The 288,358-nt window shown below is 45.8% G+C and overlaps 1 protein-coding gene across 1 annotated transcript; it reads left to right on the top strand.

The window, feature by feature from the left end:
- Positions 1–123,368: 123,368 nt before the first annotated feature.
- LOC144769996 (butyrophilin subfamily 1 member A1-like) lies at positions 123,369–280,172 on the top strand. The gene is made up of 5 exons (XM_078654192.1): positions 123,369–123,487; positions 138,910–139,005; positions 224,430–224,561; positions 226,027–226,170; positions 279,676–280,172. Exons 1-5 carry the CDS (start codon positions 123,406–123,408, stop codon positions 280,170–280,172), a joined length of 951 nt encoding a protein of 316 aa, XP_078510318.1. The 5' UTR covers positions 123,369–123,405.
- The last annotated feature ends 8,186 nt before the right edge of the window (positions 280,173–288,358 follow it).

Genomic DNA, 288,358 nt, shown 5'->3' with positions numbered 1-288,358 from the left:
CCCCACCTGTCAGATCACCCGGAAAAGTTGACAGCAGCTGAAGTGAGAGTCATATCAGTTTTGAACATTTCATCAAGATTCGTCAAACGGCGCCAAAGTTATTGACAAATCTCCTAACTATAACTACCTGCTGGCGATATATATTAGTTATAGTTATATATATATTCACTGGAAAAAAAGGGTTACAGGGATGTTACAGTTAGGCTCAGATTTCAAAACCAGTGACATTTTGCAGTTATAGTTAGCTAACTATAACTTACGTCCCCACAATGCACTGCTTATGACCTCACATATTACATCGCTTATGACATGGTCAGTGACATCATTGATGACATCACTGAGAGTGGCCTGGAAGAGGCTCCCTCCTTTTCTTAAGAAAAAGAAAACCCTGGTGATGTGGTGGTTCCTGGGATGCGGGTGTTCCACGCTGCCCCAAGTCAATTTACTTATAGCCTCAGGGAGGTGGTGCTCCCAGGGGCTTGGGTTGGTCCAATCACTCCAGTGTTATTAAAAATAAGTCCCAAGGAGGTGGTGGTTCCCGGTACATAATTAAGCCCAAGGAGGGGGGCAGTGCACCCCCCTCTTTTAAAAAAAAATCCTGCATTCCCCTGGGACCTGGTCCACCGTGGGGCAATATTTGTGAAACAGCATTAAAGATATAGGCAAGGCAAAAACGTTTTTCCTGTGGAAACATGGTCCTGACTATAAGTCTAACTCTAACTATATATATAGTGCACCACTTCCATAGTACTGTGGGAGCATGAGAACTCTTTGCTTCTGAACATTTATATATATAATCTCTCAAAGTGCAAATGAAAAGTGACCAAGGAATGGACAAAGCACTGGGAAGAGCCCTCTGGACAGGAAGGCAAAGTTGGAGCCTCTGTGGCACTTCCTTCCTGTTAAAAGAAAAAAGAAAAAAATATGTTTGTGCTAAAAAACTACCTTATCAATCTGATCCGGTAGAAAACTTACTCAAAAATGGCATCTCAATTTGATTTTGCTGCTTTTCGAGTAGAAAATCTACTTTAAAAGCAGACCTTTGAAAGCAACCAATTGTAACCATCAGCGTCTGAAAATGGCACTTACAGGCTTCCTAAGGACTGGAAATCTTGCTAGGTGATGCCAGTTCTCGCTTGGTGTGGCCAGCTTGCTTGCTGGAGCCCCGCTCTGTTCCCCTTGTAATTGTGTTACTCACACAGGAGCAAAGGTCTGCCAAGCAGAGATTCGTGGAATGTGGCCAGAACTCCATCTACAAGAGAAATGTGGAGGGGACAAAATTCTGCTAATTAATGGACTTAAGTTTCCACCCTCTCCTATTCACCGGTCAATGTCCCAGAGGCAACAGATCATATAGGAATTTACAATGTCTTTAGTGCTTTAAGAATGTTTTGTACATCGTCTGAGTAGTTATAACAAATTAACTGAAAAAAATGGATCAGTTCTGGAAAAGGATTTCATTTAGATGTTAAGAAAGAGTGTGGGATGATGGAGCTTAGAGGGACTCCTGCTTCTAACGGTGGGGTTCCGATAACAAATGAAGAGTATGGACGAAGTTTGCTCTATTTCATAGTTAGGATGTGATCCAAGTAAGAGTGGTACCGTTTATGCCTGCTTTCTTGAGCTTTAGGATTAGTGTGTAACAAGTGACTGTGTCAAAGGCCGCTGAAAGGTCCAAGAGAAATAGGGCAGCGACCCCATTCTGGTCTATTTTGTTTGTAAGGTCATCCCAGATGGAGATTAGGGCTGATCCACTGCATGTTATTGCACAATATCCTGTTTGGAAATCAGAAAATAGGGAGTTTTAATCAATAAATTGGGTAATCTGGCCAAAAGTTGCCCTTTCTATACGTTTGCCTAGGAGTCATCTTCTATTGGTCTGTGGACATAAGTTGAGATTTACACTTTTTGTAGTACTTTAGTAGTATTTTTGTAATACTGCAAAGTGCATGGTGTGAATAGGGCCCAGTGTGTGTACTTTAACTCAAGAAGTAGCCATAGTTGAGTGACGACCAAACAGTTCATCCTTGAAGCATTTCCTCCTAGTGAAGTGCCTGTGTGTATCTTTTTTGTAGGTACCATATGGAACAGTTATGAAGCTGGGCAACAAGACAACAGTGACAGACGTTATTCTTGCGGGATTCACTGGCGGGACCGGGCTGCGGATTTCCCTCTTCATCATTCTTCTATTAGTCTACACAGCCACAATGGTGGGAAATGTTATGATGATAGTCTTGGTATGTCTGGACCGACGCCTGCACTCACCCATGTACTTTTTTATCTGTAACCTCGCCCTGGCGGAAACTGCAAACAGCTCAAATATGATGCCTCTAATGTTAGTGCAGGTGTTTGCAGTGCATAAATCAATTTCACTGTCATTTTGTTTTGTACAGTCCTTTTTTTATGCCTACCTTGCCACCAATGTATTCTTCTTCCTGCCCATTATGTCCTATGATCGTTACGTGGCCATATGCAATCCTCTGCATTACACCACCATCATGAGTCGCAAGTTCTGCATTCAGCTTGTCATCGGCTCATGGCTGGGTTCTCTAACTGTTGTCCTCTACCCCACTATCTTAATAACCATGCTGCCCTACTGTGGTCCAAATATCATAGACCATTTCTTTTGTGATGGACAGGCTGCTATGAAACTAGCCTGCGGTGACACTGTGCACCTAAGTAACATAACTCTAATCTCAGGGCTTCTCCTCCTGCTCAGCTCATTGGGGTTGACATGTCTGTCCTACATCTTCATTATTTCCAGTATTCTCAAAATCCCTTCAAGAGATGGACGGCAGAAGACCTTCTCCACCTGCAGCTCTCATCTGATCATGGTCACCATCATCTACGGAAGTGCCATCTTTGTTGAAGTGAGCCCCATGCTGCATCCTTCTGCTGGGCTCTACAAAACAGTCAACTTGTTCAGTAGCTTTTTCTCTCAATTGATGAATCCTTTTGTCTATACTTACAGAAACACAGTATTTAAGGAGGTGATAAAGAATCAAGTGTGTGGAGACGTGCGTTAACCTTAAAGTGCACATCCATTTGTAAAGCAGCTTGTAATCTACACACACAAAACCAGCTTCCTGCACTTTAGAGAAACACCAAGGTCATCAGCTCTGTGTAAAGGCTGTGCTTGTGAATATTTTGATGTGGTGTTCTTAATAGGCTGATATCCATTCCTCCAGGGTGGGATTGATAACTCCCAAAGGACACTGTGAGATTCTGCAAAAATGAAAATGGTTCCAAAGCAATGAACAATTAAGGCACATTCTTAGACAACCACCAACTGTGCATCTTTCAGGGGAGGGACAGCTTCAGAGAAAGAAATCTGAGAAAAGAGAAGCCATGAAGTCCAGTTTTCAGAAGGGATGAGCAAACTTTCAAAGGACAAATAAGGAAGCACATCAAACTCTGCAAATTTATATCTGAAGTTTAATATCTCAGTATGTGAATATACCTTCTACATACATCTTTGTGTAGCCTGCTAATAATATGTTTAGATCTGGGAAGGAGCCCTTTGGCCTTTCTTGCTTGTGAGACCAATAAACGAAGTGTCATTAGGTTGGGTAAACATTGAAGTGTAAAGAAGAGAGAAAGTGTTTGTCAAATGTGATGCATGTAGGACTAAGCTTTTCATGAGCCTTACTGAGGTAGGTCAACCTCAAAAGAGGTCCTGCCCCATGTACAGATTAATTACTCACCATATAATCTCATTCCTATCTTAGCATATTTGCAGGAACATGCTTACGGTAGTGTTTTAAGACTGTGCTGACCCAGTCTTGGCTGAGAAACAGGTCCTGAGCCTGTGGCACTCCATCACAACAGAGGAGACCAATGCTACCAGGTAGTCTATCTAGTCTGGGCCCCCACCCCATTAGACCTGCACATCCTCGACAACTTGACCAAAGGGCTTACCCCGTCAGTTGCCAGAAGACTGTAAACGATCCAAAATGGAGCAGTCATATTTATCATCAATATCTCATTAAAGACACACATCACATCACACCCGAGGGAGCTCTGCTGGCTCTTGATACACATGTGCACACAAATAAAACTTCTCACCCACACTTTCAAAGCACTCCATCACACAGGCCCAGACTACTTGTACATGTCCCATGCATACAGAGGCACAAAACTGGCGGTTGACCCGTCTCTTACATCATTTATATGTATGGAATAATCGCCCACTAGACATCAGGATACCCTCGTGGGTGACGGCGGGGTTTATCAATACTTACAACATAATATTAAAATCACACAGTCCCTCATACAAGATCGGAAAAAAAATATATATATCCAGAAAAACAAGATCTGGAGACCCGGGGCTGGGCTTTGCGGCAGTCCTGGTCGGGCTCTGGCTGGCCTGAACAAACACCAACAATCCCCATAGTCTAGAGATTACGAAGACACTCTGGGATGGCATTACCAGCGTGCTGACCAAGGTTTTTCCTGCTGTTTCGGGGAGATATGGAAGGATTTTCTTAATCAATCTAAGTTTGTGAAACGCTGTCGAGACCACTTGATTGGCATGGGAAACAAAATTCAGACCATCATCAAACATAATTCCTAAGTTCCTAACCTTGGTGACCGGATTGGGCAGAGTACCCAGTAGTGGTGGCCACCAAGAGCTAGACCATGAAGGAGACAGCTTTCCGAAAATAATGACCTCCGTTTTTTCGAAGTTTAATTTTAGGCAATTGATGCCCATCCAGTTGCTGATGGCCAGCATGCCTTCGTGGAAGCTTGTGGCAATCTTCTCCCCGTCATTATTTATTGCAAGCACCAACTGGGTGTCATCCGCGTAGGACGTAAGGCCCATCCCATGAGCTTTTATAACTCTAGCTAGGTCCGACACATAGATATTAAAAAGTGTCTGACTTAGGGATGAGCCTTGGGGAACTCCACAGGGCAGAGTCAGTTGGGCAGATTGAAAGGAACCTAGGGTTACAGCCTGAGTCCTATTGGAAAGAAAGGAGGTGAGCAGTTATTTTGCCCTGTCTTGGGCATCACCATGGAAAATGGCGATATCCACACAATCTCTGGTATTTTTATTGCCTCGGCGATGAGCGTTGTTGATAACGCGCTAACCAGGCGATAAATTCCAGAGATAGCCAGCGATAAATATGCAAGCGCTAAGTGCGATTTGCGATATTTATCGCCGTCCCTTGTTAATACGCCCCTAAATATGTGGTATGGTACATGTGATCACATTGTTCTCTATGTGCTCGAACAAATGTAATCCCTTACCTCCCCCTCCCACAGCGGCAACCCAAACTTACTGAAGTCGTTATACCCACCCCATGAACAGGAGCATCAGCAAACAACAGCCTAAGTAGAGAACTCAACACGTCCTCCCCAATCATGAATGATCAATACAGGTGCTTCCAGCAGTAAGCTAGAAGGGAGAGAAAGGGAAAGGCACAAAGGAAGAGTGGGTGAAGGAACTTAACCCAATAGAAGGGTAATAAAAATAGAAGAGAGGGTTCACCTTCTGAGGCAACACCAGAGAGCACTGCAACCCACTCCCCCCCACATGGTGATGGGAGTAGAGAGAGGGTGGGTTCTGGGAAGAGTGATATGCTCAATAAGCTACACGAGTAAGAGCAGAAAAGCAATAACAATGATTAAATCCTACACATCACCAAGAGTATTTTTCTGGTCCTGGTACCACAGTGTCAGTACCGCTTGTACGGCTCACAGGGATGCTCACGACCAGTCCCACGGGAGTTCATTTACCCGATCTCTGACATCGATGATGGTAAGCAGTCACCCTGACCACCCCTCTCCCGACTGGCCAGGTTTCTTTTAGTGCATTTGATAAAATCCTCAACCTGCTGAGGATTGGTGAAGAAGTGCTGTTTCCCCTGATGGGTAACTCAGGGGAGTGCCGGATACATCTTTGCATAGTCAATTTGCACCTGTTGAAGCTTCTTTTTCACCGGTAAAAATTTCCTCCTGGCCTCTTGAACTGCCATAATAAAATCAGGGTATAATGCAAAAGCGTGCCCTTCAAATGTGATTTGCTGTTTCGCCCTAGCCAGTCACAGGGCTGTATCGTGGTCTCAAAAATTGATGCTGGGCCTGGAAGTATTTCCTGGGATGGTCTTGGCCCCAACGATCGATGTGCTGCATCTTTACTCATTGACCGTCCAATTCCAAGTGAGTTTGGCCTGCGGCTTGGCCGCCAAGCGATCAGGCACCCGACCATGCAATTTCCCCGTCCTCCTCCTTCTGCCGTCTCTCGTCAGCTACTCAGGGCGCCGGTCCAGTTCCACTTTGTGGCACCAGTGCGGATCAAAGGCTTTGCATCCCTTGTGGGCCAGGCCATATGCAGTCAATCAATCAATCATTCAAGAAATGTATATAGCGCGCTACTCACCCGGAGGGTCTCAAGGCGCTGGGGGTGGGGGTCCGCTACTGCTCGAACAGCAAGGCCTTGAGTTGCTTCCTGAAGGAGAGGTGGTTTTGGGTCTGACGGAGGTGGATGGGGAGGGAGTTCCATGTCTTGGCTGCCAGGTAGGAGAAGGATCTTCCTCCCATGGTGGCTCTTCGGATGCGTGGAATGGCAGCGAGGGCGTGGCTGGTCGAACGAAGCTGGCGGGTGGGAGTGTAGAAGGTCAGGCAGTTGTTGAGGTACCTGGGGCCCAGGTCGTGAAGGGCCTTGTGTGCGTGGGTGAGGAGTCGGAACGTAATTCTCTTGTTGACGGGGAGCCAGTGCAGGTCTCTCAGGTGTCCGGAGATGTGGCTGTGACGGGGGATGTCCAGGATGAGTCGTGCGGAGGTGTTCTGGATGTGTTGGAGTCTTTTCTGAAGTTTGGCTGTGGTTCTGGCGTAGAGGGAGTTGCCATAGTCCAGTCGGCTGGTGACGAGTGCCTGGGTGACCGTCTTCCTGGTTTCGGTGGGGATCCATCGGAAGATCTTCCGGAGCATGCGTAGGATGTTGAAGCACGAGGACGAGACGGCGTTGACTTGTCTGGTCATCGAGAGGGAGGAGTCCAGGATGAAGCCCAGGTTGCGTGCGTGGTCCGTTGGTTTGGGTGCGCTGCCCAGGGCAGGGGGCCACCAGGAGTCGTCCCAGGCGGAGGAGGCAGTCAAGATCGCGTCTCCAATCCTCACCGCTGAGAGCTGCCACCATCCTAGCACACTCCTCACCTGCACGGCAATGTGAGGGTGGCTTGCGTTGGTGTCAGCCCGGCTGTGGTGTTACTCGTAGAGGCTCCACTCAGCCTCTTGGGTTCATGGGCCCCTGGAAGGCCACGCCTTCCCAGCTCTGAGCTAGATGACTGCCAGCCTTTCTTGCAAATATTTTGTGGGGAGATTTCTCCAAAGATGCATCTGTGTTTCAGTGTGAAAGCAGATTCCGTACCTGCTGCTCCAATCAGTCACAGCCCATTTATGAGCAGCATTGTGCCTCACATTACTGTCGCCATCTTGCGTGCACGCCCTCCAGTGCCCCCCTTGCTTCAAGTATCCTTAAACAAAAGTTCTCCTGGGAGCTCCTTCTTTTGCACATTCTGGCACACTTCCCCTGTTCCATGACTAGAGCCTTTCCAAGGGCAATGAAGTCTTTTAACCCTTGTCCCGCCAGCTGAGATGTGGTGGTGCCCCCCCATAGGGAGGTTCAAATAATTACCTGGGCTCTCATTGGCCTGGTGCTTTCCTGCCAAACTTGGTGTGATTTACCGAGCCTGGGGTGGGAGGGAGTAAGCCTCCCACCTTGTTATTTGGCAGCCAGAACTGGATTATACAGATGCCTGGCGATGCTACCGTGCTGATCCACTTTGTATAACATAACACGTCATTGCATCTCATAATTTTCGGTTGTGCTTTCTCCCCAAGTTACAGTGATATATCACAGCGAATATTGCTCAGCAGTGTCACAAGAGAGGGTCCACCCTGTGATCAGGAGCAACATTTTATGTGCAATGTTCTTCCTTGTGTGACCTTCTCTGAAAACTGGGACCCACAGTTGATTGGGTAAAAGGTGTCAGACGCCAAGACAGATGCTCAGAAAGTGGGACTGTCACATAAAGCTTGTGACATCTGGTTACCAAGACTAAGGTACATCTAGCCTCATCTTTTCTGAGCTTCTGAGTCAACTGAGGAGGGTGCGACAGACGAATCTGCTTGTGTTTGCTCAAGGTCACACTGGCTGTATGTAGAGCCCCTCACCTATCACTGCCACACACACTCGTGGAGTGGTGTGGCTCACTGGTTAGAGGCAGCAGACCTGGAATCAGAGAACGGCCCGGGACCAGGGATCAATTCCCGACGCGGCAGGGTCTTGGACCAGGGTCAACGGACTCGATAATTCTCACCTCGGTGCCTACTCTAACTAGGGATCACACTCGGCAACTCTGGGCATTAGCTTGCCTCATCTCCACAACGGCCCCCCACATACGCCGAGGATGCCTGGTTTCACCTTGGAGATACCCAGTAGGGACCATCTCACAGGGAAAGCCAGGACGGGTTCCCCAGCGGTCTACAGCGCAGAGATACTCCTTCGGGAGTCGATTCTAGCGCTTTAGAAACCCACAATCAATCAATCTCATCCAAGAGTGAAAAGAGAGTGAAAACAGTGTTTATGACTGTGTATCCTGGCAGTAGGAAGGTACAGTTATAACATAGTGGCAGAACTATATATTTGCATACAGCCCATTGTCCTGCCAAGGGGGTGGAGTCAATTACTCTGTCCCCCTGATAGAGAGACCTCCTGCCTAATTTATAAATGGCCACCAAGGTGGCAGTCATTTATAAAGCATTGGCAAGAACTGCTGCCTGGCTGTTCATGGCAATGCATATTGCTGTTTCATGCAGGGCTGCACTAGACAGTTCTTTTTTATTTTACAGAAAAAATTCCCAAAACTCAATTTTCTTTATCAAAATAAAAAAAAATTCTACAAATGCTGTGGGAGTTATCTCCCATGACAGGGAAGGGAGGGGGGAATATTTACATTTTACTATCCCTCACCCCCGGGGTTTGCCTGGCAGTGACGGACAGTAAAGAAATGTCTACATGTCCGCCCATCCTGATTGGGCAGACAGACATACAGCCATTTCTCCCACAACCCTTACTCTGTCGGAGTGGTTTGTCTATGGCGGTGAGGGAGTAGTCACTGCTGTAGCCAAGCCTATGATCCGGGCTAATTCAGACGGGCAGACCATTGTGTTGGCGGTGTTCATACTCTGTCACTGTAGCAATAGACTATACACAGCGCCAACATATAAATCCACCCCATACTCCTCCTACAGCCCAATGGAGTAAGGGCCTTAGGAGGTTTGGCCATTCAACCACCCCTCGATTTAGAGTGGGTGGTCGAGTAACCAATTGTTACCGTGGCTTCCAACCGTGAAAAACCTAGCAGCTGAATAACCGGGCTTTTTAGTACCCAGAGGTGCCAGGGGCACGCCCAAAGTCTTCGGGTTCACCTGTCTTAGAATACAGAGACACAAGATACTTCTTGGTGGCGTCAAAGATTGAATTTATTGGCTGCAACCAGAAACAGAGGTCCACGAAGTACAACAACGCGTATATTCGTAGGAGACTGCTCAAATTTGTAAAAACGAGTCATCCCTCTTATGCCAAAAAACCACATTCTGGACAAACACCCATTATTTACAATTTGTCTAATCATAGGCATTATCACAGAAGGTATCGCATAACGGCAAACCCACTTTTCGGTTGTCCGGCCCACCATCAATTATACAGAAAAGCCCAACATTCCTTCTTACATAAGACGGACAATACCCATAATAAAAGGACCACAACCCATGTCATAAAAGAGGCCATAAAGGAAGAAACAGAAACAGATACAGAGCAAGATAACGGATGTGTGTGTATATCAAACTTTACAATGTCCTGTGCTCTGATCCTTAATCTTGATCACCTATAGGGCAAGGAACTGGTTTAGCAAGGTCAGCTTCAGGCAACGAGGTCAGTTCACTTGGTTCATCCAAAAGTCAGAACGAACTCGAGCCGACGTGTACGTGTACCAAGGACTCGTTCGGCCGCAGTCGACGGCCTATGTGAGGGCAACCAAAAAATGGCTGCCATGCACAAAATGGAACCCATGGTCCGGAACAAAATCTCCACATACATAGTGAATCTGTAGGTCTAACATGACGAGATCACTCGTACTTGCCAAACTCACGAGTTACGGTTTGCTACTATCAAATTCGTAACGAAACCATGCTATTTATAAAACGGGTTCAGAATTCACGGAACCACAGTCCCTCCTTTTGCCCTTACATAGGCAATCACTCAGTCTGCGTCTGAATCGATGTCAATATTCATCAGATCATCAAGATGCTGCTGGAGCATCATCCTATTACTCAGTATTTCTCTCGAGACAGGTCCTCTCACACACGTAGTAGCACAAAGGCCACATATGGCAGGACCACACTGTACCCAGAGACAGCACGAGAAAAGAATCGCTAAAACCATCCCGATGATCATCAGAATCTTCCATCCCCAAGTTGATACCAGCCCCCAGAACCATCCAGTCAACGACCAATCTCCTTTATCCACATGTATAGACTCGGAGATCTTATGTAACCTAGAAATGGCCTGGTATACTGTAGGGGCATTATCTGGTATGAAAACGCAGCAACTCGATTGAATCAATTTACATACCCCACCTCGGTCTGCAAGTATGACATCTAAAACCATTCGATTCTGTAATGTCATAAGGCGATCCGCTTGAAGCTCAGCGGTCAAATTACTAAGGGCGCCGGCAGTTTAATTTATGGTGGACTCAACCACTCTCGTCAATTGCCGTATGTTTCTACTATTTGCCATAGGTCCCCAAAACGGTAAGAAACCCTTGAGAAAGTCTCCTACTTCTTGTCCCGTGGTATCTTCCTGATTGAAGACACCCCTAACAACTCTCGTTCTGTGGTAATCTACAGCAGCAGTATACGTAGGAGGTAACAAATATGCAGCATAACAGGTTCCCGAAAAATCAGGAGGCAACCATGTGTATGCTCTATCATAGCAAACAAAATGCGTGCCCTTAGCTGCTAAAAACGGTGGGGAAGTTTGGGACACAAAGACATACGTCTGAGTACAAACACTCTTCCCTAACTGAGCTCTCGGATTCTTGCCTTTACCTTGCAGACAAAAATGACCACGATGGGGTATGATCCAAATCGGAGGTGACCTTTTTCGTCTCTGCTTTTCATTCAGACTAACACTATATCCAGTCACGTTCCATCCGATATAAGCTAATGCCTCATCTTAGGAATAGTCTCATATGTATCGATATCTCTGATCATATCTGTTATTCCCTTCACCAAGGCACTATTACTCGAGTTATCTTTCATGGAACGCAGGGGATAGACTTCGTTGGCATAAATAAACATCGTCTGAAATGCCCATACAGACCCATTGTAACTGAATGGCAGAACCAAATAGGGAATACCTCTATCCGTAGTATGTGGCATAAGACCACACGCCCAACAATTAGTGGTGTTCACTACCAACTGGTGTTGATGCAGAAGTTGTACAAAGGAATTATTAATAAACTCTGACCTTCTAATCAGTTCATGTTCAGGTACAGTGTGGAACGAATGCAAAGAAATAGTAGTAGGGAAAGACATAGGTTGGGAGGTGGGTGCAAATGTCAATTGGGTAGGATAAACAATCCCACCCATCAGAGACAACATCATGCTAAAAAACACTATAAGACACGTTATTAAAAAACATTTGCCACGAATCAATTTACACAATTCTGTCTTAAAGTTCATTTTTGCAACAGCTCTCTCAATCTCAAAAAAACTCCATCCTCTAACCGTGCTGTTCGCGGCAGTTGGTTTTCTCCACTCAGGTGTGCGTCTGTAAGTCTAGGGAACGCCCTAGAACAAACCAGAACCATCGACCTTGCATCTACACGGTTTGCCACTCCAAGTCTTGATACCGCTACCCTACAGCTGAACCCGGATGGTGGTTCGAAAAAGGAGGAAAAAAGAAAAAAAACAGCTTCTTGGATGAGAGAGTGCAGGAAGGGCAGAAAGAGATTTTTTTTTTATCAGTCCATTGTTTCTTGGTCGCAAATTATAACGGCCTTTACCAGGCACCGTCTGATCTCTGAACAAGAACTCAGGCTCAGTGGTGTCCAATCTCAAAGGCAGAGGCACAGCTGCTTGCAAGATATCGTTGTCCTCTCGCTCAAACCTGGTCCCTACCAAATCTGCGTCGCTAAATGGCATACATTTTGGCACTCTTTCTGTTTCTGAATCACCAATACCCTCACGGATCCACTGGTCGTACAGTAGAGGTAAAGGTACCTTCTTACAGTGTACGCCGTGGATCCAATTTTTCTTGCCGTGGACTCTTGCTGCTGTTCGTGTCGATAAAAGTACTTGGTATGGGCCTGTCCAATGGGGCTGCATGTTCTTGGTCCACTGGAAATTGCGCACTAATATCCAGTCTCCAGGATTGATGGTGTGATCTGGATTTTCAGATGCTTGTGGGAGGTTATCATGAACCTGTTGATGTAAAACGCATAATTTAGCTGTCAGATCATACAAGTAATCAACCAACACAGGATATTCGATGTCGCTGAACTTCGTTGGTCTCTTCACTCCCCACACATTTGCCAGGCGACCAAACACAATTTCGTATGGACTAAGTCCTATTCGGGAATGCACTGTAGTTCTAGTTGACAAAAGTGCCAACGGCAACGCATCGGGCCATTGGAGACCAGAACTTGCCTGGATCTTGGCTAACTTAAGCTTCAGAGTACCATTATAGCACTCGACTAAACCAGCTGATTGGGGGTGATTCGCAGCATGAAATTTCTGCCTTATGCCCAAACCCTCACACACTCTCTTCATGATCTGGCCCACAAACTCACTTCCATTATCACTTCACACCATTCTTGGCAAACCAAACCTAGGGAAAAATTTGTTGAGCAGAACTTTAGCTGTGGATACAGCAGTGTTATCTTCAAGTGCGGTAAGCGGGGCTTGGAAAGGGACGTAGCATGCGTTTTGGACTCAGTCAGTATGCATGTTTTGTATAATACTTAGACATTTTTATTCTTTGTTTTCTTACAGCCTCATATACTATTGAGGTGATTTTGTAGGTAAGACAGTATTGTAAGTCACGAGGCTTTGTATGTTGTGACTAGAGTATCTATTCAACTCTCACACAATTTTATATTGTTTTGTTTTTTCAGTACGTTGGTGTTACAACACACCTTAAAGATATATTGCGACCCAGAATTGGGCCACCATAACTTGATTGAAATGGTTTGACCAAGATGTGTGCGGTATGCAATTTCACCTTATGACGTATTAAGCAAGTTTTGTTCGTACTTACACTTAAGTACTGCGTTGTTACTAGGATGTTATGATACACTGGGCATCTATGTTTGTTCTTTTGATGGTTTGATACTAGTTTACTAATGAACTGTATTCACTAGCAATTTTGTATTATTAGATGGATGTTTTCTCATGAGTGTAGATGATATAATACCTTTGTGATTACCTTGCTCCTTTTAACATGGTTGTCTCATCATTGTCACTTTTCTCTTTATACAGGTAGTTTACTATGCTCTATTTATTATCTCCTTACTCGAATGTGGAAAATATTTAACTAAGTACTGGTGAATGTCTGCTTGTGCAGCTGACTCTCCGCTGTATAGACATTGACATTATGGACTCATACTGGATATTGTTTTATTTAAGTCATATTTTATATTGTGTTACAGAGTCCCGCTTGATTTCTTTCATTTTGCCATTTATTGTGGTTTTTCATTTATGTGGGACCCATATGGATAACATCATTGTGGTTATATACTAGGTAAGATTCCTTAATATTATCTGAGGCCCCGCATTACATTGGCCAGTGATCTCTCGAGTGGCTACGTCACCCTACTGAATTTAATTATTTATGTTTATTCTTCGTTGCTTAAATACATTATTCTTATTTTATAGAACCCATGGTGTGGAACCCTATCAGATACTCATCCAGTTATATCTTTGCGATCCACCCATTCGGGCAAGTTGGACTGTTGTTGTTTCTCTGGTGAGACTTTTTGTTATCAATACAGTATACCCTTGGTTTCTAGTTCACCATCTCTTGATTGAATAGAATCATCTGACCTCTATTAAATCTAACCAGGATTAGACAGTTTAATTTCATTTGTTGCAATTTTACCTTCTATGATAATTTTATAGGATAATATCCGTTGACGCTAATATGCCCAAGAGTGACTTACTAATAGTCTAAACATTCTTTTTTATATATATACTTTCTTTCACCATTTGATTCAGGAGCCTCAAGTGTACAATATCATCTACATGATTTGATGATACATGCGCCGCATTTGTCAACCTCATTAGGTCAGTTGTTCTCTAGACATATTATTCTTTGTGGTGGCTATCGCTATCCTATACTTCTAGCTTTAGTTTCACTTTGGGTGTTGTATATATTCACATCTTTTGTGTTTTTACATTTTTGTTTCACTTTTTAGTCACTTGTTCATTCTGGCTCTTCTCTCTCTAATTTCTTCAATTCTCCATTAGACCACGGTATATATCTCTTTTTTTTTGTTTTCCTTTACTTGGTACATTCATTCTGCCTTTCTGGTGTTTCACTGTATAATTATCACCATGTGATTACTTATACTTGTGTTTGTTTAGGCCCTTCTATTTTCTTTTCTTTTTTGTAATTACTTAATTTTTACAATTTTGTAATTTCATGCATATATCTTCTTATCATGTTTTTACAGCCTTGAAAAAGTCCTAGTACTAATTCATAGTACGGACGAAACACGTGTCGGCTGTCGTTTTATCATTTGGAAAATCACTTTTAAGGATCAATAAAGAAAAAGATGACACAAAATATTAACTTTATTCATCTGTTTGTCCTGTCCTACACGAGAAGTTGCTGACTTTATTTGGATTCATTGTTCTTTTGACTATAAACCATATTAGTCTTGTATGCATTTACATTGTAGGATTGTGCTCTCCAGACCATTTTTGTCTAGATGTACATTTGTCAATCCTTTCGGCTTGACGAGTTTGTTCTTTCCTGGTAGTGGGGGATACTGGTCCATGTAGGATTCCGTCTTTGATATTTAGAAAGATCCTATTGCTTAAGAACAACTTGCTTTGTGTGGCAGCTCGGCTTCATTCATAGCGCTGCGTGGGTAGCGCGCTGAGATATTTTAAACTTCCCTTTCTGACTATTTAATTTTTTATTATTTTGCTTACCCCTTGGTCTTAATTGTGTTTGCTGGCCCCTTACCTGCATTTAAAAAGATACTTGCACCGCTGCTTTGGCGGGTCCGGTTCTGGGGGCGCAGTTTCGGTTACCGAGGTCGGGCGCCATCTTGGGAGGGGCTATTGACGCTCTTCGGGCACCATCTTGTGTGTCCTTGTGGTGGCGGCTCACACGTGGGGGCCCTATTTAAACCTGCACTTTACCGCGCAGCGGTTTCGCGCAGCGGGCGTGCCTTCGCTGTGCCTGAGTCGTGCCAGAGTCCTGCCCGTCTGCGCCCGTCAGCGTCTCGGAGGCGGCCGGGGCGAGACGGCAGGACTATCTTCGTCGTTACCGCTGCTCTAGCAAGTATGCTCTCCTATTCCTCGGAGGACCTCCTTTCCCTACGTGGCGTTTGTGGCTCTTGTCACCACGTTTTTCCGGGTGGTCGGGCTCTCAGGAAGGGATGTACGGAGTGCGGTTGGCGTCTTCCAGCTCTGCGGGGTCCCTCGTCGGACATTCCTCCGCTCCACTACCACTGTCTTCTTCTCAATACCAGATCATTGAGTTGTCACTCCCTCAACATTTGGAATCTCTTGAGGGAATCGAACACATCTTGCTTATTCCTCACTGAGACCTGGTTGGGGGAAGGCTCTGCCCCGGATTTGGCTAACGCCTTACCTCCTAATTATAATATCTTTAGGAGGGACAGAGTGACTGGCAGAGGAGGAGGTGTGGCTTTGGTCGTGGACAATCGCTTCCTCTGCACGACCTTTCCTGTAAAAAATATTCAGGGCTGTGAGTCCCTAGGTTTTACCCTTCACTTTTCTCCCTCTCAAGCCTGTACTGGGATTCTTCTCTATAGAACGCCGGGACCTCTTGGGTCTTTTTTTGATGACCTGCAAGCGGCACTTTCTGTGCCGTGCCTCAGATCAGAGCAGTGTATCCTACTAGGTGATCTTAATTTGCACATGGACAACAATTTAGACCCAGAGGTTCTAAAACTTGTCGATATTACGGCTCCGTTAGGGCTGGTACCTTTTGTTCAGGGGCCGACTCATAACAAAGGTCACACTTTGGACCAGGTCTTTTCTACAAGACCACTAAATGTGTCTCCTCCGCAGCCTGTCCTGTGTCCGACCATTTTTTAATTAACTTTGCGCTGCTCTCTACTGCTACATCTCGGATGAGGCCTCTAAAAGACACCGTGAGGACCTCTCGGCCTTTTCATTTGATCTCTGCTGACATGTTATCTGAAGCCCTCCTCAGTTTCCCCTGCCAACTTTCTGGCAATCTAGAAGAGAATCTTGCTCTCTTCCAGATTTGGTTTACGGCCAGATTGGAGGTGCTGGCTCCCGAGAAGAGGACTAAATCCACTGAGAGACGTAGCTCCGCCCCATGGTTTACTCCGCATCTGAAGGCCTTACGTCAGGAGTGTAAGAAGGCGGAAAGGGCCTGGCGATGAGCCTATGATCCAGCCGAGAGATTGCAATATAGAGTGGTGACAAGATCATACCACTGGCAAATCTGGGTGGGGAAAAAGGTGTATTTAGAGCGCAGAATAGATGAGGCCGACAACGCTAGTACAGAGATTTTTAGAATCGTAAAGGATTTTATTTCTCCTTCCCTAAACACTCCCTCTCACACGCACTCAGAGGCTTGGATAAAGCGAGTTCTTTGTTGATAAAATTAAATCCATTCAGGATTCCTTCCCTCCTACCTGCCCCTTGTTGGACGTTAGCTGTCTGTCGTCCTTGCCTCCTCTGGATGGCAATGGTCCTTTTCTTTGTGAATTCCTTCCTATGTCCCTCACTACTTCTTTTGACCTCCTGTCCCGACTGAAGTCTGGCTCGCCGCTGGACCCTTGTCCGGCGAAGTGTCTGGGGAGAGTGGTGTCAGTTCTTAACACCTTACTGAACCCACTTCTTAATTCCTCTTTGTCCACTGGTGTGGTCCCTCAGGTCTGGAAATGCGCTTTGATCCTACCGTTGATCAAAAAGCCAAACCTTGACCCTCTCATTCATGCAAACTACAGGCCGATCTCTCTCCTCCCGGCGCTGGCGAAAGTAACCGAGAAGCATGTACACCGGTCGATCTCCAATTTTATCGAGGAGAACGACCTTCTTCACATGTCTCAATCTGGCTTCCGTGCTAATTTTAGCCGGAGACTGCCCTTCTCGAGGTTACCGACGTCATCAGGGAGGTTTTAGATTCTGGAGGTAAGGCCATGTTGGTTATGCTTGATTTGTCGGTGGCGTTCGACACCGTGCCCCACGAAGGCCTCCTTTTAAGACTCTGGGAAATTGGCCTACGGGGGACGGTGCTGAGCTGGTTTAAATCTTTTCTGACCGGCCGCCGGCAAATGATCTGGGGGCCTCCTTATTCTGCTGATATGTGGCCGCTAGAGGTGGGGGTGCCCCAAGGTTCCATTCTCAGCCCCATGCTGTTTAACATCTTTATGGTCCCTCTGGCGGTGGTTGCGGAATCCTTTGGCGCCCAGATCATATCCTATGCTTACGATACCCAGCTTCTGTTCACATGTGACAGAGGTGGGGCTTTCGACGGCATACGGATTAGGGACTGTCTCGATGCTGTCTTCGAGTGGTTCCGGTGTCAGGGTCTTAAATGCAACTCCGATAAATCGGAGTTGCTTTTTTTTGGCTGTACTCCCGATCCTAGCTGGAAGGCCTGGTGGCCACAGGATATGTTTCCCCTGGACAATGCCTCTGTCAAGGCGAAAAACCTTGGAATTCTGATTGACTGTGACCTATCCTTTAGGCCCCATATCATCGGGCTTTCAGGGAAATGCTTTGGCATTCTCAGGATGCTTAGGAAATTTCTTCCTTTGCTGTCACTTCACCACAAAAAACCCATCGTGCAGGCTCTAATAGGGTCGCGTTTGGATTATGCGAACGCCCTCTATTTGGGTCTACCCAAATATCTTTTGACCCGCCTGCAAGTGGTGCAGAATTCTGCGGCTCGAGCCATTTTTGGACTCCCGAGACGGGCCAATGCCGCTGAGTTACTCAAAGCTTTGCATTGGTTGCCCATCTCTAAGAGAATCCTATTTAAAAGCCTAACCTTGGTTTTTAAAGCCCTTCACGGTATTGGCCCTAAGTACATTGGGAAACGCTTCTCTTTTTACCTGCCTAGCAGGGCTCTGCGATCTGCTTCTTTGGCTAAAGTTGCTGTGCCTGCCATCAAGCGTTCCAGAACTGGAGGCCGGGCTTTCCGGAATCTGGCTTTGCGGGGCTGGAATGAGCTACCTTTGGTTTTACAAAGGGCAAACAACCTTCTTGCTTTTAGGAAGGAATTAAAAACTTGGCTCTTTTCTGATTAGGGGTTTCTTTGGTTTTTCTTCAGTTTTAGTTGTTGTGTTGCCACTCTGTATCAAGTTCTTTTTGCCAAAGCGCCGGGATGCTCTTCGGAGTAGCCGTGCGCTATAGAAGAAAATAAATAACATAACATAACATAACATTGACTGTCCAGCATTGTCTATCTTTTCACTAGTAATAGTGCAAGTGCGGTTTTTTCCAAGTCTTTAGAAACACCACTACCGATCTCTGTATGCATTATCCTTTAGGGGATAAGCCTCTACCCATCTTGAAAAGGCACAGACAACCACCAGGACGTATTTCAGATTGTTACATCTCTCAATGGGGATAAAATCCAATTGCAAAACCTCGAACGGATACGCCGGAGGCGTGAAGTGACCGGCTGGAGTTGGGGTTCCCTTGCCAGGATTATGCATCAGACAAACCATGCAGTTCTTGACCAGATTCTCTGCACACTTAGGAATTCCACCATTCTTCCCACTGGAGCCAACAACTTACAAATCCCTTTCGCACTAATGTGAGCCATTCCGTGTGCCATCGTAACCACTGCAAGCACATACGCATCAGGCAACAACCATCGCTTGTGTTCCGACAATTCAATCCAACAGCCAGTCAAATCCAACATTCCCGCACTCTCTCTCCACACACTCAATTCTTTCTCAGTAGCTTCAGCATGAATCAATTTCACACTCTCTATTGTGACTTCACACATTCCTCTATCCGGAACCCATCTCGCTGGACCTGCAACATACATTCGACTCGTCACATCTTTCGCCGTTTCTCTCGCTACTTCATCCGCAAACGCATTACCACGACTAACGTCATCTGTAACTTTCTTATGTGCACTGCATTTCACAATCGCACCTTGCGTCGGCAACGTAAGTGACTCAAGAAGTTCATTCACCAACAGTCCATGCTGAATCTTCGTACCATGGGAAGTAAGGAATCCACGTTCCTTCCACAATCACCTAAAGCTATGGGTGACACCAAACGCATATTGACTATCGGTATACACAGTCACTCTTCTTCCTTTTGACAACACACACACTCTTGTCAGTGCAATCAATTCTGCTGCTTGAGCTGAATTCTGTGGAATACGTGACGCTTCAACGATCGTGTGCAAAGTCGTAACGGCATACGCTGCAGTCGTATCGCCCTTCGGAAGCTTAAAGCATGAACCATCTATCCATAAGGTACCATCAGAATTCAAAAGAGGACTATCTTTCATGTCAATTCTACCCTTCGTCTCTTCCTCTGTCCTGAGAAAGCAATCATGCTGCTCTTGAACATCTGTCTCTACAGAAATCGGCAACAACGTGGCTGGATTCAACGTGTTGCATCGCTTTTTGTGCACATGACTCGCCAAAAGTGTCAACTCATAACCTGACAACCACGCACTAGTCAAATGCTGAGTCTTCGTTCTGTTCAATAAAGTATCCACTGCATGTGGAACCATCACAACCAACGTATTGTCCATCACCAAACCAGCAGACTGTAGAATAGAAACAGCATCTGCCGCTGTAGCTCTCAATCAACTCGGCAATACTTTAGCTACCGGATCCAAAGTTGACGAGAAATACGCACATGGACGCTGCTTGTCACCAAACTGTTGCGTCAAAACTGACAATGCACAACCCTCTCTCTCGTGAACATAGAGTGTAAAAGGCTTACTGTAGTCGGGAGTACCCAACACTGGAGCAGAACACAATGCATCACGTAATCCAGAAAAACTTTTCTGACATTCGTCAGACCAAGGAAGAGGATTCAGAGTATCCTTAAGAGTAAGTGCCAACAGAGGTTTCACAAGTAATGAAAAATTCGGAATCCACTGCCTACAGTACGAGGTAATACCCAAGAAAGCACACACTTCTCTCACTGTGGATGGCACAGTCATTTGCGCAATCGCTTGAATTCGTTCTGGGGTCAACCTTCTTCCCTCCTTCGACAAGAGATGAACTAAGTAGGTCACTTCTTGTCGACAATACTGCAACTTTGAAGGTGACACTTTATGGTGAAGGTCAGACAAATGTCGCAACAAAGAAAGAGTAGCTTCTTTACAAGTTTCCTCATCATCAGCAGCAACTAACAGATCGTCCACATACTGATTAAGGGCAACACCAGCAGGCAAGACAATCGCATCAAGCTGTGTTTTCAAAGCCTGACTATAGATGGAGGGACTTTCGCAATAACCTTGGGGAGCGCGCTTAAACCGGAAGCTTCGGCCTCCTAAAGAGAAGCCAAAAATATCTCTACTTTCCTTGGCAATTGGAATACTGAAGAAAGCATTCTTCAGATCTATAACCGAAAACCAGGCAGCTGAAGCAGGATTCATAGTCAGCAAAGCAGTAATGTCTGGAACAACAGGAAACTGTGGCACGACAATCTTATTGACCTCTCGAAGGTCGATCACAAACCTGTAAACAGGCGGCTGAGAAGAGTCAGTACGCTTCAGAACAGGCAAAATAGGACTATTACACACATTACCTCTCGTTTCTTCAATCACATCTTTCTCAACCAAATCATAGATGATCGCTAAAAGCATTCTTTCACCATCGCTAGAAATCCTATATTGGGGAATATGTGGCAATTTAACATTCGCTTTAAGCGTTAAAACATAAGGTGGAATCTCCAAAATACCAACGTCATTAGGACCAGTAGCCCAAAGAGTATCATGGAGAGAACGTAATTCCGGTGGAAGCCGATCTTTAGACAAATACATCGGAGAGATCACTTTCTTAACCAATGTAAGCTGCACTCCCGAAGAAGAACAATGCAATGTCGCATTCAACCTTTTCAACAAATCCAAACCCAACAAATTCTCACCACAACCTGTCGTTAAAATAAGGGGTGCTTCCAATTCACAAGGCCCGATAGAAAGAGACAAAGGACTAGAAACTGGATTACGAACTGGGGTGCCAGAGAATCCTACCGAAACATTAGTTAAGCCAGACAAAGGTGCGCCAGGGAGTTTAGAGTGCATGATAGAACTCTTCGCTGCACCAGTATCCAAAAGAAAAGGCTCTACTACACCCGATGTGACTACTGCAACATAAGGTCCACTCTGGTCTACTGGAACTGACATTACTCCCTCCCTTTGTCCTCGGCTATCCTAGCAATCATTATAACCAGTACTCTCGCTCTCAACATAATAATCATCAGCCTAATATTGAGCAGATCTGCCAGTCAGAACATTCTGCTGATCAAAATAATTCATAGACTTCTGTGGGGGAAAGGAACGCTCGTTCTGAGGACACGCGCCACGCCCTCTACCCCTCGATACTTGCTGGAAACCACCACGACCTCTCGGACCTGACATACCACTCGCACGTTGTCGTAAAACAGGACAATCACTCTTGAAATGCCCATCCTCCCTATAATATGCACACTGATTCGGACCTAACGGCGGCCTTGGAGGAAAATACTCAGGCTTCTGTGATATCCTCTGAAACTGTGGCTGTTGCTGAAACTGCAAACGTTGCTGTGACTCTTGTTGAGTCGGGCGAGGCGGATACGCCTGCTGCAACAGAACCTTTGTATTTAAATCGTTAGTCTTTTTCTCGACTCTATCTTTCTCATCCTTGTCCCTATTCTCGTAATACTGTGCAGTCGCCAATATCTGGGCCGATGAAGAAACAGCCCATGAACTCTCAGAATCTTTCAACTTATTACAAAGCTCGGATAGCAAATTATAGACAAACTTGTCCACAAACAACCTCTGACCACCTTCCGTACTCATATCCTGACCACTATGATCTATAAATGTCTCCTCAAACCTAGTGAAGAAATCAGATACACTTTCATCTTTCTTTTGCTTACATGAGGCTAATTTATCCCAATTCACTCGTAAAGCCAGCATCATTGTCTTCATAAGATTGATAATCCTGCCAGGTAAATCTGCAACTAAAGGCTCAGGCTTAGCTCCACCAACCTGTCTACCATCCGCAGCAGTGATATTCACCCATATATCACCTAACTCTGGCGCATGATCCTCATGACGAATCTTTGCCCACAAAGGTTGAGGAACCACGTTACCCAACAACATGCCTATGTCAGCTAAATTCATGATGCATGCGTCAACTGTCTGGGACATCTCCTTGTAATATCCAGCCGGATTCTTACGGGGATCAGGTAAAGACTGTTTAAGAGCCAAAACCTCAACTCTCCTCCACGGAACATGTACCCATACTCTTTGAAAATGTGCTGGTATAGCTGGGGGAATATTATTCAAACCAGCAGCTACCGCATCGCGCCATACTGGAGGAACTTCTCTCATCGGATACTGTCTCACTTTCCTCCTAACAGAAGGATCAGACTCAAACAGTGGCTGAGAAGGAAGCCCGCTCCTAAACGCTAGTATTGTCGCAACTGCTTTTTCAACGCCGGGACCCACTATCGTCCCTTTTGCAAACTCGGACTGTACATTAAGTAACTTCAATGGGACCTGACCCGATTCATTATCTTCCCATTCCTCACAGAGGAAAGTACACATAACATCAAAAACATACCTTTGCTTTGGTGCCTCCCACTGCTGGAAGACATCCATAACTGACTCTAGATCACATCTCAAGATATTCGAAACCCATCTACGAGCCAAAAGATCTAACACTGCCCGTTCTTCGGGACCAGGAAGCTGGCGCTACGTAATTGTTTACGTGCAGAAACGGGGGTCATACTCAATGACCAAAAGAAAGGAGACAAAAGACCAGTAACAGTATCAGTCATTCTTTGTCGAGCAGAAGGAGAAGCTGTCATAAGGACAGAAGACAAAGTATTTTGAGGTGATAGAAACGTAGCAGTAGTAGTAAGAGAAGTCGAAGGTACAGGAGAGTAAGACAAAGAAGTTTGAGGCAGAACTGATAGCAAAGTCGGCGGCCCCAGAGGAGGCTGCGCCGTAGGAGGAGAAACCAGCTGAGGAGGAGCAGGCGGCTAAGCAACAGCAGGAGGTTGTGGAGGTGCTGTAGCACTCGGCACATAAGGGGGTGGTAATCTCAACAAATGTGACATCAAAGGATCCTTTTCAGGGTCCTTTGTTGCACTTTGTAGAAGAGATGGCAAAGCTGGATAACAGTTATCGATGGCCATATTATGTTGCCTATGCAACTCCTCAATCGCTTGATCTTCTTCATCTTCTTTAAACTGCTTAGCAGCTTCCATTATCGATACACCCTTTTCTCTCTTATCTCTTTTAGCTTGTTTAATCTCTTTTTGTCAAACATTGCCGGCCGGGCTTTCTTCCTAAATAATACAGCTTCCAAATTATTTAAAATCTCGGTATTGAAACTACCATGTTGAGGCCATCGTAAGACACCATCTTTCCTAGTGTAGCGGACCCATACTTCATTAAACGTAATGGGACCCAGTCCATGTTTAGAATAGAGCTCATAAGTCGGAGTTCCAACCGGAGGTATCGGACATGAGTCCTCCAACCGGGAATACCTGTTATGACCACAACAAAATATCTTCCTAATTTTGCTAAGACCAGGCATCTTCGCTCACTAATCTAGCTTCAAACTTCAAGGGATTTATCACAAACGATAGTCTCGTAAATGTACGAGTCCCTCGGCTTTGGTAATTGCAAGAACCAAATCAAAGACCCAAAGAAACGCAAACCAAAGGACTGGGAGCGACCCACTTATACTTAGCTAAGGTATCAGTCACGCCACCAGAAGACCCGTCTATCGTCTCGCCGTACAAATCATCACAAGGGGGGGTGTCCAAGACAGGGCGACAGTCAGGGCAGCAGTCCTTCGTAGCCGTCAGGAAAAGCGGGAAGCCTTGCAGTAAAAACCTTCAGTCCACGTTCGACATACCGGGGTCGATGAAGTGGGGGCCCTCTTCCGGAATTTCCTCACAAAGCTCCTCGCAATCTTCGGGCTTGGACCGTTACCACTGAAGTCGCCCTGCGTTGGGCACCAACATGAAGAAACAGGCTTTTTAGTACCCAGCGGCGCCAGGGGCACGCCCAAAGTCTTCGGGTTCACCTGTCTTAGAATACAGAGACACAAGATACTTCTTGGTGGCGTCAAAGATCGAATTCATTGGCTGCAACCAGAAACAGAGGTCCACGAAGTACAACACCGCTTATATTTGTAGGAGACTGCTCAAATTTGTAAAAACGAGTCATCCCTTTTATGCCAAAAAAACACATTCTGGACAAACACCCATTATTTACAATTTGTCCAATCATAGGCATTATTACAGAAGGTATCGCATAACGGCAAACCCACTTTTCGGTTGTCCGGCCCACCATCAATTATACAGAATAGCCCAACATTCCTTCTTACATAAGTCGGACAATACCCATATTAAAAGGACCACAACCCATGTCATAAAAGAGGCCATAAAGGAAGAAACAGAAACAGATACAGAGCAAGATAAGGTATGTGTGTGTATATCAAACTTTACAATGTCCTGTGCTCTGATCCTTAATCTTGATCAGCTATTGGGCAAGGAACTGGTTTAGCAAGGTCAGCTTCAGGCAACGAGGTCTGTTCACTTGGTTCATCCAAAAGTCAGCACGAACTCGAGCCGACGTGTACGTGTACCAAGGACTCGTTCGGCCGCAGTCGACGACCTATGTGAGGGCAACCAAAAAATGGCTGCCATGCACAAAATGGAACCCATGGTCCGGAACGAAATCTCCAAATACATAGTGAATCTGTAGGTCTAACATGACGAGATCACTCGTAATTGCCGAACTCACTAGTTACGGTTTGCTACTATCAAATTCGTAACGAAACCATGCTATTTATAAAACGGGTTCAGAATTCACGGAACCACACAGCGAGGGGCAGAAAATACGTGTAATTACCCCAATTTATGGAAGAAAACTCCCATGGTGTGGGGCTCATTAGTTTTTCTTTGATCAAAAACAAAATCTTGATTTTACAATTTTGACAGATTGACGTCATGTTGACTGAGCTGTCCATCAATATTTTAACGGATTGACAGGGCTGAAAGGGGGCCCTGCAGCTGTTCCCGTTGCCGAGGGTTTCACCTAGTCTGGAGAAATCCTACTCTGGACAAATGAATAAATGAATGAAGTAATGAATGAATTTAATAACATGTGCGAATCACCCTCTATGGGGTATCTCAGCGCACTGACAGTAAAACAGATTAAAACTGAGTTAAAACAGAACAGTTTTTAGTGCCTTCCGAAATTTATTACAGTCAGGACAGGTTCTGACATGAAATGTCAGTTTGTTGCCAAGGGTAAGGGCCAAATAAGAAAAAGATCTTCCAACCCATCTAGACCGTCGGATACGGGGACTGACAGTGGTTCATTCTCGCTGGAGCGCTGGTTCCTAGCGGGGTGATATCGTTTGGACCTTTGCCAAAGATACTCGGGACCCCTGCCCAGCCGGCTTTATAGGGTCGGCAGCCTGTTCTTTACCGGCATCCAGTGAAGGGATTTTAGGAGGGGAGCAGAAACCGGTGTTGGTGGTTGATTACAAATTAACCGAGCTGCGCTGTTTTGCACGACCTGCAGTTTTGATAATAGAGACTTATTGGCAGCGGCCAGTAGCGTGTTTCCTTAATCCAGCCGACTTACGACGAGAGCCCGTACCAAGGTCTTCCTAGCAAAGAAGTGGAGAGATGGAAAAGCTTTCCGCAGCATGTAGAGACAAGTACCTGTTGTAGGTTGAGCTTGGTCTTTCATATTAAGTTCCTGATCTAACTTGATTCCCAGGTTTCTTACTACCTTGCTAAGGGTCAGACCCCTGCCTAACTCGGGTGGCCACCAATTTGGAGACCACAGGGGTTGGGCTTTCCCAAACAGTGTAATCTCAGTGTTGTTTTCCCTAGGTCCAGCTGTAAGAAATGATCCGATGTCCACTTGACAAATGCCTTCATGCCCACCAACACGTCACTCTGTCAAAGTCATTGCTAAAGGACAAGACCAGTTGAGTATCGTCCGCGTATGACAGGATCTCAAACCTGTATGCTCTGATAGCATTATCGAGGGATGCCACATAAAGGTTAAACAACGTGGGGCTCAGACATGGCCCTTGAGGGACCCCTTTATCAACACTCTATCATCCAGGAAATCCTGGAACCAAGCCAGATCAGTCATCCCTTCCATTCCAACACCTTGAAGGCTTGAAGTAGCTTAGCATGGGGCACAGAATCAAATGCTTAGGTCTAACAGCATGAACACAGTAGGCGTGCAAGCATCCTATTTATGCTAGCTGTACGAGTGTGGGATTTTGGTTAACAATGCCGGTGTGAGTGCTTAGTGGGAAAATTCAGTCGGAGATTAACTGTATATGTATTTTTTTAAGTAAATTGCGATTATTTAAATATATTTTGGGATTTGTGTGTGCATTGCTTCAGGGTTTCTTGCATGCGGCTGCATTTTTTTCAATTCAACTAACTTTGTTACAAAGGCAACACCGGCGCTTTAGCTTTAGACAGATTAAGCCATACAACTGGGACCGCGATTGCTTCACCAGCTTTTTTTCTTCTATGTACTTTTGTTACAATGGCGGCACCTGCTCTTTAGATTAAGATGTTTAAAGCTTGGCCACTCTACAGGAGAAAGAGGTGAGTTAGATGACTTCCAATGTTTGTCTGAGCAAAGACATTGGGCACATTGATTGATAAAGGACTTAACTTGATTATCTATGCCGGGCCACCAATAAGTTTGCTTAATTTTATTTACAGTAGCGGTGGTGCCTGGATGTCCCTCATGTGCCAAAGAGATTATGCAATCTCTGATGCCCCTAGGTGGAACAAACGTATCTTACCGTAATAAAATATCATTTGAAAAAGACAATTCGGAAGCAATTTGAGCAAAGTTTTTTCCCTTTATGGACACAATTCTGTCCATTGGCCAAACCTGTAATCAAGTATTTTTTAACATTTTGTAAGCAATCATCTTGTTCAAAATTTCGTAACCAATCCTCTTTTGTAATCTTAAAGTTTTGTACCACATCTTCAATGGTAAACACACAATTCAATGTCAGAACTAACTAATTCATGGACAGGAAGGGGAATACGTGACAAGCAATCTGCCCTTATGTTTTTCCCACCTGGAAGATATTTCATCTCAAAATTGAATTCTTGAAGTCTGGCTAACAGTCTAATTAGACGAGAAGATGCTTTGTTAGAAGAACTCTCACCAAGCATGTAGATCAGCGGATTGTGATCAGTAAACAACTGAAACTTTTTCCCCCAAATATACATACAAAACTTTTCAACAGACCAGGTACAAGCCAAAGCTTCGCGCTCAATGGTGCTGTAGTTAAGTTCAGCGGGAGTCAACGTGCGCGAGGCGAAAGCGATTGTACATTCTTCACCATTGATCATTTGGCTGAGAACAGCACCCAAACATTTAGAGCTTTCATCCACAGTTATTATGCTTTGAATTCCATGATTGAAAGGTTTAATTGCTGGAGCTGAAACAATCATATCTTTAATAGCATCAAAAGCACTTTGAGTCTTAGAAGACCACACAAATCTAGCATGTTTTTTCAAAAGGTTCCTTAGAGTTTGAACAACCAAAGCATAGCCTCCCACAAAACAAGCATAATACTCGCTCAATCCAAGGAACGCTCTTAAAGAATCTTTGTCTAATGGACAAGGAGCATTCTTAATGGCAACCAACAGAGAACTTTTAGGTTTAATTCCAACAGTGGATAAATTGTGACCCAAATAGTCAACATCTTCAGCTAAAAAATTAAATTTTTTTATGTTTACTGTGAGGCCATGAGTTTGCAATGTACTCAAAACTTTCTCAATTAAAATATAGTGTTCTAAGGATTCAGAGTGGACCAAGATGTCATCCTGGAAAGCTTGGATGCCAGGGCAATTATCAGAAGACCAAAAGGAAGTCTTTTGTACATGTATACACCAAATGGTGTAACAAACGTAGTAAAAGGTTGAGATTTTTTAGTCAAAGGGATTTGGTGATAGGCTGAACGTGAGGCTAGAGTAGAGAAAAATTTACTGCACCCAATGTTAGCCAACATATCGTGAATTTTGGGCAATGGATGTGCATATACTACTATATTATGATTTAGTACTCGTAAGTCTGCACACAAACAAATCTCACCAGATTGTTTGCTTGCGACTACTGCTGCTGAAACCTGTTCAGACGATTCTACAGGACAAATAATATCCTGAGCAACCAATTGTTCAATGTGTTTTTTAAGATCTTGCCTGACAGAAAGAGGTTCAGGACGTACTTTTTGAACTACAGGGAACGCCTTCTCTTTCAACTTTATAGTGTGTTCAAAATTTTTGACCAAACCAACTTCCTCGCTAAAAACATTTTTGTATTTGTCAAAAACTTTACCTAAAATAAGATCTTGTGTAATGTTATCTTAAATGGCTAAAACAGGTAAGTCACCTAATAACACAGGTTCAGGATGACCAGGTTTCGAAAGTATGCCTAAACTGGCCTGATCACACCAACCCAAAATATCTCTGCCGTTAAGTGCAACAAAGATTTTAGTGTGAATGACTCTGCCTTTAAAATCAATAGTGTCAGAGAAATTTATATGCATAATTATGTCGTAACCACCAAAGGCTTTGGGGTTAACATCTGTGGGAAGCTATTTGGTATAATGCCACAAGTTAAAGAATATTTCTTTATCTAAAATTGTGATTGGCGAACCGGAGTCTGCCATAACCTCCATATCAATTATGCCAATTAACACGTTACAAATGGGACCTTCCACTCTATTGTCGTCAAGGGAACTTATTTCAATAGATAAAGATGAAACATTAAGTGCATCATATAATCCATCCCCAGTGTAAACTAAATTAACTTTTGTTTTATTTTTAGGCAAACGACACATAGAAAAGAAATGGCCACTCCTCTTACAATTAGTACACCTTTTACCTTGTGCAAGACATTTAGGATTGTTGCCAACATGGAATCTGGAACCACACCTGTAACAGAAGATGTTAGGTTTACGTTCAAATGTTTTCTTTTCTTTACAACGTGAAGAAACAGCATTAACATTACATTCAAAGTCATTATCTTGAGAAATATTCAAAACCGTAGAAGTTGGTGTAGACTCAGCTAAAATTTTTGAAGAAACAACTGAACACTCAATGCTCTTGGCTATCACCATAACTTCATCTAAAGTGGGATTTTTGCAAGTCAAAATCTGCTCCTGAATCTTTTTATTATAGCAAGTGAATACTAATTGATCACGAAGAGCAGTGTCAATGTACGATCCAAATTCACACTTTAAAGCAAGAACACGCAATGTTGCCAAATGATCTTCAATAGACTCCTCTTGTGACTGTTTCCTTTTTTTTTTAAAAACATGATGTTCAACCATTACTGAAGGTTCATCTCTGTATTGTTTTCCTAAACGTGCTAAATCATCTGTGTCAACATTCCAACAATCATAAGAAGAAGGGTTTTGTACGACCGCCAAACTATCAAAAAGTTGTTGTCCAGCATCGCCCAAATGATTGAACAAAATTGCTCTTTTCCTAGAAGGTGAGTAGTCTTAGGCCTCAATTGCTTCTAAATAATTGGTAAAAACTCACAGCCATTTGTGCCACGGAGTTCAAAATTTGCAAACTACGTGACAAGAATTTTCAATTCTATTAAGGACAAGTAGGCGAGGATTATGCTATACTCAATTTCTTTACTGAAACACAGCAGCCAATCAGAATACAGTAAAGAAAAACGAAACTACATTACCCATAAACCCTGGGTAACCATAGAGTACACCAACAGTATATAAAGAGTCATAGAGGTAACCACTTCCTCTTTCTTTGTCCAAAATCAATTAGGAAGAACAACTGTAACTCCAGCAATCCATCAAGGACGTCCTCCAGAGAAATCCACATCCGGATGAAGAGGCGAAGGAACCTCCCAAAGCCACAGGAACAAAGGCAGACCAACAAGGAGGAGAAACTCGCAGCACACCTCATACACGGACAGAGCCGGAGGATCGTCACTTGGGATCAGAGCCTGAAAAGAGACACAGAGCCGTAATACACATTCCGTGTAAGCATGAGCATACAAAAGGGTGGGTAGAGAAAATAGAGCAATCACAACAGTTCAACATGAAGAAATCCATGAACATTGGTACAATAACAATATCTGATACAGAATAATTCATATACAATGGGTGGGATAATCCTCGCCTCCTTCTCCTTAATAGAATTGAAAATTCTTGTCACGTATGTTTGCAAATTTTGAATTCTATTTCAGGACAGGAGGCTCCGATTATGCTTGTTTAAAGCTGAGCCACCACTACAGAAGCAACATGAGCAATAGGTTTAAAATAAAACGTTTTGAAAACAGAAGCAGAGGACCAATCAGCGGCTTTCATAATATCGAACAAAGTAACTCTCAATGAGAAGGCTTTAGAGGCCATAGCTCCTCGGGCAGAATGAGCCCCAAACACAGACACATCTATGCCAGCTTCCGCCATGAGCCATCGTACCCACCTAGCCAACGTAGCTGGGGTAATGTGGTGAAAGGGCTTCTGCAATGCAATCAACAATTGGCCTTGCATATCTGAGCGAAAAGAAGAAGTACTTACTTCATAATCCTTGAGACACTGACCTACACAAAGATTAGGATGGGCAGGGAAAGACGGATAAGAAATAAACGTGGTATTGGTACGTCTAAAGAGACGGAATGTGACGCCCTCAGGAGTAAAACTGCGCCCAGCAAGATCCAAAGCACGCACATCAGATACCCGTTTGCAAGAAACTAGGCACAACAACATCGTCAGCTTGGCAGATAGTTGTTTGCGGGACAGCAAAGAATTAACAGGCCCAGCCTCCAGAAAACGTAGAACAGTAGGCACGTCCCATAGTGAAACGTACTTAGGACGAGGAGGGTTCGCAAGACGGATACCCTTGAGCAACTTAGCCACTAAAGGGTGCTCACCTGCTGGTTTACCGTCAACACGGAGGTGACCCGCAGAGATAGCTGAGCGGAAATTGTTCACTGTTCGATACGCCAAACCAGACGAAGCCAATGAGGCCAAGAAATTGACCATCACAGAAATATCAGCTGATGTGGGATCGACTTGCCGTTGAACACACCAGTCACTCCAACGTTTCCATGAGCCTCTGTAGCGCTTGTGGGTACCAGGAGACCAGGCGTCACTGGTGAATCTGGAAGCGTCCGCAGAAAGGCCTGGGACCGACCAGCGTTCCCTGAAATCCGCCACGCCAGAAGCAGGACAGAGCCTGACTGAATCAGGGGATGCGGATTCTGAAGAGGATCTAGCAGGAGATTCCACTTCAGGGGAAGAATGAACGGCACTGCAAAGGCCATCTCTATGAGGAGGAGGAGGAGGAATCGCTATCGTCCATAAAAAATCAATCCGCATCTCAACCAGCTCTGACGCCAACCTCGCCAACTCCGAACACCTTCACTTCCAGATCCACATCAACCCCAAGACCACACTCAGAGGCACCCTCCTCTACAGACCACCAGGACCCCGCGCTAAATTCATTGAAGACATCACAGACTTCATCACTCCACACGCGCTCCCCTCCAAAGAGTACATCCTTCTGGGAGACCTCAACTTTCACCTTGAAAAGAACAACGACCGCAACACCACCACCCTCTTGGACAACCTCGCCAACCTCGGACTTAAACAACTGGTCACTTCCCCCACCCACATCGCAGGTCACACACTCGACCCCATCTTCACCTCCAGCAATCATGTCTCCTTCAGCCACACTACAGATCTCCTCTGGACTGACCACAGCTGCGTTCACTTCTCCTACAACAAGCCAAAACCCACCAACCACCTCCAACCAACTCTGCAAAGAAACTGGAACAAAATCACCATCGACCAGATCTCCTCATCGCTCCTTCTAAACACCCCAGCCCACTCTTCTAACCCAAACCAAGCCGCCGCCAACTTCACCCTATGGTTATCCAACACCGCCGACAACTTAGCACCACTGAAAAAACGTCAAAGCAAACCTGGCAGCAAGAAGGCCTCATGGTTCAACGATGATCTTAAGAAGTCCAAGAAACTCTGCCGCTCCCTTGAAAAGGCCTGGAAAAAAGACCCAACCATTAGCACCAAGGACGCCTTCAAAAACGCCACCCGCACACACCACCAACTAATCCGAAAGGCCAAGAAAACAGCATTCAAGTATCGACTTGACAACAACGCCCACAACAGCAAGGAACTTTTCAACATCGTCAAGGAATTTACCAATCCCTCGGCCAACTCCAACGACATCACCCCCTCTCAAGCCCTCTGCGACTCTCTAGCCTCATTCTTCCACAACAAAATTGCAGACATCCACAACAGCTTCGACAACCAACCCGGAGACCAACCCACCCAACCATTTGCTGAACATTCGCCCCCCTTGAACACCCTTAACGACTGGAACCCAATCTCCACTGAGGACACCATCCGCCTGATGAACTCCATCCACTCAGGATCCCCCACAGACCCATGTCCTCACCACATCTTCAACAAAGCAGACTCCGTCATAGCACCGCACCTCCGAGACGTCATCAACTGCTCCTTCAACTCCGCCACCTTCCCGGAAAGCTGGAAACTCGCTGAACTCACCGCCCTTCTGAAAAAACCCACAGCGGACCCCACCGAACTCAAAAATTACCGCCCCATTTCGCTCCTTCCATTCCCGGCCAAAGTAATCGAGAAAGCTGTCAACAACCAGCTCGCCGCTTTCCTCGAAGCCAACAAATCCCTCGACTCCTCACAATCTGGCTTCCGAGCAAAACACAGCACTGAGACCGCCCTCATCGCAGCAACAGACGACATTCGAACTCTACTGGACAATGGAGACACAGTCGCCCTCATCCTCCTCGACCTCTCTGCAGCCTTCGACACAGTCTGCCACAGCACCCTTTTACAACGCCTCAGAAACATCGGAATACAAGGAAAAGCACTTGAATGGATCACCTCGTTCCTCACCGGAAGAACCCAGAGAGTCCGCCTTCCACCATTCAAGTCCGAGGCCACTGAAGTCATCTGTGGCGTACCACAAGGATCCTCACTCAGTCCCACCCTCTTCAACGTATACATGAGCCCCCTCGCGACCATCGCCCGCCAACACAACCTCAACATCATCTCTTACGCGGATGACACTCAACTGATCCTCTCTCTCACCAATGACCCCAGCACCGCCAAAACTAACCTACACGAAGGAATGAAAGAAGTCGCCGAATGGATGAAACACAGCCGTCTGAAACTGAACTCAGATAAAACAGAAGTCCTCATCTTAGGTACTTCCCCCTCTGCATGGGACGACTCTTGGTGGCCGGAAGCCCTTGGAAAAGCACCCATCCCGACAGACCACGCACGGAACCTAGGCGTTATCCTGGATTCTTCACTCTCAATGAACAGACAAGTCAGCGCCGTATCCTCATCCTGTTTCAACATTCTTCGCATGCTCAAAAAAACATTTCGCTGGATCCCCACCGAAACCAGAAAAACAGTCACCCATGCTCTGGTCACGAGCCGACTGGACTACGGAAACACCCTCTACGCAGGCACTACCGCTAAACTCCAGAAGAAACTCCAACGAATCCAAAACGCCTCAGCCAGGATCATATTAGACATCCCGCGCAACGAACACATCTCTGGTCACCTGAAAGACCTCCACTGGCTACCCGTCAATAAGAGGATCACTTTCCGACTGCTAACCCACGCACACAAATCACTCTACGACATCGGACCAGAATGCCTCAACTCACGACTATCCTTCTACACCCCCTCCCGCCAACTACGTTCTTCCAGCCAAGCCCTCGCCACTGTACCTCGCATCAACAAGACCACCATGGGAGGCAGATCCTTCTCATACCTGGCTGCTAAAACCTGGAACTCACTCCCCACTTACCTTCGCCTTACCCAGAACCACCTAGCATTCAGAAAGCAACTTAAAATGTGGATATTTGACAAGTAATCCTCCTCCCCTCCCTAAGCGCCTTGAGACCCTCTGGGTAGGTAGTGCGCTATATAAATTCTTTGACTTGACTTGACTTGACTTGACTTATGAGAACCGGGAACCACGGCTGAGCTCTCCACAGAGGAGCAATCAGAATCAACTCCGCTTGGAAGCGCTTTGTGTAAGCCAGGACCCTGGGAATCATCATGAATGGGGGAAAGGCATAACACAACGTTGTCGGCCATGGTTGGAGAAAAGCATCCATGGCTAGAGCCTCCGGATCTGGCCTCCAGCTGTAGAACAGTGGGAGCTGAGTGTTGAGGCGGGACGCAAAAAGATCTATCTGACAACGTCCCCAGGACCGGAGAGGATAACGGAACACATGAGGGTGAAGCCTCCAATCGCTGAAGTCCCTCAGATGCCTCGAGTTCCAATCCGCAATGAGATTGTTGCAACCAGGGAGAAACTCTGCAATAACTGTGATCTTTTGTTGCAGACAAAAGTGCCAAAATTCCTTGTCAATCTCCGCCAGTAACTGGGAGCGAGTTCCCCCTAGTTTGTTGATGTAACGGACTGCTGATACGTTGTCCATGCGGAGGAGTATACAGCAGTTTGACCGAAGGGGAGAGAGGCAACAAATCGCAAAGGAGCCCGCCAGGAGCTCCAGACAGTTGATATGAAGAGAGAGTTCTTGGGGAGACCAACGACCCCCCGTCGAGACGGGACCACACCTGGCCCCCCAGCCCCAACGACTGGCATCCAACTCGATCACTACCTCTGGCGTGGATCCGAATAGGGCTCGACCATTCCAAGCCTCCATGTGGTCCAACCACCATTGCATCTCCAACCTCGCATCCTCCGAGAGTGGAATTTGATCCGAGTAACTGAGCCCTCTTTGAAGATGGCGAATCTTGAGGCGCTGCAAAGCCCTGTAATGAAGCGGGCCGGGAAGATCGCCTGAAGAGACGAGGCCAAGAGACCGACAACTCGTGCTAACGATCTCAATGACACAGTCGGTCTCGCAATAACGGAAGTCAGTTCTCTCTTGATATACCGAATCTTTTGATTGGGCAAAAGAAGCTGACAGGTAAGAGAGTTGACCCTGAAACCCAGGAAATCTATCACCTGAGTCAGACTCAACACGGACTTCTGAACATTCACCAGAAAGCCGAGAGACTGTAAGAGCTCGATGGTCCATTCCAGATGAGACATTAGTTTGAGAGGACAATCCGCTAGAAGGAGGATGTCGTCCAAATATATGATCAACCGAACTCCTCGAGTGCGAAGATTTTCCACGACTGGCCGCAGCAATTTCGTGAAGCACCATGGTGCCGACGAGAGGCCGAACGGGAGAACTTGGTACTCGTACCAAGTCCCCTGCCAGTGGAACTGGAGGAAATGGCGATGGGGGCGGAAGATTGGAATGGACAAGTATGCGTCCTTATGGTCCAGACGGACCATCCAATCCTTCTCGCGCAGAAGATCTCGCAATAGATGGATTCCCTCCATCTTGAAGTGTCTGTAGACCACTCCCCCATTGAACTCCTTCAGATTGAGCTCTAATCTCAAACCCCCTCCCTTCTTCTCCACTAGGAAGATCGTGCTGACGAACCCCTGTGGATGACGCACGGTCTGAACAATTGCCCCTTTTAAGAGGAGCGACTGGAGCTCTTTGGTGATGAACACTTGATCTTTTTGGGAAAAACAAAGAGGAGAGGGTAGATGAGATTGACACTGGGGGTGATAAAACTCTATTTTGAACCCCCTGAACCGTCTCCAGCACCCATGCATCGCTGGAGATCGATTGCCAATTGGCGAGGAAAAAACGTATCCTGCCCCCCAGAACAACACTGCATGCAGGAATTAGGCTCGCCTGAAGTGGCGGAATCCTGATATCCTCCGGAGTTGCCACCGGAACGGCCTTTTCCGTATTGTCCGCAGCCTTTCCTTGAAGGGTAGAAATTTGATCTTTGGGAGTATCCAGAATCTTGATTGCCTCCCCTATGGGACTGATAGCCTCTCTGGGCTGTTGCTGACCACGGCCGAATGAGCGTCCCCTGTTTTGTCCGGCCTTGTTGAAAATCGGAGGCATAGCTCGTCGGAGTGTAGCCTGGGCCTTGTCTAGGCCACTGAAAGTATTCACAAACTGTGTCAGCTCCTTCAAAAAAGGCTGTCCAAAAAGCAAGCCCTGAGCCACTGGACCCGACTCTGAAGTCGAGAGCTCCGCTAATTTTGGGTCGAGTTTGAGGAGAAGTGAACGACGCCTCTCACTGGAGAGCGCACAATTTGTGTTTCCGAGCTGGCAAATCGCCCTTTGAGCCCACTCTATCAGCTCGTCTGGATCCACCATCGTTGATGATTCTTTGGCCCTGAAACCCAGATCTAATATCTTAGTCAGAGGGCCCAGCATATCCAAGACCTTGTCCTGACAGGAACGCCAGGAACGATCCAGACCCTTCTTAGGGTCCTTAGCAAATTTACGCAGGTAAGTGATCATGGTGGGGTCCACCTCAGGCGTGTCCGCCAAACCATCAGACAGATCCGGCCTAGGACACTCCGAACGGAGCCGGGCCCGGACCTCCTTCTCGAAAGGCTGTCTAATGTTCCGCTGCACATACTCTGCCACCGCAGGAGATGGGAGCCAAGCCGTAGAATTTGAGTGGACAATTTCAGTAGGGTCAAAGGTGAGGAGAGGCGGATGAGAGGGGGCATCAACAAAATGTTCCTTGCATTTCCTCTTTTTTGGAGGCGGAGGAATAGGATCAGAGGAGGATGAGGAATGCGGGTCGTCAGAATCGGCCTCGACGTTCGTAGATTTGGATTTTGCAGCAGCGAGAGACTTTGCTAGTCGCTGAAAATCTGAAGCATGGGGATTCTTAGGGGAAGAAGAAGACTTGCGCATGGTAGGAACCCAACCTTGTTGTTGCGCAAATGTCGTTAAATGCCTTTTAAGAGGAGTGATAGCACGAACCAGTGCCTTATTCATCGAGTGTTGAACACCCCTGTCAAGGGCCTCCACCAGATCCTGTTCAAGGGATTCTGAGGCTTCATCACCATAGTCATCGTCATCCTCATAATAAAATTCAGACATGATACCCAAGGGTACAAATTCAGCCCACAAGATGACAATAGACCAGTTTGCCAGAGGTAAAATTCTGGGGGAGTGACAAAAACCCCACAGCAAGCCTTGAAATGCAGAAAAAAAACGCCTGCAAAAAACAATTAGAAGGTGGAGGGAGGGCTTGCCGTCTCACAAAAGCACTCTAGGCAGAGCCTATGCAAAATTATCCTGCCTGAAGCCTTTCTGCAGCAACCGGTGTCAATTAGGGGTTAAGTTTGATGCTGTGGGCGTTAACGCCGCAATGGACGTCCTTCACAAAGCTCCGGCAACTCCCAGTCACACAGAGCGCCGGAAAACCTTGCCGCGCATGCGCGGATCCCGGCTGCCACAAACGGAAGGGAAGAGCTCGCGCAGGCAGCGTGAGCTCTCACAACCACGGACTCCCACTCCACAACACAAAGGTTCCGGGCACAAATTGCCCGGACCTCAAGGGAGGCAGAACACACACTCCCAGCCACGCGACACTGCCGCAAAGTGAACGAAGAGCAACGCGGCAAAGACACGAGCGCGTAACACAGTGTGGCAGAGGTCGCTAATAAAGCGCCAGACATATAACAAGAACAGTAAATGTAAGTAAAAGAATAAAGAACTTAACTGGTTGCGAAGCAGCAAAGAAAGAGGAAGTGGTTACCTCTATGACTCTTTATATACTGTTGGTGTACTCTATGGTTACCCAGGGTTTATGGGTAATGTAGTTTCGTTTTTCTTTACTGTATTCTGATTGGCTGCTGTGTTTCAGTAAAGAAATTGAGTATAGCATAATCGGAGCCTCCTGTCCTGAAATAGAATTGGTGGTTTACCAGGGATCTTGAAAAATGAAGGTGGAGCAACAATGCCATTATTAGAATCAGCTACGTTGAAGACAATAAAAAGAAAAAGTATATAAATCTTACTTATTTCTTTGCTGATCGAAATGATGAACATAGAATGGTGCAAGAAGCAAATCATCCAAAGAAAACGCTGTGAATCAAAGAGCTGAGGCAAATCGCCAACTTCGCACTGTTATAACACCTTGATTCCCATATAAAACAATGAATTTTAGCCCAACCACCTAAAATGGCCGCCAAGCGTGATGACGAGATTACGTGTTTGACGATCGTTCCTTAGCGATCAAAACACAACATCATTAATGATGGCAGACAATCGTGGTAGGAATGCGTGCGCACAGAATGAAGGCTGAAGTAAAACGATGCAAGGTGAGCGCGACCGTTGATTATGCTGGTAAGCCTCAAATCGCTGTAATCACAGACAAACAATGTTTTAAACACTCACGGATGCCGGAATTCTTGAGAATAAGAACTCGAGGAATTATCCAAAAAGCTTCAATATTTTCCGGGTCGGTGGGTCCTATCTTCCAAGTAGGTAAGAAAATATTGATGAGCAGCCGCAGTAAATAAGAAGTTGTCGCCAAATAATGTAGTGGGGATCTCTAGATAAGTAGACCAAAGTAAGAGAAATCCAGGAAGCTTTATAATAAAAATGAATTAAAAGTGTATTCATAGAAGTGGACCCACGACTGTTCTCTTCGTGGTGTAAGGAGAATCTGTCATCATGAACACCAAACGCTCTAGAATACAGTTTGTCATACAGAACATTGGATATCGACATTCCTTAAAGATACCTTACTACAAACTAATTAATATATAATAACTTACATACTACAAGGAACCAATTAAAAAGTGGGCAGAAGGCGGGCAGAGCTTCATGCCCATATCCTGAATTCAACAGGTCTCGAAGAGACAGCGCAAGTGCTGCCAAAACACGACCTAATAAGCATTTGCAATGCAAGAGGTCTCGCATTTGCGAGAGTATGAGGTAATGGCATTGTAAATGGCAATGCCTTTTATTTATTTCTTTTTAAAACCTGCTAGTGGTGCGTAAAAACGTACTTTGTACTGATAGGCGTTGCTTATGAGAAGTAAGGCTGGCAGTAACTGTGCCTCTTTTACTGGCAGTCTTGCTTCTCTGTAAACAAGGACAAGAAGCACTAAGTGCTAGCAGGTTTTAAAAATATATAAATAAAAGGCATTGCCATTTACAATGCCATTACCTCATACTCTCGCAAATGCAAGCTCTGATGCATTGCAAATGCTTGTTTTATTTACAAGAGAATTCACAAGAGAAACCTAACAAGAATAACAAATCGCACATCTGTATCCCACCAGGAAGAGGGGAGCCACCCAATCACAGAGGGGCGTTCAGCTGGGCTTGTCACGCGTATCCTTTAGGGGTTCATCTGGCACGAGGAGAAAAAAATAGATGTCTCTAGGAATGACACAAGCTGCACTCAAAGGCAAGCCCTTGGACAGGTCTAAGGTGAGAGAAAATGTCCACTGCCCCAGGCTCTGCTGGCAGTGTTCAGTGTGTCTGAAAACTGCTGACTACAGTTTAGCTCTGTGCCCATGTGTATGAAATAACACAAGTACAGCATCACGGTAACCATAGGAACAGTCAGCAACACTGATCAACATAGGAGCTTAAATAAAGTTTAGTAGTTTCTAATTGTACTGATGTGAACCGTCATAGCATGTATATTTGAGGGGAGAAAGCCACATGTAAAGAATAGAGAAAGTTGCTTGCACTCAGTGGTCAAACAGTTGGCTTCCTAGGCTAACAATGTTGTCGGGAAAATTTTGTGTGTGGGTTTTATTTCCTACTAATTTTGTGCTGCGTTGAACTTAGCTTGGTAAACGAACAGTTTTTTTCTCGCAAGTTTTCCGTATTACCTGCAAAAAACCGCAAAAGTTGCGAAGTTTTATTTAAGGTGGCCCTTTGCCTGCACGTAGGGACTGTTTGCAATGCTTTTTGGCCTGGGAGTAATTTGCTATTAACTTCCCTGGTGAGTATTGTGACATTCATAAAATCTCCACAAGGTATGCGACCAAACAAAACAGACGTTACACATAACATGATTTTATGGTACTTGATATAAACACATCCGGTGACAGTGTAACTCTTGTGAGAGGAAACTACTGTCAGAGCCACAGGTAGGCTCTGTGAACTGCATGAACGCCAGTACTCACGCACTGCGTGACATTCTACACGCCCCTAACTCTAAATCACCAGCATTATATGACATAGAATGAAAGGACTGAGTTCACAATCTTCTGTTTGAAATTGGCTGCAATGTTAAACAAGCAGAGGGAGGAGGAGGCAGCCGCAGCAATTGTCATCTATTTTTTTCTCCTCGTACCAGATGAACCCCTAAAGGATACGCGTGCAATTGTCTTGGCAGGGAGTGTGGAGTAACATCCTGAGCTGCCAACTTTGGAACTGGGTTCGAGTCTCGGCGTTGGCTCTCCCATGGTGAAACATGAATGATGGCGTGCCCATTTCAAAAGCACACATGCTACCTCCTCGGAAGTAATAAATAAAATGAAACATGAAACACGGTGCCTGTCAATGAAGCTGTGCTGCTAAAACAAAAATAAAGTTTATTTACCCACTGGTTGGAAAATGCAAGCGCGGGCACCGTGCAGATACATCAGCCCAGGGCTAGGGTATCCCTCCCTACCCCTCCGCTTCTTGGAAATAGATTCAGCTGCACTTTTATGGGTGGACAGGCATGACTCCTTCTTTTTTTACATGTCTGGACGGAGCATGCGCGAAGTTGTTAACAAAACCAATTGTGTCGTTGATGCTGGAAGTAGAGCTTTGTCCATCCGATCTCAAATCGATGATACTGTCCTGTAGCCATGCCGGTGAAAATACACGTCTACCGGTAAGCAGCTGTGGGTGGAACTGCAGCAGGATGTGGTGTGAAATGGAGCAAGATGGGGTGTGAAACACAGCACTGTGAGCGTTTACCTTCACGCTGGATCCGCCGATGTGAGTGTCCGCCTCCATGCTCTCTCCCTGGTTCTTCTTGCACAAGGGGGCCCGCAACTTGTATGTGGAGGTGGGCTTTACCGGAGCCCCTGGGGCCTGGCAGCATTCTGTAAGAAGCATTATGGGAGTAGTAGCAAATAAATATAAGGCCACAGCGATTGCTGCTTTTTACTCTTTGGGAGGTGTTGAATAACCAGCAGGAGGCGTGTAAATGCATGGCGCCAGCTATACACGTGCACATCCACTGTCTTGTAAGTGAATCTAACGCCGTAGTACGTATTCTCGGGCATGTTCACAATTCCAGTCCGTCCTGCTTGTGCCCATCTCCTGTCTCCCTTCCAAAGCAAGACAGTAACAAAAGATCTTGCTGGCGACAGCGCTATCGCGCTGCGGTCACGTGCTGCGGTCGCGTGCTGCAGTCACGCGCTGCGGTCGCCAGGTGAGACCTAAAATGGTACAGGAGTCAAAACTTCATCTGATGAAGGCCGGAAGTCCCAGGTAAATGTAATGAGGAAGAATGATTAGCGAAATCGGCTTCTGAGCAAGTGGCAGCGAGGCGTTATTTCCTGGGATAAGGATTAGGAGAGGCTACCCCCACCTTTAAGATGACCCCCCACACTGTGGCAAAGCAGCAAAGAGGAGGGTGAAGCAGGTTGCCCATCTGCTTGGAGTCGGTGGTTTTCAACTTACCAATGCTTACGCTCAGACTGGAATTTGGGTGCGGCAAGCGGGGAGACTCATAGGCAGCAGCTTTGGTGTTCATGGAGAGCCAATATCACAAACTACTTAGAGGGGGGTCTAAGGGCTAGTTTACCGACTCATACTAGATGCATGCCCCTGTCAAGAACATGAGTATACACAAAAAGGTATCTAGGAGTCTAAGAAAGTGAAATCAAATCACAAACACCCATTGACATGACAAAATAAGAGAAGGGTGGAGACTACATTCATCAGTCGCATCACGTGAAACAATAACAACACATGCACGTGAGGCACAAGCTCTAGGTGAAAATGTTCCCATCAGTTGTCTAACTGTACCGCCACTAGCACATCATTTGGGTTCTCCTTACCCAGGAGTCAGTGCCCTCACAGTCACACGAGACGTAATAGAGGACTGTGAGAATAAAGAGACCCTACAGTTATTGTCTATTAGGCGGACCTAGTATGATAAGACAACTGAAAAAAGCAGTGCAAAGAAGTGATAAGTGAGAATATAAAATCAGGTAAGACTGAGTAGAAAAAAGAAATTTTAATAGTTTCTCTCAGCTTCCTAACTCATGGAGAGCCCACAGCTGGAGGAAACATCTGCACATAGGTCATTACCAGGAGGTTCGACAGATGTCCTGCAGAAACAGGCTCCCACAATCAGGTTCAATGTCAAATTTCCTCTGCACCTGAACGAGTGACGAATAATAACAAATACATGTATATCCTAAAAGAGAGAATCTGTCAACAGCCTCCAACAGGTGGCTTCACAGTCAGTGAGGCATTACGGTGCAGAAACATATGCCCTGTAGAGCAAAATGGAACCAATGGAAAGGACTGCAAGATATATAGTGGATGGGAAGAGAGCAGCCAATTACCTTCCAATTCCAATTGTCTGACCTAGGAGGATATTTACAAAGAAGTGGTAGAGTGAGGTGTTAGCCGTCACAGGTTAATGCCGCACTACGCCACTTCGGAAATGCAAGGCTGCACCATATTTACAAGGATATGGTGCAGCCCTGCATTTCTCCCTGCACTGGCGCTATACTTAGCAGTGTAGCGCGAACGCAGGCACCCATGCACAATAGTGCAAGAGTGTCTGCGTGCAGGAGAAGATTGTTTATGTGCAGGAAGGTGTCTCTTCCTAAACATAAACAATCTTTAAATGCCGTTTTGTCACTTCTATGTGTGCTGCTTAATGCAGCACAGATGAAAGTTATAAAATGTTATTTTTTAAGGATTGTTTATGTGCAGGAAGGGTCACCGTCCTACACATAAACAATCCAAGGCAGCTCACATGGAAAAAGCAAAAACGAGGAGAAATAATGCATTTCTCCTTGTTTTGTCAAGTTAAGACCAGGTTTTCTCTGCTCTTAATTTTGGCGCTGCCTCCTATGTACGCCACCCTTGTAAATAGGGGCAGCGTCAAAATCAATGGGTTTTGCCATGGAAGCTCACCGCAACACCCATAGCCCTCCTCTTTCATGCTATTACTGCATGAAAGGGTGCCTTTTTTACAAGGTGACATTAATCCACTTTAAGTGGCTTAACTGATCCCCTATCGCCAAAGTAAAATCGCAAAAAGTGAAGTTCCTGTGGCGATAGGGGCTTGCACATCTGCCCCTGAGTTCCACTGTACTATTGGAGGATCAAATGGACAAGATCGAAAACTAAAGCAGAGCTAAAACTCTTTGAGTGACCTTTGGTGGGAGATGTCCAGACCACAGGGTGACACTTGGGGGGATATGTAAAAGGAGGTGGAGAAGAGAGACGTCAGCCTTCCTGGCTTAACGCCTCTCTCCTCGACTTCTGAAATGCAAGGCTGCAACATATTTACAAGAATGTGGTGCAGCCTTGCGTTTCCCTCGGTGATGGCGCTAAATTTACCAACTTAGCGCCAACGCAGGCACCCTTGCACCATAGAGCAAGGGTGTTTGCGAGCAGGAGAAGATTTTTTTATGTGTAGGAAGGTGACCCTTTCTGGACATAAACAATCCTAAAACGCCATTCAGTCACTTTCATGTGTGTTGCTTCATGCAACATACATGAAAGTGACAAAATTGATTTATTTTTAAAGATTGTTTATGCACAAGAAGTGTCACCTTCCTACATGTAAACACACCATGGCATTTGACTGTTTGCATGTGTGCTGCACAAGGCAGCCACATGGAAAAAGCAAAAACAAGGAGAAATAATGCATTTCTTCTCGTTTCGCCAACTTAAGAACAGGATTTTTTTGTCTCCTTGGGGGGCCTGTTGCGGGCCCCCATGGACTCCAGGGGGTGGGGGGTGCACCTGTGGTACCCCCTGCCTTTCAATGAACAATGTGGCAGGCACCGCCCGCCGCAATGTTAAAAATGCGGGACGCGCCTGTAAAGTGTGGCGGGTGCATCCTAATGGGATGTTTGGGACCGCCGCTAGCATTGCGGGCGGTCCCATTTCCCACTGGTATGCGCCATACCAATGGGGCCCTTAGTGTTCAGTAATACCTTTACAGGTTATTAATGAAGTGTTATACCAGATATATCTATAAAGCACTGCTACATGTAAGTTGTAGCAACAGACGCTCTGTGCTCACTACATGCGCCAATACCAAATTATATAAACAAAGCTATTTGCAAATATTCTAAGTAAGGGAGCTATTTTACTGAGGTAGATCGGGCGCTTTGTGACACTTTCCAACTGGTGTAGAGTTATCGGAACCCAATATGTCAGTGATTCACCCCCACCGAAGAGCCCCTGGCAGCCCCCGAAGAAACAAAGAGATACAGATGCTCAGGATGTGAAACAATTTGTAGGATTGCTGACATTTGGTAGATGTGCTTTTCCGAGTGAAACGCTCTACTTGCTACAATGATCATTTTCCGCATTAGAAACCTATTTTGTGAAAAGTACTTGGAAACATCTATTTGGAAAGTTTTTTTTACAATACTGCATAGGGGTTAAAAGGGCTGAAATGTATCCTATTGTATCCATTATTTTATTTATATTGTTTCTGCTACAGAAAGTATTCAATTTTTGTGTCAAATACTGGGACTGACCAACATTTCTCATAGCAGAGTTCATACAAACAACAGGTAATGTCTCGGTTGCCATGACAGACTGTAGCCCGGTGCTTAATTTGAGCCGGTGGCTTCCGGTGCTGTTGTAGTCAGTTGGTCAAAGACCTGATATAGCCTAATACTGTGTGGAAGGTGTCAAGAAACAGGCTCAGAAAACTGACCCAAAAACACTTGTTGGAATAGGACAGGTAATACGACTTAATCAGTAAAGGTCATGTCGCTTAATAGAAATGTTCCATTGCTATGCTAAACCAAAAAAACAAGCCCAACATCGGTGAGGAAACAAGCATGAGGATATGTTGGATTTCTTTGCCTAAAGCATTGAACCCTCAAGGAAGAATGACAATACCTAAGCAATGCCTTCAGTGTTTATTTCCCAATTATTTAGTGTTTAGGAATACACACACATTGTCGTCAATATAATAATACTAGATACTGGCAGAAAATACATCCTGAATGCTTGCAAAGCACTGACGCTGCCCACCTTCTGTTCTAGCCCATAACTGCCTCATTAGGTCCAAACAGGGTGACCCTTCCTACAACAACAACAAAAATGTCACTAGAAACTATTACTTCAAGCTATGCGCAAATGCCCGAGTGAGTGATGGAATAAGTTTGGTCTGACCCTATAGAATGGTTAGGTTATCTGCTTATACAACCCTTTAAAAAAGTTACCATAGTTCCCCTTTTGAAAAAACCTGGGTCGTGACCCCTTGACCCTACTTAACTATTGCCCCATATCTTTGCTTCTCTATTTGGCAAGGTACAGGAGCCCCATGTGGCAAAACAGTCTCAGTTCCTTGATCCCCACCAAGCGGGTTTTCGTTCCCCTCATTCAACTGAGGCAGTACATTTGACTGTATCATACGAGTTAAGAAAGGAAGCCGACAGGGGCACCCCTCAGGTCCTGGTGCTTTTGGATCTGTCCGCGGCATTTGACATGGTCGACCATGGAATTCTGGTGACGAGTGTCAGGGACGTGTGGTACTGAAAATTCTGGACCCGTGTTATAAACATGGTCGTATCATGACGATTTTGGTATCAGCAGACCGAGAATGATTAGAATACTATGCACAAGCATTTTCGTCATATTCGAGTGACGAAGTCACCCTGAAATCAGAGTTTCCGCCCTGAACCCTCGGGTTCCATTTTGTGAACGGCAGCCATTTTGTGATTGCCCTCACATAGGCAGATGACTAAGGCCAAAAACGAATCTGAAGGACACGTACACCTTTGCTGACTCCTCTGTGACCTGGGCAAGATGACTCCACTGCCTGAAGCCAAACCTCTCCGGCCAGTTCCTTTCCCAGTGGCCGATCGAGATAGCATCAAGGCACAGCATACCATAAACCTTTCATCGCACACAAACCCTGCCTAATTTTACACACACCTGTCTCTGTTTCTTTCTTTATGACTTGCTTTACGGGAGGAGGTGCCCGTTTTTATTGGGGGTCTACCGATATCTGATGAAAATACTGGGCCTTGCCAGACAATTGATTGTGGGCTGGACAAACTGAAATATGGGCTTGTCATCATGACTTTGCTTTTTATTTGTAGTGAAAATATGTGAATGGTCAACTGTAAAATAAGGAATGTTTGACTAAAGCATAATATTTTGTATAAAAGAGAAGGCTGGCTTTGTAAGATGGAGCAGTCTCCTGAGAATATACACCGTGTTGTACTTCTAGGATACCTGTTACTGGCTGCAGCCAATAAATACGATCTTTGACTTCACCTAGAAGACTCTGTGTTTCTGTAGTCTAAAACAGGAAGGACTCGAGGTCATAGGGTGTGTCCCTGGCACCGCTGGGTTCCGAAAAACCCAGTACTTCAGTTGGCGCCCACGTGGGGCGATTTCAGCGGTACCGGTCCAAGCCAGAGGTTCGTGAGGAGCTTCGTGTAAAAATTCTGGAGGAAGGCCGCCACTTCATCAGCCCCTGTATGTCGACGTGGTCCGAAAGTCTTTGCTGCGAGGTTCCCCGCTTCCCGACGGCTACAAAGGACTGCTGCCCTGACTATCGCCCTGTTTTGGACCCTTGATGATTGGTAGAGCGAAACGATAGACGAGTCTTCTGGTGACGACATCGATACCTCAGTTAAGTATGAGTGGAGCGTCTCCCAGTCCTTAGTTTGGTTCTTAGTTTGGGTATCCCCTTGGGATCTTTGATTTGGAACTTGCAAGTACCAAAGCCGAGGGACTCGTGTATTCACGAGACTATCGTATTCGATAATCCTTTGAAGTTTGAAGCTAGACTAGAGAGCGAAGATGCCTGGTCTTAGCAGACTTGGACATTTGTTTTGTCTTGGTTGTAAGAGGGATTCCCGATTGGAGGACTCGTGTCCGGTTCCTCTGATTGGAACTCCAACATATGAACTATATGTGAAACATGGCGTAGGCCCCATCACATATAATAAAGTATGGATCCGATACACCAGGAAGTATGGTGTTTTAAAATGGCCCCAATATGGTAGCTTTGACACAGAGATTTTAGATAATCTGGAGGTTAAACTCTTTAAGAAGAAAGCCCGGCCGGCGATGTTTGACTCTTTCCACCTATGGCGTAAGGAAGCCAAACAGAAGGAAATTAAATTAGCGAAGAAAAATAAGAGAGAAAGGGGTATTTCGATAATGCAAGCTGCTATGCAGTATAATGATAATGAAGAAGAACAGGCAAGTGAGCAGTTGCACAGGCAACGTGAAATGGCGATTGATAAATGCTATCCAGTTTTGCCGCCTCTTCAGCAAGATGCAGCAAAAGAACTTGAAAAGGATCCTTTAATGTCACACTTATTGAGTTCGCCACCCCCTTATGCGCAGAGTGCTACAGCACCTCCGCAACCTTTAGTTGTGCAACCTCCGGTCATTGTGCCTCAGGTTCTTCCACAGCCGCCAGCTGCTCTTCAGTTGGCTCCTATTCCTTTGGTGCAGCCTCCTCAAGGGCCGCCGACTTTGCTACCTGCTCCACCTGTACCTCCTACGACTTTGCCTACTGTATCGACTACCTTTTCTAATATTCCCTCTGAAACTGCCTCTGCGTCTGCATCTACGCCTGCCTTGCCTCACTCTGTTTTTTCTCCTGTTCTTTCGTCGGCTTCTCCTTCTGTTCGACAGAGAATGACTGACACTGTCGTTAACCTTCTATCTCCTTTCTTTGGGGCCGCAAGTATGACCCCTGTTTCAACGCGCAAACAGTTGCGTAGTCAATTGCCTGATTCTAGAGAGGGAGAGATATTGGATCATTTGGCACATAAATAGGTTACAGACCCCACAAGATATGAGCTGGAGTCTGTTATGGATGTCTTCCATCAATAGGAAGCATCGAAGCAGAGATATGTTTTTGAGAAAATATGTGTTTTTCTTTGTGAGGAATTGGAGGAAATTGATTTGGAATCCAATCCGCCTGAGTTGTGGCGTGTACGGTTCGAGTTTGCAAAAGGTACGATTAGGGTTCTGATGTTGAGAAAGCAGTTGGGACATTATTATCGTTTAGAAGTGAGGAAGGTATTTCTCGTCGTTGTTTGAGCCTGGTACCTCTGTTAAGAAGAAGGTAAGACAATATCCTATGAGAGAAGTTCCCCCAGTTTGGAGAGACAGGGACCCAAATGCTAACCCAGCTATTCTGCCACATTTTCAGCGTGTGTGGGTACATGTTCCATGGAAGCATGCTGAAGTTTTGGCTCTTAAGCAGACATTGCCTGAACCCCGTAAAAACCCTGCATGGTACTATAAGGAATGGTCACAGACTGCAGGCTCATGCATTATGAATTTAGCTGATATAGACATGTTGTTTGGAAATGTTGTCCCACAGCCTTTATGGGGAAAGATTTGTCATGCGGATCATGATCAGGAGTTAGGTGATACATGGGCTAATATTAGTGCTGCTGATGGCAGACAAGTTGGTGGTGCTAAACCCGAGCCCTTGATAGAAGAACTTCGTGGTAGAATCATTACTTACATGAAGACTGTAATGCCTGCGATGCGTGTAAATTGGGACAAATTGTCTGCGTCTAAGCAGAAGAAAGATGAAACAGAACAGTGTCTGATTTCTTCACCAGGTTTGAAGAGACGTTTATCGACCACAGTGGTCAAGACATGAGTACAGAAGGTGGTCAACGGTTGTTCGTTGACAAGTTTGTGCACAATTTGCTTCCCGAGTTGTGTAAGAAATTGAAGGATTCTGAAAGTTCTTGGGCCGTTTCCTCTTCAGCACAGATATTGGCTACTGCACAATACTACGAAAATAGGGATAAAGATTAAAAGGATAGAGCAGACAAGAAAACTAAAGAGTTAAAGACGAAGGTTCTTTTACAACAGGCGTATCCGCCACGTAGTGGTCAGAATAACTATCAGCAACCGCAACAGTATCAGAGAAACTCGCAAAGGTCCGAGTTTTCTCAACCACGTGTTCCTGTAGGTGCCAATCAGTGTTCCTATTGTAAAGAAGAGGATCATTTCAAGTATAGTTATCCTATTTTGTTACAGCGTACGAATGGTGTTTCCGGTGCAAGAGGTCGAGGTGTTCAACAAGCTCCTAGAGGTAGAGGACGTGGAAATTTCCCCCAGAATGCGCGTTCACTTCCGCCTCGAAATTCGATGAATAGTTTTGATCAGCAGAATAACGCGTCTGGTAGGACGACTCAGTACTATGCTGACGACTACTATGCGGAAGATGAGAATATGGAAGGTAATGATTGCTAGGCATGCCATAGACAAAGAGAGGGAGTTGTTTCAGTTCCAGTAGATCAGAGTGGACCTTACGTTGAGGTGATTACATAAGGTGTGTCAGAGCCTTTTCTGTTGGATACTGGTGCTACAAAGAGTTCTATTATGCACTCAAAACTCCCTGGCGTACCTTTGTCTGGCGAAATGAATGTTTCAGTAGGTTTTTCTGGCGCCCCGATTTCTAGTCCTATGTCCCTTTCTGTTGGACCTTGTGAATTGGAAGCACCCCTTATTCTGACGACAGGTTGCGGTGAGAACTTGTTGGGATTAGATCTGTTGAAAAGACTGTATGCGACATTGTATTGTTCTCCTATGGGAGTACAACTTACACTGGGCAAGAAAGTGGTTTTCCCAATGTATTTGTCGAAAGATAAACTTCCAACCGAATTGTCGTTTCTTCCCGATATTCTATGGGCTACTGGTCCCAATGATGTGGGTCTTTTGGAAATACCGCCATATGTTGTGACATTGAAAGCCAATGTTAAAATGCCACGCATTCCCCAATACATGATCTCTAGTGAAGGTGAAAAGGCGTTGCTAGCGATAATTTATGATCTGATTGAAAAAGATGTAATCGAAGAGACAGGAGGCAACGTTTGCAATAGTCCTGTTCTGCCTGTTTTGAATCGTACTGACCCTTCTCAGCCACCTGTCTACAGGTCTGTGATTGATCTTAGAGAGGTCAATAAGATAGTTGTGCCACAGTTTCCAGGTGTTCCTGATATTACTGCCCTATTGACTATGATTCCAGCTTCAGCCACTTGGGTCTCGGTGATTGACTTGAAGAATGATTTTTTCAGCATCCCGATAGCCGAGGAGAGTAGGGATATTTTCGGCTTCAGTTTAGGAGGCCGAAGCTTTCGCTTCAAGCGGGCTCCCCAAGGCTATTGCGAGAGTCCGTCAATATATAGTCAGGCTTTAAAAACACAGCTTGATACGATCGTTTTACCTGATGGCGCTACCCTTATTCAGTACGTCGATGATTTGCTAGTTGCTGCAGATACTGAGGAGATTTGTAAAGAAGCCACGTTGTCGTTGTTGCGTCATTTGTCTGATTTACATCATAAAGTGTCTCTTTCAAAACTGCAATATTGTCGACAAGAAGTGACCTACTTAGGTCATCTCTTATCGAAGGAGGGAAGGAAACTGACCCCAGAAAGAATTCAGGCAATTGCAAAATTGAGTGTGCCAAGGACACAGAGAGAAGTACGTGCTTTCTTGGGTATTACATCATATTGCAGACAATGGATACCGAATTTTTCTTTGTTAACCAAACGTTTGGTAGCATTGACTTGTAGAGATATACCGAATCCCCTTCCGTGGTCTGAAGATTGTCAGAAAAGTTTTTCAGAATTGCGTGATGCATTGTGTTTGGCTCCTGTGTTGGGTACCCCTGAATACAGCAAGCCCTTTACACTGTATGTCCATGAGAAAGAAGGTTGTGCATTATCAGTACTGACACAGTCTTTCGGAGACAAGCAGCGTCCATGCGCGTATTTTTCGTCGACTTTGGACCCGGTAGCTAAAGCGTTGCAGAGTTGCTTGAGAGCCACAGCGGCAGCAGCTGTTTCTATTCGGCAGTCTGCTGGTTTAGTGATGAATAATATGTTGATTGTGATGGTTCCACATGCAGTGGACACTTTGTTAAACAGGACCATGACACAGCACTTAACTAGTGCTCGATTGTCAGGTTACGAGTTGACACTTCTAGCAAGTCATATGCACATAAAGAGGTGCAATACGTTGAATCCAGCTACGTTGTTACCGATTGTAGCAGAGAGAGATGATGTTGAACAGCATGATTGTTTTCTCAGGACAGAAGAAGAAACGAAAGGGAGAGTAGACCTAAAAGATACTCCTCTTGTGAAGTGTGATGGTACCTTATGGGTGGATGGTTCATGCTTCAAGCTTCCGAATGGTGATACGACTGCGGCATATGCTGTCACGACTTTGCATACGATTGCTGAAACTGCACGTATTCCACATAATTCAGCTCAAGCAGCGGAGTTCATTGCACTTACGAGAGCGTGTGTGTTGTCGAAAGGAATGAAAGTGACCATATACACTGACAGCCAGTATGCGTTTGGTGTGGCTCACAGTTTTGGATGATTGTGGAAAGAAAGTGGGTTTCTGACTTCGCATGGAGCTAAGATACAGCATGGTCAGTTGGTGAATGAGCTTCTTGAGTCACTGACCTTGCCGGTACAAGTTGCGATTGTGAAATGCAGTGCACACAAAAAGGTTACTGATGATGTTGGTCGTGGAAATGCATTTGCTGACGAAGTCGCAAAAGAAACAGCAAAAGATGTGATGAATCGAATGTATGTTGCAGGCCCTGCAAGATGGGATGGTGACGTTGGAATGTGTGAAGATACGATAGAGAGTGTGAAGTCTATTCAAGCTGAAGCTACAGAAAAAGAGTTGAGTGTGTGGAGAGAAAGTATGGGTAAAATGGATGAAAATGGTTGTTGGATTGAATTATCAGAGCATCAGCGATGGTTGTTACCCGATGCGTATGTACTTGCAGTGGTTACGATGGCCCATGGAATGGCTCATATCAGTGTGAAAGGGATTTGTAAGTTGTTGGCTCCAGTATGGCAAAATGCTGGAATTCACAAGTGTGCAGAGAATGTGGTCAAGAATTGCATTGTGTGTCTGAAATACAATCCTGGTAGGGGAACCCCAACTCCAGCTGGTAATTTTGCGCCTCCAACGTACTAGTTCGAGGATTTGCAGCTAGATTTCATCCACATGGAGAGGTGCAACAATTTGAAATACGTACTCGTTGTTGTTTGTGCCTTTTCAAGATGGGTAGAAGCATATCCCCTTAAAGACAACACTGCCTTATCCACAGCTAAAGCCCTTGTCAAAGAATTTTTCCCTAGGTTCGGAATGCCGAGAATGGTCTGGAGTGATAATGGGAGTGAATTTGTGGGTCGAGTGATGAAGAAAGTATGTGAAGGGCTAGGTATCCAACAAAAATTCCACGCTGCAAATCACCCCTAATCAGCTGGCTATAATGGCACGCTAAAACTTAAATTGGCCAAGATTCAAGGGAGCTCTGGTCTTAAATGGCCTGACGCCCTGCCTTTAGCACCCCTATCAACAAGAATGACTGTGCATTCACGAGTGGGACTTAGTCCCTATGAAATCGTGTTCGGCCGCCCGGCCAACATATGGGGAGTGCCAAGGCCGACAAAATTCAGTGAGATTGAACACCCTGTACTGCTTGACTATTTGTATGAATTGACGGCTAAATTGCGTGTTTTACACCAACAGTTTCACGATACCCTGCCTCAGGTCTCTGAGGCTCCAGGACATCCTATCGATCCTGGATCTTGGGTGCTGGTCAAGAATTTCAAGCGAACAAAGAATGACCAGCCCCGTTGGACCGGCCCCCACCTAGTGCTTCTCTCAACAAGATCAGCCGTTTGAGTGGAAGGGAAAAAGAACTGGATCCACGGCGTACACTGCAAGAGGGTCCCTTTACCTCTGCCATACGACCGGTGGGTCCAGGAGGGTATCGCTGACTCTGAGACTGAGACTGTGCCTCGTTTTCTGCCTTTTAGTGATGCACATATAAAAGGAACAATTTCTGAATGTGAAAGTGGCAATCATCTACAAGAAGATGTGCCACCGTCAAATTGATTGGACACTACAGAACCTGAACTTTTGTTCCAGAACCAGACAATTTCCAGGAAAAGGCCGTTATAATTTGAGGCCGAGAACTATGGACTAATAAAAAATTATTTTTCTTTGCTATTTTTGAAAGTGCAGCTCTCTCATCTGAGAAACATTCTTATTTTTGTTTTTCGAACCACCATCCGGGTTCAGCTGTAGGGTTGTGGTTGCCCAAGTCTTTGGAGTGCAGCTGAAGACGTTAGGTCGACAGTTCTGGTTGGTCTAAGGGAGTTGCCTGGACTGACAGACGCATTCCTCAGCATAGAACACCCTACCACCGCGAGCAGCAATTAGAGAGGATGGAGTTTTTCGAGATGGAGAGACCTGCCAAACAGATGAATTTTAAAGCCAAAATGTGTATAATGATGACAAAGAAACATTTAGCGTAAGAGGAGAGGTGTGTTACCGTCTCGGCTGATCGGAGATCAGTCTAGTTGTCTGATTCTGCACCAGCTGCAGTTTCTTAACTAGATACTGAAATACAGTGAGCTGGCGTAGTCTATGTGGGAAATAACCAGGGCTAGGACAACCTGCACCAGTGCTTCCCAGGTAAGGGATCTCATGATGTTCCTTATCTTCCGCAGCTTGAAGAAACCAGTAGAATCTACCGCTCCAATCTGGGACTTCATAGACAGGTCACTGTTAATTGTGACCCGAGGCCCTTAGATGAAGAAGATGGAGCTGAGGGGAAAGCGGCACAGTTGGCCAAAAGTGTGAACTCCAGGGGTTCTGAGCACCGCCAGTCAAGATCAGTTCAGTTTTATCTGGATTTAACTTTAAATAGCTGGTGTTCATCCAGTTGCTGATGTACAACACGGTAGATTGAGAATCATAGACAGAGAGGCGTGTTCTCGATGGTGAATATAAGTTGCAGGTCATCTGCGTATTAATATGCTCACATTTCTTTCTATTAAAGACCGGATGAGAGGAAGTAAATATAGATTGAACAGGTGCGGGGACAATGATGATCCCTGTGGCACGGTTAGACTTCACCTAAGATGCAGTGAAGTGGGAGAGGCGAGCAGACTGGGACCGATCTTCCAAGAAGGAAGAGATCCAGCTAAGAGCCAAATCCTGAAGTCCTACGTCTGAAGTACTGGGTTTTTCGGAACCCAGCAGTGCCAGGGACACACCCTATGACCTCGAGTCCTTCCTGTTTTAGACTACAGAAACACAGAGTCTTCTAGGTGAAGTCAAAGATTGGATTTATTGGCTGCAGCCAGTAACAGGTATCCTAGAAGTACAACACTGTGTATATTCTCAGGAGACTGCTCCATCTTACAAAGCCAGCCTTCTCTTTTATACAAAATATTATGCTTTAGGCAATGTGTGGTGTGATGCAGAACACGCAGGAGGCAGGCAGAGAACAGCCAGGCACTTCTAAACCATCGCTTCACAAACGTCATGTGACCATTGCTCTGAAAACCGCAGGAACAAGAAACAGGCATTTGCAATGCAATAGGTCTCGCATTTGTGCGACTTAGATCTATTGGGATGGTAAATATGAAAGCGGGAGGGGTGTTGAAAGACAAACTGCGGTGCCTGTGTTGCAAACATAAAAGTGGGCGCCATGCTGAAACATAAAGCACAGCGCCCATCTATATAAAAAAATATGCGCATGGCAGCCCTCATGAAAGCGGGTGCCGTGCTTTAACATAAGAGTAGCGTTCGTGTACAAAGCAGTTATGTGTTCAGTGGTCCATGAAGTGGGCGCAGTGGTAAATGATTGGCAGGAAATAAAACAAGTAGTCCCTGAAGGAACACATAACCACCTACATCATAAGTAAATTGCAGTTGACCGGTGCTTCTCAGCATTAAACGGAAATGATGTATCGGGATCACCAACCAATAAGGAGCCAGGAAAAAAGAGCAATGCAAGAGTGAACCAATGGCAAACAGCAGGCGGGTTCCATTCCGTACAGTGATTGCATCAGGTCTTCCAGACAGCGCATGCGCGCTGCCTAGGCTTGACCTAAACAAGTAGCAAACAGAAGAGAAGATTTTGAAGCGTTTATGAAAATATGATGATTACACTTGTAAATGTTCAGGTGAAATAAACCATTAACAACTGTAATTTTATTTCAAATTAAAGAATGCTCATCAATAATCTTTGTTGCATTTATGCCTTAGAGAATGTTAAACATCATTGCTGTTGAGAAGTAGCAGCAATACTGACTTACTAAGTGAAGCTTAAGATCCTAGTCCGTCGTTTATTTCTACCAACATGGGGCGCATTGGGGAAAGGCATACCCTTTTTCATATCGTAAATTAAAATACATAAAAAGGCACATAGTCTTCATATTTCATCCACATGCTCGCACCACAAGTCATAATAGGAGTGGGTATAAAACATGAACACCTAAGAATATATCTATAGACCCCTGAAGTCATGTGTGACGTCTCGTGTCCGCCTCGGCTGGGAGCCCACAGCACTTCAGATGGATAGACTTTTAATCTCATAGTTATTATTGCAAAAAGAAAGCTAAGAGTCTCAGAACACAAACTTCCTCTTAGTAACAAGAGAGCATAAGGTAAAGGTAACTATAGTGATAAGTATAGCTATAGAATTGTGCTTTTTTGTGGAGTATAGAATTGCTCTTGTCATGTAGAGTGTGGACTTTGGACCACAGAGTGCTCCTGGCGTTTACATGTGTGTGTAGAATGTCAGAGCCAGATGTGCGCTGATGTGCTCATGCTTCCAGCTGTGAAGGCGGTGATGGGTGTTGCCAATAAAGAAGAATCCTTTTTAAACAGCATTGACTGCGAGGTAGCTACTACAGTGACCCATAGTGGCTGGTACTCACCTCAAGGCTCCCACCTCAGCATCATAGGCATGGCAGCATCATCAGCCCTGCCCTGGGGCCAGCAGCTGACCGGGCACCTCTGGCTGACCTCGAGACACTGAGGCCCCCACAGCAGGGGACAGGAGCTGCACACATGTGTAAATCAGTGGCTGGTACTCACCTCAAGGCTCCCACCTCAGCATCATAGGCATGGCAGCATCATCAGCCCTGCCCTGGGGCCAGCAGCTGACCGGGCACCTCTGGCTGACCTCGAGACACTGAGGCCCCCACAGCAGGGGACAGGAGCTGCACACATGTGTGAATCAGTGGCTGGTACTCACCTCAAGGCTCCCACCTCAGCATCATAGGCATGGCAGCATCATCAGCCCTGCCCTGGGGCCAGCAGCTGACCGGGCACCTCTGGCTGACCTCGAGACACTGAGGCCCCCACAGCAGGGGACAGGAGCTGCACACATGTGTGAATCAGTGGCTGGTACTCACCTCAAGGCTCCCACCTCAGCATCATGGGCACGGCAGCATCATCAGCCCTGCCCTGGGGCCAGCAGCTGACCGGGCACCTCTGGCTGACCTAGGGACACTGAGGCCCCCACAGCAGGGGACAGGAGCTGCACACATGTGTGAATCAGAGGCTGGTACTCACCTCAAGGCTCCCACCTCAGCATCATGAGCATGGCAGCATCATCGGACCTGCACTGGGGCCAGCAGCTGACCGGGCACCTCTGGCTGACCTAGAGACACTGAGGCCCCCACAGCAGGGGACAGGAGCTGCACACATGTGTGAATCAGAGGCTGGTACTCACCTCAAGGCTCCCACCTCAGCATCATGGACATGGCAGCATCATCAGCCCTGCCCTGGGGCCTGTGTCGGTTGACCTCGAATCTGGGGAACTGGGGTCGAGTCTCGGCAATGACGCTGAACATCCTGTGATTCTGGGTAATGACGAATGACGTAATCTCCCCGTGCCTAACAAAAAAAAGCATTTGCAATGCATCGGTGTCGCCTTTGGGACCTCATATGTATTTAGCTATGCAGCACATTAGCCCGGGTGCTGAAACATCTACTGTTCTTTAACATGGAGGGAAAGTAAGCACCACACTGCGTGACACGCCAGGTATGGGAACATATGGAGAGAAATATTGCCTTTCAGCTGGAAATAGTAAAGTCCAAAGCTCTGTTTTAATATAGTTCTTCCACAGTCTCATCATTTCAAAACTGAAGCATTTTTAATATTATATACAACGAATTCATAGTTGTCGCTTATGTTATGCAACTAACAATCATTGACAAAACCACTGCTCCTGGCTTGTTGCAGGTGTAATGTTAGTTATTGTATTATATAACTGGGTACAATGACAGGAGCAGCAATATACCAATAGTCGGGCGGCCCACTATGCCAAACACAGATATTTAGCGTAGGCGTTTTTCAACCACGACATTATTTACATCGGCCGCGCCCCTTTGAGAGAACCCCTAGTTTTTTATACCACTAAAAGCCCTGTTTGTAGGATTCTTGTAGGAATACCTAAAAGAGAGTAATATGATGACACACGTACTAGGGCAAAAATAGTAGGACAATACAGTGTTCTGCATCCTATAGGGAGGCCCTAAGCGACCTTCCATTAAGCATTGTATCCTATAGCCGATTAGGATAAACAGATCCTATACAATGTTGCCTTACCCCAAGACAATTCCGTTGATTGTTTAATCGGGGGACTTTGAGAAACATCTGCCTGTGTGGATTTCTCCCATAGGAAAGTCATTAGTAGAAAGTATTGCTCCACGAATCCCTCAGTTGTCCAAGCTAACATTTGTTTCCTGTGTGAACGATGGCGCGTGCAGCTAAGCCACAGTTGTGCCTGCAAGTCCGCTCAGACAACCTTCAGTGGAGAGGCGGGATCCGCCATTATACGACTGGAGGGGATGTATGACATTACAACGCATGCTTTTACCACGCATGCCTTTACAACGCGGTATTTACAACGCATGCCTTTACAACGCATAGCGCTTTGGGGTGCTGGATAGTGAATAGTTTAATTTACTATTCCAACTCCAGTCCCCGTGGATAGTAGGGAAGGTGTTGGATAGTAAATTAAATCTATTCCCTATCCTAGAGCGCCCCCCAGCGCAATGCGTTGTAATGGTTTGCGTTGTAAATACTGCGTTGTAAAGGCACTACGTTGTAAAAGTTGCGTTGTAAAGGGTGTTCACCACTGGATGTAATGATCGTAGCGAGCGGGGCTGAAATATTATTGATTTGACCCTATGTGACCGTGACAGCGTTAACACTAACTCAAATTCAATTAGGCAACGCTTGCTAACAAGGTATGGTGCTCTCCAAAGGGCACAGCGGTCCACAATCTCGGGATGGCAGCACCGCGGTGGAGGCCTCAGCGTTACACACAGCATGCAGACATGGCGGCGGGGGCCATGGGGGGTGCAGAGGCAGTGGGAATGTAGTTCTTTTTTTTTTTCTTTTTTTTTTTTTTTTTTTTTCTTTTTTTTTTTTTTATTTATCCTCATTTGTGCGCAAAGCTCCAATTTATCAAAACCGAGAGAAAAAAAATCCACCACAGAGCGAATAGTCAAGAGGTCATGTATTGTGCCAACTCAGCCATAAAGCTGGTGAGGGATTTGTCTATCGGGGGGTACGGCCGGTTCCCTTTTGGCACAACATACAGCGACCATAGACCCGCTTGGGATATTACCTCAGTTGATAGTGCCCGAGTCATCGAGACCGCCTTGAAATGTAGACATCAGTCTTGACAGCCAAGGTAGGCAATGCTCACATTAATCATCGGACCTGGGGAAAAAAAAAAAAAAAAAAAAAAAACCCAGGTAAAGGACTTAACTAACCAAGCATTGCCCATCGTGGCTTCGTCGGAACCACCTTTTTACTTTGCATAGGGCATATTATTCCCCCCATAGGTTAACGAAATTCTCATTAACTGGCCCAGTTTCATGTCCTAGATGTGGGCTAGCTGCTGCCACCGATACGCATATGTTCTTGGAATGTCCAAGTTTATCAGAATATTGGGAAGCCATTAAAAACAAGTTGTCACATTCTGTGGGCGAAAACATCACAATAGACCTCGAGCTTGTGATATTTGGTTTAAGAAACAAAACTCATGATGCATCAACAAGATTAATATTTTACTCTATCCTTGCAGCACGTAGGGAGATATGCAGGCACTGGAAAGATGCGCTACCACCTACAGTGCATGAATGGCGAACATCCCTCCTCCAAATTTCTAAACTTGATTTAGCTAGGGTAGGAAACCCAAACACTAGAGCATACTGGGAATGTAGTTCTTGTTATCAATCACAACAGCAGCAGTTTCCTGAGACGATCTGAAGCAATATACCATTAAACGGACGTATTTCTCTCTTTTACTTTGTCAGGGGCAAAAACTGCTATTTAAAAATCAGACATGCACAAATCAAATATAAATAAAAAAGATTGTAAATTCTGCTTAACCACTGACTAAAGAAGAGGTGACAAGACTATTGCGGAAGGAACAGGCAGAGGGTAAAATGAGGATAACATAAGAGAGGAAAAGAGCGAGAGGGGGAGAGTGGCTATTAAAATGAGAGTGGGGGGGAGTCGGCAGTGCTCACGAACCAAGATGTCCGCCGCGCCTTGAACTCCGTCCTCAACTGCTTCGCCAACGATTGTCTTCCGTAGACGGGGGCTTTGCTGCTGCTTCGTTTTTGCCCCCAGGTGTTCCATGGTGGTTGCGGCAGCATTTGGCTGAATTTCAAATAAATGTAAACAAGCTGTTTCACCTCCTCCTACCAAAGCCAAAGCTACAGACTCCCAAGATGATTCCTTGGCAAAAATTTGGCAGGAAATTGAAGCTATTCATACTAATACTGACACTATTTCTTTAGATATCAAAAATATTCAGAGAGATATGGCTTCCCTATCAATGAGAGTTGCAGATAATGAGATTAAAATGTGTGATAATACTACAGCCATTACATCTATGGATCCACTTCTTCCTCCCGTTGCCTCTCTCCAAGGTTCCTTACTTGATTTGGAAAATAGAAATCAACAGTACAACTTACGCATATTTAATGTTCCAAAAGGAGTTGAGGGTCAGAGTTGTCGTCTTTTCTTGCAAAACCTTCTCCATAAACTATTAAATATTACATTTCCAGAGCGCTTTGAGATTGATAAAGCTCACAGAATACCTTCTATTCGTAAACATCATCAAGTCAAACCACGACAAATCATCTTTAAAGTTCTGAGGTATCATCAACTTCTTCTTATACGAAAGGCTGTCTGAGAGACCCTTCTCTCCTAATTGAAGGAAATAAAGTCTTTATTCATCAGGACTTTTCAAAGGAGACTTTTCAAATACAACACTAATTGCGACCTCGTTTGCGAGAAGCTGGATACAAATATGGACTTTTTGACCCTGCGGTTACGCACATCTGGAAAAACAACATCTCCAAGTCTTTCTCAGCTACTGCAGATTTAATCAGATTCTTGGATCAGCATCATCCTATTGTCATGGACTCTCAGCCTTCCAGTTCCTCAGGCTGATAACAATAATATTTTTCTAACCCTAACTGTAGGTCGTTATTTTCTCTCTATGCAGGTGCATATGAATGGTGTTTTGTTCTAGTTCGTACCTACGTCTCCAATGTTCTATGGTATGAGGTCTTGCTGACTGACCTCGCTATATGTTGTCTGTTTTGTTTTGACTTTTGTAAATGGGCTCCTGTCTCTCTCTTATTCTCTTCTGTTACTTCTAGGACAATATATATAGGCCACAAAAGTTAGTTGCTGCTTCATTAAATATGAAGGGTCCCAGTCACCAAGTTAAATGACGTAAAATGTTAGAATAGCTCCACAAGTCTAAAGTAGATATCTGTTTTGTACAAGAAACTCATGTTAATGACAAAATATTGCATACTGTGTTTAAAAGTTGGGTAGGGCTTATAGTTCCCTCTCCTGCTGCAAAACATAAAAATTGTGTAGCTATATTTTTCTCACAGAGCGCTCGTGCACAAATGTTATCACATCATCATGACGCAGATGGTAGATTTGTTTATGCTCTAGTTCAAATTGACAAACTCACTTTAAATTTGGTCAATATTTATGCTCCTAGTACTGATGACCCTGCCTTTTAGTCTTATGTCTCTGCTGAAGTACTCAGAATTGGTAATATGTTCCTTATAATGGGTGGTGATTTTAATCTAATCAGAGATCCTTTGTATGACTAGTCTTCTGTTTTTACATTCCAGCCTAGCAAAGCGTTCTTTGCTTTGAAATCTTTCCTTTCTGTTATGTAATTGTGTGATTTGTGGAGATTGGAATATCATACAGATGAAGATTTTACGTTTTATTGAAATGCTCACTCTTCTTTTTCTAGAGTTGATTACTTATTGTCCTCACGTAATTTATGTCACATGATTAGTGAATTGATTATACACCCTATTACGGTTTCGGACCATGCTTTAATTTCATTTTCTTTATGTATTTTTGATCCCCAAACTCATAATAAAAGATGGAGAATGAATTCAGAAATAGTTCTTAATCCCTCCTGTGCTCATGATGAGATCAGTTCGTCATGAGCTACGGCGCTCCTGTGCTCATGACGAACCGAGCTCGTCATGACCGCGCCCGTTCAATGGAACGCTCGCATGCTCGGCTGATTCCCCTGCTGTGCTGAGCGTTCCATTGAAACAGGCACGGTCATGAAGAGCTCAGCTCGTCATGAGCACAGGAGCGCCGTAGCTCATGACAAGCTGAGCTCGTCATGAGCACTGGGGCGCTGTGCGTGCCCCCGCCCCCCAGCACAGCGGGTGAAACAGCCCCGCACTAAAGGGGTTAACCCAACCAATTCTAAAAAAATGGCCTTAGCAATTACTGACTATTTTTTTAATACTAAGTCACGTGACACTTCGAATATTATACATTGAGATGCTTTTAAAGCTTACATCCGTGGAGTTTCAATTTCTATTATGGCGCACAAAAATAAATCTTTTTATTCCCATCTCACCAAATTAGAGACACAGATTGCATCCGTGGAACAACTTTTAATTGCATCTAGAGATCCACAATATAAATCCCAACTTCATAAATAACACTACAAATATAATTGTATGCTTAGTAAAAGAGCAGGTTTACTTATTTCAAAAGAAAATCTAATTTTCATTTTAATTCCAACAAATCTGGTCACCTGCTAGCTAATTATCTACGCCTCAAGCAAGACAGAATTCAAATTCCAGCCATCAAAATGAATAATGGTCACTCCTTCAGGGCTCCGAGCGCCAGGTGAGGGACAGGGACTCCATTTCCCAGGAGTCCCTGTGTTGCCATCACCTGCACCTGGACGCTCTCCCTGCTTGCCCCGCCCCCAACCACCTCATCACCTCATTAGGAACGTCTGACCCCCGCTACGCGGGACGCGTGCGGGACGCCCGGGGCTAAGCCCGGGCAAAGGGCGGGCCCTCTGTGGCCCTCAGAGGCCTGAGGAGCCTGGCCTGTGCCACCACCCCTGCCCGTTTTTTCCCTGCCTAAGAGATCAATGGACACATAAACTGTAAGTCGTCCAAATATCCATTTACAAGACATTGGGTTGCTAGCTGAAATTAATTGTTAAACATTTTATGCATGGGCTTTTCTTTACTGTTCTGATTATTGAGGTTATCTAGAAATTAGTGTGGGGTAGTACCATGAATTGTCGTGAAACCAGAAGCATGGCAGTTGCAGGTGCAAAAAAATTAACTGGGACTCTAGATGATTTTATTGTTCGCACCCACGCACTGATTGATGAGGGGATAATATTAATGGACAGGAGGGTGTCGCAAGATCTGGCTACGGCCAGGAGATCTTCATTAGGCCTAATTGCTCAGGCCCGTACGCCCAACCCCGAGACTCGTTCTAATACCCTTGCACTGGTACTTAACCCTGGGGACACTGGTGAATCTGATGTCCCAAATTCACAACAGGATCGGGAAGCCACTCCGAACTTGAACATTATTATAGACAGTGACCCAGACAGGACTGAGTCAGTTAATCCTTCCCGGGCTAGTGATATACATCAAAAGGGTCTAAAAGAAGGGGCAATTCCCAAACAAAAGGTAAAAAAATCTACCTCCGCTAAAGGGAAGAGAGCACAAACTGCCCATAACCATCATAATTCCACCCTAGACCCACAAACTGCAAATAACAACGTGGCAGCTTGTGTAATTGATACCGGGGGGTACACTTGACAAATACCGGCCTGCCCTTAAGTCTTCCAGATGACACCATCATAGATAAAAGTCTGGAGGAAATCATGGAATTAAGTGGAGAAGTCACCAACTCAGTTAAACACAGTCAGGATGGGTGTGGGTCAAGTACGTCTAATAACAACAACATTTTGAACATATTAAAATCTTTACTTGAACCCATAGAGGTTAGACTGCGCTGTTTAGAAACTATCCTGAAGAACATCCACAAGGATATCAGTGCCCCTAGCCTTATTATGAACCCCAAAACATCCCACCCCACCAACACAGCCACTAAGTCATCATCGGCTGGTAAAAGTGTTACTGTGGTCAATAAAAATGTCTCTAACAATATTAGTAATACTCCCAACTCGGGAGGTACTAAAGCTAAGGCCATCGAGTCAAAACAATCTGAGAACTCAACCAAATCCAAGCCACCTCCCCAGGTCAAATCAAATGATCCTACCCCACCGACCCCAAACCCTGACCTGATACCCAGAGCTAAAGCAGCGGCTCGAAGAAACATTAGCCTTCCCCCAGATGCCTGTCCCTACGTAGTGATCCTGACTGGGGTCAGTGAAATTTCATCTTCTGAAACTGAATCCCATCAGGCCTTAAAAAATAAAGTGTGCCATTGGCTTTCTAAAAATTATCCCTTACCGCCTAACATGCCAAGTAACATCTTAATGGTGGAAAGAACCCCATGGGTGGGAGGGAACAGAAAAAACCTACAAGGGGACTGTGTGGTGGTCACCTTTGAGAATACACAGGTGGTAGATTTTATATGTAGAGGGCCCCCCAGTTATCAAGCTAGCACTGTTACCGCCAGGCCTCTCTCTTATTTCTACCTACCTGGGAACCAAACAGAGAACAGATGGAGCTGGTTAAGGGGACCACAGGAGCCAAAAGTAACTCAGAGGCAAAACCCCCCATGGGAGGCACACCCCACAGGCTGGGAGGAAGGTGGTTACGAGGGTTGGAACCAGGTTAAGAGAAGAAGAGGAAGACCGCTTTATGGGGGATTTGCGGCAGGGCCCTATAACAGTCACCCATCCTATTATCAACAGCCTGTTCATGGATATGATAACCCTTTTAATTTCCCCACTGCTAATCGTTATGATTGCCTGTCAACCTTGGATGGGGTCGACTGACAAATACAGGTCTCTCCAGGCACACAAAGGCCTAGAAACAACCCCACCATCTCCTTGCAAATGGATAAGAGGATTTTGGACGGGCAGATGTTAAACCCAATCCCCATTCATGGTAAGGGTGCGGAAGGTGGGGTGTCACTGAAATCAAAAACAGATGGGTTTTGGCGGGGTAAGGACATTACTATGGCAACCTGGAACATTGCGGGACTCAAAAATAAAGTGGATGAGCCAATCTGGCGGGATTTAATAGGATCCATGGACCTAATAGCTATGCAGGAGACCTGGGACACCGAAAACTTATTGACCATGGACGGGTTTACTACCTTTTCTATACCAGCAGTTGGATCAACGAGGGGGCGCGCCAGAGGGGGTTTGGTAACCCTGATCTCCGCCAAAATCCCAGGGACATATACGCAGGTAGCTACTGGCTGCCCTTATTGTGTTGCTGTTTTAATTTCCTATAGGAGTTATCACAATGTCTTGGTTGTAAATTTTTATAACTCTTTTGACAGGGACAGTCCAGTCAGTAATTTGATGATGTTAAGTGCTTTTCTGGCTAATTTTAAAGAGTCTGCAGAGCATGACTGCACCATTTTGTTGATGGGAGATTTTAACATCCACGGATGTCAGGATAAATGCCCCCCCAATGTGTTATTTGGTACCCCGGATGAAGAAAGTACCCACTTCGAACATTCGGAGCAGGGTATTTTCTTGGAAATAATGTTGGCTGAACATGGGTTTATCTTGCCAAAGGGGTGTGATGGGGACACCCCTACTTTCATAGGCCACGGCAGCGGCTCCGTGATTGACTATATATTCCTCAGCAGTACAAATGGAGTTCAAATTAGCAGCTACTTAGTTTTAAGGTCCCATTTTAGTGATCATAACCCTGTGGTTTTAAAAGCCAAGAATATATTTGTTATTAAGGATAGCTGTAAAAACGTGGTAGATAAACATGACATGCGGTTGACAGACCAAGCACGCAGAATCAAATGGTGCAGGGTAATCCCAGAAGAGTTCTTCTGTAACCTGTGTCATAGTAGCAGGGATGAGTTGATGTTGTGCATGGATGATCGGGCTGGGGATGGCGAAGTAATGGAGGCGTATAAAAAGGTTTGCCTTGATATTTTCTCCAACCTGACTGGTCATGGTAAAGGCAGAACACAAGGGAAGGAAGGTTGGTTCGACAAAAATTGTTCAGCGGCTAACCGCAAACTTAAGGCTGCCCTTAATTCCGACCCAGTTGATAGACGGCTCGTAGCTATCCTCAGGAGAGAATACAAGAATGCAATTGAAAAAAGACGGCGTGAAATTAGAGAGGACGCTTGGGCTGATCTGACTTCCTTAGATGTGTTAAAAAGTAGCGCCAAGTTCTGGGCGGTGATAAACCAACCCTACTTCTCGGATTCCAGTAATAGTGAACTGGACTGTGGAATCCAAGAAGAGCGATGGCACACGCACTTTAGTTCTGTTTACGAAGAAGAGACCCTGGTGGTAGAAGGTATGACCGCCTTCCTCCGTTCACCTTATATTTTAACTGTGAACGAGGAGGAGGTGGCAGTGGCCATCGGTATTATGACCAGCAATAAAGCTCCTGGGCCAGATGGCGTCCCCTGTGATCTTTTTAAAGTTGATATCTTATTTTGGTCCAAAGTTTTAGCTAATGTTTTTAACAGAGTTTCTAAGACAGGCATTCCTGAGTCGTGGACACAGTCGGTAATTGTTCCCATTTATAAAAAAGGGGACCGGGGGGACCCCGGCAATTACCGACCCATATCCCTTATTGATTCTGCAGTCAAGGTCTTAGGGAGGGTGGTCTTAGGTAAACTGACTACTTGGTTAGAGGAAACTAATACACTTTCCCCTTTACAGTATGGTTTCCGAAAGGGACGCAGTACTATCGACCAAAGCCTAAACTTACAGTTGCTCATCGGGAAATACACCTTAGCTAAGCAAGGGTCACTGTTTATTGCTTTTATGGATCTGTCCTCGGCTTCCGACCGGGTAAACAGATCCAAACTGTGGGGTCAGCTCCTCAACATCGGAATAGACCCTAACATAGTATATTTCCTAGCAGACCTCCATAGGGACCTTACTGCAACGGTCCGTTACGATAGAAAGGGGAACTGCACGGAAAAAATTAGTATCATTAACGGTGTGAGACAGGGGTGCATCCTTGCTCCCCTGCTCTTCACACTATATATTAATGACCTAAGTAAAGCTTTGGGTGTAGTTTGCAAGGATATCCCGAGGGCTGGGAAATATTTACTGCCTGCCCTATTGTACGCGGATGACGCTGCCCTCCTAGCTAGAACTGCAGTAGGCTCCAATGCCTACTGAACTCTTTTTATGTTTTTATGGATAATCTTGATCTAAGCGTTAACTTTGGCAAGTCCCATGTTATGGTAGTAGGTCACAAAGCAAAGTCCAAAGTGATGTCATTATTCTGTAACAAACACAAGTTGTCACGAGTTTCTAGATTTCCCTATCTAGGGGTGGTCTTCGATGAAGGCTCCACGTGGCATCCCCAACTGGTGGAGAAAAAAACATCCTTGGCACGTTCAATTTCGGCAGTGCTAAGTTTCTCCCGCAAATTAGGGGTGAAGCCCATTGAGGCAGTACTAAAAGTGTACGTTTCTAAATGTACTGCCATCACCATGTACGGGGCCGACCTGTGGGGCTTTAAGCAGGTCTCATCGCTTCAGGTCACAGAGGACAATTTTTTAAAAACACTTCTTTCCCTCCCAAAATCCACCGCAAACTATATAGTCCATCAGGAGTGTGGCATGGGTTACCTGGAGGATAAAATTGCCATGGCCCCCTTACTAAAATGGTTGGCAGTCTGGTTAAATCCAGAGCTTGAGGTAAACCATGAAATTTTAAGGGATTGTCTACTGTTGGACCATTGGGAAAAGATCCCCTGGTTGAAGTACGTGCAACAAATGTGTGAAAAACTGGGACGGCCCGAATTGTTCGATAAACCCTTAAACTTGGTGAAAGGGGATTTGAAATGGGTCAAAAACACTTTCTTGCTGAACAGAGGAATGGACAGAGAGGGCAGGGAGCTGCTTAAACCCTCTGTTAGGACCCATCAGCTGATCGTTTCACCTGACCCCGAACCGGAACTGTATCTAAAAGTTGTGAATAATGCCAACCATAGGTATTTGCTAACGAGGTTCCGACTGAACAAAATTCATCTTTTAATTTCCGGCCGTCCTGTTTGGACCAGGAGCATGGACTTAGTTCTATGCAAATGTGATGGCTGCTCAATTATGGACACGGCTCACTTTCTGTTCTTTTGTGATCATTTCAAGGGTATTAGATAAAAATTCATTATACCTTTGTTAAAAGGAAAAGGCTTTAGGCAAGTGAAGCCAGCTTTGTTGTACCTCCAACTGTTGACAGAAATATGGGTCATCCATAATGTGGCAACATTTTTAACTATAGCAGTGAGACTTGGCAAAAAGATCGCTTGGTCTTAGAGGACTTTTTATAAACATCAACTACTGTATGTATCCCTTAATTAGGTTATCTTTGTTTAGGTTGCTGATTTTAAATTCTTGCCACCATGTACTGTATATTTCTGGGGTTATCCCCGGTTTTGTATGTAAGTTATATTTTATTACTTACCACCCAGCCTTGTGGCCAGTGGACTTTTAAATGCTTGTACACTTTTATGGTTTTTGTGATTTAAACCGAATAAAGTATCTTTTGAACTTTGAATAATGGTACATTGGTGACACATGTTGCAGATATACTGAAAGATTTCCTTTCCTTCTACTCTTCTTTATATCACAAACCTCTCTCTCGCCCCTCACAATAATGTTATCCATGATTTTCCTAATTCTTTTCTATTACCTCAGATTTCTGATACTGATAGATCAACCGTAGATAATCATATTGCCGATAAAGAAATGTTTGCAGCATTTAATGTATTAAATTCCCAAAAAACTCCTTGCCTGGATGGAATTCAGGCTGAATTCTATAACTGTTATCAGGACTAATCCCCTGTTTTACTTTCCATTTCTACAGAATTTCAGCGTACTTCCATGATGGGGGGATATTTTAATGAAGCCACTGTAAATGTTCTGCCCAAGCCTAATAAAGATCATACTTTAGTTTAAAATTTTCATCCCATTTCATTAATCAATCAGGACTGTAAAATATATGTAAACATTTTAGCAAATAGATTATCACCCTTACTATCCAATATTATACATCCTGACCAACCTGGCTTCATGAAAGGTAGACTATCCGATCTTAGGGGCCGATTACGATGGTGGGAAGTCCGCCACCGCTGGCCGGCGGTGAGGACCACCAGTCCGGCGTGGCGTACTTACCACCATCACCCTTAAAATTCCCACCGCCAAATTAGGATGGTGGTGGGAAGGGGAAAGGTACCTCGGCGAACGGAAAGACCGTCCGCCGTGGTCCAGCAAGGCGGGACTTTTCCGACCGCCTTGTGGGACCAGGTACAACGCAGGCACTGCTGAGGGCATTATCATGCCTGTATTTTGCGGCAGAGTTCCCACCGCAAAAAGACAGGTGGAAAATGCCAATGGGGTGGGGAATGGGGTGCCGCAGGTGGGGGGTACTCATCTGCATGTACAAGGTGGCAGGCACCGCCTATTTTTCAATTGTTGTATTACTCATCAGTTTTTATCAGACATATGGAATAATATTACCTGGAACCTTAGGATCCAAACAACTCTATATTTTTATGTTCTAATCTTCAAATCCTCTCTTTTTAAATATATATTATCCCCTATGGATTGCAAATTGTTTGATTTTCTTATTTGTACTACAATCAAATCTATTACCTGTAATTGGAAAAATGCTACATTACTCCCAGTTAATGCATGGTGGGATTGGATTCCTTTCCTTAGACGTGGGCAATGCTTTTTTCCACACTTTCCTAATGTTTCCTCTCCTTCTAGGTCTAATATGTGGTCCAGTCTAGAGTCCTATATCGTTGCTTGTTCAGCAATTTAAAATACTTATTTCAATTCATATTAATCATCTTTGTTTACTGTAGCTCTTTTTTTTATATTATCATTTATATCTATTATGTATTTCTTAATGCTGCTATAGTTATTCTATTTCATTATTAATGGTTGTTTTTTATTTCTATATTGTAATATGTTCCTATACTCTACTGTTTGGTATTATTCTTTGTATTGTGTTTAATATTTATGAAAAATTCATTCAATAAAACATTTTGAACACAAAAAATGAGAGCGGAAGGGTTTCTCATCTTGAAGTACCCTTAAACCAATTTGTAAAAAGAAAAAATGAATAAAGGCACATAAAACTTGTGGTTGACAGATAACATGACTGTGAAGAGTATCAAAGTAGCGGGGCAAATAGCAAGCATGAGGTATGAATTCTATGGGTCTCATGACAATACAGCGTGCAGGTGACACCTATTAGACACGTCTGTTTATCACACATTTATGAGGAATTCTTTGAAGGGCGCCCAGGTGCCAACCCGCAGTTGAAACAAACAGAAGCCTCTTTATCATCAGAGCAAACCAAGCAGGTGAGAAGAGGCCCTTTCGAAGTTTCCAGTGGTTTTGATTCAATTCCCGCCCTTTATTTTCGCTGGTATTATTTGACGCGTTGAACAAATGGGCTTCTCATTACCACACTCTATACGCATTCTTGGAATTAAGTACGCCCCACTGCATAGCTGCACATTTGAAGAACTCACTGTTGCCCAAGGAGCCGGAGACAAAGCACTGACTGACTTGAAACAATGGCTGCACGGCGGCCCTGTCCAGCTTGAGAGTGCCGGGCTTGAATTTTAGGGCATGAGGGCAGCGGTGTAACCGGGCACGCTTAATATTGAAAGCTGTCCCTCTGCATTTGTTAGCTATAACGGGACAGACAACAGTGCACCACGAGTGGTGTGTGCGAGCGCTGGAAACCAAACACCCTCATATCCACATCACTTCCTGTTTTTCCTCGTGCAAGACTTTTGGCACGCATGCGTACATGTAAGGCATTGCGCGCATGTTAATGTACACTACTTTAAAAACAAGCATTTGCAATGCAATATAACTTGCATTTACTCAAGACAAATTGCATTTGAAACTGGAGTGTGGGCGAGAAAAAAGGAACAAATGGGAGTGGGGGGGGTGATGGTGGCATGAGAAGTCACGGACTGTGAAAGGGGAGGGCGTTAGCCACGGGAACAAAATAGTTTTTAAAGTAAAGGAGCCAATAGCCATGGAAGTATACAAATGACGACAGGGCCATCAGGAGGAGGGACTAAAAAGTTGAAAACCAATCATAGTGCAGCATTTAGGATGTAAGCCAATCCAAAAGATGGGCGGAGAGTGGGCAGAGCTTAAGCAAAGCTTCCCTGCTATAGTATATACTTCATGTCTCAACGAGACAGCACAAGAGCTGCCTAGGTGATCCGAGGTGCATTCGAATCTTGGGTCCTTCAATATGGACCGAAGATTAGAACGCAGAATTAAAAAGCCTAGTTTATTATTCACGCTGGTTGAGAAGAAGGCGGTCTGTGCAATGTTCATTGTTCACATTGAGTGAGAGAAAGGCTGTCTGAGCACTGTTCATTGTTCACACTGGTTAAGAATAAGAATGGCCTGTGCTCTGTTCATTGTTCACACTGGGTGAGGAGAAGGCGGCCTGTGCACTGTTCATTGTTCACACTGGGTGAGAGGGAGGTGGCCTGTGTACTGTTCATTGTTCACACTGGGTGAGAAGAAGGCGGCCTGTGCTCTGTTCACTGGTCACACTGGGTGAGAAGAAGGCAGCCAGGGCACTGTTCATTGTTCACACTGAGGGAGAAGAAGGCAGCCAGGGCACTGTTCATTGTTCACACTGGGTGAGAGGAAAGCAGTCTGTTCACTGTTCACGGTGGTTGAGAATAAGAATGGCCTGTACACTGTTTATTGTTCACACTGGGTGAGAAGAAGGCGGTCTCTGCACTGTTCATTGTTTACACTGATTGAGAAGGAGGCGCCTGTGCATTGTTCATTCACTGTTCATTGTTCACACTGGGTGAGAAGAGGGCGGACTGTGCACTGTTCATTGTTGACAATGTGTGAGAGGAAGGCGGCCTGTGCACTTAATTGTTCACACTGGGTGAGAAGAAGGCGGTCTGTGCACTGTTCATTGTTCACACTGGGGGAGCGCCTTTGCCCAGTTCACTGCTCACACTGACAGGAAGGGAGGCCTACGTACGGTTAATTGCTCACACTACGTGAGAAGAAAGTGGTCTGTGCGCTCTTCATTCTTAATTCTGAGAGGAAAGTGGCCTGCACACCATTTGTTGTTCACAGTGAGTGAGCAGAAGGCAGCCTGTACACTATACATTCATCATGCTAAGAAGAAGGGGCCCATTCTCAGTTCAATGTTCACACAGAGTGAGGGGAAGGTTGTGGGTTCTTGTTCATTGCTGACAGAGGCAGGTGGCATGTGACCTGTTCACTGTTGGGGATATTTGGTTAGAAGCTGGTTATTGCCCTATTGTTTTTTCAAGTTTTATGACAGCAAAAGCAGGTGGTCGGCTCATCACTGTTCATTGTCTTTACTTCTCTTGTGTTCTGTCAGAGATGGCACAGACAAGGCCTGAGATTTGTTCCTGTGGATGAGACTGTGTACAATAACAGATGAGCATTGGGATACACATGACAGTGTGTGATCTGGTGCACCCACATATCCATTGCACTATAGGGTAATGTCAAGAGAGAGCAGCAGAGCAAGGAACCAGTGTGAGCCCCTGAAGCAAAACACAGGCCTCTGGAAGGACTCCTGCAGAGCTGGGGCTCTGGTGCTTTTCAGTAGGGCAGTTAGAACCTGTACCCTCGACTGTTCTTGTCGTGGTCTGGGAACTGGCACTTTCACAGACCTTCGCCCAGAGTGGGAGGTGGTCCTTAATAGAGGTAAAGACTTCACCTTCAGGGGTGACTGACGGATCACAAGGGGAGGCTTCACTCAAGCCTCTCCTGGTGCCAGCCTCAGGGTCTGCTGTTCTCCTCCCTCCACCCTGTGCCACAGCCAGAGACGTGCAGTTGGCAGTGGGTGGAACGTGCTGAGGCTGCAGGAGGTTCGTGTGTGACTGTAATCAGGAAGCGTGTTGTGTTTATTTCCTCTTGTTCTGATTGGATATCTTTGCAGAAGATAGGCCCGGACGCTTCTATCTCATTGGAAGATCATGTGCTCTGAATGTGGGCTCCAGGGCTGAGGATGGGGCACTGAGAGCCTCTCAGCACAGAGGGGAGGGCGTGGGAGGGGGAGAGAGGGTGGAAGAGGAGGGAGCTTGAGAAGGTGCCAGGGTTTGGGTTATTCAGAGAGGAATTATTGCAAATTTTTTATATATTAAAATCAGACATTGATCTGATGTTATAAAATGCTGTTCATGGAATGTTGTTCTCTTTAAGCAAATCAAGGAGAATGAATGCTCGCGACATCCTTCCAACTATTACGAAAGCTTCTAAAAATGGGAAGTGAATATTCTAAATATCCATGACATAATGTAACGCAACATAACATATTTATTTATTTTTATTGAATTTATATTGCGCACAGCTACCCGCAATGGGTTTCCCAGCGCCAGGGACAGACTGGAGAGAGAAGTCAGGTAGCACTAAAAGAAGTCACAAAGGAAGGAAAGTTAAAACAGAAAAGTCTTCAACTTTTTTCGGAAGGCCAAAAGATTAGTGTCTGTTTTTAGTGCCAATGGGAGGGCACTAAGTGCGCCTAAGTGGAGTCATTCCATAACTGTGGTATCCTGGTGTTATGGATTGCCTCTCCCGTGCTTCCCTGTCCGTGGCTGCTCAGCCTGTGGGAGTGTTCTGAGTGGAATCTTTGGTGTGTGGCCGTGAGTGGAATGCGTGGGTGACTGGATGAGAGATGAAAGTTGATGGATGTGGCTGAGCAGCTAGCAGGCTGCTCCCGGTGGGGTTTGATATGACTTGCATCTGGTCTTATTTTACCTGTGTACCTGCTTAACTGACACCAGAATAAACCTACATTGTCATCATCACTCCAGTGTGGTCTCCTGATTACTACATTTATTTTTGGCGACGAGGTGAGGACATCCCCACGCTCTACAGTGGTTCAAGACTACAAGAAATACTTCAAGATGTTTCCTACATCAAGCTGGGAAGGAGCCACTACTTGGAGAAGCCGTCTAATGCAAGCGACAGGTAAAAGACAGAAAAGACTGGAGTTACAAGAGGACACACAACAGTATCACTCTGAAGACATTAAGCTACAAAGACAAAATGTGAAACAGGTACAGCAAAAGCACGCACTACAACCCCACCGGTGCCCATTACATCAGGCAGCCCTCAAGCAAGCGTGCTGTACTCCATCTCAAGAGGCTACTACAACAAGATGCGTCATGAATGCTGCACAGAGTGAACCTACAGGTACGCTAGTCTCTTCACACACTACAGTGATGCTGCGCAGACGGAGCCTTCATCTACAGTAAGCCAATTACTTTGCTTCATTGGTATTGCGCAGAATGTGCGCCTGATAACTGCCTGCATTGGAACAGACCTTCACTACAATGACGCTGCCCAGATTGTGTGCTTGATTAATGCCTGCATTGGATCTGACCTCCCTACACACTGGGTCTTGACCCAGCTCTTGCCAAGAGTCATGCTTCAAGCTGAGCTGGCAAAACAACACCGACTCCCTCATCTCATCTGTGGCATTGGCTGGGAGAATGATGTCACGTCACGTTGCTGCCCGTGTTAAAATAAATATCCCTACACATGTCACATGGTCTCAAACTATTTGTAGTTCTGCTGTGAATTGGCTTTATTTTGACACATCTTTGAGGAGTGTTCACAATACAAAATGGTTTGGATCGTTTTTTGGCAGTGGGCTACACACACACATACACACATACAACAGGTGTGCAAATCGAGCCCAGCCTGGGCGAAGTCAAGTGCGCCTCATTTTATTTTTTATTGCTAACCAACACTGATATCTATTGATGCTTTTGCGCTCAGCGTTCACGCGCAGCGGTCGCGCCCCATGCGCGCCAAAGGTGCGCCAAAGGTAAGCCCGTCTACGCCCGTCCGCGCCTGGACCGCGCCCAGTGCCTTTGCCCCTGGTCCCCGCCACACCCAACCCACTAGACTCACTTATGATGCCGCAACTCTCCTCGCCCTCAACCCCGGACGCACACCACAATGCTGCGAAGCCACCCCAGGACGCACCCACGGCCCATTCGCCTGCATCTTCTGCAAGTTCAACTGCTTCAGAACCCTCACCAAATCCACTTCCTCCACACACAGCTCTGACTCTAACCGCCTGAAGTGCATCCTGCTCAACACCCGCTCGGTCCACAAACACGCTACCTAACTCTGGGACCTACTCGACACTGCGTCACCGGACATCGCCTTCCTTACAGAAACATGGATGAACACATCATCAGCACCTGACATCGCCATAGCCATACCGGACGACTACAAGATTATCTGCAAAGACCGCTCCAACCAAACAGGAGGAGGCATCGCCATCATCCATAGGAACACCATCAAAATCACGACCAGCTCCGACGACAATCTTGCAACCGCCAAACATCTCCACTTTCAGATCCACACCGACCCTAGGACCACACTTAGAGGCACCCTCATCTACAGGCCCCCAGGCACCCGCACTCAATTCAGCGATGACATCATGGACTTCATCAGCCCACATGCCCTCACCTCCGAGAACTACATTCTGCTGGGAGACCTCAACTTCCACCTTGAAAACAAACACAACAGCAACACCTCCACCCTTCTGGATAACCTGGCCAATCTCGGACTCAAACAACTTGTTGACACCCCCACTCATGTAGCCGGCCACACGCTCAACCCTATCTTCACCTCCAGCAAGCACATTTCCTTTGATCGCAACACAGCTCTCCATTGGACGGACCACAGCTGTGTTCACTTCAGCTATAAAACCACCCTGAACCACAACCGCCCACAACCCATTCCTCGGAGAAACTGGAACAAAATCACCTCCGACCAACTCCTCTCATCACTCAACCAAAATCCTCCCACCCTCTCATTGGACACAAACCAAGCGGCCATCGATCTCAAGCAATGGATCACCCACAGTGCTGACGAATTAGCACCCCTGAAAAAGCCCCAGATCAAACCAGCCAGCAAAAAGACTTCCTGGTTCAATGATGATCTTAAAAAATCCAAGAAACTATGCCGCACCCTGGAGAAAACATGGAGAAAAAACCCAACCACCGACAACATGGCCACCCTCAAGGCAGCCACCCGCAACCACCACCAACTAATTCGATCCGCCAAGAAATCAGCATTCAAGGATCGTCTCGACAACAACACCCACAACAGCAAGGAACTTTTCAACATTGTCAAAGAATTCACCAACTCCACCGCAGCATCTAGCGACATCACCCCCTCGCAAGACCTCTGCGACGCGTTATCCTCCTTCTTCTACAACAAAATCGCCGACATCCACAACAGCTTTGAGAACACTCCCAACGATCTACCCTCCCCACTCCCCTCAGATCCCACTCGGCCAACTAACTACCTTAGGGCCTGGAACACAATCACCACTGAAGACACCATCCGCCTAATGAACTCAATCCATTCTGGCTCGCCAACCGACCCCTGCCCACACCACATCTTCAACAAAGCTGACTCCATCATCGCACCCCATCTTCGTGATGTCATCAACTGCTTGTTCAACTCTGCCACCTTTCCAGAAAGTTGGAAACACGCCGAACTCAGCGCCCTCTTGAAGAAACCCACAGCAGACCCCTCTGAACTTAAAAACTACCGACCCATATCCCTCCTCCCTTTCCCCGCCAAAGTCATTGAGAAAGCCGTCAACGGGGGGGCGTGGCCAAGTACGCGATGTGAGAAGACGTGCCCGGGCTGAGCTCCGAGCGAAGCTCCCCTTCCACGGGCTAATTCTCCTACATTTCCTGTGCCACCGGGCCCAAACTTGAACCGAGTGCACCCGGGGACCGGATCGGCCACCACAGCACTTTTCAGGCGGATCGGAGTTCCTGACCCTCCGACCGTCGACTGCCGCGGCAGCTGCCCGCCCAGGGCTCACTTCCGGTCGGCGAACCCATCTACCTGAGGCCGGGGATCCGGCCCAGCGAGGTAGGCCGCAACACGTGTGCACTCCCCGGCGCAATCAAGTGGGGGAAGGAGTTCGCGCCGTAACACCGGCTGCCCCCCAGCGCCCCAGCTACGCAGGGGCCCCAGACACGACGGTAAGGCATAACGACCTGGCTCGCATTGGGCTGCGACATCGGCCCACCCTGCCAACCTGCAACTGGGGACGTCCTGCCAGGCCCTGTGAGCGCCGGAGAGGGATTGCACTCGACCATTTGGGGGCCCACTCGGACAGCGCTACCCCTGGTTCCCGGCAGGCTACAGCAAGGGCTGGCCCGCTCTGCCCCCCGGGCCCCCACACTCACCCACCGCCTAGAGACAGGCCCAGCAAGGGGGTGGAGACCGCATCGCCACGCCCGATACCCCCCGGCAAACCCTCTGCTCAGGGATCCCAGAGGTTGCAAGCAGGCACGCCACACTGGCCCACAGCACCCTGTGCCACTGACCTACCTCACCTGCCGGCGCTGGGGACTTCCCGCCAAACCTGGCGGACGCCGGAGGACGATCGTGCTCCACTGTGTGGAGACCCACACTGACGACATCGCCCCTGGGCCTGAACGACCAGCAACGGGAGCTGTGAGGCCCTATCTCCAGGATACCTGTACCCGCCCACTGCCCAGAAATAGACACTGGTCAACGCCGGACCCGTCTAATACCGAGGAGCCTGGCCCACACGACGCGCAAACTGCGGCCACGTTGGGGCGGCCCATCTGACAATCGGCCCTACACTAGGGGGACCTCCCAGGCCCACGCGGGTGAGAACCCAGAGCAGCCCCGCACACTCCGCTTCAGCCACCCCGGTACTGAACCTCACGGTGCCCCCACACAACGCTTGGTGGCGTCTGGGATCGCCAGGCAGAGCGTGCCTTCCCAGGCCCGCAGGACAGATGCAACCGGAGGGACCAAACGGCACGACCTGGAAAACCACCACATGGCACAGCCGAGAGGTCATTTGCATTAGAGACATTCGCAGTGACGGCTGCTACACTTGGGGATTTTCGTATCAGACAAAGGACTGCTGTCTTGTCCTCCCCAGTCGGTGCCGCAGCACCAAATCCTGTAGTCCTGCGGTGCAGTGGTCCCCCCCTCCTGCCTCGCGGCCCACACGCCACCCGACACGGGCGGAGCAGACTGCCTGACCGGAAGAGGCCAGCGCGCACAGGCCCCAACAGAGTTCATCGCGAGAGCCTGCCCACTCGGCTACCTACCTGTGCGACCACCCACATGTCAGGGGGGACCAGAGCAAAGACCGGCACCGGTGGGACTCTGAGGAAAGGAAAGATGGTGAAGAACACAGAGACTGACCAAACCGCCTCCAAACTGGACACTATGCTGGCGGCCATGGAACGCCTAGAGGAGTCCATGCAGCTAACCCGTACGTCACTAGAGAACAGGATCGATAAGGTGGCTGTGGACCTGACGCTCCTTCGAGCGGACCACAAGAAACTGTCCGACCGCACCACGACCTTGGAACAAACGATGGCAGAGACCACACCCAAGCTGGCGCAGACGGATAAGCACGTCCGTGACTTGCTCAACCGGGTGGAGTTCCTCGAGGATAGAGCAGAGGATGCAGAAGGACGGGCCAGAAGAAACAATGTACGCATAGTAGGCCTGCCGGAACGATGGGAACGGAGGGAGACAGCGGAACATATGGAGACCTGGCTCAGAGAACTACTGCCGGAAGGCACACTGTCACCACACTTTGTGGTGGAAAGAGCGCACAGGGTACCATCCCGTCCACCCCCGGAGGGCTCCAACCCGAGGCCAATGCTCATGCGGGTGTTGAACTACCGTGACCGGGATGCCATTCTCCGCGAGACGCGGAAACTGTCGGACGTACAGGTAGACAACGCCAAGGTGATGTTCTTCCCTGACTATACCATACAAGTCCAACGCCGACGTCAATCGTTCCTCGAGGTGAAACAACGGCTCAGACGCCTGGCTCTCAAGTACTCCTTGCTGTTCCCAGCACGCCTCAGAGTGGTGGCACAGGACAAAACCCACTTCTTCGATACTCCAGAGGCGGCGGCGGCCTGGCTGGATTCGGGAGTAGATGCGAACTACGAACCCGCGCCGAAGGAGCAACGCCGAAACCGAGGTACCCGCAGGCGGAGACAACGACACGCCTCGAGGGTCGAGTCGCCGACCACAGTCGCGGAAATTGGCCCCACTCCAGAGCAAATGCAGACTGCACAACGAGAGGCCATCCGAATAGCAGCTGAGATCAGCGGGTCACAATCACCCATCCTGATTTCCAACGCAAGCCCAAGATCACGCGGGAGCGAAGACGACGACTTTATGTACGGACTGCCAGATGACCCGAATACAGAGGGCCTACCGGATGTCACACCCCAAACATCGGATCAGATAGTATAAGCTACCCTCATCAGCCTAGCCCTGGCTAGGCTACTGCTACTGGCATTTTGGAACAGTTTCTTCACTTCCAAAGCTGACACAATCGGAGATCCACATCGACACTTCTGGAGACCCCGGCAGCTGCGTCCAGTCCCATCTCTGGGATCTGAGCTCTACACCCGAACCCCTCGCCTACCGGCCCGTCACGGAACCGCCGCGACACCGGGAGAGGAGCCGGGGCGGTTCCACTGGCACACCACCGGGAACTAAAAATCTGGCGGGGTGGACGGACCCCTAGAGGTGAGTGCCCCCCCCGAGGGAATAACTGATGGGATCCCCCTCCCCCCCCCTGGGGCGGGCTATCCGAGACCAGTAACATTGGGAACTCTGACCTGTCTGCGGACATTGCCACTGACTTTTTGGTGCCCCTTGAAACAATGCCCGTGGTGGGGAGCCGCCACGGCTCTCTTGGCGATTTGAACTAACTTGTTCCACCCAAGTGCTGAACTTCGTCATCCCCCCATTGAACTAACGGATTGATTAAGCTCGATAGAGCGTTTGGGCGACGACTTGTTTTGTTGTTGCCCTTTTGGTATTATGTTTCTGTTAAAGTTCTTCCTTTTGAGACTAGTGTTGACACTGAAGTGTTACAGCGTGCATCCCTGGGTCTGTGGAAGAGGGCGAGGGGAAAAAATGGTCACTGTTCGCGGCTGCTGTGCGTGTGTGGGTGGGGCGGGCTGGGGACCGGCGAGGGGGGGACGGGTGCTTGGGTGCAATGAACACTGTGATGGCTTCGGTTAAATTTTGTACCTGGAATGTCAGGGGCATGCACACACCCTCACGTAGATACCAGGTGTACTCATACCTTAGGAGACATCAGGTCCAGATTGCACTACTACAGGAGACACACCTGGTCGCCACTGAGGTAGCCGCACTTCGCCGCAGGTGGAGGGGGCAGATATTCGCCACAACCTTTTCTGCGTTTGCACGGGGGACCCTGATCTGGGTTAGGCCCGGGGTTCCATTTGCACTAACACATAGCAATATCGACACTGAGGGGCGCTATGTCTTCATACAGGGCAAACTAGACGGGCAGCAGATTGTCATAGCCTCCATTTATGCACCTAATGTAGAGCAGGGGAAATTCTTCGCGCGCTTATCGGCAGTAATCGCGCCCTGGCCTGACGTACCATTGGTGATGGGTGGGGATTACAACTGCGTACTAGATGTTTCCCTTGACCGCTCGTCCCCCCCCAGCAGCAATTGCTCCAGCGCAGGCAACTTCCAGAGCCCTACTTGATTGGGCAACACAATGGAACTTACAGGATGCCTGGCGAGTCAGAAATCCCACCGCCCGGGTGTATTCCTATTACTCGGGAGCCCACTCACTACATGTCAGGTTAGATAGATACATGCTGTCCCGCGACCTGATTCCCTCCGTGACAGACGCAGACTACCTGGGACGGACGCACTCGGACCATAACCCGCACACACTGGTATATGGAAGGAGGCGCCCGCGTCCACCCCTGCCCACATGGCGCTTGCAACCAGATCTCCTACTCGACACACCATTCCGGGAGGAGATGTCCAGGAGAATCATACAATATTTCGAAGACAACAACGACTCGACCTCCTCCCCGAGGACCGAGTGGGACGCCTTTAAGGCGGTTACCCGGGGAGGCTGCCTTGGTGTGCAGGCGGGCCTGCGTGGCCAGGTGGAGAGGGATCTGATAAGAGCGGAGGAGGCGCTACTAGATAAAGAGCGGGAGGCGACGAGAGGCGATGACTCCCAACTGGTTTCGGCCAGGGCGGATCACGCTGTATTGATGGAGCGCCTAAAGAACGTTAATTTCGCAGCGCACTCCGCGCGCACACACAGCGCGGGGGATAAACCTGGCAGGCTGCTGTCCTGGCTGATACGACAAGACACGCACTCCGCGTCGGTCCTGTCGATCCGCACGACCCAGGGTGTCGAGGTCTACACCCAGACACAGATCCATGAGGCGTTCACGTCACATTACAGGTCCCTGTATAGCTCGCGGCTGCGGGCCACTGTGGTGGAGATCACGGACTATCTGACGACTCTGCGGCTCCCAACAGCTACTGCTGCCCACCAGACTGAGCTGGGCGCTGCGCTCACCGGTGAGGAATTACGGGAAGTGATTTTCTCCCTCTCCAATAGCAAAGCACCGACAGACTCCCGGCAGAGTTCTATAAAGCCTACTCACTGGTGTTAATACCGGAACTGCTGAGAATGTATAAGGCGGCATTGGAAGATGCTGAACTCCCGGCGTCCCTAAACGAAGCTAACGTGGTCTCTCTGCTGAAACCGGGTAGAGATGCGAACGAACTCGGCTCATACAGACCACTGGCGCTCCTCAACACCGATTACAAAATATTGGCAGCGACGCTAGCTCGGAGGCTTGCACCGCTGGTCCCCAAACTGGTACACACTGATCAAAATGGCTTTGTGCCCACCCGGAGCACGTCCTACAATCTACGCCGTTTTTTTAAGATCCAACGGTCTGCGACCCCCACCTGGCCACGTTCAGGGTGTATCGTGCTCGATCTTGAAAAGGCGTTTGACTCAGTGGAATGGCCGTACCTCCTCCGAGTCCTCGAGAAATATGAACTAGGCGACACCTATATCCAGATGGTGGGGCTCCTCTATCAAGCGCCCGAGGTACACGTCCGGACTGGACGGTTGTTCTCTGACAGGATCCGCATAGGGCGGGGTACCAGGCAGGGCTGCCCCCTCTCCCCTATGATATTCGCCTTGGCAATGGAGCCGTTGGCGGAACTGCTCCGCACCTCCGGCGTCACATGGGGCATACCACTGGCAGACGGCACACACTCGGTGTCTCTGTATGCCGACGATCTATTACTGTACATCAGAGATCTCACGCGCATACCCGAGGCAATCACAGACATCTTCCGAACGTTCGGAGACATGTCGGGGCTCCACGTTAACTGGGCCAAATCGGGAACCTACGCATTCAGTAGCGAGATGCCGCAATGTGAGGTACGCATGATGGGGGTGACGCTCCGGTGGTACCCGACGGTGTTCAGGTACCTAGGGATCTTGATATACCGTGACCCCGTGGATCTCCTGGAGGGCAACCTGGTGAGAGCTATATCCTCGCTCACGGCCCAGGTCACGTTCTGGAACTCCCTCCCACTGAATGTGCCGGCCAGAGTGGCGCTAACCAAAATGATAATGCTCCCTCGGCTCCTTTATTATTATGCCAACCTGCCAGTGTATGTGCCAACGCGCATATTCAGAGAGCTGGAAACTCTCACCAGGCGCCTCATTTGGAACAAAGGGAGACCCCGGGTAGCATTAAGGACCCTATACGCGGCCACGGACGCTGGAGGCCTGGCTGTCCCCAACCAGGAGCTATATTACTTAGCAGCCCAGCTACAATGGGTCGCTTACTGGCTGAGCGGCAGGAACCGGATAGACACGGCCACGGCCGACACCACCCTGTCCCCCGCACAGGTGCTAACACTCTTCCACCCCCTAACGCAGGGGCGACACCCCACACAAGTCCATGTGGCGCTCGCGAAGCGGTGCTTTGCACGGGCCCTCAGACTCGCCAGGGATACAGTGCCCTATGCTCCGAACCTACCTCTACTAGGGACTCCCCTAGGCACTGGCATTCTGTCCTCGACTGAGCTACGCAGCTGGACTGCGGCAGACTTAGACGACCTGAGTGGCCTATATAGCGATGGAGTGCTGTTGCCCTTCGAGACCCTGGCCGCGGATACCGAGCTGCCAGTGGGTCAGTTCCTGGCGCACGCTAGACTCCTCCATGAGCTGACGAAGGCATGGGGTGACATGAGCCAAGAACCGCCCACCCATCTACTCATCCAGTACCTACACGTGATGGGTGATGGGTTTCATATAGTACACTGGCTGGCGCAGGCACTGCACAGCCATACCCAATTCTCCTCCCAAAGACTGAGGGAGAAGTGGGCGACCGACCGGGGCTCCGACTGGACGGATAAGCAGTGGGCCGCGATATTAGCGGGCGCTAGAAATATTCCCCGCAACGGGCGGTTTAAAACCATCCAATATTATATCATCCACCGCGCGTATTTGTCTCCTGACAAGCTGAATCGCTATTTCGGACTCACTTCGTCGGCGTGTCCCAGATGCGGCCTCCTAGACTCGGACTTCCTGCACGCACTCTGGAGTTGCGCCCACCTCGCCCCGTACTGGTCAGCGGTCGCTGACACGCTGACGGCCGCCACGGGCGCAACTCTCCCCAAGACATGGGACGTATGCCTACTGGGACTCTACAAGAGGGCCAAGCAGACCAAGCTACGGGCGCGCTTTTGGGACTTAGGCCTCATCACGGCTAAACGCCTCATCACAAAACGGTGGAAAAGTGCCACCCCACCGCGCCCCGCGGACTGGCGTCGCTCTCTTGGCAACTGGGCCTGTGCGGAGAGTGTGTCTCTACACAGAGAGGAGACCGCTGGCCTACGGAAATATCCGATCGCCCAAGACTGGGACGCTACCCTGATCGCGTACCACCGGGCGTGCGCCCAGGTCGGTATAGAATACCAACCCGACGCGGACTAGAGAGGGCCCAGTTGATTGCTGTCCGTGCCCCCCCCCTCCTTCCCCCCCACTACCTGCCCCGACCGCTGTGACCCTCCACAACGAGAGATGTCCCCTGCCGCTCCTCGCCGCGGCCCTTCCCCCCCGCCGCCCCCCCTCCACCGCCCTGCAGCCGCAGCGACACCACATCCTCAATTACCCCCGCTCCTGCGCAGCCCATATAGGGTGCACCACTCATAGCTAGGGTTCTAGATTCACTACCACACGCACAAACACTAGTCCAACAGTTGTTGAAATGTTTCTCCCTCCCCCTCTTCTTTTACTTCCCAGTTATATCTTTTGGTTGACGCAGAGATTGTTGTTGCTGTACTCACGCCAATGCTTGATCCCCCCCTCCCCATTTCCGTATCACGCAATGCCAGCTGAATGCTTCCAAGTACAGAAGGCGGAAATCCAGCGACCCATGTGACGACGGGGGATATGATCCTGCCCTTGCTCACTACTGTGCTAAACGGGGAACACAACTTAAAACAATGACTGTTGGATTTCATGACCACTCTGGTCCTTACGCAGTGCTACGAGCCGCGAGCACTGCAGCACGAGCCATTTCCTGGCACTGCCACTTGCGCACTAATGCATCTCCACTGGCTATTGTTTATTTTCACTCATATATGATTGACATGTCATTATGTACTGCTGGCCGAATGCCGTTTGTAGTAATGCTTCATTGTTATGACATTGTATGACTACTGCTTAACTCCTCTGTGAAACTAAATAAAGTTTGGGACCGCTGGTCTTAAAAAAAAAAAATTGAGAAAGCCGTCAACAGCCAGCTCGCCGCCTTCCTGGAATCCAACAACTCCTTCGATCCATCTCAATCTGGATTTCAAGCCAAACACAGCACCGAAACCGCCCTCATTGCAGCGACAGACGACATCCGAACACTACTGGAGAACGGAGAAACTGCGGCCCTCATTCTACTCGACCTCTCCGCCGCTTTCGACGCGGTCTGCCACAGCACCCTTATACAACGCCTCAGCAACATCGGCATACAAGGAAAAGCCCTGGACTGGATCATCTCGTTCCTCGCCGGGAGAACTCAAAGAGTCCGACTTCCCCCATTCAACTCAGAAGCCACAGAAGTCATCTGTGGAGTACCACAAGGGTCATCACTCAGTCCCACCCTCTTCAACGTTTACATGAGCCCACTCGCATCCATCGCGCGCCAACACAACCTCAACATCATCTCTTACGCCGACGACAACCAATTAATCCTTTCCCTCACCAAAGACCCGAACACTGCCAAAACCAATCTTCACGAAGGCATGAAAGAAGTAGCCGAATGGATGAAGCAGAGCCGCCTAAAACTAAACTCAGACAAAACTGAACTGCTCATCCTAGGATCCTCACCCTCTGCCTGGGACGACTCTTGGTGGCCTTCCGCTCTGGGCTCAGCACCCACACCCACTGACCACGCACGTAACCTTGGCTTCATCCTAGACTCCTCTCTCTCGATGTCCAGACAAGTTTACGCAGTCTCATCCTCCTGCTTCAACGTACTTCGCATCCTCAAAAAGATCTTCCGCTGGATCCCCCTCGAAACAAGAAAGACTGTGACCCACGCACTGGTCACGAGTCGACTGGATTATGGTAACACACTATACGCCGGAATCACATCAAAATTACAGAAAAAACTCCAACGCATCCAAAACTCATCAGCAAGACTCATATTGGACATCCCTCGCCGAGACCACATCACCGGACACCTAAAGGACCTCCACTGGCTTCCCGTCAACAAAAGAATTACGTTCCGTCTTCTCACCCACGCACACAAGGCCCTCTACAACCTAGGACCCGAATGCCTCAACTCTCGACTATCCTTCTACAAACCCACCTGCCAACTAAGATCGTCCAATCAAGCCCTCGCCACAGTCCCGGGCATCCGAAAATCCACCATGGGTGGCAGATCCTTCTCCTTCCTGACTGCCAAGACCTGGAACTCACTCCCCTCTCACCTCCGCCTTACTCAAAACCACTTCTCCTTCAGAAAAGAACTTAAAACCTGGCTATTCGACAAATAAGGAACCCCCTCCCCAAGCGCCTTGAGACCCTCTGGGTGAGTAGTGCGCTATATAAATGCTAGAACTTGAACTTGAACTTATTGTTTGCAGTGATATCCGACTGACATTGTCTTGTTTAAATTTCAAAGAAGCTTGCGACGGTGCCCCCACTTAACCTGTGTCTTCCAGCCACGGACCTCCCTATGACGCATTTGCTTCTCTGTGGGACTCGTGATCTGCTGGCCAATGTTTTGCGTTACGCTGATGCTGGGAGCCACTCGGCACGGCGTGAAATTGCCGGAGCATGCTGTTATACTTGTTCAGTTTGCCACTTTCTGCCAGCCACGTCTTTGTCATAAGTGTGACAGTTTCAATAGAGATTCTTTCGTGACAACAAATGCCATGCTGAAACCATGATCTTCTAGTCTTCTCCATTTCACACATGTTTTGCTTTGTTGGAACCTTTATGCACTTGGGAGCACGTGTGCTCTGTTGTTTTTTTTTAACTTCACGTCTTAACGTTTGTGCACTGTTGCGGGGCAGTTGCAATCCGGTTTCAGTAAAGTGAGCTTGACTTCAATCCTTCCCTGTCCCTGGCGGCTCAGCCTGTGGGAGTGTTCTGAGTGGAATCTTTGGTGTGTGGGCCGTGAGTGGGATGCGTGGGTGACTGGATGAGAGATGACAGTCGATGGATGTGGCTGAGCAGCTAGCAGGCTGCTCCCGGTGGGGTTTGATATGACTTACATCTGGTCTTATTTTACCTGTGTACCTGCTTACCTGATACCAGAATAAACCTACGTTGACATCATCACTCCAGTGTGGTCACCTGATTACTACAATAACATTACATAGCATAACACTTTCTAGCATATTTGGGTTATGAATACCAGAATCATAATCAGTCTCAGGTTGGAGTTTCTGATGATATATGTGTCCACCGTGGGGTAAGACAAGCATGTGTATCAGCCCCACTTTCATTCATTTTATATATTAACAAGTTGCGCCCTTTTTTAACTTATGTTACATCAGATGTAACACAAGTCAAAGGCACGCCACACCCCTCGCTCTCACATCTGGATGACGCAGTTCTAACGCCTCCACCCCTGCACCCGTGAGTGCAGCCCTCGTGGATTTTTTGGGCTCCTTGGACTTACCAACTAACTATACTAAGTACATATACTTACATTATGGCACGTGGTCCCAAGAGACATCAGTTAACAACTATTTCTTTTAAGACAAAGAAAGGCTGTAGGGCAATCACACTAGTATTTATCCTTATTAGTTCATTAGTTAGACCCGGTCACTAAACTGTTTGTGATTCTACCACTAACGAATTACTACACAAAACTAGTTAGCACATACAGGACAGGAGTGCATATTATCTACACATGTGTTATCATTGATAATATCATTAACCTTTTTTAGAAACTTCACATTTCCATCGTTGATGATGCCTGGACATAAGTAATATAGACCAAATATATCAATTATCCAACCCGTAATGATGGGAGTGTACATTAGTAACACACAGGAGTCACGGGTCTTGATGAAAACATCTTGATTTATTTCTATACTTTTTGTAGATGTAAACATGAATTCAGCCCCGTCAACACATTTCGTCCTAAACAAACTTCATCAGAGCTGAAAAGATTAAAACACATACAAAAACGTTTGATCAGATTTTTGCTTTAAATATACATATTTTCAGTCTAAATCACCTAAATCATTTTCATACATTAATCAACAAATAATCAATTCAAACAGACCGTGACTCCACCTACACCAATGGATCATATGTACTTTCATACAGGATCAGATATCTATAATAAATATTTCTAAAATGCACTGATACATATTGAAGAAACAATTTAGATAAGAAACAAACAAACAAAATAATGTGACTTTAAATAGATTCCTACAATACAGATCAGTTTACCATAACAGATTAAGACACTACATTTCTTACTGTTGGCAGAAAATCAATTATCATGACCCCAAATAATATAATCCTATTCCGTATAACTGTCTTGTGAGTAAATGCTCAAAACCAGGTGTATCATTGCTAGTTAGGCTTTGCATCGTAATTGAGTGGATCCCAGACGATAGTCTGAATAAAATTTAAAATACAATGTTTCACGATCCCTAAAATATTACTTCAATCATTTTATGATCAGATAAAGTTCTAATGTATATAAAATACTTACATCAAAGATGAGTCATCACATATTCTATGTTCACTCCAATTTATTTATTCCAACCCTACATCTCCCTCCTCAGAATTGAATTCACTTTGATCAACTAAAAAAAATATTTATACAAAATAAAATATAACCTATCCACAAGACCCAGTGATTAATTTATATACAACCCAGAGTACCTACAAGACACTTTTAATAAACTTATCTACAGCTCACTTGTGGAAAGATCCACAACAGATACCGATGGTCATCACTCCGCAATAATTATAAAGAATATATCTATTATTTACAAACACCATTTGCTATTGGCCCCTTGATCAACAATATTAAATATTTCTAAATACTACAACAACATATCATAAATGGCAGGATGCCTTCAGACACTCCTGCTAACTATACACATGGATCTATTAGGGGTGAATCTATTTTGGACTATGTAATAACGGACTTTGATACGTTCTCCTTTCTCAAAGATTTGGTGATCTCTCATTCCCCCTTGAGTGATCATAAAATTATTAATATAACTGTCTCATTAATACCCCCTGAAACTAGCCGTTGGTCCTTAAAGAATAGAGGTTTCTCTATTAAGTGTAACTCAGATAGATGTTATTGGGGATTTGCTAACAGCAAGGATGTACAAAATATCCTTACCCAACTACTATTGGAGTTTGATTACTGGCAAGGTAGGGAATTCCTTTTTCTTGAAAATCTCCTTAAAAAAGTCACCGCGACGGCTAGGATTATAGGAAATCCCAAAAAGAAACATTTTTCTCCTAGTCCCTTATTAAGATTAAAGAAGGAGATAAATAAACTCGTCAGGAAGCAATACCTTAATAGATCGGGGGGAAAATGAGTATCAGTTAGCTTTATTAAGAAGAAGGAGGGTAAGATTGAGATCCAAGATAAAAAGTGAAAAAGAAGATACTTTATGGATCAAGTTAAGAGAGGCTTCAACTTGTAAAAACTCTAGAGATTTCTGGTCCATAATAAGGCAAGGATGTGGTTCTATAACAACGTCCACTCCTATAGTTATTACAGAAGATGTCTGGACCCAATTTGTGACCACCTTATATGCGCCTAACGGTGCAGGGGGGGAACCATGGGTTCCAGGTCCAAATAGTGACTTTAAAATGGAACTCCCCACTGAGCAATCCATAGCTACCGTAATAAAGAGCATGCGCTCTTCCGGGGCTCTGGGTCCTGATGAATTGCCCATGTCTATAATCAAGCAAGATGTTACCATTTGGAGCAGGATCCTTCTTCCAGTATTTTTGGCGTGCTTTAAATCACGAACAGTCCCCGACTCTTGGCGGGGAAGTATCCTAATCCCAATTTTTAAAAAAGGTGATCGGGACAACCCCTCTAATTATCGTCTAATAGCTTTATTAGACTCAATAGGAAAAAATTTTGCTAAGCTTTTATTAATACTAATAATGGAATGGGCAAATTTAAATAATATTTTACCTATGGAACAGACAGGATTTCGAAAAGAGCATGGAACTTTAGATAATCTAACATTGCTACAGGTAATTATGGATAAATATGCTCGTGTCCGAGGTGGTGGCGTATACGTAGCATTTATAGATTTCTCCACGGCGTTTGACAAGGTGGACCGTCCAACGCTGTGGAGAAAGTTGGCGGCATTGGGCATGCCAGGATACCTATTTGATCTATACAGTTGTGCTCTCGCTACTACAAAAAGTATCACAAGCAGTACATTCACTGATAAGTATTCAAGGAGACAGAAGCACTGAGAGACGGCGACCGGGAACCACAGGAGGAGGGATCCAGAGCAACAGCGCACCGCCTGTTGAGAGACGTACCCGTCTCTAGCGAGTCCTTAGAAAAAAACGGATCCCCTCCCGGCTACCTCCTGACACACCAGGACCAAGAGTGAACTAACACAGAGAAGTGTGACACTCGATAGGCAGACTACCATTGTGTAAGCCTTTTTTCCACGTGACTATCGTAAAGGAACAGACCGTTTCTGGGTAGCCGCATTAGAATTGTGTCTCTCTCCGACAAGTAACGTCCAACATATGGATAGTAGCCCAGACCTAGCGATAAGCACCACGAATATACTAATTTTCAAGCCCTGAAGAGTCGTGTTGACTCAACTGTACACGACGAAACACGTGTCGGCTTTGCATTACATTACTTGAATCTGGAGAGAATAAACCAACGTTTTGCTGCATTTTGAACACACCAAAGAATCTGCTTCTGTCTCCTTGAATACTTATCAGTGAATGTACTGCTTGTGATACTTTTTGTAGTAGCGAGAGCACAACTGTATATTTCTGTTTAGTCCCTTGACTATTTTAGACGGTTAAGGGTGTTTTTCCGCCTGCTCTTCACGCACTACATTTCTACTTGTCAATCTATACTCTGTAACGTCTAAACCGAGGCAGTGCGCCTGAGTGATCTGATTTTCTAAAAACCCCACAAAAGTGTTACCTATTTGATCTAGTTAAGTCTTTACATTCGAACACATGGTGTAAGGTGTTACAAGGCGGTGAGAGGGGTCTTTCTCAATCTATCCCCTCTCTGAACGGATTAAAACAAGGGTGTATATTGGCACCCATATTGTTTTCCTTGTATACGGCCGATTTACCAACTACTGTTGCAGTTTGTGAGGGATTAGCCCCGACAATTGGAGGGACAGCTATATCGATTCTAATGTATGCGGACGATATACTTGTTTTAGATCTGACCCCGAAAGGTCTCTCTAACCGTCTTCATGCATTGAATCAATTTGCTGATGCACATTACATGAAAATTAATAGTTCTAAAAGTAAAATCATGTGCATCTTTGGAAAGAAGAAATGCAGGTCTAGTAGCTATAATTGGACAATTAGCGGACAAAAACTTGAGGTGGTTAAAACCTATATGTTTTTAGGCAAAATAATATCTGCTAATTTAGTGAGAAGCCTCACATCGAACATAATTCTCGTAAAGCGATGGCCCATGGTATGGGATTATGTTCTTTGTATAAAGCTACTGGGAGGAGGCATTTCTCCCTATGCTTGGATGTATTTCGAGTGAAAATTCCTGCAACCCTCCTTTATGGAATGGAATTAGTGGAGTTGAAACAATGGGGTTTCATGCAAAAAATGGAAGGAAAGGTACTAAGAAAAATCTCTTCATTTAATACAGCCTGCTCTACATCTTCATGCAGGCTGGAATTCGGACTTCGAAGCTGTTGGGCTCAGGGGTTGGCAGCCCTTGTAAGATGGGTAGCCTGCTTGGCTAGAGGTAAACCGGGCACCTTACGTGAAATTCTAAAAAAGGAACTATTGGGCAACTTTAATTAGTTCTCGCAGCTGGTAAAAAACTTTAGAAAAGCGGTATCGCTGCTTGAACTGGATGAAAGCACGTTATTTCTACTTTCTCCATTAGAGTTAAAGTTGAAATTAAAAAGTATGTTCTGGGAACTTTGTTTCAAGTCAGATATACTTGCCCAACCGAAGCAAAAAGAAAGGGAAGCCCTGGTTACAACATATACACCAAAATTAGCCCAACAATATCTTATTTGGAATATTCCCCATGGTGTCCGTAGATTATGGTACCTTTTACGTCATAATTTGCTTCCACTTAATTCACTTTTAGCAAAATGGTATGGGGTTTCTCCTCTATGCAATTTTTGTAATAATGCTGTTCAGGATTTTAACCATGTATTGCTTATCTGTCCGGTATTGCGCCCTTTGCGCCAAAAATGGTTAAAACCAATCTGTTTACAATTGGGAATTGTGAATGTAAAATGTTCTTCCTTGCACTTTATTGCCCCCCTAACGAAATGTTCTGTTCCAGAATTTTTAAATATTTTAAAGAGCTTTTAGATATTTATTAATGAATTTCCGGGAGATGTTGATGATTGCTTAACTTGCAGATAAGTAGTGGCTATTCCTTTTGTCGTATGATGCTACTTATGTATTATTTGTATGTTAAATATGTGTGTATTTTTATGTGGCCCTCATTGAGAGCCAAATCATAATAAAATTTGACTTTGACTTTGACTACAACAACATTCATTCCCCTATTTATACGATATATTAAGAACAAAGCGTCAAACACATAGTCATAGTTACCTGAGTGGACTGAGACCATTCAGTGACAGAGAAAACTAACACCCGAAGCAGACAGGATCAGATTAACATACAATGACAGGATCCAGCTCATATGGTGACTAAGTGTGTCTGTTATATGTTCCTCTTGCTCATGTTTCTATAGTTTGTACTGTATCCTCTTCTCACTCCTGCAGCTCTCTTGCTTACCTAAAAGGCATCAGGGATGAGCCCTCAGCCAGCACCAACATGGTCTGTTACTCACCTCTGTACATGGACCAGCACAAAGCACGGGTCCACTTATCTACTCACTGAATTATCGAAGGAAGAGCAGAAAGAAACTAGAACTCACATCAGTTCTACCTTCACCGTCCATGAAATCTCACTTCTGATATCACTTGTTGTGCAGGACCTCTGTTCCCTGTCCCCTACTTTCCCCGTCCATGACATCACTGATCATGCAGGACCCCTGTCCCCTACCTGTCCTTTCCATGACATCACTGCTCATGCAGGACCTCTGTCCTCCACTTGCCCCGTCCATGACATCACTGATCATGCAGGAACTCTGTCCTCTACTTTCCCCATCCATGACATCACTGATCATGCAGGACCCCTGTCCCCTACCTGTCCTTTCCATGACATCACTGATCATGCAGGACCCCTGTCCCCTACCTGTCCTTTCCATAACATCACTGCTCATGCAGGACCCGTGTCCCCTACCTGTCCTGTCCATGACATCTCACTCCTGACATCATAGGTCATGCAGGACCTCTGTCCCCTATTTGCCCCATTCATGACATCACTGCTCATGCAGGACCCGTGTCCCCTACCTGTCCTTTCCATAACATCACTGCTCATGCAGGACCTCCGTCCTCTACTTGCCCCGTCCATGACATCACTGATCATGCAGGACCCCTGTCCCCTACCTGTCCTTTCCATGACATCACTGATCATGCAGGACCTCCGTCCTCTACTTGCCCCGTCCATGACATCACTGATCATGCAGGACCTCTGTCCTCTACTTTCCCCGTCCATGACATCACTGATCATGCAGGACCCCTGTCCCCTACGTGCACCATCCATGACATCTCACTTATGACATCACTGCTCACGCAGGACCCCTGTCCCCTACGTGCCCCGTCCATGACATCTCACTTATGACATCACTGCTCATGCAGGACCCCTGTCCCCTACGTGCACCATCCATGACATCTCACTTATGACATCACTGCTCATGCAGGACCCCTGTCCCCTACGTGCCCCGTCCATGACATCTCACCTATGACATCACTGCTCATGCAGGACCCCTGTACCCTACGTGACCCGTCCATGACATCTCACTCATGAATTCACAGCTCATGCAGGACCCCTGACCCCTACCTGCCCCGTCTATGACATCACAGCTCGTGCTGTAGCCCTGTCCCTTACCTTCCCCGTCCATGACATCACTGCTCATGCAGGACCACTGTCTCCTACCTGCCCCGCCCATGATGACATCAATGCTCGTGTAGGACCTCTGGCCATATTCAAGCCGCACACCCCAACCTAACCTCTACTCCAGCCATAAGCTGCCGGTGAAGAGAAATTGGAGCTTGGCCTCGGGAGGCCAGACCTGACGTGTCAGGGGGGGTCTGATGACGCTATATCTAAGGATCTTGAGGGCTCCAGCTGCCTCCCTAAGATGACAACTGAGATCCGCCTTCGAGGAGGTAGGGGCAGCTGGGCATGCCAGCCTTGGCCACGCTATCAACACACTGAAGAAAGAGGCAGCAAGACGATGACTTTTGGAAATTCCACTCATTGCCTGGAAGAAAGCCGTAAACAAACAAGTCTGTGAAACATCCTTTGCTCAAGATATTAACGCCCTCCAAAACATGGTAGATGGCGGAACCTTGATACAAATGCACCTGATAAACAAATTGCCCATATTGTAGAAAATTCCCCTTGTCTAAACCTTTAGGTGGGGATCATGTGCACACCGATACGACACCCGCCAACACAATGCCAGTTCTAAACAGAACTAAAACATGAGTTAAATGAAAGCACAGGTGCACCATAAATTGAACAAGTTTTCAAATTCAATTATAACAACTTCACAAATATGAATGTCCAAAAATTCCGTTTTGTTTGGATGATTTATTTTTCAACAGAGAGAAAATAGGACAGCCGACGCGTTTCGTCCCAGCCGGGACTTCTTCAGGGCTGTGTTTACAAAAGACAAAAGGTATAAACATACAATTAAAAAATGGAACATATTAACGCCCTCCGTTCAAGTTTCAACCTAGCCCCTGCACAAATCAAGCATGCCGGGAACAGCTCAAAGCGATCTAAGCGAGGCCCCGACACCTCAAGTCCGCAGTAAAATACTTTTTATGAGACTCATAAGTTATCATAAAGGTACGTATCTCTGATTTTAATCCAGCATGGGCACGTAAGGGGGAACATACAGAATGCAGGCTGAGCTCCTCCCAAAAGGAATCCTGGCTGCCAGTGGCGTAACGAACCTTGAGGGGGCCCCCCTGCAGGGTACGTGAAAGGGCCCCCTCCGGACTCAATCTAGAGCTCCCCAGCAGAAGTGCGGTGCTGACGGGGCCCCCTGGAGGGTGAGGGCCCACCCGAACCGCGGGGGCTGCAGGGGCTGTGTTACGCCCCTGCTGGCTGCACCTCCTGTGAAGCTGCCCCAAACTAAATATGAACATCGTGCCTTCTTCGCCCGATGTGTGTTGTTAAGGGGCGAAGACTTGCAGAGCGGCCTCGGCCTTATGTTTCTCCAAATCAAAGACAATGAATTTAGCAAGACTGGAAGGATGTGCGCATCTGATCAGGATCGCCTTCAAGGATGCGCGGGAATGCAACCCGACTCCGGTGACTGTGACCCCAAATCAAGCCGAAGGAAGCCGTAATTACGGGGCGCCGCCTCTTTAATCAGAATTATCAAGCCCCAGTATTTTAAAGCTGGGTATTTATTTGTTTTTAATCAAAAGTGAAATACAAATATCACTGGGGTCCGCACAACCTGCCTCAAGGCAAAAGTCAGGATTTGGATGGGTAGGGGTTGTGCAGGGGGCAGCGGGGGGCAGCGGGGGGAACTGTCTATTTAAATTATTTTTTTAAATGCACGTTCATGCTTTTACTGTAATGATTTTAATTAATCAAACAGTTAATCAAAAATTCTGCTTCTACTGGTTTTAGGATGTGCTGATTTGGTTAAACTTTACAAGATCTTGCAAGAAAAGACACCACGACCACCTCCCTTAGACAAGGAGACAAAGCATGAAAAATGGGGCTGTGGTTGAAACACAGATGACAAGACAAGCCCCCTGCCTCTCACGCACTGTCCTGGGTCCCAGGGCATGAAAAGTGGGGGTTTCAATTATATATACCAGGACATGAAGAATGGGGGTGTGTTTGAAACACAAATGAAAAGACAAGCCCATTGCCTCTCATGATCTACCCTTGTGGCTGCCTCATCCCTGGTTAAAGTGTCTGCAGACTATCGTGCAGAGTCTACCTCTCTATGCCTCCGCCTCACTCTGTGACTATTCACCAAGACACAACCTTTGTTGTGTACCTCACACATCTCAGTTTCAAAGCGCTCTGTCTCATGACTCATCTCTGTATCAAATGCTGAGTCATCTTTTCCTATTTCAGAAAAGGCAGAATTTGATGATTGTTTCACTGCTGCTGCCCCCCTCAACCTGCCATGCGCGTATGTGGAGGAACATGTTCCCTTAGTACATTATTATGTTGGTGGGTTTCAAAAGTGGAGGGAAACTCAACCTTTCATCCTTCTAAGGTCAATAAATTGAACGTTGAGCTGTAAGGACGCGCCCATCCGCAGTCTTAGCTAATAATAAAAGCATATGTCAGTCTCTTGCAGTGCTGACCACTGACCTGACCCTCAGTTGGAGAGCTCGGACTGACAAGCGGGTGTAGATGGGAAACAGTAGGCAGCTCCAACAGCGCAAGGGGCAGCAGACGGGTACGGTGTGTTGGAAATCGACGCCACTTATGGAAAGATGTTTGCACACACCGGTCGGTACAACTGAGTTATTTATTGAATATTTCCCAACATACTGGTGAGGGGAGAAGCGGGGAGCGGTCAATCATCAGCTCTCATCTGTCAACATTCCAGAACACTCAGTGTAGGAGAGTAGGATGTGCTTCCTATGGTTACCCCCACTTTCTGCTGGTGTTTCACTATTTTTCGACTTTAGTCTGGCTGGGGCCCTGCTATTCAGGACTCCATCCTAGCTGCTTCCTCTCTAAAATGATTGCATGTACTTTAGGTACACTCCAGATTGGTTACTGGGTTACCCTTGTGAAGCCCTAGTATATGGAACATTAGGTATCAAGGGCATAGGTACCCCAGAGGCCTACCAGGGGCTGCAGCATGTATTATGCCACCCCTGGGAAGCCTTCCAAAATGGCACCACATGTCTGCTACTGCAGCCTGGGTAAGGTGTGCATGCACCCCTTACTAAGATATAGGTTACCTATATCTACCTTTAATCACTGACACATATAAGTCACTCATATGGTGGGCTTTATCAATCCTGAAGGCAGAGTGCTTGGTTTTGTGTGAGAGGATGCCAGTGCAGGAGCTGGGACCCTCTGTAGTTTTCGGAGACTATTGTCTGAGGCTGTTCTGAGATGCAGCCAGACCATATACTCTTAACTGCATTATAACCCCGCGGTAAATGCTTAATTTGCAATGGCTGCATGAGGGAGAAACATGTACACACTGGTCTAACCAACAATAGTTTAAAAAGAGACCTGGCATCAGAAAATGGACTCTGCAGCCACAGACACGGGTCTGACCTCCTGCTGCTGGACATAACTCCAGCAGTCGAGGCCTGGACAATAGGTTCCCTGTCACAGGGAGGTGTAACCACCTCCCAGACTGGCTTTAGAGTATTGGGGCAAGGTGGGTGCATTCAGAGAATTCTTTTCAGACAGTGATGGGGGCACACTTGGTGTCCCTGTGCATATCTTATGAGTGACGTGGGACCGGATTTCATGGACACCGTGCACATTTGCAAGTGCATCAACTTCCTAAGCTTTCCCGAAGTTGTGGGTTGGGCTACTTGTGTTTCAAGCCCTGAGCACCATCTGCACCGAAGATTGTGGGCCTACAGCCGCTTCCAGCATTTCTGCTTGAGGCTCCTTCGTGATCCCTGGTCAGTCGACTGGTGGGTCCCCACAAAGGTAAATCTTCTTTTTTTTGGGCTTCCCTGGTTGCCCCAGACGTGCCCTGACTCTCCACTGAGTGGTGAGTCCCTCATACCTTGCTGTTCTGCACCGAAACCAATCTCTGCTTTCTGTGTGGGTTGCTGTTGCCAAGGCTTATTGGGCCTGATCCGGAAACTGACACCGTAGCACTCAACATCCTTTGTGGGACAGCTCAAATCCAACTCCTGGTCATCGTCAATGTCTCCTGGTCCTCGTGGCTGAAGAGTCAAACCTTACCTTCTTCACCTGAAATCACCCGACATCGGTGGACATCCTCTCATCACCTTGCTGGTCACGGCAAGTGACCCAGACTCTGTCTCCCCTGATTTCAGGTTCTTTACATCTCTGATCCACGCTTGGATCCACTCGGACACCTCCCACTTGGACGCCAGCAGCACTTTGCAGCGGATCGCCATTGAAATCGACGACAAAATCTGACACGAAAAGACACCTGTGCACCCGGCTTCCCCGGGTGAGGTAACTCGAGTACTCCACTGCTCCCGTGGGTGTTGACTCTAGAACCTCCTGGTTCTAAAGGGGTTTGCTCCAAGTCCTCTTTTAAGTGTCCTTAATCTTTAAAATTCCAACCGTGACTTTTCCCATAGAAGTTACCCGTGATTCGAGGCTGTGTTTAGACACTGCGCGCATCCCCTGTGGATCACCTGTGTCATTACCTTGGGTGGTTCCTAGTGGCGCCAGCGGTTCTAAAGGCTCTAGGCCTTTTCTCTATGTCAGTCGTAGTTCTTATACCACTTTCTTAATATATGGTGTGGTACGCCCCTAGGGCTCAACGTATATTTACTGTGTGCTAATTAAGTTTACTGAATGTACTTTTGCCTCTAGCCTCATAAAGAGACTAGAGGGATGTGTTAAGAAGAGGTACATATGTGTTATATATATATATATACCTGGTGTGGTTCTCCTTTCATTTGGTCATTCAAGATTATAGACTGGTAAAACAAGCTGCTTAACATTCCTTCAAGACATAGCATGAAGGCTGCTCTCCACAGCTACCGGTAGGATAGCTTTATATATAGGCTGTCATTAAATCTACCATCAGTAAGGGTTGTTTGGACTGGTGCAAGGTGCCCACTAGAACAGTGGACAGCATATGCCAGGCCAACTTCTCACACTTAGCTGATGGCATTGACCAGCTGGAACAATATGTATGGTGTCTCGCAGAGGACGCCCGAGGCACGAATCACAACACATCGTCCCCTTCTCACAAAACAAAATAAGAGTAAAGACACAGAAATGGCTGCCTAAAGCTGTCACACATAATTAGGTTAGACTAACTGAGACTCATAAGAGAATCATATAAATGTTTACATACTTAGCCAAAACACTAAATAAAACTCTATGAGCTTTGATAAAGGGACAGTAAATGCAATTCATAATAAACTGTAATAAACAAATAAATGTACTCTTTTTATAGATTGTAGGGGAAAAAACACAAAATACATGGACATCATAAGAAGATGAATCACCCCCTGCATACGTGGGCAACATCCCGATATTAGGTATCCCATTGTCGGGCGGCAGGCTCACCAACCGCAAATTGGCTCCTTGGTCCGACGCAGGTATTAGTACGGTGGCGGAAGTATTTGGAACCGAGACACTGCTCGACCATGACACCTTTGTTAACGAAACGGGAGCCCCAGCGCACCTGTATTTAACACATCCTGCACTGCTTCATTACATAAAAATGCATTGGGCGCCACAGAGGAGGGAACCTCCCGGTAACGAGCTGGTCAAGATGGTACATCATATGGGTAGAGGTAGACACTTAATCCGATGGCTGTACACCGGTATTAGCGCCCATACATGGGTCTCCTTAGATACACTGAAGACAGTGTGGGCGGAGGACATAGGTAGAGACCTGACAGACAAGGAATGGACGAAAGTACTTGAACATCCCAGGAAAGCATTGATAAATGTAAAATTTAAATTCATCCAGACTATGGTATTGCACAGCGCTTATCTGACCCCGCATAGATTGGATAGGATGTTTCCACAAACACAGCACTCGTGTCCGAGGTGTATGATGGAAGGGGTGGATCTGCTACACATGCTGTGGGAATGCCCGATGGTAAGGGGATACTGGGACGCGATTAGACGAATAACTGGAACAGCTGCGCATCACGTAATTCATAATACAGTAGAAGAATGTATTTTGGGTTTCCACAAGCATTTGTCCAAGTACAAAGTACAATACCGATTCATAGACCTTGCTTTAATACTGGCTATCAGAACCCTCACAATGCGATTTAAATCATGTAAACACCCAGCTGCATCGAGCTGGCATACGGAAATGATACGTTGGAGTTGTGCGAGGGTGCAGCGTTGCGCAGAGAGGAAATAAGAGGGCTACGAAAAACACCAATAGCGCTGGAGTGGGAGGCTATGCTAGAGGAGTTGAAATTAACTGATATAAATCAGGAAGGTTGAATGTTCTATGCAAAGGTGTAATATGGGGCGCCCATGCCTCGAACGTGTGTGTATAAAGGAGAAGCTGTATGGATAAGCATACCTCACACAAGACTATGTTGTAACAACAGTGGTTCAAGATAAATTTCGCAGGCAAACTGAGACCGGGGGTTAGTGAGTGGGGGGAGTTGGGGGATGGTTACGATTAAATAAGTATTACTGTTATATACATGGACCAAATTCATGCACGATGTTCGATGACACACAATGATACTAATGATGACAAATGTTAGAAATAACAATAATGTACAAGATGTATAAAGCTAATGTCATATGACAATGATTGCCAGAATATATATCATGCTGATGTGTGACATGATTTGAAAAACTCAATAAATTATGTTAAAAAAAATCTTAAAAATCTAAATAAATGCTAGGAAGATACCCCAGGATGTTACTCAAAAACATAGTCCTGTAATGTTTTGGCATTTATTCTGCTTCGTATGATGTCCTTGCAATATGTGTTTTTTCACAACACTGGTAATCCGCGGATTACCGGGAGACCTGCTCCAGCACAGTTAGTGTTGACATCTTTTTTTAGAAATAAATACCAGCCATTTGTTTGTGTTTTGCTACTCTGGAACAGCCCTTCAATTAATACCTCTGGGTGCCCTTATATAAGTATGTAAAGGCTCTGAGTGGTATGCACCTCTGGGTGCCCTTAAATAAGTATGTAAAGGCTCTGAGTGGTATGCAGCCCTCGGTGCCCTTACCTAATTCTGTATAACCTCAGGGCTATTACACACTTCTCTATACCCGTCGGTGCCCTGACATACTTCTCTATACCCCTCGGCGCCCTTACATACTATAGCCTTAAAGCCTGCTGTAGCGGTCTATAATGGCTATTAAAGGCGACGGACTTTAACAAGGGACCGGGAATTTAATAGTCGGTATAGCTCTCTTACGAAGGGCTGTAAGGCTATTAAAACATTCTTCCACTAGAGGGCAGAATGTTCTAACAAATAAAACAAAGGCCTCTCGAAGCTTGAGGGGATTTAAATCCCGTCGAGCTCCGAGAGTCCTTTGTAAAAAATTGGAGTGTTGTTCTGCATGGAGCACTCCATTGTCTACAATGGAGCTCCCAACGTTCCAATGTTCTAATAAAGTATACTCCTTGTGCCCGTACATGTTTATGTAAGGGTACCAAAATATGACCAAATGTTAACATTTTCAACACTTCCCAAAGACTTTCTCATGTCTTCAAGTACAAGTGTTTTAAATACTGGTTGTCCTTTTACGGAGTGAGTTGCAGTAGATCTCCAAAAACTATCACGTTTTCCTCCAAATAAGACATCGTATTCTGTTTTCAGAATTTGCTGAATTCTTAAATGCACAGATGCAAGCATTAAGTTTGAGACCATGCTCACCTCATCAATAATCAGAAGTTTAATTTCCTTTAGCACTCTTGAAATTTCATAACAAGCTTCTCCAGATAGCTGGTGATATTCCGATTTGTTTTCATGCTCTACAGGTAGCATTAGTAAACAATGTCCTCTAATGTTGTGTGCTGCCAATCCAGTTGGAGCAGTTACAACACAAGACAAATGTGAGTCCGTTTTTTCTGTAGATAACTGGTCAAAATTTTTATGAAGAAACTTTTTCCTGTACCAGCTTGTCCACTCACATACATTCGGATAGCTTGAAATGATGTTCATGTGAATTCTTTCTTTTCATGAAGTAATCGATGGTCAAACTGTTGTCTCATTTGCTGATATATTTCTTTTTGTTCAACATTTAGTTGTTCTTCCAAGTTTCCTAAGTCCACAATATCTTCTTGAGCTTGATGCTTTGCTGTTTCCACTTCATTCATGGCGACTGCCGCGTCATTTTCAAGAATTGGTTGTCCTAGTGGATCTTGACTCAGTGGGGACAAACTTTGACTGTCGTGAGAACTGTCTCTATCAATTTCAGCTGCAAAAGCAGCTTCTTGATCAATTTCTTCATTCAGCATTTTTAGATAATTTGCAAAAACTGTGCATTCAATGCTATCTTTACATGCATTGAAAGAATCTTCAGAGCACTGAAAATCTCTAAGTAATTCCAATTCTGTACGCCAAGGCTTGAAGAGTTGCAAAAGTGCTAAATAGTAGAATTCTCTATTATCAGGAGTACCACAATTCAGTTTTCTGTGATTAATCAGATTTCTTTTTCTTTGTTTCACCAAACATCCTTCTGAACCAATCACTGCATATTTTCCTTCATTTGTGTTTTCTGAAGTATTTCTCTTAAAACTGTAATTTTGCAGCACTCATAGAGACATATGTTTTCAAGATGACGACTTCTATTTGGATAGTATGTATCCAACATGTTCGTTTTGACAATATCTGTACTTTCCGGTTTATTTACTGCTAAATATTCGATTTCTTGTATAGATTTAAGTACTCGATTTTGCGTTGCAGCAAGACCAAGACTCACCCAAATGATTCTTGTAGACTTTGAGTATAAACTGAAATGTGCCACATGTGAACACCTGCACATTTCAGGAGTCAACAGGGTGTCCTTAGGACACCCTGGCACCCTTGAAATTACTCCCGGTATTACCAATTCCGTAATACCGAATGTCTTCACATTCATTCCTATGGGCCTCCAAGCCCATAGGAATGAATAGGTAGGTATTCGTTATTACCGAATTTTCATTACCGATTCTATAATACCAAATATGAAAAATTCGGTATTTATTACCGAATTCTTACCTACATCTGAAATACCGATTTCTAAATACTGAATCATTAAAATGTGGTATTTATTATTATTATTATTATTATTATAGGTAGTTTTGTAGCACGCTCTGCTACTGGGGAGTATCCTGGCGCGTTGCGGAGGTGACCAAACATAACACAAAGAGACAGCCTAGGCCTGACAAACAAACAGATGGGTCTTGAGATCCTTTTTAAACTTGGATAGACACTGGGCGGTACGCAGATGAAGAGGGAGAGCATTCCAAGCCTTCGCAGTTACCACTGAAATAGATTGGCCGCCCAGCCTAGCCCGCTTATAGCGGGGAAGAGTCAGTTTGGCCATCGAGGCCGACCTGAAACAGCGAGAAGGAGTGTAGAAGGAAAAGCGCTTCCTCAGGTAGCCGGGGCCTAGGTCATGGACAGCTCTAAATGACAGCACGAGAGATTTGAACATAATTCTCTGGGCTACAGGGAGCCAGTGGAGCGCGCGCATAAGTGACCGAGCGCTCTGCCATTTCGGAATGCTAAACAAGAGGCGGACCGCGGCGTTCTGGACAACCTGCAGTCGTTTGACCAGATACGCCGGGATACCACAAAACAGTGCATTAGCATAGTCCAATCTGGACAAGATGAGGGCACGCGCAACCGTTTCCCTAGCTTCTCTGGGCAGCAGAGGGAAGAATTTTCTTAAAGCCCTTAGGGTAGCAAAACAGGTCCCTGACAGCTTCTTGATATGGTCCTCAAATCTGAGGTCTTCTCCGAACCAAATTCCGAGGTTCTTAGCCGGGCCTCCCATCACCTTTGGACTAGGAAAATCCGGGGGCCACAAATCATTCTTAAAGTTGGAGGGGAAGGACCCATAGAAGAGAACCTCTGACTTGTCCTCGTTGCATTTAAGCTGGGCCATTGCCAGCCAATGAAACACCGAGGAAAGACAGAGGTGAACAGCCGTTGTATGCAACTGGTCATCCGGCCAGGTAAAGAGCAGCTGGGTGTCATCGGCGTATCCGATGACCTTAGCCCCAAGCTGTTTGGCCAGGTATATCACTGGGGTGATGTAGGCGTTAAACATCAACGGGCTCAAAGTGGAGCCCTGGGGGACCCCCGTGCAGAGTGGTTTGGCCTTTGAGGCATACGGCGGCATCCATACTTGCTGCGTCCTAACAGAAAGGAAGGATGACAACCAAGCCAGTACCCTGCCGCCAATGCCAATCTCAGACAGTCTAGCAAGGAGGAGATTATGGGGGACGGTATCGAACGCGGCAGAAAGGTCTAAAAGAATCAGGACCGCTCTGCCGCTACCATCCAGGCACTCTCGAATGGCCTCCGTCACCTCCACCAAAGCTGTCTCTGTGCTAAAGGCCGCCCTGAACCCTGATTTAGGAATCGGTATTTCCTTATTACCTACATCTAGCCCTTAGTAGGAACACCATTAACAAGAATAACTAGTGGTTCACTTTCTACATTCTCTACACCAATAGTTTCAATATTTTTCTTTAAATCTTGGGGTAAATATACAACTCTTCCCTTTAATCCTCTGCAAATCTATAGGAGGCAATTTACACGTTTTAGGCTCCTGTTTTAGGCTCCATACAAACAATAGCCTGAAATGGGTGCACACATTGAATCAGAATGACACCCCACTTGAGCCCGTAGATAAACTAGAATTTACTCTGGGGGAAGTATTGAATGCAATGGAGAGACTGGTGCCTGGAAAGGCCCCCGGTCTCGACAAAATCCCTGGTGATCTGCTTCGACATCACTCAGAGATTTGGGGCCCGTACTTTTTAATTATATTCAATTCTATCCTGGGAGGGATGGAGATCCCCTGTACTTGGCTGGGGGCAGAGATGGTACCGATTTTAAAAAAGGGCTCTCCTCTGCTCCCAGCCAACTACCGCCCGATCAGTCTCATAGATGTACCCCAAAAGCTTTTTGCTCGCCTCATCCTGGACCATCTCCTTGACTGGATGGAGGACAATGCGATCCACAGCCCCCTCCAGGCGGGCTTCAGGAACAACACGTCCACCATGGATCAGATTTTCTGCCTCGTCCTTCTCTACTGGAAAACAGTGGGGATCGAGGGGGGGAGCCTGTACATGGTGTTTGTGGACCTGAGGTCCGCCTTTGATTTGGTGCCCCGTAAGTAGCTCTGGGTGGTCCTAAAGGACTTGGGTGTGCCGTCACAATTGCTACAGGCTCTAATCAGGCTCCACGATGGCAACTTTGCCCAGGTTAGGTGTGGGAGGGATGGTGTCTTGTCCTCTAGGTTCCCAGTTCTCAGGAGGGTAAGACAGGGTTGCGTTCTTGCGCCGACCCTGTTTTGCCTCTTTGTTAACAGCGTAATTTCCCATCTTGACAACATCAGGGACAATGATGCACCTAGGTTGGCAGGCAGGAGGGTTCCGGCTATTATGTTTGCCGATGATACCCTCCAGCTTTCCAAATCCGCGATGGGGATCCAACGAATACTGGATGGGTTTGGGGATTTCTGCAGGACCCATGGTCTGGAGATCAACTCAGAAAAAAACAAATTCATGGTATTCAACCCCTCCACAACAACCAGGCCGAATCCAACCCTGGGATCTGAGAGGCTTGAAAGGGTCAGAACCTTTCAGTATCTGGGTGTAACTTTACACGAAAATCTATCATGGGGTCCACAGATAGTGAGATCCCGCTTAAAGTTATCCCTGATGGCCGGGGCTATTCTGAAGGTTACAAACTCATCAACCTTTAGACCTATCAGCCCAGCTTTGGAAATGTACAAAACACAAGCCAGAGCAGCCTCATACTATGGCGGTGAGCTGTGGGACCATAAAGCTGGGACAGAGCTTGTTAAGGTAGAAAACAACTTCCTCAGACGCCTGCTGGCCCTTCCCCAAAGCACACCATTGCTACCGTTGAGACTAGACCTGGGGCTCCCCTCAATAGGGGAGGAATTGGCATTAAAACCACTGAGTTTCTGGCATAGGCTCTGGTCAACTGGCGAACTTTCCCATTACAGGCAAGATCTGAGGCATGTCCTGAACCTTAATCAATCTGACAGAATTCCTTGGTTGGCTTATGTCAAACGAGAATTTTACCGTCTGGGACTGCCTGAGTTGTGGGAGGATCCTGAAAGAAGCTCTCTCAGGGTGGCACGCAAACGGCTTGTTAAGATCTATAAGGATAAAAGTCTAGCCTCGCTTGTGTGTGCATCCAGAGCTGGCACCCTAACTGATCAATTTTTGGACACCAAAAATTCTTTTCATTTTGAAGGTTTTATTGACATAATTTACTCTATTGAGGCAAGGAAATTGTTCATACAATGGAGGCTGGGCACTTTGCCCCTTAAAACTTTCCCAAGCAAATGGTCAATGCTGAATGATAACATTTGTCCTGGGTGTTGTGCGAATGAGGAGGACGAACCACACGTGTTATTTTTCTGCCCAGCCTACACAAGACCAAGGAAGTATTGGTTATTACCATTGTGTAGGAATTTGGGCATTAGAAACTACTTGCACTCACTCAGAATTTTAAAGACAAGTACTCTGCATTATATAGTGTTCGCAGTTGCAAAGTACCTAATGGCTATGTGGCAGATAAGGGGGAAAATACTAAAAGGTTAACTTTATGCTTACGCATATGTACAATGAAATATAGATGATCTGTAGTTAACCATTTTTGTTTCGTGCCAGAGTGTTAAGACATTGACTCTGATGTATGCTGTACCTTGCCTAGTTTTTACTGTATGTTTTATCTATTTTAAATTTTTAAATGAATCTTTTATGGTCTCAAATGGCCGAAATAAAGAATTTTTGGATTGGATTGGATTGGAATCAGAATAGACTCATAGGTGTTTAAATCTATCAGTTCTGGAGGAATAGTTACCAACTCCAGATTATTATGGACAGCTCTAGCAATCCTCTACCAACAAATAAGTTGCAAATTCCTTCCACTTATCATTATTTTCTCTTTCACTTTTTAAATGTAGATCAACAATCCTAATCTGATTTCTATAGTGAGTTCGTCAGCAACAAATACAAGAATAATTTGTTCTTTAACATGAAATCACCTTAAACTGTGTAATTTATTCTTCAAACTGTTCTGTAGTAGTATGTTCCACATTTTCATCACATTCTACTGCTATTAATGTCTCGCTTTCTCTACTCTCTTTTTCAGGAGCAAAGTAACAAAACTCTATTTCATCAAAAAACTTTTTTACATCTGATTCTGACCCACGCAAAAGAGCACTGTTTAACTCATTTAAAATTATTGCTGGACTTTTTGCTTAAGACAATCTTCTCACTAACTTCCACATTTGAGAATGATGTACTGCTAACATTCTGAAATGATAAAAAACACTTTGACATATTTTTCTAGAAAATCAAGCCTAAGAATGACCTTGCAAACCAGTATTTTTCTCACTCTGCAAGGATCTAGCCCTTGCAACATCTTAATCTTTTGTTTAACACTTTTTTTTTACTATAAGCTCGTAACAAACTACGTAAAAAATCTATAGATTCCTCTTGGATACTACAAACACTACTACAATCCCAAGTATACACTGGGTCTTTAGGACATCTCCCTAGAACTTCATCAGCTATCACTTCTTCTACATTTCTGGGAACCATCTTATCTTTCTCAATTGGACAATCATTTCTAACCTCATAAGCTCGCCAACTAGTATCAACTGCAAGTAACTGCAAGCAATAATGTATTGGTTTGAAAATAACTCTCTTCATTAAAGAAATGCTCTCAACCTGAACTGTGTTTCCTTTCACCCAAAAAAAATCACAAAAGTTACTTCTGTTAATTAGTCTCTTCTTCTTACTTTTGGCCTTCATAAAATGTAGTGGCTTATCTAGTGATCGAAATCTATTTAAAACTAAAATGAATATTTTACTTTTTAATTCAAAAGCCTTCTCAACAATAGTTTTAATTTGTTTCTTCTTGTTATAAAATGCTGATCTTCTTTTGTATTTCTTCTAGGAGTGGACACAGACCCACAGTGTGATTCAAGACAAGCATGAATATTGCCTGGATTTTTGCAGAACTGACTCAGTAGTCTGCAGGGGCTTAGGGCACCACATACATTGTGCACATTTAATTGTACCAGTGCTTGTCTCAATGCCTGAGTCATTGTGCAAGTACATAGACAGTAACTGGGTACCTCGAGTGCTAGTAGTTGACAGCAAGGTGAGTTTATTAAGTGCTTATGTTTCAGCAGAGTGATTAGACAAGGACATCCTTCTGTCAGGATGATTGTAGGAGTGGACACAGACTCACAGTGTGATTCCAGATAAGCATGAGTACCCGTAGTACTATTACTAGCCAAGGCATTCTATAAGTACACACGCAGTAACTGGAATAATTACTGTGCACCAAACACAGTGCATTGAGAATTTATAAATACTTAGGTATTACTATACTGAATGAATAAGTGTATGGTGCTCGATGGTTAATTGTAGGAGTATCTCAGTACTAATAGGGCAATACCTGCTCAGCAAGCAAACTCTTTATAGGATAAAACTACTGCATAAATCTGTACTGCTACATTACCTTTCTAAACTACTTTTAATATTACACGTAGCCAAATAAAAAGCAGAAACCATTCACATATTCTACTATAAGTCTTACCATATCACTGAAAAACATAAATAAGTATCTCTCGACAGAACACTATCTACATCACATACATTCACAAAACAACCTTCAAATTGAAACCAAACACCAAAAATTATGTTGCATATTTTAACTATACCTCTTTAGAGACTTTAAAAACTAGTCTCATCACTAATACCTTAACTCGACATATACATTTCAAATTTGAAATCAACACCTGAAATTCTACACTATAATACTAATTTACATATCCACACATTACCACAATCAGTGGTAATCCCACAGTGCAATCCCTATTCCAAAACACACATAATACTACGCAAAGTGTATATTAAACAACATTTAAACACATTACAAAAAACTGCAATAAATATTTTTTAATTACAAAATAACTTCAAACGTTATGAATTTTATTTTATGTTTATAAACAAAGGCACCACATAGTATACCTCACAAATTAATAACTCACCTTTCAAATTGACTTATAGATTATAAAGTATCTGAATTACACACAAGATTTTCTTATGCACACAATGAATACAGTGCATTGCTCTTAGCAAAACCCAAAAATGGCAAAGTTTCCCTCTCATTGTACACACATATACATGTAAATATCAAATCACATTGCTTCCCAGATTAATTCAAATTCTAAGACACATTTCTATTGGTTACACATATCAACCTTTGCCCACTGACCTCTAACTGAACCAAAATTGCTTCTGTAATTTTCTGGAGTCGTGCCTGGTCCGTGCACTGTAAGCGATGGAACAGCGGATCCTGACGAGATTTCAAAAGCATAATACAAATAATTTTACTATTTTTTTCATAACACACTACTTCTAACTATACCAGTGACTTGGGAAATCACACTGCAATTACATAATACTGTAATATTTATAAGAAATGCACATTTTAATGCTACACATAACTTCCAACCCTACCCCCCATTCTGCTTAATGCATGTTTCCATAGTAACAGATCATGGAACACTCAACTGAACACACAGGTCACAAGTTCAGCACGCAAATGTTGCAAATTCAAACAGCAAGTGCGCTTGACTGTCAGGATTGCCAGACCTCACCAGGTTATAAGGCTCTTGGTGAGTGCTAATATTCACAGGTCAGGATTAAAAAGAAGAACTGTGCTTAGACAGAACAAGACATTTCGCAATCTATTGGTTCTAAGATGGCCGCCAGGAATCCAGAGTCTGAGCAGCAGGTTAGTGCTCTAGCGTATGATCGCAATTTTCTGGAACCAGGTGTCCAGCCGTTTCTGTGGTGTACTTTACCGAGTTCCGTAGCAGAGAAGGATCTACTGATGTAAGCGTCGAGATGTTTAGCACTGGGAAATAAACTATATCGCGCTACCGAATTTAAATCCTGGTTAGCGGAGGAGGAGTACGGAGAGTACCTGCATTTTTCAAGTAAGATTGTTCACAAGTGGAGTTTACATATGTGATATTCTCTAGTTGTAGTGGCGTATTCCCCAAGAAACCACAGAGAGCAGCAAGGAGTAGGCGCATGTCCGCAAATTAGCAATTCAGTTCTTTGAAGATATCGAGGAGTAAAAGGAGGTTCATATAACAATTACGGTAAGCAAATAAAAGAAGCCTAGCCGCAGTCTTGGAGTGAAGCAACTCCTAGTCTAAATGATAAGAGTAAATTGAGAGGTTGCATACATATACTGAGAAACTAATTTAATTGTAAATATATAAAGAACGAGAATAAGGTGAAGCTACAGAATACTAGACAAAATATACATATCATACTAGTACCCAATTTAATCCAGCAGCTGTGCATAACCAAGGTGAGGAACCTGTAAAAGACAATTAGAGAGAGTAAAAGGGATAAGTTGAGTGAAAGAAAATTAGTAAGCAGCATTTCTAGTACACAGCATAAGAAGTCAAGAAAACATCATCACAATAGAAGCGAGGCTCAAGTCACACCCAGACAGGGTAGATGAAAGGAATAATATACTGCATAAAATTAGCTTAGAAACCACATTTGAATTTTATATTTATGTGTGAATTTTCCTTACAGTATTACTACCTGTCCAGCCAGAAGTAGCAAAAGAAATAAGAAGACGTCTGAAGCTGAAGTAAGAATCAGACATGTGTGACAGTCTGTTCTCTGTCCCATCCCCTTTCCCCTCTGGCGTTTCGTTGGCATACATGCTATTTAAATTGTGTGTGGCTGAGGAATCTTAGTGAGGCATTGGGAACTTGCGACATTCTATTCCTGTGCATTTGAGGAGAGCACTTACCCTTGACATTGACTTTCCAAAATATCAGCCTATCCTATCTAATGTACCTTTCAAACAGTTTTTACTAACCAATAATCAATATGCTATTTAAACACAGAAATATGCACCCTATTTTTCACACTATAATGTTCTCAAACAGCAAATCATCTCTCCTCTTTATTTAAAACTGCATCTTGTCAACCATTTTAGAGACCTCTTCTTTTACCAACTGTCTACTTCACCTATAATCATCTTTTAAGTGCATCCAGACTTCCCTTGACGATGCTTAGAGTGTGGATTGTGGGACACAGCCATTTTTTCTGGTGCAAAAGATATGCTGAAAGCAGCGGTATTGACAAAGACCTAGCTTTGCAAAATGTAGACATTAAATGGATTAGACAGAGAGGATTAAAGTGGTACCAATTGATGCCATTGGTTAAATCCCTTTTGTATCTCCAACACCCTGACCTCATAATTGTGCACTGCGGTGGCAATGACCTAAGCACATTGACTGGGGTAGGTCTGGAAATGATAATAAAGGACACCTTTGCAGAATTTATGTTACTTTTTCCCCAAACTGCCTTTGTCTACTCTAACATATGCCAAAGACAGAAATTGAACTGGTCCTATCAATTTTGTCCACAGATTGAGAAAGCTAGGAAAAATGTCAATAAAGCTGTTTCTGCTTATCTCAGAGATTATAGTATGGGGTCCATATACAACAACAATCTGCGTTTTAATATGGATGGCATCTACAGGAGAGATGGTTCATATTTCACAGATGAGGGAAACAGAGTCTTTCTCAACAACTTTTAGACTCTTCATATGCACTTACATGTAGGTACCAAAATCTCCCAATAAACACAAGGGCTCTTTTAGAGCCACCCAAGATCCAAACATATAATCTAGATTTATAATAAAAAAACTTTAATTGTTTTTGCTAGGAGTCGCGCACTCAGAGTAACTAGGAGTGGCTCACCCCTCACGTTCACACCAGGGGGCTGCCCTGTGAAACGCTCACCCCTCGCGTTTATACCAGGGCGCACAACTTCTAATTATTCGAAAAATAAAAACCGGCCTCTACCACTAATTTCTATTTGCCCAGAGGACCCCAGGGCCTAGCCACTTTGTTGGGGACCGTGGGGGGAGTCCCAATGCACCCATGGTCCCGCCGGCTCCCTGCGTCCTGCGAGAGCCGGCATTGCTTTTCCACATGGTATACCCCAAACTGTGCCCAGAAGCCACTGAAATACTCTGATTACTGGGAAGGAATCCAAAGTCCAAATAGGCTCAAATTACTTGAAGGTGAGATAGAGATAGCGGAGATAGCGGAATGAAAAGGTATAAAGGAAGCAAAGATGGCAGACGATGCAGATAATGCTACAATCATGAGTACTTCATTGAACCGGGGGAGATGGGCTTTTTTTTAGACAATCAGTGGCAGGTCAGAGAGTGGACATTGCTGACCCTGCTAACCAGACTATTTCTTGGTCAGTTTTGGACTTGTTGCAAAAGTTGACAGTGGAAGTTAGAAACAGGTTTGTGGTGTCAGAAAGAAACCAAGCTGCCATTAAGCAGTCACGTGAAATAATGGAGGACAAACAAGACTCATTAGCTGCCAGAAAGACAGCATTGGAATCCACTGTAGAGGAGTTAGTATCGAAATCAGAGGAAACCACAAAGGATATAAGTGGGATGAAAGAAAGGGGCATGGGCTTTCAGGAAAAGTTAGAATCCCTTGAAAACTCCCAAAGGAGAAACAATATATGTCTGCTCAAGATCCCCAAGGGGGATGGAGGAAACAATCTCATTGAATGTTTCGTTAAACTTATTAAGCAAGCAACCCAAATTGATACTTCAGAGCAATCACATATGGTATTTATTCAAAGGGTGTATAGTGCCCCTTTTAGACTGAGCCCCAATAAAATCAGACCCCCGAAAATCTTAGTTCACTTTCTAACATATAATCTGAATACAGCTCTCAAACTGAGTTCATTATGTGTAGAAGGAATAACCTTCGAAATACCGTCTGATGTGTCATCCATCACAACAAGCAAGCAGTGGGAGCTGGGGAAGCTATTGGATCTCTTTAGGAAACAGGGTGCAACTACTCAACTTAAATTTCCAGCCACAAGTAATGCATAACAATAAAATACAAGTGTTCAGGTGAGTAGAGGAAGCAGAAAATTTCCTGCAGCTCATCTCGGGGGTGGAGAAAGCTAAGTGAAATTTTGCTTATTGCATTACTTATTGTATTACTTTTCTTCTATCGCGCTGGTTCAAAATAAGAAAGTTTGATATGTAGGAGCACAAAACTAGCCTTAAACTAGTCTCAAACGTCTCTTCAAGCTAGTATAAAATATGAGTTTATTACCTGACTCCGGCAGGGGGAGGGGCTCATAGGCAAGGGTGGGCCATAATAAGGAAAAGATGGGGTTTTCTGGGGGAGTGTTCACGTGGGGTAAAGGGGAGGGAGGGGGGAGGACTGGGTGGGGAGCAGTGGGAGAAGAGTTTTAAAAAATGTGCCCGATTCGCCTAAGTAGGCTCCTGTCATAGAACTTAAACCGTCTAAGATCAAAATATGAGATAGAAAAGATTTTTCAATATCTGAAAGATGCCCCAGAACAAGTTCTTATACTCCTGGAGACACATTTCATGCATATTGAGATGAGGAACTTGTGTAAGACTAGAAGCTGGGTCCAGGATGTAGTTTGCACCACGCAACAATTAACAATGAAGGGCGTGGATATAGTATTTAAAATAAATCCTGCTATCATGTTGGAATGCAGTAAAGTAGATAATATGGGAAGATGGACCTTAGCTAAGATAAAGTGTCACTCTTATAAATTTACAGTGGCAGGATATTTTGGTCCTAATATAGACGACCCCACCCCCTTTAGAGGTCTGATTTCTGAATTATTAAATTTTCCAGGCCCTTTAATTCTTGCAGGAGATTTTAACGTGGTTCTAGACCCAGTTATGGATCGCTCAGTAAAGAGCAGACCAACTCAGAACTGCAAGATGAGATCAACGATTAAGAATGCTATGAGACAGCTAGGATGGCTTGACGTATAGAGAGAAAAAATGGGAAATAGAAGAGGGTATACCTTCCATAATAAGAAGTATGGTCACAAGTCCAGACTAGATCTCTTCTTAGTCAGACTTGAGCTGAAAAACTGGGTGAAGGATGCAAAACATCTGGAGGAACACCTATCGGATCATTCGCCAGTAACCCTATCCTTAAAAGTTCCAGCCAGCCCGATGTCTAGGAGATGGACTTTAGATCATGTCATTGTGCTAGAGGATGAAGTGATAGAGAGATCACTGAAGAAACAAGACAATAATTTTGAATTAATATCGATAGTGCTCCAATACAAATTGTGTGGGATTTATACAAAACCTTTCTGAAAGGATGCATAACATCACTACTGATTGCCAGACAAAAGAGGTGGAGTAGATTGAGTGTAACATCTAGAAGTTGAAGCAATATCTCAGCACCCAAGTGAGTAATTCGCTGATTGAGGACATCTCAGCAGAGTTGCAGTCTTTCAAATTAGAACTGGCAGGGGTGATTAATTCAATGTTAAAAAAGAAACGTCAAGTGGGGGGCACATTTAATGCTGTGGCTTCTGGAATACTGAACGGCCAGCCTCCTCATGTGATGGGGTCCTCTAACAATTGGCTCCCTGACTTCCTTGAGGCATTCGGTCTCTCAGATGCATGGAGGGCATTTCACCCCGGTGACTCACAGTACACATTTTTCTCTGATGCCCATCGTAGCTCCTCTCGCATTGACTACATACTCTTGCCGGCCTCTCACCGTCTACACTTGCATGAGGTCCGTCACCTTGCACGTGGCATATCAAACCATTCCCTTGTTTGGACAAAGTTGGTGCTGGGGACCAGCGGATAAACATGGTGGCGCCCATCAGCCACTGGTACTTGTGAGACCTGAAAGTTCGCATTGACCTACAAAAGGCGATTGACTGCTATTTTCGTGAGAACCTTGGCTCTGTGAACTCTGGGAAGCATTCAAGTCAGTGGTTTGAAGGGCAGCCCTCTCGCTCATTGCGGGAGTTAGGAAGGACAACTCCAGAGAGCTCAAGGAGGTTGAGTGGGAGGTCCTACTACTAGAGGCAGACGCTGGGAGGGGGGCGACCCAGAGGCAGCGCATCTCTTGAGATTGAAGACGGATGAATACAAGGCCATCGCCACTAACCGGGCCAGGTCTTGGGGGAGGGAGAGAGATGATAGAGTTTACGAATGGTGGGACAAAGCCGCAAAACTCATTGCCTGGCTGGATAGGAAGGAAAGGGCCAACCGCCTTGTACCTGAGATTACGACCGATTCCGGTGCAAAGATTACAGGTCCAGTCCACATTGCCAACGAGTTCGCTTCACACTATGGTGTTGTATATCGGGCACAGTTGTCCCTCCTCGAGACGGACTCAGCTGACCTCCTCAGAGACATCAAGCTCCCGATCCTCTCTGAAGACGACTGGAGTCATCTGGATAGTGACATAACCAATGATGAGATCGAGGATGCTATCAGAGCTCTCAAATTGGGTAAAGCAATAGGGCTGAACGGATTGCCCATTGAGCTTTATAAACTACGTCCAGACAAGCTTGTCCCGCATCTGCGGAACATGTTCCAGGAGAGTGGAAAAGTGGGAGAGCTGCCACCTGACCAGCGGCTGGCCTCGATTGCTGTCATTTCCAAGGAAGGAAAACCTAGAAATAGTTGCACCTCTTATCAACCCATCTCCCTGATAAATGCGAACCAAAAATACTAACTAAACTTTTGGCCACCCGTCTAACGTGAGTGATTGGAACCCAGGTACACCTGGATCAATCAGGCTTTATGCCACACCGCAACACTGCTCTCAACCGATGGCAAGTGCATGGGGTCATAGAGAGAGCTGACACTATCCAAGAGGATGCAGTAATCTTGTCCTTAGACGCCAGCATGGCATTTGCTACTCTGGAGTGGTACTACCTCTTTGCAGTACTCTCCAAGTTGGGGTTTGTGCCGCAGTTTATGTCATGGGTCAGACTCCTCTACTCCGCTCCTCTTGCGCAGGTGGTGGTCAACAATAAATGGTCTTAATACTTTGCTCTCAGTCGAGGTACTAGGCAATCTACACTCCTCCAAAGGTTTCCATAAGTGAGGCCTCATACGTATCTCCCGGGTGGGAGACCTCTGGGTAAATGGTGCCATGCTCAGCTTCGGCCAATTGCAGCAACAGTACAAGCTCACAGACTCAGAGTTCTTTCTCTATCTGCAGATCCGACATGCACTGTTCACCACCATAAATAGGGACTCCCCCCTCCCTGACTCCTCCCCCTTGAGGATAGGTTATTGGATGGGCTTCTTCTGCAGAAAGCTATCGCGTTAACTTACAAAAAGCTTGGTAACAATGCACCAGACACTCTGGTCAAATTACACGAATCGTGTGGGAGGGATGAACTCTTATTGGACAACAAAGAGTGGAGAGAGGCAGTGACCTACCCCAGGGTGGTGGCGAGTTCAGCCTGTCTCCATCTGGTCAAACTGAAATTCGTCCACAAGACTTATATCACTGGACCACAGCTAGTCCGCATGGGCAGTGGGGAGAATGCGGACTGTAGACGGCGCTGCAGACAGACTGCTACCTTCATGCACATTCTGTGGGAATGTGAGCAGATCAAGAGATACTGGAGGGGGATACATACGGTTATGAGTGAGGTCCTTTATAAAGCTTACTGCCCAGAGGCTAAGAGATGTCTACTCAATTGTGGTGTTGAGTTTTAACAAGCCTACATGCACTGCAAAAACTCACGATACCTTAGAACAGAAGTTGGCAGGGAAACTGGAATACAAAAGACAAGTTTATTAAGACCCCATGGAGTGTTGGTACATTCCAACAGCTCCCTTCAGCAATGCAAGAAGTATCACACCGAACAGAGAGCACATGGCTCTTTTATACCCATACAAGGGTTTGAAAAATAGGCGGTACACACATAAGACGATTTCATGTACATATAAGGACATTTTTGGAACACAGCCAACATGTGGGAGGAGTTTAACACTTTTGGTCAGTTGGGGGAACATTCCTTAACAGTGATCGATTAGAAACAGATGCGGTTTAATTGCGCATGTGCAAAGCTAGACCATGAGCTAAAGATAGCCTGTTGCATGACAGACCATGCGGTCAACTAACGGAGAGGTAGGACAAAGGGCATGATGACCACGAGGCAACGTGGACATTCAAAATGGAGGCCGGGAATACAAAATAGCCTCTGAAACATGGTCAATATAACAACAAAAACACACGTAGCTTCAGCGAATGCTAACCTAATCATGGCCAATTTACGACACAATGTGTGGGAACCCACTGATTTGGTGGGGGAAGAAAGGCTGTGGGTCACACTGGGTGCTACCATTGCTTAAAGAGATATTGCTAAACTAAGGAGGAGGCACAAGTCCCCTACCATTTCTGCATGGAAGTGCAACCTTGATTATGTTAATGTTTAGGGAGAAAACTGTTTATGTGGCAAGAGGGTGCCCCCAAAAGCGGTCCAGACTGTGGGCCAAGTGGAACACATACAGGGGAGATATTTGTGTTGTGCCTACCGCCCCCCCTGAGGACGAATCTTTGTCACCTTGAGGACCTCTCCTGACTCATGTGATGTTCTTTCTAATTGCTGTGTACTCCAAATCAAATGCCATATTTATGATGTCTTGCTTTCAGATACATGTAAATGGCCGATGGTTTGTGTTTGTATTAATAACATCAATAAAAAGATATTTGAAAAAACCCCCAAAAAACATAAAAAGAAATGGCAAGCAAACAAGCGTGCTCACTTTGAGTATGGGGAGGGCAGTGGAAAGCTTCTAGCTTGGAAGACCAAACAGCACCTAGCAAGAGGAATAATAAAGGAAACAAGCCGTGAGGCCTCAGGAAACACACTTAAGAGTCCTGTAGAGATTGAAGAGGCTTTTCAAAAGCATTTTGAAGAAAAATCAATGAGGAAGAATCTCACAACCTAAACAGTCCAATAATGAGAAGTGAGATTAAGAAAGCAATAGCTGCAGGAAAATCTGGTAAGGCTGCAGGACCGGACGGGCTACCTGTGGAACTGTATATTTTTTTGATGGCGGTCCCTATCCCCATAATGGAGAAGTTATGTTCCCATATCTTTGAAGAAGGAGGGAATATGCCGAAATCGTTTGAATGAAGCCACAGTGACTTTGATCCTTAAACCATCAAAATCACCTACGATTCATACAGACCTACCTCTCAGCCTAATCTTGACTATAAAATCTTTGCCAAGATTTTGGCAGAGAGGTTAAAAGGAGTGATAGGAGGTTTGTTACTTAGGGATAAAAAAGGCTTTGTCAGGGGAGAGGAATTCAAGAACTCACTTACAACTCGATTGGGGCAATAGACCTAGGAACGCTTCATAAAGTACCATTGGCTAATATTACTCTGGACGCCACAATAGCGTTTGACCGAGTCAATTGGCCCTAGCTAATGCAGATACTGAGACTGTCTAATTTAGGGGAGGACAGTAAGCAGGACAGTAAGCATGATTTACCAAATCCCCATAGCTAGAGTTCTAGTGAACGAGAACATGTCTGCTCCTGTTAAAATTCAGAGGGGGACAAGGCAGGGGTGCCCATTATCACATTTGTTGTTTAACTTGTACATTGAACCCCTAGTGGGTAAGATCGGATGTCATGCCAGAATATCTCCCTTTAAGTATAAGAGCAGAAAAAAAAGGTGGCTTTATATGCCGATGCTTTGATGGTTTACACATCAGACTTAAATACGTCAATCCACATAATATACAAATTGGCGTCACAGTTTGGTCGGGTATCTGGCTATGAGATAAATGCATCCAAAATGGAGTGCATGGATTGGAATGTGGATACACATACACATTTAATGAAAAAAGAAATTAGATACCTGGGCATTGGGATCACACAGACTATTGAGAGAATTATAGATTAGGCCTGGGAGGAAAACTATGCTACGCTTGCGTAGTTTGCTCAACTACGCACTTCACGAATTGCACGTAGCACAATGCAAATACGCATAGCGTAGCGGGCATTTTTTACTTGCTCGCAGTCCCCAATGACAAGTTGGCAACCACAAGTGAGCAAAATTACATCCCGGCCGGTCTTTTTACTCGTTCGCGATCCGCAACATCAAGTTGCCGTTCGCGAGTGTGGAAAATAAACCTCCCGTCGAGATTTTCAATGTGAGGAGGTCAGGTCGCAATGAGAAACTACCAGTCTGCATTGAGAAAACTGCCACACGAGTACAAATCTAGTCGAACAGCAGAAAACGACCGCTTGCACTGTGCAAGATGCCGTTTGCAATGATTGCACAGTGTGGACAAGCATCCGGCACTGTGAAATCATTGCGAACAGAATTTCCCTACCGCACCATGCAGTTCGCGTAGTGCGAAGTGCACCTCGCGTAGCTACACGTAGCGCTACTACGCGTACTATGCCCAGGGTTATTATAGATACAAATCTCCATAAAATCAGCAAAGAGATATGCAATTCCCTAACGAGCTGGGCATACTTCCCTCTAACAATAATTTGTAGAGTCAATTCATTAAAAATGATGGTTTTACCGAAACTTATCTTCCTATTTCAAAATATGCACCTAGCCTTCAAAAAAGAGGGTGTTTTTGTTTTCTATGGATGTGACATTTCAGTAATGCGTTTAAATGCTTCACTTCACCTTACTGAAGTTAAGTCACACAGAGCAAATATTGTCAGATGCACCCAAATGTTGCACTTGTGGAGAAGTGTGGCTCAATGGTTAGACCCTGATGCAGAGGTCTAGCCCGGGACCAGGGTTCAATTCCCCGCCACGGCGGGTCTTGGGCTCAAAAATTCCACGGACCTGATAATTCTCGCCTCGGTGCCTATTCCAATCATGGAGTCCCACTCTGCAACTCTGGGCAATAGCTTGCTTAATCTCCACAATGGCCCCCACAACGCTAAGGATGCCTGGCCTCCACCTTGAGGGTGCCCAGGAATGGACACCTCACAGGGAAAGCCAGGATGGGTTCCACAGCGGTATTCGTACAAGCGCCTTGAGACCCTTGCGGGTGAGTAGTGCGCTATACAAGTATCAATTTACATTTACTTTCATGATGAGGAAGGGTGGAGTCTACATCGCTTCTGTCCAGAGGAAACCACTGCTTGTCTGACCGTAGTCAGCAGCACCAGCACAGGGTCCAGGCCCGGCTTCCACAAACAGTGTGTGTGTGTAAAAGAAAGGTCCGGGGCTCGAAAGGACACACAAGAGCCACTGGAGGAGTAGGAGCCTCTGCCAATGAGGAGAGTTTGGACACTGCACCTGACCGGCACTCCATCGCATGCCCCCGCAAGAAGTCTAATAACAAGACTATGTGGCTGCCCGGTGCAAGAACCACCAACCAGTGACCCTCCCACCAGAACCAGTGCAGGAATCTCACGAGAGGCCCCAAACACGAACCCAGTATCCTGTGAAAAGGGGCCCCCCTCCCCGGAGCCACACCCCAGCACTGAACTTGGAGAAGTAGGTGATTAATGTATGTGTTTATGTATGTATGTATGTATGCATAGCGTAAAACTAGCCAGAAGGCAGCAGAGCACTGCACAGGGTCAAAAGCAGGAGTAAGTCAGTGATTGATAGGAGCGGAAGCTGGGTTGTGGGTGGTTACTGCATTGTGTTCTAGTGTTCTTTACAGACGTGCGTCTTCAACTCTTCTAAATTGGAGCCGCGCTGGAGCGGTCCTGATGGGTAGAGGGATATTGTTCCAAATCCAGCTGCAGGGCGGTAAAAGGGCTTGATGCTTTATTTTATTATCTTTTTAACATTTCTTAGTCTGTAGTTAGACGATGTTTTGGCTGTGGTTAGACTGAGGACCAGCAGTTGTGGTGAGTTTGTCAGCTAGATAAGCGAGGGTGCTGGTCGTGATGGCTCTGTAAATGACGCTGCTTGTTCTGAAGATGGTGCGGGCCAGCAACGGGAGCCAATGGAGTTCCATCAGGGTAGGGGCGATGTGATCATATTTGCTCAGGTCCTGGATGACAAGTGGTGCAGCGTGGAGGTTGCCATTAAGGGTGTCAGTGTGGGGCCCGGGAGGACATGAAGCAGGGAGTTACCACTATCCTGATGTGACAGTACAGGGCCTTGAACAGCAGTTCTGAAGTCATTTTCTTGACTTACAAGGGGCAAAAAACCTTGAGGTAAGCACTAACCATGAATAACTGATCAGAACGGAAGCGTACTACTGTAACGTTGAGTGATTACCCTGAAGAAGGTTATGTTATGTTATGTTAAAAGGTTTTATATAGCGCACAGCTGCCCCAGCAAAGGGGCGTCCCGCCACTGCAGTAGATCGAATAACACACACAGCAGTACAGGTCGCAACAACTGTCACAAGACCAGAAGACTACACTGAGGGAAAAAGGAACGTTTTAATAGCTTTCCTAAAGGCGAGCAGACAGTCCAAGCCCCGAATTCCATAGGCTGGTGGCGAGACAGCGGAAAGAGCGCCCACCTGCACGGCAAAGTTTAACCCATGGGACAACAACCAGGTGTTGCCCCAACGAGCGAAGCTGTCATAAAATTAGCAATCTGCCTTTCATAGGGTCTAATAAATGACTTTTTCCATGGGGCCAAAAACATTTATATTCACTACCCCTCCAGGCAACTCAGTATTTATCTCCTTATCCAACCTGATATCGGACAGACCAAATTATAATTAGGCCTGGAAGTGCATGGACTCTAAATGACGCATCACGCACACACTGCATGGACTCTGAAAGACGCATCACTCACACACCGCCTTGGACTCTGGATTATGCATTATTCACACACTGCATGGACTCTGGATTATGCTTTATTCGCACACTGCATGGACTCTGGATTATGCTTTATTCGCACACTGCATGGACTCTGAAAGACACATCACTCACACACCACCTTGGACTCTGGATTATGCGTTATTCGCACACTGCATGGACTCTGGATTATGCTTTATTCGCACACTGCATGGACTCTGGATTATGCTTTATTCGCACACTGCATGGACTCTGAAAGACACATCACTCACACACCACCTTGGACTCTGGATTATGCGTTATTCACACACTGCATGGACTCTGAAAGACGCATCACTCACACACCGCCTTGGACTCTGGATTATGCATTATTCACACACTGCATGGACTCTGGATTATGCTTTATTCGCACACTGCATGGACTCTGAAAGACACATCACTCACACACCACCTTGGACTCTGGATTATGCTTTATTCGCACACTGCATGGACTCTGGATTATGCTTTATTCGCACCCTGCATGGACTCTGGATTATGCTTTATTCGCACACTGCATGGACTCTGGATTATGCTTTATTCGCACACTGCATGGACTCTGAAAGACACATCACTCACACACCACCTTGGACTCTGGATTATGCGTTATTCACACACTGCATGGACTCTCAATGATGCGTCACTTGCACACTGCATGGACTCTGAATGATGCATCACTTGCACACTGCATGGACTCTGGATTATGCGTTATTCACACACTGCATGGACTCTGAATGATGCGTCACTTCCACACTGCATGGACTCTGGATTATGCGTTATTCACACACTGCATGGACTCTGAATGATGCGTCACTTGCGCACTGCATGGACTCTGGATTATGCGTTATTCACACACTGCATGGACTCTCAATTATGCGTCACTTGCACACTGCATGGACTCTGAATGACGTGACACTCGCACACCGCATGGATTATGTTAATCAGAAGTTGGCAGAGTTCAGTTACAACAAGAACGGATTTTAACAGAACCCATACCACAGAACAGCATCAGACTACATATAGGTGATCTGTATACAAATAGAGTCTAGCACACACATGTTTTCAACAAATACAGTGAACAGTTACTTTTCGAAGTGGCAATCTCAAGGACCCGTGACCATGAGAGTGAAAGCAATTAGTTTTCTACAACAGAAGTGAATGCCACGACCTCTGGTCTCATCCTCGACACTCTAATGGCAGAACTATCTGAAAGTGGCACATACATAGGTAAAATGGACACTAAACTTGCAGAAGTCTCAGGCGAAGTAAAATAAATGGAGACAGAGCTGACCTCCTTTTACCACCGTCCTGACACCACAGAAAGTAGATTAACAGATGTGGAAAACTGGCTGGTCTTCATGATGGGGGCCAAACATATGGGCAATGAGATGCAAGATTTGTGACCTGGAAGATAGGTCCTGCTGGAACAATGTCAGGGTTTATCATGTACCGGAGGGAGATGAGCATAATAACTATCTGAGGAACATGATGCCCAAACTCCAGAGAACTATTTTCAATGAACTTCAAGAGTTCCAGAGAGCACACAGACTCCAGCGGCAAAATGCATCCACTGCAAACTCACCCGACCAATAATTGCCCGATTCTTGCAATACCAGCAAGCAAGAGCCTTAAAACGAGCAGCAAATAAAGCAAAATGGGCCATTCATGCTTCCAATCCCTGATTTATGTTTTAGCAGAGTCTTCATTTGAAACAAATGTCCTTAGAAGATGCTTTCTTTCTCAATACACACAACTTAAGCGACGGTACAATAAATGTCTCCTGGAGGGAGCCAAGAGAAATGGTGATCACAGGAGACAGACAAGACAAGAGTACGTGAACCAAGAAGACCGTGGGGAATTCATGGAGACTTTGGACTGGACTCTCATAGGAACCAACCATTCATTACGCAACCAACCTCGAATAAAGAACACAAGTGACCGAGAAGACACAAAAACCCAGAAAAAGACACACACAAGCACACACATACACACACACATATGGTGCACAGTGACACGTGGATCTGCACCCCCATCATTCATCTCCCCCACACACAGATTACAGAATACTATCATCAGCACTTTCTAAGTGGAGTTTCCTGCCTCTGTATCTGTTATATAGATCGCTTCCTAGTGGCTCAAGAGACGCAACTCATACCCGAGTACCGCTCAATGCTTCCTGCTCCTCTGAGTATCCCAAGCATCAGTGAGGGCTCCGATGGCATCGAGGAGGGACCACAGAAGGAATCAGAGATGGAATCAGAGAAGGAATCAGAGAAGGAATCCGACCCCTTCTACAGGTAACTCTGATGCATTCTCCCAGGACAGAGGGGATTAAATGTCACATGAAGGCAATGGTTAGTGTTATAGAGTCTGGCAGGGGAGCTGAATTCCCCCCTCTTATCTAGTAGTGTGTCTTATGCAGTCTGTCTGGAGTAAATTAATTATAGTCTGTATGCAATTTTTTCAGGGCAACTGATGGGCTCACACCTAACTGCATCACAAGCAACTCAGCAGTCAAATTTACTGCTATGTTGCACCTGGGAGAAGGAAAAAAGAGTGCAGAGCTGTATCTGCTACGACTGATCTGCTGCTGCTGTCGTATCCTGCTCTGGTGCTCTAATTATGCTGCCTTGCACGGTGCACAGATTTGCACTATGGTGCATAGGTTGTTTGTGTTGAGTGGAGGATTTGTAGTGGAAGCAGACCCTTTCAGTGTGAGTCCCATACTTAAACTCAGAAGGATCCCAATCATTAGGACGCGTGCTGAGCCCCGCCACACACATGCAATCCATAGGATTTGTAGTAGAAGCAGACCCTTCCAGCGTGAAGTCCTATACTTAAACTCAGAGGGATCCCAGTCATTAGGAAGTGTGCTGAACCCCGCAACACACATGCAATCCATAGGATTTGTAGTAGAAGCAGACCCTTCCAGCGTGAAGTCCTATACTTAAACTCAGAGGGATCCCAGTCATTAGGACGTGTGCTGATCCCCGCCACACACATGCAATCCATAGGATTTGTACTGAAGCAGACCCTTCCAGCGTGAAGTCCTATACTTAAACTCAGAGGGATCCCAGTCATTAGGACGTGTGCTGAGCCCGCCACACACATGCAATCCATAGGATTTGTAGTGGAAGCAGACCCTTCCAGCTTGAAGTCCTATACTTAAACTCAGAGGGATCCCAGTCATTAGGACGTGTGCTGAGCCCGCCACACACATGCAATCCATAGGATTTGTAGTAGAAGCAGACCCTTCCAGCGTGAAGTCCTATACTTAAACTCAGAGGGATCCCAGTCATTAGGACGTGTGCTGAACCCCGCAACACACATGCAATCCATAGGATTTGTAGTAGAAGCAGACCCTTCCAGCGTGAAGTCCTATACTTAAACTCAGAGGGATCCCAGTCATTAGGACGTGTGCTGATCCCCGCCACACACATGTAATCCATAGGATTTGTACTGAAGCAGACCCTTCCAGCGTGAAGTCCTATACTTAAACTCAGAGGGATCCCAGTCATTAGGACGTGTGCTGAGCCCGCCACACACATGCAATCCATAGGATTTGTACTGGAAGCAGACCCTTCCAGCTTGAAGTCCTATACTTAAACTCAGAGGGATCCCAATCATTAGGACGCGTGCTGAGCCCTGCCACACACATGCAATCCATAGGATTTGTACTGAAGCAGACCCTTCCAGCGTGAAGTCCTATACTTAAACTCAGAAGCATCCCAGTCATTAGGACGTGTGCTGAGCCCGCCACACACATGCAATCCATAGGATTTGTACTGAAGCAGACCCTTCCAGTGTGAGTCCTATACTTAAACTCAGAAGGATCCCAGTCATTAGGACGTGTGCTGAGCCCGCCACACACATGCAATCCATAGGATTTGTAGTGGAAGCAGACCCTTCCAGCTTGAAGTCCTATACTTAAACTCAGAGGGATCCCAGTCATTAGGACGTGTGCTGAGCCCGCCACACACATGCAATCCATAGGATTTGTACTGGAAGCAGACCCTTCCAGCTTGAAGTCCTATACTTAAACTCAGAGGGATCCCAATCATTAGGACGCGTGCTGAGCCCTGCCACACACATGCAATCCATAGGATTTGTACTGAAGCAGACCCTTCCAGCGTGAAGTCCTATACTTAAACTCAGAAGCATCCCAGTCATTAGGACGTGTGCTGAGCCCGCCACACACATGCAATCCATAGGATTTGTACTGAAGCAGACCCTTCCAGTGTGAGTCCTATACTTAAACTCAGAAGGATCCCAGTCATTAGGACGTGTGCTGAGCCCCGCAATACACATGCAATCCATAGGATTTGTAGTGGAAGCAGACCCTTTCAGCGTGAAGTCCTATACTTAAACTCAGAAGGATCCCAGTCATTAGGACGCGTGCTGAGCCCTGCCACACACATGCAATCCATAGGATTTGTACTGAAGCAGACCCTTCCAGTGTGAAGTCCTATACTTAAACTCAGAAGGATCCCTGTCATTAGGACGTGTGCTGAGCCCACCACACACATGCAATCCATAGGATTTGTACTGAAGCAGACCCTTCCAGCGTGAAGTCCTATACTTAAACTCAGAAGGATCCCAGTCATTAGGACGTGTGCTGAGCAGGCCACACACATGCAATCCATAGGATTTGTAGTGGAAGCAGACCCTTCCAGCGTGAAGTCCTATACTTAAACTCAGAGGGATCCCAGTCATTAGGACGTGTGCTGATCCCCGCCACACACATGCAATCCATAGGATTTGTAGTAGAAGCAGACCCTTCCAGCGTGAAGTCCTATACTGAAACTCAGAAGGATCCCAGTCATTAGGACGTGTGCTGATCCCCGCCACACACATGCAATCCATAGGATTTGTAGTAAAAGCAGACCCTTCCAGCGTGAAGTCCTATACTTAAACTCAGAGGGATCCCAGTCATTAGGACGTGTGCTGAGCCCCGCCACACACGTGCAATCCATAGGATTTGTAGTGGAAGCAGACCCTTCCAGCGTGAAGTCCTATACTTAAACTCAGAGGGATCCCAGTCATTAGGACGTGTGCTGAGCCCCGCCACACACATGCAATCCATAGGATTTGTAGTGGAAGCAGACCCTTCCAGCGTGAAGTCCTATACTTAAACTCAGAAGGATCCCAATCATTAGGACGTGTGCTGAACCCGCCACACACATGCAATCCATAGGATTTGTAGTGGAAGCAGACCCTTTGAGCGTGAAGTCCTATACTTACACTCAGAGGGATCCCAGTCATTAGGATGTGTGCTGAGCCCCGACACACACATGCAATCCATAGGATTTGTACTGAAGCAGACCCTTCCAGTGTGAGTCCTATACTTAAACTCAGAAGCATCCCAGTCATTAGGACGTGTGCTGAGCCCGCCACACACATGCAATCCATAGGATTTGTACTGAAGCAGACCCTTCCAGTGTGAGTCTTATACTTAAACTCAGAAGGATCCCAGTCATTAGGACGTGTGCTGAGCCCCGCAATACACATGCAATCCATAGGATTTGTAGTGGAAGCAGACCCTTTCAGCGTGAAGTCCTATACTTAAACTCAGAAGGATCCCAATCATTAGGACGTGTGCTGAGCCCGACACACACATGCAATCCATAGGATTTGTACTGGAAGCAGACCCTTTCAGCGTGAAGTCCTATACTTAAACTCAGAGGGATCCCAGTCATTAGGACGTGTGCTGAGCCCACCACACGCATGCAATCCATAGGATTTGTACTGAAGCAGACCCTTCCAGTGTGAGTCCTATACTTAAACTCAGAAGCATCCCAGTCATTAGGACGTGTGCTGAGCCCCGCCACACACATGCAATCCATAGGATTTGCAGTGGAAGCAGACCCTTCCAGCGTGAAGTCCTATACTGAAACTCAGAAGGATCCCAGTCATTAGGACGTGTGCTGAGCCCGCCACACACATGCAATCCATAGGATTTGTACTGGAAGCAGACCCTTTCAGTGTGAGTCCTATACTTAAACTCAGAAGGATCCCAGTCATTAGGACGTGTCCTGAGCCCCGTCACACACATGGAATCCATAGGATTTGTACTGGAAGCAGACCCTTTCAGCGTGAAGTCCTATACTTAAACTCAGAAGGATCCCAATCATTAGGACGCGTGCTGAGCCCCGCCACACACATGCAATCCATAGGATTTGTACTGAAGCAGACCCTTCCAGCGTGAAGTCCTATACTGAAACTCAGAAGGATCCCAGTCATTAGGACGTGTGCTGAGCCCGCCACACACATGCAATCCATAGGATTTGTACTGAAGCAGATCCTTCCAGCGTGAAGTCCTATACTTAAACTCAGAAGGATCCCAGTCATTAGGACGCGTGCTGAGCCCCGCCACACATGTGCAATCCATAGGATTTGTAGCGGAAGCAGACCCTTCCAGCGTGAAGTCCTATACTGAAACTCAGAAGGATCCCAGTCATTAGGTCGTGTGCTGAACCCGCCACACACATGCAATCCATAGGATTTGTAGTGGAAGCAGACCCTTCCAGCGTGAAGTCCTATACTTAAACTCAGAAGGATCCCAATCATTAGGACGTGTGCTGAGCACCGCCACACACATGCAATCCATAGGATTTGTACTGGAAGCAGACCCTTCCAGCGTGAAGTCCTATACTTAAACTCAGAAGGATCCCAGTCATTAGGACGTGTGCTGATCCCCGCCACACACATGCAATCCATAGGATTTGTAGTGGAAGCAGACCCTTTCAGCGTGAAGTCCTATACTTAAACTCAGAAGGATCCCAGTCATTAGGACGTGTGCTGAGCCCCGCCACACACATGCAATCCATAGGATTTGTACTGGAAGCAGACCCTTTCAGCCTGAAGTCCTATACTTAAACTCAGAAGGATCCCAGTCATTAGGACGTGTGCTGAGCCCGCCACACACATGCAATCCATAGGATCTGTAGTGGAAGCAGACCCTTTCAGCCTGAAGTCCTATACTTAAACTCAGAAGGATCCCAGTCATTAGGACGTGTGCTGAGCCCGCCACACACATGCAATCCATAGGATCTGTAGTGGAAGCAGACCCTTCCAGCGTGAAGTCCTATACTTAAACTCAGAAGGATCCCAGTCATTAGGACGCGTGCTGAGCCCGCCACACACATGCAATCCGTAGGATTTGTACTGAAGCAGACCCTTCCAGCGTGAAGTCCTATACTTAAACTCAGAAGGATCCCAATCATTAGGACGTGTGCTGAGCACCGCCACACACATGCAATCCATAGGATTTGTACTGGAAGCAGACCCTTCCAGCGTGAAGTCCTATACTTAAACTCAGAAGGATCCCAGTCATTAGGACGTGTGCTGATCCCCGCCACACACATGCAATCCATAGGATTTGTACTGGAAGCAGACCGTTTCAGTGTGAAGTCCTATACTTAAACTCAGAAGGATCCCAGTCATTAGGACGTGTCCTGTGCCCCGCCACACACATGCAATCCATAGGATTTGTAGTGGAAGCAGACCCTTCCAGTGTGGAGTCCTATACTTAAACTCAGAAGGATCCCAGTCATTAGGACGTGTGCTGAACCCGCCACACACATGCAATCCATAGGATTTGTAGTGGAAGCAGACCCTTCCAGTGTGGAGTCCTATACTTAAACTCAGAAGGATCCCAGTCATTAGGACGTGTGCTGAGCCCCGCCACACACATGCAATCCATAGGATTTGTAGTGAAAGCAGACCCTTCCAGCGTGAAGTCCTATACTTAAACTCAGAAGGACCCCAGTCATTAGGACGTGTGCTGATACCCGCCACACACATGAAATCCATAGGATTTGTACTGAAGCAGACCCTTCCAGCGTGAAGTCCTATTCTTAAACTCAGAGGGATCCCAGTCATTAGGACGCGTGCTGAGCCCCGCCACACACATGCAATCCATAGGATTTGTAATGGAAGCAGACCCTTCCAGCGTGAAGTCCCATACTTAAACTCAGAGGGATCCCAGTCATTAGGACGTGTGCTGAGCACCGCCACACACATGCAATCCATAGGATTTGTACTGAAGCAGACCCTTCCAGCGTGAAGTCCAATACTTAAACTCAGAAGGATCCCAGTCATTAGGATGTGTGCTGAGCCCGCCACACACGTGCAATCCATAGGATTTGTACTGGAAGCAGACCCTTTCAGCGTGAAGTCCTATACTTAAACTCAGAGGGATCCCAGTCATTAGGACGTGTGCTGAGCCCGCCACACACATGCAATCCATAGGATTTGTAGTGGAAGCAGACCCTTCCAGCGTGAAGTCCTATACTTAAACTCAGAAGGATCCCAGTCATTAGGACGTGTGCTGAGCCCGCCACACACGTGCAATCCATAGGATTTGTACTGGAAGCAGACCCTTCCAGTGTGAGTCCTATACTTAAACTCAGAAGGATCCCAGTCATTAGGACGCGTGCTTAGCCCCGCAACACACATGCAATCCATAGGATTTGTAGTGGAAGCAGACCCTTCCAGCGTGAAGTCCTATACTTAAACTCAGAAGGATCCCAGTCATTAGGACGTGTGCTGAACCCGCCACACACATGCAATCCATAGGATTTGTAGTAGAAGCAGACCCTTCCAGCGTGAAGTCCTATACTTAAACTCAGAGGGATCCCAGTCATTAGGACGTGTGCTGAGCCCGCCACACACATGCAATCCATAGGATTTGTACTGGAAGCAGACCCTTCCAGAGTGAAGTCCTATACTTAAACTCAGAAGGATCCCAGTCATTAGGACATGTGCTGAGCAGGCCACACACATGCAATCCATAGGATTTGTAGTGGAAGCAGACGCTTCCAGTGTGAAGTCCTATACTTAAACTCAGAAGGATCCCAGTCATTAGGACGCGTGCTGAACCCCGCAACACACATGCAATCCATCGGATTTGTACTGAAGCAGACCCTTCCAGCGTGAAGTCCTATACTTAAACTCAGAAGCATCCCAGTCATTAGGACGTGTGCTGAACCCCGCAACACACATGCAATCCATAGGATTTGTAGTAGAAGCAGACCCTTTCAGCGTGAAGTCCTATACTTAAACTCAGAAGGATCCCAGTCATTAGGACGTGTGCTGAGCCCACCACACACATGCAATCCATAGGATTTGTACTGAAGCAGACCCTTCCAGAGTGAAGTCCTATACTTAAACTCAGAGGGATCCCAGTCATTAGGACGCTTGCTGAACCCCGCCACACACATGCAATCCATAGGATTTGTAGTAGAAGCAGACCCTTCCAGCGTGAAGTCCTATACTTAAACTCAGAGGGATCCCAGTCATTAGGACGTGTGCTGAGCCCGCCACACACGTGCAATCCATAGGATTTGTACTGGAAGCAGACCCTTCCAGTGTGAGTCCTATACTTAAACTCAGAAGGATCCCAGTCATTAGGACGCGTGCTTAGCCCCGCAACACACATGCAATCCATAGGATTTGTAGTGGAAGCAGACCCTTCCAGCGTGAAGTCCTATACTTAAACTCAGAAGGATCCCAGTCATTAGGACGTGTGCTGAACCCGCCACACACATGCAATCCATAGGATTTGTAGTAGAAGCAGACCCTTCCAGCGTGAAGTCCTATACTTAAACTCAGAGGGATCCCAGTCATTAGGACGTGTGCTGAGCCCGCCACACACATGCAATCCATAGGATTTGTACTGGAAGCAGACCCTTCCAGAGTGAAGTCCTATACTTAAACTCAGAAGGATCCCAGTCATTAGGACATGTGCTGAGCAGGCCACACACATGCAATCCATAGGATTTGTAGTGGAAGCAGACGCTTCCAGTGTGAAGTCCTATACTTAAACTCAGAAGGATCCCAGTCATTAGGACGCGTGCTGAACCCCGCAACACACATGCAATCCATCGGATTTGTACTGAAGCAGACCCTTCCAGCGTGAAGTCCTATACTTAAACTCAGAAGCATCCCAGTCATTAGGACGTGTGCTGAACCCCGCAACACACATGCAATCCATAGGATTTGTAGTAGAAGCAGACCCTTTCAGCGTGAAGTCCTATACTTAAACTCAGAAGGATCCCAGTCATTAGGACGTGTGCTGAGCCCACCACACACATGCAATCCATAGGATTTGTACTGAAGCAGACCCTTCCAGAGTGAAGTCCTATACTTAAACTCAGAGGGATCCCAGTCATTAGGACGCTTGCTGAACCCCGCCACACACATGCAATCCATAGGATTTGTAGTAGAAGCAGACCCTTCCAGCGTGAAGTCCTATACTTAAACTCAGAGGGATCCCAGTCATTAGGATGTGTGCTGAGCCCGCCACACACGTGCAATCCATAGGATTTGTACTGGAAGCAGACCCTTTCAGCGTGAAGTCCTATACTTAAACTCAGAGGGATCCCAGTCATTAGGACGTGTGCTGAGCCCGCCACACACATGCAATCCATAGGATTTGTAGTGGAAGCAGACCCTTCCAGCGTGAAGTCCTATACTTAAACTCAGAAGGATCCCAGTCATTAGGACGTGTGCTGAGCCCGCCACACACGTGCAATCCATAGGATTTGTACTGGAAGCAGACCCTTCCAGTGTGAGTCCTATACTTAAACTCAGAAGGATCCCAGTCATTAGGACGCGTGCTTAGCCCCGCAACACACATGCAATCCATAGGATTTGTAGTGGAAGCAGACCCTTCCAGCGTGAAGTCCTATACTTAAACTCAGAAGGATCCCAGTCATTAGGACGTGTGCTGAACCCGCCACACACATGCAATCCATAGGATTTGTAGTAGAAGCAGACCCTTCCAGCGTGAAGTCCTATACTTAAACTCAGAGGGATCCCAGTCATTAGGACGTGTGCTGAGCCCGCCACACACATGCAATCCATAGGATTTGTACTGGAAGCAGACCCTTCCAGAGTGAAGTCCTATACTTAAACTCAGAAGGATCCCAGTCATTAGGACATGTGCTGAGCAGGCCACACACATGCAATCCATAGGATTTGTAGTGGAAGCAGACGCTTCCAGTGTGAAGTCCTATACTTAAACTCAGAAGGATCCCAGTCATTAGGACGCGTGCTGAACCCCGCAACACACATGCAATCCATCGGATTTGTACTGAAGCAGACCCTTCCAGCGTGAAGTCCTATACTTAAACTCAGAAGCATCCCAGTCATTAGGACGTGTGCTGAACCCCGCAACACACATGCAATCCATAGGATTTGTAGTAGAAGCAGACCCTTTCAGCGTGAAGTCCTATACTTAAACTCAGAAGGATCCCAGTCATTAGGACGTGTGCTGAGCCCACCACACACATGCAATCCATAGGATTTGTACTGAAGCAGACCCTTCCAGAGTGAAGTCCTATACTTAAACTCAGAGGGATCCCAGTCATTAGGACGCTTGCTGAACCCCGCCACACACATGCAATCCATAGGATTTGTAGTAGAAGCAGACCCTTCCAGCGTGAAGTCCTATACTTAAACTCAGAGGGATCCCAGTCATTAGGACGTGTGCTGAGCCCGCCACACACATGCAATCCATAGGATTTGTACTGGAAGCAGACCCTTCCAGAGTGAAGTCCTATACTTAAACTCAGAAGGATCCCAGTCATTAGGACGTGTGCTGAGCAGGCCACACACATGCAATCCATAGGATTTGTAGTGGAAGCAGACGCTTCCAGTGTGAAGTCCTATACTTAAACTCAGAAGGATCCCAATCATTAGGACGTGTGCTGAGCCCCGCCACACACATGCAATCCATAGGATTTGTAGTAGAAGCAGACCCTTCCAGCGTGAAGTCCTATACTTAAACTCAGAAGGATCCCAATCATTAGGACGTGTGCTGAGCCCCACCACACATGTGCAATCCATAGGTGTTTTAGGGAAAAAAACATTTTCTCTTCTTAACACCTGCTTCAAGGTGGTGTTAGCTTTACACGTAAATCCTCGTCTGACTATCTCAGTAAGTTGGATTTTTTGTAAAAATGTATAAGGGTTTTTGCCGATCCATCCACATAACACCCCAAGAACGCACCCTTGGTGCAAAGTGACACAGAACAGAGCAAAGTGTTTTTTCGTTTTGTGAAAAGGGCATCTTTCCGACACAAAATACCTTTTCCAATGGAAAGTAAATACCAATGTATCACTTTGCACCACTTTGTGTCACTTTATGATGGTGCAAAGTGTTAGTAAATCTAGGCCTGACTATTATTAACCTCTCTTGCCACCATCTGACAGTGTCACGGTCCCAGCTTTGGCACACAGAGTGAGTCACTGTCCAGCGCTGGCACCCACTGATGGTTACTGAGTTACTGTGACACACACAGAGAGTAAATGGCCAGCCTTTGTACACACTGAGAGTCACTGACTTGTCATGGCACTGACTGATATTGGCTTGGTATCAAAATATATAGTTTTTTGTAATATTAATCTGTACATATATCAACCCCACAATAATATCTAGGAAAATATTGTCAAGGTAAGTAGATGTGGGGTTAGAGTAGTAAATATATACTTCCCTGTGTATGTGTACCTTCTATGTTGGTAGTTGACATTTTGTGCAGGTCAATATTTCGATAATTGATTTTCTAAAACACATCCACTGACAATCAGTGACTAGTCTCAACACACAATGAGACAGCAACTCATTCTTGGCACTCACTGACAATCAATGGTCAGCTTTTGCACTCACTGAGAGGCAATGGTCTGCACTGACATATACTGAGAGGTTACGGTCAGCACTGACACACACCGAGAGACTATGGTAAACATTGAAAGACACCGAGAGGCTACGGTCAGCACTGACATACACTAAGAGACTAGGTCAGCACTGACACACACTGAGAGGCTATAGTCAGCGCTGACACACACTGAGAGGCTACGGTGAGCACTGACACATACTGAGAGGTTATGGTCAGCATTGACAAACACTGCGAGGTTGTGGTCAGTACTGACAGACACCGAGAGGTTATGGTCAGCACTGACACACACTGAGAGGTTATGGTCAGCACTGACACACACCCAGAGGCTATAGTCAGCACTGACACACACACACCGACAGGCAACGGTCAGCATTGACACACAATGAAAGTCTATGGTCAGTACTGACACACACCAAGAGGCTATGGTCAGCACTGACACACGCTGAGAGGTTATGGTCAGCAATGACACACACCCAGAGGCTATGGTCAGCACTGACACACGCTGAGAGGTTATGGTCAGCAATGACACACACCCACAGGCTATGTTGAGCACTAATAATGCTTAATTGGTTCATGCAGTATGTTTCGGTCAAGACATTGCACACACTGAGAGTCACCAGTCAGTCTCCTCACTGGGACACTGACCTGTGTTGAATCAAACTTAGACTTACTTCCAGACCTGCAAACACTGAGGTTCACCCATTTTTCCTCACAGATTCTTAGCTGGCATCAAACCACACTGATCATTCTGGGTGTTCGGTAAGGTTTGTTGTTCAATGTTGGCTGCTGGTCAATCTTGGCAGCTACTAAGAAGCACGTTCAGTCTTGGCACACACTGAGACCCAGGGACCAGTCTTGTGAAACACTGAGACTCAGTGACCAGTCTTGTCACACACTGAGACTCAGCGACCAGTCTCGGCACACACTGAGACTCAGTGACCAGCCTTGGCACACACTGAAACTCAGCGACCAGTCTTGTGAAACACTGAGACTCAGTGACCAGTCCTGGGAAACACTGAGACTCAGCAACCAGTCTTGGCACACACAGAGACTCAGTGACCAGTCTTGTCACACACTGAGACTCAGTGACCAGTCTTGGCACACACTGAGACTCAGCGACCAGTCTTGTGAAACACTGAGACTCAGGGACCAGTCTTGGGAAACCCTGAGACTCAGCGACCAGTCTTGTGAAACACTGAGACTCAGGGACCAGTCTTGTGAAACACTGAGACTCAGGGACCAGTCTTGTGAAACACTGAGACTCAGCGACCAGTCTTGTGAAACACTGAGACTCAGGGACCAGTCTTGTGAAACACTGAGACTCAGCGACCAGTCTTGTGAAACACTGAGACTCAGGGACCAGTCTTGTGAAACACTGAGACTCAGGGACCAGTCTTTGCACACACTGAGACTCAGCAACCAGTCTTGTCACACACTGAGACTCAGGGACCAGTCTTGTGAAACACTGAGACTCAGGGACCAGTCTTGTGAAACACTGAGACTTAGCGACCAGTCTTGTGAAACACTGAGACTCAGGGACCAGTCTTGTGAAACACTGAGACTCAGGGACCAGTCTTTGCACACACTGAGACTCAGCAACCAGTCTTGTCACACACTGAGACTCAGTGACCAGTCTTGGCACACACTGAGACTCAGCGACCAGTCTTGTGAAACACTGAGACTCAGTGACCAGTCTTGGCACACACTGAGACTCAGTGACCAGTCGTGTGAAACACTGAGACTCAGCGACCAGTCTTGTGAAACACTGAGACTCAGTGACAAGTCTAATCACACACTGAGACTCAGTGTCTAGTCTTGTGAAACACTGAGACTCAGCGACCGGTCTTGTGAAACACTGAGACTCAGTGACAAGTCTAATCACACACAGAGACTCAGTGACCAGTCTTGTGAAACTCTGAGACTCAGTGATCAGTCTTGTCACACACTGAGACTCAGCGACCAGTCTTGTGAAACTTTGAGACTCAGTGACCAGTCTTGTGAAACACTGAGACTCAGTGACAAGTCTAATCACACACTGAGACTCAGCGACCAGTGTTGTCACACACTTAGACACATTGACCAGTGTTGGCACACACTGAGACTCAGCGACCAGTCTTGTGAAACTCTGAGACTCAGTGACCAGTCTTGTGAAACACTGAGACTCAGTGACAAGTCTAATCACACACTGAGACTCAGGGACCAGTCTTGTCACACACTTAGACACATTGACCAGTGTTGGCACACACTGAGACTCTGTGACCAGCCTTGTGAAACACTGAGACTCAGAGACCAGTCTTGGCACACACTGAGACTCAGCGACCAGTCTTGTGAAACACTGAGACTCAGGGACTAGTCTTGTCACACACTGAGACTCAGGGACCAGTCTTGTCACACACGGAGGCTCAGTGACCAGTCTTGTCACACACTGAGACTCAGGGACAAGTCTTGGCACACACTGAGACTCAGTGACCAGTCTTGTGAAACACTGAGACTCAGCGACCAGTCTTGTGAAACACTGAGACTCAGTGACCAGTCTTGTGAAACACTGAGACTCAGTGACCAGTCTTGTGAAACACTGAGACTCAGGGACCAGTCTTGTGAAACACTGAGACTCACAGACCAGTCTTGTCACACACTGAGACCTGTCTTGGCACACACTGAGACTCAGGGACCAGTCTTGTCACACACTGAGACTCAGCGACCAGTCTTGTCACACACTGAGACTCAGGGACCAGTCTTGTCACACACTGAGACTCAGGGACCAGTCTTGTCACACAGTGAGACTCAGCCACCAGTCTTGTCACACACTGAGACTCAGCGACCAGTCTTGTCACACACTGAGACTCAGCGACCAGTCTAATCACACACAGAGACTCAGTGACCAGTCTTGTCACACACTGAGACTCAGTGACCAGTCTTGTGAAACACTGAGACTCAGTGACCAGTCTTGTCACACACTGAGACTCAGTGACCAGTCTTGTGAAACACTGAGACTCAGTGACCAGTCTTGGCATACACTGGAGAGTGGAGAGGTGTGGTGCAGCGGCCAGGGCAGCTGACTTCGGAGCACAGGGTTCACGGTTCGATCCCTCGCTCCAGCGGCAGCTCAGCTCAGCACCATGTTAAGCAAAGATTGTGAGCGTTTGATCCTCCTTACTAATATTTTCATTCAATCCCATTAAAGGGCTGATTTTCCTAATTTTTTAAAGATACTACAGTGCCAGTTGGTTTGTATGAGCAGAGTTCCTTTTATTGATGTCAACACAATGTTTCATCCACGTTTTGCTCATTTTTCATTTATCCATTATGCAATTGGTTCTGAAAACAAAGGACGGAACAGTCAACACGTGTTTTGCCCTGTTTGGTGAGTCGAGCAAGGGCTTTCTCAAGGCTAATTTGCAGTCTCTGCTCTGTTTTACCAGGCAGCAAAGTATTATATACATTCATAGTCACATGGTGATGTATGCATAATCAATAATCATATTTGAGATTGTGAAAAGCTGTAATCGTCAGGTCAGGAGTCTCTGGCTAAATCCGTGGTATAACCAACTGGCACTGTAGTATCTTTAACAAATGAGGAAAATCAGCCCTTTGATGGGATTGAATGAAAATATTAGTAAGGAGGCTCAAACGCTCACAATCTTTGCATAACTTTGTTTCTTTAGAGGCTGGAAAGGTCCAGAGCCTTGAGCCAACTTTCCTCCAAACAAAAACGTAATTTTGATTCAAATCCAGACTTAGGGATTCCTGGACCGTACTCTCTCTTTCCAATTAACCAGCTCAGCACCAGGTGACTCTGGGCAATATCTCACTCAGGGCCAGATGTAGGTAATCCCCGATTACCGATTCTTAAATACCGAATCATACCGATTCAGTATTTAAGAACTGGCAATCGGGATGTAGGTATATTTACCGAATTAATTACCGAATTGGTATGATTCGGTAATTAATGAATCGGTAATTACAGAGTCTGTAAATGCCATTGTTTCCTATGGGCCTTGAGGCCCATAGGAATCAATGTCAATTACCGAATCGGTAAATACCGATTCGGTAATTGGGGGAAATACTGAAGGGTGGCAGGGTGTCACTTTGACACCCTGTTGCACCCCTCAACTGTGCATGGGTGCACATGTTGCTGACATACATGCCCTTAGGGCATGTATGTCTGCAACATGGCACTGTTTAAAAAGCAAAAAAAAATGCTTTTTAAATGGTTTTCTTATTTTACCACGAACTACTAGTTGGTGGTAAATTAAGAATTCTTAAACCCTTGTAGCACTGAAAACAGTGCTACCTACATCTGAAATTGCAGAATCGGTAATTTTACCAATTCGGTATTTTACCGAATCGGTAAAATTACAGATTTGGTAAAATTACAGATACTGTAATTTTACATGCCCCTACATACCAATGTCCAAATACCGGTCGGAAACGGCCGAAATTCGGTATTTTTGCCCGTTTCCGACCGGTATTTGGACACCTACATCTGGCCCTAAATTTCCACAATGGCCCCCAGCCCTTTGGCTTAGAGGCTATGGCGGTGGACCTCGAATCTGGGGAACTGGGTTTGGGTCTCGGTAATGACGCTGAACATCCTGTGATCCTGGGAAAAGCACTCAATCTCCCCGTGCCTAACAAAAATGAATGTGTCCTCATGTAATGCAACTGGTGCTATGTAAAGTTCTCTGATACCCGATTCAGGTTACATTTGCGCTATACAAAACTCTGTTAAATAAAAAAACAAAATAAAAATAAGTAAGGGTGAGTAGTTTGCGCTTTACAAATACGGATTTACACTGAGACTCAGTGACAAATCTTGGCACACATCGAGACTCAGTGACCAGTCATGGCACACACTATATTGACCAGTTTTGCGCACACTTAAAATCTGTGACCAGTCCCAGAACACACTGCTATTCATTAAACACACACTCACTGAGGCTATTACAAGTTCTTTGATGATATGGTCCTCCAGCTACAGGCAGGTGATCCACTCCCACATGTAAAGTTAATGCAGGATTCTGTGATTTCCTCTCTAGGTGGCCAGGAGATCCCTCGTCTAATGAGGCAGGCGATAATCCTGGGAGTGTTGGTTGCAGTCAACGTATTCATAAGCATCGTGCTCTACCGTCTGGGTAAGAAGTGTGGAGTTAACTTTCAGATACTATTAGATCCCCCATTTTAGCCACAGAATTACTGTTTGGAGGTGGCTGTCAGCCTCAGCAGTAATGTCTGATTCAAAGGTTTGTCTTAAACATTGCTTAATATGTACGTTCTCCTGGATGATGAAGATGATGATAATAAAGTGTTCTGATCACTGAGAGTTGCGGAAGGCTCCTGAAGATGGCGACTCAGTCAATGATGAATAATGATGATGATGATGATGCTAATGATGATGAGGATGATGATGATGGTAATGATGAGTGTTAAATGTTGTGAGTGTTGACAGTTCCTGAAGACTCCTGAAGGTTAGTGATGATGATGATGATGATGATGATGGCAATGAGGATGGTGAAGATGATGATGATGATGATAATGGGTGTGACAATGGTGACAATGATAATGATGGTGATTATGGTTATTAGTATTAAGTAATTGTTGGTGATGAGGATAATGTGAAGGTGATGATGGTTATGATGATGTCGAAGAGGAGGATGATGATGGTGATTTTAAGTGTTGAGAGAGTTGAGAGCTGTTGAAGGCTCCTAAAGGGGGTGCCATGGTCAAGAATGGATGGTGGTGATGATGATGATTAAGTGTTCGATGTGTTGAGAGTGTGGAGAGCTGATGGGGGCTCATGAAAGAGAAGCCAATTTCCACCTCACTTTGTGGAGGCTTTGTGGCCCTCCGATTTTCCCCGCCCACTTTCGGAGGGAGGTCCGGCAAAAAATTTGGGGGTTTGGTTCGGGAAGGATCTTAGATTCTACGATCACGTCAAGAGACTGACGGGTGTCTGTTTCGGCACACTCAAGTCACTTAGTAGAGTTTTTCACTTTGCTTCCTCAGCCTGCCAAGGAAATGGTAGCACGGGCACTTATAGTGTCCCGTTTAGACTTTGCAAATGTGCTTTTCATTGGCATTCCGGGATATTTAGTGAACAAACTCCAACTGATCCAAAACACGGTGGCAAGACTCTTATTTAACATCTCTAAAAGAACCAGTATAAGGGCACACCTCCGTGACCTTCACTGGCAGCCGGTGGCCCAGAGAGTGCAGTTCAAGGCCCTCACCTTAGCACATAGAGCCCTGCATGACTCTGGTCCCTCTTATATTAAGAAACATGTGGCCTTTTATACCCCTCAACGCTCTCTGCGCTCTGCCTCTCACCGTCTGATGGCCACCCCCCGCTTTTGACGCTCCAGATTGGGGGGTCAGTCACTCTTGGTCAAGGCAGCTTTGCTCTGGAATAGCCTTCCAGTCGCCGTACGTCACACGCACAATCTCGGTGCCTTTAAGAGACTTCTCAAAACACACCTTTTTAATCAAGCTTTCTTTTAATCTTCTCCTTCCACACGCCTGAGTCCGTATCGCGCCAGGATACTCCAGAGTAGTTGTGCGCATTATAAGTCTCTTATAACATAACATAACATAACATAACACTGTTGGTGAAGATGATGCTGCTGATGATGATGGTGATGATGATTATAAAGAGTGTTGAGAGCTGTTGATAGCTCATGAAGTAGACACCACGGTCATACATTGTGATAATGATGAAGGTGATGATGATAATTAAGTGTTTGAAGTGTTGAGAGCTGTTGGAGGCTCTTGAAGGAGAAGTCACAGTCATTGTTGGTGAGGATGATGCTGCTGATGATGGGGATGATGATTATTAAGAGTGTTGAGAGCTGTTGATAGCTCATGAAGTAGACACCACGGTCATACGTGGTGACAAAGATGAAGGTGATGATGATGATGATAATTAAGTGTTTGAAGTGTTGAGAGCTGTTGGAGGCTCTTGAAGGAGGTGCCACAGTCATTGTTGGTGAGGATGATGGTAATAATGGTTTTGACAATGGTAAAGATGATGATGGTGATGATGATTATTAAGAGTGTTGAGAGCTGTTGATAGCTCATGAAGTAGACACCACGGTCATTCGAGGTGACAATGATAAAGATGATTAAGTGGTTGAAGTCTTGAGAGCTATTGGAGGCTCATGAAGGAGATGCCACAGTCGTTGTTGTTGATGATGATGAGGGTGATGATGATGATTAAGTGTTCGGGGTGTTTGTAGCTGTGGAAAGCTCCTGAAAGGGGCGCTGTGGCCAGTAATGATGATATGTCAGAAAGGGCCTTAGTGAAGAGCGGTCACTGATGAAATGTACAAGTACTGTGAATACCTGCGCTGGCTCTGACTGAGTGAAATAAGGGCTAAACAGCCAAAGGTTATGATCTGTTACTCATGAAACAAGACAATACTTTTGTTGTACGCCAAGCAAGCCTGGCCCTTCCTGGGGATGTCTGGGGTCCTTTAGTTCTCTTATCATTGACAATATACATGCCACTGATCCTGTACAACACTTTGCTTCCTTTTTGGCTAGGTTCACACAATACAGATGCAACATGCATACATACATACATACATAAATACATATACATATATATATATATATGTCAGGAACTCCGAGAATTCAGCAAACGCAGCTGCAAGCTAAATAACGGAACGGACCCATTTGGATAATTTCAACGCTTTTATTTTCTGTGCACCCTCTTGGTCGCCATGACGCGTTTCGGGCCCAAAAAGCCCTTGATCACCAATTGCATATATATATATATATATACATCCAAATTCGCTGCTCAAAAAGCCGCCTCCAAGGAATGCTAACAGCAAGCAGACACGGACCCAGTTTTAAGTGCATAAACGTTGCGTTTATTTCAGTCGGCCATTACGCGTTTCACATATATACTGCTGAACTGACTCTGGTCGGTGACGGTCGCTCCACCCGCCGTGCGGCTCTCCTTGAGTGTGCCCGGTCCCCCTGCCTGCCTGTTCCTGCTCGCTAGCAGTGCTTGTTGCTCTTGTTTCTGCCCTGGTTTTTATTTTCACCGTCTTCTCGCCCTGCCGCTGCTCCCCTGCGGCCCGCCCCCTTTTTGCCTTCTGTACCTGTTCCCCTCCCCACGCCACCCCGCTCCCGCCTCCCAGCTGCTCCTCCCTCCCACTCTGCCCCTCCCACTACGCCATTTATGGCGGAGTCCGCATTCACGCGCAGCGTGCACGCGCAGCGGGCGCGCCCTTTGCGCGCCGAAGGCGTGCCAAAAGCAAGCCCGTCTGCGCCCGTCCGTGCCTGGACCGCGCCCAGCGTCAGGACCCCTGGCCCCCGCAGAAGCCAGCCTACACGACGAACTTATGACCCCACCACCCTCAACGCACTCAACGCCGGCCGGAACCCCACCTGCTACCGAGCCACCCCGAGACGCACCCACGGACCCTTCACCTGCCAAGCCTGCAAGTTCACCTGCCTCCGGACCTGCACCACTCACACCAAGCCAAACCCCAGCAACAACCACCTCAAGTGCATCCTGCTCAACACCCGCTTCGTCCACAGGCACGCCGTTGAACTCTGGAACCTGCTCAACACAACAGCAGCAGATGTCGCCTTAGTCACGGAAACCTGGATGAACGCCTCCTCAGCGCCTGACATCGCCATAGCCATCCCGGACGGATACAAGATCACCCGGAGGGACCGCGTAAACCAGACGGGAGGAGGAATCGCCATCGTCCACAAGAACACCATCCGCATCTCGACCAACTCCGATGAAACCTTCACCGCCGCCAAACACCTCCACTTCCAGATACACACCGACCCAAAAACGACCCTCAGAGGCACCCTCATCTACAGACCCCCGGGACCACGCACACAATTCAGTGAAGACATCGCAGACTTCATCAGCCTGCACGCCCTTCCCTCCGCTGACTACATCCTCCTAGGGGACCTCAACTTCCACCTGGAGAACAACAATGACAGCAACACCACCACCCTGCTGGACAACCTCGCCAACCTCAGACTCAAGCAACTGGTGAACACCCCCACCCACTACGCCGGCCACACGCTTGACCCTGTCTTCTCATCCAGCAAGCACATCTCCTTCAGCCACTCCACCGGACTCCACTGGACGGACCACAGCTGCGTCCACTTCAGCTTCAGAAGAACCACGACCCACCACCACCCGCAACAGGTTCCTCGCCTGAGCTGGAGCAAGATCACCGCCGAGCAGCTCACTACCTCCCTCAGCCAGAACCCTCCCACCAGCACAACAGACCCCAACGAAGCAGCCCGCAACCTCACACAGTGGCTGACCACCTACGCCGATGACCTCGCACCACTAAAGAACCCTCCCAGCAGACCCGGCAGCAAGAAAACCCCCTGATTCACCGACGAACTCAAGAACTCCAAGAAGAACTGCCGCACCCTCGAGAAAGCCTGGTGGCACGACCAGACCACAGACAACAGGACCGCCCTCAAGCACGCCACCCGCAAACACCACCAGCTGATCCGCGCCACCAAGAAGACAGCACTCAAAGAATGACTGGACAACAACGCCCACGACAGCAAGGAACTCTTCAGCATCGTCAAAGAGTTCTCCAACCCCAGCGCCGGAAACAACGACATCACTCCCTCGCAAGACCTCTGCAACTCACTCGTCTCGTTCTTCCACCGCAAGATCGCTGACATACACAACAGCTTCGATGCACAGACCACGCACCCAACCACCGAACCAATGCCCCCCACCACCACCCTCTGCAACTGGACCCCGGTCAGCACCGAAGACACCACCCGCACGATGAACACCATCCACTCCGGATACCCAACCGACCCCTGCCCCCACTACGTTTTTAACGAGGCCGACACCATCATCGCACCCCATCTCCGGGACGTCATCAACACCTCCTTCCACACCGCCACCTTCCCAGAGAGCTGGAAGCACGCCGAGCTCAGCGCCCTCCTGAAGAAACCAACAGCGGAACCCACCGACCTCAAGAACGTCCGCCACATCTGGCTCCTCCCTTTTCCTGCCAAAGTCATCGAGAAGACCGTCAACAGACAGCTCGCCGCCTTCCTCGAGACGAACGGATCCCTCGACCCCTCGCAGTCCGAGTTTCGGGCCAACCACAGCACCGAGACCGCCCTAATCGAAGCCACAGACGACATCAGATACCTGATCGACAACGGGGAAACAGCGGCCCTCATCCTCCTGGACCTCTCTGCGGCGTTCGACACTGTCTGCCACCGCACCCTGGTGCAGCGCCTCAGCAACATCGGAATCCAAGAGAAGGCACTGGAGTGGATCATCTCATTCCTCGCCGAAAGAACCCAGAGAGTCCGCCTCCCCCGTTCAGATCCGAGGCCACCGAAGTCATCTGCGGCGTACCACAAGGATCATCACTCAGCCCAACCCTCTTCAACGTCTACATGAGCCCCCTCACAACCATCGCACGCCAACGACCCCGCCACCGCCAGAGCCAGCCTACACGAAGGGATGAAAGACGTCACCGAGTGGATGAAGAACAGCCGCCTGAAACTGAACTCAGACAGGACGGAAGTCCTCTTCCTGAGATCATCGCCCTCAGCCTGGGACGATTCCTGGTGGCCCCCTGCCCTGGGCACCACTTCCAAACCAACGGACCACGCACGCAACCTGGGCTTCATTCTGGACTCCTCCCTCTCGATGGCCCGACAAGTCAACACCGTCTCCTCATCGTGCTTCAACACCCTGCGCATGCTCCGCAAGATCTTCAGATGGATCCCCACCAAAACCAGGAAGACCGTCACCCAGGCACTCGTCACCAGCCGACTGGACTATGGGAACACCGTCTACGCCGGGACCACAGCCAAACTTCAAAAAAGACTCCAACGCATCCAGAACGCCTCCGCACGACTCATCCTGGACATCCCCCGACACTGCCACATCACCGGACACCTGAGAGACCTGCACTGGCTCCCCATCAGCAAGAGAATCACCTACAGACTCCTCCCCACGCACACAAGGCTCTCCACGACCTGGGCCCCAAGTACCTCAACGACCGCATGACCTTCTACATGCCCACCCGCCAGATACGATCGACCAGCCACGCCCTCGCCACCGTACCACAAATCCGCAGAGCCACCGCCGGAGGAAGATCCTTCTCCTACCTGGCAGCCAAGACATGGAACTCCCTCCCCATCCACCTTCGGCTGACCCAAGACCATGTCAAGTCAAGTCAAGTCAAAGAATTTATATAGCGCACTACATACCCAGAGGGTCTCAAGGCGCTAAGGAGGGGGGGAGGATTACTTGTCAAATATCCACGTTTTAAGTTGCTTTCTGAAAGCTAGGTGGTTCTGGGTAAGGCGAAGGTGAGTGGGGAGTGAGTTCCGTGTTTTAGCAGCCAGGTAAGAGAAGGATCTGCCTCCCATGGTGGTCTTGTTGATGCGAGGTACAGTGGCGAGGGCTTGGCTGGAGGAACGAAGTTGGCGGGAGGGGGTGTAGAAGGACAGTCTTGAGTTGAGGCATTCTGGTCCGATGTCGTAGAGTGATTTGTGTGCGTGGGTTAGCAGTCGGAAAGTGATTCTCTTATTGACGGGTAGCCAGTGGAGGTCTTTCAGATGACCAGAGATGTGTTCGTTGCGTGGGATGTCTAATATGATTCTGGCTGAGGCGTTTTGGATTCGTTGGAGTTTCTTTTGGAGTTTAGCGGTAGTGCCTGCGTAAAGGGTGTTTCCGTAGTCCAGTCGGCTCGTGACCAAGGCATGGGTGACTGTTTTCCTGGTTTCGGTGGGGATCCATCGAAATGTTTTTTTGAGCATGCGAAGAATGTTGAAGCAAGATGAGGATACGGCGCTGACTTGTCTGTTCATTGAAAGGGAAGAATCCAGGATAACGCCTAGGTTCCGTGCGTGGTCTGTCGGGATGGGTGCTTTTCCAAGGGCTTCCGGCCACCAAGAGTCATCCCATGCAGAGGGGGATGTACCTAGGATGAGAACTTCTGTTTTATCTGAGTTCAGTTTCAGGCGGCTGTGTTTCATCCATTCAGCAACTTCTTTCATTCCTTCGTGTAGGTTAGTTTTGGCGGTGCTGGGGTCCTTGGTGAGAGAAAGGATCAGTTGAGTGTCATCCGCGTAAGAGATGATGTTGAGGTTGTGTTGGCGGGCGATGGTCGCGAGGGGGCTCATGTATACGTTGAAGAGGGTGGGGCTGAGAGAGGATCCTTGTGGTACGCCACAGATGACTTCGGTGGCCTCGGACTTGAATGGTGGAAGGCGGACTCTCTGGGTTCTTCCGGTGAGGAACGAAGTGATCCATTCAAGTGCTTTTCCATGTATTCCGATGTTGGTGAGGCGTTGTAAAAGGGTGCTGTGGCAGACTGTGTCGAATGCTGCAGAGAGGTCGAGGAGGATGAGGGCGACTGTATCTCCATTGTCCAGTAGAGTTCGAATGTCGTCTGTTGCTGCGATGAGGGCGGTCTCAGTGCTGTGTTTTGCTCGGAAGCCAGATTGTGAGGAGTCGAGGGATTTGTTGGCTTCGAGGAAAGCGGCGAGCTGGTTGTTGACAGCTTTCTCAATGACTTTGGCCGGGAATGGGAGGAGCGAGATGGGGCGGTAATTTTTGAGTTCGGTGGGGTCCGCTGTGGGTTTTTTCAGAAGGGCGGTGAGTTCAGCGTGTTTCCAGTTTTCTGGAAAGGTGGCGGAGTTGAAGGAGCAGTTGATGACGTCTCGGAGGTGCGGTGCTATGACGGAGTCTGCTTTGTTGAAGATGTGGTGAGGGCATGGGTCTGTGGGGGATCCTGAGTGGATGGAGTTCATTAGGCGGATGGTGTCCTCAGTGGAGATTGGGTTCCAGTCGTTAAGGGTGTTCGCGGGGGGAGAGTGTTCAGCATGTGGTTGGGTGGGTTGGGCTCCGGGTTGGTTGTCGAAGCTGTTGTGGATGTCTGCAATCTTGTTGTGGAAGAATGAGGCTAGGGAGTCGCAGAGGGCTTGAGAGGGGGTGATGTCGTTGGAGTTGGCCGAGGGATTGGAAAACTCCTTGACGATGTTGAAAAGTTCCTTGCTGTTGTGGGCGTTGTTGTCAAGTCGATCCTTGAATGCGGTTTTCTTGGCCTTTCGGATTAGTTGGTGGTGAGTGCGGGTGGCGTTTTTGAAGGCGTCCTTGGTGTTGTTGGTTGGGTCTTTTTTCCACGCTTTTTCAAGGGTGCGGCAGAGTTTCTTGGACTTCTTAAGATCATCGTTGAACCATGAGGCCTTCTTGTTGCCAGGTTTGCTTTGGCGTTTTTTCAGTGGTGCTAAGGTGTCGGCAGTGTTGGATAACCATAGGGTGAAGTTGGCGGCGGCTAGGTTTGGGTCCGAGGAGTGGGCTGGGGTGTTTAGAAGGAGCGATGAGGAGATCTGGTCGGTGGTGATTTTGTTCCAGTTTCTTTGCAGAGTTGGTTGGAGGTGGTTGGTGGGTTTGGGCTTGTTGTAGGTGAAGTGGACGCAGCTGTGGTCAGTCCAGAGGAGATCCGTAGCGTGGCTGAAGGAGACATGATTGCTGGAGGTGAAGATGGGGTCGAGTGTGTGACCTGCGATGTGGGTGGGGGAAGTGACCAGTTGTTTAAGTCCGAGGTTGGCGAGGTTGTCCAGGAGGGTGGTGGTGTTGCGGTCGTTGATCTTTTCAAGGTGAAAGTTGAGGTCTCCCAGAAGGATGTATTCTTTGGAGGGGAGCGCGTGTGGAGTGATGAAGTCCGTGATGTCTTCACTGAATTTTGCGCGGGGTCCTGGTGGTCTGTAGAGGAGGGTGCCTCTGAGTGTGGTTTTGGGGTCGATGTGGATTTGGAAGTGAAGGTGTTCGGATTTGGCGAGGTTGGCGTCAGAGCTGGTTGAGATGCGGATTGATTTCTTGTGGACGATAGCGATTCCTCCTCCTGTGTGGCTGGTACGGTCTTTGCGAGTGATCTTATAGTCTTCAGGGATGGCAATGGTGATGTCTGGGGCGGAGGAAGCGTTCATCCATGTTTCCGTTAGGAAGGCGACGTCCGGGGAGGTGGTGTCAAGTAGATTCCATAGGTCAATGGCGTGCCTGTGGACTGAACGGGTGTTGAGAAGGATGCATTGTAGGTGGTTGGGGTCGGGAGTCAGTGGGGTGGTCGTAGCGGAGATGTTGTCAGTGCCGCTGAATTTGCAGGAGTAGCAGGAGAAAGGTCCATGGGTTTGTCCGGGGGCGGCTTGGACGCAGTTGGGGGCGCGACCGGGGTTAAGGGTTAGGAGGGCGGCGGCATCGTAGGTGATGCGGGGGGGCTGGGCAGCGCGAGGGGCAGGGGGTCTGGCGCTGGGCGCGGTCCAGGCGCGGACGGGCATAGACGGGCTTACCTTTGGCGCACCTTCGGCGCGGATTGGGCGCGGACGCTGCGCGTGAACGCTGCGCGCGGGAACAGCTGTCATATAAGGAGGGTGGGGGGGAGGGGCGAGGGCATCTCAGCTGGGAGGCGGGGCGGGCTAAAGATCAGCACAACAACAACACAAGCAAAATGGAGGCGGAGGGGGGAGCCCAGCGGAAATGCGCAAATGCAGAAAAAGCGGCGCTTTTAAATATACAAATGCAAAATGTTCAGAGCGGCAACCAGGCACACAGCAGGCAGCAATAATGAGGCAGATAAGCAAACAAACAGCAAAGCAACGATACCGAGTGACACAGGAAGACACTGGGGAGCGACCACTCAGCCCAAGGGACAGGAGCGAGTCACGGCGCTTTCCGGTGGTGGAGCGCTGTTCTGGTCAGTGGGAGGGCGTCTCAGCTGGGAGGCGGGGCGGGCTAAAGATCAGCACAACAACAACACAAGCAAAATGGAGGCGCCATCTGGCCTTCAGGAAGCAGCTCAAGACCTGGCTGTTCGAGCAGTAACGTACCCCTCTCCCCCAGCGCCTTGAGACCCTTCCAGGTGAGTAGCGCGCTATACAAATGCCGTGATTGATTGATTGATTGATATATTGATTGATTGATTGATTGATTGAACGGAATTACACCACATTTGGCAAAGAGGTAGTCCTTGGTTCAGACTTGTGCCTTTTGCTTATTTGGTGTAAATCCATTCAGTAGTTCCTGAGAAAATGACAGTTAAAGTAATTTATATATATCTATGGGTGCCGTGGATCCGCGTATCTATCCACGTAGCCTAGGCGCAGCCTGCACGCACACTGCCGTGCACGAGCTGGCTGTCAACAGTGAAAATCAGGAAGTGTTGGCAGCCATCTTCTGCCTCGGTAGAACCGAGGCACAAGAAACACAAAACAAACACAGCAAAACTCGAAAAGGGGGCTGGGTAGACACACCCTGACCCCCTAAACCTGCACAGGGGGTCCCAAAATGTTTTTTTTTTAAATAGCGGGATGCGTGTAGGATCCGCGCATCCTAGCTATGTAAAAAAATAAGAAACACGGTCTCCCGTGGTAAATATGGTAATTTGCCCCGGGGGTCAAATGTCTGGGGCATTATTAAAAAAATAGTGTGGGAGTCCCAATCCCCCCACACTGGAGCATCATGTTAGCTACTCCCCATATGGGAAAGCAATGCCGGCTCCCACAGGAGGCGGGGAGACGGCGGGACCGTGGGGGGATTGGGGAACCCCCTACGGTCCTCAATGTGAGGGCCAACCCCAGGGGATGGGGTTCCCGGGGCTACCAGTGGCCTAAGAGGGAGGCCACGCCGCTCCCCTCACCATTAACAAAAACAAAAAAAAAAACTTAAAAAAAGGACGGCCTCGGGGGATGGGGTCCCCGGGACCTCGAAGTGCCATGAGGAGGGGGGCTATGCCGCCCCCCTCCATAAAAAAAATATTTGGCAATGCCACAGGGGATGGAGTTCCCAGGGCCTGGAATTGGCCACGGGAGGGGGACACGCATCAATACTGAGGGTCCCTGGGGGCCAACTAGCCTACCAGGTACCGGAGCTGTGTTGCAGAGTGTTGTAAAAAGGGGCATGGCCTCCGAACACCTCTCTACAATGCAGCCTCCTGGCGCATACCGGAGGGACCTGGTGGGCTAGTTGGCCCCCAGGGACCCTCAGGATTCAAGGTGACTTAATCTCCCAACTTAAAACGTGCCACAGGGCGTGTTTGCATACTTGTCACATGAGGCCCCGCCCCCTCCCTGCACCACTGTGGTGGGAGGTGGGAGAATAAGTCCCCTTGAATCCTGAGGGTCCCTTGGGTCCAACGAGCCCACGTGGTACCTCTAGTAAGCGCCCATGAGCTACGTCGCAGAGAGGTGTAAAAAGGGGCATGGCCTCGGAACACCTCTCTCCTACGCACCTGTGTGCCGCTTCCTGGAAGTACCTGGTGGGCTAGTTTACCCCCAGGGACCCTCAGATTCAAGTGGACTTCATCCCTCAACGTTCAACATGCTAGGGGGCACGTTTGCACAGTGGTGTAGGGAGGGGGAGGGGACTAATATAAGAACTTAGCAATCCTGCTGTGTGGAACTTATTGGTGGTAATAAAAGGGATAGTTGGCGCCCAAGGTTGACGTTGGGGGCTAACTACTCCTCCTGTTACCGCCAGTAAATCCCACACAGTGGGATTGCTAAGAGGTATTTCGGAGACCTTTCTCCACCATTATGGAAATGCTACTGGTATATTATAGTCAGAAATTAGCATTTAAAACACCTTAGAAATTCAGTGAAAAAAACATAGGTTTCAGGGACGCTATAGTTAGTTGGGCATTTCTCTCGTAGAAAACCATAGAGATTCCCCATTATAGATAGTTCAGCTAACTATAAATCGCGCACCCACAGTGTACTGCTGATGACGTCACATATTATATCAATCATGACATGGTCAGTGACATCACTGATGACATCTCAAATGATATTACTGATTACATCATCCACGTTAAAATTTGATGCACCTCCTCACACTCTAATATAACTTTGAGGCACCCACTGTAAAATATAGACTACCATTTTTGAAACCATTGACACACCAATACCAGTTACTAGATACGCACTCACTGATTCCTAGGTCCACATACACATCCACTCATTCACCCATACAATCACTCATACATGCACTCATCAATACTACACTATCATATGTACTCATACACCTATGCAGATACTCACACACCACCACTCATTCAGAGTTACTAACACATGTACTCAGTCATGGAAGGAATCAATCATACTCCCATTTACTCACCTATACTGTTATACCGCTATACCGCTATACCGTTATACAAACACCACATCACTTATTCAGTCACAAATGCATACTTACTCTCTTATACAATCACTGATACAAGTACATACTCATCCAGGTGTGGCGCCGCGGCCAGGGCGACTGACGCTGGAATCTGGGGACCACGGTTCGATCCCCAGCTCCGGCGGCAGGTTAGCCCAGCACCATGTGACTCTGGGCAATAGCTCGCTTAATCTTCCCGACGGCCCCCAGCGCCTAGAGACCCTTACGGGTGATTGTGCGCTTTACAAATGTGGACTTTACTTTACAGCCACTCTCACAATAACTGACTCTCAGGAATAGTCATTTATATACTTCAACTCTCACATACACTGCCTTTTACATATTAGTTACTTGGACATGTGCCATTGAGATATCCATTAATTCACCAACACACCCAAACACACACTCATCCACCCAATACAGCTGTTTCCACATGCACTCTTCAACCCGTACACACAGTGAATCAACCACTAACACATCTATGCACAGAGTCACATACCTCACACACATACTCAGGCACCCATACAAATACTCAGGCAACCAACCAATAGCCCATATAGACACTCATGTAGCTACTGACCAACCCATGTAGAAGCTTCTACAACAGACAGACTGATACAGACATTCACGCAGTGTAGTCCTTAAACCATGCATTCAGTAAGACACATGTAATCACTCACTTAAACAGTCAGTCACGCACCTACTAAATCCTCCATCCATACACTTAAACACGCACACATTCTACAACATACATTGGCATATATATAATACATATTTAAACTTTAAAGAAAAACATAGTCACTGGATGATGTCATCAGGGATGTCATTTGAGATGTCATCAGTGATGTCACTGACCATGTAATGATTAATGTAATATGTGACGCCATCAGTAGTGCATTGCGGGTATGCGAGTTATAGTTAGCTGAACTAAATATAACAGGGAAATTTCTATGGCTTTCTACGAGAGAAATGTCGAATTAAGTATAACGTCTCTGAAACCTATGGTTTTTTCAGTGAATTTCTAAGGTTTTTTTAAATGCTAATTTCTAACTATAACATCAATGGAACCTATATTTTTTTCAGTAAATATATATATCTATATTTATTTTTTTCACTGAAAAAAACACAGGTTTCAGGGATGTTATAGTTAGTTTGGGCGCTATAGTTAATCGTGCTAACTATAACTTGCGCAACCCGCGATGCACTGCTGATGATATCACATATTACATCAATCATGACATGGTCAGTGATATCACTGATGACATCTCAAATTACATCACTGATGATATCACTGATGACTTCATCCAGTGACTGTGTGTTTCTGTGAAGTATACATATATATATTCACTGAAAAAACTATAGGTTTCAGGGCTGTTATAGTTAACTGTCCAACATTTCAATTGTACAAAACCATTTAAATTCCTCTGTTATAGTTAGTTCTGCTAACTATAACTTGCGCGCCCGCAATCCACTGCTGATGATATCACATAATACATCAATCATGACATGGTCAGTGATATCACTGATGACATCTCAAATTACATCACTGATGGTATCACTGATGACGTCATCCAGTATTATGTGATATCATCAGTCCTCGCTCAGTCCAACCCTCTTCAACATCTACATGGGCCCCCTCGCAGACATCGCACGCCAGCACAACCTCAACATCATCTCCTACGCCGACGACACCCAGCTGATCCTCTCCCTCACCAACGACCCCGCCACCGCCAAAGACAACCTACACGAAGGGATGAAAGAGGTAGCCGAATGGATGAAGAACAGCCGCCTGAAACTGAACTCGGACAAGACGGAAGTCCTCATCCTGGGATCCTTACCCTCAGCCTGGGACGACTCCTGGTGGCCCCCCGCCCTGGGCAGCGCACCCAAACCGACAGACCACGCACGCAACCTGGGCTTCATCCTGGACTCCTCCCTCTCCATGACCAGACAAGTCAACGCCGTCTCCTCGTCGTGCTTCAACATCCTGCGCATGCTACGTAAGATCTTCCGGTGGATCCCCACCGAGACCAGGAAGACGGTCACCCAGGCCCTCGTCACCAGCCGTCTGGACTACGGCAACTCCCTCTACGCCGGAACCACCGCCAAGCTCCAGAAGAGACTTCAGCGGATCCAGAATGCCTCAGCACGTCTCATCCTGGACATCCCCCGTCGCAGCCACATCTCCGGACACCTGAGAGACCTGCACTGGCTCCCGGTCAACAAGAGAATCACCTTCCAACTCCTCACCCACGCACACAAAGCCCTACACAACCAAGGCCCGGGATACCTCAACAGCTACCTCAACTTCTACGCTCCCAAACGCCAGCTTCGATCGACCGGCCACGCCCTCGCCGCCGTCCCCCGCATCCGAAGAGCCACCACAGGAGGTCGGTCCTTCTCCTACCTCGCCGCCAAGACATGGAACTCCCTCCCGACCCACCTCCGGACGACCCAGGACCACCTCGCCTTCAGGAAGCAACTCAAGACCTGGCTGTTCGAGCAGTAGCGGACCCCCCCTCCCTAGCGCCTTGAGACCCTTTTGGGTGAGTAGTGCGCTATATAAATGCTGTGATTGATTGATTGATTGATTCTATATAGTATAAATATATATATTCACTGAAAAAACCATAGGTTTCAGGGCTGGTATAGTTAGCTAAACATTTCACTTGTACATAACCATTTAAATTCCTCTGTTATAGTTAGTTCTGCTAACTATAACTTGCGCGCTCGCAATCCACTGCTGATGATGTCACATATTACATCATTCATGACATGGTCAGTGACATCACTGATGACATCACTGATGACATCTCAAGTGACGTCTCTGATGACATCACTGATAACATCATCCAGTGAATGTGGTTTGGTTCAATATTTAAATATGTATTATATATATAGCAATCTGCATTGAAGAATGATTGGATGTATAAGTGTCTGGATGGAGGATTTAGTAGCAGTGTGATTGACTGTTTAAGTGACTAAATTTAAGTGTCTCACTAAATATATGGGTTAGTGACTAAACTGTGTGAATATCTGTATCACTCTGTCTGTTGTTATGTAAACTGCTGCACCAGTTGGTTACTAGCTACGTGAAAGTCTATATCAGTTATTGATTAGTTAACTAAGTATTTGCATGGGAGAGTGAAAGTGTGTGTGGTTCGATGGAGGTGTGTGACTGCCCAAAGATGTGTGAATAGTTGATTCAGAATGTATATGAGGTTCAGACTGCATGCTATAACAGTTGTTTGTGTGAGTGAATATCTTCATGGGTGTGGTGATGAGCAAATATATCTCTCAGTGGTACATGTACAACAAACTAGAAAAATAAAAGGCAGTGCATGTGACTGTTGTATATAAATAAGTATACATAAGACTCAGTGATTGTATGAGTGACTGTATGGATAACTGTATATTTGTAATGGTGATTTTATAACACAACAATTATGAGTTACTATCTATATGAATAAATGAAGTGGTGTTTGTATACGTGTGTAGCTGGATAAATGTAAGTATGATCCATTGTTTGCATAAGGATGTGTGCTGGTGTGAAATGTCGATATAGGTTTATAAGTATATTTGATAGTGTTCTATTGATCATTGACAGCATGTATGAGTGAATCTGTAGGTAAGTGATTAGATGTGTGTGTAGATCTAGGAATCACTGAGTGGGTTTTTAGAAACTTGTATTGGTGTCAATGGATTCAAATATGGTACTCTTTATTTTAGCAGTGAGTGATGAAAGGTTATACCAGTGTATGATGAGGTGTATCAGATTGTAACATGGATGATGTCATCAGTGATGTCATTTCAGATGTCATCAGTGATGTCACTGACCATGTCATGAATGATGTAACATGTGACAACATCAGCAGTGGATTGCGGGCAAGCAAGTTAAAGTTAGCAGAACTAACTATAAAGGAGGAATTTCAATGGTTTTGTACGAGTAAAATGTACAGCTAACATTAGCAGCCCTGAAACCTATGGTTTTTTCCATGAATTTCTAAGTTTTTTTTTAAATGCTAATTTCTAACTATAAAATGTCTGAAACCTATGGATTTTTCAGTGAAGTTCAAATCTTTTTAAATGTAATAATAGTTATATGTATTTTTTTATACTGATTTTCCATAGTTTTTTTAACTGTTTATTTTAACATATTTTTAATTTTTAATATAAATGGAAATAAAAATGTGTTTTTAAATATTGAAACCAAAATGTTGTGTTTTGTCAGGGTCACTGGATGAGTACTAGGGTACTGACTGAATGATTAGAGTACTGCAAGGCGAGTGCCTAGGTGAATTTATAAGTGTTTTGGTTTTGGCGCAGTGAATGGATGAGTACACGGTGCTGAATTGGTCACTGGAGGAGTGCAAGAGGGGTGACAGGGTATTTGCAGGAGTGTATAGATATGAACTGGGGAATTGAAGGTGTGAAAAACAAGTGTGTAGGTAGTTAGAGGACTGCATGCATAGTGGACAGGGGTTTGAAGCAGTTCATGTGCTAAGTCCTGGATCACTGGATGAGTAGTTGGGTACTGACTGAAAGATTAGAGTACTGCAAGGAGAGTGCCTGGATGAATTTATAAGTGGTTGGGTTTTCGCGCAGTGAATGGATTAATACATGGTGCAAAATGGATCAGTAGAGGAGTGCAAGGGGAGTGACAGGGTGTTTGCTTGAGTGTATGGATACTGACTGGGGAATTGAAGATTTGAACGACAAGTGTGTAGGTGGTTAGAGAACTGCATGCATAGTGGTATGGGTTTGAAGCAGTCCATGTGCTAAGCCCTGGCTCACTGCATGGGTACTTGGGTACTGACTGAATGATTAGAATACTACAAGGAGAGTGCCTGGGTGAATTTATAAGTGGTTACGTTTTGGCGTAGTGAATGGATTAGTATATGGTGCTGAATGGGTCACTAGAGGAGTGCAAGGGGAGTGCAGGGAGTTTGCTGGAAGTGTATGGATTCTGACTGGGGAATTGAAGGTGTGAAAGACAAGTGTGTAGGTGGTTACAGCACTGCATGCCTAGTGGATAGGGGTTTGAAGCAGTCCATATGCTAAGACCTGGCTCACTGCATAAGTACTTGGGTACTGACTGAATGATTAGAGTACTGCAAGGAGAGTGCCTGGGTGAATTTATAAGTGTTTGGATTTTGGTGTAGTTTATAAAAATAATTCAGATGGGTACTGATGGTAACTGACTCTGACTAACCAGTCCTAAAGCCAGTGCTATTCTAAAAGACACTTAAAATACAGTTAAAACTCCTACATACACTAGGGATCACTATGTTTTGGGATACCCCTGTGATTATAATGACCTCCTCTGAAAGCCCCTAGTACATAATAGGGCAGGGGTTAAAACTACCTCTTAAAACACGCCACAGGCTGCATTTGCACACTGGTGAAGGGAGGGGGGCTAACTTGTGCTGGTTTTAATTTTGGAGATACATTCTCCTTGAATTGTTAGTGTTCCTTGTTTTCAACTAGCCCACCAGGTATCTCCAGTTCGCGCCTCATAGCTGCGTTGCAGAGAGGTGTAAAAAGTGGCATGGCCTGGACTACCTCTTCGCAACGCAGCGCAGTGGCACTTACTGGAAGCACCTGGTGGACTAGTTGGCCCGCTGGGGCTTTCTGGATTGAAGGGGAATAATTTTCCCAACTTAAAACGTGTCACAGGGAGTGTTTTCACACGTCACCTCAGGCCCCATCCCCTCCCTTCACCACTGTGTAAACACTCCCTGTGGACGTTTTAATTTGGGAGATTAAGTCCTCTTGAATCCTGAGTGTCCCTAGGGTACAAGTAGCTCACTAGGTACCTCCAGTAAGCGCCACAGAGCTGCGTTGCAGAGAGGTGTAAAAAGGTACACGGCCTGGGCCACCTCTCTGAAACACAGTGCAGTGGCGCTTACTGGAAGCACCTGGTATCCTAGTTAGCACCCAGGGGCCCTCAGGATTGAAGGGGAATTTCTTCCCCAACCTTAAACATGCCACAGGGAGTGTTTTCACATATCACCTCAGGCCCCATTTCTTTCCTTCACCACTGTGTAAACGCGCCCTGTGGCCGTTTTAAGTTGGGAGATAAAGTCCTCTTGAATCCTGAGTGTCCCTTGGGCCCAACTAGCAAACTAGCCCACTAGGTACCTCCAGTAAGCGCCACAGAGCTGAGATGCAGAGAGGTGTAAAAAGGGGCGTGCCCTGGGCCACCTCTCTGAAACACAGCGCAGTGGCGCTTATTGGAAGCAACTGGTAGCCTAGTTGGCCCCCTGGGTTCTCAGGATTGAAGGGGAATTATTTCCCCAACTTAAAACGTGCCACAGGGCGTCTTTTCACACGTCACCTCAGGCCCCATCCCCTCCCTTCACCACTGTGTAAACACTCCCTTTGGACGTTTTAAGTTGGGAGATTAAGTCCCCTTGAATCCTGACCATGGCTCAATCTAGTCCACTAGCTACCTCAGTAGTAAATATCTTTAAGATTGAGATGATGATGAAATATATTTCTGAATGATACATGTCCAGTAAAGTAAAAATATAAAAGGCAGTGTATGTGACAGTTCTTATATTTAAATAAGTACATATAAGATTCAGTGATTGTATAAGTGACTGCATAGAAAACAGTATACTTATAATAGTGATTTTATAACACACTAAGTATGACTTTCTATGTATATGAATAAATAAAATACTGTTTGTATAAGTGTGTAGCTGAGTAAAATGTAAGTATAAACAATTGGTCGCATACGTCAGAAGGATGGCTGCATAACTGAATAGGATGTGCGCTGGTGTGTAATGTCAATATAGGTGTATAAGTATTTTTAATAATGTACTATTGATCTTTCTTAGCATGTATATGTGAATCTACAGGTAAGTGTGTAGATGTAAAAATCAGTGTGTGGGTTTTTTAGAAAGTTGTATTGGTATGTGATTCTTTTAAATATGGTACTCTATATTTTATAGTGAGTAATGAAAGGTTATACTAGTGTATGATGAAGTGTATCAGATTGACATGTGGATGATGTCACCAGTGATGTCATCAGTGATGTCATTTGAGATGTCATCAGTGATGTCATCAGTGATGTCACTGACCATGTCATCAATAATGTAATATGTGACATCATCAGCAGTGGATTGTGGGCGCGCAAGTTATAGTTAGTACAACTAACAGAGGATATTTCAATGTTTTTTTACAAGTGAAATGTCCAGCTAACTATAACATCCCTAAAACCTATGTTTTTTTCAATAAATATCTAAAGTTTTTCAAATGCTAATTCCAAACTTTAACATGTCTGAAGCCTATGTTTTTTTTTCAGTGAATCGCAAAGGTTTTTTAAATGCGAATTCCTAACAATAACATGTCTGAAACCTATGGTTTCTCCAGTGAATGTCAAAGGTTTTTTCAATGACAATTTTTTTATGTATTCATTGTCATATTTATTTTTTTTATACTGATTTACTACGTTTTTTAATCTATTTATTTTTTGATTTTTTTTTAAATAACATACTTTTCACATAATTTGAAAAAGAAAGTTTTTAAAAATATTGAAATTCTGTTATTTTATTTTATATTTTTTAAGTTGCACACCCAAAGCGTACCTTCCTCGAATACTGCGCGGAACATAGCCGCCATTATAGGATTGCTGTGTAGAATCCGCGTAGGGTGTGCGATGGGTTCATATTTTTGTGCACGATCGCTATGCGGCCCGTACGCGACTTCAAGCACATACGCGACATGTACATATTACGCTACGCCACGCTCGCGTGTTTCCGTTTGCGTGACTCCCTTGACATTTTTTATTGTTTAAAAAGATTGTTATATGTCTTTTATATAAATATTAAGGCAAGACATTATCTGAGCCAATCATAAAAATAATATTCTTTTAGTTTTAATAACCTTATAATACTTTTAAATGCAATTTGGCGAAGTTGTGCTGGTTGCGTGTGAGCACCCTACGCGGGCCTTATGTGACCAGAAAACAAGAGATTTGATTGTTTCATGACACTTCCTATTCTAAGTGTTGAAGGACCCCACCCATTTTAATCACTCTTCTTAGAACTTCCTTGGGAGAAGACCTGTACTGAGAAGATCTTCATTTTTATTCATTGGAGACCTGAATTTCCTTTTTGCAGACAAAAATGGCTACACCAATGCCAGAGTCATCTGATTCTGACCATTCAGATGTGGAGGGGTTTGTACCAGGACCTCCCCGGCCCCAAAAAATACATATCCATTGTGTGGAAATGTTTCACTTCTCCGGAGGGACAAAAAAAAGTGAATGCCACCAAGGTGACATGTAAGATATGTAAGGCTGTCTTATCCAGAGGAGATCCTAATAAGAAATACTCCTGTGGCACTGAAAGCATGCACAAGCACCTAAAATCCCTGCATCCAGTGAATTATGCTAACGAAGAATGCAGAAGAATCTGCCACAATGCACCTCCACCACCGGCAACTGCGAGGATCTCTGGGGCATCTCCTTCAACCTCCCATCCAGACATACGTCCACAGTTTGGAAAAGTAAAAATGCACTGTGTCGGTTATTCTGCTATGGGGTGCAAACGGTAGACCTAGTGTGCAGGGCAATCGATTTTTCTTTTCACCCAAAGTTCATGGTTTTGTCTGTCCCTTTGACTTTTTGTTCCTGTTAAAAAATCCCAAAAAAAACCAAAAATCATAAAACTACAAAAAGAAACGAAAAGTTATTTTCCGAACTAAATACTCTGGTTAAAAAAAGAGCTAAACTTGTATACAAGTGTGTGAAAGTTTAGATGAATGTCTGTGTGGTGCATAATTGATTCAAACAATGCATTTGTGGTAAATGGTGAATGTATAAGTGCAGAACTATAAGGAAGTGCTGCAGCATGACACTGTAAGCTGTTTATCTACAGCATGCTGTGGTACTTTCGGAGCACAGGAATGCAACATATGTACATAAATATGTTGCAAATCTATGCTTCCCTCTGCACTGCTGCTTAAACTGCAGCCATGTGGTGACACATGCAAAAACAACAATTGATGGACAGAATGCAGAACATTGTCATACATTCACCCCAGTACAGAGATCTGGGCATAAATCCAATGTTTTTTTGCACTCTACACCACCCCAGGTCAGACATGGCCATATGCAAATCAGCCTTGACCCTGTGCCTCATGGGAACAGTCCAGCCCGAACTGCCAAGCCATGTCTTTCCTGGACTGGAATCAAGCATCCAAGGACCGGTTTCTGGCTATCAGCCGTCATCAGCCTGGATAGCTTGACTCCAGTGGTGTAGAGAGCATGGGACTCACGTCTGAGCATACCCACCCCAATCGGGGTGACGAATGCAAAAACAACAATTGATGGACAGAATGCAGAACAATGTCATACATTCACCCCAGTACAGAGATCTGGGCCTAAATCCATCGTTTTTGCCCCATTTGCTGACCTGAGGTGGTGTGGAGTGCAAAAAAACAATGGATTTAGGCCCAGATCTCTGTACTGGGGTGAATGTATGACAATGTTCTGCATTCTGTCCATCACTTGTTGTTTTTGCCTTTGTCGCCCGAGTGGGATGGGTATGCTCAGACGTGAGTCCCATGCTCTCCACAATACTGGAGTCAAGCTATTCAGGCTGATGAAGGCTGATAGCCAGAAACCGGTCCTTGGATGCTTGATTCCGGTCCAGGAAAGACATGGCTTGGCAGTTCGGGCTGGACTGTTCCCATGAGGAACAGGGTAAAGGCTGATTTGCATATGGCCATGTCTGACCTGGGGTGGTGTAGAGTGCAAAGAAACAACGGATTTAGGCCAAGGTCTCTGTACTGGGGTGAATGTATGACAATGTTCTGCATTCTGTCCATCACCTGTTGTTTTTGCCTTTGTCGCCCCGAGTGGGATGGGTATGCTCAGACGTGAGTCCCATGCTCTCCACACCACTGGAGTCAAGCTTTCCAGGCTGATGAAGGCTGATAGCCAGAAACCGGTCTTTGGATGCTTGATTCCGGTCCAGGAAAGACATGGCTTGGCAGTTCGGGCTGGACTGTTCCCATGAGGAACAGGGTCAAGGCTGATTTGCATATGGCCATGTCGGACCTGGAGTGGTGTGGAGTGCAAAAGAACGATGAATTTAGGCCCAGATCTCTGTACTGGGGTGAATGTATGACAATGTTCTGCATTCTGTCCATCACCTGTTGTTTTTGCCTTTGTCGCCCCGAGTGGGATGGGTATGCTCAGACGTGAGTCCCATGCTCTCCACACCACTGGAGTCAAGCTATCCAGGCTGATGAAGGCTGATAGCCAGAAACCGGTCCTTGGATGCTTGATTCCGGTCCAGGAAAGACATGGCTTGGCAGTTCGGGCTGGACTGTTCCCATGAGGCACAGGATCAAGGCTGATTTGCATATGGCCATGTCTGACCTGGGGTGGTGTGAAGTGCAAAAAAAGATGGATTTAGGCCCAGATCTCTGTACTGGGGTGAATGTATGACAATGTTCTGCATTCTGTCTATCACCTGTTGTTTTTGCCTATGTGGTGACACAGGCACGCTTGCACCATGGTACAAGGATCTTTGAGTCATGTGGAGTTTGTTTTTGTGCAAAAAGACACATCTTCCTCAACAAAAATAATCAGTGAACGCATTTTTCTCTTTCAATGTATGCTGTGCATTGTCGCATATATTGAAAGAGAAAAAATTAGGAGAAATGAAAAGAATTCTCCTTGTTGTGCCTTGCTAATTAAATTGGAGGATGGTGCAGCATTCACACACATGTCCAGATTCATCATTTATGATAGATCTTGTGATGTCTTGTTCTATGATTGTTCTGTGCAAACACGCACAGCAACACCTATAGAATGCCCTTTCAACGCAAAGTGGTGTGTATGGTGAGGTCGTATTTACATAGAGAAGAAAAGGTATACAGAGTGCCTTTTCCTCTCCTTGTCAATATGAAAGAATGTTTTGCGCTATCACTATGTTACAAAAAGTGACATATTGTTGGCACAGGATGCTTTCTACACATATCTGTTGGGTTAGTGGCCCCCCAATGACACTCAGTATTCATGTTAACTTTATCCTTTAACTTAAAACGCCCACAGAGCATCTTTCCACACATATCAACTGTGTCCATCTCCCCTTTCTTCACCTCTGTGCAAACACAGGCCATTGTGCATTTTAATACTTAGTTAAACTTAGCTTCACAGTAATAGAAATAAAAAATGCTACACATTTTTTTTTCAGTTGTTTTTTATAATCTAAATGTATGAAAATGTGATATTTTAGAATTAGGATCTGTGAAAGAGAAGAAAAAATACAGTTATAATATATAATATTATATTTTTTACAATACAGCACAATTTAACATTTTACAAATTATTTTCTTTGCCTTTTTTGCTGTTCTCAGAATATATTGAATTTCACTAGAAACAGTGATTTCAATCATACTCATCACATAACAGCCGGCAAAAAAAATCCAATCAATAAGATTGTTTAAAAAAAACAAGACTACATCCTCAATAACATACCATATAATGCAAATCACACGTATATAAAATGCTTACTCCTAAGACAATTTTCTAACTTAAATGTACATACAGTATAAAGGTTGTTGTTTAAAAATATACGCTGAGAGAATGTGCAAGAAAAAGTCCTTAATTCCCTTAATTCAAATATATTCTTTTCTTTGTAGGTCAAATAGTATTCCTGAAATCCTTTATATTGAAATTGTCCAATAGTAATAGTATTAATACATAATACATTCCTCAGAGGCCGAATTATGTTCCTAAAACTTTGGTTTTAACAATATTAGGTAGGAATTTGGTAATTCACTTGGCAAACGTTGTTTAAAAACCAACTGAGCATCATTACAATATGTCCAGCCTTTGTCACATTTTAGATAGGCAATGTAATGTCCAGATGTTGTGGAAGGACCATCATGAAAAATTAATGCTACTGCTACAAAAGTCCTTCCTGATATTGATAGTTGTCTTGCCGCAAAATGTTTTATTTAAGTGTCCAATTTTCTTCCATCAGCTGTATAACATTGCATCATTAAAATTATATACTGTCCATATATTTGTATAAATAATGTTGATACAATTTCTGATTTGTATTGGCTACACTTCATGTTTTGATTTGCTGCTTTAACTAGTTTATGGAAAGACACTGATTTACAGTCTGGTAATGCCAAATATATAAATATACACACTCAAAAATGCCCCCTTCTCACACTACTTCCAGTATGACTTATATAACGACCGAATGAACACATTCATTCAATTTGTATTTGTATTTGTGGTATACTTGTAGAGCGCAGACCTGTCACCCAAAGGGCATCCTGGCGCTTCGAACCATGAACCAACAAATTTGCAGCAACTTAGCCTGTCCTGGGGAAGAGATAAGTTTTTAACACCTTCCTAAAGGCTGAGAGATCCTCAAGATTCCTTAGAGATATCGGCAGGGAGTTCCAGAGTTTGGCCGCCGCTACTCTAAAGGATCGACCGCCCATCCTCACTCTCTGGAAGCGCGGAACTACAAGTGACCTTGAAGAAGAGGAGCGTAAGGTTCGAGATGGAAGGTACCAGGCGAACATCTTCCGCAAAGAGACCGGGCCAAGACCATGGATAGCCCTAAACACGATGCAAGCTGCTTTGTAATGCACGCGTAAATGGACCGGCAGCCAGTGAAGTTCCTGTAGCGCTGCCGTGGATGAACTGTAGTAGGGACGAGAAAGGGCGAGTTTGGCAGCCATGTTTTGTACCCTTTGTAGCTTACCCAGTAGTGTTATCGGGGCCTCCAGAAGTAGTCCGTTACAGTAGTCAAGTCGACTTAAGATGGTACTCCGTACTACTTCTGGTCTGGCTTGCTCAGGAAGAAGGGGCAAGACTTTGCGTAGCATGCGGATCAGCATCATGCACGTCGAGGTGACCTTGTTTACGTGCAGATCTAACTGCAAGTTGGGCCCGAAACTAACACCCAAGTTGCGCGCTGATTGTGCAGCTGACACCGTCTCAGAAAATGACGAGGGCCAGAAGTCGTCTGGAAGAATCCGAGGGTCCGGTCTGGTATGTTTATTTATACATTCTACTCATTTTTTTTCTAGAAAAAAGTTTTTCAAATGACAGAGAAAAATACACATGTCGAAAATTGTTTACATTCTTATTTGATTAGCAAAGTACATTTCGATCTAACATAAATATATACAGAAATATTTACAAAAAAATCAAAAACATCCAACAAACATAACAATTCATCAATTTGCAATTCGTGCAATTCACTAAATCAATTATTTGATTCCCATTCCTAAACAGAAAACAAATTCATAACAAGAGCTACAATGTCCAATTCATTCAATCAAAAGAACACTGAATGCGATACTTGGCTCTTGATGGATATGCCGACGCGTTTCAGGTTCGGGTCATAGATCCCCAAACCCTCATCAGGGCTCTGTTAATCATCTGTTAAGGATGTAGAAAAACATAAAGTTTTAATGGCACCTTATTTCCCTCATTCCTCTACTGAACCGTTTGGGCAAAGTGTATGTATACCTGGATTTTTCTGTGTGGGTGACCGCTGGTAACTGCTGTTGATTACTGCGTTCCTTTCTTCAACTCTAGGGGGGTATCTAGGGATCAATAACATATTGCCTTTGTTCATGGAATATGTACTCATGAAATGGTGAAAAGTTTCTTTGACAATAATTAAGAAATCAATACCTTTGTCTGCGGGAGCTGGCGCTGCCGAGGGAATGGAGGAATTTCTGTCTCTGTTTACTTTTTAATCCTAATTGCAAAAAGACACATAGTGCTTTTACCTGTAATATTGTTTACAATTAGCATTCTGCCTGAGTATGTATATACTGTAGACCTGCCCTACCTTTTAGGTCTTCCAATGTTACACTGCAGCCGAGCTGCGTCGTCTGTTCAAAAACGGCGGTCCCTTTCACCTAGTTTGGACAAAACATTCCGTTAAGTCTGCCGTTTTGTTACTTAGATGTTCTTAAAACCCTTTCACACTGTCTTACAAAGCATGTAGAAATCGTGGCGGATGGCTCCCTACCTTTGATTAACAGAGCCCTGATGAGGGTTTGGGGATCTATGACCCGAACCTGAAACGCGTCGGCATATCCATCAAGAGCCAAGTATCGCATTCAGTGTTCTTTTGATTGAATGAAATGGACATTGTAGCTCTTGTTATGAATTTGTTTTCCCTTTAGGAATTGGAATCAAATAATTGATTTAGTGAATTGCACAAATTGCACATTGATGAATTGTTATGTTTGTCGGATGTTTTTGATTTTTTTGTAAATATTTCTATATATATTTATGTTAGATCGAAATGTACTTTGCTAATCAAATAAGAATGTAAACAATTTTCGACATGTGTATTTTTCTCTGTCATTTGAAAAACTTTTTTCTAGAAAACAAATGAGTAGAAGGTATAAATAAACATACCAGACCGGATTTAATGAATGTGTTCATTCGGTCGTTATATAAGTCATACTGGAAGTAGTGTGAGAAGGGGGCATTTTTTAGTGTGTATATGTAAAACGGTCCAGCCCTCCCTCAGCCCCGCTAAGGACCTAACTCCTCTTGTGCGAAATATATAAATATGTCAGTGTCTATATTAGTGGTACATGTAGACATACAATTTTCACGATGATGCTCCCATTTATAACAAAGGCCAAAATGATTTTCAATTTCTATGGCTTCATTTTCGAATATGGTAAGCATATACATTAGAAATTCCTGAACATCTTGTTGGATATTCTGCGTAAATTGTGTAGAACCAGAACATACATCCAACAGATTACGAATATCACAAACGCTATGTATTTTACTTTTATCAGTTCTCAATTTTGCATAAACAGAATGCAACAAGGAACAAAATCCTTTTTCCCGATTCTCCATAATTTGCTGTTGCAAACCTTCTAGAAAAAAAAACATTGACCACTATATTGGCATAGCAGTTGACATCTGAACTATTTTCAAACCGATAACCAACAATCTCTTCAACAGTGCTCTTTTTCTTTTTGCTTGCAATAACTTGTTTTTTTCCTTCTCTATACCTTCACTACAGATATTCTCATACCTTCTTTTTCGACCTATCACACGCTTTTTAAATACAGGATATTGACCTAATTTGGGAGCATACACTCTTCTTAACCTATTATACTCTTTTACACAGTTTGCATCTGCAGTAACCTTTGTGCCATCAAAATCAATCAAAACCAAACCAGATAAAGTTCTGACTCATGACAAAGCAACATATGCCCTACCCTCTTTAAACACAGTACTTCCAATGTTCACCAAAGCACTGTCTACATTTAAACCTTGATGTTGGAACCAGAGGTCTCTGGTTGGCACAGGTATGCCCTTGTGACAAAAAGGGACCTCACTTCCAGTCAGGGCAAGGGAACTACTCCTTCGAATAACCCCTGCTCACCCTTAGGTAGTGTGGCGCGAGCAGACAAGGCTAATCCTCAGGGCGATAGTAAGTTGAGCATTTATGATCACACACAGTAAACCCACTGACCCACCACAAATGGACACCAGTCGTATGGCTGTATCAAAAATACGTATACTTTATATAAAAGATAGATTCAAGCAGGATTATCACAAGACCATATACCGTTTAGCGATTTGAGGCCACCAGATTACAATAGGCAAGTTTAGTCTTTAAATGTTCGTTGTTCAGCAAGGTACGATGACAGGGAAATAAGAACGTTGTGTACCCTGGATCCGATATGAACTCGAGACGGAGTCCAAGTGTACTTTGCTTGTGGAAGTCCGAGGCGTTTCATGCGCGGCTACTGGTGAGGGCGGACTCGGGACTAGGCCGACGGTTCTCCAGAGGATCTCTCCGACTCGGTCCCCCTCGAGGAGCGAGGCGGGGGAGCAGGACTGTGGAGGGTTGCGGCGATCCGGGGTGGATGCAGCTCATGGGGTGAGGCGCCGTTCAGGCCTGCAGGACAAACTACTTTTTAGCACGCTGGGTCGTACTCGTGGATCTGTGAGGGGCGTCGCGTTCTCGGGCAGATGGGTGCAGCACCAGGCTTCCGGTACCACTGTACGGGGAGGCCTTTCTTGAGGTGCGGCACGAGCCTTGGTATGCAGGAGGGCAAAGCGAGACAGTCGGGTACGTTAGGACGTACGGACCGTCCAAGGCTATGGAATGCGCTCCGTGCAGATTCCGGCTGGAGAAGATGAGAGGCACACAACGCGCTCCGTTAGCGGCGAGGTGACAGGAGAGCGGGCGGCCCGGCACTGAAGCGGAGAGCGACTCAGGGATGAGGGTGCTCTCTACGGTGGGGCGACCAGGCTCCGAGCTGTCACGACCTGGGAGGGGGCGAAGGCACCCAAGTCACAACTCTGGCGAGGGAATAAAAACTAAGGCCCAACAGCAGACGGGCACAAGCAGAATAGAACCCAATGGTCCTGGGGTTCCGTTCAGGGGGCAAGCTCTCGATCAAGCCCTTGGAGATCATTTCAGGCACAAGTCTACAAAGTCCTCTCTGGTCCTTTCCTCTCCGTTCTCAGCAAGGCACCACTGCAGGCCAGTCTTACAGGATACAGACTGGTTTCCGTCCTTCAGCTTCTCTTGGTCCTTCTAGTCAGGCAGAGGTTCGTTGTGGAAAAAACAGGATCTGATTTGTAAGGAGCGGAGCTCCTATATTTATATTGCGTTTCTTTTGTCTTTGCAGGCCAGGGGGTCTGAGCCTTGTTCAACCCGATTTTGGAGTACTCTGTTGACAGGACGCTGCCGTCTTCTTTCAGGGCGCAGGGCAGAGACATCAGACGCTCCGCAGGAGGTGGAGCCAGCATTGTGGTGGTGGAGCACAACCCTATTCAGAGTCAAGGACTACTCCTCCCACCCATCCTGGATTAAGCACCCTATTCACCACCTGGTGCCCCAGACTGTCCCCGGGAAACTCCTAGCCCTGTCACTCACACAAACCCAGACAGCAGATACACATCCTGGCAGAGGCGGGCTGAAACAGTTAGGTCAGCAAAGGCTAACTTTCTAAAAGTAGCATTTGCAAACACAGGATATTAAAATAAACCTTACTAAAGGAAAATTGTATTATTCTGAGTTCAGGCATACTAAACTCGACATGCTATCGTGTTCCCTGAGCCTGCCGGGACTATACCGTGTAATAGTTCCGACAGCCCATCTTGGCCTAAGAGAACCGGTAGCCCTTCAATAGTGAAGAACGAAAAGGGCGGTAATTCACTACTAGGACATGCCACACTCTATTCTTGTCCTACCTTATACTTACAATGCACCCTGCCGGTAGGCCTACCATAGGGGTGACTGATATAAAGGTTAGGGAAGGTTCGGGGACTGGCAAGTGTGGGCACTTGCGAAGTCTGCGTGACAGTATGAGACTGTACGCGGGGTCTGCAATGGCGGACCCGAGACATATCTTTCGAGGCTCCTTCTGTGGGTGGCGCAACCAGCGCTGCAGACCCACTAGCAGCATTTGTATCTACAAGCCCCGGCACTCCTAGTGCACTTTACTGGGGACTGACAGTAAACCAAATAAGCCAATCGTGGAAATCAATTAAACATACACTTTACATTGGGAGCACTTGCACTGCGGTACGGATTGGCCATGGCGCAGTGCCCTGAGCATCGAACACCAGCAAAACATCTGAGGCACATCAGCAAAAAGTGGAAGGGAGACTCACGCCAAGGTGCCAGGTCTAACACTTGAGATTTATGAATAGTCACAGTAAAAGCCAAAGAAACTGGAAACTGTTTTCTTCGGACATATAAATCTTTAACAAGCAAAAAAAACTAACTGAACAACGACCAATTTGTTTCACTTCTTCAATTTGATAAAATTTAATAAATACAAATTCAATACCATCTTTATTCGGATAATAAACAAAATTCACAACTTTGTCCATTGCTCCATTAACTATAACTTTTTCTACATCCAAATTACGCCTTATAATTACCCGACAGTTTCTACATGCATATAGATTCTTTTCTAAACCAGCAATTTTAGATTTCGATTTTTCTAAAGAATCAAATTTTGTTTTTAACTTTTCTGTCAAAATAATAGTGATTCCTGCATGCTCTCTTTTATCAATGGCCTACATTTTTATTATTTCTTCATTTTCCAGCTTCAAAAGTTGTTTGTTGAATATAGAATATTCACGCAATGTTGGCATTAAGCAGATAACAGATTTGTTTTCTGCAATTTTCCTATATATTTTCTCAGGAACTATATTTTCATTTGGAAACAAATTGGAAAGTAAGCGACTCTGCAAAGCTTGTTTGCCATGTTCTGTCAGTACTCCAATTCTTATATCTTGAAGAATAGTTCCATAATCAACATAATTTGCCTGTCGCATATTTGTAATGAGTTCTTTGTATTCAAAATATGATCAAATATTCATGTTTCCAACACTAACCAGAGACTTTCTGGTGTCTTCATGCGCAAGTGTTTTAAATACTGGTTGTCCTTTTACGGGAGTAAGTTGCAGTAGATCTCCAAAAACTATGACATGCTTTCCTCCAAAGAACATGTCGTATTCAGTTTTAAGAATTTGCTGCATTCTTAAATGTACAAAAGCAAGCATTAAGTTTGAGACCATGCTTACCTCATCAATAATCAGAATTTTAATTTTCTTCAGCACTCTTGAAACTTCACAACAAGCGTCTCCAGATAGCTTGTGATATTCCAATTTGTTTTCATGCTAAAACAGCTAGCATCAGTAAACAATGTAATGTAATTCCTTTAATGTTGTGTGCTGCCAACCCAGTTGGAGCAGTTACAACACATGACAAATGTGACTCAGTTGTTTTCTGTAGATAACAGGTGATTACTTTAATTAAGAAACGTTTTCTTGTCCCTGCTTGTCCACTCACGTACATTCGGATATGTTGAAATGATGTGCATTCTTTCTTTTCATGAAGAAATCCATGGTCAATCTGTTGCTTCACTTGCTGATATATGTCTTTCTGTTCAACATTTAGTTGTTGTTCCAAATTTGCTAAGTCCATTACATCTTCCTGAGCTTGATGCATTGCTGTTTCCACCTCATTCATGATTGCTGCTTCATTTTCAACACGTGGTTATCCTAGTGGATCTTGAATCAGCGAGCAGCACTTTGACTGTCTTAAGAACTGCCTCTAGCAATCTCTGCTGCAATAATAGCTTCTTGATCAATTTCATCATTCAACATTTTCACATAATTTGCAAAAACAGTGCATTGGATGGTATCTTTACAAGCATTGAAAGAATCTTCATAGCTCTGAAATTCTCCAAGTAATTCCAATTCTGAACGCCACGGTTTGAACAATTGCAAAAGGGCTAAATAGTCAAATTCCCTTTTATCGGCAGTGTCACAACTCAGCTTCCTGTGATTGATCAAATTTCCTTTAGTTTGTTTCACCAAACATCCTTCGGAACCACTAAAACCATATTTTCCATCATTGATGTTCTCTGTAATATTCCGTTTAAAAGTGTAGTTTTGCAGCACTTCATAGAGACACATATTCTCAAGATGATGACTTCTGTTTGGGTAATATGTGTCCAACATATTTATTTCCAAAATATCTGTACTTTAGGGATCTTTTTCTGCTAAATATTCAATTTCTGGTACAGATTTAAGTACTCGATTTCGCATTGCAGCAAGACCTAAACTCACCCAAATGATTCTTCTTGATTTGGAGTTTAGACTTGCAGATTGTAACAGATCTGAGCATTCATACACTCCGATTTCTCGATGGGATAACATCTTTAAACTGAAACTGTATAATTTCTTACTTAGACTCTTCTCGTGAGAGATCTCTTCCCACATTTCTTACAATTCCGTTTTTTCTGATTTTGTAATGTAGGATGTTACGTATCGAGCAACAGCAATGGAATTGTCCGCAACGTAATCAATCAATCAATCAAGAGTATTTGTAAAGCGCGCCTCTCACCCGCTAGGGTCTCAAGACAACATGTACTGAATAGCCATGTTGACATTCCACATGGACAGAATAAGTGGATTGCAATCATTTATGTATTTTGATTCTTTGCTTCTTCTCAAATTGTAGGTATTTGTTTGGAGACTTTCTTGTGCTGGTATGTCACATAACTGATATAAAACTGTTCATTCTTCCTTTGGATATTACAGGACGTGGAAATGCAAAACGAAATTTGATATAGAACTTATCCTTAGACTTGTACTTTCGTACTTTTTGTCTTAAATTGTTGTACTTTTGGGTATAGCACATGTAGCATATTCTTCAATAAAAGACAAAAAAGTATCATCTGAATCTGTTCCGAATTTGGGGGCATCCTTGATCCATAACAGCATAAGTATATGAGGAGCACCTCTTGCTTGATATTAATTTCTCCTAAACAAATCCACAACTTCTCCAAGAGGAGTTTTTTTTTATTGCAGATAAAAGCCATCATAGCTTCAAATCTATGATTGAAATATCTGCATACATTAACAGGATCCAAAGAGCACACTTCTCCTGGTGTCTTGTATTCAATATTTTATATATTGGAATTTGCCTTTCGAAGAAATTCAAGTAAATCATCCCAAGCGCACTCAGCACAACTTAGGGTAAGGTACCATGTAGGAGTTCCTAAGTTCCTTAGCATACATTAAACCTCTCCATGACGACGGTACCAATATTCATTAGTCCAACGCTGACATGCCATCAGATTAATCAGCTGAGATTCTAAATGATCATCTCTCTGGTTCACTTTATCCATGAAATCCTTTGCAGAAACATTTTGCAGATGTAGTCCTATTTTCAATATTTTATTAACTGCATATGAAAGTCCAGACTAGTCACTCTCAAACAAAAGATGAAATATATATGGGATACATTGTCAAAATCTTGGATCTTCTGCCTACAATCTTGTTGTCCGATATTAAGATGCAGGAATCTGCACAGGCCGTCTATCATATCGTCCTCCTTTTCCTGTTGGAAACAACTGCGGAAAACAACGAGCTTCTAAGCTCTCTTCCCATACACTCATGGGACCTCCCTTTGCTTTTTTCATTTGGAATACCTCAATAGTTTTCCCATCACTTCTTTTGAATGAAGAGGATGTACACTGTAATGTTCATATATTTCTTCTCTTCTTGACATGTCCACTTTTCCAATTTGTCCACATGACGTTTCAGTATCTTCTGCTAAAAGTATTTCTTCTTCTTCCATATAAACTTTGTTTAGTACTTATTGTTTTTTATCAAATACAAAGTTGCCTTATGCACTTTCCCAACATCCACTAACTCCTGCCAGATTTTCTTACTTTTAGTAGGAACGCCATTAACTAGAATAACTAGTGGTTCATTTTCTACACTCTCTACACCAATAGTTTCAATATTTTTCTTTAAATCTAATTGTAAATATACAACTCTTCATTTCAATCCTCTTTATAAATCTGAAGAAGGCAATTTACCTGTTTTAAGCTCCATACGAACAATAGCCTGAAACGGGTACACACATTGAATGAGAATACACTTATAGGTATTTAAATCTATCAGTTCTGGAGGAATAGCAACCAACTCTAGATTATTATGGACAGCTCTAGTGGGCATTTTATTCTCATCTAATTTGTTATACCAATATTAACAAATACGTTGATCAGAACTCAAATCAGAACAATTTTCTACCAACAAATAATTTGCAAATTCCTTCCACATATCATTATTTTGTCTTTCACTTTTTAAATACAGATCAACACTCCTAGTCTGATTTTTATAGTGAGTTCACCGACAACAAATACAGGAAAAGTTGACCTTTCACGTGAAATCACCTTAAACTTTGTAAATTGATCATCAACATTTTTTGTAATAGTATGTTCCACATTCTCTTCAAAATTTTCTTCTATCAATGTATCAGTTTCTGCACTCTCTTGTTGAGGACCAAAGTAGCAAAACTCAATTTCATCACAAATCTTTTTCACATCTGATACTGATCCACGCAAAAGAGCATTGTTCAACTCATTTAACTTTAGTACTAGACTTTTTGCATAATACAATGTTCTGACTAACTTCCGCATTTGAGTATGATGTACTGCTAACATCCTGAAATGGTAACAAATACTTTGACATACTTTTCTAGAAAGACAGGCCAGAGAATTACCTTGCAAACCAGTATTTTTTCTCACTCTAGAGGGACCAGTCCTTGCAACACCTTAATCTTTTATTTAACACTTTTTTTAGTATATGCTCATAAGAAATTGCATAAAAGATCAATAGATTCTTGTTGTACACTGCAAATACTACTGCAATCCCAAGTGTACACTGGAGCTTTAGGATGTCTGCCTAGAACTTCATCAGCTATCACTTCTTCTGCATTCCTGGGAACCATTTTCTCTTTCTCAATTGGACAACCATTTCTAACATCATAAGCTCGACCACCGGTGTCAACTGTATGCAACAAATCATTGGTCTGAAAATAACTCTCTTCATTAAAGAAAGGCTCTGAACTTGAACTGTGTTTCTATTCCCCCCAAAAAACAACACAAAAATTAGTTCTGTTAATTACTCTTTTTCTCTTATTTTTGGCCTTCATTAAATGGATTGGTTTATCTAGTGATCGAATTATGTTTAAAATTAGAATGAATAGTTTCCTTTTTACTTAAAAAGCCTTTTCAACAATGAATTCAATATACTTCTTTTTATAAAATAGTTTTCTCTTTTTATATTTCTTCATATCTTTCTGCAAATTATGTATTACTCTAATGTAAAATATGTTTTTGCATATCTCTTTATACTGATGTTGTCTTCTTTTACCATATGGCGAATCTTTTGACTACATTTGCTTTTTTTCCTTTCCTATTATTTTTTTTATTTCTTCTGGTTGAAGCATTGTCAGTGGTTTCAACATTCTGAACATTCTTTCTGGGCCTATAAAGATTTTTAATAAATTCCTTAGTGGTCTTACCAGAAGATTTTATCTATTTAACCACATTATTTTGGTCATTCAATACTTGTTGTTGAGTTTTCTTCAAGTAACTGTCCTTTAGCTCTTTTTTCTCTTTCTTGATTTTTCAGGCATGGTGACTTTATTTTAATGATGATAAAAAATATCTGTAAAAAAATAAACATAAATAAATGTATATTAAACACTTTACAAATTATACTTTTCTATTGCTATACAAACACATTCTATATAGATACTTAAAGAGGAATTGTAGACATTTAATATAAGTGTGAAGGTGATTAGAGCACTACATGCATAGCGCATAGGAGTTTGAAGCACTCCATGCCCTAAAACCTGGCTCACTGCATGAGTACATGCATACTGACTAAATGATTACAGTAATATAAGGAGAGGCACTGGGTGAATTCATAATTGATTGAGTTTTACTTTAGTGAATGTATTAGTACAAGGTACTGAAAGAGTTACTATGGGATTGCAAGAGCAGTCACAGGGAATTTGCTGGAGTATATGGATACTGACTGGGGAATTGTAGGCCTGAAACACAAATGTGAAGGTGGTTAGACCACTACATACATAGTGCATAGGAGTTTGAAGCACTCCGTGCCCTAAAGCCTGGCTCACTGCAGGAGTACATGCATACTGACTGAATGATTACAGTACTATAAGGAGAGACTGTAGTGTAGTTCCTATATTCCCAATAGGCTCTGCGCATTGGAATAATATATCCTATAGATGTGACATAGGACTTATGTATACTAGGTCTCTATCGAATGTATTAGACTTAATTGTAATTGCCAGCTAGCTCAGAGGTCACTAGAAACTTTCTCGAGTTCGCAAGAAGGGATTCGTTTCTGACAACCGCATAAACATGACAACTTTGTTTCCCCAAGATAAAACTGATCTTCAGAGTCGTGGAAACAATAGATAGATATTTTACTCAGTCATTAGTGCATGCTTCGTTTCACCAGAGGTGCAGAGAAATAGAGAGACGGGCGTTTTCAATAAAAGAGTATTTATTGAACAGTCTTCTTTCTCATGCAGAAGAAATGAACTGCTACAATCGCGATACTGGTTGCAAAGTATAATGCGTACAGTAAGAAGAGTATTATAAAATAATACTGTAAAATCATTGCATGGTTCCTAGACAATAGATAAATACATACATAAATAACAAAGGCTAAAAAGTACTCAACTGGTGCTTCTAAAATACGCCTACCCCTATGTACCTATCCTAAGTCTAGTACGAGGGAAGAAGTAAGTGAGGTGTAGCATACGTTTAGTATTCTTTTGCCAAGAATCTATCCAAGATTTCTCTTAGGGTCTAATCAGCTCCGTACCTTGGTTTAGAAGGAAGGAGGTCAGTCTCAGGACTTGATTTCCCAACACCCGGCCAGGGGAGCTTGGAAACACTGGAGCTGGATTTCTTGGCAAGAGAAAAGACAGCATCTCTCTCAGTGTGTCTACTGGAGGGCCGGCTTCTTTCGCCACTTGCTGTAGCGAGATGCGTTGGGCAAGTAGATAGTAGAACTGCTCCAAACCACTGTTTATTTGCTTGGGCAAGTGTGGGTTTATTTATACCTTGAAGGTGCTTGGTTTGATGTTAAGGTGGACATAATAACGTCATCACAGAGTCTCAGTTCTTTGAAAACTCCATGAGTTCTTGAAAAATCAATATTCAAGCAAGGGGAAGTCCCTAACTGCTAAAGCCGAGTTTTCCAAGAAATCGTTGTGGATTTTCGGAACTAGTGGAAGTAGCCATGCCGTATTTGGACTGCATGAGCTATGTCTAAATATGGTTATGATTTCTATGCCTATATAAGGACATGGTAATTTATACCTATATAAGGGCCTGAATCGGGAAAATTACACTAGGGTCCTATATTTCTATTCAACAAGATACTGGGTGAATTCATAATTAGTTGAGTTTCACTTTAGTGAATGGATTAGTACATGGTACTGAAAGAGTCACTATGAGATTGCAAGAGCAGACACAGGGTGTTTGCTGGAGTGTATGGATACTGACTGGGGAATAGTAGGCCTGAAACACAAGTGTGAAGATGTTTAGATCACTACCTGCATAGTGCATAGGAGTTTGAAGCACTCCGTGCCCTAAATCCTGGCTCACTGCATGAGTACATGCATACTGACTGAATGATTACAGTACTATAAGGAGAGACACTGGGTGAATTCATAATTGGGTGAGTTTTACTTTAGTGAATGGATTAGTACTTGGTACTGAAAGAGCCACTATGGGATTGCAAGAGCAGTCACAGGGTGTTTGCTGGAGTGTATGGATATTGACTGGGGAATTGTAGGCCTATAACAAAAGTGTGAAGGTGGTTACACCATTCCTGCATAGTGCATAGCAGATTGAAGCAGTACATGTGCTAAGTCCCTGAATCGCTGCATGAGTACTTGGATAATGACTGAATGATTACAGCAGTACAAGCACACATGAAGTTACCAAATGCTTCCCTCACAATGCTTGACAAATGCACACACACACTCACAGTGTGATTCTAGACAAGCAACACTATTCACTGGCCTAGAAGAGTTAAGATGACTGCACACATTTCACATATTTCATTACTGCACTTTAGAGTACAAACTGACACATTTTAAAATACATAAGCAATGACTGCTTTCTAATTCTACTAAAACTTGGCAACAGGATAGGTTTTTAACCAGTTATATATCTGCGCATGAAGTACCCAAAAGCTTCTCTCACAACGGTTCTCAAATGTCCACAGACTCACAGTGTGATTCTAGACAATCAACACTATCCCTTGGACTTTATCAAAACACATTTACTGATCTAGAAATACTAAGGTGACTGCTCACATTCCACATATTTCAGTACTGCATTTTACTGTTAAAGCCTAACTCATTTTGCAAATACATAAGAAATTACTATTTTCTAATTCTATCAAAACTTGACAATAAAGGTTTTTAAGCACTTATGTGTCTGCAAACACAAGAAGCAACCAAATGCTTCTCTCACAATTTTCTCAAATGCACACTGACTCACAGTGAGTTTCTAGACAAATAACAGTATCCCTTGCACTTTACCTAAAAACATTTAGTAGTCTGGAACATGTGAGATGACTGCACACATTCCACATAAAATCCCAAAAGCACACAAACAGCGGACCCAGGTCAAGCACAATGGTTCCGGATGTTCTCAATATTAGGTGGTGCAACTGCTTCCAACACCTGCTGTTTAAGGGTGTAAAATTCCAACAATGTGCAAAAACCAAGGTGGAAGGTGCACTCAAATAAAGTCAATGGAGCAAAGGATGCTTGATGAGTATTTCTTCTTTATACAACTTGAAAAAAAAAATGTCATTGGGCACAGGCACAGCCAACGCGTTTCGTTCCCTACGTGCCGTGGGAACTTCATCAGGGCATCAATATAAAAATTGCGATCGCTAAGGTGGCAGGAATACCGATTTAGGACGAAAAAGGGAATTTTTGAGGTATTTATAAGTGTCACGTCCTAATTTCCTCGAAGTTTTCTACCTGTCATATAGCTTCAAACGAGCCCGAAGAGCGAGCAAAAATAATCAGAAAGAACTGGAATATTGAGAAATATTATTAAAGGACTGCATACACTCAAATGCAAGCTAAAACATTTGTGTAATTAGTTAAAGATGAAGAAAAGGAGTTATAGCTCATAGATCATCATATCAACTTGATCTCGCTAATATTGCAGCGATTGTACGAGAGATGTAACACCGCTGGAAAATTACAGACAGAAATTAAACCATCAAGTTACGATTCCCTTCAGGCATGGGCCAGCATTACGGCACCTCGCATCAGGGGCAGTGGTATGTTATAATTACCACCTAGGCTTATTGCAAATTAAGACAAAAGAGTCAAAGGTCCAGATTCGACCTGTTCCAGGCGTGGGCCAGAAATACGGCACCTATATTAGGGTGCCAAATCCAAAGATGACCGCGAGTGAAAACATAAAGAATCGTAACTTGATGGTTTAATTTCTGTCTGTAATTTTACAGCGGTGTTACATCTCTCGTACAATCGCTGCAATATTAGCGAGATCAAGTTGATATGATGATCTATGAGCTATAACTCCTTTTTTTCATCTTTAACTATTTACACAAATGTTTTAGCTTGCATTTGAGTGTATGCAGTCCTTTAATAATTCCAGTTCTTGCTGATTATTTTTGCTTACACGTTCCACATATTTTAGAAGTGCACTTTACTGTGGAAGCCTTACGCATTTTACAAATACATAAACAATGACTGGCTGCTAATACTATTAAAACTTTACATCATTACAAGTTTTAAAGCAGTTACCTGTCAACAAACATATGACGTTACCAAATGCTTCTCTCACAATTATTCCCAAATGAACACAGTCTCACAATGTGATTCTAGACAACCAAGACTACTCTCTGGACGTTACCAGGAGAAATACATTAATCTTAGTAAAAACAAACACACCACATACAACCCCTCACAAATTATTAACTCGCCTTTCAAATAGATTTGTAGATTAAGAATTATGTCAGTCACACACCAGATTTTCTTATACAGAATATCTGTACTGTGCTGATCATGCCAAAATCAAAAAATGGCAAACTTTCCCTCTCATTCGGCACACATATACATGCAAATATCAAATCACATTGCTTCCCACATTAATTCAAGAGTTAACACTCATTTTTTATTGGTTCCACATTTCAGCCCTTTAAAATTGACATAAGTTTGAACCCTACCCCCAATCGGCTCACTGCCTGTTGCCAAAGTAACAGTTCATGGAACAATTAACTGAGCACACAGGTCACAAGTTCAGCACACAATGATGCTAATCCAAACAGCAAGTGTGCTTGACTTTTCAAAATATCCCCTTATCTTATGTAATGTTCCTTTCAAACAGTTTTTCTTAACTAATAAGAAACATGCTTTTAAAAAACAGAAATATGCAACCTACTTTTCAGAATAGAATGCTCTCAAACAGCCAATCATTTATTTTCTTTTTTCAAAACTGCATCTTAATCAATTCTCAAACTGCCATTTCACATACAGATACCTTCTGAGTGCATCCAGACCTCCCTTCAAGGTGCTTAGAGTGTGGATTGTGGGACACATCTATATTTTCTGGAGCCAAAGGTATGCAGAAAATAGAGGCATGGACAAAGACCTAGCTTTGCCAAATGTAGACATTAAATGGATCGGACAGAGAGGGTTAAAGTGGCACCAATTAATGCCATTGGTTAAATCCTTTTTGCATCTCCAACACCCTGCCCTTATCATTGTGCACTGTGGTGGCAATGACCTAGGCACTTTGACTGAGGTAGATCTGGAAATGCTTATGAAGGACACCTTAGGAGAACTGATGTAACTTTTCCCCCAAACTGCCTTTGTCTATTCTAACATATGTCAAAAGCAGAAATGGAACTGGTCCAATCAATTTTGTCCACAGATTGAGAATGATAGGAAACACGCCAATAAATCTGTTTCTTCTTTTCTCCGTGATTATAGGATGGAGTCCAATTACCACAACAATCTGCGTTTCAGTATGGATGGCATCTACAGGAAAGATTGTGTAAATTTTACAGATGAGAGTCACAGAGTCTTCCTCATCAACTTTAGACTCTGCATAGGTACTTACTTGTAGGTACCAAAATCTCTCAATAAACACAAGGGCTCTTTTTAGAGCCACCCAAGATCTAAACACATAAGCTGGATGTATTTCTCAAAATTATTATTTTTTTTTGCTTGGAGTCACGCACCCAACGCATCAGAGTCGTACACCCAACATGTAGAAGTCATGCACCAAATGCCCTGGAGTCACGCACCCTACACGTTAGGATTCATGCATCCAACATGTGCACACCAGGGGGCCGCATTGACCACTGCGCTGGGTGCGCGACTCCTAATTTTACCATGAAAAAATAGGCCCTATCACTAATTTCTATTATCCCCAGAGACCCATCCCCCGGATCTTATATAAAACATTGGGGACCGCGGGGCAGCCCCAATGCCCCATGGTCCTAGCCGGCTCCCCACATCCTTCGGGAGCCGGCATTGCTTTTCCACATGGGGAGCTGCTAACATGCAGCTCCCCGTGTGGAAAAGCAATTTGGTTTGGATTTTGAATTAGAGAGTAGGTTCCCCTGCTCTCTCTTTCAAAATCCAAACCAAGTTTGGTATGGGAGGACAGGAGCCGCGAGACTCCCGCCTTCTCAAAGGAAACAGCGGTGTCCCGGGGGTGGGCACCCCGGGACACTGTAGGAGCTGGCGTTGGGAGATGGCAGTTCCCAGGGCCCTTAATGGCTCCAGGAGGGGGGCCATGCAGCCTCCCACCCACAATACACAAACCCCCGGGGATGGTGCTCCCCAGGACTTGGATTTTTGGGCACTGGGAGTCCTTGTAGGACCCCTTAAGCAGGTCTAGAAGGTCAGGATATTTCTACCCTGCCCCCTTTATACATTTGCACTCTTGTTCCACTGACTTTTTCAGCCTCGCATCCACAGAGGCACAAAATGGCTGCCAACACTTCCAGGTTTTGAAAGTTGACAACCACTTGACAGCCAATTAGCATTCAGCATGTGATCAGGACTGTGCGCTTAGGGTGCGCTCAGGATGCGCGGATCCACTGCGGCCATAGATATATGTACTTTTAATTGTGATTTTCTCAGGAACTACTGAACGGATTTACACCATTTAAGCACAAAGCACGAGTCTGAACTAAGGACTACCCCTTTGCCAAATTTGGTGTAATTCCGTTCATCAGTTCTTTTTTCTCGACCCCTACTTCACAAATCACCCCGAGACTTCCAGGATACTGGCCATTAGTTTTAAAAATTTCGCTAAAATTCGTCAACCTGAGCCAAAGTTATTCCAAGTAAAATGTTGTGGAGTTCCTATGGAAAATAGGTCCTAACTATAACCACCTACTGGTGACCGCCAGTAGGTAATATATATATATATATATTCACTGAAAAAACCATAGGTTATAAACCATATATAGTTAGGAATTAGCATTTAAAAAACCTTACTTTACTCACACAAAACCATTGAAATTCCATATATAGTTAGTTGTACTAACTATATATCGCGCACCCGCAATCCACTGCTGATCATGTCACATATTACATCATTCATGACATGGTCAGTGACATCACTGATGACATCACTGATGACATCTCAAATGACATCACTGATGACATCACTGATGACATCTCAAATGACATCACTGATGACATCACTGATGACATCTCATTTGACATTACTGATCACATCACTGATGACATCATTCATGTGATAATACGATGAACCTCTTCAGACTCTAATATAACCTTAGATACACTCAGTGTAAACACAGACTCACAGATTGTCACTCATCCATGAAGTTACACACACACCTAGTCAGTCATGCAAACAATCAATCACACCTCCATTTCCTTAACTATACAGTTAAACACACCTTACTTATTCAAACATATACTAAAACATATTTACTCACTTATACAATCCTGGATACAAGTTCACAATGATCCATACAGCCACTCACACATTCACTGGCTCTTATGCACAGTTATTTATATATGTCAACTCTCACATGTACTGTATTTTACATATGTACTTACTTTGACATGTAGCACTGAGATATCTATTCACTCACCAATACAGCCATGCACACAGTCAACCGCCCATACAGCTGTTTCCACATGCACTTTTGAACCCATACATCTATGCAGAGAGTCATACACCTCCCAGCCACCCATACACACTCTCAGTCTCCCATACAAATACTTGGGCAACCAATCAATAACCCATATAGTTAATCATATAGCTACTGATCAACACATGCAGCAGTTTACAGAACAACAGACATAATGATGCACAAATTAAGACAGTTTAGTCACTAACCCATGCACTCAGTGAGACACATTTAATCACTCACTCATACAGTCAGTCATGCACCTACTAAATCCTTTGTTCAGACACTTCTACATCCACTCATTCTTCAATATGTAAGACATATTTTAACTTTACAGAAACATACAGTCACTGGATGTTGTCATCAGTGATGTCATCAGTGATGTCATTTGAGATGTCATCAGTGATGTCATCAGTGATGTCATTTGAGATGTCATCAGTTATGTCATCAGTGATGTCACTGACCATGTCATGAATGATGTAATATGTGACATGATCAGCAGTGGATTGCGGGTGCGCGATATATAGTTAGTACAACTAACTATATATGGAATTTCAATGGTTTTGTGTGAGTAAAGTAAGGTTTTTTAAATGCTAATTCCTAGCTATATATGGTTTATAACCTATGGTTTTTTTCAGTGAATATATATATATGGAATTTCAATGGTTTTGTGTCAGTAAAGTAAGGTTTTTTAAATGCTAATTCCTAACTATATATGGTTTATAACCTATGTTTTTTTCAGTGAATTTTCAAGGTTTTGTAAATGCTAATTCCTAACTATATATGGTCTATAACCTATGGTTTTTTCAGTGAATATATATATATATTCACTGAAAAAACCATAGGTTATAGACCATATATAGTTAGGAATTAGCATTTACAAAACCTTGAAAATTCACTGAAAAATCCATAGGTTATAGACCATATATAGTTAGGAATTAGCATTTACAAAACCTTATTTTACTCACACAAAACCATTGAAATTCCATATATAGTTAGTTGCACTAACTATATATCGCGCACCCGCAATCCACTGCTGATGATGTCACATATTACATCATTCATGACATGGTCAGTGACATCACTGATGACATCACTGATGACATCTCAAATGACATCACTGATGACATCATCCAGTGACTGTGTGTTTCTGTAAAGTTAAAATGTGTCTTACATATTGAAGAATGAGTGGAAGTATAAGTGTCTGGACAAAGGATTTAGTAGGTGCATGACTGAATGTATGAGTGAGTGATTAAATGTGTCTCACTGAGTGCATGGGTTAGTGACTAAACTGTCTTAATTTGTGCATCATTATGTCTGTTGTTCTGTAAACTGCTGCATGTGTTGATCAGTAGCTATATGATTAACTATATGGGTTACTGATTGATTGTCCAAGTATTTGTATGGGAGACTGAGTGTGTGTGTGGCTGGCTGGCTGGGAGGTGTGTGACTCTGTGCAGATCAATGTGTACTTGTATCAATGATTCTATAAGAAGGTAAGTATGTGTTAGTATATGTTTGAAAATGTAAGGTGCTCTATGTTTAACTGTATAGACAAGAAAATGGAAGTGTCATTGATTCTTTAACAGGACTGACTACGTGTGTGAGTAACTCCATGGATGAGTGGCAGACTGTGAGTGTCTGTATAGGTGTATGAGTGCATATGATAGTGTTGTAAAGATGAGTGATTGTATGTATGAATGATTGTATGGGTGAATGAGTGAATGTGTGTGTAGACATAGCAATCAGTGAGTGCGTATGTAGTAACTAGTATTGGTGTGTCAATAGTTTCAAAATTTATACTCTGTATTTAACACTGGGTGAAACAGAGGTTATATTAAAATGTGAGGAGATGCATTGTATTGTCACATGAATGATATCATCAGTGATGTGGTCATTGATGTCAAATCAGATGTCATCAGTGATGTCATCAGTGATGTCATTTGAGATGTCATCAGTGATGTCATCAGTGATGTCACTGACCATGTCATGAATGATGTAATATGTGACATCATCAGCAGTGGATTGCGGGTGCGCGATATATAGTTAGTGCAACTAACTATATATGGAATTTCAATGGTTTTGTGTGAGTAAAATAAGGTTTTGTAAATGCTAATTCCTAACTATATATGGTCTATAACCTATGGTTTTTTCAGTGAATTTTCAAGGTTTTGTAAATGCTAATTCCTAACTATATATGGTCTATAACCTATGGTGTTTTCAGTGAATTTCATTGGTTTTTTAACAGCTAATATCTGTAGCTGTAAAATGTATTCTTCTTTAAATCCAAAAATATATTTTATATGTTTATGAATAATTTTTTTTTTAAATATTTTTTTTTCTTCGTTCCCGCTTAGCGAATCGGAAGCTTCCCGTTAGCTGACCTTGATGCCGCGAAATAGACCGCGAGCCGGTAAACGTTTCTTTACTGCAACTGCCGCGTTAGAAAACAACATCGTGACGCCTCCCGTCCGCATGACGTTTCACGTTGTCGCGTGATACGTCATATGACGTGCTACGTTAGCGAACTGGTATGCGAAGCGAGTCGCAAAGCGCAGGTTTCTGGAAGCAAACCGGGAGGCCCTGCAAAGCGCTTAACGTAAACACAGCAGGTCATGTGACTTGGTAATAACACTTTTCATTGGTTCATTTCACTTTTGGTTTCCTAATGATGTAAGACTAGGTCATATAATCTAAAATGAACACTTTTCATTGGTTGAGAACTCTTGTTTTTCCCAAATGAGGAAAATCCCTCCTTCTTTCCTCACTCTGACTTTCATCATTGTGAGAGAAAGACCCTTTGTGATCACTGAGCAATGGCTTCTTTAGTAGCTTCAGCTGGTGCTTCCCCACCACCTCCACCACCTCCAAGGAAGAGTGGACCACCTGCTCAAGTTATAATTCAACAAGAAGAGGAAGAAGAGGAACAGAACGACGAGCACGAAGAGAGGCAGTTTTTGCCTGAGGAGCCCAGGACGTCTCACCGGAAAGAAAACTTCATTTGGCAATTTTTTTAAATTCCCAAAGGTCAGAAAAAAGTAAATGCAAGATACGTAACTTACCTTATATGTCAAGATAGACTGTCCAGAGGAACCGAGAAAAAATACAGTTTCGGAAACTACACAATGCATCGCCATATGACTAGGTGGCATCCTAACAACTACAGTGCTGCACAGTTTCGGAACGACCTAGATAATCTCCCTATTATGGCCAGAAGATCTGTTGTACCGGAAGTAACGGGACCAGAGGGCAGGGAGATGGTGCCAAATATACAAATGAGATTTGGTGAAGTAAAACACATCTGCGTATATTGCGATGGATTCATTTGCTACGGAGAAAGAAGCATCACTCTGATCAACAGAGCTATTGACTATCATATGCAAGTTTGTACGAAACGCCCAAAATAATAAATACTTTTTTTTTGCTTTGTTGCTCCTGTTGAGCCCTTTACAATGAATCGTTTTCATTGCCCCCTCCAAGAAAAACCCCAAAAAATATAAAACTGTTCAGAAAAATTCAAAAAAAGTAAAAAAATGTTCCGAAAAATAATAAAAAAAATATAAAACAACAAAAACAATTTAAAAAAAAGTTCTTTTCAGAACTACCTCCCCGTTATTAAAAAATTGGTACAATATTTGGAACTGTGCCAACCTCTATTTCTCTTAGTTCGCTTCCCAGTTCGCTCGCCGGTACGCGAACCGGAAGCGAACCAAAAACAGTAAGTATAAGGGAAGGAAACAGACACTTATGTTAAAAGAAAGACAGCTATAGGGGAGTAAACTAGAGATACTATTACCCGTAATCCACTGCTGATGATGTCACATATTACATCATTCATGACATGCTCAGTGACATCATCAGCAGAGGATTGCGGGTTTTTTGGCAACTTGCCTTATCCACGGTTTAATAACGCTGCCTTTTGCTTTATATAAGTTTTCAAATTGTATGAAATATATACCAATAGGTCGTTATGAACCTTTAGGTAGTGCTTTTCTTCATGAGGTCTGGTCGCTTCCATACACATACAGATGTTTCAAAGAAGATCAAGAAGTTTATCTGAATGGAGAGGAATGCACTGAGACGCCAGATCATTCACTAATGTGTAGGCACATACAGTTACACGGTTCATGCAACAAACACCGACCAAATATGGCTTGCGTGTTGCAAGGCACGCCAGTTCCTGCTATCATCCCCACGTTCAAGTTGTTGGAAAATGGTAGTTATTTGATGCTCAATAATGAAGATTGTTCTGGGTTAATTAAAAGTATTCCTTTTATCGTAACAGTAAGTGAACGGGTTATTTGCTGCAGAAATGTTCTATTTCCTCCCACACATGAACATAGGGAGTTTTCAATCTCGCCACAAATACCAACCTTGGGAGCAGATTTCAACGGCATGGCAAGAATAAGAGCTCTTTTGTCTCAGAGAGAGGTGGCCTTGAGTTCGGCCCGTGAAACTTTCGTGCTTCACATAGCGAACACCCGTACAGAGGTGCAGACCCTTTTCAATTCAGATTTGCCTTTCCATTTCAGCAAGATGGTTCGGACTATCTTTAACGCATCCTCCACAAAGGCCCTGGCGCACTTTTTTAAAGTTGTTACCAGTGGTCTCGTGACTTCATTTGAGAAAATCTTTGGAGTCATCCCTGCTTTCTTTCATTCTATTTTTTCCACTCTGCTTCGTGGATTGCCATTTTTACTTGCATTACCAGCGGACGCTCTTGTGCTTTTTTACATTTTTAAATATGGATGTCCCTCCTATGCAACCTCCCGCCCTGCAGCTGCTGACACTGTTCCGCAATCGCATGCTAGAATATTATGGCACAATGCCGTTGGCGATATTAAGCACGGCATATGGATTATCTTTTCGATTCTCCTACTTCACCTGTGTCCAGCCTGTATTTCACTGCCTGACCTGTGATTTCGATTGGGCCATTGATTTGTGTCTCTGCGGACCGGTTTCTCCTGACGTCGACTTTAATCAGCTGATGACTCCTATCATTACTCACGAGTTGGTTTGTCCTGGCGAAAGGATTATGGCTGTGGCATTGATGCATGGACAAATTGGTCCCTGGAATTTACTGGCGGCAGCACAGTCTTTCTTGGAACAGAGCTTTCTTGAAAACCCACCGAGCTGTCCTCTGATGGTGATAGAGGATCCGGTGCTGGGAGAGCACGTATGTTCTTTTCCGCTTTTAAATTGGATGGCTGAACTCTTTTCGGATGAAGACGGTGACTTCCTATTGGAGGCTGTTGCAGCTTATTTTGCATACACAGTTATGTCATAGACCTTTTTCATTTTTGATATGCTGAGTACTAGCATTTCATTGACAATTCATTGACTTATTTGTCAAGTTTTTATTATTTAGCTTGCCTATTGGCTTAAGACTCGATAAAGTACTTGGCTGTTTTATTTTTCTTTAGCATTAAATTTTCCTAGTTTTTAATATTTTACCTTGCGGACCGTCCACATATAAAGTTGCAATCTGCTCTCATGAGATGGCACTTCTATTATCTTATTCAGTTCGTTTCCGGATCATGGGGAGGTGTCATTTAGGTCCTGGATATCTTTACACCGTGTTAAGTTAGCATGGGCTCATTACCGGTTTAAACGCCATTTTTCCTTTTTTGCAACTTCTGCACACGACACTTAGTTGTTGCTTTAGCTTTCAACCTAATAGTTCATCGTGATTTACATGAGAATAATATGTTATTGCTCTACTATCTGCTTTACTTGTTAAACTATATCTGTACAGCGACTGCTGAAGTTTCAAGAACAACACGATACAGAATTGTTATGAGGTCTGATCTCCACAACTTCATACTCATAACATAAGTGCAGCTTCTGCCAATTCTGGGCATGAGGCGGGTTTTATATTGCTTTGCCGAACACACATACACAACACTTGATGCGGTTCACATGAAGAGAGAGCTGGTGTATGCTGATGTGATTCCTTCAAATCTAAGACACTAAAGTATGGGCACGCCCTAAACCAACACAAAGAGACCTTCTTAGCAAATAATATAATATGTGTATTAGGGAGGGTGAGATATAAGCAGCCGCGGGCCGTGGAGGGAGTTACGATGGGGCAGGGAGGCGGGGAGGGGGAGGGGCAGGGTGGAGCCCTCTCCACCCTGCCCCTCCCCCTCCCCGCCTCCCTGCCCCACCGTAACTCCCTCCACGGCCCGTGGCTGCTTATAAGTGTTGATAACTCTTATTCATTTACAGCATGTTAACATACTGTCACCATTCGCTTTTTATGTACTAGTAACTATGCTGGTAATTTTGCTACTGATAATATGTGTACTTGTATTATCTAAGATACTACGCCTGAGAAGACGGCATTAGTAAATAAACATTTCAAATACACATGTGTTCTTCTTAACTCCATGTTCTGGTTTCTAAGAAATATATAACGACCGACTGTTCATGAGTTCCACGTATCCTGAGGTACTATAAGTTCATATTCTGGATTGTCTAAACATTGAGAGTTTGTTATATCCAATGTGACACTGTACCTAGCTTGCTAAGGGGTTTTGATTACTAAGGTGAGTTTTGGGACACCCTAATTCGCCGAGGTTCCAATCCTCTGTCCACAGTTCTGTGTGAGAACAGAAACCCTGCAACAGGGGCACCCCCGACTCTTCCTGGAGCTTCATCACACTTGCGATACAACTCCAGCAATGCGCCACCTTTACGGCACAGATACATCACGCATCTGTGCTGTTTTTGCCCCATGATGCGCCGCATTGTAAATGCAGCACACCATAGGTGACGGAACAGCGGCACAGAATGACTAACACATCCCTGGTGATGCGCCAGTCATCATAAATCTATCCCTATGCTTCTTATCTTGTTCGAGATGAACCGCCATATGTATCATCAAAGTTTTTTGCATTTCCTAAATAGCGAACTTTAAGGAATAAATAGCGATTCTTTACCATTCCTAGTTTGCGATTAGCTATTTGCTAATTACAAATTACCCATTCATTCCCTTCATTTTCATAGGGCGGTTGGACTCACTTTTAGCTCGAACGGCTGAATGGATTTCCACGAAACTTGGCAAAATTGTAGGGACTGGTAGCCCGATGTGCCTTTGCTATATCTCAAGATATATGCTCCAGTGGTTTTTACGAAAATTAACTTTGAAAAATATATATTGGGCTACATTGGCCTATATATATGTTGGAGCCCAAATGTAGCCCAATGTAGCCCAATGAAGCCCAATGAAGCCCAATGTAGCCCAATGTAGCCCAAAGATGGCCGCCAGAGACAAAAAAAACAAATGTAGCCCAAATATCAGCTAGATGTAGCCCAACTATAGCCCAGTGACAGAATGACCAATCAGCTTCGCAAACCTCCGTTACGCGAAGCGGAGCGCTGTTACAGATATATATCTTTTTTTGAACGTTAATTTCTCAAAATCCACTAGAGCACATATATTGAGACCTAGCAAAGGCACATCGGGCTACCAGTCCCTAATATTTTACCAAGTTTGTGAAAATCCATTCAGCCGTTCGATTATTATTATTATTTTTTTTTTTTTGCCCCGCGGGGCCCTTTTAAAACCTCCACATCAAACCTAGGGGGTCAGCGAGGATCTACTATTCCCCCTTATGGTCATTTGCCCCTTCGCTTTCGCCTCCTCTTGTCTCTCGATCCTACCGAGAGACAAGATGGCGGCCGCTACGGACTGTTTGGAATGTTGACAGACGCCGGAGAACCAATCAGCTTCGCTTCACAAAGCTCCGTTGCGCGAAAAGTACGCGTCCTGGGGCGCTGCCCGGTCCGCTGTTACAGATATATATCTTTTTTTAAATGTTAATTTCTCAAAATCCACTGTAGCACATATATTGAGACCTACAAAAGGCACATCGGGCTACCAGTCCCTACAATTTTGCCAAGTTTCGTGGAAATCCATTCAGCCGATCGAGCTAAAAGTGAGTCCAACCGCCCTATGGAAAACTCAATGTTAAAAACACGTTTTGGGACCCCCCTTTTTTCTCGGCCCCCGCTTGACGAAACCCCCCCAAATTTTCAGGGGCTGCTCAGAAACAAAATGTTCAATTTTCCAGAAAATTTCAGCCAATTCCGTCCTCAAACGCCAAAGTTATTCAACATAGAATTTTCAAAAATCCCATAGGAAAAAAATCCTAACTATATATACCTACTGGCGACCGCCAGTAGGTAATATTCACTGAAAAAACCATAGGTTTTACACCAGTTATAGTTAGCTGCAAGTTTTACTCGCATACAACCATTGAAATTCCCATGTTATAGTTAGTTGGACTCACTATAACTTGCGCGTGCAATGCACTGCTGATGACGTCACATATTACATCACTCATGACATGGTCAGTGACATCACTCATGACATCACTGATGACACCATCCAGTGAATGTGTGTCTTTCTGAAAAATAAATATTAGTGAGTAATGTTTAAATATTTAAATATATGTATTAGTGTTTCACTTTCTGTATAAGTGGCTGCATGGGTTGGTAAGTAGCTACATGTGTATGTATATGGGTTATTAGATGTTTTTTTTAGTATCAGTATGAGTGTTTGTATGGTTAGGTGTGGGTATTACTTAGCACATAGATGCATGAATGACTGGCTCTCTCTTTGTATGTGTTTTAAACACAGCATATGTGTAGGACTGTATGGGTGGATGAGTGTGTGTATGTGTGTGTTAGTGAGTGAATGACTGTCTCACTAGTGTCTTTATAAGTAACTACATATGTTTTAATCTAGTATATGTGAATATTGATGTATATAAGTGAGTATATATGAGAGTGAGGGATTGTAAGAGTTCCTGTTTAAATTAGTATGTGTTTCTATAAGTGATTGTTTAAGAGAGTAAGTATGTGTAAGTTTCCTTAGAAGTAAAGTGGTAGTGTGTGTATAGCTGTATATGCAAATAAATGGATGTTTAATAGTTTATTTGCATGTGTGAGTATGTGCGAGAGTATCTTTTGGATGACTGTTGGTGTGTAACAGGATGTATAGGTGTATCACTACATATGATGAGTGAGTATATGTATGAGTGACTATATACAACTGTTGGTGAATGAGTGGATGTGTATATAGATGGTGGAATTATTGAATTGGTTGTTGTAAGTGGTATGGGTATCTCCATTTTTTTGTAAATTTTAGTTTCTATTTTTGAATATGTGTTTCAAGTGTTACATTACAGTGAAAGGAGGTCTCTTACTCTGTCACAAGGATGGTGTCATCAGTGATGTCATGAGTGATGTCACTGACCATGTCATGAGTGATGTAATATGTGACGTCATCAGCAGTGCATTGCACGCGCAAGTTATAGTGAGTCCAACTAACTATAACGTAGGAATTTCAATGGTTTTATGCGAGTAAATCTTGCAGCTAACTATAACTGGTGTAAAACCTATGTTTTTTTCAGTGAATTTAATAGGTTTTTTTAATGCTAATTCCTAACTATAACTGGTGTAAAACCTATGTTTTTTTTTTCAGTGAATGTATTAGTTTTTTTAATGCTAATTCCTAACTATAACTGGTGTGAAACCTATGGTTTTTTCAGTGAATTTCAATGGTTTTTTAATAGCATCTCTTTATAGGTATAAAAAGTGAAAAATTTTAAAACAAATTTTATATTGTATAAATATATTATTTTTATTTATTTTATTTTTTTTATTTTTGACCCCGGGGCGCTCCCGGGGCGCGTACCGGGGAACGCACAGGTAAGCGCAATATTACGGCGCGTCCCAGGGGGCGTACCGGGAAGCGTCCCGGGAGCGCTATTCCCGCGAATGAAATGTAAATGTAAATGTAAATGTGTTGGACTTGTAAAGCGCACAGCTGCCCGTAAGCGTCCCGGCGCTTGCTTAGGGAACCCGTCCTGGTATTCCCCTGTGAGAAACCCCGGCAGGGTGTCCACAAGGTGAAAGCCAGGCATCGCGCCACGAGGGGCCGTAGTGGAGATTAAGCAAGCTATTGCCCAGAGTCGCAGAGTGTGACCCCATGAGTTGAGTAGGCACCAGAGCGAGAATTGTCGAATCCGTGGAATTTTGGGCCCGAGACCCGCCGAGGCGGGGAATCGAACCCTGGTCCACGGTCGATCTCAGCTTCCGGGTCTGCCGCCTCTAACCACTGAGCCACGCTTCTCCACTTCAATATCATGACGTATCGCGTAGACGCGTGATGCGTCATATGACGCACAACGTAATCGCAACCGAAAGCACGCGATCGCATACAATCGCGAAACGTCCGGACGCGCTTACTCATCGCACCCACAGGCGCGACTGCGGGCGCGCCCCGTGGCGCGTAGCATAAGTGCGTCGGGTCATGTGACCTGAAAATAACACTTTCTATTGGTGCAGAACAGTTTTGGTTTCCAAATGAGTATAGCCTGGGTCTTGTGACCAGCCTGGGTCTTGTGACCTGAAAATAACACTTTCTATTGGTGCAGAACAGTTTTGGTTTCCAAATGAGTAAAGCCTGGGTCTTGTGACCTGAAAATAACACTTCTGATTGGTTCAACACAGTTTTTTTTTCCAAATGATAAAAAACCCCACCTTTCTTCCTTACTCTGACTTTGTCCTTTGACTGAGGAAGACCTGTTTCATCTACAGAGACAATTCTTTTGTACTTTGAAATGGCTACTGTAGCAGCAACAGCTGGAGCATCTGCACCACCACCACAACCACCAAGAGGACCACCACAACAATACATTGGTGGTGAAGAAGAGGAGGAGGAGGAAGAGGAAGAGGAGGAGGGGAGCAGATGGCTGCCTGAACAAAATACCCCATACAAGCCAAAGAACACATTGTATGGGAGTTTTTTTCTCTTCCAGAGGGCAAGAAAAAAGTTAATGCGGCCAAGGTAACATGTCGAATTTGTGGTGCAGAACTCTCAAGGGGCAATCCAGATAAAAAATATTCATTTGGTAATAATACCATAATTCGGCATATGACCCGGAAGCATCCTAATAACTATTCTCGTGCAGAGATCAGGGAACTGGCCAGTCACCTCCCCTAGTGTTCAAGGACCAGCTCCAAAAGAAAGCAACCCAGTGAATCGGGACCAGAAACAACAGAGATGATGCCTTGCATACAACCACGTTTTGCTGATTTCAGAGTCACATGTAGTGAATGTGGTAAGCTCATGGCCTATGGACAAAAGAGCGTAAAGCTCATCGTCCTTGCTGGTGACAATCACATTTGCCCCCAAAAAAACAAGTAATTTTTTACGTTTTTTGTTTTTTGCTCCAGTTGAGCCATTTTCAATTCCCTTTCTCTTCGTTTCTTCCCATAAAAAATCCCAAAAAAATATAAAACTGTTTTGAAAAGCCAAAAAAGTACAAAATGTTAAAAAAAAAAAATAAATAAATAAAACAACAAAAAGAAGAAAAAACCCAGTTCTTTTTAAAACTACCTTCCATTTATAAAATTAAACCTATATTTTTAAAGGATCTCTGTCAATTTTTTGTCCTTAGGGTACGCGTACCGGGACCCCCCCAAAAATTATTTTTTTTAAATTTAATGAAGCAGTTAGCATGAGGGAAGGACACAAAGAGAGTTATGTTAAGAGAAAAAGAGCTACACGATGACCACAGAGGGATTGTTTATTACATAGTAAAAAATAGAGAAGGTGTAATTAGATAAAAGTGAGAAAAGTAAAATGACTAAATGAGCGAAAGAAAGGAAGACAGAGGAAGAACACTAAAATAGAGATAGTGTGAGACTGTGATTCGCTGTTAAACAAAAAAGAAAGGACAGTAAAAAATGGAGAATGAAAGGTAGTGGCGGAACCGTGATAAATGAAGAACGATGAGGGAAAGTGAGAAAAGACCAGGTAGTATAAGTAAAGAGGGGTGAAAGAGGGGTAAAAATTGAATTATGATAAGACATGGGGAGTGACAAAGAAAAAGGACTAAGAGAGCAAAGGAAACAGTACCTGAATAGGCTTGGGTAAAACAGCAAAGAAAGATAAGTAATGCAGTGTGTGTGACTTATAGGGAATCAGTGGGTGTAGGTCGGAGTGTGGGTGTGTAAGGTGTGTCTGTGGGTGTGGCTGTGTGGGGTGTTTCGGTGTGGGTGGAGGTGAGGATGTGTGAAATATATGTGAGGAGTGTATGAGTGTGGGGTGTATATGTGTGCGATGCATGTGTGTGTATGGAATGTGTATGTGTGTTTGAGGAGTGTGTGTGGGAGGATTTTATATGTGTATGAGGTATGTGTGGTGTGTGTGGGGTGTATGTTACAGGTGTGTATATGTGTTGGAAGGGGGATGAGGTGTATGTGTAAGAGTAAGGTAAAAAATTAAGAAAAAGAGAATGAATGAAGAAGCAAAGGAAGGGAACAGAGGGTAAGTGAAGTAAAGAAAAGGGATTGAAAGAAGTTGAATATGAGATGGGAAATCGGAAAAGGTGAGTAATCATGTAGAATAAGAATAAGCGAGGGAAGCCGAGTAAAGACACAGGAGTGTGGTAGATTGAGAAAATGTTAGTGAGATTAAAGCAAAGGGTGATAACAAACTACATTTTTTTTGTCATACTTACCATATAATAAATATTATTTTAATTAATTTATTGTACTACACTTTGTATCTGTGAAAGAGAGAAAAAAATAAGTTATAATTAGTAAAATATGTATTTTAAATTAAAAGATACAAATGAAGAGGTTAAAAATCATACCACTCTATTTAGAAATAAAGTTAGAGTGAAGAACACAGAAAAGGAAATAAAGTAAAGTAGAAAGACAAAAAGAGAGAAAAAGAAATAGAAGGAGAGCAATTTACAAAGAGTAAGGCATATAGATTCACTGACAAAGAGAGAGAGAAGAACAGAGAAATGAACTGAAGGTAACAAAGATACTAAAACAATGTGAGTTAGCAAAACTAAATCAGGAAACAGAAGTACGTAAAAAAATAATGACTGAGACAGAAACAGTCTAATTAAGGATGCATTTAGAAGAATAAGGAATAGAAGATAACTGAGAGTAAATGAAGAACAGTCATAGAGTGAAAGGATGAAGGGAGAGAGGATAATATACAACGATTGAAGAAAATGTACTGAGGAAGTTAGTAGGTAGACACACTAAGAGAAAAACTGAGTGAGGTGGAGTACAATGATTGAGAAAAGGAAATGAGTAAGAGAGCAAAAAGAAGGAAAGAGAGGAGAAGACGACTAAAACAGTGGTACTGAGAGAAAATAATTTGGTGATAAAACTAAAGAGAAGGACATTGAAAGAAAGGAAATGAGGGATAGTAATGGAACCAGAGTAAAAGAAATGGGATGAAAAACGATGACAGAGGAGCAGTGAAAGTATTGTAAAAGAAGTGATAGAAGATACATAAACACAAGTGAACATAACACAAGGAGAGTGAGGCACTGAGGACATAGAGGTAGTGAACGAAAAATAGAGAGAAGAGGTCAACAGTAAGGAGCAAACAAAGATAAGCGAGGGAGAGTGGATGATTTATAGTGATAGACTGCGACAATACTGCTGAGTGAGTAAAGAGGAATTACTAAAAGACCAACGGAGGAAAATAAGGAAAAGAGAAGTAAAGCAGAGAGACTGAAAGCTGAAAAGTTATGCAAGGGAGAGAGGGGATGCACACAGTCGAAATGAGAATTAGGGGTTGTGAAAGAAGTGGAATAAAGGAATGGGGCTTACAGAGAATGAGAGAAAGACATTATAAGTGAGTAAAAAGAGCTGAAAGAGGATGGAAAAAGGAAAGTAAGTGTCAGAGAATGGGAATACAATTTAATTTACACAATCCAAAGTATAAAATAACTTGTACAACATGTTACATAGTTTATTTTTGCTGTTCTCAGAATATATTGAATTTCACTTAAAACAGTGAGTTCAAATTACTCATCATATGACAGCGGGAAAAAAAAACACAATCTAAAAGATTGTTTTTTTTTTAAAACGTAAATACTGACAAATGACAAATGTACGCTAATCTTAGATTGACTTACTTTTCCTTGAGGCCAAATACTGTATCATGGAGGTCCTTTTCTCGTTGCAAAGTACTTTGCTGTTCACTTAAAAATCCATTTCATCGACTTTCTATAAGAAAAGCTCCAAGAACATCTGAAATATTTTCAATATTTTCATATACTCCTTTTTTTCAGTCATGACTCTTTACTCATTCCTGCACCTTTCCATTTGGCCAAATAGTGTCAGATGTATGAGTATATGTTCAAATTAATTCTAAGGCACTCTGAAATGACCCTTTTCCCGACATTCTGAAAGAAAGCCTCTACAACATTTTCACAATATTTAAGTATTTGTAAAACCATCTCTGACTCACTCATGTTCATCATTTTGAATAATACTAATATCACTTACTATGAGATCCACTTACAGTACCTATATGAAAAGTCAATTTTTTATATTGCCTGGATCACTTTTACTCAAAATATATTTTTAAACAGCAAAATACCCTTTATTAACTGCTCCCGTCTTCATTGACCAATTACTTTTACCTAAATTTTGGCTGAAAAAACACTAGGTATGAATTTATAAAGCCAAAAGGCAAACGTTGTTTGAAAATCAAATGAGTTTCATTACATTGGGTCCAACCTTTAGAAGTTTTTAAATAGCATGTGTAATGCCCTGATGTTGTAGAAGGACCGTCATGAAAAATAATAGCTACAGTTGCAAAGGTTCTTCCTGATATCGATAATTGAGAAGCCACGAAATTTTTAATAGCACTTGTCAATTTAGATCCATCAGGTCTACATCGTTGGAACATTAAAATGACATAGTGACCATAATTTTGTAGAAATAATGTGGACAGCATTGTAGACTTACATTGGGTACACCCCATATTGTGATCCGCTGCTTTAACTAGATTATTAAAAGGCACTGATTTGCAGTCTGGTAAAGTCAAATATATAAATCTTTCAGAGTCTATTCTAGTAGTACTTGATGAAGCACAGTTATCACAGTCATGTTGCCATTGATAAGAAAGGTTAAAAAGATTTTTTATATCTACTCCTTCATCTTCCAATATATCAAACGTATACATTAAAAATTCCTGACAATCCTGCTGAATTATCTGTGAAAATTGATTTTGACCTGAACATATAGCTAGAAGATTTCTAATTTCTGAAACACTTTCTATTTTTCCTCTATCATTAGTACATTTCTCTAACACAGAATTCAATAAACAGCACAATGTTTGTTCCCGATTTTCAACAATCTGTTTTTGTAAATTTTGAAGAAAAAAAACAACATTAACTACTACATTAGCATAGCAGTTGACACCAGAACTGTTTTCAAACTGAAATCCAACAACATCTTCAACATAATCCTTTTTCTTTCTCATTACAATTACACTTTTATCTACTTTTTGCCTTTTTGCTGATACCTCACTGCAATTAATCTCATTTCTTCTTTTTCGGCCTACCACACGTTTTTCAAACAGAGGATAATGAGGCAAATGTGGAGCATACTCTCTTCTTAACCTATTGTATTCTTTAACACAATCTAGATCAGCACAAATCTTTGTCTCATCACACTCAACCAAGTGCAATCCTGATAAAGTTCTGACTCGTAATAATGCCACATATGCCCTACCCTCTTTAAACACAGAACTTCCAATGTTCACCAAAGCACTATCTACACTTAAACCTTGAGATTTATGAATTGTCACTGCATATGCCAAACAAATAGGAAACTGTTTTTGGCGAACATATAAGTCTTTCACGAGCAAAAATCTAGCTGAACAATGACAAATTTGTTCTATTTCATCAATGCCATCAAATTTAATTTTTAAAATTTCAATTTCATCTCTATTTTTGTAATTCACAAAACCAACAACATGACCCATTGCTCCATTTACCAGACCTCTTTCAACATTTAAATTCCTTCTCAAAATGATACGACAATTCAAACACACATTCAGAGTCTTTTCAAAACCAGCAGTTTTAGATATAGTCTTCTCTAATGAATCCAATTTTGACTTCAAATTTTCAGACAAAACAATTGTTGCTCCCATATGCTCTATTTTATCTGTAGCTTCCAGTTTCACTATCTCTTCATTTTCTAAATTTAACATTTTGTTGTTGAACATGGAACATTCTTTCAGAGTTGGCATCAAACATATGGCAGATTTCTTCTTGTTAATTTTCTTAAAAATATTCTCTGGAAGAATGTTTTCATTTGGGAACAAATTTGAAATTAACCGTCCATGTAAAGCTTCTTTCCCTTGCTGACTTATTTTTCCAACTCTTACATCTTGTAAAATATTTTTATAATCTTCATCCTTTGCCTGCCGCATATTTTGAAGCAGTTCTGCATATTTGAAGTTTAACCATATATTAATGTTTCCAATGCTTCCTAGGCACTTCCTGGTATCTTCATGCGTGAGCATTTTGAACACAGGTTGTCCTTTCACTGGAGTCAACTGCAGAAGATCTCCAAAAACAATAATATGTTTTCCTCCAAATAAAACATCATAGTCTGTTCTAAGAATTTCTTGCATTCTCAAATGCACAAAAGCAAGCATTATATTTTACACCATGCTTACTTCATCAATGATAAGAAGTTTCATTTTCTTCAGGACTCTCGAAACTTCGGAACACGCATCTCCAGATAGCTTGTGATATTGCAATTTGTTATCATGCTCCACTGGCAGCATCAGTAAACGATGTAAAGTAATCCCTTTAATATTATGTGCTGCCAGCCCAGTTGGAGCGGTAACAACACAAGACAGCGGTGATTCAGTCCTTTTCTGCAGATAAGATGCAATTGCTTTAATCAGAAAACTTTTTCCAGTTCCCGCTTCTCCACTCACGTACAGTCGGACAGGCTTAAATGATGTACAAGAGCACTCTTTCTTCTCATGACTCTCAATCCATGTTCAACCTGTTCTGTGACTTCATCATATATCTGTTTCTGCTCAAGGTTTAATTGTTTCACCAAATCTTCTAAATTAATTACATCCTCTTGAGCTTGCTCCATAGCTCTTTCCACCTCATCCATGGCAGTGGCAGCTTCATTTTGGATAATTGGTCCTCCTAGTGGATCCTGACTCAATGAAGCAGAACTCGGACTGCCTTGAGCACTGTCTCTCGCAATCTCTGCAGCAATTGTTGATTCTTGCTCTATTTCTTCATTCAACATTTGCAGATAATTTGGAAAAACAGGACATTCTATGGTATCCTTCGTTGCATTAAAAGAGTCTTCATAACAGAGAAAATCTCCAAGTAGTTCCTCTTCTTCACGCCATGGTTTAAAGAGTTGCAAAAGAGCCAAATAATAAAATTCTCTTTTATCTGGATTATCACAACTCAATTTTCGATGATTAATCAAATGACCTTTTTTCTGTTTCACTAGACATCCTTCACATCCAATGACAGCATATATTCCATTATTGATATCTTCTCTGATGTTGCTCTTATAAATATATCTTTGCAGAACTTCATAGAGACAAGCGTTCTCAAGGTGAGGACTTCTATTTGGATAGTATGTATCCAACATGTTTGTCTTCAAAATATCTGTACTTTCTGGTTCTTTCTCCGCCAAATACTCTATCTCTCGTACAGATTTAAAAACTCGATTTCGTGTTGCAGCAAGACATAGACTCACCCAAATGATGGTTCTAGATTTGGCATAGAGACTTGCTGACGACAATCGATCAGAACATTCATATGCTCCAATTTCTCGATGCGACAACATCTTAAGACTGTAACTGTATAATTTCTTGCTTAGGCTCTTTTCATGTGAAATGTCCTCCCACATTTCCTTCAGTTCTGTCTTTTCTTTTTTTGTGATGTAAGACGTCACATATCGAGCCACAGCAATAGAGTTGTCAGCAACAAATTGAATATCCATGTTAGCATTCCACATGGACAAAATCACTGGGTTGTAGTCGTTGATGTACTTGGACTCTTCGTTTCTTTTTAAATTGTATGTTTTTTTTGGTGATTTCCTCGTCACAGTATGTCGCAGAGAAGACATCAAATTATTTACTCTTCCTTTAGAAATCACTGGTCGTGGAAAGACGAAACGACATTTTGTGTAGAACTTGTCCTTGTTTCTGAATTTTCGACTACATTACTTTCCACAACGATGGGATTGAAAGCGTAAAACTTGCTGCCTTAAACTGTTTTCTTCGGTAGTTTTCGGAACAGCACATGTTGAATACTCTTCAATGAAGCTCATTACTGTCTCATCCGAATCTGTTCCAAATTTGGGTGCATCTTTAATCCATAACAACATATGTATGTGAGGAGCACCTCTCGCTTGATACTCCTTTCTCCAAAAGAAATCCAAAACCTCTCCAAGGGGAGGATTTTTTTTGTTGGTAATAAAAGACATCATAGCTTCAAATCTATGATTGAAATATCTGCATACATTCACTGGATCCAAAGAACACAGTTCGCCAGGTGTTTTGAATTCTATATTTTGTATATTTGCATTTGCCTCTCGTAGAAATTGAAGTAAGTCGTCCCATGCATACTCGGCACAGCTAAGAGTGAGGAACCATCCAGGAGTTCCTAAGTTTCTTAGCATATATTTAAATTCCCCATGACGACGGTACCAATACTCGTTTGTACCACGCTGACATGCCATGAGATTGATTAGATGAGATTCTAAAATATTATCTTGCAGATTCACTTTCTCCATAAAGTCCCTCGCCGAAACATTTTGCAGATGAGCTCCACTTTTCAGTATATGGTTTACTGCATAAGAAAGACCAGACAAGTCACTTTTATACAGTAGCTGAAACTAATAGGGAATGCATTGACGAAACCTTGGATCTTCAGCATATATTCTTACAGTTCGATATTCAGATGCAGGAATTTGAAGTGGTCGAAATCATATCGTCCCCCTCGACCTGTTGGAAATAGCTGTGGAAAACAACGAGCTTCCAAACTTTCTTCCCATACACTAATGGGACTTCCTTTTGCTGCTTTCATTTGAAACAATTCAATTGCATTCCCCATTACTTCTTTGGAATGCAAAGGATGAACAGTATAATGTTCATATATTTCTTCACTTCTAGACACATCAACTTTTTCAATTTGGCCGCCTGAACAATCACTGTCTTCATCTGCAGCTGTTTCCTCTGCTGCAACACATACATCTTTGTAATACTCATTGTTTTTGACTAAATACAACGTTGCCTTTTTGACTTTCCTAACATCCACTAAATCTTGCCAGATTTTTTTACTCTTTGTCGGAACCCCATTAACTAGAATACCTAAAGGTTCCTCTTCTACTTTTTCTATACCAATTGTATCAATATTTTTTTTGAAATCCAGAGGCAAATAAACAACTCTTCCCTTTAATCCTCTCTGCAAATCTGTAGGAGGCAATTTCCCTATCTTAGGCTCCATGCGAACAATTGCCTGAAAAGGATGGACACATTGAATCAAAATAGACTCATATGTATTTAAATCCATCAATTCACGGGGAATGTCTACCAACTCCAGATTATTATGAACAGCTCTAGCAGGCATTCTGTTTTGATTTAATTTATCATAACAATATTTACAAATACGCTGATCAGAACTCAAATCAAAACAATTCTCCACCCACAAATAAGTTGCAAAATCTTTCCACTCATAATTATTCATCTTTTCACGTATAAATCAACTAATCTAGTTTGATGCTTATAATGACTTCGTCGACAACACACACAAGTAAAATTCGGCCTTTCACTTGATTTCACCTTAAACCTGGTAATTTCCTGCTGAAACTTTTCTATATTTGAAATCTGTACATTGTCTTCCACATTACCTTGAATTGCTGTGTCAATTTCTACACTGTCCTCTTTTTCATCAAAATAACAAATCTCAATTTCTTCACAAATCTTCTTCACATCTAATTCAGTTCCATGCAAAAGAGCACTGTTTAATTGTTTAAGCTTAAGTGCTGGACTTTTTGCATGATACAACATTCTCACTAATTTCCTCATTTTGGTATGATGCACTGCTAACATCCTAAAATGATGAAAAACACTCTGACATACTTTTCTAGAAAGACAAGCCAGTGAATGCCCTTGCAAACCTGTGTTTTCTCTCACTCTGCAAGGATCTAAGTCTTGCAACAACTTCACTTTCTGCTTTAGACTTTTCTTACTATATGTACGTAAGAAATTACAAAACAAATCAATTGATTCCTGTCGCACACTACAAATACGACTACACTTCCAAGTGTACACTGGACCCTTAGTACATCTCCCTAAAACTTCATCAGTTAACACCTCTTCTGCTTCTCTAGGCACAAGTTTCTCTTTTTCAATCGGACAACCGTCTTTCACTTCATACGCTCGACCACTGGTGTCAACTGCATGCACTAAATCATTATCCTGGAAGTAAATCTCCTCATTATAAAATGGCTCACAACTTGAACTGTGCATCCATTCTCCTGAAAAAACTTTACAAAAATTAGTCCGGTTAATTACTCTTTTCCATCTACTGTTTGATTTGAAAACATCAATTATCTTGTTAAGTGTCCTAATTCTATTGATTATTAAAATAAATAACTTTTTCTTAACTTCAAAAGCCTGATCAACAATCTTCTCTACATTTTTCTTTTTCTTATAAAAAGCAGCTCTCTGTTTGCCTTTCCTAATGTTTTTTAACAAATTTAAAACCACCCTATTGCAAAACATTCGTTTACGAATGTCTCTAAACTGATTCTACCTTCTATTCCTGTACATATTATTCTCTCCTGCTCCAGTTGTAGAATTCTTTGAGGTTCTCTACTTCCTTTTCAAATGTACTCTCTCATTCTCTTTTTCTACATGGTGTCCATAATTTTTTTGGAATGTACATATGTTACGTAAGAAAGACTTAGTTTTCTTACCAGGAGCTTTGTTCCTGTTTTTTGAAGTATTTGTTGTGGAAGAGTGCTGTAATTCCGTTGCTCTTTTTGTTTTTTTACGGTTATCTTGTTTTCTTTGCCTTTCCCTTGAAGGCATTTTTTCTTACTCTTCAAAAATCTTGATTGCAATCTGTGTTAAAAAAAAAAGCACATTATAGATCACTATTACCAAACAACAAAGGAATGACAAAAACCAAACGGTCTATTCAGGGTTACAGATCAAGTCAGGATTCTCCAGGGGTGCAGAAGAGGTGAGGCCTTTATTGAAGAGTGTAGTGGAAGACAGCTGTGTCCACAGGTACAAAGAAGATGAGACCTGTGTCTAAGAGTGCAGTAGGGGATAGACTCAATATAGTCTAGTCCACTGCACTCTTATACACAGGCTTCACCACCTATGCTTCCCAGGAAAGGCCTCTCTCCCACTACAGTCTTGAACATACACCTCACCTCCTCTGTCCCTCTGTACATGCCTCACCTCATCTCCACAATCTACTTCCTAATCTCAGGTAAAACAGGTGACAAGATTGTGAAAAGATCACATTTTTTTTATATAGTCATGCACGCACAATTTATTGTTTCAGTAGTGTAATGAAAAGCTTATACATATCACTTTTTCTCTATTTTTCAAATTTTATTCTACAAAATGATCATGAGGCCTAAGCAGGACTGCTCATGTGAAGAAACCTGTCCAGGGAAGCACAAAACGTAAGGCTTCTGTCCAAGAGTGCAGTGGACAGGACTAAACTGGAGTAGTGTTCAAAAAAAGATGAGCCTCATTTATGTGGCCCTGTGTCAGTTTTGCACTGCTGATGCGTCACTTTTTGTAACGCATCAGCAGCATAAACCATGTACCTCTTTGCGCCATATTTAAAAAGTGACGCATGTAGGTAGATGCGTCACTTTTTAAACCTCTGCGCCACAATATACCTCTGTCAGGTGTAATGTACACAGAGAGGGTGCATTCCCCAGCAAAAAGCCTCATAATAGTGACGCAGTGAAATCTATGAGATTTCACCGCATCACTTTTAGGACACTATTACATCAAAATATTGCACCTGCCTCACAGCAGGCATAAGACTGAAGCAAACACTTTCACATGGGGTTTTCCCAATGTGATACGATTCTGACACCTAAGCAGCAGTGCAGATGAGATGAACCCTGTCCAGGGGAGCACAAAAGGAGAGGCTTCTGTCCAAGAGTGCAGTGGACAGGACTAAACTGGAGTAGTGTTCAAAAAAAGATGAACCTCATTTATGAGGCCCTGCATTAGTTTTACACTGCTGATGCGTCACTGTTTGTGACACATCGGCAGCATAAAACATGTACCTTTTTGCGCCATATTTAAAAAGTGACGCATGTAGGTAGATGCGTCACTTTTTAAACCTCTGCGCCACAATATACCTCTGTCAGGTGTAATGTACACAGAGAGGGTGCATTCCCCCGCAAAAAGCCTCGTAATAGTGACACCGTGAAATCTATCAGATTTCACTGCATCACTTTTAGGACACTATTACATCAAAATATTGCACCTGCCTCACAGCAGGCATAAGACTGAAGCAAACGCTTTCACATGGAGCTTTCCCCGTGTGATACGATTCTGACACCTAAGCAGCAGTGCAGATGAGATGAACCCTGTCCAGGGGAGCACAAAAGATGAGGATTGTGTCCAAGAGTGCAGTAGACAGAACAAAACTGGCCTTGTTGCGCCATATTTAAAAAGTGAAGCATGTAGGTAGATGCGTCACTTTTTAAACCTCTGCGCCACATTATACCTTTATCAGGTGTAATGCACACAGAAGGGTCATTTCTCCGCAGAAAGCCTCGTAATAGTGACGCAGTAAAAGCAATGAGATTTCACTGTGTCACTATTAGAACAGTGTTACGTCAAAATATTGCGCCTGCCTCAGAGCAGACATAAGACTGAGGCAAATGCTTTCACATGAAGCTTTCCCCATATGAAAGGATGTATTGCTGGAGTACAAGCATTCCATTTCAGTACTGAAAACTCACAATTTTTCAAAATACATTTCCTCTCTCTTGCAAACAATCCTACCGCATGTCCAAGGCTGTAAATAAGCTGAGGCTTGTCTAAGCATGCCAGTTAGTTGTAGTCTATTCAGGGATACAGATGAGGTAAGGATTGTCTACGGGTGCACAAGAGGTATGGCCTCTAGTGAAGAGTGTAGTAGAAGAGACATCTGTCCACGGGTGCAAATAATTTGACACCTGTGTCTAAGAGTGCAGTGGGGGATACGCTTCATGAAGCCTAGTCCACTGCACTCTTAGACACAGATCTCACCACCTACGCTCTCCAAGAAAAGCCTCTCTCCCACTACAGTCTTGAACACAGGCCTCACCTCCTCTGTCCCTCTGGACATTCCTCACCTCATCTGCACAATCTACTTCCTAATCTGAGGAAACACAGCGGACATGATTGTGAAGAGGTCAATTTTTTTTCATGTAATCATTCACACACTATTTATTCTTTCTCAAAAATATAAAACACATTATTTTGCCTCAAAAATATTTCAGTACTGTAATGAAAAGCTTATACATATCACCTATTCTCTCTTTTTCCAATCTTATTCTAAAAAAAGATTATGAGGCCTAACCAGGAGTGTAGATGTAATGAAGCCTGTACAGGGGAGCACAAAAGGTGAGGCTTCTGTCCAAGAGTGCAGTGGACAGGACTAAACTGGAGTAGTGCACAAAAAAAAAGAACCTCATCTATAAAGCCCTGCATCAGTTTTCCACTGCTGATGCGTCACTTTTTGTGACACATCGGCGGCATAAAACATGTGTCTTGTTACGCCATATTTAAAAAGTGACGCATGTAGGTAGATGCGTCACTTTTTAAACCTCTGCGCCACATTATACCTCTGTCGGGTGTAATGTACACGGAGAAGGCATTCCTCCGCAAAAAGCCTCGTAATAGTGACGCAGTGAAATCTATGAGATATCACTGCGTCACTTTTAGGACACTGTTACATCAAAATCTTGCACCTGCCTCACAGCAGGCATAAGACTGAGTCAAAGGCTTTCACATGGGGATTTCCCCATGTGAAAGAATGCATTGCTGGAGTTGCTTCCTAATCTGAGGTAACACAGGTGACATGATTGTGAGAGCTTCAAATTATTTTATTTAATCATGCACACACTTTTTATTCTTTCTCCAAAATGTATAAGCTATTAATTTTCCACAAAATCGATTTTTCAATAACATTTTAGAAACACAGTGCAGGTTCTATGTACTATCATTCCATTTCAGTACTAAAAAGTCACTATTTTACAAAATACATTTCCTATCTCTTGCAAACATTCCTACCAAGCATTTCCCATAAAAATGAAACAAGCCAACAGCAAAGAAACTTAGCCTGCTTCCCAATCTGAGGTAAAACAGATAACATGTTTGTAAAAGATTCAAATATTTTTATGTAATTAAGCACACACTATTTATTCCTTCTTAAAAATATTAAAGCCATGGATTTGCACTAAAATCGTTTTTCAATTACCATTTTAGGAACAGAACACAGGTCCTATGTACAACCATTCATTTTCACTACTGAAACCCATTGATTTGCACTAAAATCGTTTTTCAATTACCATTTTAGGAACAGAACACAGGTCCTATGTAAGGATTCATTTTTACTACTGAAACCCATTGATTTGCACTAAAATCGTTTTTCAATTACCACTTTAGGAACAGAACACAGGTCCTATGTACAACCATTCAACTTCACTACTGAAACATCACTATTTCACAAAAAACAAATCCTCTATTTTACAAATATAGAAACCATGCATTTTCAAAAAACATCAAAGAAACCAACAGCCAAAAAAATCAATGTGCTTCTTAATCTGAACTCTCTATCCAAATGAATCATAACTCACCTTTACAAATGCTTTAGGAGATTCAGAACAGTGTCAGATACACACACCAATATTTCTTTAGCAGAGCAAAAGGTATGTTCTCCAGGCACTGCAAACCTTAATGGCACAGAAAACCTCTAATTCTACACACATATTGCTCATGGTATCCAATCAAAACTCTTCCCTCTGTATTTTCAAACCAACACCCTTCCCCCCTCAGCCCTTTCTACATGTTACCATAACAACTCCCACCTCACTGAGCTCTCAGGTTTAAAAGTTAATTCTACAATGTTGCAAATCACCTCAGCAAGGATGTATGACGTGCGAATACACCAGCTTATCTGGTGCAAGGTTTCTTTAAATGACTTTTTTTAACCATTCAAATTACTTCTTTCACAGAACACAACCATGCACCCTAACCTTCAGTTTTCAACTATCTCAATCTACCAATCATTGCTTGTGATTCAAGAGCACTGAAAGTCTACAGTTTTTTTTTTTGCAAACTCCTATTGTTCCAACTGCCATTTCTTTCCCACACTTCATCTGACTGCACCAGAATCTCCTCTCACCATGTATTCTGTCTGGATTATTGGACATAGCTATATCCACTGGGCTCAAAGGTACGCAGCTACCAGAAATTTTCACAACCTTGATTTATCAAATGTGAACATCAAATGGATTGGCCAGAGAGGATTAAAATGTTACCAATTGATTCAATTGGTGAAAACCTTTTTGCATGTGCCACACCCTGACCTCTTAATTGTGCACTGTGGAGGAAATGACTTGGGCACTTTGACTGGGGTAGGTCTGGAAATGCTTTTAAAGGACACCTTTGAGCAATTGATGGCACTTTTTCCTCAAACTGCCTTGGTATATTCCAATATATGCCAAAGACAGAAATGGAAGTGGTCCAACCAATTTTGTCCACAATTTGAGAAAGCACGGAAACATGTGAATAAATCTGTTTCTGCTTACATTAGAGACTATCGAATGGGTTCAATATACAACAACAACTTGCGTTACAACATGCAAGATATCTACAGAGGAGATGGTGTGCACTTCTCAGATGAAAGGAATAGAATATTCCTCCTGAATTTAAGACTGTGCATTGGTACCTACTTGTAGTTACCTAAATCAGCCACAGAACCCAAAAGCTCTTTTCAGAGCTACCCTACCTCTGATCACTCCAAATGATTATCTTTTTGTAACTTTTTTCACTATTTTTCACCAATGTACGCTCCCCGGTACGCTCCCCGGTGCGCGTACCAGGCGCTTCCCCCGCGAAAATTTAAAAATATATATATTTTTTTGCCTATATGGGCCTCCCAAGCCCCCCTCAGAAAACCTAGGGGGTCAGGGAGTGCCTACAGTGCCCCCTTATACCCATTCCCAACGTTGTTTGTCCGCCATTTTCTGTCTCAAATCTACCAAAACACAAAATGGAGTACTCCCGTAGCGCTGCCGGTACGCGCACCGGGGCGTGCACCGGGAAGCGCTCTAAAAAAATTATAAAAGTTAATTTACATAAAAACCACTGGAGACATTTTCACCAAATATAGAATAGGCCATACTACATACCAGTCCCTACCATTGTCCCAAATTTGGTGGAATTCCATTGAGCCATTTAGCCTGTAGACCTCTCTAAATATCCTGAGGTAAATTACTTCACAAAAACACATCTGAAGTGTTAGAATTGACAACCAATTAAAATGTTACTTTCATTTTCTACTTTTTTTTCCTGACATTCGATTGGTTATGTACATGAATATATATAAAGAAAGAGAGGGAAACATAGCCATTTTGACTACTACTTCCTAAAGTACATTTCAAGAAAATTTTCACTAAGAACTTCAACTTCTTTTTGAAAGGTAAGTTGTTATTTTGAAAACTGAAGTATATTGTGCACTTTAAGTTAATTTGGAAAACTTTTTCTGATAGTTATATACTATCCCTCTGTAATAGTTATAGATTTAGGTAGACTTCTCTGTTATAGTTACGGATGGATTTAGGCTTGTCTTGTATAATTATGAATTTACTTAGGCTTCATCACATACACTTTTTTATATTTCTACTTCCAGTCTGATACCATACACTGCCCAAAGATAAATTCACTGTTAAAAAATCCAAACTACCTGTCTGAACTTAAACCCAACAGTGCCCTATCTCTACTGATATATTTTTTTTAATGCAAATTTCAGCCAAAATGGAAAAGAACAAAAAGTTTCCTTTGACATTGTCCTAGAGACGAACAATGAAGAAATCATTGAACCCAATGACTTGGAATTCATGGACGAATCACGAGACCAGGAACTTCTACAATGTGTAGAATCTGTGGATTTCCTCCTTCAAAATGAGGACATTTCTGACAGTCAAATGATAGAAGTTATGTTTAATTTGGAAAATGAATCTCAAAAATAAATTTATATTTAATAATTCTAAAATTGTTTGAGACATTATTCATTTTTATATGTAATTCTTAAACTAGTACCGAATTGATTATAATGTAAAGTCAGACTTATAGTATACTGTGCAAATTTCTTTGTGTTACATAGTCATTTTGCTCATAGATACTTTCTTTCTCCCACTATATTATCTCCAATGTGTATTTGCCATCTCTTTTTCATCTCCTGCCTCCATGTTCTTTCTGCTTTCCTGACAGACTATGATATGGATTCCATATAGCACAATAACTTCTGTAACAACATGCAAGATATCTACAGAGGAAACGGTGTACATTAAATTTAAGACTCAGCGTTGGTACCTACATGTTGGTACTTAAAACACCCAAACAACACAACAACTCTATGCAGAGCTACCCTAAATCTAATCACTTTAAATTATTATTTTCCTGTTTCACTGGGTTTTCCCCGTGGTACGCTCCCCGGTACGCTCCCCGGTGTGCGTACCGGGCGCTCCCCCGTGAAAATCGGAAAAAAAAAAAATTCGCCTCGCGGGCCCCTTTTATGGCCCCCACATCAAACCTAGGGGGTCAGGGGGGTTCTACCCTGCCCCCTTTTGGTCATTTCCCCCTTTGTTTTTTGCCACCTCTTGTGTCTCGATCCTACCGAGACACAAAATGGCGGCCGCTGCGGACTATTTCGAATGTTTACAGACACACGAGAACCAATCAGCTTGCCGTGTGCAAGTCGTGTGGTGCGCCCGGAGCACTCCCCGGTACGCGTACCGGGGCGCGGCTATAGATATATAAATTTTTTTGAAACTAAATTACTCAAAATCCTCTGGAGCACATATCTTGAGACATAGCAAAGGCACATCGGGCTACCAGTCCCTACAATTTTGCCAAGTTTGGTGAAAATCCATTCAGCCGTTCGAGCTAAAAGTGAAACAGACCGCCCTATGGAAATTAAAATGGGGCAAACATGTTTTGGGACCCCCCTTTTATCTCAGCCCCCGCTTCACAAATCCCCCCCAAACTTTCAGAGAAGGACCGGAGCGCCGTGAGGCAAAGTTGCTGAAAAATTCAGGCAGATTCCTCAACCGGCGCCAAAGTTATTCCCAATAGAATGTTGCGAATTCCCTATGGAAATCAATACTAACTATAACTACCTACTGGCGACCGCCAGTAGGTAATATATATATATTGTGATCAAGGCCGGGGAAACTCGGTTGAAACGCGTCATGTTGTGTGAAGGCTGGAATAAAATGCACTAAGAAACTTCAAACCTTGTGGTGGTCCGTTCCTGGTTAGCAGTTCGCCGAAAGGGAATCTTGCTTTCTTTCCTGGATTTGTTTTTCATATATATATATATATATATATATATTACCTACTGGCGGTCGCCAGTAGGTATATAAAGTTAGGATTTTTTCTTTATGGGATTTTTGAAAATTGTATGTCTAATAACTTTGGCGTTTGTGGACGGAATTGGCTGAAATGTTCAGGAAAATGGAACATTTTGTTTCTGAGCAGCCCCTGAAAATATGGGGGGGTTTTGTCAAGGGGGGGCCGAGAAAAAAGGGGGGTCCCAAAACGCATTTTTCCCATGTTAATTTCCATAGGGCGTTTGGCCTCACTTTTAGCTCGAACGGCTGAATGGATTTGCACTAAACTTGGCAAAATTGTAGGGACTGGTAGCCCGATGTGCCTTTGCTAGGTCTCAATATATGTGCTCCAGTGGATTTTGAGAAATTAACGTTCAAACAAATATATATATCTGTAACAGCGCTCCGGGTAGCGCTCCGGTTCGCCTACTTGACGCGTAACGGAACTTCACGAAGCGAAGCTGATTGGCTTTCCGGTGTCTGTCAACATTCTAAACAGTCCGGAGCTGCCGCCATCTTGTCTCTCGGTAGGATCGAGAGACAAGAGGAGGCCAAAACAAAGGGGGAAATTACCATAAGGGGGCATAGTAGATCCTCCCTGACCCCCTAGGTTTGATGTGGAGGCTTTAAAAGGGCCCCGCGGGGCTAAAAAAAATCCTTTTTTTTGCGTGGGGGAGCGCCCGGTACGCTTTTGTGCAATGGGCGGTGGTAATCTAAATGATGAGGGGGGTGGGGGCAGCGTTCAAAGCACATCAGCGAGCATAAACACGAAAATGTTTTTATCTACCACGTACTTGACTTATCTCTCTGAGATGCATTCCCTTGTGTCTCGGCAATGGTAGTCTGTTCATTACATAGATCGCTCGAGGGCGGTAGTACAGACCGCGCGTAGGAAAGGGTAAAAAGCCAGGGGTATAGGAGTATGTAACAAGCGAGCCCTTTAATTGAAAAAACTAAACGTGACAAACGGTTGCAGGATCAGTGAAGGTTGATTTTTTAATTGAAAGTATAACAGGATCAGCTACAATAAAATCGTCCATACGCACACCATGGGCGAGTATCATGGGTAACATTACTTCGAAGCTTTAATAATACAATAATCAATAATGAAAAATCGACATCAATAGGGTTGTCCGTATGCCCAGTAAGTACCTTTCCCCGCACGCCATGTGCACAAAGACCGCATATATCCCCCATAACGTCAAGGCTAAGTAACTAGAACGTCATAAGGAGTTGCAAGTCGCTCCCATACTGGCGCCATTTTGGTCAAGGCCAGGCAGGTCCAGAGTATAGTTCAATGTCTCCAATAAGTAGCGGCAGGACCAGAATCCCTTTCGGCAGTTCAAAAAGTTTGTTAGCGCCAACAGAAAGAACAGGCAGCATGAACCATGACTCAAAGGCGAGGGAGGCAAATTCTTCCCTACCGGGTCACGTTGAGGTCCCACCGGAGCTGATCAAGTTGACAGTCTACAGTGTATCTTAGTAATTCGGACAAAAACTGGCGTCAGCATGAGAGCACTACCATCCTGTGACAATGTTGTGGCCACTTCCGGAGAGCGGGACAGCAGGCGTATCCCTCCGCCGATGCACTGAATCAGTCTCCCTCACGGCACCAGATGTGGATAAGGTGGCGGACACCCGTGGCAGCGGTATATCCATGGGGGATAGTCGAGCAACAGTGGCAGTTGCCCCCATCGGAAGCCCCCATCGGAGCGGGTGAGACTCAGCTGGCCGAGCGAGGCACTGTGCCGCAAGAGGGGGCGCAACTGAGCTGGCCGAGTGAAGCGCTGGGGTGCAGCTGAGGAACCTCCACCTGGGGAGGTGGGGGTGGCTCGTTCGCGCCGCCTCTCCCTCCCAGTGCATCTTACGCCGTCTCCTGGCGCAGGTATATGTGATGGTCGGACCAGGCAATAAGAGGGGGGGGGTCATCAGGAAGGCATTCACCCCCCCAAAAAAAAGCTTCAATTAAGTTGAATGGCTGCAAGAGCCCCGATTACACCAGCAGCCCTGTTAATATGACGATCTTGGGAAAAGTTCCTCTGTTGGATTGCAATGGCTGCAGTGATGGTCTTGGGAAACTGCTTCCTAAAACTCTAAAGGCCACGAAAGCTTGCTATGTTGTTCCTTTGGAAATGCAGTGCTGGGTGATGGAAGTTATTGAAGAGTTGGCAGTGGTGTTTTTTGTGGATTTTGGACGCTCTGCCACAGTCCATTCGAGTTCCAGGGTAGACCAGAGTCGTTCTAGTGGACCAGGCCCAAATCCGGGGAGTCGGCCGCTATTTTGAGCGTTCCGCAGCAACAGCCGCTCTTCACCCCGGACACCGGAGCGGGTCCCCGGCCATCCAACCGAGTGGAACGCCAATGGCAGTCATGGTGCAACTGACCGGGGAGTGAAACGCTAAGGCTCGCCCTGCTGCAGCTGACCGCGGGGACAGGCCTTTGCGCGTGGTGTCGCCCCCGGACTATTTGCACAACGGTCCTCCACCACTAGGCCGCCACCTATGCTACCTCAACAGGAACAGCGTCATGCATTTGGTTCGATGTTGCAGCAGGCTGCTATGTAAATAGTTATTTAATAAAAAGTTTTACTGTGTTACTTTGCTGGTGTGTTGTATATATTTATAATATTTGCATAGGGTTTGTCGTTATTTTGGGTGGGGTGGGCGGCGGAGCCGAGCTAACTTCTCTTATTTAGTCAGCACATAAATTTACTTACTGGTGCGCAATATTTTGGGTGTACATTTGGGATTTCGGTTGGGGTTGGGTTCGTCGTACTGAAATAACACTTCAAGTTTCTGGTGTAGGCTACTCTCCCATTCACTAGCTCCAGAGAGAGTCGTTCCTAAGTAAGGAAAGTGCTATATTTTTTTTCGTCCTTCACATGCGGATACCATGTTCGGGCTTATTTTTCTCATTCCATTAACCGTTCGATCACCGCCTCAGTCATACAAAAAGCATTTTTTTATTGACCCAGTCGTGCGCCACACATACTCATTCAAACCGTACAAATCAGGGCCCATGCGCACATTCATACCATACAATCTTTCACGCTCCCAGTGATGGTCTGCACTCCATGCAATATCTCATTGCGCTTGTTTATGTCTTTCCCTACATGGAGCACGGTGTGGTCCATGTCCACTCCATTCTTCAGTCGGAACTCCGATGTAACCTACAGAGGAGAAAAGAAAAGGGGGGGGGGATACAGCATTCAGAGCAAGTCAGCGCGCGCAAACACGAAAAAGGTTCTACTTATGTATCAGACTAGCTGCAGGAACGTGTGATACAACAGATCTTGGCTATCCCTTTCGCATTATTTTTCTGTGTAACATATCCTCCCCTTTTTATGATGCAAAAAAATGTTTCATTTTGTTTGTCTCTAAATTCGAGTTCCCTCTTCGTGTATTTGTTTCTCAATTAGTCGTATTTTATGGGACAAAATACCACACCTTACATTCGGCAGATACCTTAAGCTACGGTCGACCATTTTCTAATAATTCTGGAAAAAGGGCAGGTGTGACGGATACAAATTTCAATCAATCCAAACTTCAGGCAAAGGGTCTGCATTATCTGTTTTCTATTGTTTGGGAATAACAGCCACTATTCAAAAACCCAACAACCTAGACGATTGTTATGACGCTGATTCCATACTTCCTTCGAAAATTGTTTATTGCAAAAATGTCAGTATACAAATACGGGCCTACAACCACGTGGGCCGGCCACGGAGCAAACTGGAATCGTATATGATGAGGGGACATTTACACTGTAGAAAAACGTAACGGGCGGGCCATTAGGTTGCAGGAATTAAGGTGTCTAACAGTTGCGGAATCGGTGGACGTTAATTTTATAATCAAAGTACGACAGGACCAGTTACAATGAAATTATCTAGATATACATTTCCGGGCAAGTACCATGAGTAACGTTAATTTGAATTTTTAATAGTACAGTAATCAATAATACATCAGAACTTAATATCAATATGGATGTCCAAATGTTCAATCAGTACCCGTCCCCGCCCGCCATGTGCTCCAAAACTGCATACATATCTCGTGATATCAAGGCTGAGCAACCAGTACACATCAAGGAGTTGCCAACATGTGGGATACATATTATCCAAATAGAAGCAGTTACCTCGAGAATGTTTGTCTGTATGAGGTTCTACAAAATTACATATTCAAGAGGAACATCAAAGAAGATATTGATAAAGGAGTGTATGCTGTAATTGGAAGTGAGGGATGTCTGGTCATTTTGGGGAGGCCGGGCAGGTCCAGAATATAGTCAAAATGTTTCCACCAAGCAGCTGTCGGACCAGAACCCCTTTGAGTAGTCTAAAAAGTTCAGTTAAATGACAATAGAAGGGACAGGCAACAAGAACCATCAGTCAAAGAGGGGAGGGCAAGTTCTTCCCTACCGGGTCACGTTGGGGCTCCACCGGAACTGATTGAATTGGTAGTCTACAGTGTTTCTGGATGTTTCAGACTGAAGCTGGTGTCAGCATGAGAGCACCACCATTCCGTGGCTACGTCGTGGCTATTCCGCGAGCAATCATGGCAGTCACTCCTCACCGGAAGCCTGCGGGAGTCGGGGGCCCTGGTGACTCTTGTAGAATCTTCAAGGCTGAGGGGACGCTTTCGGGAAAGGGGCCCATGCCCTAGCAGTCAAGCGTCCGAGTTACAGGGTTGCCCAGAGCCATGCTTGCAGGCCAGGCCCAAGTCTGTGGAGGAGACCGCCATTTCGTGAGCTTCGTGGCAGCCGCCTGTTGCTGTTCCTCAAGAGTGGGTGCAATTCAGCCGGATGGCGGGTGAGACGCTGTAGCCGCAAGAGTAGGCAAAACTCAACCGGCTGAGTGAGGCACTGTGCCGCAAGAGCGGGCGTAACTCAGGTGGCCGAGCGAGGCACTGTGCCGCAAGAGCAGGCGTAACTCAGGTGGCTGAGCGAGGCAGTGTGCCGCAAGAGCGGGCGTAACTCAGGTGGCCGAGCGAGGCACTGTGCCGCAAGAGTGGGCGGAACTCAGCTGGCCGAGTGAGGCACTGTGCCGCAAGAGCGGGCGGAACTCAGCTGGCCGAGCGAGGCACTGTGCCGCAAGAGTGGGCGGAAGTCAGCTAGCCGAGCGAGGCACTGTGCCGCAACAGTGGGCGCAACTCAGCTGGCCGAGCGAGGCACTGTGCCGCAAGAGCGGGCGTAACTCAGGTGGCCGAGCGAGGCACTGTAGGTCTTCCTCTTACAAAGATGAAAGTCAGAGTGAGGAAACAAGGAGGGGTTTTCATCATTTGGGACAAAAAAAAAAGTTCTAAACCAATGAAAAGTGTCATTTTTAGGTCACATGACCTAGCCTTACATCATTAGGAAACCAAAAGTGAAATGAACCAATGAAAATTTTTTATTAACAAGTCACATGACCTGTTATGCTTACGTTACGCGCTCCGCTCCGTGCCGCGCCGCGCCCCGGATCGCTTCTGGGAAGCTGCGCTTCGCGCATCGGGTGCGCTAACGTGGCGCGTCATATGACGCATTACGCGACAACGCGATACTACAATAATTCTGGATGTTACAGACTGAAGCTGGCGTCAGCATGAGAGCACCTCGTGGCTACGTCGTGACCGTTCCGCGAGCAATCATGGCAGTCGCTCCCCACCGGAAGTCTGCGGGAGTCGGGGGCCCCGGTGACTCTTGTAGAATCTTCAAGGCTGAGGGGACGCTTTTGGGAATGGGGCCCATGCCCTAGCAGTCAAGCGTCCGAGTTCCAGGGTTGACCAGAGCCATTCTTGCAGGCCAGGCCCAAGTCTGTGGAGCCGACTGCCATTTCGTGAGCTCCGTGGCAGCCGCCTGTCGCTGTACCGCAAGAGTGGGTGCAATTCAGCCTGATGGCGGGTGAGACGTTGTTATAGCAAGAGCAGGCTCAACTCAGCTGGCCGAGAGAGGCACTGTGCCGCAAGAGTGGGCGTAACTCAGCTGCCAAGTGAAGCGCTGGGGTGCAGCTGAGAAACCTCCACCTGGGGAGGTGGGGGGGGCTCGTTTGCGCCGCCTCTCCCTTCCAGTGCACCCCACGCCGTCTCCTGGCGCAGGTAGGCACTGTGCCGCAAGAATGGGTGTAACTCAGCTGCCGAGTTAAGCGCTGGGGTGCAGCTGAGAAACCTCCACCTGGGGAGGTGGGGGAGGCTCGTTTGCGCCGCCTCTTCCTTCCAGTGCACCCCACGCCATCTCCTGGCGCAGGTATATGTGATGGTCGGACCAGGGCACCACAGGACGTGTCTTCAGGTCAAACGGATTGTGGGACAAGGTCCAGAATGGAAGAGTCACCAAAAGGCAATAAGTTCCCCCGGACCCCGGGAGCCGGCCGCCTATGTCGGGGGCGATCTCAAGCCACACCAGGGCAACAAGACTTGGGGAGGGGGCAGGAGCCAAGTGCCCCTTCGGAGTCCGCGCCACCACACCGCCCCTCGGGGGCCTCCGTCAAGCAGCTCAGGGAGGCACCGCAGGCAGCGGTTCTTCAGATCAGTGGTCTCACCGGCAAGGCTCCCCTCCATCAGCAGCGATCGTTGGCGCTGTGGTTGCGGCCGGAGGCCCCGCATAGTCAACGCCCCGGCCTCTCCATCTCGTAGGCCGCAGAGTAGTCGGGGAGAAATCCCGGGAACGGCGGCATGTATTTGGATCGATGTTGCAGCAGGCTGCCATGTAAATAGTTATTTAATAAAACGTTTTACCCTGTTACTTTGCTGGTGTGTTGTATATATTTATAATATTTGCATAGGGTTTGTCGTTATTTTGGGCGGGGTGGGCGGCGGAGCCGAGCTGTCTTGCAGCCATCATGGCGTCGAGCTCGGTTCCTCTCACTAGTTTCATATTTCTCATGAGGGGTTGTTCCTAATGTTTCTATTTTAGCGAGGTCAAAAAGAGATCCCATTAGTGGCCTACTGATTTTGCTTGATTCCTTTTGTTTTTTCTAACGATTTTTCACTATCTGCAAAGACTAAACAGAGTATTGCGACTCTGTGCTTGTTTGTAAATAGAGAATGAACCAAAGAGAACCAATTCCAAAATAGTAAATGCTTGGATAACAATCAATCAAATGGAGAGGGAAGCAGGCACTACGGATTGCAACGGGGGCAAAGGCCTGCGTTACCTACCCTTCACTATCTGCAAAGAGAGAGTACTCCTAAAAGAAAAGAGGGGGGGCAGCGTTCAAAGCACATCAGCGTGCATAAACACGAAAATGTTTTTACCTACCACGTACTTGACATTTTAAAGCTTTTGATATTTGCTAATAAAAAAACATTGAAATTCACTGAAAAAACCATAGGTTATAGACCATATATAGTTGGGAATTAGCATTTATAAAACCTTATTTTACTCACACAAAACCATTGAAATTCCATATATAGTTAGTTGCACTAACTATATATCGCGCACCCGCAATCCACTGCTGATGATGTCACATATTACATCATTCATGACATGGTCAGTGACATCACTGATGACATCTCAAATGACATCACTGATGACATCACTGATGACATCTCAAATGACATCACTGATGACATCTCATTTGACATCAATGGTCACATCACTGATGATATCATTCATGTGACAATACAATGCATCTCCTCACACTTTAATATAACCTCTGTTACACCCAGTGTTAAATACAGAATATAAATTTTTTTAAATTGACACACTAATACTAGTTACTACATACGCACTCACTGATTCCTACGTCTACACACACATTCACTCATTCACCCATACAATCATTCATACATACAATCACTCATCTTTACAACACTTCATATGCACTCATACACCTATACAGACACTCACACTCTGCCACTCATCCTTGGAGTTACTCACACACCTAGTCAGTCCTGTGAAGAATCAATCACACTTCCATTTTCTAATCTATACAGTTAAACATAGAGTACCTTACATTTTCAAACATATTCTAACACATACTTACTCTCTTATACAATCATTGATACAAGAACACATTGATCTGCACAGAGTCACACATCTCCCAGCCAGCCACACACACACTCAGTCTCCCATACAAATACTTGGACAATCAATCAATAACCCATATAGTTACTCATATAGCTACTGATCAACACATGCAGCAGTTTACAGAATAACAGACATAATGATGCCCAAATTAAGACAGTTTAGTCACTAACCCATGCATTCAGTGAGACACATTTAATCACTCACTCATACAGTCAGTCACGCACCTACTAAAACCTTCATTCAGACACTTATACATCCACTCATTCAGTTGTGATGTGATGTCATCAGTGATGTCATTTGAGATGTCATCAGTGATGTCATCAGTGATGTCATTTGAGATGTCATCAGTGATGTCATCAGTGATGTCACTGACCATGTCATGAATTATGTAATATGTGACATCATCAGCAGTGGATTGCGGGTGCGCGATATATAGTTAGTGCAACTAACTATATATGGAATTTCAATGGTTTTGTGTGAGTAAAATAAGGTTTTATAAATGCTAATTCCTAACTATATATGGTCTATAACCTATGGTTTTTTCAGTGAATATATATATATATATATACTCTTTCTGATGAGCTCAATGGCATCGGATCTCTGGCGCTTCTTTTGCGGTGCAGCTTCCACAGCGGAGCCAAGACGTAATATATACTTTCAACCCTCTTTTCCAAGAAGAATGGAGGCGCACTCACGGACACTTTCACGATATATTCTTTTATTTTCACATATCACGGGTCGTCGCTTCAAACAACGCTTTTCAATCTCATCCGAGACCTTGATCAGTATATACTTTTCCAAATACTCATCATGTGACTTCCTGTTGCATCACAGGAGGAATTGTGGGACATGTAGTTTTTGTCTTTCAATTATTTTGAACTCCTTTATCATATAATCATTCTACAATAATTATATGCCACTGTGTATTGAAGAATGAGTGGATGTATGAGTGTCTGAATGGATGAGTTAGTAGGTGAGTGACTGACTGTATAAGTGAGTAATTAAAGATGTCTTACCGAATGCTTGGTTTAGTGACTAAACTGTGTGAATGTCTGTATCAGTCTGTCAGTTGGTGTGTAAGCGGCTGCATGGGTTGGTGAGTAGCTACATGAGTGTCTATATGGGTTATTGATTGGTTGTCTAAGTATCTGTATGGGTACCTGAGTGTCTGTGTGGGTGGGTAGGGGGTGAGTGACTCTGTGCATAGATGTGTGAGTGGGTGATTCACTGGGTGTACAGCTTCATGAGTGCATTTGTGAAGGGCTATATGGGTGGGTGATTGTTTGTATGAGTGTGTTGTGAGTGAACGGATATCACAGTGGTACATGTGTGAGTAACTACATATGTGAAAGGCAGTATATGTTACTGTTGGACTATATAAATGACTATATGTGAGAGTGAGTGATTGTGAGAGTGGCTGTATGAATGAGTGTGTGCCTGGGTCAGTGATTGTGGAAGAGCATAAGTATGTGTTAGTATCTGCATGAATAAGTGAGGTGGTGTGTATACCTGTACAGGTGAGTAAATGGAAGTGTGATTAGTTTTTTGCAAGACTGACTAGGTGTGTGAGTAACAATGAGTGAGTGGCAGGTGTGTGAGTATCTGTAGAGGTGTATGAGTGCATTTTTCAGTGTCTATATTGATGAGTGACTGCATCTATGTGTGACTGCATAGGTGAGTGGATGTTTGTGTAGACCTATGAAGCAGTGAGTGGGTGTGTACTAACTGGTATTGATGTGCCTTTGGTTTTGAGAACGGTAGCCTGTATTTTAGAGGGTGTGTAGCAAATGGTATATTAGGGTGTGTGGAGGTGCAGCAGATGATCATGTGGATGATGTCAGCAGTGATGTCATCAGTGATGTCATTTGAGATGTCATCAGTGATGTCATCAGTGATGTCACTGACCATGTTATGAGTGATGTAATATGTGACGTTATCAGCAGTGAATTGCGGGGGCACGAGTTATAGTTAGCAAAACTAACTTTAACAGCTGAATTTCTCTCGTTTTGTACGAGTGAAATGTCCAACTAACTATAATGTCCCTGAAACCTGTGTTTTTTCAGTGAATTTCTGAGGTTTTTTTAAATGCTAATTTCTAACTATAACGTCCCTGAAACCTCTGTTATTTTTCATTGAATTTCAAAGGTTTTTTAAATGATAATTCCTAACTATAATACCCCTGAAACCTATTGTGTTAATATACACACACTAACCCTAAATACATTTATAGCAATTATAGTTCAATTCCATTCACAGCTCATTTGAGATGTCATGAGTGCTGTCATGAGTGATGTGACTGACCATGTCCTGAATGATGTAATGCCTGAGGTCATTAGCAGTACATTGTGGGGGTGTAAGTTTTAGTTTGCTCAGGTAACTATAACTGCTGAATTTCACTGGTTCTGTATGAGTGAAATCTGGGTCTAACTATAAATTCCCTGTAATCTTAGTTTTTTTATGCAAATTTCTAGTTTTTTTAATGTTATGTAAGTTGCATATCACAATGGATGCTGGGGAGTTGGAAGCAGGGACTGGCCTGGCATTGTGCTGCCCCCACCCAAGCTTGGTGCTCCTGCCTCCCCTCCACCTAGGCATCCGTTGTCCAAGTCCACGCCCCTGCTCATTTATTACAGTCCTGTGTGGCCGTAGGTCTACCACTTGGCTACCCGCCTTCTCTGAACAGTTAGCTTGCTGCCCCATCCACCTCCTCCCTTTCCTCTGTTGTCTGAATCCATGCACTAGCCTCCTCCCTCCGGCACTTGCATGGTCTGATGTGCTGCCTCTGCCCTCCATTGCATGATGTCCAAGTCCCAGTCCACTCCTCCTGCCCTCCATTGCCCAATTCTATGCTCCATCATTGACCTCCTGCTTAGCCTCTGTGCTTAGCTTGCTGCCCCTACTCTCCTTCCCTCTGCCCTCCAATGTCTGTGTGTATGCCCCTGCTCCATCCTTTTTGCCGACCATGTTCCATGGACCTGCCCCTCCTATCTACTCTGAGTGTTCAGTTGAGCTGCCATTCCCCTCCCACCTGCCTAGCATTGTCAGATGACTGTAACCTGTCCCTGCCACCCCCACCCTGCTTGTCCACGTTCCATGACCCTATCCCCTTCCTCCTGTCCTCCATGGTCCATTTTACTGTCACACCCTTCTGCCATCTCTGGTCTGTTGTGCTGCAACTCCTCCTCCTGCATGCCCCACGTGGACTGTTGTGAGACCCCTTCCCCTGAAGACTCTTGTCTGTGCCCAGCTCCTACCCCTCCCTTCTATCCTGTATGCCCCTGCCCCCTCCTTCTTGCCCATCATGGCCATTGTGCTGCCACTAACCCGCCCGCTTGCCATGCATGGTCTTCTGTGCTGCCTCTTATTACCTCCCACCTTCCCTCCATATTTTGTGTGTATGCCATTTTAGTTTCACTGTTGCTCTCCATGGTGTGTCTTGCTTCTAGTGCCCATCCTGCCTGACCTCTGTGGTCAGCGTGCTGCTCCTGCCCTGCCCCCTTGCCCCCATCCCTCTGTTTCCATGTGCAGACCCCTATTCCCTCCCTCCTGGCTTGTCGGTTCCATGGTAATGCCCCTGATCCGTCCCTCCTGCCCTTTATGGTCCGTTATGCTGCAGCTTTCTCTCCTGTCTGTCCATTCTGGTCAGGTAGCTGCCATTGCCTCTTTCCCCTCGGTTCTCTGTTGTCCATGCGCATGGTCCCGTCCCCTCCCTGTTGCTTTCTATGGATTGTTGTGCTGCACTCTCGTCCCGCATGCCCTGTGTGGTGTATTGTGCTGCTGCAAACCCTGATGCCTGTTCTGTAGGGTCAGTTTGGTGCACCTCTCCATGTCCCTCCTGTCCTCTATTATCCGTGTCCATGTCCCCACCCCAATTCCTCCTGCCTTCCACGATCCAATGTACCAAACTTGCTAACATTTTGAACTTGGTAAGAGGGAGATTTTGAAAACAACTGGTGTATTGATTTTCCCCTTTGACTTACATTGAAAAAGAGGAAATTGTAGACAGGAGACAGATCAAATAAAGCCATTTTGGGCTTAAAACCATTGGACGTTTCCTGGCTGAATCGGGTCTGTTGGCAGGTATTGTTGTACTACTACTGCGTCTTCCTTCTGCCCACAATGGTCTATTATATTGCCACAGCCTCTCTTGCCAGTCCTATATTGTTGGTTTGTTGCCCCTGCCCCCTTTCCACTGCCCACCATAATCTGTTGTGCTGCCACTGCCCTTCCTGCCTGCCCAGTGTGGTCAGATTGTTGCCCCTGCACCCTCCTGCCTGCCTTCAATGTTCAGAGTCCCTGCCCCTGGCCTCTGCCTCTCACAGTGTCCTAATGAACAACGAGATTGCTAACATTCTATATTTATTACAAAAGTGTGGCACACCTGACGTCATCTTGATGTAATCAAAACTGTAATACCTAGAGCATTTCCTGTAGAAATTACATAGATGAGAGGGTTTTATTTGCATCAAAGATGGCTGCGAGAAGTAACACACTAAACATGAGCATAATTATGTATACAAAGAGAAGCGCAGCTGGTAAAGTGTGGTTGAACTGACACGCAGGCAGGATAGGTGTGGTAGATTAGCTATGGTAGATTAGATCGATATGGTAAGTATGAAAGGTCTACCTGGTTAGGTTAGTAGGTTAAGTATGGGAGATACAGTAGACAGATATGGTAGGTCTGCTAGTCGTGGTAGGGTAGGTGTGGTAGATTAGCCATGGTAGGTTAGATAGGTATGGTTAGTATGAGAGGACTAGCTGGTTAGGTTAGTAGGTTAAATATGGTAGATACAGTAGATAGATATGGTAGGTCTGCTAGTTGTGGTAGGGTAGGTGTGGTAGATTAGCCATGGTAGGTAAGATAGGTATGAGAGGTATGGCAGGTTAGGTTAGTAGGTTAAGTATGGTAGATACAGTAGATAGATATGGTAGGTCTGCTAGTTGTAGTAGGGTAGGTGTGGTAGATTAGCCATGGTCGGTTAGATAGGTATGGGAAGTATGAGAGGACTAGCTGGTTAGGTTAGTAGGTTAAATATGGTAGATACAGTAGATAGATATGGTAGGTCTGCTAGTTGTGGTAGGGTAGGTGTGGTATATTAGCCATGGTAGGTAAGATAGGTATGAGAGGTATGGCAGGTTAGGTTAGTAGGTTAAGTATGGTAGATACAGTAGATAGATATGGTAGGTCTGCTAGTTGTAGTAGGGTAGGTGTGGTAGATTAGCCATGGTCGGTTAGATAGGTATGGGAAGTATGAGAGGACTAGCTGGTTAGGTTAGTAGGTTAAATATGGTAGATACAGTAGATAGATATGGTAGGTCTGCTAGTTGTGGTAGGGTAGGCGTGGTAGATTAGCCATGGTCGGTTAGATAGGTATAGGAAGTATGAGAGGTCTAGCCGGTTAGGTTAGTAGGTTAAGTATGGTAGATACAGTAGCTAGATATGTTAGGTTTGCTAGTTATAGTAGGTTAGGTATACTAGGGTTATATGATACCCATGGGATATTTTGATATCTGCCCCTCTCTGAATCAGGGGGAGACCAGAAGTTTGGAGGAGAGAGAACTAACCCACATGTGGTTCCTCCAAACTCTCAACCAGAAACAGTTTATCTTTTCCACCAGGTCTTAACTTCCTGCGCTCACCACCAACAAACACTCTACATCTTATGTAAAGCACAGAAGGGGGCTGCTGTCAGAAGAGCAGAATTAAGCATCTTGTGATGGAAGAAAGACACAGACCATTAACAGCTCATTGAAGCTAAACATATCTAAAGCCTGTTACCACTGCACTACTCCAGGGTGGAAAGAGCTGAAGTAATCCTTTGTTTATTGTCAGTGAAGTGAGTTGGGGCCCTGAAGTTTGGACTAGAAAACAAATAAACCCCTTTTTTACTCAATTTCTCTCTCCTGTTTATTGACTGTTTCTCTCTCCTCTCCCTCTCCCTCTCCCTCTCTCCCCTCCCTCTCCCTCTCTCTCCCCTCCCTCCTCCCTCTCCCTATCCCTTCCTCTCTCTCTCTCACTCTCTCTCCCTCCCTCTCCTTCTCTCTCTCTCTCTCCCTCTCTTTCTCTCTCTCTCTCCCTCCCTCGCTTTCTCCCTTCCTCTTTCTCTCTCTCTCTCTCCCTCTCTTTCCCTCTCTCTCTCTCCCTCTCTCTCTCTCACTCTCTCTCCCTCCCTCTCCTTCTCTCTCCCCTCTCCCCCCTCTCTCTCACTCTCTCTCCCTCTCTTTCTCTCTCTCTCTCCCTCCCTCTCTCTCTCTCTCTTCCTCTCTATCTCTCTCTCTCTCCCTCTCTCTCTCGCTCTTCCTCTCTCTCTCCTCTCCTCCCCTCCCTGCAGTGGAGAGAGCAGTCTTCTACAGCCCCAGGGTGCAGAGCTGTGCTGGGCTCCCAGACGAGGCTGGAGAGTGTCCAGGGTCTTCCCAGAATCCTCCGCGCTCTCTTCTGAAAACCTCTCTCTGCCTCCATCCAGGTAAACACCCTTTCATCTCTTGTCTCTTCATGTTGTGGTGCATGCCATGTTCATGTGTGTTAGGTTCAGCCATGTTAGTGACGTCACTCTGGGACAGTAGATGCTGAAAGTGAGGGCGGGGGCTGATGACACAGGAATGACGCAGTCTGGGGTAGTAGTGGTAAATGAAGGCTTCTTACTACCACTGAGTGCAGCTCGAGGGACATATCTGCCTCACACCAGTGGTGTAGCAAGGATGCCAAGAGCTCTGAAGCAGCTACAATTGTAGTGCAGAGGGCCCCGCACAGCCCTGGGGCCCCTCACAGCTCTGGGGCCGCTCACAGCCCTGGGCCCCTCATAGCCCTGGGGCCCCTCACAGCCCTTGGGCCCCTCACAGCCCTGGACCTGGTGCGACAGCACCTGTTGCACGCTTGGTAGGTACGCCCCTGCCTCATACTCTTCCACCTCACACTCTGACATGTAAATATGTTCCTAGCATGCCATGTTGTATGTACTAGTCTGTTCAAGCTCACACCCCTCACAGTCCTTCCTCCCTGGTCTGTGGTACCTCCAGCACTGCTGATGCTCTTGTGTTACTGTGGACAGCACTTCTATCCACAGCTGTGCAGAGACACAAACACACAGAGGGTTGTGTGTCAAAGTGTCATTGACAGAAATAATGCCTGACTTTAATATAGTGTCTAAAATATCATTTGCAAAAAGTGAATCTCTCTGAGTGTAGATTTTCTGACTCTAATGTGTGATTCTTAAGGCACAATATCTTTGTCAGACAATATTTATTCCACAATATTCTGCTGCCAGACCCACAAAGAGGAGTCACTCTCAGATCATAACAAACATTTCAACACTTTGTTGCATGAACCACTTCATCAGTTGATCTGGACTCCTCTCGTTATCTCTTTTTTTCCTCTCTGACACTCATTCTCTCTCGCGTCCACTGTCTCTGCCAACTCTTTCCCTCTCCTTTATTCATTTATTTATTTCACTCTCTTTCTCTCTTTCTCTATTACTGTTTCTCTCCCTTTCGTTTTTCTTTCTCTGCTTTTCCCTCCCTCTATCTCACTGCACCTGTCTAACCCTCCTCCCTCCTTCCATCTCTCTGTACCCGTCTCTTCCTCTATATTTCTGTTCCTGTCTCTCCCTCCTCCGTCTCTCCCTCTCTCCCTCTCACTGTACCTGTCTCCCCTACCTCCCCCAATCTCTCTGTACCTGTCTGTCCCTCCCCTGTATCTGTCTCTCTTCTTCCTCCCTCCCTTCATCTCTCTGTACCTGTCTCTCCCCCCCTCCATCCCTCTGTACCTGTATTTTCCTTCCTCCCTGGGTTCTCTCTGACCTCTCTCTCCCTCCCTCTCTCTCCCCCTCTCTCTGTCTCTTTGTACCTGTCTTTTTCTCCTTCCCCCTCTCTCTGTCTCTCCCTCCCTCTCTCTGTCTCTCTGTCTCTCTGTCTCTCCCTCCTCTGTACCAGTTTCCCAGTACAACCTTCATGACAGACAAGGACGTCTCCCTGGACAGAGCTGCCCCAGGGTGAGGAATGAGCCTGGAACAGAAGATTCCTCTCCATGGAGAGATTTACAGCCTCATCTGAGAGAGACTCTGTGTCTCCACAGAGGTGAGAGAAATGTACCTTTTAACTTTCACAACACACATTTGTTTTTGAATAAATGTACATGTTGTTCTGGATATTTACATGTTAAATACAAGACAGTCAAGTCAAGTCAAGTCAAAAGACTGGATCAGAACACTATTTGTTGTGAATGTGCTTTTTGCAGGTCACTGCCTTTCATACATTGAAACCACCTGTGCTCCTGGACAGCACTGAACACACACTCTGCATATACTTCAGGTTACCATTGCTTGCACCTTTTGTTGAAACAGGCACTTATGTTTCCAGCAAAGCCAAGAAAGAGAGGACCCCATCCCCTAGGGCTGTCACTTCAAAGAAAAGAGAGGGGGGGGCCACGTGGCCCACCCTCCTGAGTCTGTAATGGCCCGAGGCCCCCATCCCCTGGGGTTGTCCCACTTACTGTGTCCGGGGGATACCACCCCTGTGGCACAATAGTCTGCCTGCCTGCACTACTATGTGTGCTTCCACCTGGGGGGATCATTTTTAAATCTACCGCCAAACAAGAGCAAACACTTGAGGCCTGGTGTAGATGTATTTAAGAACAACAAGGGGACCCAATTAAGTCAGCAAGGGACCTTGGGAGTGACTTATTAGAGGCAACAGTGGTCCCTTACAAAAAGGAGCAATAAAACCTATAGACTCAGTTGTTTCTATGTTGATTTGACATACCCAGCCGGACAGAGGTCGGATATTTACTCATAAGTAATAAAAAGGAGTATTTACAAAACAATATACAAGGTGGGGCACAAGCCTGTGCCATACTTAACACATGTACAACATATAACAAAGGGAACAGAACATGAAACAAAGGGCTTTTAGGCAAAAGCTTAGGGTTTGTTGTACTGGTAATTGCACAATGTCAAATGTACAATAGAACATTACTTACACCTTTACACTTAAAGGACGTTTAGGTTTTTACAAATGTATAAGGTGTATAAAGTTGTCGACGGTGTTTCGATCCGTTTAAACCGATATGCGGATCATCATCAGGATATAGAATTTATGCCTAACATTAGAGAGCCTCATTTGCCGTAATGGAGCCGTAGGGGCCGTGTGGCTCACGATGCGGACAACTCCATGGAAACATGGCCAGCAGATGCCTTCCATCCCTCACACATGGGTGTAAGACTGTCTCCATGCTATAACCATCAAGTTAAAGATTGACTGGGCTCTGAGCCTCCCCAGGCGGACCCCTTCTCCATCCAGTGTCCCAAAATAACTAAAGGGAGGGTTACCTTAATGCTTATACCAATAATTTTAGTCAATACTACCCCCACTTCCTGCCAGAAGGACTGGATTGCCGGACACTGCCAGAAGAGGTGAACTTCCTACGCATTCTCCATAGCACACTTCGGACAGTGCCTCTTCTTACTGTCCCCCCTCTTTGGTAGCTTCTTTGGCGACCAGTACGCCCTGTATAGTGTAAACAAGTGATTGCTCCTGAGTGGTGCTGACTTCACTGAAGACCAAAGCATAGATAAGGATACTTGTCATAAGTGTGAAACATTGCAGCCCGGCGTGTTCAGCTTCTGGATCACCTCCGGCGAAATCCCGATATCATCTTCACCCCGTACCAGCGCCTAGTACCATATGGAAATATTTCTTTCTTGTATTTCTGCTTACTTTGTAATTCATCTTCAATTTCCAAATCCTGCCCCCAGTTTGACTAGGTTCGAGACCAGGTTGCTAATTGACAGTATTTGAATCTAGATAGTCTAAATTCCGTGGTTGTCTGTAGGCTGTCAAATGGTTATAGAGAACCTTCCTCAGTTCGCTGGCCCCACCTTTCTATAACCGCCGCTAGCAAGGGTGCAGCTAAATTGTCTTGCAGGCACAGAGGTTTCCCTGGGGAGTTCCAAATTGGGGGCTTAATTAAAGTATTTGGGATGTCCAAATTTATATAGAAAAAGTTTCCTTTCTCTGCAAGATTTTTTTTCAGGGCCCATTAATTATGCTGGGATATCACTGGAATTCATTAGCAGTTTTCTTACATTTTTCAATGAAAAAGCCCAACAATAGAGTTGGAAGTCTGGGAGTGTAATACCACCAGCTACCTTTCTCTTTCTGAGTTTTTTCCAGGCAATTCTTACACTTCTGCACCTCCAAATAAAACTTCATAATTCTCCCTATAATTTTTGAACCATCTCGCTTAAAATACAGAGGAAGTGAAGTACCAAAAATGGTATACCATAGAGCTATACCTACCAATAGCCCATATACCTGATTTACCAATAATACGTCAGTCGGCAATGGAGAAGGTTCAATTATTTATTTTGCAAAGGCGCCCTATATAGGGGAGCCTCACTCTCGACACAGCCCTCGAAGGTGCACAGAGGAGACTACTGGATTACATTCAAAACAGTGCATATATACTTTCAGCATACCTCATAAAACCCCGTACATGGAAAAGTATCACTTCGTGTAAAGCCATCAGGAAAACCTATATAAGGCGCAACTAATTGATTAGAAACTCAGCTCAAGTTATTCCGGGGGTAGGTCAGTAAAGGTGCCTCCCTTTTATTCTGAGGCACAGGAGTACAGGTATTGCGTCTACAAAAATGTGCTCATCCTAGAAGATGAAAAAATGCTACAATTGCATCCACTGCAACAATGTAATGGAAGGGCCATATATACAGCATCCCCAAACTGGCAAGAGAATCAAACTCAGGCAACAAACAGATTGTAACTCAATGTATGTGATCTACAGCATAAAATGTCCGTGTGGAAAATTGTATATAGACAAAACGGAACGAAAGATAAAAGTCAGAATCACAGAACATAAGAGTTGAATACGAAACAAGACTTTAACATCAAGTCTAGTATCTCATTGGACAGAAATGAAACATACGATTCCGCAACTAAGATTTCAAGTTCTGGAACAGATTCAACTGAAACCAGATCGAAATAATGAAACTTGGTTATCATGAAGAGAAATCTGATGGATTGACTTTTTACAAACTCAAACACCAAAAGGTCTTAATGACAAAATAGATATGTCATGTTTCCTGTAAATCTATGGACTAGCACCATCTCTTCTTGAAACAGGAATTTGAATCCACACATTCTATGATTGTATTTAATTTCTTACATCAATTTCTTACATTTAAGATATATTCTTGTGTCCATCAGTAAATATATATGACATGTTTTTTTGGGGTTGACCTGTTAAAGTAATTAACTTCATAGTTTTCGGCACTCCATGGTATATACAAAGCATCAATGTTAATAACATCATTGATCAACACACGTTATAAACAAGCCTGCGTATAATTGATCTATACACAAGAAAACTATGGAATACCACACATAGATTTGATTATCACATCCTATTTTTATTAACATTTATTTCATCTGGCTTTTTGTTCTCCATTTCTTTGTTTCTTTGTGCACCTTCACAGCTAGCGATAGCTATACTCAGTATTTCTTCTTTGTTTATAGTGAACCACGTTCTCTATAATATTCACCACAACATAGTCAGTAATTACTCCATTCAGCAATATAATAAAGTGAGCATATTTATATTTCTCAAACAGGAAACGTTTCTGTTGTAGCGCCTTTATATGCAATTTGCTCACTCCCATCGTAGTATCGTGCGTCATGACAGTTCGGATACTTCCGCAGTCTGTCCTTTATTTCTATACTTGCACACATAGGCGAGATCCCGGAGAAACTTTCTTCGACTTCACGTCTTAGACGCCGACTGTTAAATGCGAACCCTCGCTGCTCAGGTATTTATTTTTCCGAGTAGATCTCTTTCAGTAAGGCCCCTGTGACTTCAACTTACGGGATCATTTTCATTTCAGATAAGGCACCGTGACTTCGTAAACAACTGAACCTTTGGTTGACGCCCACAAAGTAAACGGAGCTCCCGCTCATTGAGTTCTACCTCGTAGTTACAGGTACTCACTTATTTACACTAAGCCACTCAGCTCAGTAAAACCCAATGGGAATTTTTTTATCATCACGATCTTATTTCGCTTTTTTAAGGGTGATACTTTAACAGTAGCGGAACTTTCAGTCTCCACGCCAGAAGACAACAGTTAATTATGAAAGGAGTTTCCAAATAAATAGGTAAACTCAAGTTTACATACCCCATCATTTATTTAATTTTCCAGTCAGTAAAATCTAGCATAACACTTATATATTTATGTGTATCTCGCAGAAGCCACTAACTTGTCAACCGAGAATCTACATGCGCCACGAGGGGATCGCCCCTGAAACCCACGTTTTATATGCCTGTGAATGCATAGGTAACCCTTTGCCTTACTTACCAGTGAAACTATCAGGGATTACACTCTTATCTACCCTCCATAGCAAGTTCTTCACCTTCTGTCTTGTTGACTTTTCAGCAGTTCCACCTACAGAGGTCGTTTTGTTTTTCACCGAATATATACACCTCGGCCATAACGGACATTTGAGAAACGGTATGAAATTCAGTACTGTCGCTTTTCTTGCACTTTTTCAACAATTAGATAATTTTCATAACTAGCGTACTACTATTCAATTTTAAGGTTCACATTGGAGCAATTGCTGATCTTTGAGTCTGCATATATATCAAGCACCACATGGCAGTAGAGTACTCATGGTGAGTTTTTCCTCGTGTGTTATTTTTTTCAATTCGAGAACCACTTTTTCATTAATCAGAGTTTCATTCTTACCCCTTTATTTATTTTTTCACCAATGGAATAATATGGGTTTTCCAAATTACGCAATTAAGCAATACTTATTGTACTTTAGGCAACTATGGTATGTCATTATTCGAAATTATGCATAGCATGGCCAAATGTCGATGAGTATGAGTATGTCCAACAGAGTCATCTTCATGTTCACCCTAGAAAAAGTCATTTGTTCAACTAGTCTTGTTAATTATAAATCAAAGATTGTAAACGTATCATTTAACCACCCTGTGTGCTGACGGTCGCAGACAAAACATGTTAACATTATTTTCTTTTTTAGTGCCCCTGACGAAGGGATAGCATCCCGAAATGCATTGGGACAGGATAACTTTTTTCTTCATTTGTAACCTTGTTCTGTTTATCAAATCAGTGAATTGAACGTTTGAGCAAAAAAGCATGAACAAGCATCGTTTTTGATATATGTAAACGCATTAATTTTGGAAAAACAGAGAAAATATCAACAATAATAAACTTTTTGAAAATCCTAAGCAACGTTTCTTAATCAAGATTACTAAGGCAGATGGATCTCTGCCAAAGGTAGTGCGGAAAGGGTCTAATGACGACTGTCACTAGTATATATTCATTTTTCAATTGTGGAGATTGGCCGCTCCTCCCCTCCCAGCACACCCTCGCAAAAGTATGATATAATTATATTCAAAAAATTTGAAACGGAGTAAAAAGGAGTGCACTTCGCAACCCCACTCACCATCCTAGAAGAAAGACAGATGTGACCTTGAGTTTCCTAAGTTAGAATCAATGGTCCTTTCATAGCTCAGGCTGGCCTCTTAGGCCCTCTACACAGTAACAGGTCACGTGTTTTCCTAACTAACGAAAGAGACCCCGGGAAATGAAACCAAAATGGCGTTTGTTCAGTCTGGGCCCGATTCTTAAAATATACATGGATGGGTCGAGTGTATTTACAAGGGTTTATCCTGAAGGTAGCATTGATATATTGGATACATTAAGCCAACATTATACAATAGCGATTTAATATTCCTTCAGACTGGCCTTTTGGCGTAATGTAGCCAATATATCATATAACAAGACTCCTAATCCAAGAACACACCTTCATCTATGTGCATGAGGTCAGCAACCTCCTTCCGTACTAACTGCTTCTCAATTTTCACTTGTTTCGAAACGGTCAGTGAGGAAGTGAGCCTGGCGGCACAATAGGAACAGCATGCCGGCCCACAATGAAGACACAGGCAACACACAAATACCACCCCAAGTGCTCCAGCCAGGATCATGAAAATTTTCCAACCCCAGGTGGATAGGAGATCCCAGAACCACCCGGTTAAGGACCAAGTACCAGTATCAGCATGAACTTCAGCAGCTAAGCGATGTAGCTTCTGAATGGCCAAATGTATATTTGGAGCAGAATCAGGAATATATACACAGCAGGAGCTGCCGATCACGCGGCATGCTGCTCCTCGATCTGCTAGGATGACGTCAAGCACCATCCGATTTTGAAGCGAAACGAATCTCGTAGCCTGAAGATCTACTGTCAAATTAGTTAAAATTCCAGTAGTGGTTTGAACTACATTTTCCACTACCCCAGAGAGACGCCTGACATCCCTACTGGTAAAAATAGGACCCCATATAGGAAAGAAACCTTTTACTATGTCTACAAACTGCTGTGCAGCAGTATCAGTCTGGTCAGTGCTATCAGTGTCAATACTTCTACTAACTCGATAAGGATCCGAATGTCGTTTAGTCAGCTGGTGTGTCTTATGATAATTAGAAGGGGCTATATAGACCGGAGGGTAAATGAAGGACAGGTAACAATGCCCTGCTCATTCTCGAGGAAGCCTAGTGTAAGCGTTTTTACCGCATACAAAATACACATAGGAGGAGTTAATAAGGGCGGAGTGCTGTTGGTATGCAAAGTGTAGGTGTAATTGCATCTACTATCTCCTACCTTAACATGACCTTTCCCTTGTATACAAAAGGAAGCAGTACTATTCAAAATAGGAACTGGCATTGCCTTGACATCAGTAACATTACATTCTTGGAAATGCTGAAAATATTTCGTGGTGTTAAAATATTCAAAATCTAACATTTGTTCTTTTACTTGTGGATCTACCCCTGAGGCGGAAGCCAGGTGCTGTTTTTACCTGGTGGCACGTTATTTTAATTGCGCTCTCTCAAAAACGTATTTCTCTCTTGTCCAGAGCAACTTGCACACGCTCTTTTAAAATTGTGTTTCACTGTGTTTATATATTGTGTTTTTAGCAAAACACCTATTTGGACCAAAAGACACTGCCCCTACCTGCATTCACTCCCCACACAGCCGATTTGGACTCTGTTGCGAGCGTGGGTGGACGCCATTTTGGGTGAGGAAGGGATAACGCGCTAGTCGCCGCTGCCTCCTGCCCTCCTTTCCTCTCCTCCTTGAAATGAACACTAATCCCCGACGGCGCAGCGGGCGGGCGCAGCGGGCACGCCAAAGGCCGGGCCGAGGGCCATAATCCCGGGTCCATCTGGTACAGGTGAGCATGCACGCTATTTGGCCGATGACCTCCTACAGCTAAGATCAGTCCAAATTAATACCTGCCTGTTGGACTTGGCCCGCAGGGCTGGTTCACCCCTGAACTTTTTGCCTTATGTGTGACCCTGTGTCAGTGATTTTTGGGTCTCTGCGCACTTTTCCCTGGGTCCCAGAGTGAAAGTGCATGCGTGTAGCATGGCTGGCCTGCCCTCCCATAGGAATGCATGGGGAATGTGTGTGTCCCTGGTAGTTCCTGATGCGTGGGGAGTGCAGGCTCGAGTTTAGTATGTGTAAACTCGTGAGAGTGAATGCTGCGAGATGGTGTCTGCGGCATGTATGTGTCTAGAAGGGAAGTGCTACTTCTGGACATTGAGATATGTGTGCGTGTGCTGTGAGGGTGCTGGAGCGTGATTGGCTGGAGCTGGCTGGCATGCCAGGCTCCAGGAAGTCTGGATGGGTCTGCCCGGTGGTGAGTGGGAGATTAGCATGAGTGATGTGTGGGAGGAGTGTACCTGTGTCCTGGATGGGCTGGGTTTTCCCCACACAATGCTGGCTCCGCCCCCCTGTGGTGTGTCTAACGACCCTAGCCTCCCCAGTGAAAGAAATGGGTGGTTGGGCCATCAAGAGTGCTCCAGAGCCAGCTGCAACTGGTTTTCCCCCCACCCTGCACCTTAGACAAAGGATTTGTTAGTATAAGAAGGGGCTGTGTCCCCTTGGAAAATGTTCTGCTTTTGGATCCTGCCAGAGGGGGCTGTTGCTGCTGCTGGGGCCAGAGGACCGCCACTTGGACTGTCTCCCTGCCTGGAGACCCAGTGTGCTGGCTCTGGCCCAGAATTGCCCCCCCTGCCTGCCTCCAGACCCTGCTGGAGCTTGTGCTGTACCTACAGCCCTGAGAGCGCTGCTCTCTGCCCTTCAGCGCTGGGGAGCGCTGGAATCCCTTGCCTAGCGCTTGAGAGCGCTTTATTTGGCCCGGTGGCGCTTGGGAGCGCCTTTTCTTGGAGGCTAGCGCTGCTAGCGCTTTGAGAGCCAGCCGGTGCCCACCCGGCATCAGCCCGAAATTGCGGTGCCTAGCGAGTGCCTACCTCGCTTTATATTTGCTCAGGAGGCCGGTGCCCACCCGGCATTGCCCAGGTCTGTGATTTATTGGAATCACGAGGGAGCCCACTCCTCGGATCCTGGGAGCCCGCCTGCCTAAAAACTAGCCGCCGCGCTGCCCTCGGCGACCCGGAAGCACTGGGCCGGCTGACCAATTGCAGTGCGGCCCGAGACAGGCAACCCGGAAGTCCCGCCCCTCGCAGCAGAGAAGCTGCCGGCCGGGTCCCCGAGGCTCCCCGAGTGGAGAGGAGAGCCCCGGGATGACAGGAAAGGAGCCCCGCCGTCCAGGAAGAGTCCTGGACCTTCGAGGCCCCGGAGAGTGAGGGGGAGCCCCGCCCGCGGCCCCTGCAGCGCCGCCCAGAGAGGAGCAGCGCGAGAGGAGCCGTCCTGCAGCAGAGAGACCGGTGAGTGCCCGCCCCTCCCCTGCAGTACCCGGGCCTGAGAGAGGCCAGTAGCGCTCGAGCCCAGAGAGGCTCGTGGGACCTTGTCTTGTATTCTAAGTCCCCAGAGGGGGGACTCCAACGAAGGGGGCACCTCTGTTCTTTAAAGGCCCTGTGGGGGCCCGGGCATTTATTTGTTCTGAGCCTGGAAGGCTCCAACGGCGGCCGCATTTCTCTTTAGAGCCAGAGAGGCTAGAGGCGCTATTTGTTTACCGAGCCCAGAGAGGCTCTAGGGGGCCTGCTGGTTTCGCGAGAGCCCTGAGAAAGGCTCATTACCCATTTTCGTTTTGAGAGCCCTGAGAGGCTCTGGGGCCCAGTGGTCCTGGAAAGAAGTGCCTGAGAGAGGCTCAGGGCACCAGTTCTTGTCCAGGAGCCCAGTGAGGCTCCGCAGTGCCACAGAGGTGGTTCTTGACCCAGAGAGGCTCCAACGTTGCCCTAACTTTCCCTGCACCAGTTGCCCAGCACTTTGTGGGCAACTGCTACGTTTAGGCCCTAACATTGGGACACAGGGACTGTCACAGGTGGTGACTGAGTTTGGCGCAATTGTACTTTTCCTGCACCTCTGAATGTGTTTTTATGCGTCATGTGCTTTGTTCTACACCTCTGAATGTATTGTGATGCATCATGTGTTTTCCCTCCTTACACCTCTGAATGAATGTTATGCATTGCATCATGTGTTTTGCCTTTACACCCCTACAGGTATTGTGACATGTAGGTGGATGTTTTCTCCCTAGTACAGGTGGTGCTAGTGAGGTCCTGTTACCAGTGATTACTGGTTGTGTGCTCTATTTTTATATTGTGTGCTACAGTGATTTTTACTTTCTACAAGTTCTAAAAGTGCTGATACCCCTGACAGTGGTCCAAGTGGCCCTGTCCTGTGCAATATCCCTTGTAAATTCCGCCCGTGCCTGTTGGCACAGTGTAACAAGATGTGTGTTTTATCTGATGTATATTTATTATAATACAAAGGCTATTTTTATATAACCTTGTGTGGAGTTTTCCTTTGTGGTGGGCCTTTGGTTGTTGTTGCTGGGGTGCGTGCGCAAATACTTAACTTACTTCGCCTCCAGGTTTAGCCTTGCTGCTCGCGCCACGTTACCTAGAGGGTGAGCAGGGGTTATCTTGGCGTGTGACTCCCTTGCCCTGACTTGGGAGTGGTGGTCTCTGACTGACTTTGGCGAAAGCCCTGGCCAGCCAGGGATCCCATTTCCAACATTGGCGGCAAGCGGTGAGGATAAGGATTTGTGTTGCGTTGTACCACAGTAGCGGCTGGCCGCACTTCAAAGCTCTACATTTTTAGATAACCACATTTTGGGGATTATTGTTGTTGGTAAAATTCCATTGTTTCTTCTCCTGAAGAGTGTCATTTGATAATTGTGTTCCGTACATTTGTCCCCCACCCTGCTTCCAGAGTTTGGTACCTGTGTCGCTTTTGGTCAGGTTGAGAAGTCAGGGGTGGTAGAAACTGCCTTACCGATCCGAGGGGAGGGTGTGTGTGGATGAATGGTGTGTTTTTCTGGATGCATGAGTGAGTTCTCTTTGATAAGGAGAGTGTTGAAGTTTTGGAATTGTGTACTCTTACTTCAGATTGCTAGGTCCCGTGTGTTGCACGTGTCTGTGAGCATCCTGTCAAGATGGAATCTCCTTTTAACCTCTGTGGCCTGTTTAGGTACAGTATGCATGAGTTGGTGCGGTTTTGTGAGGAGAGAGACATCACAGTGAGTGAGTCAGACACTCAGTCCAAGCTTAGGGATAACATGATCCTGTGGCAGAAGAGTGACTGGGAGCGTGAGCACAGTGAGAGAGAGAGGGCCCGGGCCGCACACCATGAGGGTGGTGGGTCTGGGGGGAGCCCTGAAGAGTCTGATGTGGAGAGTGAGTTTGACAGTGGATGGGCGCCAGCAGAGAGCGAGTACTCCCTAGATAGGGAGTCCCTTGCTGGGTCTAGTGTCAGATGTAGCACCCCATCCCTTTCCCTGTCCCCAGAGGAGTGGGTGGATAGGAGAGAAGAGAGGGAGCACCAGCTGGCCATGGAGAAGCTCCGGTTAGAGTATGCCAGAGAGATGGCGCAGCTGGGTGTGAATGAGCGGATTGCCGAGGCTGAGAGGGCCTTGGCCAGGGAGAAGATAGCCCTAGAGTGTAGGTTATCCCCTGACCGCAGTCATAATTTTCTGGATCCCCCAGGGAGGGTTGAGTCCAGTGGTGGCAGCTATTTAGATTCCAGTATAGGAAATCCCAGTCCCAGTTCCCCCAGTCTGGTACCTGTTTCCCCAGAGGAGGAGAATAGGTTGAGGTTTAGGAACCTCAGGAAACGTCTCATCAGTCTTGGGAAGATTTTGAGGATGACTGTTGTGGAGCCCTGTGTGATTGGGTACGGGAGCCCACGAAATGTGATTGGGAGATATTGTTCGATATGTTTCTCAGAGAGCAGTTGCTCAGTTGTTGTTCACCAGGGTTGCGCAAACACCTGTTGGGGTGTGGATTGTCTGAGGCATGTGAGCTTGCAGATGAAGCAGACCGCTGGGAGAGGGCCAGAGGATCTTTTGAGTCCCTAGTGAGTGACTCCAAAAGTAGTGGTTCAGGGATCTTCCAGCCCAGCGTGGTGGAAGAGGCTCAGTGTAGCCCAGCTAGGTCCCAGGATAGCGAGGAGGGTGTAGGGGCTCACTGCCTGGCTCAGTGGAGCAGGAGTGAGGGGGAGACCGAGGTTCCCCAGACGCCCGAAGCCCTGCCTCAGGACTTGGATGGTTTCTTGAGGGAACACCAGGTTGGGGACCTAGGCTGTCCTGTTAGCCCATTTGAGGAGGATCTCCTAGTGAGTAGAGGACCTGGAGCGTCTGTAACCAGAGCTCCTGTGGTTCTAGAGGCTGGCAGTACCGCTCCGGTAGGGAGGGTACAGGAGTCCAGCGTGAGGAGTGATTGGGGGATGAGTTTCCAAGTGGATGCACCAGTGGACCAGAGACTAGCCAGTTGGGCTAGATCTTCTTGGAGGGACCCGGGTGGCACCACTTCTGGTCTGGGGGATCGTCACGCACTGTCAGGTGGACAGAGGGCGGGAGATCTGCGCCAGACAGACAGTCACACAACAGATGTGTCAGTTGTTAGCCTCAGGGGGATTGTGTGTGAGTCCCCAGAAGTCCTGGAGTGCCAGGCAGTTGTTCCACCAAAGGTTTTAGACCGGAGGTTGGATGGCCAGGTTCAGGATCAGCCTGACCTGAAGGGTAGGACGACTGTAACCAGTGTCCTGACCGGTTCTTCTTCCAGAGGAACTTCTCCAGGTTGGAGAGGGCAGACCTCTGGAAGGGGGTGCAGAGGGTGGGAGAGCCCACCTCTGACCCCGGTGCAACCTGAGGGGTTAAGCCCTAGGTTGGAATGGCGTTCTAGGTGTCCCCCTCGCACGGGGAGGAGGAACCCTAAAAGAAGAGGAAAGGGGAGGAGCGCCTTCCCTGAGACTCCTGGTCCACCTGAGGTTGTAGACCCTAGGCTGGAGAACCAGTGGCAGTCTAGCCCTGTCTTGCAGACAGGAGGAGTGGAGAATGGCTACTATGGGCCTGGGGTTACTACCCCCCACTTCGTGAGTAGGCAGGAACCAGTGGCACCTGGGTGGCCTAGGGCCTGGTCCTGGCCGCAGACAGCTGAGGAGTACCAGTGGGGTAGCCCAGCTGGTCCTTACAGTAGCTTTAGAAGGAACCCTAGGGGTTCACCGTGGCATAGAACAGGAGGGTGTCCCGGCAGTGGCGGGCCTGCGTCCGTGTTCTATCGCCCCAAGCAGGGAAGTCCATCACGGTGGTGATTGTTCTCCCCTGCGTTTTGGCTGGAAGGGGGTTGTGTTGGACTTGGCCCGCAGGGCTGGTTCACCCCTGAACTTTTTGCCTTATGTGTGACCCTGTGTCAGTGATTTTTGGGTCTCTGCGCACTTTTCCCTGGGTCCCAGAGTGAAAGTGCGTGCGTGTAGCATGGCTGGCCTGCCCTCCCATAGGAATGCATGGGGAATGTGTGTGTCCCTGGTAGTTCCTGATGCGTGGGGAGTGCAGGCTCGAGTTTAGTATGTGTAAACTCGTGAGAGTGAATGCTGCGAGATGGTGTCTGCGGCATGTATGTGTCTAGAAGGGAAGTGCTACTTTTGGACATTGAGATATGTGTGCGTGTGCTGTGAGGGTGCTGGAGCGTGATTGGCTGGAGCTGGCTGGCATGCCAGGCTCCAGGAAGTCTGGATGGGTCTGCCCGGTGGTGAGTGGGAGATTAGCATGAGTGATGTGTGGGAGGAGTGTACCTGTGTCCTGGATGGGCTGGGTTTTCCCCACACAATGCTGGCTCCGCCCCCCTGTGGTGTGTCTAACGACCCTAGCCTCCCCAGTGAAAGAAATGGGTGGTTGGGCCATCAAGAGTGCTCCAGAGCCAGCTGCAACTGGTTTTCCCCCCACCCTGCACCTTAGACAAAGGATTTGTTAGTATAAGAAGGGGCTGTGTCCCCTTGGAAAATGTTCTGCTTTTGGATCCTGCCAGAGGGGGCTGTTGCTGCTGCTGGGGCCAGGAGGACCGCCACTTGGACTGTCTCCCTGCCTGGAGACCCAGGGAGACCCAGTGTGCTGGCTCTGGCCCAGCCTTGCCCCCCCTGCCTGCCTCCAGACCCTGCTGGAGCTTGTGCTGTGCCTACAGCCCTGAGAGCGCTGCTCTCTGCCCTTCAGCGCTGGGGAGCGCTGGAATCCCTTGCCTAGCGCTTGAGAGCGCTTTATTTGGCCCGGTGGCGCTTGGGAGCGCCTTTTCTTGGAGGCTAGCGCTGCTATATAGATATATGCAGACTCAAAGATCAGCAATTGCTCCAATGTGAACCTTAAAATTGAATAGTAGTACGCTAGTTATGAAAATTATCTAATTGTTGAAAAAGTGCAAGAAAAGCGACAGTACTGAATTTCATACCGTTTCTCAAATGTCCGTTATGGCCGAGGTGTATATATTCGGTGAAAAACAAAACGACCTCTGTAGGTGGAACTGCTGAAAAGTCAACAAGACAGAAGGTGAAGAACTTGCTATGGAGGGTAGATAAGAGCGTAATCCCTGATAGTTTCACTGGTAAGTAAGGCAAAGGGTTACCTATGCATTCACAGGCATATAAAACGTGGGTTTCAGGGGCGATCCCCTCGTGGCGCATGTAGATTCTCGGTTGACAAGTTAGTGGCTTCTGCGAGATACACATAAATATATAAGTGTTATGCTAGATTTTACTGACTGGAAAATTAAATAAATGATGGGGTATGTAAACTTGAGTTTACCTATTTATTTGGAAACTCCTTTCATAATTAACTGTTGTCTTCTGGCGTGGAGACTGAAAGTTCCGCTACTGTTAAAGTATCACCCTTAAAAAAGCGAAATAAGATCGTGATGATAAAAAAATTCCCATTGGGTTTTACTGAGCTGAGTGGCTTAGTGTAAATAAGTGAGTACCTGTAACTACGAGGTAGAACTCAATGAGCGGGAGCTCCGTTTACTTTGTGGGCGTCAACCAAAGGTTCAGTTGTTTACGAAGTCACGGTGCCTTATCTGAAATGAAAATGATCCCGTAAGTTGAAGTCACAGGGGCCTTACTGAAAGAGATCTACTCGGAAAAATAAATACCTGAGCAGCGAGGGTTCGCATTTAACAGTCGGCGTCTAAGACGTGAAGTCGAAGAAAGTTTCTCCGGGATCTCGCCTATGTGTGCAAGTATAGAAATAAAGGACAGACTGCGGAAGTATCCGAACTGTCATGACGCACGATACTACGATGGGAGTGAGCAAATTGCATATAAAGGCGCTACAACAGAAACGTTTCCTGTTTGAGAAATATAAATATGCTCACTTTATTATATTGCTGAATGGAGTAATTACTGACTATGTTGTGGTGAATATTATAGAGAACGTGGTTCACTATAAACAAAGAAGAAATACTGAGTATAGCTTTGGTTGTTGTTGCTGGGGTGCGTGCGCAAATACTTAACTTACTTCGCCTCCAGGTTTAGCCTTGCTGCTCGCGCCACGTTACCTAGAGGGTGAGCAGGGGTTATCTTGGCGTGTGACTCCCTTGCCCTGACTTGGGAGTGGTGGTCTCTGACTGACTTTGGCGAAAGCCCTGGCCAGCCAGGGATCCCATTTCCAACATTGGCGGCAAGCGGTGAGGATAAGGATTTGTGTTGCGTTGTACCACAGTAGCGGCTGGCCGCACTTCAAAGCTCTACATTTTTAGATAACCACATTTTGGGGATTATTGTTGTTGGTAAAATTCCATTGTTTCTTCTCCTGAAGAGTGTCATTTGATAATTGTGTTCCGTACATTTGTCCCCCACCCTGCTTCCAGAGTTTGGTACCTGTGTCGCTTTTGGTCAGGTTGAGAAGTCAGGGGTGGTAGAAACTGCCTTACCGATCCGAGGGGAGGGTGTGTGTGGATGAATGGTGTGTTTTTCTGGATGCATGAGTGAGTTCTCTTTGATAAGGAGAGTGTTGAAGTTTTGGAATTGTGTACTCTTACTTCAGATTGCTAGGTCCCGTGTGTTGCACGTGTCTGTGAGCATCCTGTCAAGATGGAATCTCCTTTTAACCTCTGTGGCCTGTTTAGGTACAGTATGCATGAGTTGGTGCGGTTTTGTGAGGAGAGAGACATCACAGTGAGTGAGTCAGACACTCAGTCCAAGCTTAGGGATAACATGATCCTGTGGCAGAAGAGTGACTGGGAGCGTGAGCACAGTGAGAGAGAGAGGGCCCGGGCCGCACACCATGAGGGTGGTGGGTCTGGGGGGAGCCCTGAAGAGTCTGATGTGGAGAGTGAGTTTGACAGTGGATGGGCGCCAGCAGAGAGCGAGTACTCCCTAGATAGGGAGTCCCTTGCTGGGTCTAGTGTCAGATGTAGCACCCCATCCCTTTCCCTGTCCCCAGAGGAGTGGGTGGATAGGAGAGAAGAGAGGGAGCACCAGCTGGCCATGGAGAAGCTCCGGTTAGAGTATGCCAGAGAGATGGCGCAGCTGGGTGTGAATGAGCGGATTGCCGAGGCTGAGAGGGCCTTGGCCAGGGAGAAGATAGCCCTAGAGTGTAGGTTATCCCCTGACCGCAGTCATAATTTTCTGGATCCCCCAGGGAGGGTTGAGTCCAGTGGTGGCAGCTATTTAGATTCCAGTATAGGAAATCCCAGTCCCAGTTCCCCCAGTCTGGTACCTGTTTCCCCAGAGGAGGAGAATAGGTTGAGGTTTAGGAACCTCAGGAAACGTCTCATCAGTCTTGGGAAGATTTTGAGGATGACTGTTGTGGAGCCCTGTGTGATTGGGTACGGGAGCCCACGAAATGTGATTGGGAGATATTGTTCGATATGTTTCTCAGAGAGCAGTTGCTCAGTTGTTGTTCACCAGGGTTGCGCAAACACCTGTTGGGGTGTGGATTGTCTGAGGCATGTGAGCTTGCAGATGAAGCAGACCGCTGGGAGAGGGCCAGAGGATCTTTTGAGTCCCTAGTGAGTGACTCCAAAAGTAGTGGTTCAGGGATCTTCCAGCCCAGCGTGGTGGAAGAGGCTCAGTGTAGCCCAGCTAGGTCCCAGGATAGCGAGGAGGGTGTAGGGGCTCACTGCCTGGCTCAGTGGAGCAGGAGTGAGGGGGAGACCGAGGTTCCCCAGACGCCCGAAGCCCTGCCTCAGGACTTGGATGGTTTCTTGAGGGAACACCAGGTTGGGGACCTAGGCTGTCCTGTTAGCCCATTTGAGGAGGATCTCCTAGTGAGTAGAGGACCTGGAGCGTCTGTAACCAGAGCTCCTGTGGTTCTAGAGGCTGGCAGTACCGCTCCGGTAGGGAGGGTACAGGAGTCCAGCGTGAGGAGTGATTGGGGGATGAGTTTCCAAGTGGATGCACCAGTGGACCAGAGACTAGCCAGTTGGGCTAGATCTTCTTGGAGGGACCCGGGTGGCACCACTTCTGGTCTGGGGGATCGTCACGCACTGTCAGGTGGACAGAGGGCGGGAGATCTGCGCCAGACAGACAGTCACACAACAGATGTGTCAGTTGTTAGCCTCAGGGGGATTGTGTGTGAGTCCCCAGAAGTCCTGGAGTGCCAGGCAGTTGTTCCACCAAAGGTTTTAGACCGGAGGTTGGATGGCCAGGTTCAGGATCAGCCTGACCTGAAGGGTAGGACGACTGTAACCAGTGTCCTGACCGGTTCTTCTTCCAGAGGAACTTCTCCAGGTTGGAGAGGGCAGACCTCTGGAAGGGGGTGCAGAGGGTGGGAGAGCCCACCTCTGACCCCGGTGCAACCTGAGGGGTTAAGCCCTAGGTTGGAATGGCGTTCTAGGTGTCCCCCTCGCACGGGGAGGAGGAACCCTAAAAGAAGAGGAAAGGGGAGGAGCGCCTTCCCTGAGACTCCTGGTCCACCTGAGGTTGTAGACCCTAGGCTGGAGAACCAGTGGCAGTCTAGCCCTGTCTTGCAGACAGGAGGAGTGGAGAATGGCTACTATGGGCCTGGGGTTACTACCCCCCACTTCGTGAGTAGGCAGGAACCAGTGGCACCTGGGTGGCCTAGGGCCTGGTCCTGGCCGCAGACAGCTGAGGAGTACCAGTGGGGTAGCCCAGCTGGTCCTTACAGTAGCTTTAGAAGGAACCCTAGGGGTTCACCGTGGCATAGAACAGGAGGGTGTCCCGGCAGTGGCGGGCCTGCGTCCGTGTTCTATCGCCCCAAGCAGGGAAGTCCATCACGGTGGTGATTGTTCTCCCCTGCGTTTTGGCTGGAAGGGGGTTGTGTTGGACTTGGCCCGCAGGGCTGGTTCACCCCTGAGCTTTTTGCCTTATGTGTGACCCTGTGTCAGTGATTTTTGGGTCTCTGCGCACTTTTCCCTGGGTCCCAGAGTGAAAGTGCGTGCGTGTAGCATGGCTGGCCTGCCCTCCCATAGGAATGCATGGGGAATGTGTGTGTCCCTGGTAGTTCCTGATGCGTGGGGAGTGCAGGCTCGAGTTTAGTATGTGTAAACTCGTGAGAGTGAATGCTGCGAGATGGTGTCTGCGGCATGTATGTGTCTAGAAGGGAAGTGCTACTTTTGGACATTGAGATATGTGTGCGTGTGCTGTGAGGGTGCTGGAGCGTGATTGGCTGGAGCTGGCTGGCATGCCAGGCTCCAGGAAGTCTGGATGGGTCTGCCCGGTGGTGAGTGGGAGATTAGCATGAGTGATGTGTGGGAGGAGTGTACCTGTGTCCTGGATGGGCTGGGTTTTCCCCACACAATGCTGGCTCCGCCCCCCTGTGGTGTGTCTAACGACCCTAGCCTCCCCAGTGAAAGAAATGGGTGGTTGGGCCATCAAGAGTGCTCCAGAGCCAGCTGCAACTGGTTTTCCCCCCACCCTGCACCTTAGACAAAGGATTTGTTAGTATAAGAAGGGGCTGTGTCCCCTTGGAAAATGTTCTGCTTTTGGATCCTGCCAGAGGGGGCTGTTGCTGCTGCTGGGGCCAGGAGGACCGCCACTTGGACTGTCTCCCTGCCTGGAGACCCAGGGAGACCCAGTGTGCTGGCTCTGGCCCAGCCTTGCCCCCCCTGCCTGCCTCCAGACCCTGCTGGAGCTTGTGCTGTGCCTACAGCCCTGAGAGCGCTGCTCTCTGCCCTTCAGCGCTGGGGAGCGCTGGAATCCCTTGCCTAGCGCTTGAGAGCGCTTTATTTGGCCCGGTGGCGCTTGGGAGCGCCTTTTCTTGGAGGCTAGCGCTGCTAGCGCTTTGAGAGCCAGCCGGTGCCCACCCGGCATCAGCCCGAAATTGCGGTGCCTAGCGAGTGCCTAGCGAGTGCCTACCTCGCTTTATATTTGCTTAGGAGGCCGGTGCCCACCCGGCATTGCCCAGGTCCGTGATTTATTGGAATCACGAGGGAGCCCACTCCTCGGATCCTGGGAGCCCGCCTGCCTGCCTAAAAACGAGCCGCCGCGCTGCCCGCGGCGACCCGGAAGCACTGGGCCGGATGACCAATTGCAGCGCGGCCCGAGACAGGCAACCCGGAAGTCCCGCCCCTCGCAGCAGAGAAGCTGCCGGCCGGGTCCCCGAGGCTCCCCGAGTGGAGAGGAGAGCCCCGGGACGACAGGAAAGGAGCCCCGCCGTCCAGGAAGAGTCCTGGACCTTCGAGGCCCCGGAGAGTGAGGGGGAGCCCCGCCCGCGGCCTCTGCAGCGCCGCCCAGAGAGGAGCAGCGCGAGAGGAGCCGTCCTGCAGCAGAGAGACCGGTGAGTGCCCGCCCCTCCCCTGCAGTACCCGGGCCTGAGAGAGGCCAGTAGTGCTCGAGCCCAGAGAGGCTCGTGGGACCTTGTCTTGTATTCTGAGTCCCCAGAGGGGGGACTCCAACAAAGGGGGCACCTCTGTTCTTTAAAGGCCCTGTGGGGGCCCGGGCATTTATTTGTTCTGAGCCTGGAAGGCTCCAATGGCGGCCGCATTTCTCTTTAGAGCCAGAGAGGCTAGAGGCGCTATTTGTTTACCGAGCCCAGAGAGGCTCTAGGGGGCCTGCTGGTTTCGCGAGAGCCCTGAGAAAGGCTCATTGCCCATTTTCGTTTTGAGAGCCCTGAAAGGCTCTGGGGCCCAGTGGTCCTGGAAAGAAGTGCCTGAGAGAGGCTCAGGGCACCAGTTCTTGTCCAGGAGCCCAGTGAGGCTCCGCAGTGCCACAGAGGTGGTTCTTGACCCAGAGAGGCTCCAACGTTGCCCTAACTTTCCCTGCACCAGTTGCCCAGCACTTTGTGGGCAACTGCTACGTTTAGGCCCTAACATTGGGACACAGGGACTGTCACAGGTGGTGACTGAGTTTGGCGCAATTGTACTTTTCCTGCACCTCTGAATGTGTTTTTATGCGTCATGTGCTTTGTTCTACACCTCTGAATGTATTGTGATGCATCATGTGTTTTCCCTCCTTACACCTCTGAATGAATGTTATGCATTGCATCATGTGTTTTGCCTTTACACCCCTACAGGTATTGTGACATGTAGGTGGTTGTTTTCTCCCTAGTACAGGTGGTGCTAGTGAGGTCCTGTTACCAGTGATTACTGGTTGTGTGCTCTATTTTTATATTGTGTGCTACAGTGATTTTTACTTTCTACAAGTTCTAAAAGTGCTGATACCCCTGACAGTGGTCCAAGTGGCCCTGTCCTGTGCAATATCCCTTGTAAATTCCGCCCGTGCCTGTTGGCACAGTGTAACAAGATGTGTGTTTTATCTGATGTATATTTATTATAATACAAAGGCTATTTTTATATAACCTTGTGTGGAGTTTTCCTTTGTGGTGGGCCTTTGGTTGTTGTTGCTGGGGTACGTGCGCAAATACTTAACTTACATCGCCTCCAGGTTTAGCCTTGCTGCTCGCGCCACGTTACCTAGAGGGTGAGCAGGGGTTATCTTGGCGTGTAACTCCCTTGCCCTGACTTGGGAGTGGTGGTCTCTGACTGACTTTGGCGAAAGCCCTGGCCAGCCAGGGATCCCATTTCCAACACTGCCCCTTACATGATCCTGAGCACATCGTCACGAAGGTAACTTATAACTGTTCTACTTGCACCTTACCTCTACCATTTATTACCAGCAAAACAGGTGCCACACCTAGTACCATAAAGAAAGTCAGGCATATGACAATTGCACTTATTAACGCCAGATCTCTCGGAAACACCGTCAGGAGATTCAAGATCTGATTCTCGATAAGAACATAGATATGTTATTTATAACAGAGACCTGGATGGATGCCGACTCAGACCCAGATTTGGTGGTCGCTGTACCGCAGGGATACACGATACATCGACTAGGCAGACAGAGAAAAAAAGGAGGAGGATTGGCTATTATTCTTCGTAACAACCTCTCTGTTAGAATCCTCCCGATTCCATCTATTTGCTGTGAAGCCCTTCAATTTGCCATTAAGGTAACTCCCTCATACACCTTGAAAGGAGTACTTATGTACAGACCACCTGGCCCGCGTGCTGCTTTCTTGGCGAATTTTAACTCAATGATTGAATCTTTGGCGACCGAGGACTCCACTATAGTACTAGGGGATATGAACTTTCACTTAGAGAAAGGGAGGATGTAGACTCCCAAGCACTAACGGAGGACCTAGAAAGCCTGGGGCTGTCTCAACTGGTTAATGCCCCCACTCATGAGACTGGCCATACTTTAGATGGCATTTTTTCCAACATAGAAGGGATAACAGTCCAGGACATCCTTCCCTTTACATGGTCTGATCATTATGCCATACTCTGCGCTCTTCCCATCACTGGCTCCCCCCCAACCAGACAGGCTCATTCAAATCAAGAGCCTTTCAAAGTATGGAAAGATATAGATAATGCAGCTCTCACAGACCTCCTGATCAAGACCTGCCCCATTATATCCTCGGATCCTAATCTAGCCGTTAAACAATTTCTAGACTAGATAGGGAATGCAATGGACCTACTGGTCCCATCCAAGACCATTTCTAGAAATAGAAAGCTGCCTTCGGCTCCATGGTTCACAGAAGGACTTAGGAGACAAAAACAAGAATGCAGAAAGCAAGAAAGATACTGGCGTTAGTCTTACGATCAACTCTGCAAACTCCGCTATAAGGAGACACAGCTTAGTTACAAAAAAATAATTTTAGAGGCCAAGAAAAAGTTTTTGAGAGATCAAATTGATAATGCCAAAAATTCCACCAAACATCTATTTGAGGTAGTGAAACAACTGGCTGGGAAGCTTGCAGACACAGCAACCACTCCATCGCAGGCTCTCTGTAACTCTTTGGCTACCTTTTTCTTCTCCAAAGTTAATGACATTTACCTAGAGTTTTCGACCAACGACCCACTAGTTTCAACTACCACACATACCTGTCCTCCTACCTGCTCGCTCACCCAGTTTGAGGGACTAGAGGAGGAACAAATCAGGGACATCATGCAGTCAATAAAAACAGGATCTGCCTTGGACCCCTGTCCACCCAGGGTCTACCTGCCAGTAATAGATACCATCAGCACAGCTATTACGCAACTCTGTAACATGATATTTAGGTCAGGGATATATCCAAACATCCTAAAAAACACTCTTTTCAAACCGCTCCTTAAAAAACCCGGTCTAGACAAGGAGCTGTTGAAGAATTACAGACCTATTGCCAGTCTGCCATTTTTAGCCAAAGTGGTCGAAAAGGCAATGAATGTCCAGCTGTCTGAATACCTTGAGAAAAATAATCTGCTTGATGACACGCAGTTCGGGTTCCGTAAACTTCACGGAACCGAGACTGCCCTAATTAAGGCGGCTGATGATATCAGAACCATCAGAGACCTTGGAGGGACTGCTGTCCTCATAATGTTGGACCTATTAGCTGCCTTCGACACGGTCAATCACTCCATTCTGATTGACTGTGTCGGAAACTTGGGCATTCGTTCCAGCGCCAAAGACCTGCTGGCCTCATTTCTGTCTAGCCGCACACAAGTAGTGACGCTGGGACCTTTTAAATCGCCAGAACTTGCCCTGCCTTGTGGTGTTCCTCAAGGCTCATCTCTAAGTAATATTATGCCAGCGCTCTTTCTTTCTCCTGGGGTCCTCTCTCGCACTTCGTTTCTTTTCTTCACATGTTTATCATGTGTTTCTTCACCACTCTAAGATGGCCGCCATGGGACTCTTGTTGTGTAGTCCCTCTTCTTATCATTCACCGCTACCGGCTAATACAGCGTCCCGCGTTCACTCGGGTGATGACTAATGCATGCTTCTAGCTGCGGGTGTCTGTCGAGTTGCTTTGAGTAGGCTTTAGGTAAGCGAACGTGGTCGTAATATACTACAGCTTTTTTGGGGTATGTTTATGCAGAATTGTTAACAGCGTCGTTCGGTTTTTGTTTGGCAGCTGGTTCTGTGGCTGATGTTGCATGAGAGATTGTCTTCACGGTGTACACTTCTATAGTGAAGAAACCAACATGTTGGGGAGAAGGACGGCCTCGATCAAGGCGGAGACTAGATCCCCGTGCAAAATGGGGGTGCCGTGTGAGGTCAAGAATCCCCTTTCCCTCCAAAGGAGCCCAAAATGGTGAACCACCCCAAAGGCATACTGGCTGTCGGTGTAAATGTTCGCTGTAGTTCCTGTTGCCAGGATGCAGGCTCGGGTCAGGGCAATCAGTTCCGCTGCCTGGGCAGATCGTTGCGTGATACGGGCTGTCTCAACTACAGTTCGGGCCGTGGTGACTGCATAGGCAGCGGAAGTGGTGCCATCGGGGAGTTTGATGCAAGAACCGTCCACCCACAGCTCTCCGTCAGGGTCAGGGAAAGCCGTGTCTCTGAGGTCAACCCTACTTCTAGTCTGTTCGTCCGTAAGAGTCACGCAGTCATGTACAGGGTGCACGTTGGGATCGTTCTCTGGCAAGGGTAACAGAGTTGCCGGGTTCAGTGTGGTGCATCTTTTCAGGGCGATATGGGGTGCAAGCAAAGTCAGTTCGTATCCAGTCAGTCGTGCACTCGTCAGATGTTGCGTCTTGGTTTGGTTCAGGAGGGTGTCGACTGCATGGGGTACCAGTACCGTGAGGGAATTCGAGAGTACGATCCCCTCACTCTGTCGGATAGAGATCGCAGCAGCAGCTACGGCTCGAAGGCAGGCAGGCAAGGCTCTGGCTACAGGGTCAAGAGTGGCAGAGAAGTAAGCGCACGGTCGTTGCTTAGGGCCAATGGCCTGGGTCAGGACAGATAAAGCGCACCCCTCCCTTTCGTGAGTGTAAAGGGAGAAGGGCTTTTTTGTAATCAGGGGTACCTAGGACGGGGGCTGAACAAAGGGCATCTCGTAGTTCCGTGAAGGAGGTTTGACACTCAGGGGTCCAAGGGAGTGGGAAAGGGACGTCTTTACCTAGCAGAGAAAGCAGTGGTTTCACAACGAGGCTAAAGTTTGGTAACCACTGTCGGCAGAAGGAGGTGAGGCCTAATAGGGAGCGAACCTGCTTCTGGGTCTTAGGGACAGGAGTATCGAGAATGGTTTGGATTCGATCAGGGGTGAGTTTTCTTCCTTCTTTGGACAAAAGGTGGCCTAGGTAAGTGACCTGGGGTTGGCAGAATTGCAACTTCTTCTTGGAGACCTTGTGGCCATTTTCCGCAAGGAAGTGCAGGAGTTGAATGGTGCCTGTGACTGCTAATGGAGTGGTGTCGGCTGCTAAGAGGATGTCATCGACATATTGCACTAACACCACTCCGTCGGGTAACTGGACTTGATCCAGTTGTCTCTTGAGGGCCTGGCTGTAGATGCTAGGGCTTTCTGTGTAGCCCTGGGGTGCTCGGCAGAACCTATATGAGCGGTTTTTCAGGGTGAAGCCGAAGAGGTATCGGCTGTCTGGGTGGATGGGGATGGAAAAGAATGCGTTTTTGAGGTCAATGACAGTGAAGGTGGTGGCAGTAGAAGGAATCAAAGTCAGGATGGTGGTGATGTCCGAGACCACAGGGTACTGGGGTACCACCACTTTGTTGATCTCTCGAAGGTCAATGATAAAACGGTATGCTTTCTCATCTCCCTCTCCCTGTTTCTTGATGATGGGCAAGATAGGGCTGTTGCAAACGTTGCTAACTACTTCCTCTACCACTGCTGCGTCGGCTAGCGACTGAATAATCTTTACCAATTCCTTCTCGCCCTCGGGCGATATCCGATATTGTGGAAGTTTTGGGAGAGTTGCGTCTGGTCGGACAGTAATGTGCACTGGGTCGATCAACATGCGCCCTACGTCCGAATCCGTCTTGGCCCATAGATATGGAGGCAGAGTGTCAAGCAGGGATGTGTCAGTGTCGGTGATGGAAAACATGCGTCGGGGAGGGCAATGTCTAAGCAGGACAGGGTTGTCGTAAAGAAAAACTCGAACTCCGTCTTGGGAACATCTGATCGTCGCTCGGAAGTGTTTCAATAGGTCAAGTCCCATAATGGCGTCCGGGCTATTGGAGGAAAGCAAAAACGTTGTGTCAGTGGTGTTGTTTTCTACGTCAAAGAGGATCGGGGCGGACAAAGGGTTAGTGGAGGGCGTTCCATCGAAACCTGTCGATGTTATAAGTGAGCCAGACACGGGTGCCCCCGGAATCAGTCGTTTAGATAACGCACTACGTGTTGCGCCAGTGTCTACCAGAAATGGAGACTTGGTACCCAGGACCTTAGCAGTGACGTAAGGGCCTTGCTGGTCAACATAGAGCTCGACTGGATCCCTCCCTTGCCCTTGGCAGTCCTATGCAAAGTTGTGGGTGTCATCATAGTCAGATTGCTGGTATTGGTTCTGCCTGGGTCGATCAAATGTATTTGGTCTACTTGATCTGTCGTTAGTCGTGTCATTTGGGGGCCCTCGCTGTTGTCCCTTATTTCTCGGCCCATTTGCTATGTCCTTGGGGTCTTTGTTTCTGACCATGTCCAGAAGAACTGGGCACTGGGATTTCCAATGGCCAGTCCCTTTACAGAAAGCACACTGGTCCTCTCTAATGTCTGTACGTCCACTGTGGGGAGTCGAAGTACGGTCTTGGGACTTAGGGGCGTTCGTCTGATAGTTTCCCCGGTATTGGTCTCGTCCCATAGTCACCCCTTGCAGCTGGGCTATCATCACCCTCTCTTTCAAATCCTTCTTCTTTCTCTCGGTTGCCCTATCGTTTTCATTTTTCTGATGTTCATAATATTGGGCCATCTGGAGGATAGCCGTAGGTTTGGAGGCTGCCCAACTACTCTCGCTAGCCTGCAGTTTCTGGGAGACCTCGGATGACAGACCCTTAACATAATTCTGGACAAACAGATGGTGTCCGGTTGCGGTGGTCATGTCCTGGCCGCTGTAATCGGAGAACACCGTTTCGAACCGGGAGAAGTATTCCGATACATCCTCCTGGGGTTTCTGGCGACAGGCCGTTACTATCGACCAGTCCACTTTCTTTTCTGGAATCAGGGTTTTTAATTTCTGTACGATTTTATCTGGGAGGTCTAAAATGGATTTCAAAGGCTTTTGTCCCGGTCCTCGTTGTTTGTCAATTTCCTCGAGTTGTGTCCAGGTATGTCCGAGCAGCTCAAGGTGGTCGACTTTCCGGATTTGCTTCCACACATCAGCTGGTAGACATAACCCGAAAAACAAGTCGATGTCAGCCAGGGTCATAATCGTTGAACCTAGGGCTGTACCCAATTCAGTATAGAAGGCAGTGGGGTTTTTACGTAGGTCAGGCAGAGATTTTCGGAATGTCAGAATCTCTTGTCGGTCCCATGGCTGGTAGACCCAGTTGTACACTACTCTTCCTTTTGCATCTTGGTGGTTTGCATCATCGTGAGTCCCTGCACCTCGTGGAGGAACCCAGTAAGGGGCAGCCTCTCGTATTGGCATCATGGTGCTAGGTTGCTCAGTTTGTGGTTCGGTCGCCACGGATGTCGTGGGTTTAGTTCCCGATTCTCGTTCAGTGAGGTGGCGGAAAACCTCAAGCGTGCGCGTAAGGAGGTCCGTCACATCACACTCGCCCTCATCCCCGATATCGACCTTCCGGTACAGAGTCGTTAGGCTCTCGGGACCTTGGTCTCGATATCGGTCCTCGTATGCGTTCAAGACATGGTAACACAGTCGTACAGTAAAGTGTCGTCTGTGACTCCCTGTATATGATTTAAACATATCCGTGATGTACTCTTCACCTTCCTTCCTTTCTAGCAGTGTTCTTACTATCTTATCGATCCCTGTTCGCTCATCTTTCCTTAGCCTGTTTATTCTTGCGGAACCGGCCCCTCGGGTCTCAGGGTCGCCTAACGTTGTTGTTTGCGGAGTATTTGGTACAAGGGGTTCGGCCGGCACGGAGACCATGGGGGCCGAAGCTGTGGCACTACCCTCATTTGCACCTGGGGGTGGTGGGTGTTGTGCTAAGGGTTGGGAAGGGGCATATGGAGGGGGCATGTAGATGGTCGGAGGGCCTAACAGCAGATCATCGCTCGCTCGTTTTTGTCTCGAGGATAAATCAGGGTAGAGCATGGAGGGCGTTCTAACCGGGCACTGGCTTGATGTTTCCATTTCTAGTTTCTGTTTGGCTTTCTCTCTTTCCTTTATCTCTCCTTCTAGCTTCTGAGCAGCTAGGTGGGCTGCTTTTCGCAGCTCTTTTTCCAACCTACTCTCAATTTTCCTTTTATGTTGTTCAGTTTCTTTGCGCCACATGCCGAAACTATCAAGCATAGTGGGCGTTGTCTTATTTTTACCTAGGGCTGTTTCTAGCGCGTTTATTTTGTCATCATCGAAGGATCCTATCAGTGGCCACTGACTTTCTCCATTCTTTTTCGTATATTTATGCCACAGTTTGTTATAGGCTATAGCGATCAATCCATGCTTCATGAACATGTCCTTATTAGGGGTGCCTTCCGGTGGAGCCGGATGGTTCATCTCTAATAAGCGGTCCGGGCTAAACAGGCTACCGATCAGTGGGGAGAAGACAGACATGACGGCTCGCAACGAGGGACAAAAAGTCAGCACTGCCTATCTTATCACTGTGTGCAAAGACTAGACAGAATATTTCTATTCTACGTTGTTTGCAAGCAGTGAATACCTCATGAACCAATATAAAAAATAAAAAAACAATTCAGTCGGGAGAATAAGCAGGCTCGCAAAGGTCTGCGTTACCTACCCTTTCACTATCTGTAAAAAGGGGGGGGAGAGGGGCTCTTTCCTGTTTGCAGACAGAGAATCTCCAGAAAACAGTCTGTGAACAATAGTTCAGTTTCAAGTAATTAATCAGTGGGGGAGAAAGATAGACACGAAAGTTGCATTACCTATCCTCCACTGTTTGCAAAGGGAGAGCCTGTTGTTTCTCCGTTTGCAGACAGAGGATCTCCAAATAAATTAACAAAGAGTAATACTAGTATTTTCTGGACAATTCAAATAACCATTTCGCAATTCGTCGTGTTTACACGACCTTACCCGGACCGCATGGACAGTTTCTTGTCTTCCGAATCCAGCGCCCGATCGTCCTCTTTTCCTCGTATTCCTCGTGGCACTCCTGATGGTTCCCAGTCAGGACCGTAGATCACTCGAGAGAGGTCTGTTCGGAACCAGTGAAGTTCGGATGATCGGCTGTCAGACGAGGGTCTATCGGACAGGCGCGCTCCCGATCGTTGCAGTCGTTCACTCTGTCGTCAGGACCTCTCCCACTGGATCCACGAGTCACTGATGGGCCCCACGTTTGGGACGCCAATTGTTAAAGGTCAGGCTACCAACCAGATTAAAAGATCCTTAAGTATTGCCCGGCGGTGTCGCCTCCTAAACCCACAAGATATTAATCAATGAAGAGGCAGGCGCTGGAGACTGGAAGGCAGGAAACAAGGGTTTTTATTCTCTCCGGAGGAGAACACATCAGATCGGACAGCAAGTATCGTCACGAGGTGCTCTAACTGCATCTCTGAGGCCTGGCCTCTTATACATAGGTTTATTGCTTTATTACATACAACACATTCTTGGTAATGCTTTGATGTACGGAAAGGATATCCTCCGAATCTCCCCTTCAGGCCCGTTCCCACACACAGTTACAGTTGAAGTCCCCACCCCGGTCACAACAGGTGATGATTATCGCGCAGCGGGACATTCCGCCAATTCACGGAATGTGGGGGGTTTGATCGGATCTCATAGGGTGGGGGCTTTGATCAACTCGAGGGTCCTTTAATGAGGGAAGCTTCCTACTGTACGGGGGGGGCAATAAACAGTATCCGCAGAGCTTAGGTGGTGGCCTGGGAACGAGGAAGACAAACGGGCACACAGGAAAATGGGGTTTGCATCAAAGGGCCTGGGACCATGAAAGGAATGAAGGGAAGTGTCGCGCTGGGAACAGGATGGGGTTCCGAGGCAGAGCCGCGCTGAAGAGGGGTTTATGACCCAAGACATGTGTGAGTGGAGGGGGGTGTTGTCAGCGCGCGGGGGGTTGCCTGCGAGGTCGGGAGAGAGAGAGAGAGACGCTGGCTATCGGCGAGGGGCAGGGAGGCCATGGTGTACAAAATGGCTGCCGCTCACGTGCACGAATGGGCCCAAGGAGAGCAAGATGGTGCCGATAATGTTGACATTCTCAGTCTAACTTTTAACAGCAAGGGTTATCAAATCTTACCAGATGAGCCTTACCTCCTATGCTGATGACACCCAGCTGGTGCTTGCCATTAACAACGATGGAGAACAGGTGGCGGCACGTTTCCAAGCAGGCATGTCAGCAATCAAAGACTGGATGAAGACCAACTGCCTCAGGTTGAACTCCGAGAAGACGGAGGTAGTCATCTTCGGGAAGATCTCCCCTCTATGGTCGGCAGAGTGGTGGCCCTTATCCTTGGGAGCCGTACCAGTACCGGCAGCAAGGGTCAGAAATTTGGGAATAGTCTTTGACGAGAAGCTCAACTTTGTGGCACACGCTAACCAAACCGCGGCAAACGCCCGTCATAAACTCAGGCTTATTCGAAAAATCATCCCATTTCTTTCAGAAAGCGCTGGCAAAACAGTGGTGAGCACTCTTGTGCTCTCCTCTTTAGACTATTGTAATGGCCTATTTGCCAATGCACAAAACCGGGTAATCTCCAAGCTCCAAATGATTCAAAATGCGGCAGCAAGAGTACTATCCAGGTCCCCTAAATTCAAATCAATCAGCCACACTATTAGAAACTACCACTGGCTAACAATCAGAAACCGAATTAAATTTAAATCGCTCTGTTTGACCTTCAAGGCCTTCCATAACCAAGGGCCAAAGTTCCTTCGAGAACAGCTTGCTACCTACTGTCCATCTAGACAACTGAGATCTATGTCACAGCATCTACTTGCAGTACCCCGTACCAGGACGGCTACTTGGGGAGACAAGCATTTCACGGTGACGGCAGCCAGACTCTGGAACTCGCTTCCGTTAACAATTAGATCAAGTCAATCCATTCTCCAGTTCAGGAAACTGCTGAAGACGTGGTTGTTTAACCAGTAATGAGTCCTTTTGGCAACGTACGGCCACCCTCAGAGATCCTAACTGTTATCTTAGCGCCAAGGCGCCCACGGGCATACGTATGCGCTCTACAAATTGTAATAATAAATAAATAAATAACCAAGTAGCATTTTCATAAGTAGTATACATGTTCATACAGGCATCTGGATCTAAAGATCCCTCTCCTTGATTTCCTTGAGCATCGAACCCTTGATGTTGTTCTATATACTTTAAGACTGCTTCATAATCCTTTTCAGTATATCTTTGTGGATCAGCTACATAATGCAGATACATAAGAGATAGCAACTGAAACTAGGCCTCACAGCTCTCTAGGTGCGACAACAGCAAAGAAATGAATAAATCATGGTGATGCATCACAGGTGGCAAAAGGCCACATACCCAACAGTTTGTCTTGTTTGTAGTGCTATGAGCTTCATGCAACATTTCAATGAATACATTTTTAGCATATGTTTCTCGGTGTCTCTCCTTGTGGGGAGGCAAAGTAAAAAAGAGATGCTCTGGTGGGGCTGCTGTGGTACCTAATACTTTGTTAATAGAATATTGAAATTCCAAATACATAAACATACTCATCAGTATTATCATAATTACTGCAATGGTTACTACAAAGGCTATCTTCACTCTCAGAAAACATGGGTACAGCTTCAAGAAAAGGTCGTTCATCTTCAAGAGCAAATCGGGCAAAGGGGTACATCCTAACTAAAGGTTCAAACTAAACTTGGGAAAAAATAACAAAAGGTGCAAGCCTACCGCCAGAGGGTTTCTTCTTCCTGTGTCCATTTAGAGCCTCACAGGTAGACTCCTATCGTTCATCAAAAAAAAAAAAAACTTCACTTTGATAATTCACCGTTGCAATTTAGGCCCTTAGCATAACAGAGTCATTCTTTCTGAACAGAGCAGTGTGACAGTTCCAAGCTCTCAATGAGTTCAGTCCAGTGTCTCGCTCAGTACCCTAGTGATGAGCTATTTCTAACCTTACAAATCAAAATCTTTCCCTATATCCTTAGATCCGAAACTGGGGTACCACATGGTTTTCGGGGCCTTAAATTGTATCGAAGATGGCCAGGTTGCTCCTGGTCCTGAAACAACACTACAGCAGGGACATTCGGCAAGGTTTTTCGAAGCCTCTGAGAAATCAGCCTTATCACGAGATTCAGAAACTGGGGCTGATTTATCTCCTTGCTGTGTCAACAATCCTTCCTCTTGCCCGACTTCAAGGGCATCCGAGAAAGGCACAAAACTCAATCTCCGCTCCCCCTCTTGTGTCAGAACTGCTTCTCAGTTCTGCTGATCAAAAGGGAGTGGAAGAGGCAATTTTTTTACATGTGATACATGGATCCAATGCTTCTTTCCATCCACCTTCACTGCTGTTCATGTTGCCAACAAAATCTGATGGGGGCGGCTCCACCTGGGTTCCAGACTCGATGTCCGTTGATAGTTTCGAACGAGGACCCACTGTCCTGGCTCCAAGCGATGTCCGGGACCCTCCGGCAGCGGCTGCAATACTGCTGACACCTGTTGATGAATGGAACGCAAATCTTTAGTTAAGGTGTACAGATAATCTGTCATCATAGGATAATCAAGATCTCGGAAAGACCTAGGTCTCGGGACACCCCACACATTAGCTGGTCGACCAAAAACGATCTCATAGGGTGACAGCCCAGCCCGAGAGTGAGGGGTTACTCTTAATGACATTAATGCTAAGGGAAGCACATCAGGCCAGCTCAAGCCCGTGCTCTCTTGAATCTTTGCCATTTTTAATTTCAATATGCCATTATATTTTTCAACCAGTTCTGCAGACTGTGGATGTTGTGCTGCATGAAACTTCTGTTTTATCTGTAACCCATTGCAAACATGTTTGACAAGTTCTGCATTAAAGTGTACCCCGTTGTCTGTCCATATAATTTGAGGCAAACCAAATCGAGGCAGGAACTCCTTAATTAGGGCTTTTGCAGTGGCCAGAGCAGTATTATCTTTAGTGGGGTATGCTGCAACCCATTTACTAAAAGCACAGACCACCACCAACACATATTTAAGATTATTTACCCTTTCGAGTTGAATATAATCCATTTGTATTACTTCAAACGGTAGGGAAGGAGGTGCAAAATGTCCACTTAGAACGTTCTCCCTCCCTCCAGGATTATGCTGTAAACAGACCATGCAGTATTTAACTACACGGGAAGCAGTTTTTGGAATTTCTGAGTTATTCCACACAGGGTCTAATAATGCAAAAATACCTTTTGCACCAATGTGAGCGGGGCCATGGGCCATCACAACTACTGCATACACCAAGGCATTGGGCAAAAGCCATCGCTGCTTTTCAGTCAAATCAGTCCAACAATTATTTTTGTCCAGCCGCCCTATTTCCTGTTCCCATTTCAGTAGTTCATCAGGAGTGGCTTCTTTCTGCAATTCTCTAACTCTTTCAATGGTATTATCAAATACTGAGGTCTCTGCTACCCATCTGGCTGATGCGCTGGGGAACATAGCAGACATTTTAGTTTGTGCTGTATATTTAGCTACTTGGTCAGCAAAAGCATTTCCCTCTCCGGTAGTATCAATTATTTTCTTGTGGCCACCTTCTCTGGTCAAGTTAATGCATTCAACAGTCTCTCAATCAAAGGGCCATGTTGTATTCTTTGACCATGGGAGGTAAGGAATCCCTGTTCCCTCCACAGCCGCCCAAAATTATGGGCCACGCCAAAGGCGTACTGGCTGTCTGTAAAAATATTTACTCTTAGACCTTCGCTTAGTTCACATGCTCTTAATAATGCTATTAGTTCAGCTGCTTGCGCTAAGTGCTGGGAAACCCGAGCAGTCTCCACTACTGTTTTAAGGGTTGTTATAGCATAAGCAGCTGTTGTTGTGCCATCTGGTAACTTAAAACAGGAGCCATCCACATACAACTCCCCTTGAGGTTCAGATAGAGGGGTGTCAGTGAGGTCTACATGTCCCTTCGTTTCTTCTTCTGTCCGAAATATACAATCATGGACATCGTCCTTTTGATCACTCGAAGGGAGAGGTAGTAACGTGGCTGGATTCAGATTGGCACATCGTTTAATTGTAATGTAGGGTGCAAATAAAGTTAATTCATAACCAGTCAATCTTGCACTCGTAAGGGGCTGAGTTTTTATTCGATTCAGCAATATGTCCACAGCGTGCGGTACCATCACTGTGAGGTCAGTATTCAAAACAATCCCTTCCGACTGTCGAATGGCCACTGCCACAGCAGCAGTGGCCCTTAAACAGCTAGGCAGGGCTCTGGCAACATTATCCAATATTGCCGAAAAATATGCACAAGGTCTCTGTTTTCCGCCAAAACCTTGTGTTAGTAGTGACAATGAACAACCGTCCACCTCATGCACATAGAGGACAAAAGGCTTTCGGTAGCCCGGAGTACCTAGACAGGTGCAGAGCAAAGTGCAGATTTCAGAGAATCAAAAGCATTCTGACATTCATCCGTCCAGGGCAAGGGTTCATGCACATCTTTGGTAGTCAAATGCAACAAGGGATTAGCCAGAATGGAAACATTAGGAATCCATTGGCGACAGTAAGAGGTTATGCCAAGAAAAGCACGAACATCACGTTGAGTACGGGGCACAGATATGTTAGTAATAACAGATATTCGTTCAGGAGTTAATCTTCTCCCCGCTTTCGACAGTAAATGACCAAGGTAGGTCACTTCCTGTCGACAATACTGAAATTTGGATAAGGATACTTTATTACCATTAACTGCCAAATGGGTCAGTAATTTAACAGTGGCCTCCTCACAACCTTACGCTGTATCCGATGCCACTAGGATATCATCCACATATTGGATGAGAACATTACCAGGTAGGACTAATTCATCTAATACTGCTTTAAGAGCCTGGCTATAAATACTAGGACTCTCAGTATAGCCGTGAGGTGCACGACAAAATCTAAAACTGCGGCCAGATAATGAGAATCCAAAGATATTCCGGCTGTCAGGGTGGATTGGAATGCTAAAGAAAGCATTTATCAAATCTATTACTGAGAAGTGCAGTGGGGGGAATCATAGTAAGGATTGCAGTGATATCCGGAACCACAGGGTATTGAGGAATCACTATTTTATTAACCTCTCTGAGGTCAATTACAAAATGTTAGGTATCTTTATAATCAGGGTCACCATCTAGTGGGGCCTTCTTCAATCAAATCAAATCAAATTACTTTATTGTTGAATTAATAAAAATCCTTAAAATAAGAAAGGCAGAATGAGCCTAAAATCACAAAACTTATTTACATTTAAAATGTCAAAAGCAAAAAGAAAAAAGTATACAAATTAAGCTTATCCTTATTTCCCCCCAGTAGCAACAATAATGACTTATAATAAACTGGACAGCGGAATAGGTGAGTAGGTCACTGCCCAGACATTGGATGATCACAGACAGGCCTGTAGCTGCGTTCTAGCCTCACTCATATATTTTGAGGCCCCGACAAGTATAAATTGGGGAAGAACCTCCCAACCAGATTATGACTGCTTGTAGACATGTTCTTATTTTCAATCTATTCATAATGTCCCGTAAATACCGTCTTCTAAATACCATAAGGACTGGGCACACACAAAACAAATGTGATAAGGATTCATTTTGATAATCGCAAAGCCTGCATTTTTGGCATTCTTCTTGAGGTTTCCAGGAAGTTCTTAAATCCTTAGTTTCATGAAGATCCATACGGAAGTCTGTAAAAAACATTTTTTAAGTGTTTACTAAAATGGGTTGCCAAATATGCCTGGGGTTTCTGGACTGAGTAAGAAGAAATTACAGCCCAGGCATGACGTCGATGAGTCAATGTTTCTTTATCTTCTATTAGTGACTTCCTTATAGTCATAGAATTGGCAATTCTACAGAAATTGGCTTGGTCGATTTTTCTATTCCAGGCTTCTAGCAGATCAAGCTCAGTGAGGCAGGTTCGCAAGTAATTGGCCCAAGGGTTACTTGAGACCTGAATGGTATCGTAATTAATTTCTAACCAGCAGAGATTATTTAAAGAATCTGCGTCAGCAGCACGTAGTTTGTGGCAGAATTTGGCGAATCTTGACATGGACCGAAAGAGTTGATTTTGTAGACCAAATTCTAGACGCACCTGGGCAACGGAAGAGCATTTGGGAAGATTGAATACATCCTTATAAATTTTGTTTTGTAGTTTATTTAATAAACTGGCCTCCCCTCCGAGCCATGTGACCAAACCGTACGATAAAGTTGGATGGATCTGCGCGGCCATTACTTTTAGGAGGTAGGTGTGATTTGGCCCCCCCAGTTTTAGAAGTTGCCTGTAACTGTAGATTAATGACTGAGACTTAGCTTTTAGCTGCAGGGTGTGCTCTTTTTTTGGAGTTGTCTTTGCCAAGTATCATCGAAAAAATTGCTGTTCTTCTATTGCCTGGTTATTGGATGTTATTGGATGTCCAGCTAAATTTAAAACTCTTGCGCTCCATCAATCGAACCACTTTTGTTTTTCCCTATTAAACTCTAGATGTTCAAGGTCTAAATAGGATTGTAAAGCGTTTATCAGCCTTTGCAGCCCAATTGGGGTTCTACTTAGGAGGACAATGTTATCTGCGAACTGCATTATTGGCATTGGAATGTTTCCAAGATTTGGAGCGTGACTTTCAATTTGTCCAAGATATTTTCCTAGATCAGCAAGGTATAAGTTAAATAAACATGGGGCCAGGACACAGCCCTGTTTTAATCCATCCTCAGTTGGTATTTTGGGCGTGAGACTTAAACCTTAGCCTAGTTTGACCCTTGCCCACGCATCAGAATACAGGAGCATTACTGCGTTGAGTAGATTTTTTGGCAGTCCCACTCCTTAAGTTTTTCCCAGAGTATCCCCCTACTGACTCGATCGAAAGCAGCTCTAATGTCGATAAAGCAGCCGTACAGCCGATGATTCTTTATTCTTGCTTTTTCCATCAGGAGGGCTAAGACAGAAAGGTTTGTTATGGTCCCTGTCCTTTTTCTAAAGCCTGTTTGGTAGCTGACGATTAGATTGTTATTGTCCACCCAGTCCTGATTCTCCACCAGTATACATGAGGCATAAAGCTTGGCTTCCACATCGATTAAAAAAATCAGCCGATAGTTCTGTGGATGTCTCCTGTCCCCCTTTTTGAAAATCGGATGGATGATATTTCCTTTCCACGATGGGGCAGCTGCTTAAGAGTAAAGATTTGGTTGAACAGGGCAGAAAGATGGTGTGCCCAAAATTCATTGTTATATTTGAATACCGCGTTGGGGAGACCATTGGGGCCCGGTGCGCCTTCGGGTTTCAGACTTTTTCGAAGGAGAATAAAGCCAGCTGTTTCATCGACTGGTTAATCCCTCCTGTGTCGCTAAGGGTTGTTAACATGTCAGATATGCGTTTCAATTGACTCGCTTTCGTTGGTGTAGTTATATATTGGTGTTTTTCCAGAGGGGACGATTCCCTTTTTAAATAAAGATTCTTTATGTGGGCTTCGCATTCCTGACTGCTGATGCCGCGGTCCTGGGACATTGATTCAGCGTTGTTTAATGTATTAATTATACCCCAAAAGTCCCTCGTATTTCGCTTTTTGCTGGCTAGTAACAATTTTACCCACGTCGCTTCCATGTAATTTTCCTGGGCTTTCCACACCTTTTTACGATAGTTTCTTCTCATACTCCCAACAAGAAGGTAGTAAGTTTTGAGGCCCTGGTTGTTATTCCTTACCACCTTCCGTTGCTCCCGGATGATTTTCCTTTTTTCTAGTATTAATTCGGTAGTAAACCAGGGTTCCTTCCGGACTTTTAGGCCATGGTGCGGAGCAGGGGGTGCTGAATGTTTGAGAGACACAGACACTAGCAATTTTTTCCAAATCAAAACATGGTCATCGTTTTGCACGTGTTCATCTTTTGAGAAAAAGTGTCTAGCTGTTTCAAAGATGGCTTTCGTTCCACTCCCTCTCCATCGCAATCTTCGTAGGTTGTACTTCTCTGGCTGGTGAGGGAGAGCAGTAAGCTGTGCCAGCTCAGACACACCTATATTAATCCGTAGAATTTGTGGAAAATGGTCATTTTCGATTCATCTTGCTATCTCGTAGCCCTCCACTGAATCTAGCAGGGTGTTACTAATTAATGTGAAGTCGATGGTTGATGATACGTTGCCACTCGTATACGTTGGAACGGTTGATGATGTGCCTGTCCTTGTGGGTTTTAATATCGTTAATCCAAGCGTTGTAAATTTTCTTGAGGTAAATGATCTATTCGCTACCCGGGTCTTTGGCCTTGGGTTGTGGGAGCATGATTCGCTCGTCAAGTTGAAGTTAAAGTCGCCTGACAGTATCAACATACTTTGAGAATTTGATTTCTGAAGCGGTTCTATAAGGTTAATAAGAGTGGTCATTTTCCCTTTTTGTTTTGCACGGTCAGGGTGTATATAGACGTTGATTATTAACAGTTGGTGCTGAGGATTTGCAGTGATCTTTGTTACTTGGACCCAGCTTAGTCCCACGTCCTGGTTTTCCAATTCCCAATTATATTTCTGAGAGACATATGTCGAAAGCCCTCCGCAGGGGTGCCCAAAGGTCGACGTTCTCTCGGCTAGTTTGTGGTGTTCTGTGAAGTTGGGGATGGAAGCTTGTACCAGGTTCCATGTCTCTTGTAACAAAAGAATATCATTTTTTTTAAAGAACTGTTGTGTCTCATGGTCCTGTTCCATACTACTAAATCCGTGGATGTTCCAACTGCAAATGTTTATTATAACCGGTTTAAAGCTATCAGTGGTTACATCTTTAAACCGTATGCGTGAAGTTGGTCGCTTGTTTGTTTTAGGAATTCTTTTGGTTAAGGGTAAGCGCAATCCATGACCAGTCCTGACTAGGCGGCCCTCCTATGCGGGGTTGTGGGAAGAGCGTTTTTGTTTTTCCGGCCTCGTTAATTGATGTGGCCGATAAGGCACCTTGGAGGCACGAAAAACGCTTTCAACTGGGTTGGTCCTCCCTACTTGTATTCAGTGTGCGTTTTGAGAGCGGAGAAGGATATCTCGGCCGCATATGTTGCGTGAGGGTAATTCCCCAGTGTTCAAATGGACCTCTATTTGCAAAGATTTTAGCTCCTATCTCCTTGGAGGCCCAGGTGGTAACTGAGATTTCAGCGTCTGTTGAGTCCTTATTTGGGCAAAACTCAACTGAAACTAGGTCCTGGGTGGATATACACGTTAGCTCTGGAATAAGCCCAGTTAGTTTTAATAAGTTTCCTCTGTTAAGGAAGTCATGCATGCCCTTTGTCTTGTATTCGGGAGTAAATGTCAAAATTGGCTCTAGTTCGGCTGGTGAAACTGTTAACTGTTCTCCAAGGCCAGGAGCGGTGAGGTTGCTTTTGCTAGCAGAACTATGTTTTCTTTTTGGAATCACCGTTCTTGTGTTGCCCTTTCCCCTAGAACCCATTGCGGGCGAATGAGTGGTGCATATCATCTGAGTTTTTTTCGATTGAAGAGGGGAGTTGGTCAGGGCGGTGCAATTACGGTTTTGCCCAGTTTTTGTAATTTTAATCGGAGTGGTGTCCCTTATTGAATCATAGCTTCCTTTTTTGTGATGGATTATACTCGTCGGGACCATTGGTTTTTGTTTAAGGCACTGCCTGTCGTTCCCTGTTTTGATCATCTTTATGGGGGTCAGGTCATATCCTTGCTGGTCATTGGTAAGATCGCAATTTCGTTGTATCCTATTCGTGGTTGGGGTTCCATAAGAGCTTGTTCGTTGTAGCTCTGATGTGCAGCTCTTCTTGGGTGGGCTACTCTCAACTGTAATTGTATCTCCTAATGAGGGGGGTTGCTTGCCTCTGGTGTTAGTACGGGGGAATTTCTCCCTTGAAGTAGTTACTGATATGTGCGTAAGAGACACATTTGGGATTGTGCAAGCAGTCAGTGCATGTTGGCACTCTGTCGAACGTACAGGTAAGGCACGAACTGAGTCGCAGTGCTTTTTTCACTTATTAAAGTTTTCGGACGAGGCGCTTTCCAGAAAATTATCTTGCTCTTCCGACTTTTTATTGACGGATTTTGACGTGTTGTTTAATGATCCTTTATCTTTACACGAGTCGTTCGTAGGTTTTGCAAAGAAATTATCAATTGTGATTGGTTGGTTACTTTTTGGTTTGATCCTAGCTTTTCTTGCTCGTTTCCTTTGCTTTTTCGTAAGTTTATTTCGAAGCTGCGGACCGAGATTTTCCATTTCCCTTGAGGATTGAACATTCATATTTGCGTATGTTTTTTGCGAAACCTTTGGTTTGTGTAGCAGGGCTAAAACCCCGTCGCCAACTATACTATTTGATAATGAAGAGTGAGTGGTTTGGACATTTGGGTTGCCCTTGTTATAGTTGTTGCCTGGTAGAGCTTGGTTTATCTTCAGCTTGTTTCCTATTTTGACGGCTCCAAGTATGTCTTTTAAAATTTCGGGGAGCGATGCTAATTTCTTGATGATGCTCCCACAACTGCAACTTGGGGGTTGGGTAATTGTACCTTTGTCAATTGGGACTTGATTTGCAAGTGGAGTATCCAAAATTACTTTATTTGTCAGAAGGGTGATGATAGTGTCTGATTTAGAGCTGATTTGAGCAATGTGCTCGGCGATGACATTTATTAAGTCAATTTGAACCTCCATTTTATCTGATTGGAAATTGAGAGCCTTTATGGCCTGGTCCAAGGTGCCAATCAAAGCGTTCCCCCAGGGTTCAAGGGGTGGTTGGCTGCTACGCCTCCCTTTTGGGTCGTCCCGTTGTGTGGTCATACTTGTTGAGGAGATTGATATGGGGGACTGCATGGGGCTTTTTGGTTGAATACCATTACAAGAGGAGCTGTCATCAATTATAATTCTATGATTGGCGCTTAGATTGTTTATGTTGTGGGACCGACGCGCATCCCATTCCCCGCGCAGATGAACTGATCGATCGCCTGGGAGCCGCCAGGTACCTCAGCACCTTCGACCTCACGGCCGGATACTGGCAAATCGGCCTCACGCCAGGGGCACAAAAACGATCCGCTTTCTCGACCCCCGATGGCCACTACCATTTCAAAGTGATGCCCTTCGGCATGAAAAACGCCCCGGCCACCTTTCAGAGACTTGTGAATAGGGTGCTGGCGGGACTGGAAGAGTTCAGTGCCGCCTACCTGGACGACATTGCAGTGTACAGCCTTCAGTGGGATGAGCACCTGTCCCACCTCTGGAAGGTCCTGACGGCCCTCCAACGGGCCGGACTATCAATAAAAGCCAGCAAGTGCCAGATCGGTCAAGGGTCCGTGACCTATCTGGGACACCAAGTGGGGAGCGGCCAAGTGGCTCTCCTATAACCCAAGATCGACGCCATCCAGGCCTGGGAGCCCCCCGTCACCCAGACCGCCGTCCGAGCCTTCCTGGGGCTCACTGGACACTATCGGCGGTTCATAAAGGGCTATGGGAGCATTGTGGGGCCCTCACAGAACTAACCTCCAAGAGACTACCCCCGAAGGTACACTAGACCCCCGAGTGCCAAGTAGCCTTTGAGACACTAAAGACTGCCATGTGCACCGACCCGGTGCTCCAGGCCCCCGACTACAGCCGAGAGTTCATCGTCCAAACTGACGCCTCGGAACACGGCATTGGGGCGGTCCTCTCCCAAGCGAACTCGGAGGGAATCGACCTTCCCGTTGCCTTCATCAGCCGGCGGCTGCTGGCCAGAGAACAACGATGGAGCACCATCGAGAGGGAAGTCTTCGCCGTCGTGTGGGCCCTCAAGAAACTCCGGCCCTACCTCTTTGGCACCCACTTCCGGGTACAGACCGACCATCGGCCCCTGCGGTGGTTGATGCAGATGCGGGGCGAGAACCCGAAATTGCTACGTTGGTCCATCTCTCTCCAGGGGATGAACTTCACCGTGGAGCATCGCCCTGGCAACGACCACGCCAACGCTGACGGCCTCTCCAGATTCTTCCGCCTCGGCGAGGAGAATCCCCAAGAAGATGGGTGACTCTCCACTGCCTTCAGCTGGAGGGGACGTGTGTTGGACCCGGCCTCGTGGCGTGGTCCTACCCCTCCCGCCTGGCGGGCCCCGGGCGACATCGGCCCTCCATCCAGCCCGGGTCGACCCTGGGCACCCCTCTGCATGACCTACAAACCACCAGATCCGCCACCCGGTGGCCCCCAACCCCTGACACGGCACCCTCGGGCCGCCCCAGCATTACCGGTCCGGTGCCCACCACGGACCCACATTCCAGGCCCAACGCCATCTTGGGCCATCACGTCACAGACACGTGGTCCCGGCCCAGCCGCGGCCACAGCCCCCGCGAGCCCGCCATAGAGGCACCAAGAACCTCCGGGTGGTAGAGTGGCCACTCCACCAGAGACAAGAGGAGAGGAGTTTCGATGGCTCCCCAACCGTCCCCGGACGCTTGGTATCGATCGCCCCCCAGCCTCCCTGGGCGCTGGCTCCACCCCCCTGCTGGGTGTCTGGACACCATCATCCCGGCCCCTCCGACCTCCAGGAGAGAGGGCCGGACATCAAAGGACTCCAGACCTATATCTGGGCCAGCCCCGGAGGAGGACGGCAGTTGTATACTGGACTGGAAGCCCTGCTGACGCTGTCACGGCCGACACCAGACGAACTCATCTCCGGTAACCTGAACCCTCTGAGAGCCTGCTGGCGCTGCCGCGGCCTACCTTGTTGAACCATCTGAGAGCCTGCTGGCGCTGCCGCGGCCTACCTTGCTGAACCATCTGAGAGCCTGCTGGCGCCGCCGCGGCCTACCTTGCTGAACCATCTGAGAGCCTGCTGGCGCTGCCGCGGCCTACCTTGCTGAACCATCGGAGAGCCTGCTGGCGCTGCCGCGGCCAACCTTCCTGAACCATCTGAGAGCCTGCTGGCGCTGCCGCGGCTCGAACCCCTCGGAACCCCCCAGCTCAAGGATTGAGAGCTGTGCGTAGGGTATCCCTTCCTCCGCCTAGAGCTAGACTGTCCCGCTACCTACCCCCCTTTTCCGAGACTTTACGGATCCTTCGATCCCTCTGTAAATACTGCCAAGAACCAGCAACCTTTACTACCTATAAAAGCTTAAGAACCTGATCTCTTGCGTGGTGTCCGTTTGTAGTGTTGTGATTACTCGGCTGTACGATCCTCGGAGAGGGCCCTCATTCAGGAGGCCCCTCCGTAACGCTCGGCTACTTCTCAAAGGAGAGGTGGACCTAGGGGTGGTCAGTCAGACCTCTTCTGCCTCCCCCGGGGTCGCCTTTCTAACAGGGGGTATTTTTAACAATCCTACATCTGTATCCCCTCTAGCCCACAGGGTCTGGGGAATTTCAGAAAACTCAGGAGGGAGAGGTTTATTTTTGCCAAACATTGAGATGTACGTTCAGCAGGAGGCTGCATGGTTAAATAAACACCGTCAGGAGAACAATAAATATGAGCATGCAATTTCTTCAATATATCCAATCCTAACAAATTCTCGCCACAACTGGAAGAAATAAATTCTTCCCCGCCACCTTGGAATATAGTGCCATATTGTAGTCCCCGCCTGGTAGCAGATATTTATCCATCTCAAAAGCCGGGTTAGAAACTGGAGCATACGTTGCATGACTGATTGCACTCAGCTGAGAAGCCCAATAATAACGCCTGATATCCAGAAGTGCTATACCTCCATCGTACCAGGGGAGTGTGAGTTTAGCAAGGGCGATACGCGAACGACCATCCCAGATTAATCGTCTCTGCAGGCTCTCCACCTCACGAAAATAGCGCGCCGGAATAGTATCAAACGTATTCTGGAGCGCGTATAAAAACCGCGGCAAGGACATCATTTTGAAAAGAGCTGCGCGCCAGAGTGGAGATAGTTGCAACCTGCGCCAGCGCACGACATCTAGCTTTAACCTCTGAAGAGGAAGGAGCAGATTACACTCATAGTGAGCCGCGGGATCTAGAGATATAAAAATCCCCAAATACTTGAATCCCGTCGGAGAGACCTGAATAGGGCACCTGCGAGGCAAAGGAGGGAGACCACCCGAAAGCACATACACACAGGATTTAGTCCAATTGATCACAAGGCCCGAGTTCTTTCCAAACGAAGTAAGTACGTCAAACAAAACATTCAGTGGTTTTCGAGGGGACGTGAGATACAACAAGATATCATCTGCGTAAAGCGATACGCGATCCTCGAAATCTGGGGACCATTGGATACCCTTAATCGAGGGCTCCTACCGCAACCAGGCCGCCAGCGGCTCCAGGGCGAGGGTGAAAAGTAGTGGTGACAACGGACTGCCCTGCCGCGTGCCCCTCCCAAGGACAAAAGACTCACATACTCGGCCATTCACGACCACCTGCGCCAGTGGCTCCTCATACAAAAGTTTCACCTAGCCGATGAACCCAGGACCAAAACCAAATTTCGCAAGAGCGGCCCAGAGATAAGGCCACTCTTGTGTATCGAAGGCCATCGTGGCATCTAAGGAAGCAAAAATGGCCGGCTCACGAAGAGACGCCGCCCTCGCGAGAACACCATGCAAGTGCCGCAGGTTGAGTGCCGTATTACGGTGTGGGATAAAACCGGACTGATCCGGGTGGATCAAGTCACTAATCACCTTTGTCAGACGGTTGGCTAATAATTTGGCAAGAATTTTCGGTTCGGCATTTACAAGCGAGATGGGCCTATAAGAAGCACAGCGATCCCGCGGCTTCCCCTCCTTATGAATCACCACGATGGTGGCAAGACGCTGGTCACGAGGAAGGGAGCCGATGTCTCGTGACTCTAAAAACATATCACGAAGGTATGGAGCCATTTTGTCAGGACGTAATTTGTATAATTCAATGGGCAGACCATTGGGACCCATGGCCTTGCCAGAACGCATGGAACGAATAGCGGTAGCCACCTCATCCGCGGAAAGTGCCGCGTCCATTAGGTCTCTGTCAACCTCAGACAGGCAGGGCAACGCAATGTCGCGGAGCAACAGATGAGAGTCTTCCTCCGGCCTATCAGAGACCGGAGAATACACAGTTCGGAAATGTTCCACGAAACACTCAACAATGTCAGCCGGATCCGTCACACACACTCCATCAAGTTTCCCAATCACTGGAACCACACGACTCGCCCTCTCTTTCTTGTCCAGCCACGCGATCAATTTACCTGCCTTATCTCCAACATCATACAGTCTGCCCTGTTGCTCTCTATTCATGACTTTCGAGGCATCAGTCACCAGGGCTCTGTAATCTAGTTGTTTAAGGCTAAGGGAATGAAGCTTAGCACGGGTCACGCCAAGCTCCAAGTCGCTTTCCAGCTCGGCTATTTCAGTCTCCAAACGGGCCACTTCTTCATATTTACTTTTCTTGCCACCAGCGATTAGAGATAAAGCCTGCCCACTGATCACAGTCTTAAAAGCCTCCCACAATGATACAGCAGAGGACACAGACCCCACATTTTCAACGAAGTAGTGATCGAGGGACTTTATCAACTCGGCGCGGGTCTTCGGGTTGCGAAGATACCAGGGGTTTATCGGGGCGAGTGATATTACTCATAGTAGTATCCATGCTGAGCCACAGTGGGGAGTGATCGGATATGCCCCGGCCAGGTGTCTTATCTCCCTGACAGAGGAGGCTTGCGCCACTGGCATCAGAACATAGTCGAGTCTAGAGAGACTGCCATGGGCTCCAGAGTGGAAGGTGTATTGTACCTGCTCTGGATGCATCAAACTCCAACAATCCACCAGACGCAGGGTCTCCAAAAACCCACTCAAGCAGGATTGAGACTTGGTAAGATCTCTGGGGGGGTAGCGATCCACGTTACCGGAGACAACCGAGTTAAAGTCTCTGCCCATCACCAGGATACCCTCTGGGAGCCCCAGTACCACAAGCCCAAGATCCGCAAAAGCCGAGGTCTGTAGACCCGGCGGGATATATACAGTAATCAGTGAGACAGTCCTCCCCTCCCATCTGCCGGTGAGAGCAGCATAGCACCCCCTATCATCAAGAATTACATCATCTATTTCCAAGGGGAGAGAGGACCTGACGAGGATGCCCACGCCCCTAGAACCAGAAGTAAATCCAGAGTGAACAGCGAGACGATATCCTCGCCGATTCATGGCATGGCACGTGTTCCCAATCAGATGTGTTTCCTGCAATAGTGCAATATCGGGGGAGAAGCGCCGCAGTAACTGTAACACCACTCCCCATTTTATCCTATCTCCCAATCCATTGACATTCCAACACGTTAGTTTCAACCCACTACCCCCCATCCCGGAAAGAAATGCAGAATCCACCCCATAACGAACACAGTAACCAGGTCAGAAAGGAAAACAATACGTTGCCTTGAGAAAAAATAACAAACACCCAAACTCCCCCCTCCACCCCCCAACTTGAAACCGTTACGATACCCCCCACCCTGCACCCTTGCGTTAGACTCAAAAGCCACCCCAACTTGCAGTGTGCCTGTTCCCCTAACATTAGACTAGTCTACAAAAAGAACCCCTGAGGAGGAAAGAGTCCCACTCCCCCCGCCACCCTCGGGTATACATCAATAAGACACAGTGGTATAGGAAGCATCAAACCCAGCTGTATGATATGTCAATCGTTCGGAAGTCGGGAATCATAATGTCACTCTTGTTCCGACACGCCACCCTCGGCTCCACCCGGATACCCAGTTCGGTCATTCTGCCTGGGTAGAGTATCCAGCCAGTCACTAACTCTCTCGGGACAATCAAAGAAGAATGTCTGGTCCTCGTATTCAACACAAAGCCTAGTTGGAAATAGCATCGCATATTTCAGGCCCATGTCTCTCAGCCTTCGCTTCACCCCCTGAAACCCCATCCTTTGCCTCTGAACGAGCTGGGTGAAGTCCGGGTAGAAACTCACCGTCGTGTTCTCGAACTTTACGGGGCCACCCACTCTCGAAGCCTGCAGGATAATGTCTCTGTCCCTAAAATTTTAAATTCTGGTGATGATAGGCCTCGGAGGGGCACCCGGATTCGGTTTCCCGCCCGGCACTCGATGGGAACGCTCCACAGCGAAAAATTTACTCAGTCCTGTAGGGGCGAGGTGATTTAAGACGAGGTCTTCCACAAGGAGATCCGTTGCCAGATTGTCGGAAGTTTCAGGGACACCAATGATACGTATGTTGTTGAGTCGGGCCCTGTTTTTCAAAATCCTCCAGTCGATGGGCCATGAGGTCATTAGAGGATCGCAGATTTCCGATTTCCGTCTGCAGGTCGGACACATCGGTCGTGAGGCTAGAGGTCTTCAGATCCAGTGACTTGACCCTTTCATTGGTCTTCGACAAGTCAGCTCTAATCAAAGTAACATCAACGGCTACAGTGTCAATTTTGAGAGCGAGAGCCTCATATTGCTGGCCAATGGAAGCCTTCATATTGGCAATGGCGCCCATGACATCCTGCAGAGTAAATTCGGTCGAACCGGCCGGGTCGTCCTTGGGATCGTCCAGAGTCCGACTGGTGCCACCGGGGGACCCCTTGGAATGGGTATAGCGATCCATGACGTTAGTTTGGATCGGTCCCCCCCGTAGAGGCGTTTTGGTTTCCCGCTTCTCGTTGTCAGCCCTGGCTGCCATTTTGAAAAGTGTGCCCCGAAGGGGCCCGTGAGACCTGGTGAAAATGGCCGCTCACAACCAAATCACCGAAGACCACAAAAGTGGGTTCCAGAGGCACACGCAGCAGCGTAGCCCAACACCCAAGCACCCACGACCGCTGGCACACAAGGGATAGGCAGCGTTAGGCTAGACCTCGGGGGGACCAAAGCAATCCTGCGATCTGATAAGGCCAAAGACCCAAGAACGAAACCGAAAGTCAGCTCAGGGCAGCAGGGGTAGCCCCTCAGGCCGTTGTTGTTCAACTACTCCCTGGCGTCCTGGTGTGCCAAGCCCCCGGTGTCACCGTGGGGCGGGCCTCAGAAGCTCATTTCGACGAGGCGGCGGTTCCCGAAGTCCAAATTAAATTTTAAAAACAGTGAAGGTGTCAGCTGAGGTTCATCTCCAAGAACCCGTCGTCAAAATCAGGATATCTTTCAGGATATGTGCGGAGGGCGGCGAGGGTCTCGGGAGCCCTGTGCTCACGCGGCCATCTCGGATGCGCGCGAAGCTCCTCAGTAGATGCCCTTTTGAATCAGACTAAGACACAACACTTAACTAGTGCTTGCCTGACAGGATATGAATTGACACTGTTAGCACCTAATATTACCTTGAAGAGGTGCGCGACACTGAACCCAGCCACTTTGTTGCCATATCCTGAAACTCAGTCTCAGTCATAGGAGCTTCACGATTGTATATTCCTTACTGAGGAACAGATTAAGGGTCGCGTTGATCTGCAAGATACGCCCGTTTCAGATGTAGATGGGGAACTGTGGGTTGATGGGTCCTGTTTTAAATTACCAGATGGCACGACTTCAGTTGCATGTGCAGTTACGACACTTGAGACAGTAGTGGAAACAGCTCGCAGACCACAAGTCGGCTCAAGCAGCTTAACTAATAGCTTCGACACGAGCGTGTGAACTTTGCACTGACTTGTGTGTAAACATCTACACGGATAGCCGCTATGCTTTTGGAGTGGTTCATGATTTTGGCCTACACTGGAAGGAAAGAGGTTTTCTTACATCCCACGGGATGCAGATAATGCACGGAGAATTAGTGCATAATCTCTTGACTGCACTTACTTTCCCTAAGAGAGTTGCTATTATGAAGTGTAGCGCGCACAAGAAAATCATTGACAAAATAGGACCAACTGTTGGGTGTGTGGTATGATACCTGCACACCAAAAGAAAGGAGGAACACCTTTTATTCCTCTACCGTTTTCCCATATTGGTTCATTTCAATCAATCAATCAAGCAATCAATCAGTCATTTGTTAAGCGCACTACATACCCGTGAGGGCCTCAAGGCGCGAGGGGGGAGGTGGGACCACTACTGATCAAACAGCCATGTCTTTAGTATCCTCCTGAAGGACAGCAGGTCTTGGGTCTGTCGTAGGCTCAGTCGGAGGCTGTTCCATGTCTTGGCGGCGAGGTGGTAGAAGGTTCTCCTGCCGGTAGTTGTTCTTCGGATGCGTGGGACAGTGGCGAGTGAGAGGTCCGCGGAGCGTAGCTGACGGTTTGGAGTGTAGAAGGAGAGCCGTCTTTTGAGGTAGACTGGGCCGGTCTTGTGGAGTGCCTTATGTGCGTGGATGAGGAGCTTGAAGGATATCCTCTTATTGACGGGGAGCCAGTGTAGGTTTCTCAGGTGGGGGCTGATGTGGCCGTGTCATGGTACATCGAGGATCAGTCGCGCCTAGGTGTTTAGGATGTGTTGTAGTCGATTGATGAGCTTGGTTGGGGCTCCCGCATAGAGGTCGTTTCCGTAGTCGAGTCTGCTGCTGACGAGGGCCTGGGTCACTGTCTTTCTTGTATCTGTTGGGATCCATCTGTAGATCTTGCAGAGCATGCAGAGGGTGTTGAAGCAGGAGGAGGAGACGGCATTGACTTGCTTGGTCATTGAGAGCATTGAGTCGAGGATGATTACCAGGTTGCGTGCGTGGTCGGTGGTGGTCGGGGCTGCCCCCAGTGTCGTTGGCCACCAGGAGTCGTCGCAGGCAGACGAGTTGGAGCGTAGGATGAGGACCTCCGTCTTGTCTGAGTTCAGCTTCAGACGGCTGATCTTCATTCAGTCGGCAATGGCCTTCATTCCTTCATGGAGGTTGGCTTTGGCGGTGATGGGGTCCTTGGTGAGGGGAAGGGTCAGTTGAGTGTCATCGGCGTAGGAGATTATGTTAAGGTTGTGCTGTCGGGCGACGTGCGTGAGTGGGGCCAAGTAAATGTTGAACAGTGTCGGGCTGAGGGAGGATCCTTGAGGTACACCACAGAGGATCTCGGAGGCTTCGGAATGGTACGGGGGAGGCAGACGCTCTGGGTTCTGCCGGAGAGGAAGGAGGTGGTCCATTCCATAGCCTTGTCTCGGATCCCTGCGGCATGGAGGCGTGCATGTAGTGTGTGGTGGCAGACGGTGTTGAAGGCGGCAGAGAGGTCTAGGAGGATGAGTGCTGCAGTCTCCCCGTTGTCTAGCAGGGTCCTGAGAGCATTGAGTCGAGGATGATTCCCAGGTTGCATGCGTGGTCGGTGGGGGTCGGGGCTGCCCCCAGTGTCGTTGGCCACCAGGAGTCATCCCAGGCTGACAGGTTGGAGCCGAGGATGAAGACCTCTGTCTTGTCTAAGTTCAGCTTCAGACAGCTGATCTTCATCCAGTCGGCAACTGCCTTCAATCCTTCATGGAGGTTGGCTTTGGCGGTGATGGGGTCCTTGGTGAGGGAGAGGATCAGTTGAGTGTCGTCGGAGATTATGTTGAGGTTGTGCTGTCGGGCAATGTGTGTGAGCGGGGCCATGTAAATGTTGAACAGTGTCGGGCTGAGGGAGGATCCTTGAGGTACGCCGCAGATGATCTCGGAGGCTTCGGAATGGAACGGGGGGAGGCGGACGTTCTGGGTTCTGCCGGTTAGGAAGAAGGGGGTCCATTCCAGAGCCTTGTCTCAGATCCCTGTGGCATGGAGGCATGCCTGTAGTGTACGGTGGCAGACAGTGTCGAAGGCGGTAGAGACGTCTAGGAGGATGAGTGCTGCAGTCTCCCCGTTGTCTAGCAGGGTCCTGATGTCGTGGGTGGCGGCGATGAGGGCGGTCTCGGTGCTGTGGTTGCTGTGGAACCCTGACTGGGAAGGGTCCAGGATTCTGTTCTCTTCGAGCTATCGGGTTAGCTGTCTGTTAACTATTTTCATCGATGACCTTGGCCGGAAAGGGGAGCAGAGAGATGAGTCGGAAGTTCTTGAGGTCTCTTAGGTCTGCCTTGGGTTTTTTGAGTAGGGTCTTGATCTCGGCGTGTTTCCAGCTCTCTAGGAAGGTCACGGTCTCAAGGGAGAGATTGATGACGTTTTGTAGGTGGGGTGCGATGGAGCTGCTTGCTTTGTTGAAGACGTGGTGCAGGAATGGGTCTGACGGAGAGCCGGAGTGGGTTGTGCTCATGGTCTTGATGGAGTCATCGACGCTCACGTGGGTCCAGGCTAGCAAGGGGATGTGGTCGATTGTGTGTGGAGGGTCTGTTGTGTTGCTGTCTGTTGGGGCTGATTGGGTGTTGAAGCTGTCGTGGATGTCTGCTATCTTGCTGTGGAAGAAGGTGGCGAGGGAGTCGCACAGGGCTTGCGGTGGCAGGATGTCGTTAGTGTTGGAGCTGGGGTTCGAGAGTTCCTTCACGATGTTGAAGAGCTCCTTGCTGTTGTGTGCGTTGTTGCCAAGGCGGTCTTTGAAGGAGGTCTTCTTGGCAGCCCTGATGAGGTGGTGGTGGTTGCAGACGACGTCCTTGTGTGCTGCATGGCTGTCCGGAGTTTGTTCACATTGCCATTTCTTCTCTAGTTTCCGGCAAGCTTGCTTGGAATCCAGGGGCCCGATTCACAGAACTAACTTAGGACAAAATCCTAAACTTACTACTTTTGGTATTCACAGAAGTTAGGATTTTGTCTTAAGTTTGTCTTAAAACAGACTTAAGACAGACTTAAGTTAGGATTTTGTCTTAAGTCTGTCTTAAGTCCGTCTTAAGACATACTTAAGACAAAATCGTAACTTCTGTGAATACCAAAAGTAGTAAGTTTAGGATTTTGTCTTAAGTTAGTTCTGTGGATCGGGCCCCCGGAGTTCTGGGGTGAACCAGCTGGCCCTCTTGCTGGTGTCTCTGTGGGGGGGGTTTCTTCAGTGGGGCGAGGGTGTTGGCATAGTCCTCGATCCAGTGTCTGAGGTTGTGGACAGCAACGTCGGTGTTGGAGGGTTCGGTGGGTGGGCTGAGAGCAAGGTCTGCATGTAGTTGGTATTCGGTGATTTTGCTCCAGCAGCGGAGGGATCTGTTGGGTACAGTGGTGTGTGGCGGGTTTCTGGAAGGTGAAGTGGATGCAGCGGTGGTCGGTCCAGAGGAGTTCGGTGGTGTGGCTGACGGAGACGTGCGGGCTTGAGGAGAAGACAGGGTCGAGCGTGTGGCCGGCGGAGTGGGTGGGCGTTGTGATGAGTTGTCTCAGTCCAAGGTTGGCGAGGTTATCGATCAGGGTTGTGGAGTTGTTGTTGTTGTTGTTCTCAAGGTAAAGGTTCAGGGCTCTGAGGAGGATGTAGTCGGTGGAGGTCAGGGGGTGCGTGCTGATGAAGTCGGCGATGGAGTCGCTGAACTGGGGGTGGGATCCGGAGGGTCGGTAGACGAGGGTGCCTCTGAGGGGGGAGTTGAGGTCTGTGTGGATCTGGAAATGCATGTGTTCGGGTATGCTGAGTGCGTCGTCGGTGCTAGTCGAGACGCTGATGCTGTTCTTGTAGACAATTGCGATTCCTCCGCCGACTCCGTTGGTGCTGTCTCTGCGGGTAATCTTGTAGCCGTCTGGGATGGCTATGGTGATGTCAGGTGCGGAGGAGTTGTTCAACCAGGTCTCTGTCAGGAAGGCGACGTCTGGGGAGGTTGTATTGAGCAGGTCCCAGAGCTCAACGGCGTGTTTGCGTGAGGAGCGGGTGTTCACTTCAGTAGTATGCATCAGAGGTGGTTGAGGTCTTTCTTGGCGGGTGGTTTGTCGGCTCTGTGGCTGGTGTAGCTGCAGTTCCGGCAGGTGAAGGGACCGTGTGTGCGTATCGGGGCGGCCTTGAAGCAGTTGTGGGTCCATCCGGGGTTGAGAGCGTACAGAGTGCTGGCGTTGTAGTGGTGGCGGGTGGGGGGGCCAGGGGTTCTGGCACTGGGTGCGGTCTTGGTGCGGGTGGGCGCAGACAGGCTTGCCGTGCGCCAGCGGCGCGACCACGCAGCGTCCAGAATGAGTGGGGAGGTGGGAGTGAGGAGCAGCTGGGAGGCGGGGGCAGCGAATGGGCAGTCAGGGGGGCTGAGCCGCAGGGGATGCAGTTGCCGGGGCAGTGAGGGGCGACGAAGGAAACAGAAGGCAAAAGGGCACAACAATTGAGGGGGAAATGAGTGGCACAGAGGGCAAAAAAGTCACAAAAAGGGCAAAAAGGTCACAGAATACAGGGGGAAACGAGTGGCACAGAAGGCAAAAAGGTCACAGGAAGGACAAAAAGGTCACAGAAAATGGGGGAAACGAGTGGCACAGAGGGGTAAAGATCACAAGAAAGGGCAGAAATGTTACAAAAAATGGTGGGAAACGAGTGGCCTAGAAGGCAGAAAGGTCACAGAAATGCAGGGGCAGCTAAGCAACAGAAGGCAAAAACGGGAAGAGAGACACAGGGGCAGTGAGGGGAGCAGAAGGGAAACCGGGCAGAGAGACACGGGGAAGCGAGGGAGAGAACGGGCACAGGCGGTGCTGTGCGTAGGGGGAGCGACATACCTGGAAGGGTCAAGGGTCGCTCTCTTCACCGTGCAGCGGCCGGCCTATATGGGGAGGTGGGAGGGAGGAGCAGCTGGGAGGCGGGAGATGAGGGAAGCGAATGGGCAGTCAGGGGGACGGGGATGCAGCGGCGAGTGGTGACAAAGAAAACAAAAGGCAAAAGGGCACAACAGGCACACTCGGGTCAAGCTTAGTATGCACTTGTGTTTGCTTCCGGAAAGCCTTCAGTAGGTGGAATTAACTTTCGTCTGAATAAAGTATGCTATCAAGATAAAGATGGTTATCCTCAAGCTAAAGGGACTAAATGGGAATGGGAAGAGTACCAACCTGATAACATTTCAACACCATATGTCTTCACGAATATGAGAAACATTAAAAACACTGGACCTTTTGTAATTTCAGGGACAAGAGCTAAAGCAGATTTATGTATTAGTAGTGCTGGAAGAATTCCAGTAGGACGGAGTGAATGTATTTTGACATTGACTATTGAAGGTGCTAATAACAGCAGTTTTACGTCTTCACATAATACAAATTTTGTGTGCGGTAATAAAGGATACTATCAATTACCTGTTGGGTGGTCTGGGGTATGTTACGTATCATTTTTGTTACCACCTGTGTTCTTGGCCCCTCCATCATATCACCAGGATTTAAAGTTGTATAACGACATTTCCAAGAACAGATACAAACGAACAATAAGTACAGATGAGGTTGAGCAGACTGATACCACTTTGCAACAATATGTCGATTTCAATTTGGGTTTGTTCTTCTTTGTGGGTTCTGCATTGAATAGCAGAAAGATCAGGCGATTGACTCGTGTTGTGGAAGCTGTCACCAATCAAACAGCTATGGCACTTGGGAACATTACAGAGGAGCTGCAAGTTGCGAGGATTGTAGCACTCCAGAATCGCATGGTATTAGATGTGATTCTGGCTGATCGAGGTGGTGCATGCCGCATCATTGGCAGCAGCTGTTGTGTCTTTATTCCGGATCACTCGCCTTCAGTATATGATGCAATGTCTAAACTGCATAATATTGCTGCAGAAATTCACCCAGAGACTGGTACTCCTCTCTCTGCGGTGCTGGGGTCTCTGGTGGGACAATGACTTCTCTGAGGCCACACAGTGTGTCATTAACTCTCTCTCCTCTCTCTGCAGCGCTGGGGTCTCTGGTGGGACAGTGACTTGTCTGAGGTCACACAGTGTGCCATTAACTCTCTCTCCACTCTCTTCAGTGCTGGGGTCCCGGGGTGGGACAGTGACTTGTCTGAGGTCACACAGTGTGTCATTAACTCTCTCTTCTCTCTCTGCAGTGCTGGGGTCTCTGGGTGGGACAGTGACTTGTCTGAGGTCACACAGTGTGTCATTAACTCTCTCCTCTCTGCATAGCTGTGATCTCTGGGTAGGACGGTGACTTGTCTGAGGTCACACAGTGTGTCATTAACTCTCTCCTCTTTCTGCAACACTGGGGTCTCTGGGTGGGACAGTGATTTGTCTGAGGTCACACAGTGTGTCATTAACTCTCTCTCCTCTCTCTGCAGTGCTGGGGTCTCTGGTGGGACAGGGACTTGTCTGAGGTCACACAGTGTGTCATTAACGCTCTCTCCTCTCTCTGCAGCGCTGGTGACTCTGGATCCAGACACGGCTCATCAAGGCCTGATCCTGTCTGAGGACGGGAGACGTGTGACATGGACAGACAGACCGCAGCCCCTGCCGGATAGTCCCAAGAGAATCACTGACTGGCCCTGTGTGCTGGGGCGGGAGGGGTTCACCTCGGGGAGATATTACTGGGAGGTGCAGGATGAGGGGGGGTGGGGTTATGTGGGGGTTACAGGAGGGAGTCTGGGAAGGGAGTCCATGGAGTGCCATAAGGGCGTGGCCCAGGATGTGATGCGGATACATGGTGATCAGTACTGGGCTCTCTCCTTCACTCCCCCCCTCGTGTCCCCCCGTCCGTGCCTGAGGCTGGGGCTCTACCTGGACTATGAGGGGGGGCGGCTGTCCTTCTACAACGCAGACTCCTGGGAGCACCTCTGCACCAGCAATGGCCCCTTTACCGGGGGGGTGCACCCCTTATTCTGGGTCTGGGGAGAAGCAGACCTCCGCCTGGTGTAACAGGCCCCCCCGGCCCCCACCAGGTCAATAGCAGGGCAGAGAGGGCAAGAAAAGAGCCCAACAGCCCCTTTCATACCCTGCTCTGATTTCCTGCATCTATTAACCCCATCTCCCCCAGGGGCCTCCACACCTCCTTTTATCCACTTAAAGACCTCCTTTCATCCACTGATAAACTCCACCTGGGGGGGGGAGCGAGAGATGTCATCGAGGGTGGGGGAGCGGGAGACGTCTCTGAGGGAGGGGGAGCAGGAGATGTCTCTGAGGGAACGGAAAGCGGGAGATGTCTCTGAGGGAGGGGGAGCGGGAGATGTCCCTGAGGGAGGGGGGAGCGGGAGATGTCCCTGAGGGAGGGGGAGAGGGAGATGTCTCTGAGGGAGGGGGGAGCGGGAGATGTCTCTGAGGGAAGGGAAAGCGGGAGATTTATTTTATTTTAGGTTTTTATAGAGCGCGTAGTCACCCAACGGGTATCCCAGCGCTGAACCTCGTGGTCCTGAAGGATGGAAGTGCGGGAGAGAGGGTGAATTAAGGGAAAAGGAGGGTTTTGAGAGATTTCCTGAAGCGCAGGAGGTTGGGTTCTGATCTGAGTTTCAAGGGGAGCGCGTTCCATTGTTGCGCTGTGTGGACCGAGAAGCGGCGGCCTCCTGTGCGGGCCTTTTTCACCCTGGGGACCACAATAAGGTTTTCATGGTCCGATCGAAGCGCTCTGGTAGGTTTGTAGGGTGTGATCCAGTTGCTTAGGATTGGTGGACCTACGTTGTGCAGTACTTTTTGAGCCAGGCACAGGGCCTTGAATATGACTCTTTCCCTGATCGGTAACCAGTGTAGTTTTTTCAGTGCGGGTTTGGCTGAAGTTCTGGCTGGGGTATTCGTGAGCAGCCGGGCAGCGGCATTCTGGGTTTTCTGTAGTATTTGGAGAGTGGCTTCCGGGGCTCCTAAGTAAATGGCGTTGCTGTAGTCCAGCCTGGACACAACTAGACCTTGGATCAGTAGTAGTCGGGACTGGAAAGGGAGTAGGGAAAGCACCTTTCTGCATGATCTAAGTAAGCCGTAGCAAGTGTCCGCCGTTTTCCTTGCCTGCGTTCGAAAGGTGAGATCTTTCTCTAACCATACTCCCAAACTCTTAACTTCCATCTTAGGGGCAGGGGGTTCACCCATACAGATAGGCCAGATGTTTGGTGGAAGATTCTGTGTTTTATGCCCTAGGAGGAGAATCTCCGTTTTTGACCCATTTAATTTCAGGTCGGAGTCGCTCATCCATTGATGGATATTGGAGAGGCAGTCATGGAGATTGGAAGGCTCTAGCTTGGGGTGAGATAGAGTTACCACCAGCTGAGTGTCGTCAGCATAACTGACGATGGTGACTCCAAAAGGGGAGACCACCTCCTCCAGTGGGGCCATATACAGGTTAAACAACGTGGGGCTTAATGAAGAGCCCTGTGGCACACCACACCGGAGGGGGATGGAGGAGGAGCGGCTTTCACCTTCCCAGACTTGGAAAGAGCGTTGGTGAAGAAAGGACGCGAGCCATTTCAGTGCTGTGTCTTTCACTCCGATGTTTTCTAGGCGTTGAATTAGGACCTGGTGGCTGACAGTGTCGAAGGCCGCGCTCAGATGTCTCTGAGGGAGGGGGGAGCGGGAGATGTCTCTGAGGGAGGGGGGAGCGGGAGATGTCTCTGAGGGAGGGGGGAGCGGGAGATGTCTCTGAGGGAGGGGGGAGCGGGAGATGTCTCTGAGGGAGGGAGGGAGGGAGATGAATGCAGGGGGCGGTGCAAGAGGTCACGGGGTTGAATTAATTGAGGACTGATTGGGAAAATGTTGATTCATTTTCGCAAATGAAGGGAGACACGCATACGTTAACCTGTCAACTATGACCTCTTAATGTAAATGACTACTGTTTGTTTTCTGTGATTGTTATGAATTACGGGTGGTTTGTAGGTCACTGTTTTATTTATTATGATATTGTCAGGAAGTGGGAGGTGAACGAGGGTTGCTGGGGTAGGGGGGATCACTGATAAAATGCATTTCTCATCATCACATAGTGCGTATTTTCATGTAGAAGCTGTTTAAATAGTTCTTTCTGATTTATTGCAGTACCCCTGACGAAGAATTTACTACGTTCGAAATGCATTGGGTTTTTTACTGTACTGGGTCAAAGGATAGTTGGCATCACATGTCTATGTTTAATGTAGGAATAAAGCATTCCAGTTCAACTCATCTGTCTCTGCAGTGATGTCATAAGAATGGAAAACATGGATTATTCAATACGTTAAAAAGATGGAAATACTATGGATTACTCTGGTTAAAGGTTGAAAATGGTTTAAATGTGAAGGATAGTTATCCTAATTTCAGTAGTGCAGCAGTTGGTGTCGCAACTTTCGCACCTTTTTTCCACCATCTTTCGATATGCTGTGTTGGGACGATCACAGCACTGGTATGCATGCACCTATTTGGCAGTCTAAGCAAAAACTAACAATTTAAAAGGGAATGAGTGCATCTGCCATCATAAATCTTGTTTATTTTACATCCACATTCACCTTCTGGTCGAGCTTTTCTATCAGGAAGGTTCTTGCGCCAATGTATGTTCACATCTGTTGAGGTAGGTGCCAATCTGGAAACTCACGTTGATTCCAATGGGCTCTCAGGCAAGGTAGATAGTCTATGCCTTCTACACCTAAAGCCCTCAGGAGAGGGGCGGCCTTTTACTGCAAAGCATGTCCCTGCTCAGGAGGATGTGATGTGTTGCTGCACTTCACCTTCATAGCGCTGTGTTGCTGCGTCTCACCTTCATAGCGCTGTGTTGCTGCACCTCACCTTCATAGCGCTGTGTTGCTGTGCCTCACCTTCATAGCGCTGTGTTGCTGCACCTCACCTTCGTAGCGCTGTGTTGCTGCACCTCACCTTCATAGCGCTGTGTTGCTGCGCCTCACCTTCATAGTGCTGTGTTGCTGCGCCTCACCTTCATAGCGCTGTGTTACAGCTACATGGGGGCTCCTGGCAAAGTTTACAATTAATGCAATTGATGCAGAACGCAGCAGATTGTCTGATCACTGGACTTTCAGGCATATCCTTGTCACCCCTTGCCTGCCTGCTTTCATTGTATTGGCTATGCTCAACACCCACTGGACAACTTACCAACACTCTCCCAAATTCAGGTGGCATAAGCCAGGATGTGATATTCATTCACCTCACGAGTGCTGCTTTGTGGGCCCCGATCTTAAACCATAACCTAAGGCGAAAGCACATGTCATAGCTGTCAAGGGATGGAGTTCCCTCCTCCAGCTCAGCAGCCCAAAACCTGTTCACCCACATTCAGACAACAGGTATAAGCAGCTGTGTGTTTATTCCCTGCATACTACCAGTTGCTGTGTTATGCACGGTGCAAATTAGCTTTTGCACATGGACTCTCAACAAATAAAAAGAGCATAACCAAAGGTGTTGACTTCACAAAGGGAAACTACTCTTTTTAAGAATGTGAACTGCTGGATGTGATCTAGGTATTTCAAAAAGGGGGGTGGTGATGGACAGAGTATCGGTCCCCGGAAGCTTGTTTCCTTTCCAGTAAAGAATTGGCTTGGTAGTTTGGTCTGCCCTGTTCCCATGATGCACTGGGCCAGGGTCAGACTAATTTGCATGTAGCCAGGTTCTAAGCTGGGATGGTGCAGTGAGCTAAAAAACGGTGATGGATCAAGCCCTGATCTTTTGACTGGGTAGGAGTGTTCTGCTTAATTCAGATACTCTGTCCATCACCACCCCCTTTATGAATCGTTTTGGCCACTACAAGTGTGAAAGGGTATACTCAGATGTGAGTCCCTTGCTCAGTGCACCATCAGGATTCAAGCAAGCCGGGCCGAAGACGGCTGTAATGCCAGAAACCGGTACCCCGAAGGCTTGTTTCCTTTCCAGTAAAGAATTGGCTTGGTAGTTTGGTCTGCCCTGTTCCCATGATGCACTGGGCCAGGGTCAGACTAATTTGCATGTAGCCAGGTTCTGAGCTGGGATGGTGCAGTGAGCTAAAAAACGGTGTTGGATCTAGCCCTGATCTCTTGACTGGGTGAGAGTATTCTGCTTAATTCAGAAACTCTGTCCATCACCACCCCTTGTTGTTAAATATTTTGTCCACCCTAAGCGTGGAAGGGTATACTCAGATGTGAGTCCCTTGCTCACTGCACCATCAGGATTCAAGCAAGCCGGGCCGACGACGGCTGAAATGCCAGAAACCGGTCCCCGGAAGCTTGTTTCCTTCCCAGTGTAAGAATTGGCTTGGTAGTTTGGTTTGCCCTGTTCCCATCATGCACTGGGACAGGAACAGACTAATTTCCATATAGCCAGGTTCTGAACTGGGATGGTGCAGTGAGCTAAAAAACGGTGTTGGATCTAGCTCTGATCTCTTGACTGGGTGAGAGTATTCTGCTTAATTTAGAAACTCTGTCCATCACCACCCCTTGTTGTTAAATATTTTGTCCACCCTAAGCGTGGAAGGGTATACTCAGATGTGAGTCCCTTGCTCACTGCACCATCAGGATTCAAGCAAGCCGGGCCGAAGACGGCTGTAATGCCAGAAACCGGTCCCCGGAAGCTTGTTTCCTTTCCAGTAAAGAATTGGCTTGGTAGTTTGGTCTGCCCTGTTCCCATGATGCACTGGGCCAGGGTCAGACTAATTTGCATGTAGCCAGATTCTGAGCTGGGATGGTGCAGTGAGCTAAAAAACGGTGATGGATCAAGCCCTGATCTTTTGACTGGGTAGGAGTGTTCTGCTTAATTCAGATACTCTGTCCATCACCACCCCCTTTATGAATCGTTTTGGCCACTACAAGTGTGGAAGGGTATACTCAGATGTGAGTCCCTTGCTCACTGCACCATCAGGATTCAAGCAAGCCGGGCCGAAGACGGCTGTAATGCCAGAAACCGGTCCCCGGAAGCTTGTTTCCTTTCCAGTAAAGAATTGGCTTGGTACTAGTAGTTTGGTCTGCCCTGTTCCCATGATGCACTGGGCCAGGGTCAGACTAATTTGCATGTAGCCAGGTTCTGAGCTGGGATGGTGCATGAGCTAAAAAACGGTGATGGATCAAGCCCTGATCTTTTGACTGGGTAGGAGTGTTCTGCTTAATTCATATACTCTGTCCATCACCACCCCCTTTATGAATCGGTTTGGCCACTACAAGTGTGGAAGGGTATACTCAGATGTGAGTCCCTTGCTCACTGCACCATCAGGATTCAAGCAAGCCGGGCCGAAGACGGCTGTAATGCCAGAAACCGGTCCCCGGAAGCTTGTTTCCTTTCCAGTAAAGAATTGGCTTGGTAGTTTGGTCTGCCCTGTACCCATGATGCACTGGGCCAGGGTCAGACTAATTTGCATGTAGCCAGGTTCTGAGCTGGGATGGTGCAGTGAGCTAAAAAACAGTGATGGATCAAGCCCTGATCTTTTGACTGGGTAGGAGTGTTCTGCTTAATTCAGATACTCTGTCCATCAACACCCCCTTTATGAATCGGATGTTATCTAGGGGCCCGATTCACAGAACTAACTTAAGACAAAATCCTAAACTTACTACTTTTGGTATTCACAGAAGGCATTTAGTAGTAGTAAAGTTAGCATTTTTTCTTAAGTTTTAGTTAAGACAAACTTAAGACAGACTTAAGACAGACTTAAGTTAGTATTTTGTCGTAAGTTAGTTCTGTGAATCGGCCCCATTGAGGTGAAGTATTTCCGGCATCACGTGTGTGGTACAGAATTCAACATACAGACAGGTCCCAAGCTCCTGGTGAAGGCAATGGCTCTGATTACGTGATTGAGTGCAAATCTCTAGGAGTACAAGGTGTGTGGTGGATGAGCCAGCGAAGTGCAATGTTAGCGCTGATTATCGTTCACAGTAGCTATATGTCTCTTTTTTTTAATTCTGGCAGTTCTGGTAGAGTAACAGAACTCTAAATCCCATGTTTCTTAGAAGTTTCTTTTCCCTGAAACAATCGTCCCCGACAATAGATCTTTAGTGTTATTTTTAGACAGCTGGAAATACTTGGAGAGGTTCTCTGTCAGGCATCGGTCTACTACACTGTACAGTGCACAGCGTAAAGGGGCACTTAACGTTAACACAGCTGGCGCTGGTGTTCAGACCAGGGGCGGCTCTAGGCTCATGGTGGCCCTGGGCAGGGAGTTTAGGTAGGGGACCCCAGGAGGAACACAGGCACGGAGGCAAGTAAAAAGGGTGGGGTCAGGATGTTTGGAAGTGGAACAGAGCCGGAGGCCGCCAAATCCCTGCCATGGGCCGCCAATCAAATATGTATCCATCCTCAGAGGATTATTATATTAAGGATATATATTGGCGCAGTGGCTCCGGAGGTTTAGCAGCCCTGTGCAGGTACACAGATTGCACATGCCTAAGGCCGCCCCTGCTCAGACAGTGCTGCTCTGAAGTGGTCGTAAGTGCGACTGTAGCTCAGTATCCCCCATTCTGTAAGAAGTGCAAGTGCATTCGACTCTTGATGAGGACACTGAAGGTGGCTACAAGCTTTTTTTTTTCTTAAATGGTAATAACGGTGGGGCTGAGGAAGAGGGGAGTGGGTGCTCCGGGAGTGGCCAAGCTGACCTCTCCCTTTCAATCCCTAGAGGTAAACAAGCCCTGTGTGATCGAGCGGGCTGCGGATCCAAACACGCTCTCGTCCCAATTGCAGTCATCATCATTAATCAACAAATCTGCTCCTGTCATGGACATGTTCATTTTTGGCTCCCCACTTGCTGACCAGAACATCGACCTGGAGGTCCTGTCTCGGAGAACCTCTCAAAATTCATCATCAAGTCTCCAATTAGCTCCAAGTCAGCCTCCCCTTCAACATGACTTCAACCAGCAAGAGGTTCGCCTTAGTCAATCACCACCTCTGACATGCACGGGGAGAGACCATCAAAATTTACTATCAAATCCCCAACCCGCCCCAAGGCAGCCTTCGCCCCAACCGATCCCCCTAAGCAAGTGGTTGGCCCTAGTCAACCGCCTCCCTTGACTTTAACCCTCAACCAAAGCCCCCAAGCATGGCAGCCTCAGCAATCAGTGAAATCCATAGCCCTCTTACCCCAAACTCACAGAGTGCCTAGGGAGGAGGAGTATTTGGCCCCAATTATTACTCACTTTTCAATCAGCACTTACCGCTTTAAATTATCACTCGGACAAATTGGACACTCAGGTTGACCTGCTGAATACTCTTGCGTTGTTCACAGCAGGGATCAACAACAAATTGGACAAACTAAACAATCTAATTATAGGAGCGCAATCATCTTCCAAATTAGTGCAATCGGTCTGCTGCTGCTCGCCCAATATCGACTCGCTATCCTCGCTTCCGGCCTTTTTATCTACCGTCATAAGCGAGGTCAAGCAATTGAAGGAAGGCAACCGATCTAAATGCCTTCACCAGTCAAATCAAAAGCCTTCAATTATGATCCCTGAACTATTTAACCCTCCTCATGGCTCAATGGCCGCGCTACAGCCGAGCGGGTCGGCGAAACCTTTGGTAATGGAGACTGCACATCGAGAAGTCCCTCATGGTTCCAGGGGCCCCTCCACCTCAGCAGTGCTGCCCGCGCCCTTGGCCACAAATATTGACCCAGCAAATGGGAACTCAAATTCTACCAGCACCGATAGGGCAACGGTGCCTGTCAGCCCTGTCACTGCGGCCATTCCCACTTTTGATACACTCTCTTTTCCCCCCCTTCACTTTGGCAAGAGGGAGCGCAAACGTCAGCGTAAACAGAGAAAAAAATTAAGATCAAATCCAATAATTGTTCCCCCTAAACTATTCCCGCTATTTGTAAACGCTAGCAATAAAAAAGCCCTAAGTGCCCCATAACTAACACCCAGGGCAGTAACCCCCAGTAATAGCACATTTAAGGACGAATCAAATCCGAGTGTCTGTCAACAAACTCTGGGCTGCAGACAGGTCTGTACCATTACATCTGCAGAATCAGCGGTAAATGAGTCTCAAACCTTTACTGAACCATTAAGGGTCAATCTTAGAGACCCAATTCAACCAACGACTACAACCATGATAACACAACCTCAACCCACACCCATTTCTAGTTCATCTTGGCCGGTCGATCCACCTACTGGTCCCAGTTTTGTAAAAGTATGCCATAATAACAAACCAACCCAGGCTAACCCAATCATCGGGCCTAGCTCTGTAAAAGAAATCCATAACAA

This window comes from Lissotriton helveticus, chromosome 7 (assembly GCF_964261635.1).
Source record: "Lissotriton helveticus chromosome 7, aLisHel1.1, whole genome shotgun sequence".
In the NCBI taxonomy this organism is placed as follows: domain Eukaryota; kingdom Metazoa; phylum Chordata; class Amphibia; order Caudata; family Salamandridae; genus Lissotriton; species Lissotriton helveticus.
This window is presented reverse-complemented; position numbering and strand designations above follow the sequence as displayed.

What these genes read in the sequence shown, in the direction of transcription:
- LOC144769996 (XM_078654192.1), top strand. Translation starts at nt 123,406, where the DNA reads ATGGCATCGAGGAGGGACCACAGAAGGAATCAGAGATGGAATCAGAGA. An exon ending in GAATCCGACCCCTTCTACAG is followed by an intron (nt 123,488 to 138,909) that starts GTAACTCTGATG and finishes TTTCCTCTCTAG; the next exon opens with GTGGCCAGGAGATCCCTCGT. An exon ending in CATCGTGCTCTACCGTCTGG is followed by an intron (nt 139,006 to 224,429) that starts GTAAGAAGTGTG and finishes CCCTCCCTGCAG; the next exon opens with TGGAGAGAGCAGTCTTCTAC.